Source organism: Cetorhinus maximus, chromosome 38, assembly GCF_964194155.1.
Source record: "Cetorhinus maximus chromosome 38, sCetMax3.hap1.1, whole genome shotgun sequence".
Lineage (NCBI taxonomy): Eukaryota > Metazoa > Chordata > Chondrichthyes > Lamniformes > Cetorhinidae > Cetorhinus > Cetorhinus maximus.
Genome location: NC_135916.1, coordinates 959,093 through 1,224,161, shown reverse-complemented (window position 1 = coordinate 1,224,161; position 265,069 = coordinate 959,093). Strand labels below are relative to the sequence as shown.

General features: G+C 43.7%; 39 protein-coding genes, 2 long non-coding RNA genes and 1 pseudogene across 41 annotated transcripts; 8 read left to right on the top strand and 34 right to left on the bottom strand.

The window, feature by feature from the left end:
• Positions 1-14,920: 14,920 nt before the first annotated feature.
• Positions 14,921-15,313, top strand: LOC144672444 (histone H2AX-like). The gene has a single exon (XM_078534287.1). It carries the CDS (start codon positions 14,921-14,923, stop codon positions 15,311-15,313), a length of 393 nt encoding a protein of 130 aa, XP_078390413.1.
• Positions 15,314-15,824: 511 nt separating this feature from the next.
• LOC144672371 (histone H3) lies at positions 15,825-16,235 on the bottom strand. The gene has a single exon (XM_078534217.1). It carries the CDS (start codon positions 16,233-16,235, stop codon positions 15,825-15,827), a length of 411 nt encoding a protein of 136 aa, XP_078390343.1.
• A 2,298-nt stretch (positions 16,236-18,533) lies between these two features.
• On the bottom strand, positions 18,534-19,190 carry LOC144672455 (histone H1-like). Its single transcript, XM_078534297.1, has one exon. It carries the CDS (start codon positions 19,188-19,190, stop codon positions 18,534-18,536), a length of 657 nt encoding a protein of 218 aa, XP_078390423.1.
• Positions 19,191-25,647: 6,457 nt separating this feature from the next.
• On the top strand, positions 25,648-27,200 carry LOC144672373 (uncharacterized). Its single transcript, XR_013574104.1, has 2 exons — positions 25,648-25,826; positions 26,476-27,200. It is a non-coding gene; the product is annotated as an uncharacterized LOC144672373 (long non-coding RNA).
• Positions 27,201-34,111: 6,911 nt separating this feature from the next.
• LOC144672372 (histone H2AX-like) lies at positions 34,112-34,571 on the top strand. Its single transcript, XM_078534218.1, has one exon. The coding sequence runs from the start codon at positions 34,112-34,114 to the stop codon at positions 34,502-34,504; it is 393 nt and encodes a 130-aa protein (XP_078390344.1). The 3' UTR covers positions 34,505-34,571.
• Positions 34,572-34,995: 424 nt separating this feature from the next.
• LOC144672363 (histone H3) lies at positions 34,996-35,425 on the bottom strand. Its single transcript, XM_078534209.1, has one exon. It carries the CDS (start codon positions 35,423-35,425, stop codon positions 35,015-35,017), a length of 411 nt encoding a protein of 136 aa, XP_078390335.1. The 3' UTR covers positions 34,996-35,014.
• A 1,334-nt stretch (positions 35,426-36,759) lies between these two features.
• Positions 36,760-37,071, bottom strand: LOC144672483 (histone H4). Its single transcript, XM_078534327.1, has one exon. It carries the CDS (start codon positions 37,069-37,071, stop codon positions 36,760-36,762), a length of 312 nt encoding a protein of 103 aa, XP_078390453.1.
• An 18,405-nt stretch (positions 37,072-55,476) lies between these two features.
• Positions 55,477-55,788, bottom strand: LOC144672492 (histone H4). The gene has a single exon (XM_078534336.1). It carries the CDS (start codon positions 55,786-55,788, stop codon positions 55,477-55,479), a length of 312 nt encoding a protein of 103 aa, XP_078390462.1.
• An 897-nt stretch (positions 55,789-56,685) lies between these two features.
• Positions 56,686-57,339, bottom strand: LOC144672419 (histone H1-like). Its single transcript, XM_078534264.1, has one exon. The coding sequence runs from the start codon at positions 57,337-57,339 to the stop codon at positions 56,686-56,688; it is 654 nt and encodes a 217-aa protein (XP_078390390.1).
• A 16,943-nt stretch (positions 57,340-74,282) lies between these two features.
• On the top strand, positions 74,283-74,742 carry LOC144672466 (histone H2AX-like). The gene has a single exon (XM_078534309.1). It carries the CDS (start codon positions 74,283-74,285, stop codon positions 74,673-74,675), a length of 393 nt encoding a protein of 130 aa, XP_078390435.1. The 3' UTR covers positions 74,676-74,742.
• A 444-nt stretch (positions 74,743-75,186) lies between these two features.
• On the bottom strand, positions 75,187-75,597 carry LOC144672367 (histone H3). Its single transcript, XM_078534212.1, has one exon. The coding sequence runs from the start codon at positions 75,595-75,597 to the stop codon at positions 75,187-75,189; it is 411 nt and encodes a 136-aa protein (XP_078390338.1).
• Positions 75,598-77,602: 2,005 nt separating this feature from the next.
• LOC144672378 (histone H4) lies at positions 77,603-77,914 on the bottom strand. The gene has a single exon (XM_078534222.1). It carries the CDS (start codon positions 77,912-77,914, stop codon positions 77,603-77,605), a length of 312 nt encoding a protein of 103 aa, XP_078390348.1.
• Positions 77,915-78,806: 892 nt separating this feature from the next.
• LOC144672502 (histone H1-like) lies at positions 78,807-79,463 on the bottom strand. Its single transcript, XM_078534345.1, has one exon. The coding sequence runs from the start codon at positions 79,461-79,463 to the stop codon at positions 78,807-78,809; it is 657 nt and encodes a 218-aa protein (XP_078390471.1).
• Positions 79,464-91,485: 12,022 nt separating this feature from the next.
• On the bottom strand, positions 91,486-91,896 carry LOC144672361 (histone H3). Its single transcript, XM_078534207.1, has one exon. It carries the CDS (start codon positions 91,894-91,896, stop codon positions 91,486-91,488), a length of 411 nt encoding a protein of 136 aa, XP_078390333.1.
• A 1,334-nt stretch (positions 91,897-93,230) lies between these two features.
• On the bottom strand, positions 93,231-93,542 carry LOC144672383 (histone H4). The gene has a single exon (XM_078534228.1). It carries the CDS (start codon positions 93,540-93,542, stop codon positions 93,231-93,233), a length of 312 nt encoding a protein of 103 aa, XP_078390354.1.
• An 899-nt stretch (positions 93,543-94,441) lies between these two features.
• On the bottom strand, positions 94,442-95,095 carry LOC144672418 (histone H1-like). Its single transcript, XM_078534263.1, has one exon. It carries the CDS (start codon positions 95,093-95,095, stop codon positions 94,442-94,444), a length of 654 nt encoding a protein of 217 aa, XP_078390389.1.
• A 16,938-nt stretch (positions 95,096-112,033) lies between these two features.
• Positions 112,034-131,701, top strand: LOC144672509 (uncharacterized; annotated as a pseudogene).
• On the bottom strand, positions 112,939-113,349 carry LOC144672360 (histone H3). The gene has a single exon (XM_078534206.1). It carries the CDS (start codon positions 113,347-113,349, stop codon positions 112,939-112,941), a length of 411 nt encoding a protein of 136 aa, XP_078390332.1.
• On the bottom strand, positions 115,648-116,304 carry LOC144672456 (histone H1-like). The gene has a single exon (XM_078534298.1). The coding sequence runs from the start codon at positions 116,302-116,304 to the stop codon at positions 115,648-115,650; it is 657 nt and encodes a 218-aa protein (XP_078390424.1).
• Positions 131,702-132,144: 443 nt separating the features above from the next.
• Positions 132,145-132,555, bottom strand: LOC144672370 (histone H3). The gene has a single exon (XM_078534216.1). The coding sequence runs from the start codon at positions 132,553-132,555 to the stop codon at positions 132,145-132,147; it is 411 nt and encodes a 136-aa protein (XP_078390342.1).
• Positions 132,556-133,888: 1,333 nt separating this feature from the next.
• On the bottom strand, positions 133,889-134,200 carry LOC144672390 (histone H4). The gene has a single exon (XM_078534235.1). The coding sequence runs from the start codon at positions 134,198-134,200 to the stop codon at positions 133,889-133,891; it is 312 nt and encodes a 103-aa protein (XP_078390361.1).
• A 2,802-nt stretch (positions 134,201-137,002) lies between these two features.
• LOC144672393 (histone H4) lies at positions 137,003-137,314 on the bottom strand. Its single transcript, XM_078534239.1, has one exon. The coding sequence runs from the start codon at positions 137,312-137,314 to the stop codon at positions 137,003-137,005; it is 312 nt and encodes a 103-aa protein (XP_078390365.1).
• Positions 137,315-138,496: 1,182 nt separating this feature from the next.
• LOC144672485 (histone H1-like) lies at positions 138,497-139,153 on the bottom strand. Its single transcript, XM_078534329.1, has one exon. It carries the CDS (start codon positions 139,151-139,153, stop codon positions 138,497-138,499), a length of 657 nt encoding a protein of 218 aa, XP_078390455.1.
• A 14,768-nt stretch (positions 139,154-153,921) lies between these two features.
• On the bottom strand, positions 153,922-154,332 carry LOC144672368 (histone H3). Its single transcript, XM_078534213.1, has one exon. It carries the CDS (start codon positions 154,330-154,332, stop codon positions 153,922-153,924), a length of 411 nt encoding a protein of 136 aa, XP_078390339.1.
• A 1,746-nt stretch (positions 154,333-156,078) lies between these two features.
• On the bottom strand, positions 156,079-156,390 carry LOC144672493 (histone H4). The gene has a single exon (XM_078534337.1). The coding sequence runs from the start codon at positions 156,388-156,390 to the stop codon at positions 156,079-156,081; it is 312 nt and encodes a 103-aa protein (XP_078390463.1).
• Positions 156,391-157,253: 863 nt separating this feature from the next.
• Positions 157,254-157,910, bottom strand: LOC144672467 (histone H1-like). Its single transcript, XM_078534310.1, has one exon. It carries the CDS (start codon positions 157,908-157,910, stop codon positions 157,254-157,256), a length of 657 nt encoding a protein of 218 aa, XP_078390436.1.
• A 5,892-nt stretch (positions 157,911-163,802) lies between these two features.
• Positions 163,803-165,314, top strand: LOC144672505 (uncharacterized). The gene is made up of 2 exons (XR_013574107.1): positions 163,803-163,940; positions 164,590-165,314. It is a non-coding gene; the product is annotated as an uncharacterized LOC144672505 (long non-coding RNA).
• Positions 165,315-172,225: 6,911 nt separating this feature from the next.
• LOC144672338 (histone H2AX-like) lies at positions 172,226-172,685 on the top strand. The gene has a single exon (XM_078534190.1). The coding sequence runs from the start codon at positions 172,226-172,228 to the stop codon at positions 172,616-172,618; it is 393 nt and encodes a 130-aa protein (XP_078390316.1). The 3' UTR covers positions 172,619-172,685.
• A 424-nt stretch (positions 172,686-173,109) lies between these two features.
• On the bottom strand, positions 173,110-173,539 carry LOC144672358 (histone H3). Its single transcript, XM_078534204.1, has one exon. It carries the CDS (start codon positions 173,537-173,539, stop codon positions 173,129-173,131), a length of 411 nt encoding a protein of 136 aa, XP_078390330.1. The 3' UTR covers positions 173,110-173,128.
• Positions 173,540-174,873: 1,334 nt separating this feature from the next.
• On the bottom strand, positions 174,874-175,185 carry LOC144672394 (histone H4). Its single transcript, XM_078534240.1, has one exon. It carries the CDS (start codon positions 175,183-175,185, stop codon positions 174,874-174,876), a length of 312 nt encoding a protein of 103 aa, XP_078390366.1.
• Positions 175,186-177,988: 2,803 nt separating this feature from the next.
• On the bottom strand, positions 177,989-178,300 carry LOC144672494 (histone H4). Its single transcript, XM_078534338.1, has one exon. The coding sequence runs from the start codon at positions 178,298-178,300 to the stop codon at positions 177,989-177,991; it is 312 nt and encodes a 103-aa protein (XP_078390464.1).
• A 1,176-nt stretch (positions 178,301-179,476) lies between these two features.
• On the bottom strand, positions 179,477-180,133 carry LOC144672417 (histone H1-like). Its single transcript, XM_078534262.1, has one exon. The coding sequence runs from the start codon at positions 180,131-180,133 to the stop codon at positions 179,477-179,479; it is 657 nt and encodes a 218-aa protein (XP_078390388.1).
• Positions 180,134-194,906: 14,773 nt separating this feature from the next.
• On the bottom strand, positions 194,907-195,317 carry LOC144672359 (histone H3). The gene has a single exon (XM_078534205.1). It carries the CDS (start codon positions 195,315-195,317, stop codon positions 194,907-194,909), a length of 411 nt encoding a protein of 136 aa, XP_078390331.1.
• Positions 195,318-196,647: 1,330 nt separating this feature from the next.
• On the bottom strand, positions 196,648-196,959 carry LOC144672495 (histone H4). Its single transcript, XM_078534339.1, has one exon. It carries the CDS (start codon positions 196,957-196,959, stop codon positions 196,648-196,650), a length of 312 nt encoding a protein of 103 aa, XP_078390465.1.
• An 889-nt stretch (positions 196,960-197,848) lies between these two features.
• LOC144672484 (histone H1-like) lies at positions 197,849-198,505 on the bottom strand. Its single transcript, XM_078534328.1, has one exon. The coding sequence runs from the start codon at positions 198,503-198,505 to the stop codon at positions 197,849-197,851; it is 657 nt and encodes a 218-aa protein (XP_078390454.1).
• Positions 198,506-210,529: 12,024 nt separating this feature from the next.
• Positions 210,530-210,940, bottom strand: LOC144672362 (histone H3). Its single transcript, XM_078534208.1, has one exon. The coding sequence runs from the start codon at positions 210,938-210,940 to the stop codon at positions 210,530-210,532; it is 411 nt and encodes a 136-aa protein (XP_078390334.1).
• A 2,298-nt stretch (positions 210,941-213,238) lies between these two features.
• On the bottom strand, positions 213,239-213,895 carry LOC144672440 (histone H1-like). The gene has a single exon (XM_078534284.1). It carries the CDS (start codon positions 213,893-213,895, stop codon positions 213,239-213,241), a length of 657 nt encoding a protein of 218 aa, XP_078390410.1.
• Positions 213,896-228,832: 14,937 nt separating this feature from the next.
• Positions 228,833-229,298, top strand: LOC144672339 (histone H2AX-like). Its single transcript, XM_078534191.1, has one exon. It carries the CDS (start codon positions 228,833-228,835, stop codon positions 229,223-229,225), a length of 393 nt encoding a protein of 130 aa, XP_078390317.1. The 3' UTR covers positions 229,226-229,298.
• Positions 229,299-229,735: 437 nt separating this feature from the next.
• On the bottom strand, positions 229,736-230,146 carry LOC144672369 (histone H3). The gene has a single exon (XM_078534215.1). The coding sequence runs from the start codon at positions 230,144-230,146 to the stop codon at positions 229,736-229,738; it is 411 nt and encodes a 136-aa protein (XP_078390341.1).
• A 5,945-nt stretch (positions 230,147-236,091) lies between these two features.
• On the bottom strand, positions 236,092-236,748 carry LOC144672405 (histone H1-like). The gene has a single exon (XM_078534250.1). The coding sequence runs from the start codon at positions 236,746-236,748 to the stop codon at positions 236,092-236,094; it is 657 nt and encodes a 218-aa protein (XP_078390376.1).
• A 14,756-nt stretch (positions 236,749-251,504) lies between these two features.
• Positions 251,505-251,915, bottom strand: LOC144672357 (histone H3). Its single transcript, XM_078534203.1, has one exon. The coding sequence runs from the start codon at positions 251,913-251,915 to the stop codon at positions 251,505-251,507; it is 411 nt and encodes a 136-aa protein (XP_078390329.1).
• A 2,921-nt stretch (positions 251,916-254,836) lies between these two features.
• LOC144672377 (histone H1-like) lies at positions 254,837-255,542 on the bottom strand. The gene has a single exon (XM_078534221.1). It carries the CDS (start codon positions 255,491-255,493, stop codon positions 254,837-254,839), a length of 657 nt encoding a protein of 218 aa, XP_078390347.1. The 5' UTR covers positions 255,494-255,542.
• Positions 255,543-265,069: the final 9,527 nt, after the last annotated feature.

The following is a 265,069-nucleotide window of genomic DNA, read 5'->3' as shown; positions in this document are numbered from 1 at the left end:
TTGTTATGGACAAAGAAATCGACAAGTTGCAAATAAAAATGTTTTGGATTGGTTGAGAGTGGATTTTAGTGAAATGAGGCAGGAAATGGCCAATTTAGACTTGGAAGACCTGTTTGTGGTGAAACATACAGAGGGACTATGGGGGGTGTTCAAAATTGAAATGGGGCCGGTACAGGCTCAACATGTCCTCTCCAAGCTGCCTCAGCATTCTCCTCACTCACTTTCACTGCTATTTCCAACACAATTCACCCAATTCAGTACAAATGACCAAGGAATTTCAAGCGTAAATTGTGTTTTACCACAAACTTTTGCCCTCATTTAAATAACATCATGCTGAAAACTGACCCTGCCCATAAAAATGCTCATACCCCCAAATCAAGTCAATCACCATGGCAAATTTTTGCTAGTAAATGGCTCCAAGAGGAGCAACATAAACAGGGAGATCCGGAGGGAACGGGAGCAGATAATTGATATTGTCACCTGGAATAAACATCTTGATGTGAGCTATTCAGATAATAGCCTGAAATCACATGTGATTGGTTCCTCCACGGAATCTGCGAATCAGACAGTCTGCGGCTCCCATGTCTCAGAGTGTTAGATGTTTTTTTCTGAATTTACAATCTACGGAAAATTAATAGAAAGGAAGGAGGAAGGAGTAACGAGCCCAGAGAACCAAGGGTGACCAGGGATATTCAGATAACCAGGATGCTGCCTTAGATGAAACGTTCCACACAGCCCCAGTTGTGATGCTCAAGCTGGAGAACATTGACTGAGGGGAGGAGCAAATGATGTTGATTCTGTGACGTAAAATTCCAGAGAAGCGCATGCGCATTGCTGCCCTCATTCAACTCCTCAGACCTGACTAGAAGAGCGCATGCGCTGCCCTTCTCCCAGACTCCGCCATTGAAGTTTTTCATTCAGTGAGCGGGAGACCTTTGTTTCAAACAGATAGAAATGGAAATCTTAGGGCCCGGGTAAGCGAGTAAACAGCGTTCTGATTCCAGCAGGGCCCCGGTTTGTCAGTGTGGACACAGAAATCATCATTGACTCGGGGTAAGTTCAGGGGGAACCGGGGACTGTTTGTAAGAGGCGGAGCGGAGCGGGAACGTGTTCCGGAACTTGGAGTGAGCGGGTGGACGGGGAGAGGCCTTTCTGGGGCTGTGTGTGGCCCTGCTGAGGGAGACAGAACCTGAGCAAGCTGCAATTGAAAACTATTGGGATTTTCTCCCCTCAAACCTGTAATGCATATTCCAAGTATAGCTGCTGATTCATGCAACTTGTCGGCATTTGGACAGTGAACAGTGGAAACAGGCGGACAGTGAGGATGGGGAACAATCATGTAAATATCACCCATCGCAGGCACCAGCTTTTCAAGTGATAAGTGTTAAAGAAACATTGTCGCAGCGGCTGTTGGTTTTTGTTGACGGCTCTTACAATGGGAGCTGGAAATTGAAACCTGACCTGCACCAATGTACCTGTCCCCTCGGGTAGTGACATCCTTGGAGGAGGACAGGACAGGACTGTTTCTGAATGTTACTCAAATGTTTGAAAAGTACCGAAGCAGGGTGCTGAAGTGGAATCAGGGACTGTACTTCTTTATTGTCCTTTACGATTTGTAGAGCATTATAAAAATTGATTATCAGTTGCCAGGTTACGTTGATCTATTTTCTTTCAAAGCCTCAGCTGATCTTGACTTTCAAGAGATATGTTTCTTCCTCTAGGCAAATACATGAAGGGATCGGTTTCAAGCTGTTGATTTCCCAACCAAAATAAAAGTGCAGCCATCTCATTGTTACTGACAGCAGGTATGATATTACTCACAGAGTGCAGAGATACAGACAGAACATCATTTCCACCGTCACCACGGACAGAAATAGTCAGAATCAAATGGAATTCATACCAGATACATGTGCTCAATCCAATAGTCAAACGCTCAGAAGGGAGGCGGGGGTTGGGGAGATGGTTGGAATAATCACAATACACTCCTACTCAGTACCTCTGAATGGCAGGTCCACCAATTTCAGTCCAAACTCACAACCAATATCAAATTGAAGCTCACTCCATGCATGTCACAAGAATGGAACATTGGCTGTAATTTAAATATCAGGAAATAAAGCTGATTGAAATTCAATGAATTAATCCTTGAATGTACCCAGCATTCATAAAGCAATGCAATAGACTCAACACCAAAGATCCCACACAGTATCATACATTTATTTTATTCATCCTTGAGTTGTTTGCTTCGCTGGCTGGGACAGCATTTAGTTGCCCTTGAGAAGTTGGTTTACAAGCTGCTTTCTTGAGCCGCTACAGTCCCTGTGGTGTTGATACACCCACAGTGCTGTTAGGAATGGAGTTTCAGGTTTTTGACCCAGCAATGACAGCATAGTTCCATCTCAGAATGGTGAGGCACTTGGAGGGGAATTTCCAGGTGGTGGTGTTCTCATCGATCTGCTGCCCTTGTCCCTCAGGATCAACAGGGCTGAGATTGCCTTTGTCGATGATCTTTTTGTTGCCATTTGTTACAATTGAGTGGCTAGCTAGGCCATTTTAGAGGGCATTTAATGGTGGGTGTAGAGTCACATGTACATGGACGACAGATTTCATTCTCTAAAGAATATTAGTAAACCAGAAGGGTTTTTACCACAATCGACAATGGTTTCGTGGTGATCATTAATTCGATTCATATTTTTATTGATTTTAAATTCCAAAATCTGCAGTGTCAGGGTTTGAACCCAGAGCACTACCCTGGCTGTCCAGATTATTAGTCCAATGACAATACAACTACACCATCACCTGCTCCTGGTAATGATAAAGTACTTATTCATTAATACAGACGCGCATACACATCACATGCCAGAGCAATATTTTCAGAATAGTTATATCGACAGATCACTACAAACAAGAAAGTTTAAAACTTAACTCACAAAGCAGATATTGACAAGTACAGTGAATAACATAACACCACTCTCATAGGAGGGACTGACAGATACAGAAGAAAGTTACCTTCCTGTAAGAGGGGCAGACACTTACATAATAAAACCACAGACACATACCAGAGATAGAGAGGTGTTGAATATAATCAATTTTTCAATGACAGACTTTTCAAAATATGAAGAGGTTGGGTACCGAGAAATCAGATGTTGATAGCTACAGTAATGTCAGACCTGAAAATGCATCAAAACCCATAAGTTGCTGACTAAAACATAACAGCCTGTATGAAAGACCAAGAGATACAGTCAGGGGTAGTGCGGGGGATGTTAGTGTGGGGGGAGGTCCTTGCTCACACACTAAATTGAAAGCTGCAATGTGAATATCACACTTAAGTAATACAGGCTGACAAGTTCACAGCAAAATCGACAATGACCTACAAGGTACATGCAGACCATGGGAAAAGACAATACTCACACACAAGAATATGATGGGCATAGACTAAACCATACCTTCTCATACCAGGGATTGACAGCAAATGAGTAAAGTCTCACTCATTTGAAATAACCTGAGTTTCAGCAAATTTTTCCATGCTCACATTTCTGATCCTGACACAAAGAACAGGAAAATGAATCACACTGACATTTCACAGTATTGCAGATACAGAACATAAAATGCAAATCCACATACCTGTAACTAAGAGGCAATGAGTAAAAATATGCATTACATGTCAGAAACAGTGAAAGTAAGATGCTTACTCACAAATCAGGCACTGACAGGTGCTGAATAATAGCCACAAATGCATTACAGAGAGTCAATGATCCAGAGTAAAGCCCAGAATCAATTACAAACATTCATAAAACAAATCAGACAGTCACACAGCAACAAATAACTAGGTGCATTTTGGAATCCCCATTCACAGGCAGGAAAGAAATAAACGCCATAGTAAGATGTTAAAAAGTGAAAGATACAGTGTGATCCCACATTCACATAGTGGAATATAAATAGTGGAGAAGAAATAAATTTCTCCCATACTAAAGACCGGCAGGTAAATGTACACGCACACACACACACACACATACACACATGCACAGACACACATTTACCTGCAATCTCAAAATTATATAACATTGGGCCACCATTTCTCTTTGAGCCCCAATGCCAAGCTATAGATTTCCCATCTTAAATAATCATGCAGCTCTATGCTTCGAGTAGGCATAGGTACATTATTGTTCAAAGCACAGACAGAGCAGCAGTTCCACCATCACTGAGAGCAGGAATCAGATTCACATTGATCTCAAGTTTCAGATAGACGTGTTCAACGCAACAGTCAAATACAACAGGGGAGACAGAATATTTCTCCCCAATTCACACTCACTAAGCACCGCAGAAAGGTAGGTCCATCAATCACAGTCCAAAACCACAAATACTATCAGATTGAAAGGCACCTCATTCATTTCAGAAGAGTGCAGTCTTAGCTACAGATAGTGCAACAGACTGAAATGTACAAAATTATTCTGTAGAATGTACATAGGTTCTCACAGAGGAACACATTAAACCCCCCTCCAAAGATCTCATACTATATCTAAAATAAAGAGAAAGTGTAATTTTAATTAATACGTCATGGATACACAACACATGCCGGTTTAATATTCTCACTATGATTCATAACGTAAGATCATTACACACTGAATCAATCAGATATGACATACACAGCATGTGAGTTCAAGCGTCTCATTATCATTCACAAATACTTTTGCCGAGTTGCAGCCTGAATGCTATACCTTAGTTCACATGAAATAAAAGAATAACACCGGTCTTTGATAAATGCAAAGTTTCATTTTAAAATCTGCAACAGAGCTAGGAAACAGTAATAGATTAATGCATTGGAGAAATAGTTTTCAGAAACATGAATGTGATACATGTTATGTACAGAAGAAACCTTCACATGTATAATAATGGAGTTATATACACAGAGGAGAAATTTGAGATACACAAACAGTATAATAACTGAGATTTAGGGAATTAATTCCAACATAGGTAATGGTCACAGGGTAGACACTTAAATTTCATTAAAATTAATTCTAAAGCTGCATCCTGTACCAGAGAAAGACAAATGGGAAATTAGCCCTGCACACTCCCACACAAACATTCACACACTCGCAGGCTCTTGCACTAACACACACAGACAAACATACATATACACAAATGTGCACACCATCTGTTGCACACATACACAAACACACACACACAAAAAATCACACACATGCACACAAACATACACACAGGCCCTCACACACACAGAAGCACAAACACACACATGCATAAATGAATGCACACAGTAACAAACTTGCACTTTCTCTCCGACACACACAGTCATGCAGATTTTCACAAAAATTCACACCTGCAGACACAAATACTCACACACACACACACACACACACACACACAGACAAACACACAAGAAGCATCTGTGAGTATATACATGGAACATTGACAGCATCTAAGTAATTAAATGCTGGCCCGGTAGTTAAGAAGCAGGTATTACGGTAGTAATTTAAACATACGCAGCTGAAAATTAGCAGGACTATATACATTGGTAATGCATAAGAACATAAGAACTAGGAGCAGGAGTAGGCAATTCAGCCCCTCGAGCCTGCCCCTCCATTCAATACAATCATGGCTGATCTCATTTCGACCTCAACTCCAATTTCCCGCCCTCTCCCCATGACCTTTCAACACATGACTAATTAAAAATCTGTCTATCTCCTCCTTTAATTTATTCAGTGTCCCGGCATCCATTGCACTCTGAGGTAGTGAATTCCACAGATTCATGACCTTTTGAGAAAAGTAATTGCTCCACATCACTGATTTAAATCTACCACCCCTTAGCCTAAAAGTATAGCCTCTCGTTCTAGAGTGTCTCACAAGGGGAATCTACCACTCCTCGTCTATTTTGTCGATTCCTTTTGGAATCTTATATACCTCAATTAGATCTCCTCTCATCCTTTTAAACTCTAGCGAGTATAGGCCTAAACTGCTCAATCTCTCCTCATAAGACAAGCCCCACATCTCTGGAATCAATCTAATGAACCTCCTCTGAACCGCCTCCAGTGCAAGTACATTGGTCCTCAAGAATGGGGACCAATACTGTGCACAGTACTCCAGGTGCGGTCTCACCAATGCCTTGTACAGTTGCAACAATACTTGGCTATTTTTATACACTTTTCCTTTATCAATAAATGCCAAAATTCCATTTGCCTTCCTTATTACCTGCTGTACCTGCATATTAGCTTTTAGCGATTCATGCACGAGATCACCCAGAACCCTCTGCACTGAAGCATTCTGCAGTTGCTCTCTATTAAATATAAACCGCCTTTTTATTCTTCCGACCAAAATGGATAATCTCACACTTACCTACGTTAAACTCCATTTGCCCTTTCAGCTAACCTGTCCATATCCATTTGAAAATTTCTTATTTCTTCATTGCAACTTACTTTCCCACCTATTTTGGTGTCATCTGCAAATTTAGCTATCGGACCTTCTATCCCTGAATCCTAATCAATAATATAGATTGTAAATAAATGGGGCCCATTGACCAAACCCTGTGGCACCCCACTAGTTACAGCTTGCCATCCAGAAAAATACACATTTTTCCCGAATCTCTGCTTTCTGTTGGTTAGCCAATCCTCTATGCAAACTAATACATTACCCCTAACCTTGTGTGATCTTACCTTGCGTATTAATCTTTTGTGCAGCACCTTATCAAATGCCTTCTGGAAGTCCAGATAATACAACATCTACAGGATCCCCATTACCCACTTTGCTTCTCACATCTTCAAAGAAATCTAGCAAATTAGTCAAACATGATTTACTCTTCATAAAACCATGCTGACTCTGATGGATTGCATTTTGACTTTCCAAATGCCCCATTACTTCTTCCTTAATAATGGATTCCAACAATTTCCCAAAGACATATGTTATACTAACTGGTCTATAGATTCCTACTTTCTCCCTCCCCCACTTTTTGAATAAGGGCGTTATGTGAGCATCTTTCCTAACCACTGGAACCTTTCCAGAATCCAGGGAATTTTGGAATATTATAGCCAATGCATTCACTATCTACACTGCCACTTCCTTTAAGACACTGGGACTTAGGCCATCAGGTCCTGGGGACTTGTCACCCTTTAATCCCAATAGTTTGCTCAGTTATTTTCTCTGTTGAAGGTGCAGTAAACGTTAGACACTTAGTCAAATGTAACAAGATTGTGCCACACAACTGATTGACTGCAGGTTAAGATTCTCTTCCAGTTACCTAATTTGCAAAAATATATAAAAGTAAAAGCACTAAAAACACAGAAAATAAAAGTCACATTCACTGAAAAATGGCTGACATATAAATATAAAACATACCAGACACTGACAGCTTGAAAATAAGTTTCACCAAGGCACGCATGCAAGAGACAGAAATATATCAAGTGAAATCACACTCAAATACTAGAAAATGACTGGCATGAAATTAAAATGCATAAATTATACTGGATAATGAGAAATATTAGTGAAAATGCAATTCAAAAAACATAAATATATTAAACCTTATCTCACCAAATTAATATTGACCAAGTACAGGGAACATATTAACACCTCTCCCCTAGCAGAGACTGCCAGAAACACAAAAAATATGGATTCCCATAACAGAGACCGAGAGTGATAATGTATCATCAACAGCACATTCAAGACAGAGAGATACAGAATTAAACCAATTCTTCCAGAACTGAACTGTTAAAAAGGGAGGAACACTCTTACTCAAATAACAGACTTTGATAGCTACAGGAAAAACACACATAAACCTGAATTCAAATGTGTAAGGTCCTGAATAAAACTACTCGTCACATACCAAAAACAGAGGGATACAGGGAAGTAAAGGTCAGGATCACAAATAAAATTGAAAATGCAACCTCAGACTCAGGCTCAAATAATGGTGCCTGACGGTTCAGAGGAAAACTGACAAGACATATGACAGGCAGACAGAGAAAAATAACAATTATCCAGTAATAGGACAGAATAAACCCGACATTCTCATACAGAGGACTGACATTAAATGATTAAATCCTCACTCATTTACAGTAAACTAAGGGACACAAAATCATTTTCATGCTCACATATGTGACCCTGAAATGTTAGTGGGGATATACAATCACGCTGATATATCACAGAGGTACAGGTACAGGATTAGTTCCACCCACTTACACACATCTTAGCAAATGAGAGTTAATAGCAAAACACACATTCCATTTAAGATGCAGGCAAAAATACTCAAAAATATACTCACAAATCAAGCACAAGCAAGTGCAGAGTAATAGCTACACTCACATTACAGAGACTGACATATGCATAGTAAAGGCCAGCTGGAACTATAAGTGTGTTGGGAAAAATACAGTCACACAAGAGTAAATAACAGGGAACAGTGCAGAATCCCCATTCACAGACAGGTAAAGAATTAAAAACACAGTAAGTTCAGAGAAACTAATGGATGCACATCGACTTGGCACAATATAAAATTTGCAGTTCAAATAAATCCTCACATACTCGAAACTGACAGGTACAGAAAACACAGATACACACAACTGAGAGGTACAGTGCAAAATCTCCATTCAATTATTGCAAATTGTCAGAATGGAAGCCAGAATTAAATATTTGAAACTGCCAGATGAACTTGCTGGAAATAACATACATGGGGGACAAACAAAGAAAATGTGAGGAATAATCAGCGAGTTTGGGAGCATCTGTGGAGAAAAAAACAAGACAAAACATTTCAGCTCAATGGCGCTTCATCAGTTCGGAGTTTTCAAACAAATGGCAGTTTTGTTTCTGTCTCCACAAATCTTGCCAGAGCTGCTCAGTATTTCCAGCATTTTTGATTTTTCTTCTTGAGATTTCCAATATTCACGGTATTTGGAATTTGCATTAGCTGCAGAGTTAAACCTTCATGCCATAAACTGACAAGGACAAAGGAAATCCCATATTCACATAGCAGAAATCAACAGGTTCTAAACAGAACCACCGATCAGTTCATCAGAAATTATCAGGAACAGAGCAAAATATACCACTTGCAAGACAGAGATATGAATACAGAACAAAATACACACATCCCAAACATGAACTAACTGGTACAGCTGAAATCCATTATCACATATCAGGCATGGAAAGAGAGAAAATAGGAGCAGGAGTAGGTCATTTGCCCTGTTGAGCCTGCTCTGCCATTCAATTTAATCATGGCTGACCCTATATCTCAACACCATCCAACCACACTGTTATCATAGCCTTGTCCATTTGGAGTCTTGAAATCTATCTATTTTGCTCTTAAATATATTCAGTGACTTGGCTTTCACACTCTTGTATCATAGAGAATTGCACAGGTTTACCACCCTCTGATTGAAGAACTTTCTCCTCATCTCAGTTCTAAACCATCTACCCTGTATCCTGAGAATGTGACCCCTTGTTCTAGACCCCCAGCCAGAGGAAACATCATCCCTGCACCCAATCATTCCAGCCCTGTCAGAATGTTACACCTTTCATTGAGACCCCCTCTCATCCTTTTAAACTCCAGTGAACACAGGCCTACTCGACCCAAACTCTCCTCAGAGGACAATCCTGCCATCCCAGGGATCACTCTGGTGAATCTTCGCTGCACTCCTCTTATGATAAATATATCCTCCCTTAGGTAAGGAGACCAGAACTGCACACAATACTCCAGGAGTGGTCTTGCCAAGGCCCTGTATAGCTGCAGTTAGACATCCTTGCTCCTGCAATTAACCATGTCACGATGAAGGCCAACATATCATTTGCCTTCTTAAGTGCTACCTGCACCTGCATGCTTGCTCTCAGTGATTGGTGTGCATGGGTACCCAGTTCCCTTTTTACTTCAACATTTCCCAATCCATCACAACTTAAATAGTACCCTCCCATGCTGCCTTTTCAACTGATGTGGATAACTTCACACTAATTGGAGGTGGTTCAGAGGAGCTTTACTAGATAGATACCTGTAATGAGTGTGATGTCTTATAAGAAAAGGTTGGACAGACTGTGCTTGTTTCCACTGGGTCTCAGAAGAGTGAGGGGTGATTGATTGATGTATACAAGATCCTGAGTGGCCTTGAAATTGTGGATACCAAGAGGATGTTTCCACAAATAGGGGGCACTGTTTTTAAATTAGATATCGCCCTCTTTGGACATGGGTGAGGATATTTTTTTCTCTCTCAGAGGGCTGTGTGACTTTGGAAATCTCTGCCTCAGAAGATAGTGGAGGCAGGGTCATTGAGATCTTTTAAGGCAGAGGCAGATAGATTCTTAATAGGCAAGAGAATCAAAGGTTATGGGGGTAGATGATAATGTGGGGATTGAAACACAAAGAAATCAGCCATTATCTTATTGAATGATGAGGAAGGCTCGAGTGGCCAAATGGCCGCCTCCTGTTCCTATTTCTTCTGTTCTTATGTTCATAATCGATGTTTTAAAGCATCTGCCATGTATTTGCTTTTCATACATTGAAAACTGACAGATAGCGAGAAAAGTCCATTCAGTCATAACAGAGATTACATAACCACATAACATTACTGAGAGAATGAGTAAATCTTAGATTGGCTTACAATAGATTTATAGGTACAGGATGTAGTTGACATACAAAAGAACTGATAATTTTAAGGTATTTTCACATTTAAATGTCAGAAACTGAGAGGTTGATTCAAACACACGATGATCGATTTGACACTGAATAACCCAATGTAATATTCACATTCACACACCACACACATTGCAAACATTGACAAATGCCAAGAGAGACCCACACTCACATGTCAGACATTGGCAGATGCAGAATAAAAACTCTCATTCTCATGCTACAGACTGACGAATAGAGGGGGAGAGAAAAGAAAAGCGCCAATCACTTCCAAGCAACGAACTGCTACATAATAAAATAAATGCTCACACACCAGAAATTCACAGGGGCAGTCTAACACCGGCACACATTTACCAGGAACTGACAGAGATCGTGGCAAAGTCATTTTTACACAACCCGGAGACCTATAGATACAGGAGGGGCGGGGTTTGGGGGTGGGTGCGGAGCTGTTGGTAGGGAATCTAATTCACGTACCTGAATTAGCACACGGCTGTATAGAACTTACACTCAATATCAAAAAACTGGCAGGTAACAAAAAAGACACAGTCTCTTATGTCAAAATATCTGACAAGTATTGAATAAAAAGCGCACTCACACAGCAACAGTCAACACATGCTGTGAAATGAAACTCCAAGACCGTCAATTACAGAGCAATATCTCTGTCCCTTGCTTGAAAACAACAGGTATGGCATAAAACACATCAGTGAATCCAGTGACCGAGAAGTACCCAGTTAGGGTGAATATTGCATTGCAAAAACCATCAAGTGCAGAAGAAAACACATTGTGTCGATCTGTATGGAGCGGAAGTAATTGGCCGCTGTCGTAGTCTTTTTAACGGAGGTGAGCTTGGCCATGTTCAAGAGCAGCATCAGGCCTATTGTTTTCTAGATGTTTGATCAGAAAGAGCCAGATCCAAGTTATAGTGAACTGCTGCCATCTCCTGACAGAAGATGAGCCGTGCAACAACATACGTACGCAGCAGAAGCACTTTAAATTAGATGATGTAACGGGGAATTGACAAAATCAAATTCAAAAGTCCAAAACTCTATAGTGTGATGTGTTCCTATATGCAGATGGTGTAGCGTAGGATAGAGTCTGATGGTCAGACAGGGATTAACATACCTGCCTTACAAGCAGTTGACCATAGTTTGATAACTGCCTGTTGCACTGGATGCTTATTGACCATCCTGTCAATGCAAATCAGAGAACTAATCCCTGCACAGAAGGAGGCCACTGCTAACGATTAAAAAGTGATCAATCAGGACGGTCATTGATGTGTTCCCAATGTGAAATTCGGCTTCGGGGCGCTGCCGCACTCATAAAGCCGATATTGACAAGTACAGTCAATAACATATCACCACTCTCATAGGGAGCACTGACAGATACAGAAGAAAGCTGGATTCTCGTAACAGGGGCAGACACCCACATTATAAAACCACAGACACATACCAGAGATGGAGAGGTGCAGAATAAAATCAATTTTTCCATAACCGACTTTTCAAAATAAGAAGAGATTGGGTACAGAGAGATCAGATGTTGATAACTACAGTAAAATTACACGTGAAAATTCATCAAAACATGTAAGTTGATAATTAAAACATAACAGCCCGTACCAAAGACCAAGAGTCTGGGGGCACGTTAAATTCCCCTCAAAAGATCTCATGCCATATCTGAAATAAGGAGAAAGTGTAATTTTAATTAGTACAGCATGAATACACAACACGTTCCAGGTCAATATGCTCACTATGATTCATAACGTAAAATCGTTACAAACTGAACCAATCAGATATGAGGTACACAGCATGTAATTTCAAGGGTCTCATTATCATTCACAAAGACTTTTGCCGAGTTGCAGCCTGAATGCTATACCTTAATTCAAACAAAACAAATGAATAAAACCTGTCTTTGTTAAATACAAAGTTTCATGTCTAAATCTGCAACAGAGCCGGGAAACAGTAATAGATTAACGCATTGAAGAAATAGTTTTCACACACATGCATGGGATACATATTTGGTACAGGAGAAAGCTACACATGTACAATAAAGGAAAAATATACACAGAGCACAAATTTGAGATACACGATCGGTACAATCACTGAGATATAGGGAATTAATTCCACCATAGGTGACGTTCACAGGATTGACACTTAAATTTCATGTAAATTAATTCCAAAACTACATCCTGTACCGGACGAAGACAAACGGGAAATGAGTCCTGCACAATCCCACACAAACACTCACACACTCGCAGAGTCATGCTCTAACACACACAGACACACATGCAAAGCAAACTCACACACACATACATAAACACACATGCGCACAAGATCTCTTACATACATACACAAACACACGCACACAAATACTTAAACACAGGTGCACCTAGGACAAACAAAGCATTTATCCAACCACAAACAAAATAGCAGAAAATTAAATGCAGAGATAGAGCCACACACTCAAACACGCGCACACACAAACACACACACACACACACAAACACAGATACAGACAAACACGAACACACAAACACACACACACACACAGACACAAACACGCACACACACACGACAAAAAAAGGAAAAACAGTCAAAAAGACACAGAGGAAACCCACAGTCACATAACATGCCACAGATTGACGAACACAAAACAACGCTCACTCAAAGATGTTGAATCAATCAGTATCTCTTTGAACCACACATTAATTTCCAGATATTGACAGATTCAAATGGAATTCACTCTCACTGATTGCACCAGGGCATAGAATTAATCCCACTCTTGAGTACATAAGAGATACTTAGCGATACACAGAGGTACAATTAAATCCACCTATAATACAAGATTACTGCTTAGTGCAAAATTAACTCGATCACAGTACACGGATAGCGACAGGACATAATGAAATACACAATTTCTCAATCCTAAACAGAAATTGTGAAATGAAATGAATTCTACACCGCAAGGGAGACAAAACTGAAATTTAGAGTATTAATCCTGCAGTCATACACAGTACCACAAACTGACAGGTGCTGAAGGGTAACACCTTTCGTGTGTAGCACCAGAGACTGATACACACGGAATGAATCTGGCATTTTTACAGCTTGTCAAAAGCTGATGGCAGCAGAAGCAAAGTCCACCTCACAGTCACTTCCAGGCCCTGACAGCTATAGAATAAAATGCATAAATGAATTGCAGTGACGGAGAGGTTCAGAGCTAAAGTCACTATTCCAATGCAGAAAACAGCAAGTGCAGAATATAACAGCTTGTTCCGATCAGTATGGAGGGCGATGAGTTGGCCACTACCATTGCCTCTTTAACGGGGGGCGGGAGGCGAGCTCGGCAAGTTCCAAGAGCAGCATTAGGCCCGTTGCTTCTCGACGTGTGTTCAGAAACGATAAGGTGCAAGTTATTGTGACCTGGCTCCATCTGCAGACCGAACACGAGTCGTGCAACAAGATAAATACTCATTCGGAACCACTTCAAATTGGAGTGAATTAATAACCTGCAATCTGGATACAATATTATAATGTAATTTTAATATTTTAAAATAATATCACACTTGTACATCCAGTCTGATATTGCTTAACCGCAGCACTCGGTAAACGTGAATTTCCGCCGGCTGTTAGGACTGCAAAAAGGTCCGAGTTTAAACACGAATGGATTCCTGGTTTTAAAAGCGAGTGAGGTATTTGCGTTTAAAGATGATATAGTACAATAAGGGAGGCCTAACTTTTAATAGTTTGGAACTGACTGTGTTAACTGTAACGGCGATTTTCTGCATGAAATTAGCTCCTCGTTTTACAAATGTGCTGGCGGGATTTTCAATATTGAATAATACGAAGGATTAGAATCTGTTAAATTGGGGCCTTGAATTTCCGCTTGATGTCAGATACATGAAACTCCGCACTCCCAATCAGAAATTAACAGATACAGGTAAACTGCAGACCAGACAAATTAGAGAGAGATTGAGTGAATATTACATTCTTAGTCTGAAAACTGAATTAGCTATTCCGATTTAAGTGCGATTTATCATTTGATCTATTATTTGGCGGTAGTTTCAAATATGAAATTTATAATCGGTTAGTAACTGACGATTTGGCGCTCTTTCTTTCCGAATTCAATTTCGTGGCGACTCCAGATTGGTGAGTCAGGCAGAGATCTGATTGGCAATGTGAAAAATTTGACGATAATCTTAAGAATATTACAATTAACCAATCAGCTCTGAGCGCACCACCATTCCTCCTGAGGGTATAAGGGAACTGAAAGAAGGCGGATATCAGCATTCTCTGTGAAAGTGCTTGTGAGATTGTTACAATGTCTGGAAGAGGAAAGACCGGTGGGAAAGTTCGGTCCAAGGCCAGGTCTCGCTCCTCCCGGGCCGGACTGCAGTTCCCGGTGGGCCGCGTTCACAGGCTGCTGAGGAAGGGGAACTACGCTGAGCGTGTGGGTGCCGGAGCCCCGGTCTATCTGGCCGCCGTGCTGGAGTATCTGACGGCTGAAATCCTCGAGCTGGCCGGCAACGCGGCCCGGGACAACAAGAAGACCCGCATCATCCCCAGGCACCTGCAGCTGGCCGTCCGCAACGACGAGGAGCTCAACAAGCTGCTGGGAGGGGTGACCATCGCTCAGGGCGGGGTGCTGCCTAATATCCAGGCCGTGCTGCTGCCCAAGAAAAGCGGCGCCTCTGCAGCCACCAAGACCAAGTGAAGCCACCATTCTTTAAACTGAGAACCCAAAGGCTCTTTTCAGAGCCACTCACTTAATCAGTGAAAGGGGCGACCTGTTGTCTATCCGCATGTGCGATAACATCCCTATCGATTCGAATGACATTATATTTCTAATGCGATCTGTGAAAGCGCTGCTTACAACGAGACGCTGGTGCTGTTGCCTTTTCCAGACATGAGGAGTCTGTGCTGCATCTATATATGACCAACTGCCAATGTTCAGGGAAATGTTCTTTGAATAATTAACTCATCCCATTTCCAATTAAATGATGTAAAATTACAAACAAATATAAACGGAAGCACCTCATAATTCCAAATGCAGCAGAGGGAGGGAACCGGGTAATCAAAAGGAAAGAAAATAAATTTAGGTTTGAGGGTTTCAGGTGCTGGAGTGTTTAACAAGAGATCGCAGCTCTTTCTCTGACCGACTTGGTAGCTCTTAAAAGAGCCTTTGTGGTTCTCGGTGTTGAAGTCTAGAGTCGGGTAGGGTGAGTCTAGGCGCGCTCCCCGCGGATGCGGCGGGCCAGCTGGATGTCCTTGGGCATGATGGTGACTCGCTTGGCGTGGATGGCGCACAGGTTGGTGTCCTCAAAGAGTCCCACCAGGTAAGCCTCGCTGGCCTCCTGCAGGGCCATGACGGCCGAGCTCTGGAAGCGCAGGTCGGTCTTGAAGTCCTGAGCAATCTCTCGCACCAGGCGCTGGAAGGGCAGTTTGCGGATCAGCAGCTCGGTGGATTTCTGGTAGCGGCGGATCTCCCGCAGAGCCACAGTGCCGGGCCTGTAGCGATGGGGCTTCTTGACGCCGCCCGTGGCTGGAGCGCTCTTGCGGGCAGCTTTGGTAGCCAGCTGCTTGCGGGGAGCTTTCCCTCCGGTCGACTTGCGCGCTGTCTGCTTGGTCCTGGCCATGATAACAAACGCTGTGGAACACAGACTCTGAGAATAATCAAGCCGCTCTGTGTCTGTCTATTTAAGACATGTCCGTCACCTCCCTCCTGTCCTGATTGGATGCAGCGCAATCCCGCCGAGAAATTTGAAAAGAGCAGCGGGCTGCATGGATTCCTGGGCCCTGATTGGTGGAGCAGAAACTGACAGTTCATCAATTTCACAATGCCCGCCAATTTCAAAGGGACGAGTAACTGACATTAAAATAAACCTAGTTTGAAGGCAGATAAAATCAATCTGAATGGACAAATATCACAAGGTCTCAATGTTTGCGAGCCCCATTTCGGTCCCAGCTCCGACTTCCGGCTTCTGAACGTGGATTAAATTCTCATTCATTCCCTGATCGGTTTACAGCAGGCTGGAATAAAACTCCTATTGATGGGCGGAATTTTGGGTCTCACATTTAAAACTGATCAACCTTATCGGTTTATTCATGTCAAAGCCCTATAGATGTTATAGAGAGAATGGCTTGGCTCTTGTTTCTAGTGTTTTATGGCTGGGGGAGGCGATGTGGGTGGGCGGATTGCGCACCCTTTCTGTAAATCAAGTTAATATCTAAGTTTACATATTTGAACTATCTTCCACAATGTGCGTAAATGCATCTTCGCAGTCCAAACCATGCACCAAAAGCAGATCATCCACTTCACCCTTCCGTCCGTCCTGAGATGCAGAATCGAGGTGATTAAGTGTAGTCAGATTTTTCTATCAGCCTCTCAATATTCGCCTTACATTCCCGTTTAAATTCGGGTTATTTCATTGATCGCCCTGATACAGGCCAGAATAAAGTTGTTCAGTGCTCCCTGGAACCAGACAACATGCTGCATCGGTACAGGCTAATCCATTAAAAGCTGGTATACTGGTACCCCCCACACCCTGTCATGTCTCAACGACCCAGGAACAGATGGCGAAGAAAAAAGACAGGGTGATAATGGGGCGAAGAAGCGAGAATGATGTGTCTCAAAATAGTTACTCCTGATTAAAGTGTAATAAATGATGGCCTTTATCTTGTGAACTCGGTGTTAGTTTGGGAGCTGTCGTGTTCCTCAGTCAAGCTTTGAATCGAGTTTCGGCAGGAATCATGGAAACGAATTCCTGAAAACCGAACTAAATTAAACCATGAAACTTGTGTGACTCACGATCATATTGTTAATGGAAAATGCGCAGATGGAAACGCTGTGTTTATATAAAACTACATATCGCTTTCCCTCTCCCGCTCTGAGGTCACTTGCTCTCAAGGTGAGGTTGTGGGCGGCTCTTAGAAGAGCCTTTGGGTTTTGTTATAGAGTCGGGTCGATTTGTTCAGCCGCCGAATCCATAGAGAGTGCGGCCCTGGCGTTTCAGAGCGTACACCACATCCATGGCGGTGACCGTCTTCCGCTTGGCGTGCTCGGTGTAGGTGACAACATCCCTGATCACATTCTCCAGGAAAACCTTCAGCACCCCGCGGGTCTCCTCGTAGATCAGGCCCGAAATGTCTGAGGAAGGGATAGAGAGAATGTGTGAGAGGCGGGGCGGGAGAGACTGAGTGACAGACAGAACAACGTCTTTGGTAAACCAGCTCCTCCTCCTGCCTGCCAGAAACAGAATTGTATTTGTCAAATTCTAAAGGGAAGTGAACAGAGTCTTTGAACAGAACTTACACACTTGAATATGATGAAGCAGCTAATTAGCAACTCGAATCTATTAAACATTGTCTTGTCCGTCTCATTTCCGCCTCAATAATGAACTTTCCTTACGAGTCAATTTCTGCTTCGATTTCAACCCCAGCTCCAATTCCATCCCCACCTACACCTCCGCTCCCACAGTGATTGGGAATTTAGCCAACATCTCCCAACCGAATGAGAGAAAATAATGGGTTTGGGTGTCAGCTGTGAGGAGTTTCCTTTACACCTGGTTTCTCTATTGCAGACTCCCACCCTGAATATTTGAATAAAGAAAGGAAGATAAACATTAAATGCTCTTGGACACACCCCGGATACGAATCGGAAAGGTTATCGATGTGTGTTGTTGCAGGAATGAGTGTCGGAGTTGGGGGAGGGAGTGGAAGTGCGGGTGAAGCGCATTTCAGGGAGTCAGCGGGAATATTGGATTTACAGGAAAATAAAACATTTCCACCTGAAATCAGCTCCCAGCGCGGAGACAGGGATCAAATGATCAGGGGATCAGCTCTTTCGTGTGAAATGTGGGTGGCTCTGAAAAGAGCCTTTTGGGTTTAGAGGTTTACAATTTGCTCGGGACGTTTCCCTTCTTTTCTGTCTTTGCTTATCTCGTTTTGGGCTTGGCCCTCGCTATCGCCACTTTTTTGACGCCCGTCACCTTCTTGGCCGGAGACTTTTTCTTGGGGGCTGCTTTCTTCACCGGCTTTTTGGGAGTTGCCGCCTTCTTGGCTGTTTTCTTGGCCGCTGCTTTCTTCGCTGGGGATTTCTTGGCCGCTGCTTTCTTGACTGGAGATTTCTTGGCCGTTGCTTTCTTGACTGGAGTTTTTTTGGCCGCTGCTTTCTTTGCTGTCACCTTCTTGGCTGCCGCTTTCTTCACTGGAGATTTCTTGCCAGCTGCTGCCTTCGCCTTCTTTCCCACTTTCCCCGGGGTTGTGTTCTTAGGGACTTTGAAGGAGCCCGAGGCGCCCGTGCCCTTGACCTGAACCAGGAAGCCATTCTTCACATTCCTCTTGACGCTTTGCTTGATCTGGGAGCCGAGTTTCTCCACATCCAGCCCTTTGCCGCGCAGCGCCTTCTTGATCGCGGGCAGCGACATCCCCTTGCGATCGCTGCAATCCGCCACAACCTTGAGGATCTGCTCGCCCAGCTTGGGACCGGCTGCACTGCTCCGGGGAGCCGCCTTCTTCTTCTTCTTGGGAGTCTTGACCTGGGCGGCGGGAGCGGCTGGAGGAGCCGTTTCGGCGGCTGCAGTATCGGTCATGTTCCGGGACTCTGCACAAAAGTGTCTCTGTCAATCTGAACGGGCTGAGAAATGAAGCCGCTGGTGGCGGCACTGAGCAACTTAAAGGCAGCGAGCGGACGGGGCGGAGACAGGCTGCTGTCAGCTCCAGGCTGCTGCTGCCTCTCTGTGTTTTTCTCTCCTCACAAACTTCCCAATTCCATGGAAATTCCGGCTCTGCAGTGTCCCAGACTGAATCCTTCTCATCTCTGACACTGTAATGTTCGCTGTCGAAAATAATTCACTCGAATTGAAGACTCCAATTTCGATTTAAACCCGATTAACTGCGGCTCCTTCACCCGATCGATGACATGTCCTCTACTTTTAGTCTGAAATCTAGAAAACAACAAAGAAATTGTCTTTAAATCTCACTTTGGCGTCAAGCTGGGGAGCAGGGGGTGTATTTCTTTGGAAATTATTTTTATTTTACCTAAGCGGGACTCGGAAATGTCCTGATCAGAACGGTCACACAAACACAGTTTCAATCCTCTGACTCGCCCGCCCACTTCAAACACTCTCTTACACAATGTTCACATTTAAAGGTTCATTGGCAACAAGATGAACAATTGTGAATGTCTCGGTAGAGATTTCCTTCTCTTTTCGATCCTTGCTCCGGTTTCTATTTATTTGCTGTCGATTGTGAATTCAGGTAACATTAAACACTCTGAGGCATTGGACCCGCAGAGAGTCTGATTCGCAGATTCCGCGGTAGTGCCAAACATATATGATTTCAAGTAATTGTCTGAATAGCTCACATCAAGATGTTTATTTCTGGTGACAATACAAATTATCTGCTCCCAGTCGCTCTAGATTTCCCTTTTAACGTTGCTCCTCCTGAACTGAGATGTCACAATTTCACCAATTGCCTTTTATCCCAATCTCAACACCCAGAGAAGTCCAGTTATGTATGGAGGCACTTTCGCGCATAATAAGACCATAAGACATAGTAGCAGAAATTAGGCCATTCGGCCCATCGAGTCTGCCCCGCATTAAATCATGGCTGATAAGTTTCTCAACCCCATACTCCCACCTTCTCCCCCTAACCTTTGATTCCCTTACCAATGAAGAACCTATCTATCTCGGTCTTAAATGCACTCAGTGACCTGGCCTCCACAGCCTTCTGTGGCATTGAATTCCATAGATTCACCACTCTCTGGCTAAAGAAGTTTTTCATCATTTCTGTTCTAAAAGGTCTGCCCTTTACTCTGAGGCTGTGCCCTTGGGTCCTAGTCTCTCCTACTAATGGAAACATCTTCCCCACGTCAATTCTATCCAGGCCTTTCAGTATTCTGTAAGTTTCAATCAGATCCCCCCTCATCCTTCTAAACTCCATCGAGTATTGACCCAGAGTCCTCAAATGTTCCTCATATGTTAAGCTTTTCATTCCTGGGATCATTCTCATGAACCTCCTCTGGACCCTCTCCAGGGCCAGCACATCCTTCCTGAGATACGGGGCCCAAAATTGCTTACAATATTCTAATGTGGTCTGACCAGAGCCTTAGAAACCCTCAGCACCACATCCCTGCTTTTATATTCTAGTCCTCTCGAAGTAAATGCCAACATTGCATTTGCCTTCCTAACTAATGACTCAACCTGCAGTTAACCTTAAGGGAATCCTGGACTAGCACTCCCAAGTCCCTTTGCACTCCAGATTTCTGAATTCTCTCCCCATTTAGAAAATAGTCTATGCCTCTATTCTTCCTACCAAAATGCATGACCTCACACTTCCCCACGTTGTATTCCATCTGTCACTTCTTTGCCCATTCTCCAAACCTGTCCAAATCCTTCTGCAGCCTCCCCGCCTCCTCAATACTACCTGTCCCTCCACCTATCTTTATATCATCTGCAAACTTAGCCAGGATGCCCTCAGTTCCTTCAACTAGATCATTAATATATAAAGTGATAAGTTGTGGTCCCAACACTGACCCCTCCAAAACTCCACTACTCACCGGCCGCCATCCTGGGGTGGACCCCCCTATGCCCATTCTCTGCCTTCTGCCAGACAGCCAATCTTCTATCCATGCTAGTACCTTGCCTCTAACACCATGGGCTCTTATCTTACTGATCAGCATCCTGTGTGGCACCTTGTCAAAGGCCTTCTGGAAGTCCAAATACATAACATCCATTGGCTCTCCTTTGTCTAACCTACTCGTTACCTCCTCAAAGTATTCTAACAGATTTGTCAGGCATGACCTCCCTTGGATGAAACCATGCTGACTTTGCCCGATTTTACCATGCACTTCCAAGTATTCTGAAATCTCATCCTTAATAATGGACTCTAAAATCTTACCAATGACCGAAGTCAGGCTATTAAACCTGTAATTTCCCGACTTTTGCCTCACTCCCTTCTTAAACAAGGGGGTTACATTAGCGATTTTCCAGTCCTCTGGGAACATCCCTGAGTCCAGTGATTCCTGAAAGATCACCACTAACGCCTCCACTATCTCTTCAGCTATCTCCTTCAGAACTCTGGGGTGTAATCCATCTGGTCCAGGTCATTTATCCACCTTCAGACCTTTCAGTTTTCCTAGCCCCTTCTTATTGTTAATTGCCACCATACTCACCTCTGTCCCCCGACTCTCTTGAACTTTGGGCATGTCACTCGTGTCTTCCACTGTGAAGACTGTCGCAAAGTACCTATTCAGTTCCTCCGCCATTTCTTTGTTCCCCACTAATCCTTCTCCAGCGTCATTTTCCAGCGGCCCAATATCCACTTTTGCCTCTCTCTTGCCCTTTATATATGTAAAAAAAATTTTTGCAATCTTCTTTTATATTACTGTTTGTTTACCCTCATATTTAATCTTCTCCCTCCTTATTTCTTTTTTAGTTGTCCTCTGTTGGTCTTTGTAGGCTTCCCAATCCCCTGGTTTCCCACTGCTCTTCGTCGCATTGTATGCTTTCTCTTCAGCTTTTATGCTGTCCCGGACTTCCCTTGTCAGCCATGGTTTCCTCGTCCTCCCTTTAGTATGCTTCTTCTTCCTAGGGATGAATTTTTGCTTTTTCTCCCAAATTACTCCCAGAAACTCCTACCATTGATGTTCCACTGTCTTTCCTGCTAGGCTTATCTCCCAGTCAATTCTGGCCAGCTCCTCCCTCATGCCTCTGTAGTTGCCTTTATTCAACTGTAATACCGTTACATCTGATTCCAGCTTTTTCCTCTCAAATTGCAGGGTAAATTCTATCATAATATGGTCACTTCCTCCTAAGGGTTCCTTCACCTTTAGTTCCCTTAGCTGCCTCATTACACATCACTAAATCTAGAATTGCCTGTTCCCTAGTGGGCTCCACCACAAGCTGCTCCAAAAAGCCATCGTGTAGACATTCCACAAATTCCTTTTCTTGGGATCCACTACCAAGCTGATTTTCCCATTCTACCTGCATATTGAAATCCTCCATGATCACTGTAAACTTGCCTTTCTTACACGCCTTTTCTATCTCCTGGTGTATCTTGTGGCCCACATCCTGACTACTGTTCGGAGGCCTGTACATAAATCCCATTATGTTTTTTTTTACCTTTGTGGTTCCTCAACTCTAACCACACAGATTCTACATCCTCTGACCCTACATCATTTCTTGCTATCGATTTAATTTCATTTCTTACTAACAAAGCAACCCCACCTCCTCTGCCAATCTGCCTATCTTTTCGATAGGTTGTATATCTTTGGATATTTAGCTCCCAGCCCTGATCCCCTTGCAGCCATGTCTCCGTAATGCCCACCAGATCATACCTGCCAATTTCAATCTGCGCCACAAGCTCATTTACCTTATTTCGTATACTGTGTGCATTCAGATACAACACCTTCAGTCCTGTATTTCCCGTCCCCTTTCTCATTGTCGTCCCTTTATCTGATGTGCTTGAAGTTAGATTCCTAGCCCTTTCCAAACACTCTGTCCTATTTTGTGTTCTGGAGACTTTAATAGCCTCTCCTGGGCTCTCCTTTCTTTTCAGTTTTTTCATAATTTTCCATGAAGTTGTATCCACCACCCCACACGCTAACCTGCTGCTCTGTTTCCCATTAGTCATATTTCTTGCAGTTTTACCCTTCCCTCCCCCCCCCCACTTTCTAGTTTAAAGTCCTGGTGAATACTCTACTTACGCTTTTCGCTAGAACATTGGTCCCAGATCGGTTCAGGTGGAGACCGTCCCAATGGTACAGATCCCTCCTGTTCCAATACTGATGCCAGTGCCCCACGAAATGGAACCCCTCTTTCCCGCACCACTCCTTTAGCCACGTGTTTACTTCCCTTATTCTTGTGTCCCTATGCCAAATTGCACGTTGCTCGGGTAGTAATCCAGAGATTATAACCCTTGAGGACCTGTTCTTTAATTTAGTTCCTAGTTCCTGATAATCCCCAAACAGGTCCTGTTTCCTAGTCTGAACTATGTTATTTGTCACGACGTGGACCACAACAACTGGATCCTCCCACTCCCTCTCCAATATCCTTTCAATCCGGTCAGAGATGTCCTTCATCCTGGCACAGGGCAGGCAACATACAATGCGGGACCCTCGATCCTGCTTACAAAGGAATCTATCAATTCCCCTAATTATAGAATCCCCTACAACTACCACTTGTCTCTGTGCTCCCCCCTCTTGAAGGGCCTCCTGTGCCACGGTGCCGTGGTCAGCTGGCTCATCCTCCCTACAGCCCTGTTCCCCATCCATACAGGGAGCAAGTACGTTGTACCTGTTGGACAAGGTCAAGAGCTGAGGGTCCTCACTTACTGAACACAGGATCCCTCTACCTGCCTCAATTGCAGTCACACCCTGCTGACCCTGACCACTGACCGGATTTGAGGTACTTAATCTACCAGGTAAGACCGCCTCCTCATACAAAGCGTCCAGGTAACTGTCCCCCTCCCGAAGGTGCCGCAGTGTCCAGAACTCGGACTCCAGCTCATCAATTCTGAGCCGGAATTCCTCCAGCAACAACACTTGCTGCAGATGTGGTCACTGTGGCTCGCATTGGGATCTGCCAGCTCCCACATCATACAGCTACAGCACATCACCTGCCCAGCCATCTGTACTTAGACAATTAATTTATTAATTAGCTTTGCCGTGTTTTTTTTTTCAAATTTGGTGCAGATTTCCTACCAACCAATCAGGTCACAGCTTTCATGTGACGTCACTTTTTCAGTTTTGGCTTCAGTTACTCTGTGCCCCGAGGTCACCACTCTGCTGCTCCTCCCTCCGAGTCTGCTCCCTAGAGACAAGACTGCGAATCCTCAAGGTAAGCTAGGTTTACACTCACCGCTTCGGTTCTCCTCCCTCCGAGTCTGCTCCCAGGATTTACTCAGCAATCAGCTGCTTTTTCTTTAAATTCCACTTTCAGAAGAGTATCCCTCGCAGATTTGGTGCACTCCTGGAGACACTGCCTCTTCCCCTCTCTCTGTTTTTTAGGTTTGAGGATGAGGGAGGGATGGAAACACTACAGCAATGTAATGCTTGGGGCTATTCCATTCTTTGACAGTGGGTCCTCCTCGATTCCCTCCTGAGTCGCGGTGGCTGCGATGACTTCTCCCATCGTCACGTTCCTGACAGTGACAGAGTTTTTCAGAGCAGAATTCGATGTTTGACTGGAGATAATCTAATGAAATGTCATACTTGAATTTCTGAGAGGAGAATGAACAGTGACAGTCCCTCACCTCACATGGGAGGAGTGTGAGTATCAGTTTATATAATCTTATCAGTAACATTAGTAACATGCACATCAACAGCAGTAGAGGGATGGGGGACAACTGAATAATATCGATCCCTTGATACAGTTCAGGGAATGTTCATGAGCAGCTTCCAGTTGTTGACTGGTGAGGAAATCATGATCAAGTTGGAATAATCGTCATTGGAGTTTAGAAGATTGAGAGGTTTTCTTTTTGAAACACTGAATATTCTGAAGCTGATCGATAAGGCTTATAGATCCCCCAGCGGTGCGAAATACCAGGCCTCATCTCTCATTAACATTGGAGGAGAGGCAGATACATTTCTGTCCCACAGTCCAGGAAACTGAGTGGTGTTGAGGCAATAATAATGAAATATAACATTCTATAAACTCTGGAACTCTCGGGAAATCTTCGACTAAAATTGTTGAATACGACAGTCAGTGACTGACATTTTCAATCTGATTATATTAACCTGAGACTTTTACGATCTGATATTAAGTTCTGAGCTATAACAGCAAACAGACCTATTCGACATGTGGATTAATTTGCGGAGACCGTCGAATGAACAGCAAAGACGCCCAGTTTGGATTTAATACAGGGATGGCCCTCCTGCTCGTAACGTCTCTGCCCGTTCCCCACATTCCAATTCCTATGCTCAAGGCTGAGGAAATTGACATGGGGAAGGACCAGATGACCTGGTTTTGTTCTTAGTTAGTTTCCAACAGCACATGCGCATTGCAGCCCTGCGTTTTGGAATTTCTCGGTGACTAGTCGGGCGCATGCGCGCTTCCCTTCCCACCAACCACTGCCCTTGACGTCCTTTCACTCAGCGAGCGGAAGACCTTTGTTTCAAACAGACGGAAATGGAAATACTGGGGCCCGGGTAAGCGAGTAAACAGCGTTCTGATTCCAGCAGGGCACCGGTTTGTCAGTGTGGACACAGAAATCATCATTGACTCGGGGTAAGTTCAGGGGGAACCGGGGGGCTGTTTGTAAGAGGCGGAGCGGAGCGGGAACGTGTTCCGGAACTTGGAGTGAGCTGGTGGTCGGGGAGAGGCCTTTCTGGGGCTGTGTGTGGCCCTGCTGAGGGAGACAGAACCTGAGCAAGCTGCAATTGAAAACTATTGGGATATCCCCCCTCAATCCTGTAATGCATATTCCAAGTTTAGCTGCTGATTCACACAACGTGTTGGCTTTTGGACAGTGAATCGTGGAAACAGACGGAGAGTAAGGAGTGGAGCAGTAATGTTAACGACACGTGTTGCAGGCACCAGCTGTTCAGCTGAGGCGTCTCAAAGAAACATTGTACCTTCCACAGTTAGATTGAGTTGGCGGTTCTTACAAAGGGAGCTGGAAATTGAAATCTGTCCTGTACCAATATCTCTGGGCCCGCGTAGTGACACACTTGGAGCAGTGCAGATGCGGGTTGTTTCTGAATCTCACTCAATAGTTAGAAGTGGAATCAGACACTGTAGTTTTTTCGTTGTCCGCCATGATATGTACAGTATTTTTGAAATTGATTATCAGTTGAAATATTACATTGATCTATTGCCTTTTACTGACCTCAGCTGATTTTGCCTTACTGGAGATATCTTTCTTCCTCTCTGGCAGGTTAATGAAGGGGTCAGTTTCAATCTCAAGTTCCACCAGCCAACACAGAGGTGCAGCTATCTCCTTCTAACTGGCAGCAGGTACGATCCTACTCCAAGAGTGCACAGATACAGACAGAACATCACTGTGACCATCACCCAGAGCAGAAATAGTCAGACTCGAATTGAACTCAAACCCTGATACACATGATCAATCCAGTAGGCTAACACACAGGGGAGACTGAATTATATTCCCCACAAAACACTGCTACTCGGTACTGCTGAATGGTAGACCCACTGTAAGAGGTAAGCAGCGATTTCTATGTTTTTAGTGAAACCAAAGGTCAGCAAAATTCTCCAGTGAAAACTTGTACACCATAAGGGCTGGTATCAGCAGCTCTCTCTAGGGAGACCTTTGGGATCATAAGGGATTAACTGGTTAGGAGATAGAAGAGGGATGAAGATAAACACATCAGTGTAATGACAAAGAGTATCAGGGATAGAGCCAGGCTAGAACGAGATGAAGAGGCCCTGCTTGGGAAAGTAAATGTATGTTCCGCGGACTGGCGGCATCTGATTGTCATGTGATTATGTACTGCCAAGATTGGAATTAGAATAGTGTAATGTGTACGTGAACGGTTTAGTGTTTAAAAAAGATTGTTATCCTGTAATCAGTAGAGTTCTGTTTTAGGCATTCAAAGGGAGCAGACCCTCCCTGTTGTTCCCTTTAATAAACAATCCTAAACTTGTATCTTTGTCACTGTATTCGATTCTTAGAAGAAAGCACAACAGCACCAATTTCAGTCCAAAATCGCAAACATTATCAGATTGAAGGGCAGTCCATTCATGTCACAAGAGTAGATCATTAGCTACAACTTAAATATCAGACAATTAATGTTTGCAGAATTATTCATGAATACATGCAAAGTTCTCGCAAAGCAACAAGTTAAATTCCATTCCAAAAATCTTATTCAATATCAGAAATCAAGATAGAGTATATTTTTGTTAATGGAGGCGTGCATAGACATGCCAGAGGAATATTGTCACAAACACTCACTTCGACAGATCACTACAAACAAAAAATGGTTAAAACTTAACTCACAAAGCAGGGAATAACATAACACCACTCTCAGAGGAGAGTCTGACCGACACGGAACTATCCTGCATTCCCATAACAGAGACAGACAATTACATTGTAAAACCACAGACACATTCCAGGGACATAGAGATGCAGAATAAAACCAAATTTTCTATAAGCCTTTTCAAAATAGGAGAAGCATGGCTACACACATCGCTGATCTTGATGGCTACTGTAAAAACACACATGAACATGCATTAAAAACTTTAAGTTGCTGATCAAAACAAATCAGTCCATTCCATAAACCGAGAGGGACATGGAAAATAGGTTCATGCTATCATACTAAATGGAAAACTGAAAGGTGGCCATCATTCATAAATATTGTCGGCTAACAGGCTCACCGTAAAATCGACAATGATTCAGACACACACATAAATGAGAGTCACAGAGGAAAATGCACTTGGAGATTCTGTCAGAATAAAAGTGAAATGTAAGTATCAGACTCTGTCAGGTGCAGAGTGATATTTACCAGCTGGGAATTAACACAGACAGGGGGAGGAAAAAACACCGACAATGCTGGAAATATTCAGCAGGGACGGCAACAACTGTTTAGAAAGATTGAGGGTGAACATTACAGGCAAATGACCTTCCATCACATCAGGAATTTCAGATAACGGGCAGTTCAGCTTTTTCTCCACAGATGTTGACAATCCTGCTCAGTATTCTCAGCAATTTTCTTCCCTTTTTTTGAGGTTTCCAACATCCAGCCGAGAATATTTTGGCTTTGCTTAGTTGCAGTTGATAAACATTCCTTCATGCTAAAATCTGACATGTACAAAGGAAATCCCATATTCAGACACAAAATATCAACAGAATCTCACAAAAACTATTGTTCAGTTCATCAAAAATTGACACAAGCAGAATGGAATATATCACTTGTAAAACAGAGATTTGAGCACCGAAAATAAAACAAGAAACTGAATCAAATTGGTACAGACTAAAATCGGCATTCATACAACAGATTCACTGTAAATGCAGAGTCTCAGAAACTACATGTTCACTTTAACAAAGTAAAAGACATGCTCACAACACAAACTGGAAATGAGCGGGTAGATTGAATACCGCAGTCTCATATCTGAAAAGGTCAACTACTGATAAAATGCAAACTTACATACACCAAACCTAACAGTTACTGCTTACAGCCAAGACTATCAAAATTGAAAAGGGAAGAATTGGACATGTACAGAATGAATCCATGCCATCATGCCAGATAATTATGAGTACCAATCAACATGCACATTTCTATATTGAACAATGACAAATAAAAAGATAAGTCCATAAACACATTAGAGAGACAGAAGGAACGAAAACACAAAAAAAACACCATGAACACACACACACACACACACACACATCTTCAGACATGCTCTCTCTCTCTGTCTCTCACACAGACCCAAACACAGATAAAAGCAGGCATGCACAGCCACATCATCAATCGCACAATGACAATACTATAATACTGACAGATTTTGAATAAGTCTTACATTTGCTGATAAGACACTAATAGATAAAGAATGTAGGCTATACTCATAGAAAATGTACTGAGAATAATCATAGTTACATTGTCAAAGTCAGTGAAGTAATCTCAAACATACATTCAGACATTCAAAAGTGAGAACTGCAGTGTAAAATTCACATTTGCATTCCAGACACATACCTAAAACTGGCAATTGCAATTATGACTCACGCTCACAATGCAGTTATTGACAGATACAGAATAGCACTCACATTCACATGCCACAAACTAATGGAGAGACTGAGGGAAAAAAGCTCAATAGCAAGTAAGGAAGTGCTAGAAAGTAAAACAACAAGACATTCACATGGACATTCTAACACCAGCAATCACTTACCAGAACCTGAAAGTTACTGAGTCACAGTCACATTAAGAATCCCAGAAACTGATAAATACAGCAGCAGATTAAGAAACGGAAATCATACTCACATATGTGAAAGCACACCCGACAGTTTAAAACTCACACTCATAAAAAAAACTGGCAGATGGAGACAGAAACACAGCCTTAGATGACAACAAACCTGGCATTTAACTATTTATGAGAAAAATCAGACAAAACAAAATTCGACATGTGCATTGTTATGAGACTTAAAGATTGACAGTTACAAAGCTTTCACCTTTTCATCTCAGAAAACAATAGATACAGAATAAAATACTTAAATGCATCCCAGTGATTGTCAATGCAATCAGAGGAGTGGTCCAGCAAAGAAGGATATCACTGTTCAAATAAAAATGGCAAAATACTATTTTCATCCATGTGTTCCAAAAGTGAAACTCACCTTCATATTTCTACATGGAAAAATTACTGAAATAATAGTACAGGCCTCCAAATTAATAAATCAATCTGCAGTCGAAATATCAGGAATGAATAATGGTTGAAAGGTACAACATGAAAAGAGACAAACAAATCTTAGCTCACAAGCTGTGCTATGGGTATTCCTGCTGCATGATGATGTTAGTGACAAAGGTAGATAATAGTGACAACTTCAAAAGTCACAAAATGAACAAGGTTAAAAAGTGAGCTAGCTGCAACACTAGCTAGGTACAGGACCATTCACTGAGAGCAGAGAAACTTCCAGGTCATTATGTCCACAGTCACAACCAATTAATTGTTCATTCCCACACTGTTTCAAAGGGAAGTGACAACTTTTCAATGCAAGATACAAACTGAGCAGGAGAGTCTGATTTTATTGTTGTTGTTTGTTTTTATTTCCAGTAACCTAGATGAGAGGAGCATACATCAATCAAAATGTTCACAGAAAACACACCAAATATCAGATTTAATTATATTGTGTTGCGTTGGTCAGAAATTAATTAATTATTCTGAGCCTCATTAGACAAGAAATAACTGATTGGAAGGGACAGAATAAATTGCAGCACCGTCCCTTAGAATTTAGACATATCTATATATTTCACACCAAAAATGGCAGCATCAGTAAAGATTCAACAGCAATCCCTTTATACAAAATGAACAAATTACATATGAGGCTGTGTATCTGATTAAATATTCACAATTGTTTTCACAGAGCTAAAAATCAAATGTGATTCCACAAATCCCAGGCAACTATTGAATATAACCTGTGACTACAAAACACATGAAGCCAATGTTATAGGTTAAACCAAAGGTTAACAAATACTGCTATGTTGAGGGATTCATAAAAATATATTCCAACACGTTTCATTAAAAGTCCAGATATAGTCTTATCTCACACTTACCTGCAACAGTGGAGAAAAACAGATACAGATTGAATAATATACCTACTTAAAAACAAAAAGCTAAAAGCTACTGCGGATGCTGGAAATCCAAAACAAAAACAGAATTACCTGGAAAAACTCAGCAGGTCTGGCAGCATCGGTGGAGAAGAAATCAGTTAACGTTTCGAGTCATAACGACCCTTCGGCAGAACTGAAGCATAGTTAGGAGAAAGGTGAAATATAAGCTGGTTTAAGGTGGGGGGGCGGGGGGAGAGAGAAGTTGTATATACTTAGATGGGCAGAATTCTCAGGTGCAAAATTACTCACACATTCAAACACAGATCAAATACAGCTATAAGAACAAAAATAAATTCAAAGCATACCAGAGAACGGCAACTACATAATTATCCCCACATACACTGTGCCTGGGGAGCAAAAATCCATGATGCAGATGTTAATCACCCAAATTTCCAAGTCTGAAAGCTTTATAATAAATCCCACACTCACTACACTACCTGAATCTGAATGAGGCAGAAAAGATCTCATTCAAATAGAATAGCTGAAACCATAAAAATACAGAAATAACCCCACAATCACATCGTCTATTGGAAACTGTCATGTTCAATTTAATCCCCAAATCATGCACTGTAAAGGACAATGAGAGATATGCAGAGAGTGGAACATACCCATACAAACCAGATGCACAGTTCAGTGGAATGAATCACACACTCATTGTCAGCTCGTTGCTCTTAAAGACTGAATTATTACACACTCACATTCAGTTTGAGAGACTGACAATTATAGAACCATGGCCAAACTCACAGATTATACAAGACGCTGAGAAGCAATGAATTATCCCCATCTGATGCAAAGTACCAGTGAATGAAATACAGGGATAAAACCACAAACATACACTAAAAACATAACAATGAGGAAAATCCGAATGTTACAGGGCCAAATCTACAGTCAGGCAATATGTCACCAATCGACACACAAGGAAAACATACTTGTAGCAGTTGACTATATGAATATCAATTGGAACTTCACATTTGGTTCCAGATTTTGAGTGATTCGAACGAAATCTCACTTTTGGAGATAGCACATTAAAATATTAAAAATAGAGTTAGTTCCACTCTTGCAAACATCACGGATACATGGAGGGAATTATATATACGTTCACATACAAGATACTGGAGGTTACAAAATGAATGCAACTCAATCACATGTTCACCACCCTATGAGTCAACAACTTTGTCCTCAACACAGCCCGAAATGGACTACAACGTATCCTGAGATTGAACACATGTGCTAGGCCTTTCAGCCAGAGGAAACATCATCCCTGCACCCAGCCTGACCAGCGCTGTCACTATTTCATGTATTTCAAATACTTGCCCTCTCATTCTACAATCACTGAGTGTATACAGTCCGAATCGGCCCATTCTCCCCTCATGTGACAATCCTGCCAGCCCATGAATCAGCCTGGTGATCATGTGCTGCACGCAGGTCTCTTCGTAAATCAACATTTCCCAACCTATCACTATTTAAATAATACTCTGCCATTCTGTTTTTCGTACCAAAGTGGATGAATTCATATCTAGCCACTTTATACTCCATCTGCCATGTTTTTTTCCCACTCACTCAAGTTATCTAAATCTCCTTGGGCAATTTTAACTTCCTCCTCATCTCTCACATTCCCTCCTAGATTTGTGTCATCAGCAACCTTGGAAATATTATCTTTGCTTCCTTCATCACAATCATTCTTGTCTATTCTGAATACTGGGACCCAAACACTGATCCCTGTGGCACACCACTTGTCAACTTCTGCCATTCTCAAAAAGACTGATTTATTCCTGCTCTCTTTATCCTGTTTACTAATCCTTTCTCAGTACATGCCAATCCAAACCCCCATCCCATGCACTTCAATTTGGTACACAAACCAGTTAAGTGGGCATTTAACAAAAGCTTTCTGAAAATCTAAATAGACCACATCATCTGGTTTTCCCTTATCTACTTTGCAATTTAATTCCCAAAAAAGCTACAATAGGTTTGTCAAACATGATTTCCCTTTCATAAACGCATGCTATCTTTCTCCAATCCATTTGACATTTTCAAAGTCTCTTATTATCACAGAGTGGACTCTCGTATTAAGTCTACCACTGATGGTGGCTAATCAGTCTGTAATTCCCTGTTTTTTACGCTGCTTTATTTTTTTAGAAAATTATACATTTCAGATTAAAGTTCCCATTTATTTATCATGAACAGACAGATATTCCATGCACCCATAGCAGGGTTTAACAGATAATGTCGGGATTAAAATGAGAATAGAAGCATAATCTTATGGTGGCAGCAATATATGTCGAATGAAATATAAAATTTTCTCCAGGGATTGACATGCACCAGATAAAATCCAAACTGACTTAAAACTGAATGTTACAGAGACAAAAACAAAAACATATATCGTTGATGTCAATTTCGGAAGAAAAGCTTCAGGGAGCGAAAACTACATTTAAGTAACAAATAATGATGATTAGGCTTAATCCCAGAATCACATAGCCTGCAGAGGATTTTCATTTTTATTGCTGGATTGGAATACAATGTATGTTTGCTGCTTCAGGGTAGACCCTGCCTTGTTGTATAAATGTAATCAAGCAGAGTCTATCTTTGAACCCTCAAAGATGCTATCCCTCCCCAGCATTATAAAAGTTGATTTGATCAATTCATTCCGTATCAGCCCTGGCGGTGTGGGAAGCCTCTGTTTCAATACTGGCAAATTTACGCCAAAAAATGTGCACTCCGCTCTTGACACTCACGAACATGAAAAAAACATAAGTTTGGATTCTGGTAAATTGGATCCTTTATTGTCCTCTTGTCCACAGGTAAAACCAGAAACTGATAGTTACGGGTAAACTGTAGACGAGGAAACGAGAGCGAGAAACCTTCTAACATTCTGTAAGAGAACTGCTTTAATGTTAAGCATTAGAACGATTTGTATAGGAATTGTCCTTTGTTTAGCTAAGACGATTTCTGTGCGATATTTCCTTCGATTAATTTTTTGTCTGTCTTTTCCAGTTTGAAATATATAATCGTTTGTTTAACTGATGATTTGGCGCCCTTAACTTCCGACTTCATACGTTGCTTGCCCGCATTGGTGAGTCAGGCAGAAATCTAATTGGTAACATGAAGAATATTATGAGCTATAATATAATTGCCCAATCAGCTCTGAGCGCACCACCATTCCTCCTGAGGGTATAAGAGAACTGAAAGAAGGCGGATATCAGCATTCTCTGTGAAAGTGCTTGTGAGATTGTTACCATGTCTGGAAGAGGAAAGACCGGTGGGAAAGTTCGGTCCAAGGCCAGGTCTCGCTCCTCCCGGGCCGGACTGCAGTTCCCGGTGGGCCGCGTTCACAGGCTGCTGAGGAAGGGGAACTACGCTGAGCGTGTGGGTGCCGGAGCCCCGGTCTATCTGGCCGCCGTGCTGGAGTATCTGACGGCTGAAATCCTCGAGCTGGCCGGCAACGCGGCCCGGGACAACAAGAAGACCCGCATCATCCCCAGGCACCTGCAGCTGGCCGTCCGCAACGACGAGGAGCTCAACAAGCTGCTGGGAGGGGTGACCATCGCTCAGGGCGGGGTGCTGCCTAATATCCAGGCCGTGCTGCTGCCCAAGAAAAGCGGCGCCTCTGCAGCCACCAAGACCAAGTGAAGCGACCATTCTTTAAACTGAGAACCCAAAGGCTCTTTTCAGAGCCACTCACTTAATCAGTGAAAGGGGCGACCTGTTGTCTATCCGCATGTGCGATAACATCCCTATCGATTCGGAATGACATTATATTTCTAATGCGATCTGTGAAAGCGCTGCTTACAACGAGACGCTGGTGCTGTTGCCTTTTCCAGACATGAGGAGTCTGTGCTGCATCTATATATGACCAATTGACAATGTTCAGGGAAACGTTCTTGAATAATTAAATCATCCCATTTCCAATTAAATGATGTAAAATTACAAACAAATATAAACGGAATCACCTCATAACCCCAAATGCATCAGAGGGAGGGAAACGGGTAAACAGAAGGAAAGAAAATAAATTGTAGGTTTGAGGGTTTTAGGTGCTGGAGTTTTTAACAAGGGATCGCAGCTCTTTCTCTGACCGACTTGTTGGCTCTTAAAAGAGCCTTTGTGGTTCTCGGTGTAAGTCTAGAGTCGGGTAGGGTGAGTCTAGGCGCGCTCCCCGCGGATACGGCGGGCCAGCTGGATGTCTTTGGGCATGATGGTGACTCGCTTGGCGTGGATGGCGCACAGGTTGGTGTCCTCAAAGAGCCCCACCAGGTAAGCCTCGCTGGCCTCCTGCAGGGCCATGACGGCCGAGCTCTGGAAGCGCAGGTCGGTCTTGAAGTCTTGAGCGATCTCTCGCACCAGGCGCTGGAAGGGCAGTTTGCGGATCAGCAGCTCGGTGGATTTCTGGTAGCGGCGGATCTCCCGCAGAGCCACAGTGCCGGGCCTGTAGCGGTGGGGCTTCTTGACGCCTCCCGTGGCTGGAGCGCTCTTGCGGGCAGCTTTGGTAGCCAGCTGCTTGCGGGGAGCTTTCCCTCCGGTCGACTTGCGCGCTGTCTGCTTGGTCCTGGCCATGATAACAAACGCTGTGGAACACAGACTCTGAGAATGATCAAGCCGCTCTGTGTCTGTCTATTTAAGACATGTCCGTCACCTCCCTCCTGTCCTGATTGGATGCAGCGCAATCCCGCCGAGAAATTTGAAAAGAGCAGCGGGCTGCATGGATTTCTGGGCCCTGATTGGTGGAGCAGAAACTGACAGTTCATCAATTTCAAAATGTCCGCCAATTTCAGAGGAACGAGTAACTGACATTAAAATAAACCTAGTTTGAAGACAGATAAAATCAATCTGAATGGACAAATATCACAAGGTCTGAATGTTTGCGAGCCCCATTTCGGTCCCCGCTCCGACTTCCTGCTTTCGAACACGGACTAAATTCTCATTCATTCCCTGATCGGCTTACAGCAGGCTGGAATCAAACTCCTATTGATGGGCGAAATTTTGGGTCTCACATTTAAAACTGATCAACATTATCGGTTTATTCAGGTCAAAGCCCTATAGATGTTATAGAGAGAATGGCTTGGCTCTTGTTTCTAGTGTTTTAAGGCTGGGGGAGGCGATGTGGGTGGGCGGATTGCGCACCCATTCTGTAAATCAAGTTAATATCTAAGTTTACATATTTGAACTATCTTCCACAATGTGCGTAAATGCATCTTCGCAGTGCAAACCATGCACCAAAATCAGATCTTCCACATCACCCTTCAGTCCGTCCTGGGTTGCAGAATCGAGGTGATTAAGTGTAGTCAGATTTTTCAATCAGCCTCTCAATATTCGCCTTACATTCCCGTTTAAATTTGGGTTATTTCATTGATCGCCCTGATACAGGCCAGAATAAATCTGTTCAGTGCTCCCAGGAACCAGACAACATGCTGCATCGATACAGGCTAATCCATTTAAAGCTCGTATTCTGGTACCTCCCAGACCCTGTCATGTCTCAACGACCCAGGAACAGATGGCGAAGAAAGAAGACAGGGTGATAATGGGGCGAAGAAGCGAGAATGATGTGTCTCAAAATAGTTACTCCTGATTAAAGTGTAATAAATGATGGCCTTTATCTTGTGAACTCGGTGTTAGTTTGGGAGCTGTCGTGTTCCTCAGTCAAGCTTTGAATCGAGATTCGGCAAGTATAAAGGAAGCGAATTCCTGAAAAACGAAATAAATTAAACAATGAATTTTGTGTGACTCACGATTATATTGTTAATGGAGAATGCGCAGATGGAAACGCTGTGTTTATATAAAACTACATATCGCTTTTCCTCTCCTGCTCTGAGGTCACTGCTCTCAATGTGAGGTTGTGGGCGGCTCTTAGAAGAGCCTTTGGGTTTTGTTAGAGAGTCGGGTCGATTTGTTCAGCCGCCGAATCCATAGAGAGTGCGGCCCTGGCGTTTCAGAGCGTACACCACATCCATGGCGGTGACCGTCTTCCGCTTGGCGTGCTCGGTGTAGGTGACAGCATCCCTGATCACATTCTCCAGGAAAACCTTCAGCACCCCGCGGGTCTCCTCGTAGATCAGGCCCGAAATGCGCTTGACACCGCCACGGCGAGCCAGGCGGCGGATGGCTGGTTTGGTGATGCCCTGGATGTTATCGCGAAGCACTTTGCGGTGCCGCTTTGCTCCGCCTTTCCCCAGTCCTTTGCCTCCTTTCCCTCTGCCAGACATGATGCTTCTTCAGTCAAATCGCTGCTGAATGAGTGGGGAGCGGCTTCACGTTCCGCTTTTATACAGCCCGCCCCGACCTGACTGAGGAAGGGAGAGAGAGAGAGAAACAGAGTGTGTGTGTGTGTGTTTGTGTGTGCGTGAGAGACGGGGCGGGAGACACTGAGTACCAGTCAGAACAAGGTCTTTGGTAAATCAGCTCCTCCTCCTGCCTGCCATAAACGCATTTATTTATCCAATAATGTATATAGATTTTTCTTTCCCCACATATTTCCAATATTCTTAAATGTATTTATATCCATTGTTTTATCTCTACCTTTTAGCCTGTTTCGATTCGTTCACTCCACCCCCACCCCCACTAGGGCTATCTGCACCTTGCTTGTCCTGCTTTCTACACTTAATTAGCACATACCTTTAGATAATATCACCACCCTCAACACCTCTTTGTCCTGTTGTCTGGGACATCATTTGGTTATCTCCACCTATCACTGGCCCTCAACCTAACTCTTCTTGTCCCACCCCCCTCCCTTAAACCAGCTTATATTTCACCCCTTTTCTACTTTTACTTAGTTCTGTTGAAGGGTCATGAGGACTCGAAACGTAAACTGTGTTCCTCTCCGCCCATGCTGTCAGACCTGCTGAGTTTTTCCAGGTATTTTTGTTTTTGTTTTTGCTTCTATTTCAATCCTTGTAATATTCTATACACACAAATCTCTAGACTCAAGCCTCACCCTTCCTTCCACACCCCCAAATGGGATTGGGAAATTCGCTTGACACCTCATCCAACAGAATTAGAGAAAATATAAAGGTATGGTTATTAGTTGTGAGACGGGGTTTTACTCCATTATCACTCCATTGCAGACCCTGAAAATGTGAATAAAGGAACGAAGATAAACATTGAATGCACTCAGACACATCTCGTTTAGGGAGCTGTAAGGATATCCCTGTGTCTTATTGCACAGTGCGGGAGGGGACGGGTGGAGAGTGTGTCAGTGAGTGAGCGGGAAAATAGGATTTAGATGGGAGGATAAGGAAACATTTCCATCTGAAATCAGCTCCCAGCCCCGAGACAGGGATCAAATGATCAGGGGATCAGCTCTTTCATGTGAAATGTGGGTGGCTCTGAAAAGAGCCTTTGGGTTTAGAGGTTTACAATTTGCTCGGGATCTTTCCCTTCTTTTCTGTCTTTGCTTATCTCGTTTTGGGCTTGGCCCTCGCTATCGCCACTTTTTTGACGCCCGTCACCTTCTTGGCCGGAGACTTTTTCTTGGGGGCTGCTTTCTTCACCGGCTATTTGGGAGTTGCCGCCTTCTTGGCTGTTTTCTTGGCCGCTGCTTTCTTCGCTGGGGATTTCTTGGCCGCTGCTTTCTTGACTGGAGTCCTCTTGGCCGTTGCTTTCTTGACTGGAGTCTTCTTGGCCGTTGCTTTCTTGACTGGAGTCTTCTTGGCCGCTGCTTTCTTTGCTGTCACCTTCTTGGCTGCCGCTTTCTTCACTGGAGATTTCTTGCCAGCTGCTGCCTTCGCCTTCTTTCCCACTTTCCCCGGGGTTGGGTTCTTAGGGACTTTGAAGGAGCCCGAGGCGCCCGTGCCCTTGACCTGAACCAGGAAGCCATACTTCACATTCCTCTTGATGCTTTGCTTGATCTGGGAGCCCAGTTTCTCCACATCCAGCCCTTTGCCGCGCAGCGCCTTCTTGATCGCGGGCAGCGACATCCCCTTGCGATCGCTGCAATCCGCCACAACCTTGAGGATCTGCTCGCCCAGCTTGGGACCGGCTGCACTGCTCCGGGGAGCCGCCTTCTTCTTCATCTTGGGAGTCTTGACCTGGGCGGCGGGAGCGGCTGGAGGAGCCGTTTCGGCGGCTGCAGTATCGGTCATGTTCCGGGACTCTGCACAAAAGTGTCTCTGTCGATCTGAACGGGCTCAGAAATGAAGCCGCTGGTGGCGGCACTGAGCAACTTAAAGGCAGCGAGCGGACGGGGCGGAGACAGGCTGCTGTCAGCTCCAGGCTGCTGCTGACTCTCTGTGTTTTTCTCTCCTCACAAACTCCCCAATTCCATGGAAATTCCGGCTCTCCAGTGTCCCAGACTGAATCCTTCTTTTCTCTGACATTGTAATGTTCGCTGTTGAAAAGATTTGACGCGAACTGAAGACTCGAGTTTCGATTAAAACCGGATTTACTGCGGATCCTTCACCCGATCTCTGACATGTCCTCTACTTATCGACTGAAATCTAGATAACAACAAAGAAATTGTCTTTAAATCTCACTTTGGCGTCAAGCTGGGGAAAAGAGGGAACTTTTGAATATAAAATATTTTTAGTTTAGGCAAGCAGAACTCGGAAATCTCATGATCAGAACGGACACACAAACACAGTTTCATTCCTCTGACTCTCCCGCCCAGTTCCAACACTCTCTTAGACAATGTTCAGATGTACATGTTTACAGGCAACAACGGTCAATAATGTGAATCTCTCAGGCGTGAATTCCTCCTCTTTTTCGTACTTTGCGCCCTTTTCTATGAAGAATATTGTCGATTGTAAACTCAGCGAACGTTTAGCTCTCTGAGGCATGGGAGCCGTAGATGGTCTCATTCGCAAATTGGTGTTTAACGGCGAGGTTGAGTGTGTTGGGCTACAGGAAGATATAGACGGGATGGTCAAGTGGCAGATAAGTGGCAGATGGAGTTTTACCCTGAAAACTGTGAGGTGATACACTATGGAAGTAGTAATTTGACAAGGAAGTATTCAATGAACGGCATGACACTAGGAAGATCTGAGGAACAAAGGGACCTTGGCGTGTGTATCCCTAGATCTCTGAAGGCGGAGGGGCATGTTAGTGGGGTGGGGGAAAGGCACATGAGACACTTGCCTTAATCAATCGAGGCATAGATTACAAAAGTAGGGAGGTCATGTTGGAGTTGTATAGAGCCTTGGTGAGGCTACAGCTGGAGTACAATCTGGTGGCCACATTATATGAAGGATGTGATTGCACTGGAGGTGGTGCAGAGCAGATTCACCAGGATGTGGCCTGGTATGAAACATTTAGGTTATGAAAAGAGGTTGGATTCTCTTGTGTTGTTTACGTTGGAGCAGAGAGGGCTGAGGGGCGACCTGATCGAGGTGTACAAGATTCTGAGGGACATAGACAGTATGGATAGGGAGCAGGTGTTCCCCTTAGTTGAAGGGTCAGTCACAAGGGGGTATATGTTCAAGGTGAGGGGCAGGTGGTTCATGGCGACTGTGAGGAATAACTTTTTTAACCCAGAGGGTGGTGACAGTCTGGAATGCACTGCCTGGGAGGGTGGTCATGGCGGGTTGCCTCACATCCTTTTAAAAGTGCCTGGATGAGCACTTGGCAAGTCATAACATTCAGGCCTATGGGCTATGTGCTGGTAAATGTGATTAAGTCGGTAGGTCAGGTGTTTCTCACGTGTCAGTGCAGACTCGATGGGCCGAAGGGCCTCTTCTGCACTTTGTGTGATTCTGTGATATGTGATTTCACGCTATTATCTGAAAAGCTCACATCAAGATTTTTATTTCTGGTGACAATACAAATTAACTGCTTTCGGTCCCTCCAGACTTCCCTGTTTACGTTGCTCCTACTGAACTGACAGGTCACAATTTCACAGTTTGCAATGTACCCCTACCTCAACAACCAGAGTGGGCCAGTTATATATGAACACAAAGACGTGCATAGTCACGTTCCTGAAAATGAAAGGTGTTTTCAGAGTTTGTTTTGATTTTTGTTTGGAGATGATCCGATGAAATAAAAGTAAAATAGTGCGGGTGTTGGAAATCTGAAACAAAAACAAAAGTAGCTGGAAAAACTCAGCAGGTCTGAGAGCCTCTGTGGAGAGGAAGACAGAGTTAACTTTTCGAGTCAGTCTGACTCTTCTTCACCTGAAATCAATTTAGTAATCAGATCAAATGTCAGGCCTGAATTTCCGAGAGGAGAAGGAACAGTGACATTCTGACTCATAACACGGGGCGAGTGTTCACATTGCCAGTGTATATTGACCTATCATTAACATTAGTAACAGAAGTCGCGAGATAGGGGGGGGAGGGAGCAAGAGTGAAGGAGATAAAAGGAGCAAGGGAGGGAGAAACAGAGAAATCGCTCTCTCTATTGCTACCACGTGTCAATATAGCAATGAGTGGCCCTCGCATCTATCATCGGATAGAGGCATACATTTTATAATTATTTCAAAAGATTATAAAAATATGATAATTAATAATTTTGTCCCAAACATCTTTTAGAACCAGAGAGGGATATAATTATATTGAAATTATTCAGTGAATTTTCCTGACTAGATTCCTGAAATGATGCTGTGGGCTAATGAGGGAATCATAAACAAGTTGAATTTTTAATCATTGGAACTTAGAAGATTGAGAGGTTTCCTTTTTGAAACACCGAAGATTCTGAACCTGATAGGGAAAACTAATTTAAAACTGACAGACCCACAGAGGTGAGAGATGACGTGATTCAGCTCCAGCTATTACTGGGCCAAAGGCAGACACATTTCTATCACACAAACAGAAGTAATGCCAGTGGGTGAGGTGAATAGTATCCGAAATGTAATGATCCATAACCTCTGGAGCTCTCTTTAAACTTTGGACACAAAATGTTCGAATTGACACTCAGTGACTGAGAGGTTCAAACTGATTATATTAAACAGTGACTTTTAAGACCAGACATTAACTTCTGCCTGGTCACAGCAAACACATAGATTCACTGATAAAAACAAAAAGCTGAAAGCTACTGCGGATGCTGGAAATCCAAAACAAAAACAGAATTACCTGGAAAAACTCAGCAAGTCTGGCAGCATCGGCGGAGAAGAAATCAGTTAACGTTTTGAGCCTTCATGGCCCTTCGGCAGAACTGCAGCATAGTTTCAACAAGGGAGAAATATAAATTGGTTTAAGGTGGGTGGGGTGGGGGGGGGGGGAAAGAGACACATTGAGGGTGTGGTGTGAGCAGATAATCAAAAGTCGTCACAGACAAAAGGATCAAAGAGGTGTTGAAGGTGGTGGTCTTTGTCTGAGAAAAGTGCTAATTAAGAATGGAAAACAGGATATTCAAAGTACAGCTCTAGTGGGGGTGGGGTGGAAAGACTAACAAGGTTTTAGTTTTAGATTTAAAAATAATGGAAATAGGTGGGGAAAGAAGAATCTATATAAATTATTGAAAAAAAAGCGGGTGGGGGGGTGGGGGAAAGAAACGGGGTGGGGATGGGGGGAGGGGGAGTTTAAGATCTAAAGTTGTTGAATTCAATATTCAGCCCAGTGGGCTGTAAAGTGCCTAGTCGGAAGATGAGGTGCTGTTCCTCCAGTTTGCGTTGGGCTTCACTGGAACAATGCAGCAAGCCAAGGACAGACATGTTGGCAAGAGAACAGGGTGGAGTGTTGAAATGGCAAGCGACAGGGAGGTTTGGGTCTTTCTTGCGGACAGACCGCAGTTGTTCCGCAAAACGGTCGCCCAGTGTGCGTTTGGTCTCTCCAATGTAGAGGAGACCGCATTGGGAGCAACGAATGCAGTAGACTAAGTTAGGGGAAATGCAAGTGAAATGCTGCTTCACTTGAAAGGAGTGTTTGGGCCCTTGGACAGTGAGGAGAGAGGAAGTGAAGGGACAGGTGTTGCATCTTCTGCGTGGTCATGGGGAGGTGCCATAAGTGGGGGTTGAGGAATAGGGGGTGATGGAGGAGTGGACCAGGGTGTCCCGGAGGGAACGATCCCTACGGAATGCCGTCAAGGGGGGTGAAGGGAAGATGTGTTTGGTGGTGGCATCATGATGGAGTTGGCGGAAATGGCGGAGGATGATCCTTTGAATGCGGAGGCTGGTGGGGTGATAAGTGAGGACAAGGGGGACCCTATCATGTTTCTGGGAAGGAGGAGAAGGCGTGAGGGAGGATGCGCGGGATATGGGCCGGACACGGTTGAGGGCCCTGTCAACGACCGTGGATGGAAAACCTCGGTTAAGGAAGAAGGAGGACATGTCAGAGGAGCTGTTTTTGAAAGTGGCGTCATCAGAACAGATGCGACGGAGGCGACGGAACTGAGAGAATGGGATGGAGTCTTTACAGGAAGCGGGGTGTGAGGAGCTGTAGTCGAGGTAGCTGTGGGAGTCGGTAGGCTTGTAATGGATATTGGTGGACAGTCTATCATCAGAAATTGAGACAGAGAGGTCAAGGAAGGGAAGAGAAATGTCAGAGATGGACCATGTGAAGATGATGGAGGGGTGGAGATTGGAAGCAAAATTACTAAATTTTTCCAGGTCCCGACGAGAGCATGAAGCAGCACCGAAGTAATCATCGATGTACCGGAGAAAGAGTTGTGGGAGGGGGCCGGAGTAGGACTGGAACAAGGAATGTTCCACATTCCCCATAAAGAGACAGGCATAGCTGGGGCCCATGCGGGTACCCATAGCCACACCTTTTATTTGGAGGAAGTGAGAGGAGTTAAAGGAGAAATTGTTCAGTGTGAGAACAAGTTCAGCCAGACGGAGGAGAGTAGTGGTGGATGGGGATTGTTGGGGCCTCTGTTCAAGGAAGTAGCTGAGGGCCCTCAGACCATCCTGGTGGGGGATGGAGGTGTAGAGGGATTGGACATCCATGGTGAAGAGGAAGCGGTTGGGGCCAGGGAACTGGAAATTGTTGATGTGACGTAAGGTGTCAGAGGAATCACGGATGTAGGTGGGAAGGGACTGGACAAGGGGAGAGAGAAGGGAGTCAAGATAACGAGAAATGAGTTCCGTGGGGCAGGAACAGGCTGACACGATCGGTCTGCCAGGACAGTTCTGTTTGTGGATATTGGGTAGGAGGTAGAAGCAGGCCATCCGAGGTTGGGCGACTATCAAGTTGGAAGCTGTGGGAGGAAGATCTCCAGAGGAGATGAGGTCAGTGACAGTCCTGGAAACAATGGCTTGATGTTCTGTGGTGGGGTCATGGTCCAGGGAGAGGTAGGAGGAAACGTCTGCGAGTTGACGCTCAGCCTCCGCGAGGTAGAGGTCCATGCGCCAGACAACAACAGTACCACATTTGTCAGCGGGTTTGATGACAATGTTGGGGTTGGACCTGAGAGAACGGAGTGCAGTGAGTTCAGAGAGAGACAGATTAGAATGGGTGAGAGGAGCAGAGAAATTGAGACGGCTCGAAACGTTAACTGATTTCTTCTCCGCCGATGCTGCCAGACTTGCTGAGTTTTTCCAGGTAATTCTGTTTTTTTTTGACATAGATTCACTGGGCGGATTGGTTTCCTAAACCGGTGAATGAACAGCTAAGATGCTGCAGGGAGCGATATCAGTTTGAGCTTCATTCAGGAATCGTCCACCTGCCTGAAACTCTGCCCGTTCCACACAGACCCATTGTGATGCTCAAGCTGGAGAACATTGACTGAGGGGCGGAGCAAAAGACGTTTGTTCTGTGACGTCTGTTCCAGGGAAGCGCTTGCGCATTGCTGCCCTCCTTCTGTTTCCTCAGACATGGCTAGAAGAGCGCATGCGCCCCTCATTTCTCCCAAGAACTGACCTTTGAGGGCCTTTCACTCAGTGAGCGGGAGACCTTTGTTTCAAACAGATAGAAATGGAAATCTTAGGGCCCGGGTAAGCGAGTAAACAGCGTTCTGATTCCAGCAGGGCACCGGTTTGTCAGTGTGGACACAGAAATCATCATTGACTCGGGGTAAGTTCAGGGAGAACCGGGGGCTGTTTGTAAGAGGCGGAGCGAAGCGGAACGTGTTCCGGAACTTGGAGTGAGCGGGTGGTCGTGGAGAGGCCTTTATGGGGCTGTGTGTGGCCCTGCTGAGGGAGACAGAACCTGAGCAAGCTGCAATTGTAAACTATTGGGATTTTCTCCCCTCAAACCTGTAATGCATATTCCAAGTATAGCTGCTGATTCATGCAACTTGTCGGCATTTGGACAGTGAACAGTGGTAACAGGCAGAGAGTAAGGAGGAGAGTAACCATGTAGGGGTCACGCTTTGGAAGCACCAGCTATTAAGATATAAACATTTTAGCACCGGCTGAGAGCTGGATATTGATATCTGAACTGTCTTTGTATCCTCGGGGAGTGTCACCCTTGGAGCCATACAGATGTGGATTGTTTCTGAGTGTCACTCAATTGCTTGAAAACTACCAAAGCAGGTTGCTGACGTGGAATCAGACACTGTAGTATTTATTGTATCGTTATGTTTTGCATCTAGATATATTTTTTTTATTTATTGTCAGTTGAAAGATTATGTTGACCTATTGTCTTTCAATGTCCTCTGCTGATTTTGTGTTACAAGACTTATGTTTCTTCCTCCAGGCAAATCAATGAAGGGATCAGTTTCAAGCTGATGATATCCCAGGAAAAATAAACGTCTAGCCACCTCTTTCTAACTGACAGCAGGTACGATGTTACTCCGAGAGTGCAGAGATACAGACAGAACATCAGCTCCACCATCACCGAGAACAGAAATAGTCAGGCTCAAATTGATCTCAAACCCAGGTACAAATGCTCCATCCAATGGTCAGACACTCAGGGGAGGTGGAATAATTTTACTACAGTACACTCCTACTCAGTACTGCTGAATTGCAGGTCCACCAATTGCAGTCAACAATCACAGCCATTATCAGATTGAAGGGCAGCCCTTTCATGTCACAAGAGTAGAACATCGCCTGTAATTTAAATACCAGGTATTAAAGCTGATTGAAATTTACAGAATTCATCCTTCAGTGCACCCAGCATTCATAAAGCAACACCATAAATTCAACACCAAAGATCCCATATAATATCTTTTTTTAAATTCATTCACGGGATGTGGCTTTGCTGGCTGTGCCACCATTTAGTTGCCCTTGAGAAGGTGGTGGTGAGCTGCTTTCTTGAACCCCTGCTGTCCACGTGGTGTAGGTACACCCACAGTGCTGTTAGGGAGTCAATTCCAAATTTTTTCCCCAGCAACAGTGAAGGAACAGGATATATTTCCAAGTCAGGATGGTGGAGTGACTTGGAGTGGAAATTCTAGCTGGAGGTGTTCCCATCTACCCTCAGGGTCAACGGGGCTGTGTTTAGTCATTTTTGTTTCCGGTGCCTCACTCAATGTCGGGTGGTCCATCTGATTCCATTCCATTTTTGTGACATTTTAGCAGTTTATTACAACTGTGTGGCCAAGTGGGTCTAACACAACACCGCATGTCGGCCAGACCAGGTAAGGACAACAGGTTTCCTGCATTAGTGCACCAGATGGATTCTTACAAGAATCGACAATGGTCACCATTATTCTTTTAATTCCAGATTTTTATTGAATTCACAATCCGCCAAACCTCGGCAGGATTCGAAACCGTGTCCCCAGAGTATTACCCTAGGTCTTTGGATTAATAGCCCAATGACAACATCACCACACCATCGCCTCCCCTGATAATGATAAAGTACATATTCATTAAGACAGACACACATACACATCACGTGCCAGAGCAATATTCTCACTAATAGTTATATCAACAGATCTCTACAAACAAGAAAGCTTAAACCTTAACTGACAAAGCAGATATTGACAAGTACAGCAAATAACATTTCACCGCTCTCATAGGAGAGACTGACAGATACAGAAGAAACCTGAATTCCCATGACAGGGGCAGATGCTTACATTGTAAAACTACAGACACATACCAGCGATAGAGAGTTGCAGAATAAAATCCTTTTATCCACATCAGAATTTTCAAAATAAGAAGAAAATGGGTACCCAGAAAGCAGAAGTTGATAGCTACGCTAAAATCACACATGAACATGCATCAAAATCTGTAGGTTTGGGTTGAGGGGTTGGGAGGAGGGAACGAATGGTCTATGCTCACACACTAAATTGAAAGCTGCAATGTGAACATCACACTCAAGTAATACAGGCTGACATGTTCACGGCAAAACCGACAATGACCTACAAGGTGCATAGAGACCTGGAGGAAAGACAATACTCACCTACAAGAATATGATAAGCATAGGGCACATTCTCATGCCGGGGATTGAAAGCAAATAATTAAATTCTCATTCATTTAAAATAGCCTAAGAGTTTCAACATATTTATTTTTCCATGCTCATACTTCTGACCCTGACCCAAACAACAGGAAAATGAATCAAACTGACATATCACAGAATTACTGATACAGAATAAAATCAGCACATCTATATACCAGTAACTGAGAGTTAAGTAGTAAAATATGCATTACATGTCAGCAACAGTGAATGCAAAATGCATCCTCACATGTCAGTCACTGGCAGCTGCAGAGTAATAGCCACAAGTGCATTACAGAGAGTTAAATACCCAGAGTAAAGCTGTACTGCTCACAAAAAATATCTGCATTGAATAGTAATAGTATTGTAACACCTCAAGTGTGCAACATGATGTATGTTGATAACTCCAATACCATTGCGCTGTCTGACTGTCTGTAATGAGCATATTGAAATGATTGTAATATTCATTGAATGTATTGAAGCATCTCGTGATCCATGTCTAAAAGTTGAATCTGTTTTCACTTCTTGTGATGGCGATTTAGAAATTTTCTTTCAGATGTTTTATAAATAAAGTATATATATTTTTTAAAAACCCATAATTAATTCCAAACATGTATAAAAGAAATCAGTCACACAGCAGCAAATAACTTGGTGCATTTTAAAATCCCCATTCACAGACAGGTAAACAATAAGACTCATAGTAACATGTTAAAAAGTGACAGATACAGGGGGAACTGACATTCGCATAGCATTCTATGAAAAGTGCAGAAAAAAAAAATTTCTACCATTCTCGAAACATGCACATGTGCACACACGCACACCAAATTCTACGTTGAAACCCTGTCAGAATTGAAGTGAAACATAAGTGTCAGACATTGGCAGGTGCACAGTGATGCCATATTCACTTGTTGGAAATTAACACGTACAAGGGTAGGAAGAAACACCAACAATGCAGGAAATACTCAGCAAGGAAGCCAGCACCTGTTCAGAAAGGCTGAGAGTGAACATGACAGTTCAATGACCTTTTCTGATGTCAGAATTTTCAGGTGGAGGGTAATTCAGCTCCTGTCTCCACAGATGTTGTCTGGCCTGCTCAGTATTTCCAGCAATTGTGTTTCATTTTTCTTGAGATTTCAAGCATCCACCTGTAGATATTTTGTTTTTGCTTTTGCTACAGAGTATAAACATTCCTTCATGTCAAAATCTGACAATTGCAAAGGAAATCCCATATTCAGGCACCAAAATTAAACAGATTCTGATCAAAAAGGATCATTCAGCTCATTAGAAAGTGACAATAACAGAATGGAATATATCACTCCTATAACAGAGATATCAATCCCAAACAGAAACAAATCAGGACTGATTAAAATCCACAATCGTAGATCAGATACTGAAATTCACAGTAAATGCAGAGTATCATTAAAAATGCTAACTTTAACAAAAGTAAAAATGCTCACATCAGAGGCTAGAAACGAGCAGACAATTTGAATACCACACTCTCATATCTGAAAGGGTCAGGTACGGGTAACATGCACACTTCCATACCAGAAGCTGAATATTACAACTCAAAGCCAAGGCTATCCTAAGGGAAAAGCTAAAACTGGATATGTACAAAATGTACCTTTACCAGCATGCCAGATACTTGTGAGTGCCAGTCAATGTGCACATGTACATATTGAAAAATGACAGATAGAGAGAAAAGTCCATTTACACATAAGATAGACAAAAGGAGCATAAACAGGCACACCCACCCGCACACACAGACAGGCGCACACACACACACACACACACACCCACACACACACCGACACACACACACACACACACCCCCACACACACACACACACACACCCACACACACAGACAGGCGCACACACACAGACAGGCTTACACACAGTTCAATAATCACACAATTTCATAACATTACTAAGAGAATCTGAGTAAATCTTAGAATTTCTTTACAAGAGAAGAATGATTAAAGAATATTTGTGACACATCCAGAATAAAAAACTGAAACATTTATGGTATTTCCTAATTTTCATGCCAGAGATTGGGAATCAGTCTCAAATACATGTTTACATGTTAAAAACTGGAAAAGAAAGAGTGTAAATTCACATTAACTTACCAGACACGTAACAAAACTGTCAAATGCCAAGTAAGAGCAACACACATATTCACATTCACATGCCACAAAGAGGGAGAAAAAAAAGTCACTTGCAAGTAATGAAGTGCTACAAAGTAATGCTCATACACCAGATATTCACAGGGACAGTGTAACACTAGCACTCACTTACCAGTAACTGACAGGCACCATGTCAAAATCACATTTTGGCATCTTAGAAATTAATAAATACAACAGGAGAATAAAAACTAATCATACTCACATACCTGAAAATGCACACAATTATACAGAACTTACACTCATTTATAAAACAAAACTGGAAAATAGAGAATGAAACACATCTTATGCTAAAAAAAAAATGACATGGATGGATTTTCTAAACAGTCATTCACTCACAGCAAAAATTAACGTGCAGTGTAATTACAAACAAATCCTGAGAGTTACAGACCAACATCACACTTCCAATCCAGCGAAAATAATATATTTGATACAGGTTAAAATACCTAAATGGATCCCAGTGACTTTACATGCAATTCATAGAATTAATTGCAGCAAAGAAGGGGGATCCCAATTCCAATAAGATGACAAAATAATCTTTTCACCCATATGTTATGAAAGTGAAATTCAGCATCATTTTTAAAAATGGAAACATTACTCAAATAATAGTACAGGCCTGCAAATTAATAAATTAATATGCAGTGGAAACAATGGTACACATAAAATGGTTGAAATGATCAATTTAAAAAGAAGTGAACAAATCTCAGCTCACAAACAATGCTATGCATCGACAGATGAGGCTAGTAACTAAGGTGGATACATAATAGTGACAACTATAAAAGTTATAACATAAGCAAGATGAAAAGTGAGCTTGTTCCAACACAAGATACTTGCAGCATCGTTCACAGAGAACAGAGATGCTGCCAGGTCATTATGTCCACTGTCACGAGTAAATAATTATTCATTCCCACACTGTTTCAAAGGGAAGAGACAACTGTTCAATCCAAAAGACAAACTGCTCCGGAGAGTCTTAATATGGTTTATATTTCCATCTACCATGTAATCCAGCAGACCAATCAAAGGATTAAAAGAAAACACAACAAATATCATACTCTCTCTTTCATTCTCATCAGATATTACTTAACTCTTCTTAGCCAGAACAGAAAAAAGATAGCTCACTGTACGTTACTTAATAAATTGCAATGCAGTACCTCAGAATTTAGTCAGGGCTATATATTTCATAGCAGTCTAAAAAAATATTCACCAGGATGTTGCCTGGGATGAAACATTTAAGTTATGAAGAGAGGTTGAATAGTCTTGGGTTGTTTTCGTTGGAGCAGAGAAGGCTGAGGGGCGACCTGAGCGAGGTGTGCAAGATTATGAGAGGCATGTGCAGGGTGGATAGGGAGCAGCTGTTCCCCTTGGCTGAAGAGTCAGTCACAAGGGGGCGTAAGTTCAAGGTGAGCGGCAAGAGGTTTATGAAGGATGTGAGGAACAAATTTTTACCCAGAGGGTGGTGACGGTTTGGAATGCGCTGCCTGGGAGGGTGGTGGAGGTGTGTTGCCTCACATCCTTTAAAAAGTACTTGGATGAGCACTTGGCACATCATCACATTCAAGGCTAAGGGGCCAAGTGCTGATAAATGGGATTAGGTAGGTAGGTCAGGTGTTTCTCACGTGTTGTTGCAGTCTCGATGGGCTGAAGGACCTCTTCTGCACTGTGTGATTCTGTGATTCTATGAAAAGCTCTGCATGAATAAAGGTACAATGGTAATTCCTTGACTACAAACTGCATCAATTACATTTGAGGCTATATAGTTGATTGAAGGTGATGTAGCTATTCACAATTGTTTTCACAGAGCTACAGATTGAGTACCATTTTTGAACTCCTATGCAACTACAGAATATAACTTATGGCTATAACATTGGTAGAACCCATGTTATAGGTTAAACCAAAAATGGGCAGACATGTTCAATACAACATTCAAACACGACAGGGGAGACAGAATATTATCCCCAATTCAAACTCAATGAGTGTCACAGAATGGTAGGCCCATCAATCCTGGCCCAAAACTTTTTCAGATTGAAAGACAATCCATTCCTTTCACAAGAGTGGAGTCTTAGCATTAAATCTGTGCATTTCAATCAGCTGTATATGTGAAGCTAAGAATGTACCCAGACGCCACACAGAGGAACATATTAAATTCCACACCAAAGATCTCATACAATATATGAAATAAAGGTAAAATATAATTTTAATGAATACAGACCTTAATACACAACATGTGCCATATCAATATTCTCACTAAGAATCATAATGTAAGTTCTCTGAACACTTCTTGTTTACCCTTAGTACTTACTCTTGGAAAGCACCAAGGCTGAAAGATAAATAATGAACCCCACATTCACTTAGCCTACCTGAAACTGAAGGATACCAAAATAATCTCATTCATATAGAATCATAGAGGCCATAACATCATAGAAATAACTCCACAAACACATACCTTACCCGACGCTGTCATGTACAATTTAATCCCAAAATCATGCATTGTACTAGGCACTGAAAGACATGCAGAGAGTGGCACATTCCCATGCGATAGCAGATGCAGGGATAATTTGAATGAATCACACTCACTGTCAGCTAAATGAGTGAATACACACTCCATCAATTTAAGGGACTAATAAATATAGAGCAAGAAACTAACAATATATTTGGAAGCAATGCATTATTCAACCACATATAGAGTAGCAGGGAATTAAATGGAGAGCAGGAGCCACAGACATACACAAATCTTTTTAGAAAAGTCTTAAGGACGCAGAGCCAAAAACCCACAATGACATAAAATTGCCCAGATTGACTGACACACAAAAAAATATTGTTCTCAAACAGCTTGGCTGGATCCGTATCAACTTCATTCTCACATTTAGTTCCAGATATTGATAGATTCAGATGGAATCCCTCTCTCACGGATAGTACCAGAAAATATTGCAGATAGAATGAATGAACTCTTCCATACATAGCAGGTACAGAGTACTACACAGAGGGCAAAATGTATTCATCCACATACAATGCAACACACTGGTGGGTACAGGATTAATTCAACTCTATCACAGTATTCAAGTAACTGAAAACACTTAATAAAACACACAACTCATCAATTCTTAACAGATATGGTGAAAGAAAAAAACGAATTCAATGCCCACAAGGTCCAAAATTTACATTTAGAGTATTAATTCTGCAGCCATATACAGAACCACAACAGGCACATAACAAAGGTTAGCAAGATTCATACACAGCACCAGAGGCTGATACATACAGAATGAATATGACACTTATACACAGTCAACAACTGATAAGTCCTGATTAAAATCCATGTTCACATGCTACATTAAAAAGTTGAAAAGTGAGCATCATATTCAAAGAACGGACAATGATATACAAGGTGCAGAGAGTCCTAACAAAAGCCCATATTCACATGCCAGAATATGTTGAACAAAGAGAAAGAGGACTGGAAAAAAGGTCCGAGATTAAACCCGAATGGATTCCGGATTTTAAAAGCGAATTTGGGGCTTGTGACCAAATATGATATAGTGCAGTAAGGGAGACCAATCTTTTAAACTATAGAATTGACTGAGCTTTATGTTAAGGCAATATTCTGTATCAAATTAATTATTCGTTTTACACACGTTTAGGCGGGCTTTTCAATGTTCAATAAAACAAAGGCTCGGTTCCTGCAAAATTGGCGCTTTAATTTCTGCTTCATGTCAGAGACATGAAACTCCGCACTCAAAAGTCAGAAACTAACAGATACAGGTAAGCTGCAGGATGTCCAAAAGATGGAGAGAGTTGGGTGAATCGTGCATTGTTATAATTTAAAAAGGGAATTAGCTATTACGATTTCAGTGCGGTCTTTCCAAATTTGAAATATATAATGGGTTAGTAACTGACGATTTCGCGCCATTACTTTAGGAAGTCAACCACGTGACGTCTCCACGTTGGTGAATCAAGCAGAGATCTGATTGGTAATATAAAGGAACATTACCAGCTGTAATAAAATGGACCAATAAGCATTGATCGCACCGCCATTCCTCCCGAAGGTATAAGATAAGTCAATGCGTGGATCCTCCACATTGGTCACTCAAACAGAGATGTAACTGATAACGTGCAGAAGCCAATGGGATGTGTGTTTTCCTCAATTGTCACTACTTGGGAAAACGTTCCTGGAATAATAAAATAACCGCCTTTCAAATGTTCTCCAAAGCCCAACAAATGTAGCAAAGGAAAGGTATAGGGTGAAATACAATGAAAATTATATGCAGAAGAGGTGGCGTCTTTTAACAATAGATCGCAGCTCTTTCTCTGACCGACTTGGTGGCTCTTAAAAGAGCCTTTGTTGCACATGGTGCTGGGGGTCGGGTTTTTAGGCGCGCTCCCCGCGGATGCGGCGGGCCAGCTGGATGTCCTTGGGCATGATGGTGACTCGCTTGGCGTGGATGGCGCACAGGTTGGTGTCCTCAAAGAGCCCCACCAGGTAAGCCTCGCTGGCCTCCTGCAGGGCCATGACGGCCGAGCTCTGGAAGCGCAGGTCGGTCTTGAAGTCCTGAGCGATCTCTCGCACCAGGCGCTGGAAGGGCAGTTTGCGGATCAGCAGCTCGGTGGATTTCTGGTAGCGGCGGATCTCCCGCAGAGCCACAGTGCCGGGCCTGTAGCGATGGGGCTTCTTGACGCCGCCCGTGGCTGGAGCGCTCTTGCGGGCAGCTTTGGTAGCCAGCTGCTTGCGGGGAGCTTTCCCTCCGGTCGACTTGCGCGCTGTCTGCTTGGTCCTGGCCAGTTATCAACAGTCACAGATTGCAACTCTTTTGAGTACAAACACAGTTCTTGGTTTCTAGGAGTGGGACATGAACCCACAACCTTCTGATTCAAAGGCGAGGGTGCTATGGACTGAGCCACAGCTGACACCTTGGTCCTGGCCATGATAACAAACGCTGTGGAACACAGACTCTGAGAATGATCAAGCCGCTCTGTGTCTGTCTATTTAAGACATGTCCGTCACCTCCCTCCTGTCCTGATTGGATGCAGCGCAATCCCGCCCAGAAATTTGAAAAGAGCAGCGGGCTGCATGGATTTCTGGGCCCTGATTGGTGGAGCAGAAACTGACAGTTCATCAATTTCACAATGCCCGCCAATTTCAAAGGGACGAGTAACTGACATTAAAATAAACCTAGTTTGAAGGCAGATAAAATCAATCTGAATGGACAAATATCACAAGGTCTCAATGTTTGCGAGCCCCATTTCGGTCCCAGCTCCGACTTCCGGCTTTTGAACGTGGATTAAATTCTCATTCATTCCCTGATCGGTTTACAGCAGGCTGGAATAAAACTCCTATTGATGGGCGGAATTTTGGGTCTCACATATAAAACTGATCAACCTTATCGGTTTATTCATGTCAAAGCCCTATAGATGTTATAGAGAGAATGGCTTGGCTCTTGTTTCTAGTGTTTTATGGCTGGGGGAGGCGATGTGGGTGGGCGGATTGCGCACCCTTTCTGTAAATCAAGTTAATATCTAAGTTTACATATTTGAACTATCTTCCACAATGTGCGTAAATGCATCTTCGCAGTCCAAACCATGCACCAAATGCAGATCATCCACTTCACCCTTCCGTCCGTCCTGAGATGCAGAATCGAGGTGATTAAGTGTAGTCAGATTTTTCTATCAGCCTCTCAATATTCGCCTTACATTCCCGTTTAAATTCGGGTTATTTCATTGATCGCCCTGATACAGGCCAGAATAAAGTTGTTCAGTGCTCCCTGGAACCAGACAACATGCTGCATCGGTACAGGCTAATCCATTTAAAGCTGGTATACAGGTACCCCCCACACCCTGTCATGTCTCAACGACCCAGGAACAGATGGCGAAGAAAAAAGACAGGGTGATAATGGGGCGAAGAAGCGAGAATGATGTGTCTCAAAATAGTTACTCCTGATTAAAGTGTAATAAATGATGGCCTTTATCTTGTGAACTCGGTGTTAGTTTGGGAGCTGTCGTGTTCCTCAGTCAAGCTTTGAATCGAGTTTCGGCAGGAATCATGGAAACGAATTCCTGAAAACCGAACTAAATTAAATCATGAAACTTGTGTGACTCACGATCATATTGTTAATGGAAAATGCGCAGATGGAAACGCTGTGTGTTTATAAAACTACATATCGCTTTCCCTCTCCCGCTCTGAAGTCACTGCTCTGAATGTGAGGTTGTGGGCGGCTCTTAGAAGAGCCTTTGGGTTTTGTTATAGAGTCGGGTCGATTTGTTCAGCCGCCGAATCCATAGAGAGTGCGGCCCTGGCGTTTCAGAGCGTACACCACATCCATGGCGGTGACCGTCTTCCGCTTGGCGTGCTCGGTGTAGGTGACAGCATCCCTGATCACATTCTCCAGGAAAACCTTCAGCACCCCGCGGGTCTCCTCGTAGATCAGGCCCGAAATGCGCTTGACACCGCCACGGCGAGCCAGGCGGCGGATGGCTGGTTTGGTGATGCCCTGGATGTTATCGCGAAGCACTTTGCGGTGCCGCTTTGCTCCGCCTTTCCCCAGTCCTTTGCCTCCTTTCCCTCTGCCAGACATGATACTTCTTCAGTCAAATCGCTGCTGAATGAGTGGGGAGCTGCTTCACGTTCCACTTTTATACAGCCCGCCCCGACCTGACTGAGGAAGGGAGAGAGAGAGAGAGAGAGAGAGTGTGTGTGTGTGTGTCAGAGGCGGGGCGAGACAGCCTGAGTGACAGTCAGGGCAATGTCTCTGGTCAGACAGTCCCTCCTCCTGCCAGCCCGAAGTACATTTAGTTATCAAATTCTGAAGAGAGCTGAACAGAAAACTTTAAACGTAACTGAAATACTTCAACATCATAAACCAGCTATTTTGAAAATCGAATGTATTAAATCCAATCCTCTCAGTAATATTCCCCCCTCGATACTGCATTTCAATCAAGAGTCAAATGTTTGCATCTATTTCAATCCCTCTCCTATTCTATACCAACACAACTCTAGACTATCCCCCGAACCCTCCCATCCAGGCTGCCAAAAGGGATTGAGAAATTCCCTAACATCTCTTCCAATAGAATTAGAGAAACAACAGGTATGGGCCTTAGTTGTGAGACGGGACATTTGAGCGATGCTCACTCCATTGCAGACTCTCACCTTGAAAATGTGAATAAAGGAAAGATAAACTTTGAATGCATTGGGACACATTCCGGATAGGGAGCTGTAAGGATATCCCTGTGTCCTTTTGCACAGCGCGGGAGGGGACGGGTGGAGAGTGTGTCAGTGAGTGAGCGGGAAAATAGGATTTAAGTGGAAGGATAAAGAAACATTTCCATCTGAAAACTGCTCCCAGCGCGGAGACAGGGATCAAATGATCAGGGAATCAGCTCTTTCATGTGAAATGTGGGTGGCTCTGAAAAGAGCCTTTGGGTTTAGAGGTTTACAATTTGCTCGGGATCTTTCCCTTCTTTCCTGTCTTTGCTTATCTCCCTTTGGGCTTGGCCCTCCCTTTCGCCACTTTTTTGACGCCCGTCACCTTCTTGGCCGGAGACTTTTTCTTGGGGGCTGCTTTTTTCACCGGCTTTTTGGGAGTTGCCGCCTTCTTGGCTGTTTTCTTGGCCGCTGCTTTCTTCGCTGGGGATTTCTTGGCCGCTGCTTTCTTGACTGGAGTCTTCTTGGCCGTTGCTTTCTTGACTGTTTTCTTGGCCGTTGCTTTCTTTGCTGTCACCTTCTTGGCTGCCGCTTTCTTCACTGGAGATTTCTTGCCAGCTGCTACCTTCGCCTTCTTTCCCACTTTCCCCGGGGTTGTGTTCTTAGGGACTTTGAAGGAGCCCGAGGCGCCCGTGCCCTTGACCTGAACCAGGAAGCCATTCTTCACATTCCTCTTGACGCTTTGCTTGATCTGGGAGCCGAGTTTCTCCACATCCAGCCCTTTGCCGCGCAGCGCCTTCTTGATCGCGGGCAGCGACATCCCCTTGCGATCGCTGCAATCCGCCACAACCTTGAGGATCTGCTCGCCCAGCTTGGGACCGGCTGCACTGCTCCGGGGAGCCGCCTTCTTCTTCTTCTTGGGAGTCTTGACCTGGGCGGCGGGAGCGGCTGGAGGAGCCGTTTCGGCGGCTGCAGTATCGGTCATGTTCCGGGACTCTGCACAAAAGTGTCTCTGTCAATGTGAACGGGCTGAGAAATGAAGCCGCTGGTGGCGGCACTGAGCAACTTAAAGGCAGCGAGCGGACGGGGCGGAGACAGGCTGCTGTCAGCTCCAGGCTGCTGCTGCCTCTCTGTGTTTTTCTCTCCTCACAAACTCCCCAATTCCATGGAAATTCCGGCTCTCCAGTGTCCCAGACTAAATCCATCTTATCTCTGACATTGTAATGTTTGCTGTCGAAAATATTTCACGCGAATTGAAGGCTCCAGTTTCGATTTAAACCTGATTTACTGCGGCTCCTTCACCCGATCTCTGACATGTCCTCTAGTTTTAGACTGAAATCTAGAAAACAACTCAGAAATGCTCTTGAAATCTCACTTCGGGGTTAAGCTGGGGAACAGGTGGAATTTTTGAAAGGGAAATATTTTTATTTTAGGCAAGCGGGTCTCGGAAACCTCATGATCAGCACGGACACACAAACACAGTTTCATTCCTTTGACTCGCCCGCCCATTTCCAACGCTCCCTTACACAATGTTCACATCTGCACCTTCACAGGCTGAAACTAGTATCAAATGTAAGGGTCTCAGGACAGAATTGCCCCTCTTTTCGAACTTTGTTCGTCTTTCTATTAATTTTCCGTAGATTGTAAATTCAGAAAAAAACATCTAACACTCTGAGACATGGGAGCCGCAGACTGTCTGATTCGCAGATTCCGTGGAGGAACCAATCATATGTGATTTCAGGCTATTATCTGAATAGCTCACATCAAGATGTTTATTCCAGGTGACAATATAAATTATCTGCTCCCGGTCCCTCCGGATCTCCCTGTTTATGTTGCTCCTCTTGAACTGACAGGTCACAATTTCACAGTTTGCAATGTACCCCTACCTCAACAACCAGAGCAGGCCAGTTATATGTTAACGCGCATTCGCGGATTGTCACATTCCTGGCAGTGACAGAGATTTTCAAAACACACTTCGATTTTTTAATAGAGATAATCAAATGAAATTTCAGTGCTGAATTTCTTAGAGGATGAACACTAACGGTGTCACGCATATCAATGGAGGATGGGTAACAGCATCAGTAACATTCACAGCACCAGAAGTAGAGAGATGTGGGTGCGAAAGGGAGCAAGAGAGCAAGGAAAGAGAAGAATCAATAGTGAGTGAGAGAGAGATAGATAGAGGGAGATTGAGGCAGAGACAGAAAGGCACACACACCGATAGGCTAGTGCTGTTGGGAGGAGTTTAAACTAACTCGGCAGGGGGAGGGGACACAGAATTTTAGCAGAATGGGGACACATCATAAGCCAGTAGAAGAACCATGAGCGACGAAGTACAGCTGCAATAAGCTTCAAGGGAGTAAGGCAAGGCTGGATGGCCTCAACTTAAGTGCCAGGAGTATTGCAGATAAAACGGATGAGTTGAGGGTGTGGATTGCAACCCTTGGAATTGTGGTGTAGTAGCTATCACTGAGACGTGGTTGAGGGAAGGGCAGGATTGGCAGCTCAATATTCTGTGATGTTGAAATTTCAGGTGAGACAACGGAGGGGGTAAAAGAGGAGGAGGCTTAGAATTATTAATTAAGGAGTCAGTTACTGCAGTAACGATGCATCAAATGAAACTTTGTGGGTTGAGCTAAGAAATAAAAAGTGGGCAACCACGTTATTAGGTTTTAATTATAGACCCCCAGGTAGTCAGTGGTAAATTGAGGGGCAACTATGTGCACTGTTTGTGGAGTTGTGTAAAAAGAATAGCAATAGGGTAATTATATCAGGTGATTTCAACTTTCCCAACATTAATTGGGATATAAATAGTGTTAAGGGCTCGGACGTAGTGGATTTTTTGAAATGTGTACAGGAGAACTTTTTAGGTCAATATGTCGGGAGTCCAAAAAGGGAAGGTGCATGGCTGGACCTAATTCGGGGGAATGAAGCCGGACAGGTGGCTGAGGTGACGGTGGGTGAGTATTTTAGCGATAGCAAATACAACACGGTACAGATTAAGTTTGTTATGGACAAAGAAATCGACAAGTTGCAAATAAAAATGTTTTGGATTGGTTGAGAGTGGATTTTAGTGAAATAAGGCAGGAAATGGCCAATTTAGACTTGGAAGACCTGTTTGTGGTGAAACATACAGAGGGACTATGGGGGGTGTTCAAAATTGAAATGGGGCCGGTACAGGCTCAACATGTCCTCTCCAAGCTGCCTCAGCATTCTCCTCACTCACTTTCACTGCTATTTCCAACACAATTCACCCAATTCAGTACAAATGACCAAGGAATTTCAAGCGTAAATTGTGTTTTACCACAAACTTTTGCCCTCATTTAAATAACATCATGCTGAAAACTGACCCTGCCCATAAAAATGCTCATACCCCCAAATCAAGTCAATCACCATGGCAAATTTTTGCTAGTAAATGGCTCCAAGAGGAGCAACATAAACAGGGAGATCCGGAGGGAACGGGAGCAGATAATTGATATTGTCACCTGGAATAAACATCTTGATGTGAGCTATTCAGATAATAGCCTGAAATCACATGCGATTGGTTCCTCCACGGAATCTGCGAATCAGACAGTCTGCGGCTCCCATGTCTCAGAGTGTTAGATGTTTTTTTCTGAATTTACAATCTACGGAAAATTAATAGAAAGGAAGGAGGAAGGAGTAACGAGCCCAGAGAACCAAGGGTGACCAGGGATATTCAGATAACCAGGATGCTACCTTAGATGAAACGTTCCACACAGCCCCAGTTGTGATGCTCAAGCTGGAGAACATTGACTGAGGGGAGGAGCAAATGATGTTGATTCTGTGACGTAAAATTCCAGAGAAGCGCATGCGCATTGCTGCCCTCATTCAACTCCTCAGACCTGACTAGAAGAGCGCATGCGCTGCCCTTCTCCCAGACTCCGCCATTGAAGTTTTTCATTCAGTGAGCGGGAGACCTTTGTTTCAAACAGATAGAAATGGAAATCTTAGGGCCCGGGTAAGCGAGTAAACAGCGTTCTGATTCCAGCAGGGCCCCGGTTTGTCAGTGTGGACACAGAAATCATCATTGACTCGGGGTAAGTTCAGGGGGAACCGGGGGCTGTTTGTAAGAGGCGGAGCGGTGCGGGAACGTGTTCCGGAACTTGGAGTGAGCGGGTGGACGGGGAGAGGCCTTTCTGGGGCTGTGTGTGGCCCTGCTGAGGGAGACAGAACCTGAGCAAGCTGCAATTGAAAACTATTGGGATTTTCTCCCCTCAAACCTGTAATGCATATTCCAAGTATAGCTGCTGATTCATGCAACTTGTCGGCATTTGGACAGTGAACAGTGGAAACAGGCGGACAGTGAGGATGGGGAACAATCATGTAAATATCACCCATCGCAGGCACCAGCTTTTCAAGTGATAAGTGTTAAAGAAACATTGTCGCAGCGGCTGTTGGTTTTTGTTGACGGCTCTTACAATGGGAGCTGGAAATTGAAACCTGACCTGCACCAATGTACCTGTCCCCTCGGGTAGTGACATCCTTGGAGGAGGACAGGACAGGACTGTTTCTGAATGTTACTCAAATGTTTGAAAAGTACCGAAGCAGGGTGCTGAAGTGGAATCAGGGACTGTACTTCTTATTGTCCTTTACGATTTGTAGAGCATTATAAAAATTGATTATCAGTTGCCAGGTTACGTTGATCTATTTTCTTTCAAAGCCTCAGCTGATCTTGACTTTCAAGAGATATGTTTCTTCCTCTAGGCAAATACATGAAGGGATCGGTTTCAAGCTGTTGATTTCCCAACCAAAATAAAAGTGCAGCCATCTCATTGTTACTGACAGCAGGTATGATATTACTCACAGAGTGCAGAGATACAGACAGAACATCATTTCCACCGTCACCACGGACAGAAATAGTCAGAATCAAATGGAATTCATACCAGATACATGTGCTCAATCCAATAGTCAAACGCTCAGAAGGGAGGCGGGGGTTGGGGAGATGGTTGGAATAATCACAATACACTCCTACTCAGTACCTCTGAATGGCAGGTCCACCAATTTCAGTCCAAACTCACAACCAATATCAAATTGAAGCTCACTCCATGCATGTCACAAGAATGGAACATTGGCTGTAATTTAAATATCAGGAAATAAAGCTGATTGAAATTCAATGAATTAATCCTTGAATGTACCCAGCATTCATAAAGCAATGCAATAGACTCAACACCAAAGATCCCACACAGTATCATACATTTATTTTATTCATCCTTGAGTTGTTTGCTTCGCTGGCTGGGACAGCATTTAGTTGCCCTTGAGAAGTTGGTTTACAAGCTGCTTTCTTGAGCCGCTACAGTCCCTGTGGTGTTGATACACCCACAGTGCTGTTAGGAATGGAGTTTCAGGTTTTTGTCCCAGCAATGACAGCATAGTTCCATCTCAGAATGGTGAGGCACTTGGAGGGGAATTTCCAGGTGGTGGTGTTCTCATCGATCTGCTGCCCTTGTCCCTCAGGATCAACAGGGCTGAGATTGCCTTTGTCGATGATCTTTTTGTTGCCATTTGTTACAATTGCGTGGCTAGCTAGGCCATTTTAGAGGGCATTTAATTGTGGGTGTAGAGTCACATGTACATGGACGACAGATTTCATTCTCTAAAGAATATTAGTGAACCAGAAGGGTTTTTACCACAATCGACAATGGTTTCGTGGTGATCATTAATTCAATTCATATTTTTATTGATTTTAAATTCCACCATCTGCAGTGTCAGGGTTTCAACCCAGAGCACTACCCTGGCTGTCCAGATTATTAGTCCAATGACAATACAACTACACCATCACCTGCTCCTGGTAATGATAAAGTACTTATTCATTAATACAGACGCGCATACACATCACATGCCAGAGCAATATTTTCAGAATAGTTATATCGACAGATCACTACAAACAAGAAAGTTTAAAACTTAACTCACAAAGCAGATATTGACAAGTACAGTGAATAACATAACACCACTCTCATAGGAGGGACTGACAGATACAGAAGAAAGTTACCTTCCTGTAAGAGGGGCAGACACTTACATAATAAAACCACAGACACATACCAGAGATAGAGAGGTGTTGAATATAATCAATTTTTCAATGACAGACTTTTCAAAATATGAAGAGGTTGGGTACCGAGAAATCAGATGTTGATAGCTACAGTAATGTCAGACCTGAAAATGCATCAAAACCCATAAGTTGCTGACTAAAACATAACAGCCTGTATGAAAGACCAAGAGATACAGTCAGGGGTAGTGCGGGGGATGTTAGTGTGGGGGGAGGTCCTTGCTCACACACTAAATTGAAAGCTGCAATGTGAATATCACACTTAAGTAATACAGGCTGACAAGTTCACAGCAAAATCGACAATGACCTACAAGGTACATGCAGACCATGGGAAAAGACAATACTCATACACAAGAATATGATGGGCATAGACTAAACCATACCTTCTCATACCAGGGATTGACAGCAAATGAGTAAAGTCTCACTCATTTGAAATAACCTGAGTTTCAGCAAATTTTTCCATGCTCACATTTCTGATCCTGACACAAAGAACAGGAAAATGAATCACACTGACATTTCACAGTATTGCAGATACAGAACATAAAATGCAAATCCACATACCTGTAACTAAGAGGCAATGAGTAAAAATATGCATTACATGTCAGAAACAGTGAAAGTAAGATGCTTACTCACAAATCAGGCACTGACAGGTGCTGAATAATAGCCACAAATGCATTACAGAGAGTCAATGATCCAGAGTAAAGCCCAGAATCAATTACAAACATTCATAAAACAAATCAGACAGTCACACAGCAACAAATAACTAGGTGCATTTTGGAATCCCCATTCACAGGCAGGAAAGAAATAAACGCCATAGTAAGATGTTAAAAAGTGAAAGATACAGTGTGATCCCACATTCACATAGCGGAATATAAATAGTGGAGAAGAAATAAATTTCTCCCATACTAAAGACCGGCAGGTAAATGTACACGCACACACACACACACATACACACATGCACAGACACACACTTACCTGCAATCTCAAAATTATATAACATTGGGCCACCATTTCTCTTTGAGCCCCAATGCCAAGCTATAGATTTCCCATCTTAAATAATCATGCAGCTCTATGCTTCGAGTAGGCATAGGTACATTATTGTTCAAAGCACAGACAGAACAGCAGTTCCACCATCACTGAGAGCAGGAATCAGATTCACATTGATCTCAAGTTTCAGATAGACGTGTTCAACGCAACAGTCAAATGCAACAGGGGAGACAGAATATTTCTCCCCAATTTACACTCACTAAGCACCGCAGAAAGGTAGGTCCATCAATCACAGTCCAAACCCACAAATACTATCAGATTGAAAGGCACCTCATTCATTTCAGAAGAGTGCAGTCTTAGCTACAGATAGTGCAACAGACTGAAATGTACAAAATTATTCTGTAGAATGTACCTAGGTTCTCACAGAGGAACACATTAAACCCCCCTCCAAAGATCTCATACTATATCTAAAATAAAGAGAAAGTGTAATTTTAATTTATATGGCATGGATACACAACACATGCCGGTTTAATATTCTCACTATGATTCATAACGTAAGATCATTACACACTGAATCAATCAGATATGACACACACAGCATGTGAGTTCAAGCGTCTCATTATCATTCACAAATACTTTTGCCGAGTTGCAGCCTGAATGCTATACCTTAGTTCACATTAAATAAAAGAATAACACCGGTCTTTGATAAATGCAAAGTTTCATTTTAAAATCTGCAACAGAGCTAGGAAACAGTAATAGATTAATGCATTGGAGAAATAGTTTTCAGAAACATGAATGTGATACATGTTATGTACAGAAGAAACCTTCACATGTATAATAATGGAGTTATATACACAGAGGAGAAATTTGAGATCCACAAACAGTATAATAACTGAGATTTAGGGAATTAATTCCAACATAGGTAATGGTCACAGGGTAGACACTTAAATTTCATTAAAATTAATTCTAAAGCTGCATCGTGTACCAGAGAAAGACAAATGGGAAATTAGCCCTGCACACTCCCACACAAACATTCACACACTCGCAGGCTCTTGCACTAACACACACAGACAAACATACATATACACAAATGTGCACACCATCTGTTGCACACATACACAAACACACACACACAAAAAATCACACACATGCACACAAACATACACACAGGCCCTCACGCACACAGAAGCACAAACACACACATGCATAAATGAATGCACACAGTAACAAACTTGCACTTTCTCTCCGACACACACAGTCATGCAGATTTTCACAAAAATTCACACCTGCAGACACAAATACTCTCTCACACACACACACACACACACACAGACAAACACACAAGAAGCATCTGTGAGTATATACATGGAACATTGACAGCATCTAAGTAATTAAATGCTGGCCCGGTAGTTAAGAAGCAGGTATTACGGTAGTAATTTAAACATACGCAGCTGAAAATTAGCAGGACTATATACATTGGTAATGCATAAGAACATAAGAACTAGGAGCAGGAGTAGGCAATTCAGCCCCTCGAGCCTGCCCCTCCATTCAATACAATCATGGCTGATCTCATTTCGACCTCAACTCCAATTTCCCGCCCTCTCCCCATGACCTTTCAACACATGACTAATTAAAAATCTGTCTATCTCCTCCTTTAATTTATTCAGTGTCCCGGCATCCATTGCACTCTGAGGTAGTGAATTCCACAGATTCATGACCTTTTGAGAAAAGTAATTGCTCCACATCACTGATTTAAATCTACCACCCCTTAGCCTAAAAGTATAGCCTCTCATTCTAGAGTGTCTCACAAGGGGAATCTACCACTCCTCGTCTATTTTGTCGATTCCTTTTGGAATCTTATATACCTCAATTAGATCTCCTCTCATCCTTTTAAACTCTAGCGAGTATAGGCCTAAACTGCTCAATCTCTCCTCATAAGACAAGCCCCACATCTCTGGAATCAATCTAATGAACCTCCTCTGAACCGCCTCCAGTGCAAGTACATCGGTCCTCAAGAATGGGGACCAATACTGTGCGCAGTACTCCAGGTGCGGTCTCACCAATGCCTTGTACAGTTGCAACAATACTTGCCTATTTTTATACACTTTTCCTTTATCAATAAATGCCAAAATTCCATTTGCCTTCCTTATTACCTGCTGTACCTGCATATTAGCTTTTAGCGATTCATGCACGAGATCACCCAGAACCCTCTGCACTGAAGCATTCTGCAGTTGCTCTCTATTAAATATAAACCGCCTTTTTATTCTTCCGACCAAAATGGATAATCTCACACTTACCTACGTTAAACTCCATTTGCCCTATCAGCTAACCTGTCCATATCCATTTGAAAATTTCTTATTTCTTCATTGCAACTTACTTTCCCACCTATTTTGGTGTCATCTGCAAATTTAGCTATCGGACCTTCTATCCCTGAATCCTAATCAATAATATAGATTGTAAATAAATGGGGCCCATTGACCAAACCCTGTGGCACCCCACTAGTTACAGCTTGCCATCCAGAAAAATACACATTTTTCCCGAATCTCTGCTTTCTGTTGGTTAGCCAATCCTCTATGCAAACTAATACATTACCCCTAACCTTGTGTGATCTTACCTTGCGTATTAATCTTTTGTGCAGCACCTTATCAAATGCCTTCTGGAAGTCCAGATAATACAACATCTACAGGATCCCCATTACCCACTTTGCTTCTCACATCTTCAAAGAAATCTAGCAAATTAGTCAAACATGATTTACTCTTCATAAAACCATGCTGACTCTGATGGATTGCATTTTGACTTTCCAAATGCCCCATTACTTCTTCCTTAATAATGGATTCCAACAATTTCCCAAAGACGTATGTTATACTAACTGGTCTATAGATTCCTACTTTCTCCCTCCCCCACTTTTTGAATAAGGGCGTTATGTGAGCATCTTTCCTAACCACTGGAACCTTTCCAGAATCCAGGGAATTTTGGAATATTATAGCCAATGCATTCACTATCTACACTGCCAGTTCCTTTAAGACACTGGGACTTAGGCCATCAGGTCCTGGGGACTTGTCACCCTTTAATCCCAATAGTTTGCTCAGTTATTTTCTCTGTTGAAGGTGCAGTAAACGTTAGACACTTAGTCAAATGTAACAAGATTGTGCCACACAACTGATTGACTGCAGGTTAAGATTCTCTTCCAGTTACCTAATTTGCAAAAATATATAAAAGTAAAAGCACTAAAAACACAGAAAATAAAAGTCACATTCACTGAAAAATGGCTGACATATAAATATAAAACATACCAGACACTGACAGCTTGAAAATAAGTTTCACCAAGGCACGCATGCAAGAGACAGAAATATATCAAGTGAAATCACACTCAAATACTAGAAAATGACTGGCATGAAATTAAAATGCATAAATTATACTGGATAATGAGAAATATTAGTGAAAATGCAATTCAAAAAACATAAATATATTAAACCTTATCTCACCAAATTAATATTGACCAAGTACAGGGAACATATTAACACCTCTCCCCTAGCAGAGACTGCCAGAAACACAAAAAATATGGATTCCCATAACAGAGACCGAGAGTGATAATGTATCATCAACAGCACATTCAAGACAGAGAGATACAGAATTAAACCAATTCTTCCAGAACTGAACTGTTAAAAAGGGAGGAACACTCTTACTCAAATAACAGACTTTGATAGCTACAGGAAAAACACACATAAACCTGAATTCAAATGTGTAAGGTCCTGAATAAAACTACTCGTCACATACCAAAAACAGAGGGATACAGGGAAGTAAAGGTCAGGATCACAAATAAAATTGAAAATGCAACCTCAGACTCAGGCTCAAATAATGGTGCCTGACGGTTCAGAGGAAAACTGACAAGACATATGACAGGCAGACAGAGAAAAATAACAATTATCCAGTAATAGGACAGAATAAACCCGACATTCTCATACAGAGGACTGACATTAAATGATTAAATCCTCACTCATTTACAGTAAACTAAGGGACACAAAATCATTTTCATGCTCACATATGTGACCCTGAAATGTTAGTGGGGATATACAATCACGCTGATATATCACAGAGGTACAGGTACAGGATTAGTTCCACCCACTTACACACATCTTAGCAAATGAGAGTTAATAGCAAAACACACATTCCATTTAAGATGCAGGCAAAAATACTCAAAAATATACTCACAAATCAAACACAAGCAAGTGCAGAGTAATAGCTACACTCACATTACAGAGACTGACATATGCATAGTAAAGGCCAGCAGGAACTATAAGTGTGTTGGGAAAAATACAGTCACACAAGAGTAAATAACAGGGAACAGTGCAGAATCCCCATTCACAGACAGGTAAAGAATTAAAAACACAGTAAGTTCAGAGAAGCTAACGGATGCACATCGACTTGGCACAATATAAAATTTGCAGTACAAATAAATCCTCACATACTCGAAACTGACAGGTACAGAAAACACAGATACACACAAAGAAACAACTGAGAGGTACAGTGCAAAATCTCCATTCAATTATTGCAAATTGTCAGAATGGAAGCCAGAATTAAATATTTGAAACTGCCAGATGAACTTGCTGGAAATAACATACATGGGGGACAAACAAAGAAAATGTGAGGAATAATCAGCGAGTTTGGGAGCATCTGTGGAGAAAAAAACAAGACAAAACATTTCAGCTCAATGGCGCTTCATCAGTTCGGAGTCTTCAAACAAATGGCAGTTTTGTTTCTGTCTCCACAAATCTTGCCAGAGCTGCTCAGTATTTCCAGCATTTTTGATTTTTCTTCTTGAGATTTCCAATATTCACGGTATTTGGAATTTGCATTAGCTGCAGAGTTAAACCTTCATGCCATAAACTGACAAGGACAAAGGAAATCCCATATTCACATAGCAGAAATCAACAGGTTCTAAACAGAACCACCGATCAGTTCATCAGAAATTATCAGGAACAGAGCAAAATATACCACTTGCAAGACAGAGATATGAATACAGAACAAAATACACACACATCCCAAACATGAACTAACTGGTACAGCTGAAATCCATTATCACATATCAGGCATGGAAAGAGAGAAAATAGGAGCAGGAGTAGGTCATTTGCCCTGTTGAGCCTGCTCTGCCATTCAATTTAATCATGGCTGACCCTATATCTCAACACCATCCAACCACACTGTTATCATACCCTTGTCCATTTGGAGTCTTGAAATCTATCTATTTCGCTCTTAAATATATTCAGTGACTTGGCTTTCACACTCTTCTATCATAGAGAATTGCACAGGTTTACCACCCTCTGATTGAAGAACTTTCTCCTCATCTCAGTTCTAAACCATCTACCCTGTATCCTGAGAATGTGACCCCTTGTTCTAGACCCCCAGCCAGAGGAAACATCATCCCTGCAAGCCATCTGTCCAGCCCTGTCAGAATGTCACACCTTTCATTGAGACCCCCTCTCATCCTTTTAAACTCCAGTGAAAACAGGCCTACTCGACCCAAACTCTCCTCAGAGGACAATCCTGCCATCCCAGGGATCACTCTGGTGAACGTTCGCAGCACTCCTCTTATGATAAATATATCCTCCCTTAGGCAAGGAGACCAGAACTGCACACAATACTCCAGGAGTGGTCTTGCCAATGCCCTGTATAGCTGCAGTTAGACATCCTTGCTCCTGCAATTAACCATGTCACGATGAAGGCCAACATATCATTTGCCTTCTTAAGTGCTACCTGCACCTGCATGCTTGCTCTCAGTGATTGGTGTGCATGGGTACCCAGCTCACTTTTTACTTCAACCTTTCCCAGTCTATCACCATGTAAATAACACTCTCCCATGATGTCTTTTCAACTGATGTGGATAACTTCACACTAATTGGAGGTGGTTCAGAGGAACTTTACTAGATAGTTACCTAGAATGAGTGGGATGTCTTATAAGAAAAGGTTGGACAGACTGTGCTTGTTTCCACTGGGTCTCAGTAGAGTGAGGGGTGATTGATTGATGTATACAAGATCCTGAATGGCCTTGAAATTGTGGATACCAAGAGGATGTTTCGAGAAATAGGGGGCACTGTTTTTAAATTAGATATCACACTTTTTGGAAATAGGTGAGGATATTTTTCTCTCTCAGAGGGCTGTGTGACTTTGGAAATCTCTTCCTCAGAAGATAGTGGAGGCAGGGTCATTGAGATCTTTTAAGGCAGAGGCAGATAGATTCTTAATAGGCAAGAGAATCAAAGGTTATGGGGGTAGATGATAATGTGGGGATTGAAACACAAAGAAATCAGCCATTATCTTATTGAATGATGAGGCAGGCTCGAGTGGCCAAATGGCCGCCTCCTGTTCCTATTTCTTCTGTTCTTATGTTCATAATCGATGTTTTAAAGCATCTGCCATGTATTTGCTTTTCATACATTGAAAACTGACAGCGAGAAAAGTCCATTCAGTCATAACAGAGATTACATAACCACATAACATTACTGAGAGAATGAGTAAATCTTAGATTGGCTTACAATAGATTTATAGGTACAGGATGTAGTTGACATACAAAAGAACTGATAATTTTAAGGTATTTTCACATTTAAATGTCAGAAACTGAGAGGTTGATTCAAACACACGATGATCGATTTGACACTGAATAACCCAATGTAATATTCACATTCACACACCACACACATTGCAAACATTGACAAATGCCAAGAGAGACCGACACTCACATGTCAGACATTGGCAGATGCAGAATAAAAACTCTCATTCTCATGCTACACACTGACGAATAGAGGGGGAGAGAAAAGAAAAGCGCCAATCACTTCCAAGCAACGAACTGCTACATAATAAAATAAATGCTCACACACCAGAAATTCACAGGGGCAGTCTAACACCGGCACACATTTACCAGGAACTGACAGAGATCGTGGCAAAGTCATTTTTACACAACCCGGAGACCTATAGATACAGGAGGGCCGGGGTTTGGGGGTGGGTGCGGAGCTGTTGGTAGGGAATCTAATTCACGTACCTGAATAAGCACACAGCTGTATAGAACTTACACTCAATATCAAAAAACTGGCAGGTAACAAAAAAGACACAGTCTCTTATGTCAAAATATCTGACAAGTATTGAATAAAAAGCGCACTCACACAGCAACAGTCAACACATGCTGTGAAATGAAACTCCAAGACCGTCAATTACAGAGCAATATCTCTGTCCCTTGCTTGAAAACAACAGGTATGGCATAAAACACATCAGTGAATCCAGTGACCGAGAAGTACCCAGTTAGGGTGAATATTGCATTGCAAAAACCATCAAGTGCAGAAGAAAACACATTGTGTCGATCTGTATGGAGCGGAAGTAATTGGCCGCTGTCGTAGTCTTTTTAACGGAGGTGAGCTTGGCCATGTTCAAGAGCAGCATCAGGCCTATTGTTTTCTAGATGTTTGATCAGAAAGAGCCAGATCCAAGTTATAGTGAACTGCTGCCATCTCCTGACAGAAGATGAGCCGTGCAACAACATACGTACGCAGCAGAAGCACTTTAAATTAGATGATGTAACGGGGAATTGACAAAATCAAATTCAAAAGTCCAAAACTCTATAGTGTGATGTGTTCCTATATGCAGATGGTGTAGCGTAGGATAGAGTCTGATGGTCAGACAGGGATTAACATACCTGCCTTACTAGCAGTTGACCATAGTTTGATAACTGCCTGTTGCACTGGATGCTTATTGACCATAGTGTCCATGCAAATCAGAGAACTAATCCCTGCACAGAAGGAGGCCACTGCTAACGATTAAAAAGTGATCAATCAGGACGGTCATTGATGTGTTCCCAATGTGAAATTCGGCTTCGGGGCGCTGCCGCACTCATAAAGCCGATATTGACAAGTACAGTCAATAACATATCACCACTCTCATAGGGAGCACTGACAGATACAGAAGAAAGCTGGATTCTCGTAACAGGGGCAGACACCCACATTATAAAACCACAGACACATACCAGAGATAGAGAGGTGCAGAATAAAATCAATTTTTCCATAACCGACTTTTCAAAATAAGAAGAGATTGGGTACAGAGAGATCAGATGTTGATAACTACAGTAAAATTACACGTGAAAATTCATCAAAATATGTAAGTTGATAATTAAAACATAACAGCCCGTACCAAAGACCAAGAGTCTGGGGGCACGTTAAATTCCCCTCAAAAGATCTCATGCCATATCTGAAATAAGGAGAAAGTGTAATTTTAATTAGTACAGCATGAATACACAACACGTTCCAGGTCAATATGCTCACTATGATTCATAACGTAAAATCGTTACAAACTGAATCAATCAGATATGAGGTACACAGCATGTAATTTCAAGGGTCTCATTATCATTCACAAAGACTTTTGCCGAGTTGCAGCCTGAATGCTATACCTTAATTCAAACAAAACAAATGAATAAAACCTGTCTTTGTTAAATACAAAGTTTCATGTCTAAATCTGCAACAGAGCCGGGAAACAGTAATAGATTAACGCATTGAAGAAATAGTTTTCACACACATGCATGGGATACATATTTGGTACAGGAGAAAGCTACACATGTACAATAAAGGAAAAATATACACAGAGCACAAATTTGAGATACACGATCGGTACAATCACTGAGATATAGGGAATTAATTCCACCATAGGTGACGTTCACAGGATTGACACTTAAATTTCATGTAAATTAATTCCAAAACTACATCCTGTACCGGACGAAGACAAATGGGAAATGAGTCCTGCACAATCCCACACAAACACTCACACACTCGCAGAGTCATGCTCTAACACACACAGACACACATGCAAAGCAAACTCACACACACATACATAAACACACATGCGCACAAGATCTCTTGCATACATACACAAACACACGCACACAAATACTTAAACACAGGTACACCTAGGACAAACAAAGCATTTATCCAACCACAAACAAAATAGCAGAAAATTAAATGCAGAGATAGAGCCACACACTCAAACACGCGCACACACAAACACACACACACACACAAACACAGATACAGACAAACACGAACACACAAACACACACACACACACACACACAGACACAAACACGCACACACACACGTCAAAAAAAGGAAAAACAGTCAAAAAGACACAGAGGAAACCCACAGTCACATAACATGCCACAGATTGACGAACACAAAACAACGCTCACTCAAAGATGTTGAATCAATCAGTATCTCTTTGAACCTCACATTTATTTCCAGATATTGACAGATTCAAATGGAATTCACTCTCACTGATTGCACCAGGGCATAGAATTAATCCCACTCTTGAGTACATAAGAGATACTTAGCGATACACAGAGGTACAATTAAATCCACCTATAATACAAGATTACTGCTTAGTGCAAAATTAACTCGATCACAGTATACGGATAGCGACTGGACATAATGAAATACACAATTTCTCAATCCTAAACAGAAATTGTGAAATGAAATGAATTCTACACCGCAAGGGAGACAAAACTGAAATTTAGAGTATTAATCCTGCAGTCATACACAGTACCACAAACTGACAGGTGCTGAAGGGTAACACCTTTCGTGTGTAGCACCAGAGACTGATACACACGGAATGAATCTGGCATTTTTACAGCTTGTCAAAAGCTGATGGCAGCAGAAGCAAAGTCCACCTCACAGTCACTTCCAGGCCCTGACAGCTATAGAATAAAATGCATAAATGAATTGCAGTGACGGAGAGGTTCAGAGCTAAAGTCACTATTCCAATGCAGAAAACAGCAAGTGCAGAATATAACAGCTTGTTCCGATCAGTATGGAGGGCGATGAGTTGGCCACTACCATTGCCTCTTTAACGGGGGGCGGGAGGCGAGCTCGGCAAGTTCCAAGAGCAGCATTAGGCCCGTTGCTCCTCGACGTGTGTTCAGAAACGATAAGGTGCAAGTTATTGTGACCTGGCTCCATCTGCAGACCGAACACGAGTCGTGCAACAAGATAAATACTCATTCGGAACCACTTCAAATTGGAGTGAATTAATAACCTGCAATCTGGATACAATATTATAATGTAATTTTATTATTTTAAAATAATATCACACTTGTACATCCAGGCCGATATTGCTTAACCGCAGCACTCGGTAAACGTGAATTTCCGCCGGCTGTTAGGACTGCAAAAAGGTCCGAGTTTAAACACGAATGGATTCCTGGTTTTAAACGCGAGTGAGGTATTTGCGTTTAAAGATGATATAGTACAATAAGGGAGGCCTAACTTTTAATAGTTTGGAACTGACTGTGTTAACTGTAACGGCGATTTTCTGCATGAAATTAGCTCCTCGTTTTACAAATGTGCCGGCGGGATTTTCAATATTGAATAAAACGAAGGATTAGAATCTGTTAAATTGGGGCCTTGAATTTCCGCTTGATGTCAGATACATGAAACTCCGCACTCCCAATCAGAAATTAACAGATACAGGTAAACTGCAGACCAGACAAATTAGTGAGAGATTGAGTGAATATTACATTCTTAGTCTGAAAACTGAATTAGCTATTCCGATTTAAGTGCGATTTATCATTTGATCTATTATTTGGCGGTAGTTTCAAATATGAAATTTATAATCGGTTAGTAACTGACGATTTGGCGCTCTTTCTTTCCGAATTCAATTTCGTGGCGACTCCAGATTGGTGAGTCAGGCAGAGATCTGATTGGCAATGTGAAAAATTTGACGATAATCTTAAGAATATTACAATTAAACAATCAGCTCTGAGCGCACCACCATTCCTCCTGAGGGTATAAGAGAACTGAAAGAAGGCGGATATCAGCATTCTCTGTGAAAGTGCTTGTGAGATTGTTACAATGTCTGGAAGAGGAAAGACCGGTGGGAAAGTTCGGTCCAAGGCCAGGTCTCGCTCCTCCCGGGCCGGACTGCAGTTCCCGGTGGGCCGCGTTCACAGGCTGCTGAGGAAGGGGAACTACGCTGAGCGTGTGGGTGCCGGAGCCCCGGTCTATCTGGCCGCCGTGCTCGAGTACCTGACGGCTGAAATCCTCGAGCTGGCCGGCAACGCGGCCCGGGACAACAAGAAGACCCGCATCATCCCCAGGCACCTGCAGCTGGCCGTCCGCAACGACGAGGAGCTCAACAAGCTGCTGGGAGGGGTGACCATCGCTCAGGGCGGGGTGCTGCCTAATATCCAGGCCGTGCTGCTGCCCAAGAAAAGCGGCGCCGCTGCAGCCACCAAGACCAAGTGAAGCGACCATTCTTTAAACTGAGAACCCAAAGGCTCTTTTCAGAGCCACTCACTTAATCAGTGAAAGGGGCGACCTGTTGTCTATCCGGATCCGCGATAACATCCCTATCGATTCGGAATGACATTATATTTCTCATGCGATCTGTGAAAGCGCTGGTTACAACGAGACGCTGGCGCTGTTGCCTTTTCCAGACATGAAAAGTCTGTGCTGCATCTATATATGACCAATTGCCAATGTTCAGGGAAATGTTCTTTGAATAATTAACTCATCCCATTTCCAATAAAATGATGTAAAATTACAAACAAATATAAACGGAATCACCCCATAACCCCAAATGCAGCAGAGGGAGGGAACAGGATAATCAAAAGGAAAGAAAATAAATTGTAGGTTTGTGGGTTTTAGGTGCTGGAGTTTTTAACAATTGATCGCAGCTCTTTCTCTGACCGACTTGGTGGCTCTGAAAAGAGCCTTTGTGGTTCTCGGGGTAAGTCTAGTGTCGGGAAGGGTCAGTCTAGGCGCGCTCCCCGCGGATGCGGCGGGCCAGCTGGATGTCTTTGGGCATGATGGTGACTCGCTTGGCGTGGATGGCGCACAGGTTGGTGTCCTCAAAGAGCCCCACCAGGTAAGCCTCGCTGGCCTCCTGCAGGGCCATGACGGCCGAGCTCTGGAAGCGCAGGTCGGTCTTGAAGTCCTGAGCGATCTCTCGCACCAGGCGCTGGAAGGGCAGTTTGCGGATCAGCAGCTCGGTGGATTTCTGGTAGCGGCGGATCTCCCGCAGAGCCACAGTGCCGGGCCTGTAGCGATGGGGCTTCTTGACGCCGCCCGTGGCTGGAGCGCTCTTGCGGGCAGCTTTGGTAGCCAGCTGCTTGCGGGGAGCTTTCCCTCCGGTCGACTTGCGCGCTGTCTGCTTGGTCCTGGCCATGATAACAAACGCTGTGGAACACAGACTCTGAGAATGATCAAGCCGCTCTGTGTCTGTCTATTTAAGACATGTCCGTCACCTCCCTCCTGTCCTGATTGGATGCAGCGCAATCCCGCCCAGAAATTTGAAAAGAGCAGCGGGGCTGCATTGATTTCTGGGCCCTGATTGGTGGGGCAGAAACTGACAGTTCATCAATTTCAAAATGCCCGCCAATTTCAGAGGGACGAGTAACTGACATTGAAATAAAGCAAGTTTGAAGGCAGATAAAATAAATCTCAAAGTCGAAATATCACAAGGTCTCAATGTTTGCGAGACCCATTTCGGAAACAGCTCCGACTTCCTGCTTTTGAACGCAGATTAAATTCTTTCATCCCCTGACCGATTGATGGCCGGAGGCCTCATTCCTCCGCCATTTCCGCCAAATCCAGCATGATGCCACCACCAAACACATCTTCCATTCACCCCACCCCGGCGGCATTCCGTAGGGATCGTTCCCTCCGGGACACCCTGGTCCACTCATCCATCAACCCCTCCTCCTCAACCCCCACCTACGGCACGTCCCCTTGCTCACGCAAAAGATGCAACACCTGCCCCTTCACTTCCTCTCTCCTCACCGTCCAAGGGCCCAAACACTCCTTTCAAGTGAAGCAGCATTTCACTTGCTTTTCCCCTAACTTTGTCTACTGCATTCGTTGCTCCCAATGCGGTATCCTCTACATTGAAGAGACCAAACGCAAACTGGGCGACCGCTTTGCAGAACACCTGCGGTCTGTCCGCAAGAAAGACCCAAACCTCCCTGTCGCTTGCCATTTTAACACTCCACCCTGCTCTCTTGCCCACATGTCTGTCCTTGGCTTGCTGCATTGTTCCAGTGAAGCCCAACGCAAACTGGAGGAACAGCACCTCATCTTCCGACTAGGCACTTTACAGCCTTCCGAACTGAATATTGAATTCAACAACTTTAGAACTTGAACTCTCTCCTCCATCCCCACCCCCGTTCCATTTCTTCCCCATTCCTTTTGATTTTTCCAATAATTTATATAGATTTTTCTTTTCTCACCTATTTCCATTATTTTTAAATTTATACCTTTTATGCCCTGTTAGTCTTTCCACCCCACCCCCACTAGAGCTGTACCTTGAGTGTCCTGCCATCCATTCGTAATTAGCACATTCGTTTAGATATCGTCACCTTCAACAACTCTTTATTACTGTTGTCTGTGACATCTTTCGATTATCTGCTCCTATCACTGCTTGCTTGTCCCTACAACGCCCCCCCACCCTCAACTTATCTCTCCCCCCGCCCCCCCACCTTAAACCAGCTTATATTTCACCCCTCTCCTAACTATACTCAGTTCTGTTGAAGGGTCATGAGGACTCGAAATGTCAACTCTTTTCATCTCCGCCGCTGCTGCCAGACCTGCTGAGATTTGCCTTACATTCCCTTTTAAATTCGCATTATTGTATTGATCGCTCTGAAACAGGCCTGAATAAAGCTCTTAAACAACGTGCTTCCTGGAACCAGTCAACATGCTGCATCGATACAGGCTGATCCATATAAAGCTCATCTACAGATACCTCCCAGGTCCTGTCATGTTTCAAAGACTCAGGAAGAGAAAGCGAAGATAAAAAAGACAGGGTTGAAAATAGTGCGAAGAAGCGAGAATGATGTGTCTCAAAATAGTTACTCCTGATCAAAGTGTAATAAATGATGGCCTTTATCTTGTGAACTCGGTGTTAGTTTGGAATCTGTCGTGTTCCTCAGCCAGGCTGGGAATCGAGTTTCTGGAGATTGAAAGGAAGCGAATTCCTGAAAACCGAACGAAATTAAACCATGAAACCTTGTGTAACTCACTATAGTAAAGCGAATAGAGAATGCGCAGATGAAAAAGATGTTTTTATGAACTACATATCGCTTTCCCTCTCCAAGGTCACTGCTCTCAATGTGAGGTTGTGGGCGGCTCTTAGAAGAGCCTTTGGGTTTTGTTATAGGGTCGGGTCGATTTGTTCAGCCGCCGAATCCATAGAGAGTGCGGCCCTGGCGTTTCAGAGCGTACACCACATCCATGGCGGTGACCGTCTTCCGCTTGGCATGCTCGGTGTAGGTGACAGCATCCCTGATCACATTCTCCAGGAAAACCTTCAGCACCCCGCGGGTCTCCTCGTAGATCAGGCCCGAAATTCGCTTGACACCGCCACGGCGAGCCAGGCGGCGGATGGCTGGTTTGGTGATGCCCTGGATGTTATCACGAAGCACTTTGCGGTGCCGCTTTGCTCCGCCTTTCCCCAGTCCTTTGCCTCCTTTCCCTCTGCCAGACATGATGCTCCTTCAGTCAAATCGCTGCTGAATGAGTGGGGAGCGGCTTCAGGTTCCGCTTTTATACAGCCCGCCCCGACCTGACTGAGGAAGGGAGAGTGAGAGAGAGAGAGAGAGTGTGTGTGTGAGAGGCGGGGCGGGAGAGACTGAGTGACAGACAGAACAACCTCTTTGTTAAACCAGCTCTTCCTCCTGCCTGACCGAAATACATTTATTTATCAAATTCTGAAGAGAATTGAACAAAGAGCTTTAAACGTAACTGAAATACTTCAACATCATTAACCAGCTAGCTCGAAAATCGAATTTATTAAATCCAATCCTCTCAGTAATATCCCCCCCTCGATACTGCAATTCTATTAAGCGTCAAATGTTTACGTCTATTTCAATCCCTCTCCTATTCTATACCAACACAACTCTAGACTATCCCCCGACCCCTCCCCTCCACAATGAAATAAAGGGATTGAGAAATTCCCTAACATCTCTTCCAACAGAATTAGAGAAACAACAGGTATGGGCCTTAGTTGTGAGACGGGACATTTGAGCGATGCTCACTCCATTGCAGACTCTCACCCTGCAAATGTGAATAAAGAAAAGATAAACTTTGAATGCACTGGGACACATCCCGGATAGGGAGCTGTAAGGATATCCCTGTGTCTTATTGCACAGTGCGGGAGGGGACGGGTGGAGAGTGTGTCAGTGACTGAGCGGGAAAATGGGATTTAAGTGGAAGGATAAAGAAACATTTCCATCTGAAATCTGCTCCCAGCTCCGAGACAGGGATTAAATGATTAGGGGATCAGCTCTTTCATGTGAAATGTGCGCGGCTCTGAAAAGAGCCTTAGGGTTTAGAGGTTTACAATTTGCTCGGGATCTTTCCCTTCTTTCCTGTCTTTGCTTATCTCCCTTTGGGCTTGGCCCTCGCTATCGCCACTTTTTTGACGCCCGACACCTTCTTGGCCGGAGACTTTTTCTTGGGGGCTGCTTTCTTCACCGGCTTTTTTGGAGTTGCCGCCTTCTTGGCTGTTTTCTTGGCCGCTGCTTTCTTCGCTGGGGATTTCTTGGCCGCTGCTTTCTTGACTGGAGTTTTCTTGGCCGGTGCTTTCTTGACTGGAGTTTTCTTGGCCGCTGCATTCTTTGCTGTCACCTTCTTGGCTGCCGCTTTCTTCACTGGAGATTTCTTGCCAGCTGCTACCTTCGCCTTCTTTCCCACTTTCCCCGGGGTTGGGTTCTTAGGGACTTTGAAGGAGCCCGAGGCGCCAGTGCCCTTGACCTGAACCAGGAAGCCATTCTTCACATTCCTCTTGATGCTTTGCTTGATCTGGGAGCCGAGTTTCTCCACATCCAGCCCTTTGCCGCGCAGCGCCTTCTTGATCGCGGGCAGCGACATCCCCTTGCGATCGCTGCAATCCGCCACAACCTTGAGGATCTGCTCGCCCAGCTTGGGACCGGCTGCACTGCTCCGGGGAGCCGCCTTCTTCTTCTTCTTGGGAGTCTTGACCTGGGCGGCGGGAGCGGCTGGAGGAGCCGTTTCGGCGGCTGCAGTATCGGTCATGTTCCGGGACTCTGCACAAAAGTGTCTCTGTCAATGTGAACGGGCTCAGAAATGAAGCCGCTGGTGGCGGCACTGAGCAACTTAAAGGCAGCGAGCGGACGGGGCGGAGACAGGCTGCTGTCAGCTCCGGGCTGCTGCTGCCTCTCTGTGTTTTTCTCTCCTCACAAACTCCCCAATTCCATGGAAATTCCGGCTCTCCAGTGTCCCAGACTAAATCCTTCTTTTCTCTGACATTGTAATGTTTGCTGTCGAAAAGATTTGACGCGAATTGAAGACTCGAGTTTCGATTAAAACCGGATTTACTGCGGCTCCTTCGCCCGATCTCTGACAAGTCCTCTACTTTTCGACTGAAATCTAGATAACAACCAAGAAATTGTCTTTAAATCTCACTTTGGCGTCAAGTTGGGGAAAAGAGGGAACTTATGAATAGAAAATATTTTTAGTTTAGGCAAGCAGAACTCGGAAATCTCATGATCAGAACGGACACACAAACACAGTTTCATTCCTCTGACTCTCCCGCCCAGTTCCAACACTCTCTTACACAATGTTCACATCTACATGTTTACAGGGAACAGCGGTCAATAATGTGAAGCTCTCAGGCGTGAATTCCTCCTCTTTTTCGTACTTTGCTCCCTTTCCTTTGAAGAATATTGTCGATTGTAAACTCAGCGAACGTTTAGCTCTCTGTGGCATGGGAGCCGTAGATGGTCTCATTCGCAGATTGGTGTTTAACAGCGAGGTTGAGTGTGTTGGGCTACAGGAAGATATAGATGGGATGGTCAAATGGGCAGATAAGAGGCAGATGGAGTTTTACCGTGAAAAGTGTGAGGTGATACACTTTGGAAGGAGTAATTTGACAAGGAAGTATTCAATGAACCGCATGACACTAGGAAGTTCTGAGGAACAAAGAGACCTTGGCGTGTGTGTCCCTAGATCTCTGAAGGCATAGGGTCATGTTAGTGGGGTGGGGGAAAGGCATATGAGACACTTGCCTTAATCAATCGAGGCATAGATTACAAAAGTAGGGAGGTCATGTTGGAGTTGTATAGAGCCTTGGTGAGGCTACAGCTGGAGTACAATCTGGTGGCCACATTATAGGAAGGATGTGATTGCACTGGAGGTGGTGCAGAGCAGATTCACCAGGATGTGGCCTGGTATGAAACATTTAGGTTATGAATAGAGGTTGGATAGTCTAGTGTTGTTTACGTTGGAGCAGAGAAGACTGATGGGCGACCTGATCGTGGTGTACAAGATTATGAGGGGCATATACAGTATGGATAGGGAGCAGGTGTTCCCCTTAGTTGAAGGGTCAGTCACAAGGGGGTATAAGTTCAAGGTGAGGGGCAGGTGGTTCATGGCGACTGTGAGGAATAACTTTTTTAACCCAGAGGGTGGTGACAGTCTGGAATGCGATGCCTGGGAGGGTGGTGGAGCCAGGTTTCCTCACATCCTTTTAAAAGTACCTGGATGAGCACTTGGCACGTCATAACATTCAAGCCTATGGGCTAAGTGCTGGTAAATGTGATTAAGTAGGTAGGTCAGGTGTTTCTCACGTGTCAGTGCAGACTCGATGGGCCGAAGGGCCTCTTCTGCACTGTGTGTGATTCTGTGATATATGATTTCACGCTATTGTCTGAAAAGCTCACATCAAGATGTTTATTTCTGATGACAATACAAATTAGCTGCTCCCGGTCCCTCCAAACTTCCCTGTTTATGTTGCTCCTACTGAACTGACGGGTCAAAATTTCACAGTTTGCAATGTACCCCAATCTCAACAACCAGAGCGGGCCAGTTATATATGAACACAAATTCGCGCATAGTCAAGTTCCTGACAATGAAAGGGCTTTTCAGAGCTCGCTTCGATTTTTGATTGGAGATGAACCGATGAAATAAAAGCAAAATAGTGCAGGTGTTGGAAATCTGAAAAACAAAAATAGCTGGAAAAACTCAGCAGCTCTGAGAGCCTCTGTGGAGAGGAAGACAGAGTCAACTTTTCGAGTCAGTGTGACTCTCCTTCGGGTGAAATCAATTTTGAAATCAGATCAAATGTCAGGCCTGAATTTCCGAGAGGAGAAGGAACAGTGACATTCTGACTCATAACACGGGGGGAGTGTTCACATTGCCAGTGTATATTGACCTATCATTAACATTAGTAACTTGCACAGCACCAGAAGTCGCGAGATAGGGGGGAGAGGGAGCAAGATTGAAGGAGATAGAAGGAGCAAGGGAGGGAGAGGCAGAGAAATCGCTCTCTCTATTGCTACCACGTGTCAATATAGCAATGAGTGGCCCTCATATCTATCATCGGATAGAGGCATACAGATCATCTGTATTTCAATAGAATATAAAAATATGAGAATTAATAATTTTGTCCCAAACATCCTTTAGAACCAGAGAGGGATATAATTCTCTTGAAATTATTCAGTGAATTTTCCTGACTAGATTCCAGAAATGATGCTGTTGACTGATGAGGGAATCATAAACAAGTTGAACTTTTAATCATTGGAAATTAGAAGATTGAGAGTTTTTCTTTTTGAAAGACCGAAGATGCTGAACCTGATCGGGAAAACTAATTTAAAACTGACAGACCCACAGAGGTGAGAGATGACGTGATTCAGCTCCAGCTAATACTGGGCCAGAGGGAGACACATTTCTATCACACACACAGAAGTAATGCCAGTGGGTGAGGTGAATAGTATCCGAAATGTAATGATCCATAACCTCTGGAGCTCTCTGTAAACTTTGGATAAAAAATGTTCGAATTGACACTCAGTGACTGAGAGGTTCAAACTGATTTTATTAAACAGTGATTTTAAGACCAGACATTAACTTCTGCCTGGTCACAGCAAACACATAGATTCACTGGGCGGATTGATTTGCTAAACCTGTGAATGAACAGCAAAGATGCTGCAGGGAGCGATATCAGTTTGAGCTTCATACAGGAGTCGTCCACCTGCCTGAAACTCTGCCCGTTCCACACAGACCCATTGTGATGCTCAAGCTGGAGAACATTGACTGAGGGGAGGAGCAAATGACGTTTGTTCTGTGACGTCTCTTCCAGAGAAGCGCGTGCGCATTGTTGACCTCCTTCAGTTTCCCCATACATGACTAGAAGAGCGCATGCGCCCAGTGAGCGGGAGATCTTTGTTTCAAACAGATAGAAATGGAAATCTTAGGGCCCGGGTAAGCGAGTAAACAGCGTTCTGATTCCAGCAGGTCGCCGGTTTGTCAGTGTGGACACAGAAATCATCATTGACTCGGGGTAAGTTCAGGGAGAACCGGGGGCTGTTTGTAAGAGGCGGAGCGGAGCAAGAACGTGTTCCGGAACTTGGAGTGAGCGGTTGAACGGAGAGAGTCCTTTATGGGACTGTCTGTGGCGCTGCTGAGGGAGACAGAACTTGAGGAAGCTGCAATTGAAAACTATTGGGATTTTCTCTCCTCAAACCTGTAATGCATATTCCAAGTATAGCTGCTGATTCATGCAACTTGTCGGCATTTGGACAGTGAACAGTCGAAACAGGCAGAGAGTAAGGAGGAGAGAAACCATGTAGGGGACACGTATTGGAGGCACCAGCTATTAAGATATAAACATTTTAGCACCGGCTAGGAGCAGGATATTGAAATCTGAACTGTCTTTGTTTCCTCGGGGAGTGTCACCCTTGGAGCCATACAGATGTGGATTGTTTCTGAGTGTCACTCAATTGCTTGATAACTACCAAAGCAGGTTGCTGACGTGGAATCAGACACTGTAGTTTTTATTGTTTCGTTATGTTTTGCATCTAGATGTATATTTTTTTATTTATTGTCAGTTGAAAGATTACGTTGACCTATTGTCTTTCAATGTCCTCTGCTGATTTTGAGTTATAAGACTTTTGTTTCTTCCCCCAGGCAAATCAATGAAAGGATCAGTTTCAAGCTGATGATATCCCAGGAAAAATAAAAGTCTAGCCACCTCTTTCTAACTGACAGCAGGTACGATGTTACTCCGAGAGTGCAGAGATACAGACAGAACATCAGCTCCACCATCACCGAGAACAGAAATAGTCAGGCTCAAATTGATCTCAAAACTAGGTACAAATGCTCCATCCAATGGTCAGACACTCAGGGGAGGTGGAATAATTTTACCACAGTACACTCCTACTCAGTACTGCTTAATTGCAGGTCCACCAATTGCAGTCAACAATCACAGCCATTATCAGATTGAAGGGCAGCCCTTTCATGTCACAAGAGTAGAACATCGCCTGTAATTTAAATACCAGGTATTAAAGCTGATTGAAATTTACAGAATTAATCCTTCAGTGCACCCAGCATTCATAAAGCAACACCATAAATTCAACACCAAAGATCCCATATAATATCTTTTTTTAAATTCATTCACAGGATGTGGCTTTGCTGGCTGTGCCACCATTTAGTTGCCCTTGAGAAGGTGGTGGTGAGCTGCTTTCTTGAACCCCTGCTGTCCACGTGGTGTAGGTACACCCACAGTGCTGTTAGGGAGTCAATTCCAAATTTTTTCCCCAGCAACAGTGAAGGAACAGGATATATTTCCAAGTCAGGATGGTGGAGTGACTTGGAGTGGAAATTCTAGCTGGAGGTGTTCCCATCTACCCTCAGGGTCAACGGGGCTGAGTTTAGTCGTTTTTGTTTCCGGTGCCTCACTCAATGTCGGGTGGTCCATCTGATTCCATTCCATTTTTGTGACTTTTTAGCAGTTTATTACAACTGTGTGGCCAAGTGGGTCTAACACAACACCGCATGTCGGCCAGACCAGGTAAGGACAACAGGTTTCCTGCATTAGTGCACCAGATGGATTCTTACAAGAATCGACAATGGTCACCATTATTCTTTTAATTCCAGATTTTTATTGAATTCACAATCCGCCAAACCTCGGCAGGATTCGAAACCGTGTCCCCAGAGTATTACCCTAGGTCTTTGGATTAATAGCCCAATGACAACATCACCACACCATCGCCTCCCCTGATAATGATAAAGTACATATTCATTAAGACAGACACACATACACATCACGTGCCAGAGCAATATTCTCACTAATAGTTATATCAACAGATCTCTACAAACAAGATAGGTTAAACCTTAACTGACAAAGCAGATATTGACAAGTACAGCAAATAACATTTCACCGCTCTCATAGGAGAGACTGACAGATACAGAAGAAACCTGAATTCCCATGACAGGGGCAGATGCTTACATTGTAAAACCACAGACACATACCAGCGATAGAGAGGTGCAGAATAAAATCCTTTTTTCCACATCAGAATTTTCAAAATAAGAAGAAAATGGGTACCCAGAAAGCAGAAGTTGATAGCTACGCTAAAATCACACATGAACATGCATCAAAATCTGTAGGTTTGGGTTGAGGGGTTGGGAGGAGGGAACGAATGGTCTATGCTCACACACTAAATTGAAAGCTGCAATGTGAACATCACACTCAAGTAATACAGGCTGACATGTTCACGGCAAAACCGACAATGACCTACAAGGTGCATAAAGACCTGGAGGAAAGACAATACTCACCTACAAGAATATGATAAGCATAGGGCACATTCTCATGCCGGGGACTGAAAGCAAATAATTAAATTCTCATTCATTTAAAATAGCCTAAGAGTTTCAACATATTTATTTTTCCATGATCATACTTCTGACCCTGACCCAAACAACAGGAAAATGAATCAAACTGACATATCACAGAATTACTGATACAGAATAAAATCAGCACATCTATATACCAGTAACTGAGAGTTAAGTAGTAAAATATGCATTACATGTCAGCAACAGTGAATGCAAAATGCATCCTCACATGTCAGTCACTGGCAGCTGCAGAGTAATAGCCACAAGTGCATTACAGAGAGTTAAATACCCAGAGTAAAGCTGTACTGCTCACAAAAAATATCTGCATTGAATAGTAATAGTATTGTAACACCTCAAGTGTGCAACATGATGTATGTTGATAACTCCAATATCATTGCGCTGTCTGACTGTCTGTAATGACCATATTGAAATGATTGTAATATTCATTGAATGTATTGAAGCATCTCGTGATCCATGTCTAAAAGTTGAATCTGTTTTCACTTCTTGTGATGGCGATTTAGAAATTTTCTTTCAGATGTTTTATAAATAAAGTATATATATTTTTTAAAAACCCATAATTAATTCCAAACATGTATAAAAGAAATCAGTCACACAGCAGCAAATAACTTGGTGCATTTTAAAATCCCCATTCACAGACAGGTAAACAATAAGACTCATAGTAACATGTTAAAAAGTGACAGATACAGGGGGAACTGACATTCGCATAGCATTCTATGAAAAGTGCAGAAAAAAAAAAATTCTACCATTCTAGAAACATGCACATGTGCACACACGCACACCAAATTCTACGTTGAAACCCTGTCAGAATTGAAGTGAAACATATTTGTCAGACATTGGCAGGTGCACAGTGATGCCATATTCACTTGTTGGAAATTAACACGTACAAGGGTAGGAAGAAACACCAACAATGCAGGAAATACTCAGCAAGGAAGCCAGCACCTGTTCAGAAAGGCTGAGAGTGAACATGACAGTTCAATGACCTTTTCTGATGTCAGAATTTTCAGGTGGAGGGTAATTCAGCTCCTGACTCCACAGATGTTGTCTGGCCTGCTCAGTATTTCCAGCAATTGTGTTTCCTTTTTCTTGAGATTTCAAGCATCCACCTGTAGATATTTTGTTTTTGCTTTTGCTACAGATTATAAACATTCCTTCATGTCAAAATCTGACAATTGCAAAGGAAATCCCATATTCAGGCACCAAAATTAAACAGATTCTGATCAAAAAGGATCGTTCACCTCATTAGAAAGTGACAATAACAGAATGGAATATATCACTCCTATAACAGAGATATCAATCCCAAACAGAAACAAATCAGGACTGATTAAAATCCACAATCGTAGATCAGATACTGAAATTCACAGTAAATGCAGAGTCTCATTAAAAATGCTAACTTTAACAAAAGTAAAAATGCTCACATCAGAGGCTAGAAACGAGCAGACAATTTGAATACCACACTCTCATATCTGAAAGGGTCAGGTACGGGTAACATGCACACTTCCATACCAGAAGCTGAATATTACAACTTAAAGCCAAGGCTATCCTAAGGGAAAAGCTAAAACTGGATATGTACAAAATGTACCTTTACCAGCATGCCAGATACTTGTGAGTGCCAGTCAATGTGCACATGTACATATTGAAAAATGACAGATAGAGAGAAAAGTCCATTCACACATAAGATAGACAAAAGGAGCATAAACAGGCACACACACCCACACACACACCCACACACACACAGACAGGTGCACACACACAGACAGGCTTACACACAGTTCAATAATCACACAATTTCATAACATTACTAAGAGAATCTGAGTAAATCTTAGAATTTCTTTACAAGAGAAGAATGGTTAAAGAATATTTGTGACACATCCAGAATAAAAAACTGAAACATTTATGGTATTTCCTAATTTTCATGCCAGAGATTGGGAATCAGTCTCAAATACATGTTTACATGTTAAAAACTGAAAAAGAAAGAGTGTAAATTCACATTAACTTACCAGACACGTAACAAAACTGTCAAATGCCAAGTAAGAGCAACACACATATTCACATTCACATGCCACAAAGAGGGAGAAAAAAAAGTCACTTGCAAGTAATGAAGTGCTACAAAGTAATGCTCATACAACAGATATTCACAGGGACAGTGTAACACTAGCACTCACTTACCAGTAACTGACAGGCACCATGTCAAAATCACATTTTGGCATCTTAGAAATTAATAAATACAACAGGAGAATAAAAACTAATCATACTCACATACCTGAAAATGCACACAATTATACAGAACTTACATTCATTTATAAAACAAAACTGTAAAATAGAGAATGAAACACATCTTATGCTAAAAAAAAAAATGACATGGGTGGATTTTCTAAACAGTCAGTCACTCACAGCAAAAATTAACGTGCAGTGTAATTACAAACAAATCCTGAGAGTTACAGACCAACTTCACACTTCCATTCCAGCGAAAATAATATATTTGATACAGGTTAAAATACCTAAATGGATCCCAGTGACTTTACATGCAATTCATAGAATTAATTGCAGCAAAGAAGGGGGATCCCAATTCCAATAAGATGACAAAATAATCTTTTCACCCATATGTTATGAAAGTGAAATTCAGCATCATTTTTAAAAATGAAAACATTACTCAAATAATAGTACAGGCCTGCAAATTAATAAATTAATATGCAGTGGAAACAATGGTAAACATAAAATGGTTGAAATGATCAATTTAAAAAGAAGTGAACAAATCTCAGCTCACAAACAATGCTATGCATCGACAGATGAGGCTAGTAACTAAGGTGGATACATAATAGTGACAACTATAAAAGTTATAACATAAGCAAGATGAAAAGTGAGCTTGTTCCAACACAAGATACTTGCAGCATCGTTCACAGAGAACAGAGATGCTGCCAGGTCATTATGTCCACTGTCACGAGTAAATAATTATTCATTCCCACACTGTTTCAAAGGGAAGAGACAACTGTTCAATCCAAAAGACAAACTGCTCCGGAGAGTCTTAATATGGTTTATATTTCCATCTACCATATAATCCAGCAGACCAATCAAAGGATTAAAAGAAAACACAACAAATATCATACTCTCTCTTTCATTCTCATCAGATATTACTTAAATCTTCTTAGCCAGAACAGAAAAAAGATAGCTCACTGTACGTTACTTAATAAATTGCAATGCAGTACCTCAGAATTTAGTCAGGGCTATATATTTCATAGCAGTCTAAGAAAATATTCACCAGGATGTTGCCTGGGATGAAACATTTAAGTTATGAAGAGAGGTTGAATAGTCTTGGGTTGTTTTCGTTGGAGCAGAGAAGGCTGAGGGGCGACCTGAGCGAGGTGTGCAAGATTATGAGAGGCATGTGCAGGGTGGATAGGGAGCAGCTGTTCCCCTTGGCTGAAGAGTCAGTCACAAGGGGGCGTAAGTTCAAGGTGAGCGGCAAGAGGTTTATGAAGGATGTGAGGAACAAATTTTTACCCAGAGGGTGGTGGCGGTTTGGAATGCGCTGCCTGGGAGGGTGGTGGAGGTGTGTTGCCTCACATCCTTTAAAAAGTACTTGGATGAGCACTTGGCACATCATCACATTCAAGGCTAAGGGGCCAAGTGCTGATAAATGGGATTAGGTAGGTAGGTCAGCTGTTTCTCACGTGTTGTTGCAGTCTCGATGGGCTGAAGGACCTCATCTGCACTGTGTGATTCTGTGATTCTATGAAAAGCTCTGCATGAATAAAGGTACAATGGTAATTCCTTGACTACAAACTGCATCAATTACATTTGAGGCTATATAGTTGATTGAAGGTGATGTAGCTATTCACAATTGTTTTCACAGAGCTACAGATTGAGTACCATTTTTGAACTCCTATGCAACTACAGAATATAACTTATGGCTATAACATTGGTAGAACCCATGTTATAGGTTAAACCAAAAATGGGCAGACATGTTCAATACAACATTCAAACACGACAGGGGAGACAGAATATGATCCCCAATTCAAACTCAATGAGTGTCACAGAATGGTAGGCCCATCAATCCTGGCCCAAAACTTTTTCAGATTGAAAGACAATCCATTCCTTTCACAAGAGTGGAGTCTTAGCATTAAATCTGTGCATTTCAATCAGCTGTATATGTGAAGCTAAGAATGTACCCAGACGCCACGCAGAGGAACATATTAAATTACACACCAAAGATCTCATACAATATCTGAAATAAAGGTAAAATATAATTTTAATGAATACAGACCTTAATACACAACATGTGCCATATCAATATTCTCACTAAGAATCATAATGTAAGTTCTCTGAACACTTCTTGTTTACCCTTAGTACTTACTCTTGGAAAGCACCAAGGCTGAAAGATAAATAATGAACCCCACATTCACTTAGCCTACCTGAAACTGAAGGATACCAAAATAATCTCATTCATATAGAATCATAGAGGCCATAACATCATAGAAATAACTCCACAAACACATACCTTACCCGACGCTGTCATGTACAATTTAATCCCAAAATCATGCATTGTACTAGGCACTGAAAGACATGCAGAGAGTGGCACATTCCCATGCAATAGCAGATGCAGGGATAATTTGAATGAATCACACTCACTGTCAGCTAAATGAGTGAATACACACTCCATCAATTTAAGGGACTAATAAATATAGAGCAAGAAACTAACAATATATTTGGAAGCAATGCATTATTCAACCACATATAGAGTAGCAGGGAATTAAATGGAGAGCAGGAGCCACAGACATACACAAATCTTTTTAGAAAAGTCTTAAGGACGCAGAGCCAAAAACCCACAATGACATAAAATTGCCCAGATTGACTGACACACAAAAAAATATTGTTCTCAAACAGCTTGGCTGGATCCGTATCAACTTCATTCTCACATTTAGTTCCAGATATTGATAGATTCAGATGGAATCCCTCTCTCACGGATAGTACCAGAAAATATTGCAGATAGAATGAATGCACTCTTCCATACATAGCAGGTACAGAGTACTACACAGAGGGCAAAATGTATTCATCCACATACAATGCAACACACTGATGGGTACAGGATTAATTCAACTCTATCACAGTATTCAAGTAACTGAAAACACTTAATAAAACACACAACTCATCAATTCTTAACAGATATGGTGAAAGAAAAAAACGAATTCAATGCCCACAGGGTCCAAAATTTACATTTAGAGTATTAATTCTGCAGCCATATACAGAACCACAACAGGCACATAACAAAGGTTAGCAACATTCATACACAGCACCAGAGGCTGATACATACAGAATGAATATGACACTTATACACAGTCAACAACTGATAAGTCCTGATTAAAATCCATGTTCACATGCTACATTAAAAAGTTGAAAAGTGAGCATCATATTCAAAGAACGGACAATGATATACAAGGTGCAGAGAGTCCTAACAAAAGCCCATATTCACATGCCAGAATATGTTGAACAAAGAGAAAGAGGACTGGAAAAAAGGTCCGAGATTAAACCCGAATGGATTCCGGATCTTAAAAGCGAATTTGGGGCTTGTGACCAAATATGATATAGTGCAATAAGGGAGACCAATCTTTTAAAAAATGGAAATGACTGTGTTATATGTTAAGGCAATATTCTGTATCAAATTAATTATTCGTTTTACATACGTTTCGTCGGGCTTTTCAATGTTCAATAAAACAAAGGCTCGGTTCCTGCAAAATTGGCGCTTTAATTTCTGCTTCATGTCAGAGACATGAAACTCCGCACTCAAAAGTCAGAAACTAACAGATACAGGTAAGCTGCAGGATGTCCAAAAGATGGAAAGAGTTGGGTGAATCGTGCATTGTTATAATTTAAAAAGGGAATTAGCTATTACGATTTCAGTGCGGTCTTTCCAAATTTGAAATATATAATGGGTTAGTAACTGACGATTTCGCGCCATTACTTTAGGAAGTCAACCACGTGACGTCTCCACGTTGGTGAATCAAGCAGAGATCTGATTGGTAATATAAAGGAACATTACCAGCTGTAATAAAATGGACCAATAAGCATTGATCGCACCGCCATTCCTCCCAAAGGTATAAGATAAGTCAATGCGTGGACCCTCCACATTGGTCACTCAAACAGAGATGTAACTGATAACGTGCAGAAGCCAATGGGATGTGTGTTTTCCTCAATTGTCACTACTTGGGAAAACGTTCCTGGAATAATAAAATAACCGTCTTTCAAATGTTCTCCAAAGCCCAACAAATGTAGCAAAGGAAAGGTATAGGGTGAAATACAATGAAAATTATATGCAGAAGAGGTGGCGTCTTTTAACAATAGATCGCAGCTCTTTCTCTGACCGACTTGGTGGCTCTTAAAAGAGCCTTTGTTGCACATGGTGCTGGGGGTCGGGTTTTTAGGCGCGCTCCCCGCGGATGCGGCGGGCCAGCTGGATGTCCTTGGGCATGATGGTGACTCGCTTGGCGTGGATGGCGCACAGGTTGGTGTCCTCAAAGAGCCCCACCAGGTAAGCCTCGCTGGCCTCCTGCAGGGCCATGACGGCCGAGCTCTGGAAGCGCAGGTCGGTCTTGAAGTCCTGAGCGATCTCTCGCACCAGGCGCTGGAAGGGCAGTTTGCGGATCAGCAGCTCGGTGGATTTCTGGTAGCGGCGGATCTCCCGCAGAGCCACAGTGCCGGGCCTGTAGCGATGGGGCTTCTTGACGCCGCCCGTGGCTGGAGCGCTCTTGCGGGCAGCTTTGGTAGCCAGCTGCTTGCGGGGAGCTTTCCCTCCGGTCGACTTGCGCGCTGTCTGCTTGGTCCTGGCCATGATAACAAACGCTGTGGAACACAGACTCTGAGAATGATCAAGCCGCTCTGTGTCTGTCTATTTAAGACATGTCCGTCACCTCCCTCCTGTCCTGATTGGATGCAGCGCAATCCCGCCGAGAAATTTGAAAGGAGCAGCGGGCTGCATGGATTCCTGGGCCCTGATTGGTGGAGCAGAAACTGACAGTTCATCAATTTCACAATGCCCGCCAATTTCAAAGGGACGAGTAACTGACATTAAAATAAACCTAGTTTGAAGGCAGATAAAATCAATCTGAATGGACAAATATCACAAGGTCTCAATGTTTGCGAGCCCCATTTCGGTCCCAGCTCCGACTTCCTGCTTTTGAACGTGGATTAAATTCTCATTCATTCCCTGATCGGTTTACAGCAGGCTGGAATAAAACTCCTATTGATGGGCGGAATTTTGGGTCTCACATTTAAAACTGATCAACCTTATCGGTTTATTCATGTCAAAGCCCTATAGATGTTATAGAGAGAATGGCTTGGCTCTTGTTTCTAGTGTTTTATGGCTGGGGGAGGCGATGTGGGTGTGCGGATTGCGCACCCTTTCTGTAAATCAAGTTAATATCTAAGTTTACATATTTGATCTATCTTCCACAATGTGCGTAAATGCATCTTCGCAGTCCAAACCATGCACCAAAAGCAGATCATCCACTTCACCCTTCCGTCCGTCCTGAGATGCAGAATCGAGGTGATTAAGTGTAGTCAGATTTTTCTATCAGCCTCTCAATATTCGCCTGACATTCCCGTTTAAATTCGGGTTATTTCATTGATCGCCCTGATACAGGCCAGAATAAAGTTGTTCAGTGCTCCCTGGAACCAGACAACATGCTGCATCGGTACAGGCTAATCCATTTAAAGCTGGTATACTGGTACCCCCCACACCCTGTCATGTCTCAACGACCCAGGAACAGATGGCGAAGAAAAAAGACAGGGTGATAATGGGGCGAAGAAGCGAGAATGATGTGTCTCAAAATAGTTACTCCTGATTAAAGTGTAATAAATGATGGCCTTTATCTTGTGAACTCGGTGTTAGTTTGGGAGCTGTCGTGTTCCTCAGTCAAGCTTTGAATCGAGTTTCGGCAGGAATCATGGAAACGAATTCCTGAAAACCGAACTAAATTAAACCATGAAACTTGTGTGACTCACGATCATATTGTTAATGGAAAATGCGCAGATGGAAAGGCTGTGTTTATATAAAACTACATCTCGCTTTCCCTCTCCAGCTCTGAAGTCACTGCTCTCAATGTGAGGTTGTGGGCGGCTCTTAGAAGAGCCTTTGGGTTTTGTTATAGAGTCGGGTCGATTTGTTCAGCCGCCGAATCCATAGAGAGTGCGGCCCTGGCGTTTCAGAGCGTACACCACATCCATGGCGGTGACCGTCTTCCGCTTGGCGTGCTCGGTGTAGGTGACAGCATCCCTGATCACATTCTCCAGGAAAACCTTCAGCACCCCGCGGGTCTCCTCGTAGATCAGGCCCGAAATGCGCTTGACACCGCCACGGCGAGCCAGGCGGCGGATGGCTGGTTTGGTGATGCCCTGGATGTTATCACGAAGCACTTTGCGGTGCCGCTTTGCTCCGCCTTTCCCCAGTCCTTTGCCTCCTTTCCCTCGGCCAGACATGATTCTTCTTCAGTCAAATCGCTGCTGAATGAGTTGGGAGCTGCTTCACGTTCCGCTTTTATACAGCCCGCCCCGACCTGACTGAGGAAGGGAGAGAGAGAGAGAGAGAGAGAGAGTGTGTGTGTGTGTGTCAGAGGCGGGGCGAGACAGCCTGAGTGACAGTCAGGGCAATGTCTCTGGTCAGACAGTCCCTCCTCCTGCCAGCCCGAAGTACATTTAGTTATCAAATTCTGAAGAGAGCTGAACAGAAAACTTTAAACGTAACTGAAATACTTCAACATCATAAACCAGCTATTTTGAAAATCGAATGTATTAAATCCAATCCTCTCAGTAATATTCCCCCCTCGATACTGCATTTCAATCAAGAGTCAAATGTTTGCATCTATTTCAATCCCTCTCCTATTCTATACCAACACAACTCTAGACTATCCCCCGAACCCTCCCCTCCAGGCTGCCAAAAGGGATTTAGAAATTCCCTAACATCTCTTCCAACAGAATTAGAGAAACAACAGGTATGGGCCTTAGTTGTGAGACGGGACATTTGAGCGATGCTCACTCCATTGCTGACTCTCACCTTGAAAATGTGAATAAAGGAAAGATAAACATTGAATGCACTGGGACACATTCCGGATAGGGAGCTGTAAGGATATCCCTGTGTCTTATTGCACAGTGCGGGAGGGGACGGGTGGAGAGTGTGTCAGTGAGTGAGCGGGAAAATAGGATTTAAGTGGAAGGATAAAGAAACATTTCCATCTGAAAACTGCTCCCAGCGCGGAGACAGGGATCAAATGATCAGGGAATCAGCTCTTTCATGTGAAATGTGGGTGGCTCTGAAAAGAGCCTTTGGGTTCAGAGGTTTACAATTTGCTCGGGATCTTTCCCTTCTTTCCTGTCTTTGCTTATCTCCCTTTGGGCTTGGCCTTCCCTTTCGCCACTTTTTTGACGCCCGTCACCTTCTTGGCCGGAGACTTTTTCTTGGGGGCTGCTTTCTTCACCGGCTTTTTGGGAGTTGCCGCCTTCTTGGCTGTTTTCTTGGCCGCTGCTTTCTTCGCTGGGGATTTCTTGGCCGCTGCTTTCTTGACTGGAGTCTTCTTGGCCGTTGCTTTCTTGACTGTTTTCTTGGCCGTTGCTTTCTTTGCTGTCACCTTCTTGGCTGCCGCTTTCTTCACTGGAGATTTCTTGCCAGCTGCTACCTTCGCCTTCTTTCCCACTTTCCCCGGGGTTGTGTTCTTAGGGACTTTGAAGGAGCCCGAGGCGCCCGTGCCCTTGACCTGAACCAGGAAGCCATTCTTCACATTCCTCTTGATGCTTTGCTTGATCTGGGAGCCCAGTTTCTCCACATCCAGCCCTTTGCCGCGCAGCGCCTTCTTGATCGCGGGCAGCGACATCCCCTTGCGATCGCTGCAATCCGCCACAACCTTGAGGATCTGCTCGCCCAGCTTGGGACCGGCTGCACTGCTCCGTGGAGCCGCCTTCTTCTTCTTCTTGGGAGTCTTGACCTGGGCGGCGGGAGCGGCTGGAGGAGCCGTTTCGGCGGCTGCAGTATCGGTCATGTTCCGGGACTCTGCACAAAAGTGTCTCTGTCAATGTGAACGGGCTCAGAAATGAAGCCGCTGGTGGCGGCACTGAGCAACTTAAAGGCAGCGAGCGGACGGGGCGGAGACAGGCTGCTGTCAGCTCCAGGCTGCTGCTGCCTCTCTGTGTTTTTCTCTCCTCACAAACTCCCCAATTCCATGGAAATTCCGGCTCTCCAGTGTCCCAGACTAAATCCTTCTTATCTCTGACATTGTAATGTTTGCTGTCGAAAATATTTCACGCGAATTGAAGGCTCCAGTTTCGATTTAAACCTGATTTACTGCGGCTCCTTCACCCGATCTCTGACATGTCCTCTACTCTTAGACTGAAATCTAGAAAACAACTCAGAAATGCTCTTGAAATCTCACTTCGGGGTTAAGCTGGGGAACAGGTGGAATTTTTGGAAGGGAAATATTTTTATTTTAGGCAAGCGGGTCTCGGAAACCTCATGATCAGCACGGACACACAAACACAGTTTCATTCCTCTGACTCGCCCGCCCATTTCCAACGCTCCCTTACACAATGTTCACATCTGCACCTTCACAGGCTGAAACTAGTATCAAATGTAAGGGTCTCAGGACAGAATTGCCCCTCTTTTCGAACTTTGCTCGTCTTTCTATTAATTTTCCGTAGATTGTAAATTCAGAAAAAAATCATCTAACACTCTGAGACATGGGAGCCGCAGACTGTCTGATTCGCAGATTCCGTGGAGGAACCAATCATATGTGATTTCAGGCTATTATCTGAATAGCTCACATCAAGATGTTTATTCCAGGTGACAATATAAATTATCTGCTCCCGGTCCCTCCGGATCTCCCTGTTTATGTTGCTCCTCTTGAACTGACAGGTCACAATTTCACAGTTTGCAATGTACCCCTACCTCAACAACCAGAGCAGGCCAGTTATATGTTAACGCGCATTCGCGGATTGTCACATTCCTGGCAGTGACAGAGATTTTCAAAACACACTTCGATTTTTTATTAGAGATAGTCAAATGAAATTTCAGAGCTGAATTTCTGAGAGGATGAACACTAATGGTGTCACGCATATCAATGGAGGATGGGTAACAGCATCAGTAACATTCACAGCACCAGAAGTAGTGAGATGTGGGTGTGAAAGGGAGCAAGAGAGCAAGGAAAGAGAAGAATCAATAGTGAGTGAGAGAGAGATAGATAGAGGGAGATTGAGGCAGAGACAGAAAGGCACACACACCGATAGGCTAGTGCTGTTGGGAGGAGTTTAAACTAACTCGGCAGGGGGAGGGGACACAGAATTTTAGCAGAATGGGGACACATCATAAGCCAGTAGAAGAACCATGAGCGACGAAGTACAGCTGCAATAAGCTTCAAGGGAGTAAGGCAAGGCTGGATGGCCTCAACTTAAGTGCCAGGAGTATTGCAGATAAAACGGATGAGTTGAGGGTGTGGATTGAAACCCTTGGAATTGTGGTGTAGTAGCTATCACTGAGACGTGGTTGAGGGAAGGGCAGGATTGGCAGCTCAATATTCCGTGATGTTGAAATTTCAGGTGAGACAACGGAGGGGGTAAAAGAGGAGGAGGCTTAGAATTATTAATTAAGGAGTCAGTTACTGCAGTAACGATGCATCAAATGAAACTTTGTGGGTTGAGCTAAGAAATAAAAAGTGTGCAACCACGTTATTAGGTTTTAATTATAGACCCCCAGGTAGTCAGCGGTAAATTGAGGGGCAACTATGTGCACTGTTTGTGGAGTTGTGTAAAAAGAATAGCAATAGGGTAATTATATCAGGTGATGTCAACTTTCCCAACATTAATTGGGATATAAATAGTGTTAAGGGCTCGGACGTAGTGGATTTTTTGAAATGTGTACAGGAGAACTTTTTAGGTCAATATGTCGGGAGTCCAAAAAGGGAAGGTGCATGGCTGGACCTAATTCGGGGGAATGAAGCCGGACAGGTGGCTGAGGTGACGGTGGGTGAGTATTTTAGCGATAGCAAATACAACACGGTACAGATTAAGTTTGTTATGGACAAAGAAATCGACAAGTTGCAAATAAAAATGTTTTGGATTGGTTGAGAGTGGATTTTAGTGAAATAAGGCAGGAAATGGCCAATTTAGACTTGGAAGACCTGTTTGTGGTGAAACATACAGTGGGACTATGGGGGGTGTTCAAAATTGAAATGGGGCCGGTACAGGCTCAACATGTCCTCTCCAAGCTGCCTCAGCATTCTCCTCACTCACTTTCACTGCTATTTCCAACACAATTCACCCAATTCAGTACAAATGACCAAGGAATTTCAAGCGTAAATTGTGTTTTACCACAAACTTTTGCCCTCATTTAAATAACATCATGCTGAAAACTGACCCTGCCCATAAAAATGCTCATACCCCCAAATCAAGTCAATCACCATGGCAAATTTTTGCTAGTAAATGGCTCCAAGAGGAGCAACATAAACAGGGAGATCCGGAGGGAACGGGAGCAGATAATTGATATTGTCACCTGGAATAAACATCTTGATGTGAGCTATTCAGATAATAGCCTGAAATCACATGTGATTGGTTCCTCCACGGAATCTGCGAATCAGACAGTCTGCGGCTCCCATGTCTCAGAGTGTTAGATTTTTTTTCTGAATTTACAATCTACGGAAAATTAATAGAAAGGAAGGAGGAAGGAGTAACGAGCCCAGAGAACCAAGGGTGACCAGGGATATTCAGATAACCAGGATGCTGCCTTAGATGAAACGTTCCACACAGCCCCAGTTGTGATGCTCAAGCTGGAGAACATTGACTGAGGGGAGGAGCAAATGATGTTGATTCTGTGACGTAAAATTCCAGAGAAGCGCATGCGCATTGCTGCCCTCATTCAACTCCTCAGACCTGACTAGAAGAGCGCATGCGCTGCCCTTCTCCCAGACTCCGCCATTGAAGTTTTTCATTCAGTGAGCGGGAGACCTTTGTTTCAAACAGATAGAAATGGAAATCTTAGGGCCCGGGTAAGCGAGTAAACAGCGTTCTGATTCCAGCAGGGCCCCGGTTTGTCAGTGTGGACACAGAAATCATCATTGACTCGGGGTAAGTTCAGGGGGAACCGGGGGCTGTTTGTAAGAGGCGGAGCGGTGCGGGAACGTGTTCCGGAACTTGGAGTGAGCGGGTGGACGGGGAGAGGCCTTTCTGGGGCTGTGTGTGGCCCTGCTGAGGGAGACAGAACCTGAGCAAGCTGCAATTGAAAACTATTGGGATTTTCTCCCCTCAAACCTGTAATGCATATTCCAAGTATAGCTGCTGATTCATGCAACTTGTCGGCATTTGGACAGTGAACAGTGGAAACAGGCGGACAGTGAGGATGGGGAACAATCATGTAAATATCACCCATCGCAGGCACCAGCTTTTCAAGTGATAAGTGTTAAAGAAACATTGTCGCAGCGGCTGTTGGTTTTTGTTGACGGCTCTTACAATGGGAGCTGGAAATTGAAACCTGACCTGCACCAATGTACCTGTCCCCTCGGGTAGTGACATCCTTGGAGGAGGACAGGACAGGACTGTTTCTGAATGTTACTCAAATGTTTGAAAAGTACCGAAGCAGGGTGCTGAAGTGGAATCAGGGACTGTACTTCTTTATTGTCCTTTACGATTTGTAGAGCATTATAAAAATTGATTATCAGTTGCCAGGTTACGTTGATCTATTTTCTTTCAAAGCCTCAGCTGATCTTGACTTTCAAGAGATATGTTTCTTCCTCTAGGCAAATACATGAAGGGATCGGTTTCAAGCTGTTGATTTCCCAACCAAAATAAAAGTGCAGCCATCTCATTGTTACTGACAGCAGGTATGATATTACTCACAGAGTGCAGAGATACAGACAGAACATCATTTCCACCGTCACCACGGACAGAAATAGTCAGAATCAAATGGAATTCATACCAGATACATGTGCTCAATCCAATAGTCAAACGCTCAGAAGGGAGGCGGGGGTTGGGGAGATGGTTGGAATAATCACAATACACTCCTACTCAGTACCTCTGAATGGCAGGTCCACCAATTTCAGTCCAAACTCACAACCAATATCAAATTGAAGCTCACTCCATGCATGTCACAAGAATGGAACATTGGCTGTAATTTAAATATCAGGAAATAAAGCTGATTGAAATTCAATGAATTAATCCTTGAATGTACCCAGCATTCATAAAGCAATGCAATAGACTCAACACCAAAGATCCCACACAGTATCATACATTTATTTTATTCATCCTTGAGTTGTTTGCTTCGCTGGCTGGGACAGCATTTAGTTGCCCTTGAGAAGTTGGTTTACAAGCTGCTTTCTTGAGCCGCTACAGTCCCTGTGGTGTTGATACACCCACAGTGCTGTTAGGAATGGAGTTTCAGGTTTTTGACCCAGCAATGACAGCATAGTTCCATCTCAGAATGGTGAGGCACTTGGAGGGGAATTTCCAGGTGGTGGTGTTCTCATCGATCTGCTGCCCTTGTCCCTCAGGATCAACAGGGCTGAGATTGCCTTTGTCGATGATCTTTTTGTTGCCATTTGTTACAATTGAGTGGCTAGCTAGGCCATTTTAGAGGGCATTTAATGGTGGGTGTAGAGTCACATGTACATGGACGACAGATTTCATTCTCTAAAGAATATTAGTAAACCAGAAGGGTTTTTACCACAATCGACAATGGTTTCGTGGTGATCATTAATTCGATTCATATTTTTATTGATTTTAAATTCCAAAATCTGCAGTGTCAGGGTTTGAACCCAGAGCACTACCCTGGCTGTCCAGATTATTAGTCCAATGACAATACAACTACACCATCACCTGCTCCTGGTAATGATAAAGTACTTATTCATTAATACAGACGCGCATACACATCACATGCCAGAGCAATATTTTCAGAATAGTTATATCGACAGATCACTACAAACAAGAAAGTTTAAAACTTAACTCACAAAGCAGATATTGACAAGTACAGTGAATAACATAACACCACTCTCATAGGAGGGACTGACAGATACAGAAGAAAGTTACCTTCCTGTAAGAGGGGCAGACACTTACATAATAAAACCACAGACACATACCAGAGATAGAGAGGTGTTGAATATAATCAATTTTTCAATGACAGACTTTTCAAAATATGAAGAGGTTGGGTACCGAGAAATCAGATGTTGATAGCTACAGTAATGTCAGACCTGAAAATGCATCAAAACCCATAAGTTGCTGACTAAAACATAACAGCCTGTATGAAAGACCAAGAGATACAGTCAGGGGTAGTGCGGGGGATGTTAGTGTGGGGGGAGGTCCTTGCTCACACACTAAATTGAAAGCTGCAATGTGAATATCACACTTAAGTAATACAGGCTGACAAGTTCACAGCAAAATCGACAATGACCTACAAGGTACATGCAGACCATGGGAAAAGACAATACTCACACACAAGAATATGATGGGCATAGACTAAACCATACCTTCTCATACCAGGGATTGACAGCAAATGAGTAAAGTCTCACTCATTTGAAATAACCTGAGTTTCAGCAAATTTTTCCATGCTCACATTTCTGATCCTGACACAAAGAACAGGAAAATGAATCACACTGACATTTCACAGTATTGCAGATACAGAACATAAAATGCAAATCCACATACCTGTAACTAAGAGGCAATGAGTAAAAATATGCATTACATGTCAGAAACAGTGAAAGTAAGATGCTTACTCACAAATCAGGCACTGACAGGTGCTGAATAATAGCCACAAATGCATTACAGAGAGTCAATGATCCAGAGTAAAGCCCAGAATCAATTACAAACATTCATAAAACAAATCAGACAGTCACACAGCAACAAATAACTAGGTGCATTTTGGAATCCCCATTCACAGGCAGGAAAGAAATAAACGCCATAGTAAGATGTTAAAAAGTGAAAGATACAGTGTGATCCCACATTCACATAGTGGAATATAAATAGTGGAGAAGAAATAAATTTCTCCCATACTAAAGACCGGCAGGTAAATGTACACGCACACACACACACACACATACACACATGCACAGACACACATTTACCTGCAATCTCAAAATTATATAACATTGGGCCACCATTTCTCTTTGAGCCCCAATGCCAAGCTATAGATTTCCCATCTTAAATAATCATGCAGCTCTATGCTTCGAGTAGGCATAGGTACATTATTGTTCAAAGCACAGACAGAACAGCAGTTCCACCATCACTGAGAGCAGGAATCAGATTCACATTGATCTCAAGTTTCAGATAGACGTGTTCAACGCAACAGTCAAATACAACAGGGGAGACAGAATATTTCTCCCCAATTCACACTCACTAAGCACCGCAGAAAGGTAGGTCCATCAATCACAGTCCAAAACCACAAATACTATCAGATTGAAAGGCACCTCATTCATTTCAGAAGAGTGCAGTCTTAGCTACAGATAGTGCAACAGACTGAAATGTACAAAATTATTCTGTAGAATGTACATAGGTTCTCACAGAGGAACACATTAAACCCCCCTCCAAAGATCTCATACTATATCTAAAATAAAGAGAAAGTGTAATTTTAATTAATACGTCATGGATACACAACACATGCCGGTTTAATATTCTCACTATGATTCATAACGTAAGATCATTACACACTGAATCAATCAGATATGACATACACAGCATGTGAGTTCAAGCGTCTCATTATCATTCACAAATACTTTTGCCGAGTTGCAGCCTGAATGCTATACCTTAGTTCACATGAAATAAAAGAATAACACCGGTCTTTGATAAATGCAAAGTTTCATTTTAAAATCTGCAACAGAGCTAGGAAACAGTAATAGATTAATGCATTGGAGAAATAGTTTTCAGAAACATGAATGTGATACATGTTATGTACAGAAGAAACCTTCACATGTATAATAATGGAGTTATATACACAGAGGAGAAATTTGAGATACACAAACAGTATAATAACTGAGATTTAGGGAATTAATTCCAACATAGGTAATGGTCACAGGGTAGACACTTAAATTTCATTAAAATTAATTCTAAAGCTGCATCCTGTACCAGAGAAAGACAAATGGGAAATTAGCCCTGCACACTCCCACACAAACATTCACACACTCGCAGGCTCTTGCACTAACACACACAGACAAACATACATATACACAAATGTGCACACCATCTGTTGCACACATACACAAACACACACACACAAAAAATCACACACATGCACACAAACATACACACAGGCCCTCACACACACAGAAGCACAAACACACACATGCATAAATGAATGCACACAGTAACAAACTTGCACTTTCTCTCCGACACACACAGTCATGCAGATTTTCACAAAAATTCACACCTGCAGACACAAATACTCACACACACACACACACACACACACACAGACAAACACACAAGAAGCATCTGTGAGTATATACATGGAACATTGACAGCATCTAAGTAATTAAATGCTGGCCCGGTAGTTAAGAAGCAGGTATTACGGTAGTAATTTAAACATACGCAGCTGAAAATTAGCAGGACTATATACATTGGTAATGCATAAGAACATAAGAACTAGGAGCAGGAGTAGGCAATTCAGCCCCTCGAGCCTGCCCCTCCATTCAATACAATCATGGCTGATCTCATTTCGACCTCAACTCCAATTTCCCGCCCTCTCCCCATGACCTTTCAACACATGACTAATTAAAAATCTGTCTATCTCCTCCTTTAATTTATTCAGTGTCCCGGCATCCATTGCACTCTGAGGTAGTGAATTCCACAGATTCATGACCTTTTGAGAAAAGTAATTGCTCCACATCACTGATTTAAATCTACCACCCCTTAGCCTAAAAGTATAGCCTCTCGTTCTAGAGTGTCTCACAAGGGGAATCTACCACTCCTCGTCTATTTTGTCGATTCCTTTTGGAATCTTATATACCTCAATTAGATCTCCTCTCATCCTTTTAAACTCTAGCGAGTATAGGCCTAAACTGCTCAATCTCTCCTCATAAGACAAGCCCCACATCTCTGGAATCAATCTAATGAACCTCCTCTGAACCGCCTCCAGTGCAAGTACATTGGTCCTCAAGAATGGGGACCAATACTGTGCACAGTACTCCAGGTGCGGTCTCACCAATGCCTTGTACAGTTGCAACAATACTTGGCTATTTTTATACACTTTTCCTTTATCAATAAATGCCAAAATTCCATTTGCCTTCCTTATTACCTGCTGTACCTGCATATTAGCTTTTAGCGATTCATGCACGAGATCACCCAGAACCCTCTGCACTGAAGCATTCTGCAGTTGCTCTCTATTAAATATAAACCGCCTTTTTATTCTTCCGACCAAAATGGATAATCTCACACTTACCTACGTTAAACTCCATTTGCCCTTTCAGCTAACCTGTCCATATCCATTTGAAAATTTCTTATTTCTTCATTGCAACTTACTTTCCCACCTATTTTGGTGTCATCTGCAAATTTAGCTATCGGACCTTCTATCCCTGAATCCTAATCAATAATATAGATTGTAAATAAATGGGGCCCATTGACCAAACCCTGTGGCACCCCACTAGTTACAGCTTGCCATCCAGAAAAATACACATTTTTCCCGAATCTCTGCTTTCTGTTGGTTAGCCAATCCTCTATGCAAACTAATACATTACCCCTAACCTTGTGTGATCTTACCTTGCGTATTAATCTTTTGTGCAGCACCTTATCAAATGCCTTCTGGAAGTCCAGATAATACAACATCTACAGGATCCCCATTACCCACTTTGCTTCTCACATCTTCAAAGAAATCTAGCAAATTAGTCAAACATGATTTACTCTTCATAAAACCATGCTGACTCTGATGGATTGCATTTTGACTTTCCAAATGCCCCATTACTTCTTCCTTAATAATGGATTCCAACAATTTCCCAAAGACATATGTTATACTAACTGGTCTATAGATTCCTACTTTCTCCCTCCCCCACTTTTTGAATAAGGGCGTTATGTGAGCATCTTTCCTAACCACTGGAACCTTTCCAGAATCCAGGGAATTTTGGAATATTATAGCCAATGCATTCACTATCTACACTGCCACTTCCTTTAAGACACTGGGACTTAGGCCATCAGGTCCTGGGGACTTGTCACCCTTTAATCCCAATAGTTTGCTCAGTTATTTTCTCTGTTGAAGGTGCAGTAAACATTAGACACTTAGTCAAATGTAACAAGATTGTGCCACACAACTGATTGACTGCAGGTTAAGATTCTCTTCCAGTTACCTAATTTGCAAAAATATATAAAAGTAAAAGCACTAAAAACACACAAAATAAAAGTCACATTCACTGAAAAATGGCTGACATATAAATATAAAACATACCAGACACTGACAGCTTGAAAATAAGTTTCACCAAGGCACGCATGCAAGAGACAGAAATATATCAAGTGAAATCACACTCAAATACTAGAAAATGACTGGCATGAAATTAAAATGCATAAATTATACTGGATAATGAGAAATATTAGTGAAAATGCAATTCAAAAAACATAAATATATTAAACCTTATCTCACCAAATTAATATTGACCAAGTACAGGGAACATATTAACACCTCTCCCCTAGCAGAGACTGCCAGAAACACAAAAAATATGGATTCCCATAACAGAGACCGAGAGTGATAATGTATCATCAACAGCACATTCAAGACAGAGAGATACAGAATTAAACCAATTCTTCCAGAACTGAACTGTTAAAAAGGGAGGAACACTCTTACTCAAATAACAGACTTTGATAGCTACAGGAAAAACACACATAAACCTGAATTCAAATGTGTAAGGTCCTGAATAAAACTACTCGTCACATACCAAAAACAGAGGGATACAGGGAAGTAAAGGTCAGGATCACAAATAAAATTGAAAATGCAACCTCAGACTCAGGCTCAAATAATGGTGCCTGACGGTTCAGAGGAAAACTGACAAGACATATGACAGGCAGACAGAGAAAAATAACAATTATCCAGTAATAGGACAGAATAAACCCGACATTCTCATACAGAGGACTGACATTAAATGATTAAATCCTCACTCATTTACAGTAAACTAAGGGACACAAAATCATTTTCATGCTCACATATGTGACCCTGAAATGTTAGTGGGGATATACAATCACGCTGATATATCACAGAGGTACAGGTACAGGATTAGTTCCACCCACTTACACACATCTTAGCAAATGAGAGTTAATAGCAAAACACACATTCCATTTAAGATGCAGGCAAAAATACTCAAAAATATACTCACAAATCAAGCACAAGCAAGTGCAGAGTAATAGCTACACTCACATTACAGAGACTGACATATGCATAGTAAAGGCCAGCTGGAACTATAAGTGTGTTGGGAAAAATACAGTCACACAAGAGTAAATAACAGGGAACAGTGCAGAATCCCCATTCACAGACAGGTAAAGAATTAAAAACACAGTAAGTTCAGAGAAACTAATGGATGCACATCGACTTGGCACAATATAAAATTTGCAGTTCAAATAAATCCTCACATACTCGAAACTGACAGGTACAGAAAACACAGATACACACAACTGAGAGGTACAGTGCAAAATCTCCATTCAATTATTGCAAATTGTCAGAATGGAAGCCAGAATTAAATATTTGAAACTGCCAGATGAACTTGCTGGAAATAACATACATGGGGGACAAACAAAGAAAATGTGAGGAATAATCAGCGAGTTTGGGAGCATCTGTGGAGAAAAAAACAAGACAAAACATTTCAGCTCAATGGCGCTTCATCAGTTCGGAGTTTTCAAACAAATGGCAGTTTTGTTTCTGTCTCCACAAATCTTGCCAGAGCTGCTCAGTATTTCCAGCATTTTTGATTTTTCTTCTTGAGATTTCCAATATTCACGGTATTTGGAATTTGCATTAGCTGCAGAGTTAAACCTTCATGCCATAAACTGACAAGGACAAAGGAAATCCCATATTCACATAGCAGAAATCAACAGGTTCTAAACAGAACCACCGATCAGTTCATCAGAAATTATCAGGAACAGAGCAAAATATACCACTTGCAAGACAGAGATATGAATACAGAACAAAATACACACATCCCAAACATGAACTAACTGGTACAGCTGAAATCCATTATCACATATCAGGCATGGAAAGAGAGAAAATAGGAGCAGGAGTAGGTCATTTGCCCTGTTGAGCCTGCTCTGCCATTCAATTTAATCATGGCTGACCCTATATCTCAACACCATCCAACCACACTGTTATCATAGCCTTGTCCATTTGGAGTCTTGAAATCTATCTATTTTGCTCTTAAATATATTCAGTGACTTGGCTTTCACACTCTTGTATCATAGAGAATTGCACAGGTTTACCACCCTCTGATTGAAGAACTTTCTCCTCATCTCAGTTCTAAACCATCTACCCTGTATCCTGAGAATGTGACCCCTTGTTCTAGACCCCCAGCCAGAGGAAACATCATCCCTGCACCCAATCATTCCAGCCCTGTCAGAATGTTACACCTTTCATTGAGACACCCTCTCATCCTTTTAAACTCCAGTGAACACAGGCCTACTCGACCCAAACTCTCCTCAGAGGACAATCCTGCCATCCCAGGGATCACTCTGGTGAATCTTCGCTGCACTCCTCTTATGATAAATATATCCTCCCTTAGGTAAGGAGACCAGAACTGCACACAATACTCCAGGAGTGGTCTTGCCAAGGCCCTGTATAGCTGCAGTTAGACATCCTTGCTCCTGCAATTAACCATGTCACGATGAAGGCCAACATATCATTTGCCTTCTTAAGTGCTACCTGCACCTGCATGCTTGCTCTCAGTGATTGGTGTGCATGGGTACCCAGTTCCCTTTTTACTTCAACATTTCCCAATCCATCACAACTTAAATAGTACCCTCCCATGCTGCCTTTTCAACTGATGTGGATAACTTCACACTAATTGGAGGTGGTTCAGAGGAGCTTTACTAGATAGATACCTGTAATGAGTGTGATGTCTTATAAGAAAAGGTTGGACAGACTGTGCTTGTTTCCACTGGGTCTCAGAAGAGTGAGGGGTGATTGATTGATGTATACAAGATCCTGAGTGGCCTTGAAATTGTGGATACCAAGAGGATGTTTCCACAAATAGGGGGCACTGTTTTTAAATTAGATATCGCCCTCTTTGGACATGGGTGAGGATATTTTTTTCTCTCTCAGAGGGCTGTGTGACTTTGGAAATCTCTGCCTCAGAAGATAGTGGAGGCAGGGTCATTGAGATCTTTTAAGGCAGAGGCAGATAGATTCTTAATAGGCAAGAGAATCAAAGGTTATGGGGGTAGATGATAATGTGGGGATTGAAACACAAAGAAATCAGCCATTATCTTATTGAATGATGAGGAAGGCTCGAGTGGCCAAATGGCCGCCTCCTGTTCCTATTTCTTCTGTTCTTATGTTCATAATCGATGTTTTAAAGCATCTGCCATGTATTTGCTTTTCATACATTGAAAACTGACAGATAGCGAGAAAAGTCCATTCAGTCATAACAGAGATTACATAACCACATAACATTACTGAGAGAATGAGTAAATCTTAGATTGGCTTACAATAGATTTATAGGTACAGGATGTAGTTGACATACAAAAGAACTGATAATTTTAAGGTATTTTCACATTTAAATGTCAGAAACTGAGAGGTTGATTCAAACACACGATGATCGATTTGACACTGAATAACCCAATGTAATATTCACATTCACACACCACACACATTGCAAACATTGACAAATGCCAAGAGAGACCCACACTCACATGTCAGACATTGGCAGATGCAGAATAAAAACTCTCATTCTCATGCTACAGACTGACGAATAGAGGGGGAGAGAAAAGAAAAGCGCCAATCACTTCCAAGCAACGAACTGCTACATAATAAAATAAATGCTCACACACCAGAAATTCACAGGGGCAGTCTAACACCGGCACACATTTACCAGGAACTGACAGAGATCGTGGCAAAGTCATTTTTACACAACCCGGAGACCTATAGATACAGGAGGGGCGGGGTTTGGGGGTGGGTGCGGAGCTGTTGGTAGGGAATCTAATTCACGTACCTGAATTAGCACACGGCTGTATAGAACTTACACTCAATATCAAAAAACTGGCAGGTAACAAAAAAGACACAGTCTCTTATGTCAAAATATCTGACAAGTATTGAATAAAAAGCGCACTCACACAGCAACAGTCAACACATGCTGTGAAATGAAACTCCAAGACCGTCAATTACAGAGCAATATCTCTGTCCCTTGCTTGAAAACAACAGGTATGGCATAAAACACATCAGTGAATCCAGTGACCGAGAAGTACCCAGTTAGGGTGAATATTGCATTGCAAAAACCATCAAGTGCAGAAGAAAACACATTGTGTCGATCTGTATGGAGCGGAAGTAATTGGCCGCTGTCGTAGTCTTTTTAACGGAGGTGAGCTTGGCCATGTTCAAGAGCAGCATCAGGCCTATTGTTTTCTAGATGTTTGATCAGAAAGAGCCAGATCCAAGTTATAGTGAACTGCTGCCATCTCCTGACAGAAGATGAGCCGTGCAACAACATACGTACGCAGCAGAAGCACTTTAAATTAGATGATGTAACGGGGAATTGACAAAATCAAATTCAAAAGTCCAAAACTCTATAGTGTGATGTGTTCCTATATGCAGATGGTGTAGCGTAGGATAGAGTCTGATGGTCAGACAGGGATTAACATACCTGCCTTACAAGCAGTTGACCATAGTTTGATAACTGCCTGTTGCACTGGATGCTTATTGACCATCCTGTCAATGCAAATCAGAGAACTAATCCCTGCACAGAAGGAGGCCACTGCTAACGATTAAAAAGTGATCAATCAGGACGGTCATTGATGTGTTCCCAATGTGAAATTCGGCTTCGGGGCGCTGCCGCACTCATAAAGCCGATATTGACAAGTACAGTCAATAACATATCACCACTCTCATAGGGGGGACTGACAGATACAGAAGAAAGCTGGATTCTCGTAACAGGGGCAGACACCCACATTATAAAACCACAGACACATACCAGAGATGGAGAGGTGCAGAATAAAATCAATTTTTCCATAACCGACTTTTCAAAATAAGAAGAGATTGGGTACAGAGAGATCAGATGTTGATAACTACAGTAAAATTACACGTGAAAATTCATCAAAACATGTAAGTTGATAATTAAAACATAACAGCCCGTACCAAAGACCAAGAGTCTGGGGGCACGTTAAATTCCCCTCAAAAGATCTCATGCCATATCTGAAATAAGGAGAAAGTGTAATTTTAATTAGTACAGCATGAATACACAACACGTTCCAGGTCAATATGCTCACTATGATTCATAACGTAAAATCGTTACAAACTGAACCAATCAGATATGAGGTACACAGCATGTAATTTCAAGGGTCTCATTATCATTCACAAAGACTTTTGCCGAGTTGCAGCCTGAATGCTATACCTTAATTCAAACAAAACAAATGAATAAAACCTGTCTTTGTTAAATACAAAGTTTCATGTCTAAATCTGCAACAGAGCCGGGAAACAGTAATAGATTAACGCATTGAAGAAATAGTTTTCACACACATGCATGGGATACATATTTGGTACAGGAGAAAGCTACACATGTACAATAAAGGAAAAATATACACAGAGCACAAATTTGAGATACACGATCGGTACAATCACTGAGATATAGGGAATTAATTCCACCATAGGTGACGTTCACAGGATTGACACTTAAATTTCATGTAAATTAATTCCAAAACTACATCCTGTACCGGACGAAGACAAACGGGAAATGAGTCCTGCACAATCCCACACAAACACTCACACACTCGCAGAGTCATGCTCTAACACACACAGACACACATGCAAAGCAAACTCACACACACATACATAAACACACATGCGCACAAGATCTCTTACATACATACACAAACACACGCACACAAATACTTAAACACAGGTGCACCTAGGACAAACAAAGCATTTATCCAACCACAAACAAAATAGCAGAAAATTAAATGCAGAGATAGAGCCACACACTCAAACACGCGCACACACAAACACACACACACACACACAAACACAGATACAGACAAACACGAACACACAAACACACACACACACACAGACACAAACACGCACACACACACGACAAAAAAAGGAAAAACAGTCAAAAAGACACAGAGGAAACCCACAGTCACATAACATGCCACAGATTGACGAACACAAAACAACGCTCACTCAAAGATGTTGAATCAATCAGTATCTCTTTGAACCACACATTAATTTCCAGATATTGACAGATTCAAATGGAATTCACTCTCACTGATTGCACCAGGGCATAGAATTAATCCCACTCTTGAGTACATAAGAGATACTTAGCGATACACAGAGGTACAATTAAATCCACCTATAATACAAGATTACTGCTTAGTGCAAAATTAACTCGATCACAGTACACGGATAGCGACAGGACATAATGAAATACACAATTTCTCAATCCTAAACAGAAATTGTGAAATGAAATGAATTCTACACCGCAAGGGAGCCAAAACTGAAATTTAGAGTATTAATCCTGCAGTCATACACAGTACCACAAACTGACAGGTGCTGAAGGGTAACACCTTTCGTGTGTAGCACCAGAGACTGATACACACGGAATGAATCTGGCATTTTTACAGCTTGTCAAAAGCTGATGGCAGCAGAAGCAAAGTCCACCTCACAGTCACTTCCAGGCCCTGACAGCTATAGAATAAAATGCATAAATGAATTGCAGTGACGGAGAGGTTCAGAGCTAAAGTCACTATTCCAATGCAGAAAACAGCAAGTGCAGAATATAACAGCTTGTTCCGATCAGTATGGAGGGCGATGAGTTGGCCACTACCATTGCCTCTTTAACGGGGGGCGGGAGGCGAGCTCGGCAAGTTCCAAGAGCAGCATTAGGCCCGTTGCTTCTCGACGTGTGTTCAGAAACGATAAGGTGCAAGTTATTGTGACCTGGCTCCATCTGCAGACCGAACACGAGTCGTGCAACAAGATAAATACTCATTCGGAACCACTTCAAATTGGAGTGAATTAATAACCTGCAATCTGGATACAATATTATAATGTAATTTTAATATTTTAAAATAATATCACACTTGTACATCCAGTCTGATATTGCTTAACCGCAGCACTCGGTAAACGTGAATTTCCGCCGGCTGTTAGGACTGCAAAAAGGTCCGAGTTTAAACACGAATGGATTCCTGGTTTTAAAAGCGAGTGAGGTATTTGCGTTTAAAGATGATATAGTACAATAAGGGAGGCCTAACTTTTAATAGTTTGGAACTGACTGTGTTAACTGTAACGGCGATTTTCTGCATGAAATTAGCTCCTCGTTTTACAAATGTGCTGGCGGGATTTTCAATATTGAATAATACGAAGGATTAGAATCTGTTAAATTGGGGCCTTGAATTTCCGCTTGATGTCAGATACATGAAACTCCGCACTCCCAATCAGAAATTAACAGATACAGGTAAACTGCAGACCAGACAAATTAGAGAGAGATTGAGTGAATATTACATTCTTAGTCTGAAAACTGAATTAGCTATTCCGATTTAAGTGCGATTTATCATTTGATCTATTATTTGGCGGTAGTTTCAAATATGAAATTTATAATCGGTTAGTAACTGACGATTTGGCGCTCTTTCTTTCCGAATTCAATTTCGTGGCGACTCCAGATTGGTGAGTCAGGCAGAGATCTGATTGGCAATGTGAAAAATTTGACGATAATCTTAAGAATATTACAATTAACCAATCAGCTCTGAGCGCACCACCATTCCTCCTGAGGGTATAAGGGAACTGAAAGAAGGCGGATATCAGCATTCTCTGTGAAAGTGCTTGTGAGATTGTTACAATGTCTGGAAGAGGAAAGACCGGTGGGAAAGTTCGGTCCAAGGCCAGGTCTCGCTCCTCCCGGGCCGGACTGCAATTCCCGGTGGGCCGCGTTCACAGGCTGCTGAGGAAGGGGAACTACGCTGAGCGTGTGGGTGCCGGTGCCCCGGTCTATCTGGCCGCCGTGCTGGAGTATCTGACGGCTGAAATCCTCGAGCTGGCCGGCAACGCGGCCCGGGACAACAAGAAGACCCGCATCATCCCCAGGCACCTGCAGCTGGCCGTCCGCAACGACGAGGAGCTCAACAAGCTGCTGGGAGGGGTGACCATCGCTCAGGGCGGGGTGCTGCCTAATATCCAGGCCGTGCTGCTGCCCAAGAAAAGCGGCGCCTCTGCAGCCACCAAGACCAAGTGAAGCGACCATTCTTTAAACTGAGAACCCAAAGGCTCTTTTCAGAGCCACTCACTTAATCAGTGAAAGGGGCGACCTGTTGTCTATCCGGATGCGCGATAACATCCCTATCGATTCGGAATGACATTATATTTCTAATGCGATCTGTGAAAGCGCTGCTTACAACGAGACGCTGGCGCTGTTGCCTTTTCCAGACATGAGGAGTCTGTGCTGCATCTATATATGACCAACTGCCAATGTTCAGGGAAATGTTCTTTGAATAATTAACTCATCCCATTTCCAATTAAATGATGTAAAATTACAAACAAATATAAACGGAAGCACCTCATAATTCCAAATGCAGCAGAGGGAGGGAACTGGGTAATCAAAAGGAAAGAAAATAAATTTAGGTTTGAGGGTTTCAGGTGCTGGAGTGTTTAACAAGAGATCGCAGCTCTTTCTCTGACCGACTTGGTAGCTCTTAAAAGAGCCTTTGTGGTTCTCGGTGTTGAAGTCTAGAGTCGGGTAGGGTGAGTCTAGGCGCGCTCCCCGCGGATGCGGCGGGCCAGCTGGATGTCCTTGGGCATGATGGTGACTCGCTTGGCGTGGATGGCGCACAGGTTGGTGTCCTCAAAGAGCCCCACCAGGTAAGCCTCGCTGGCCTCCTGCAGGGCCATGACGGCCGAGCTCTGGAAGCGCAGGTCGGTCTTGAAGTCCTGAGCGATCTCTCGCACCAGGCGCTGGAAGGGCAGTTTGCGGATCAGCAGCTCGGTGGATTTCTGGTAGCGGCGGATCTCCCGCAGAGCCACAGTGCCGGGCCTGTAGCGATGGGGCTTCTTGACGCCGCCCGTGGCTGGAGCGCTCTTGCGGGCAGCTTTGGTAGCCAGCTGCTTGCGGGGAGCTTTCCCTCCGGTCGACTTGCGCGCTGTCTGCTTGGTCCTGGCCATGATAACAAACGCTGTGGAACACAGACTCTGAGAATGATCAAGCCGCTCTGTGTCTGTCTATTTAAGACATGTCCGTCACCTCCCTCCTGTCCTGATTGGATGCAGCGCAATCCCGCCCAGAAATTTGAAAAGAGCAGCGGGCTGCATGGATTCCTGGGCCCTGATTGGTGGAGCAGAAACTGACAGTTCATCAATTTCACAATGCCCGCCAATTTCAAAGGGACGAGTAACTGACATTAAAATAAACCTAGTTTGAAGGCAGATAAAATCAATCTGAATGGACAAATATCACAAGGTCTCAATGTTTGCGAGCCCCATTTCGGTCCCAGCTCCGACTTCCGGCTTCTGAACGTGGATTAAATTCTCATTCATTCCCTGATCGGTTTACAGCAGGCTGGTATAAAACTCCTATTGATGGGCGGAATTTTGGGTCTCACATTTAAAACTGATCAACCTTATCGGTTTATTCATGTCAAAGCCCTATAGATGTTATAGAGAGAATGGCTTGGCTCTTGTTTCTAGTGTTTTATGGCTGGGGGAGGCGATGTGGGTGGGCGGATTGCGCACCCTTTCTGTAAATCAAGTTAATATCTAAGTTTACATATTTGAACTATCTTCCACAATGTGCGTAAATGCATCTTCGCAGTCCAAACCATGCACCAAAAGCAGATCATCCACTTCACCCTTCCGTCCGTCCTGAGATGCAGAATCGAGGTGATTAAGTGTAGTCAGATTTTTCTATCAGCCTCTCAATATTCGCCTTACATTCCCGTTTAAATTCGGGTTATTTCATTGATCGCCCTGGTACAGGCCAGAATAAAGTTGTTCAGTGCTCCCTGGAACTAGACAACATGCTGCATCGGAACAGGCTAATCCATTAAAAGCTGGTATACTGGTACCCCCCACACCCTGTCATGTCTCAACGACCCAGGAACAGATGGCGAAGAAAAAAGACAGGGTGATAATGGGGCGAAGAAGCGAGAATGATGTGTCTCAAAATAGTTACTCCTGATTAAAGTGTAATAAATGATGGCCTTTATCTTGTGAACTCGGTGTTAGTTTGGGAGCTGTCGTGTTCCTCAGTCAAGCTTTGAATCGAGTTTCGGCAGGAATCATGGAAACGAATTCCTGAAAACCGAACTAAATTAAACCATGAAACTTGTGTGACTCACGATCATATTGTTAATGGAAAATGCGCAGATGGAAACGCTGTGTTTATATAAAACGACATATCGCTTTCCCTCTCCCGCTCTGAGGTCACTTGCTCTCAAGGTGAGGTTGTGGGCGGCTCTTAGAAGAGCCTTTGGGTTTTGTTATAGAGTCGGGTCGATTTGTTCAGCCGCCGAATCCATAGAGAGTGCGGCCCTGGCGTTTCAGAGCGTACACCACATCCATGGCGGTGACCGTCTTCCGCTAGGCGTGCTCGGTGTAGGTGACAGCATCCCTGATCACATTCTCCAGGAAAACCTTCAGCACCCCGCGGGTCTCCTCGTAGATCAGGCCCGAAATGTCTGAGGAAGGGATAGAGAGAATGTGTGAGAGGCGGGGCGGGAGAGACTGAGTGACAGACAGAACAACGTCTTTGGTAAACCAGCTCCTCCTCCTGCCTGCCAGAAACAGAATTGTATTTGTCAAATTCTAAAGGGAAGTGAACAGAGTCTTTGAACAGAACTTACACACTTGAATATGATGAAGCAGCTAATTAGCAACTCGAATCTATTAAACATTGTCTTGTCCGTCTCATTTCCGCCTCAATAATGAACTTTCCTTACGAGTCAATTTCTGCTTCGATTTCAACCCCAGCTCCAATTCCATCCCCACCCACACCTCCGCTCCCACAGTGATTGGGAATTTAGCCAACATCTCCCAACCGAATGAGAGAAAATAATGGGTTTGGGTGTCAGCTGTGAGGAGTTTCCTTTACACCTGGTTTCTCTATTGCAGACTCCCACCCTGAATATTTGAATAAAGAAAGGAAGATAAACATTAACTGCTCTTGGACACACCCCGGATACGAATCGGAAAGGTTATCGATGTGTGTTGTTGCAGGAATGAGTGTCGGAGTAGGGGGAGGGAGTGGAAGTGCGGGTGAAGCGCATTTCAGTGATTCAGCGGGAATATTGGATTTACAGGAAAATAAAACATTTCCACCTGAAATCAGCTCCCAGCGCGGAGACAGGGATCAAATGATCAGGGGATCAGCTCTTTCGTGTGAAATGTGGGTGGCTCTGAAAAGAGCCTTTTGGGTTTAGAGGTTTACAATTTGCTCGGGACGTTTCCCTTCTTTTCTGTCTTTGCTTATCTCGTTTTGGGCTTGGCCCTCGCTATCGCCACTTTTTTGACGCCCGTCACCTTCTTGGCCGGAGACTTTTTCTTGGGGGCTGCTTTCTTCACCGGTTTTTTGGGAGTTGCCGCCTTCTTGGCTGTTTTCTTGGCCGCTGCTTTCTTCGCTGGGGATTTCTTGGCCGCTGCTTTCTTGACTGGAGATTTCTTGGCCGTTGCTTTCTTGACTGGAGTTTTTTTGGCCGCTGCTTTCTTTGCTGTCACCTTCTTGGCTGCCGCTTTCTTCACTGGAGATTTCTTGCCAGCTGCTGCCTTCGCCTTCTTTCCCACTTTCCCCGGGGTTGTGTTCTTAGGGACTTTGAAGGAGCCCGAGGCGCCCGTGCCCTTGACCTGAACCAGGAAGCCATTCTTCACATTCCTCTTGATGCTTTGCTTGATCTGGGAGCCCAGTTTCTCCACATCCAGCCCTTTGCCGCGCAGCGCCTTCTTGATCGCGGGCAGCGACATCCCCTTGCGATCGCTGCAATCCGCCACAACCTTGAGGATCTGCTCGCCCAGCTTGGGACCGGCTGCACTGCTCCGGGGAGCCGCCTTCTTCTTCTTCTTGGGAGTCTTGACCTGGGCGGCGGGAGCGGCTGGAGGAGCCGTTTCGGCGGCTGCAGTATCGGTCATGTTCCGGGACTCTGCACAAAAGTGTCTCTGTCAATCTGAACGGGCTCAGAAATGAAGCCGCTGGTGGCGGCACTGAGCTACTTAAAGGCAGCGAGCGGACGGGGCGGAGACAGGCTGCTGTCAGCTCCAGGCTGCTGCTGCCTCTCTGTGTTTTTCTCTCCTCACAAACTTCCCAATTCCATGGAAATTCCGGCTCTGCAGTGTCCCAGACTGAATCCTTCTCATCTCTGACACTGTAATGTTCGCTGTCGAAAATATTTCACTCGAATTGAAGACTCCAATTTCGATTTAAACCCGATTAACTGCGGCTCCTTCACCCGATCGATGACATGTCCTCTACTTTTAGTCTGAAATCTAGAAAACAACAAAGAAATTGTCTTGAAATCTCACTTTGGCGTCAAGCTGGGGAGCAGGGGGTGTATTTCTTTGGAAATTATTTTTATTTTACCTAAGCGGGACTCGGAAATGTCCTGATCAGAACGGTCACACAAACACAGTTTCAATCCTCTGACTCGCCCGCCCACTTCAAACACTCTCTTACACAATGTTCACATTTAAAGGTTCATTGGCAACAAGATGAACAATTGTGAATGTCTCGGTAGAGATTTCCTTCTCTTTTCGATCCTTGCTCCGGTTTCTATTTATTTGCTGTCGATTGTGAATTCAGCTAACATTAAACACTCTGAGGCATTGGACCCGCAGAGAGTCTGATTCGCAGATTCCGCGGTAGTGCCAAACATATATGATTTCAAGTAATTGTCTGAATAGCTCACATCAAGATGTTTATTTCTGGTGACAATACAAATTATCTGCTCCCAGTCGCTCTAGATTTCCCTTTTAACGTTGCTCCTCCTGAACTGAGATGTCACAATTTCACCAATTGCCTTTTATCCCAATCTCAACACCCAGAGAAGTCCAGTTATGTATGGAGGCACTTTCGCGCATCATAAGACCATAAGACATAGTAGCAGAAATTAGGCCATTCGGCCCATCGAGTCTGCCCCGCATTAAATCATGGCTGATAAGTTTCTCAACCCCATACTCCCACCTTCTCCCCGTAACTTTTGATTCCCATACCAATGAAGAACCTATCTATCTCGGTCTTAAATGCACTCAGTGACCTGGCCTCCACAGCCTTCTGTGGCATTGATTTCCATAGATTCACCACTCTCTGGCTAAAGAAGTTTTTCATCATTTCTGTTCTAAAAGGTCTGCCCTTTACTCTGAGGCTGTGCCCTTGGGTCCTAGTCTCTCCTACTAATGGAAACATCTTCCCCACGTCAATTCTATCCAGGCCTTTCAGTATTCTGTAAGTTTCAATCAGATCCCCCCTCATCCTTCTAAACTCCATCGAGTATTGACCCAGAGTCCTCAAATGTTCCTCATATGTTAAGCTTTTCATTCCTGGGATCATTCTCATGAACCTCCTCTGGACCCTCTCCAGGGCCAGCACATCCTTCCTGAGATACGGGGCCCAAAATTGCTTACAATATTCTAATGTGGTCTGACCAGAGCCTTAGAAACCCTCAGCACCACATCCCTGCTTTTATATTCTAGTCCTCTCGAAGTAAATGCCAACATTGCATTTGCCTTCCTAACTAATGACTCAACCTGCAGTTAACCTTAAGGGAATCCTGGACTAGCACTCCCAAGTCCCTTTGCACTCCAGATTTCTGAATTCTCTCCCCATTTAGAAAATAGTCTATGCCTCTATTCTTCCTACCAAAATGCATGACCTCACACTTCCCCACGTTGTATTCCATCTGTCACTTCTTTGCCCATTCTCCAAACCTGTCCAAATCCTTCTGCAGCCTCCCCGCCTCCTCAATACTACCTGTCCCTCCACCTATCTTTATATCATCTGCAAACTTAGCCAGGATGCCCTCAGTTCCTTCAACTAGATCATTAATATATAAAGTGATAAGTTGTGGTCCCAACACTGACCCCTCCAAAACTCCACTACTCACCGGCCGCCATCCTGGGGTGGACCCCCCTATGCCCATTCTCTGCCTTCTGCCAGACAGCCAATCTTCTATCCATGCTAGTACCTTGCCTCTAACACCATGGGCTCTTATCTTACTGATCAGCATCCTGTGTGGCACCTTGTCAAAGGCCTTCTGGAAGTCCAAATACATAACATCCATTGGCTCTCCTTTGTCTAACCTACTCGTTACCTCCTCAAAGTATTCTAACAGATTTGTCAGGCATGACCTCCCTTGGATGAAACCATGCTGACTTTGCCCGATTTTACCATGCACTTCCAAGTATTCTGAAATCTCATCCTTAATAATGGACTCTAAAATCTTACCAATGACCGAAGTCAGGCTATTAAACCTGTAATTTCCCGACTTTTGCCTCACTCCCTTCTTAAACAAGGGGGTTACATTAGCGATTTTCCAGTCCTCTGGGAACATCCCTGAGTCCAGTGATTCCTGAAAGATCACCACTAACGCCTCCACTATCTCTTCAGCTATCTCCTTCAGAACTCTGGGGTGTAATCCATCTGGTCCAGGTCATTTATCCACCTTCAGACCTTTCAGTTTTCCTAGCCCCTTCTTATTGTTAATTGCCACCATACTCACCTCTGTCCCCCGACTCTCTTGAACTTTGGGCATGTCACTCGTGTCTTCCACTGTGAAGACTGTCGCAAAGTACCTATTCAGTTCCTCCGCCATTTCTTTGTTCCCCACTAATCCTTCTCCAGCGTCATTTTCCAGCGGCCCAATATCCACTTTTGCCTCTCTCTTGCCCTTTATATATGTAAAAAAAATTTTTGCAATCTTCTTTTATATTACTGTTTGTTTACCCTCATATTTAATCTTCTCCCTCCTTATTTCTTTTTTAGTTGTCCTCTGTTGGTCTTTGTAGGCTTCCCAATCCCCTGGTTTCCCACTGCTCTTCGTCGCATTGTATGCTTTCTCTTCAGCTTTTATGCTGTCCCGGACTTCCCTTGTCAGCCATGGTTTCCTCGTCCTCCCTTTAGTATGCTTCTTCTTCCTAGGGATGAATTTTTGCTTTTTCTCCCAAATTACTCCCAGAAACTCCTACCATTGATGTTCCACTGTCTTTCCTGCTAGGCTTATCTCCCAGTCAATTCTGGCCAGCTCCTCCCTCATGCCTCTGTAGTTGCCTTTATTCAACTGTAATACCGTTACATCTGATTCCAGCTTTTTCCTCTCAAATTGCAGGGTAAATTCTATCATAATATGGTCACTTCCTCCTAAGGGTTCCTTCACCTTTAGTTCCCTTAGCTGCCTCATTACACATCACTAAATCTAGAATTGCCTGTTCCCTAGTGGGCTCCACCACAAGCTGCTCCAAAAAGCCATCGTGTAGACATTCCACAAATTCCTTTTCTTGGGATCCACTACCAAGCTGATTTTCCCATTCTACCTGCATATTGAAATCCTCCATGATCACTGTAAACTTGCCTTTCTTACACGCCTTTTCTATCTCCTGGTGTATCTTGTGGCCCACATCCTGACTACTGTTCGGAGGCCTGTACATAAATCCCATTATGTTTTTTTTTACCTTTGTGGTTCCTCAACTCTAACCACACAGATTCTACATCCTCTGACCCTACATCATTTCTTGCTATCGATTTAATTTCATTTCTTACTAACAAAGCAACCCCACCTCCTCTGCCAATCTGCCTATCTTTTCGATAGGTTGTATATCTTTGGATATTTAGCTCCCAGCCCTGATCCCCTTGCAGCCATGTCTCCGTAATGCCCACCAGATCATACCTGCCAATTTCAATCTGCGCCACAAGCTCATTTACCTTATTTCGTATACTGTGTGCATTCAGATACAACACCTTCAGTCCTGTATTTCCCGTCCCCTTTCTCATTGTCGTCCCTTTATCTGATGTGCTTGAAGTTAGATTCCTAGCCCTTTCCAAACACTCTGTCCTATTTTGTGTTCTGGAGACTTTAATAGCCTCTCCTGGGCTCTCCTTTCTTTTCAGTTTTTTCATAATTTTCCATGAAGTTGTATCCACCACCCCACACGCTAACCTGCTGCTCTGTTTCCCATTAGTCATATTTCTTGCAGTTTTACCCTTCCCTCCCCCCCCCCACTTTCTAGTTTAAAGTCCTGGTGAATACTCTACTTACGCTTTTCGCTAGAACATTGGTCCCAGATCGGTTCAGGTGGAGACCGTCCCAATGGTACAGATCCCTCCTGTTCCAATACTGATGCCAGTGCCCCACGAAATGGAACCCCTCTTTCCCGCACCACTCCTTTAGCCACGTGTTTACTTCCCTTATTCTTGTGTCCCTATGCCAAATTGCACGTTGCTCGGGTAGTAATCCAGAGATTATAACCCTTGAGGACCTGTTCTTTAATTTAGTTCCTAGTTCCTGATAATCCCCAAACAGGTCCTGTTTCCTAGTCTGAACTATGTTATTTGTCACGACGTGGACCACAACAACTGGATCCTCCCACTCCCTCTCCAATATCCTTTCAATCCGGTCAGAGATGTCCTTCATCCTGGCACAGGGCAGGCAACATACAATGCGGGACCCTCGATCCTGCTTACAAAGGAATCTATCAATTCCCCTAATTATAGAATCCCCTACAACTACCACTTGTCTCTGTGCTCCCCCCTCTTGAAGGGCCTCCTGTGCCACGGTGCCGTGGTCAGCTGGCTCATCCTCCCTACAGCCCTGTTCCCCATCCATACAGGGAGCAAGTACGTTGTACCTGTTGGACAAGGTCAAGAGCTGAGGGTCCTCACTTACTGAACACAGGATCCCTCTACCTGCCTCAATTGCAGTCACACCCTGCTGACCCTGACCACTGACCGGATTTGAGGTACTTAATCTACCAGGTAAGACCGCCTCCTCATACAAAGCGTCCAGGTAACTGTCCCCCTCCCGAAGGTGCCGCAGTGTCCAGAACTCGGACTCCAGCTCATCAATTCTGAGCCGGAATTCCTCCAGCAACAACACTTGCTGCAGATGTGGTCACTGTGGCTCGCATTGGGATCTGCCAGCTCCCACATCATACAGCTACAGCACATCACCTGCCCAGCCATCTGTACTTAGACAATTAATTTATTAATTAGCTTTGCCGTGTTTTTTTTTTCAAATTTGGTGCAGATTTCCTACCAACCAATCAGGTCACAGCTTTCATGTGACGTCACTTTTTCAGTTTTGGCTTCAGTTACTCTGTGCCCCGAGGTCACCACTCTGCTGCTCCTCCCTCCGAGTCTGCTCCCTAGAGACAAGACTGCGAATCCTCAAGGTAAGCTAGGTTTACACTCACCGCTTCGGTTCTCCTCCCTCCGAGTCTGCTCCCAGGATTTACTCAGCAATCAGCTGCTTTTTCTTTAAATTCCACTTTCAGAAGAGTATCCCTCGCAGATTTGGTGCACTCCTGGAGACACTGCCTCTTCCCCTCTCTCTGTTTTTTAGGTTTGAGGATGAGGGAGGGATGGAAACACTACAGCAATGTAATGCTTGGGGCTATTCCATTCTTTGACAGTGGGTCCTCCTCGATTCCCTCCTGAGTCGCGGTGGCTGCGATGACTTCTCCCATCGTCACGTTCCTGACAGTGACAGAGTTTTTCAGAGCAGAATTCGATGTTTGACTGGAGATAATCTAATGAAATGTCATACTTGAATTTCTGAGAGGAGAATGAACAGTGACAGTCCCTCACCTCACATGGGAGGAGTGTGAGTATCAGTTTATATAATCTTATCAGTAACATTAGTAACATGCACATCAACAGCAGTAGAGGGATGGGGGACAACTGAATAATATCGATCCCTTGATACAGTTCAGGGAATGTTCATGAGCAGCTTCCAGTTGTTGACTGGTGAGGAAATCATGATCAAGTTGGAATAATCGTCATTGGAGTTTAGAAGATTGAGAGGTTTTCTTTTTGAAACACTGAATATTCTGAAGCTGATCGATAAGGCTTATAGATCCCCCAGCGGTGCGAAATACCAGGCCTCATCTCTCATTAACATTGGAGGAGAGGCAGATACATTTCTGTCCCACAGTCCAGGAAACTGAGTGGTGTTGAGGCAATAATAATGAAATATAACATTCTATAAACTCTGGAACTCTCGGGAAATCTTCGACTAAAATTGTTGAATACGACAGTCAGTGACTGACATTTTCAATCTGATTATATTAACCTGAGACTTTTACGATCTGATATTAAGTTCTGAGCTATAACAGCAAACAGACCTATTCGACATGTGGATTAATTTGCGGAGACCGTCGAATGAACAGCAAAGACGCCCAGTTTGGATTTAATACAGGGATGGCCCTCCTGCTCGTAACGTCTCTGCCCGTTCCCCACATTCCAATTCCTATGCTCAAGGCTGAGGAAATTGACATGGGGAAGGACCAGATGACCTGGTTTTGTTCTTAGTTAGTTTCCAACAGCACATGCGCATTGCAGCCCTGCGTTTTGGAATTTCTCGGTGACTAGTCGGGCGCATGCGCGCTTCCCTTCCCACCAACCACTGCCCTTGACGTCCTTTCACTCAGCGAGCGGAAGACCTTTGTTTCAAACAGACGGAAATGGAAATACTGGGGCCCGGGTAAGCGAGTAAACAGCGTTCTGATTCCAGCAGGGCACCGGTTTGTCAGTGTGGACACAGAAATCATCATTGACTCGGGGTAAGTTCAGGGGGAACCGGGGGGCTGTTTGTAAGAGGCGGAGCGGAGCGGGAACGTGTTCCGGAACTTGGAGTGAGCTGGTGGTCGGGGAGAGGCCTTTCTGGGGCTGTGTGTGGCCCTGCTGAGGGAGACAGAACCTGAGCAAGCTGCAATTGAAAACTATTGGGATATCCCCCCTCAATCCTGTAATGCATATTCCAAGTTTAGCTGCTGATTCACACAACGTGTTGGCTTTTGGACAGTGAATCGTGGAAACAGACGGAGCGTAAGGAGTGGAGCAGTAATGTTAACGACACGTGTTGCAGGCACCAGCTGTTCAGCTGAGGCGTCTCAAAGAAACATTGTACCTTCCACAGTTAGATTGAGTTGGCGGTTCTTACAAAGGGAGCTGGAAATTGAAATCTGTCCTGTACCAATATCTCTGGGCCCGCGTAGTGACACACTTGGAGCAGTGCAGATGCGGGTTGTTTCTGAATCTCACTCAATAGTTAGAAGTGGAATCAGACACTGTAGTTTTTTCGTTGTCCGCCATGATATGTACAGTATTTTTGAAATTGATTATCAGTTGAAATATTACATTGATCTATTGCCTTTTACTGACCTCAGCTGATTTTGCCTTACTGGAGATATCTTTCTTCCTCTCTGGCAGGTTAATGAAGGGGTCAGTTTCAATCTCAAGTTCCACCAGCCAACACAGAGGTGCAGCTATCTCCTTCTAACTGGCAGCAGGTACGATCCTACTCCAAGAGTGCACAGATACAGACAGAACATCACTGTGACCATCACCCAGAGCAGAAATAGTCAGACTCGAATTGAACTCAAACCCTGATACACATGATCAATCCAGTAGGCTAACACACAGGGGAGACTGAATTATATTCCCCACAAAACACTGCTACTCGGTACTGCTGAATGGTAGACCCACTGTAAGAGGTAAGCAGCGATTTCTATGTTTTTAGTGAAACCAAAGGTCAGCAAAATTCTCCAGTGAAAACTTGTACACCATAAGGGCTGGTATCAGCAGCTCTCTCTAGGGAGACCTTTGGGATCATAAGGGATTAACTGGTTAGGAGATAGAAGAGGGATGAAGATAAACACATCAGTGTAATGACAAAGAGTATCAGGGATAGAGCCAGGCTAGAACGAGATGAAGAGGCCCTGCTTGGGAAAGTAAATGTATGTTCCGCGGACTGGCGGCATCTGATTGTCATGTGATTATGTACTGCCAAGATTGGAATTAGAATAGTGTAATGTGTACGTGAACGGTTTAGTGTTTAAAAAAGATTGTTATCCTGTAATCAGTAGAGTTCTGTTTTAGGCATTCAAAGGGAGCAGACCCTCCCTGTTGTTCCCTTTAATAAACAATCCTAAACTTGTATCTTTGTCACTGTATTCGATTCTTAGAAGAAAGCACAACAGCACCAATTTCAGTCCAAAATCGCAAACATTATCAGATTGAAGGGCAGTCCATTCATGTCACAAGAGTAGATCATTAGCTACAACTTAAATATCAGACAATTAATGTTTGCAGAATTATTCATGAATACATGCAAAGTTCTCGCAAAGCAACAAGTTAAATTCCATTCCAAAAATCTTATTCAATATCAGAAATCAAGATAGAGTATATTTTTGTTAATGGAGGCGTGCATAGACATGCCAGAGGAATATTGTCACAAACACTCACTTCGACAGATCACTACAAACAAAAAATGGTTAAAACTTAACTCACAAAGCAGATATTGACAAGTACAGAGAATAACATAACACCACTCTCAGAGGAGAGTCTGACCGACACGGAACTATCCTGCATTCCCATAACAGAGACAGACAATTACATTGTAAAACCACAGACACATTCCAGGGACATAGAGATGCAGAATAAAATCAAATTTTCTATAAGCCTTTTCAAAATAGGAGAAGCATGGCTACACACATCGCTGATCTTGATGGCTACTGTAAAAACACACATGAACATGCATTAAAAACTTTAAGTCGCTGATCAAAACAAATCAGTCCATTCCATAAAACGAGAGGGACATGGAAAATAGGTTCATGCTTTCATACTAAATGGAAAACTGAAAGGTGGCCATCATTCATAAATATTGTCGGCTAACAGGCTCACCGTAAAATCGACAATGATTCAGACACACACATAAATGAGAGTCAGAGAGGAAAATGCACTTGGAGATTCTGTCAGAATAAAAGTGAAATGTAAGTATCAGACTCTGTCAGGTGCAGAGTGATATTTACCAGCTGGGAATTAACACAGACAGGGGGAGGAAAAAACACCGACAATGCTGGAAATATTCAGCAGGGACGGCAACAACTGTTTAGAAAGATTGAGGGTGAACATTACAGGCAAATGACCTTCCATCACATCAGGAATTTCAGATAACGGGCAGTTCAGCTTTTTCTCCACAGATGTTGACAATCCTGCTCAGTATTCTCAGCAATTTTCTTCCCTTTTTTTGAGGTTTCCAACATCCAGCCGAGAATATTTTGGCTTTGCTTAGTTGCAGTTGATAAACATTCCTTCATGCTAAAATCTGACATGTACAAAGGAAATCCCATATTCAGACACAAAATATCAACAGAATCTCACAAAAACTATTGTTCAGTTCATCAAAAATTGACACAAGCAGAATGGAATATATCACTTGTAAAACAGAGATTTGAGCACCGAAAATAAAACAAGAAACTGAATCAAATTGGTACAGACTAAAATCGGCATTCATACAACAGATTCACTGTAAATGCAGAGTCTCAGAAACTACATGTTCACTTTAACAAAGTAAAAGACATGCTCACAACACAAACTGGAAATGAGCGGGTAGATTGAATACCGCAGTCTCATATCTGAAAAGGTCAACTACTGATAAAATGCAAACTTACATACACCAAACCTAACAGTTACTGCTTACAGCCAAGACTATCAAAATTGAAAAGGGAAGAATTGGACATGTACAGAATGAATCCATGCCATCATGCCAGATAATTATGAGTACCAATCAACATGCACATTTCTATATTGAACAATGACAAATAAAAAGATAAGTCCATAAACACATTAGAGAGACAGAAGGAACGAAAACACAAAAAAAACACCATGAACACACACACACACACACACACATCTTCAGACATGCTCTCTCTCTCTGTCTCTCACACAGACCCAAACACAGATAAAAGCAGGCATGCACAGCCACATCATCAATCGCACAATGACAATACTATAATACTGACAGATTTTGAATAAGTCTTACATTTGCTGATAAGACACTAATAGATAAAGAATGTAGGCTATACTCATAGAAAATGTACTGAGAATAATCATAGTTACATTGTCAAAGTCAGTGAAGTAATCTCAAACATACATTCAGACATTCAAAAGTGAGAACTGCAGTGTAAAATTCACATTTGCATTCCAGACACATACCTAAAACTGGCAATTGCAATTATGACTCACGCTCACAATGCAGTTATTGACAGATACAGAATAGCACTCACATTCACATGCCACAAACTAATGGAGAGACTGAGGGAAAAAAGCTCAATAGCAAGTAAGGAAGTGCTAGAAAGTAAAACAACAAGACATTCACATGGACATTCTAACACCAGCAATCACTTACCAGAACCTGAAAGTTACTGAGTCACAGTCACATTAAGAATCCCAGAAACTGATAAATACAGCAGCAGATTAAGAAACGGAAATCATACTCACATATGTGAAAGCACACCCGACAGTTTAAAACTCACACTCATAAAAAAAACTGGCAGATGGAGACAGAAACACAGCCTTAGATGACAACAAACCTGGCATTTAAATATTTATGAGAAAAATCAGACAAAACAAAATTCGACATGTGCATTGTTATGAGGCTTAAAGATTGACAGTTACAAAGCTTTCACCTTTTCATCTCAGAAAACAATAGATACAGAATAAAATACTTAAATGCATCCCAGTGATTGTCAATGCAATCAGAGGAGTGGTCCAGCAAAGAAGGATATCACTGTTCAAATAAAAATGGCAAAATACTATTTTCATCCATGTGTTCCAAAAGTGAAACTCACCTTCATATTTCTACATGGAAAAATTACTGAAATAATAGTACAGGCCTCCAAATTAATAAATCAATCTGCAGTCGAAATATCAGGAATGAATAATGGTTGAAAGGTACAACATGAAAAGAGACAAACAAATCTTAGCTCACAAGCTGTGCTATGGGTATTCCTGCTGCATGATGATGTTAGTGACAAAGGTAGATAATAGTGACAACTTCAAAAGTCACAAAATGAACAAGGTTAAAAAGTGAGCTAGCTGCAACACTAGCTAGGTACAGGACCATTCACTGAGAGCAGAGAAACTTCCAGGTCATTATGTCCACAGTCACAACCAATTAATTGTTCATTCCCACACTGTTTCAAAGGGAAGTGACAACTTTTCAATGCAAGATACAAACTGAGCAGGAGAGTCTGATTTTATTGTTGTTGTTTGTTTTTATTTCCAGTAACCTAGATGAGAGGAGCATACATCAATCAAAATGTTCACAGAAAACACACCAAATATCAGATTTAATTATATTGTGTTGCGTTGGTCAGAAATTAATTAATTATTCTGAGCCTCATTAGACAAGAAATAACTGATTGGAAGGGACAGAATAAATTGCAGCACTGTCCCTTAGAATTTAGACATATCTATATATTTCACACCAAAAATGGCAGCATCAGTAAAGATTCAACAGCAATCCCTTTATACAAAATGAACAAATTACATATGAGGCTGTGTATCTGATTAAATATTCACAATTGTTTTCACAGAGCTAACAATCAAATGTGATTCCACAAATCCCAGGCAACTATTGAATATAACCTGTGACTACAAAACACATGAAGCCAATGTTATAGGTTAAACCAAAGGTTAACAAATACTGCTGTGTTGAGGGTTTCATAAAAATATATTCCAACACGTTTCATTAAAAGTCCAGATATAGTCTTATCTCACACTTACCTGCAACAGTGGAGAAAAACAGATACAGATTGAATAATATACCTACTTAAAAACAAAAAGCTAAAAGCTACTGCGGATGCTGGAAATCCAAAACAAAAACAGAATTACCTGGAAAAACTCAGCAGGTCTGGCAGCATCGGTGGAGAAGAAATCAGTTAACGTTTCGAGTCTTAACGACCCTTCGGCAGAACTGAAGCATAGTTAGGAGAAAGGTGAAATATAAGCTGGTTTAAGGTGGGTGGGCGGGGGGAGAGAGAAGTTGTATATACTTAGATGGGCAGAATTCTCAGGTGCAAAATTACTCACACATTCAAACACAGATCAAATACAGCTATAAGAACAAAAATAAATTCAAAGCATACCAGAGAACGGCAACTACATAATTATCCCCACATACACTGTGCCTGGGGAGCAAAAATCCATGATGCAGATGTTAATCACCCAAATTTCCAAGTGTGAAAGCTTTATAATAAATCCCACACTCACTACACTACCTGAATCTGAATGAGGCAGAAAAGATCTCATTCAAATAGAATAGCTGAAACCATAAAAATACAGAAATAACCCCACAATCACATCGTCTATTGGAAACTGTCATGTTCAATTTAATCCCCAAATCATGCACTGTAAAGGACAATGAGAGATATGCAGAGAGTGGAACATACCCATACAAACCAGATGCACAGTTCAGTGGAATGAATCACACACTCATTGTCAGCTCGTTGCTCTTAAAGACTGAATTATTACACACTCACATTCAGTTTGAGAGACTGACAATTATAGAACCATGGCCAAACTCACAGATTATACAAGACGCTGAGAAGCAATGAATTATCCCCATCTGATGCAAAGTACCAGTGAATGAAATACAGGGATAAAACCACAAACATACACTAAAAACATAACAATGAGGAAAATCCGAATGTTACAGGGCCAAATCTACAGTCAGGCAATATGTCACCAATCGACACACAAGGAAAACATACTTGTAGCAGTTGACTATATGAATATCAATTGGAACTTCACATTTGGTTCCAGATTTTGAGTGATTCGAACGAAATCTCACTTTTGGAGATAGCACATTAAAATATTAAAAATAGAGTTAGTTCCACTCTTGCAAACATCACGGATACATGGAGGGAATTATATATACGTTCACATACAAGATACTGGAGGTTACAAAATGAATGCAACTCAATCACATGTTCACCACCCTATGAGTCAACAACTTTGTCCTCAACACAGCCCGAAATGGACTACAACGTATCCTGAGATTGAACACATGTGCTAGGCCTTTCAGCCAGAGGAAACATCATCCCTGCACCCAGCCTGACCAGCGCTGTCACTATTTCATGTATTTCAAATACTTGCCCTCTCATTCTACAATCACTGAGTGTATACAGTCCGAATCGGCCCATTCTCTCCTCATGTGACAATCCTGCCAGCCCATGAATCAGCCTGGTGATCATGTGCTGCACGCAGGTCTCTTCGTAAATCAACATTTCCCAACCTATCACTATTTAAATAATACTCTGCCATTCTGTTTTTCGTACCAAAGTGGATGGATTCACATCTAGCCACTTTATACTCCATCTGCCATGTTTTTTTCCCACTCACTCAAGTTATCTAAATCTCCTTGGGCAATTTTAACTTCCTCCTCATCTCTCACATTCCCTCCTAGATTTGTGTCATCAGCAACCTTGGAAATATTATCTTTGCTTCCTTCATCACAATCATTCTTGTCTATTCTGAATACTGGGACCCAAGCACTGATCCCTGTGGCACACCACTTGTCAACTTCTGCCATTCTCAAAAAGACTGATTTATTCCTGCTCTCTTTTTCCTGTTTACTAATCCTTTCACTGTACATGCCAATCCAAACCCCCATCCCATGCACTTCAATTTGGTACACAAACCAGTTAAGTGGGCATTTAACAAAAGCTTTCTGAAAATCTAAATAGACCACATCATCTGGTTTTCCCTTATCTACTTTGCAATTTAATTCCCAAAAAAGCTACAATAGGTTTGTCAAACATGATTTCCCTTTCATAAACGCATGCTATCTTTGTCCAATCCATTTGACATTTTCAAAGTCTCTTATTATCACAGAGTGGACTCTGGTATTAAGTCTACCACTGATGGTAGGCTAATCAGTCTGTAATTCCCTGTTTTTTACGCTGCTTTATTTTTTTAGAAAATTATACATTTCAGATTAAAGTTCCCATTTATTTATCATGAACAGACAGATATTCCATGCACCCATAGCAGGGTTTAACAGATAATGTGGGGATTAAAATGAGAATAGAAGCATAATCTTATGGTGGCAGCAATATATGTCGAATGAAATATAAAATTTTCTCCAGGGATTGACATGCACCAGATAAAATCCAAACTGACTTAAAACTGAATGTTACAGAGACAAAAACAAAAACATCTATCGTTGATGTCAATTTCGGAAGAAAAGCTTCAGGGAGCGAAAACTACATTTAAGTAACAAATAATGATGATTAGGCTTAATCCCAGAATCACATAGCCTGCAGAGGATTTTCATTTGTATTGTTGGATTGGAATACAATGTATGTTTGCTGCTTCAGGGTAGACCCTGCCTTGTTGTATAAATGTAATCAAGCAGAGTCTATCTTTGAACCCTCAAAGATGCTATCCCTCCCCAGCATTATAAAAGTTGATTTGATCAATTCATTCCGTATCAGCCCTGGCGGTGTAGGAAGCCTCAGTTTCAATACTGGCAGATTTAAGCCAAAAAATGTGCACTCCGCTTTTGACACTCACGAACATGAAAAAAACAAAAGTTTGGATTCTGGAAAATTGGATCCTTTATTGTCCTCTTGTCCACAGGTAAAACCAGAAACTGATAGTTACGGGTAAACTGTAGACGAGGAAACGAGAGCGAGAAACCTTCTAACATTCTGTAAGAGAACTGCTTTAATGTTAAGCATTAGAACAATTTGTAAAGGAATTGTCCTTTGTTTAGCTAAGACGATTTCTGTGCGATATTTCCATCGATTAAATTTTTGGCGCTCTTATTCATTTTGAAATATATAATCGTTTGTTTAACTGATGATTTGGCGCCCTTAACTTCCGACTTCATACGTTGCTTGCCCGCATTGGTGAGTCAGGCAGAAATCTGACTGGTAACATGAAGAATATTATGAGCTATAATATAATTGCCCAATCAGCTCTGAGCGCACCACCATTCCTCCTGAGGGTATAAGAGAACTGAAAGAAGGCGGATATCAGCATTCTCTGTGAAAGTGCTTGTGAGATTGTTACAATGTCTGGAAGAGGAAAGACCGGTGGGAAAGTTCGGTCCAAGGCCAGGTCTCGCTCCTCCCGGGCCGGACTGCAGTTCCCGGTGGGCCGCGTTCACAGGCTGCTGAGGAAGGGGAACTACGCTGAGCGTAGTGGGTGCCGGAGCCCCGGTCTATCTGGCCGCCGTGCTGGAGTATCTGACGGCTGAAATCCTCGAGCTGGCCGGCAACGCGGCCCGGGACAACAAGAAGACCCGCATCATCCCCAGGCACCTGCAGCTGGCCGTCCGCAACGACGAGGAGCTCAACAAGCTGCTGGGAGGGGTGACCATCGCTCAGGGCGGGGTGCTGCCTAATATCCAGGCCGTGCTGCTGCCCAAGAAAACCGGCGCCTCTGCAGCCACCAAGACCAAGTGAAGCCACCATTCTTTAAACTGAGAACCCAAAGGCTCTTTTCAGAGCCACTCACTTAATCAGTGAAAGGGGCGACCTGTTGTCTATCCGCATGTGCAATAACATCCCTATCGATTCGGAATGACATTATATTTCTAATGCGATCTGTGAAAGCGCTGCTTACAACGAGACGCTGGTGCTGTTGCCTTTTCCAGACATGAGGAGTCTGTGCTGCATCTAAATATGACCAATTGACAATGTTCAGGGAAACGTTCTTGAATAATTAAATCATCCCATTTCCAATTAAATGATGTAAAATTACAAACAAATATAAACGGAATCACCTCATAACCCCAAATGCATCAGAGGGAGGGAAACGGGTAAACAGAAGGAAAGAAAATAAATTGTAGGTTTGAGGGTTTTAGGTGCTGGAGTTTTTAACAAGGGATCGCAGCTCTTTCTCTGACCGACTTGTTGGCTCTTAAAAGAGCCTTTGTGGTTCTCGGTGTAAGTCTAGAGTCGGGTAGGGTGAGTCTAGGCGCGCTCCCCGCGGATACGGCGGGCCAGCTGGATGTCCTTGGGCATGATGGTGACTCGCTTGGCGTGGATGGCGCACAGGTTGGTGTCCTCAAAGAGCCCCACCAGGTAAGCCTCGCTGGCCTCCTGCAGGGCCATGACGGCCGAGCTCTGGAAGCGCAGGTCGGTCTTGAAGTCTTGAGCGATCTCTCGCACCAGGCGCTGGAAGGGCAGTTTGCGGATCAGCAGCTCGGTGGATTTCTGGTAGCGGCGGATCTCCCGCAGAGCCACAGTGCCGGGCCTGTAGCGATGGGGCTTCTTGACGCCTCCCGTGGCTGGAGCGCTCTTGCGGGCAGCTTTGGTAGCCAGCTGCTTGCGGGGAGCTTTCCCTCCGGTCGACTTGCGCGCTGTCTGCTTGGTCCTGGCCATGATAACAAACGCTGTGGAACACAGACTCTGAGAATGATCAAGCCGCTCTGTGTCTGTCTATTTAAGACATGTCCGTCACCTCCCTCCTGTCCTGATTGGATGCAGCGCAATCCCGCCGAGAAATTTGAAAAGAGCAGCGGGCTGCATGGATTTCTGGGCCCTGATTGGTGGAGCAGAAACTGACAGTTCATCAATTTCAAAATGCCCGCCAATTTCAGAGGAACGAGTAACTGACATTAAAATAAACCTAGTTTGAAGACAGATAAAATCAATCTGAATGGACAAATATCACAAGGTCTCAATGTTTGCGAGCCTCATTTCGGTCCCCGCTCCGACTTCCTGCTTTCGAACACGGACTAAATTCTCATTCATTCCCTGATCGGCTTACAGTAGGCTGGAATCAAACTCCTATTGATGGGCGAAATTTTGGGTCTCACATTTAAAACTGATCAACATTATCGGTTTATTCAGGTCAAAGCCCTATAGATGTTATAGAGAGAATGGCTTGGCTCTTGTTTCTAGTGTTTTATGGCTGGGGGAGGCGATGTGGGTGGGCGGATTGCGCACCCATTCTGTAAATCAAGTTAATATCTAAGTTTATATATTTGAACTATCTTCCACAATGTGCGTAAATGCATCTTCGCAGTGCAAACCATGCACCAAAATCAGATCTTCCACATCACCCTTCAGTCCGTCCTGGGTTGCAGAATCGAGGTGATTAAGTGTAGTCAGATTTTTCAATCAGCCTCTCAATATTCGCCTTACATTCCCGTTTAAATTTGGGTTATTTCATTGATCGCCCTGATACAGGCCAGAATAAATCTGTTCAGTGCTCCCAGGAACCAGACAACATGCAGCATGGATACAGGCTGATCCATTTAAAGCTGGTATACTGGTACCTCCCAGACCCTGTCATGTCTCAACGACCCAGGAACAGATGCGAAGAAAGAAGACAGGGTGATAATGGGGCGAAGAAGCGAGAATGATGTGTCTCAAAATAGTTACTCCTGATTAAAGTGTAATAAATGATGGCCTTTATCTTGTGAACTCGGTGTTAGTTTGGGAGCTGTCGTGTTCCTCAGTCAAGCTTTGAATCGAGATTCGGCAAGTATAAAGGAAGTGAATTCCTGAAAACCGAACTAAATTAAACCATGAATTTTGTGTGACTCACGATTATATTGTTAATGGAGAATGCGCAGATGGAAACGCTGTGTTTATATAAAACTACATATCGCTTTTCCTCTCCTGCTCTGAGGTCACTGCTCTCAATGTGAGGTTGTGGGCGGCTCTTAGAAGAGCCTTTGGGTTTTGTTAGAGAGTCGGGTCGATTTGTTCAGCCGCCGAATCCATAGAGAGTGCGGCCCTGGCGTTTCAGAGCGTACACCACATCCATGGCGGTGACCGTCTTCCGCTTGGCGTGCTCGGTGTAGGTGACAGCATCCCTGATCACATTCTCCAGGAAAACCTTCAGCACCCCGCGGGTCTCCTCGTAGATCAGGCCCGAAATGCGCTTGACACCGCCACGGCGAGCCAGGCGGCGGATGGCTGGTTTGGTGATGCCCTGGATGTTATCGCGAAGCACTTTGCGGTGCCGCTTTGCTCCGCCTTTCCCCAGTCCTTTGCCTCCTTTCCCTCTGCCAGACATGATGCTTCTTCAGTCAAATCGCTGCTGAATGAGTGGGGAGCTGCTTCACGTTCCGCTTTTATACAGCCCGCCCCGACCTGACTGAGGAAGGGAGAGAGAGAGAGGCGGGGCGAAGAGACCGAGTGACAGACACAACTAACGTCTTTGGTAAACCAGCTCCACCTCCTGCCTGCCAAAAACGCATTTATTTATCAAATTTTGAAGAGAGCTGAACAGAAAGCTGTTAAAGTAACTTAAACACGCCAACATCATAAACCAGCTATTTAGAAAATCGTATTAAAATCAATACTGTCGGCAATATTCCCCCCTCAATACTACACTTTCTATAAAGAGTCAGATGCCTGCTTCTATTTCAATCCTTGTAAAATTCTATACTCACACATCTCTAGACTCACGCCTCACCCTTCCCTCCACACCGCCAAAAGGGATTGAGAAATTCGCTGACACCTCATCCAACAAAATAAGATAAAATATACTGGTATGGGTATTAGTTGTGAGGCGGGGTTTTACTCCATTGCAGACTCTCACCCTGAAAATGTGAATAAAGAAAAGATAAACTTTGAATGCACTGGGACACATTCCGGTTAGGGAGCTGTAAGGATATCCCTGTGTCTTATTGCACAGTGCGGGAGGGGACGGGTGGAGAGTGTGTCAGTGAGTGAGCGGGAAAATAGGATTTACGTGGGAGGAAAACGAAACATTTCCATCTGAAATCAGCTCCCAGCTCCGAGACACGGATCAAATAATCAGGGCATCAATTCTTTCATGTGAAATGTGGGTGGCTCTGAGAAGAACCTTTGAGTTTAGAGGTTTACAATTTGCTCGGGATCTTTCCCTTCTTCCAATGCCTCAGAGTGTTTAATGTTAGCAAATAAATAGAAACCGGAGCAAAGATCGAAAAGAGAAGGAAATCTCTACCGAGACATTTACAATTGTTCATCTTGTTGCCAATGAACCTCTAAATGTGAACATTGTGTAAGAGAGTGTTTGAAGTGGGCGGGAGAGTCAGAGGAATGAAACTGTGTTTGTGTGTCCGTTCTGATCAGGAAATTTCCGAGCCCCGCTTGGGTAAGATAAAAATATTTTCCAAAGGAATACACCCCCTGCTCCCCAGCTTAACCCCAAAGTGAGATTTCAAGACAATTTCTTTGTTGTTCTCGATATTTCAGTCTAAGAGTAGAGGACATGTCAGAGATCGGGTGAAGGAGCCGCAGAAAATCAGGTTTAAATCGAAATGGGAGTCTTCAATTCGCGTGAAATATTTTCGACAGCGAACATTACAGTGTTAGAGATAAGAAGGATTTATAAGAAGGAATCCCGCCGAGAACTTTGAAAAGAGCAGCGGGCTGCATGGATTTCTGGGCCCTGATTGGTGGAGCAGCAACTGACAGTTCATCAATTTCAAAATGCCCGCCAATTTCAGAGGGACGAGTAACTGACATTGAAATAAACCTAGTTTGAAGGCAGATAAAATAAATCTCAAAGTAGAAATATCATAATATCTCAATGTTTGCAAGTCCCATTTCGGTCCCAGCTCCGACTTCCTGCTTTGGAACGTGGATTAAATTCTCATTCATTCCCTGATCGGTTTGCAACAGGCTGGAATAAAACTCCTATTGATGGGGGAAATTTTGGCACTCACACAGAAACCTCATCAACCGACTCGGTTTATTCATGTCAACGCGCTATAGATGTTTAAGAGAAAATGGTGTGGTTCCTGTTTCTGCTGGTGAATGGGTGCGCGGTGGGGTCTTTATGGGGGAGGGGGGCTTGCAGACCGTTTATGTAAACCGTGTATCTGTCGAAATTTACATTGATGAACGATTATGTTCTAATTATTGTAATAGGTAAAATGAACTGGCGGAAACTGCATCCCTCTCTCATTCCGGCTTCATTATTTGTTGGGTTTGAATAACATTTGGCCTTTGACTGTACATCACAACCATGTGCCCTTGCCCGGTGGACTCAATTTAATGGATTTATCCAATACCCCACTTTCATTCAAACTCTCTTCCACAATTATTCAGAAATGCATGTTTAGTATAGTCCAAACCGAGCGCCAAAAGCAGAGTTTTCCCTTCTGATAGAGAAATAAAGTTGTACAACATAGAAAAAGTCCATCGTGTCCTGGGCGGCCATCAAACATCTATCTGTTCAAACCTTCTGTTCGGCCCGTGTTGCAGAATAGAGGTGATTAAGGGTAGTTTTACTTTTCAAGTCTGTAAATCGATATTGGTCTGATTCATGCCGGCTGTAAAATATGCTCTGAATATAATCGGCAGCAAGAGACAGTCAATGTCTGCCTTATAACCCGTCTTGAATTCGGATTCTTTATCTGATTGTTCAGAGGCAGGCCAGGATAAAGCTCTGTTCAGACATGCTGAATCGATACAGGCTGATCCATATAAAGCTGGTACCTCCCAGGTCCTGTCATGCGTCAAAGACCCAGGAACAGAAACCGATGGGGAAAAAAATTAAAATTAGAGCGTCGAAGGGGGAATAAAAGGTTTAAGAATAGTTTCTCCTGATGAAATTCGACATTACATTGGGTAGAGCCGTGGTCGTCGGGTAGAAAGGACGGTAATTCGTGAAAACAGATCTAAATTAAACCAAGGTATTTTTGAAACTCACGATGGTATTGTGAAAAGAGGATGCATTGGTGGCAAAGCAGTGCCTCTTAATAAGAAAATACAAAGATTTATTTTCCCCTCTCCCCCTTCAGAAGTCACTGCTCTCAATGTGAGGTTGTGGGCGGCTCTTAGAAGAGCCTTTGGGTTTTGTTAGAGAGTCGGGTCGATTTGTTCAGCCGCCGAATCCATAGAGAGTGCGGCCCTGGCGTTTCAGAGCGTACACCACATCCATGGCGGTGACCGTCTTCCGCTTGGCGTGCTCGGTGTAGGTGACAGCATCCCTGATCACATTCTCCAGGAAAACCTTCAGCACCCCGCGGGTCTCCTCGTAGATCAGGCCCGAAATGCGCTTGACACCGCCACGGCGAGCCAGGCGGCGGATGGCTGGTTTGGTGATGCCCTGGATGTTATCGCGAAGCACTTTGCGGTGCCGCTTTGCTCCGCCTTTCCCCAGTCCTTTGCCTCCTTTCCCTCTGCCAGACATGATGCTTCTTCAGTCAAATCGCTGCTGAATGAGTGGGGAGCTGCTTCACGTTCCGCTTTTATAGAGCCCGCCCCGACCTGACTGAGGAAGGGAGAGAGAGAGAGAAACAGAGTGTGTGTGTGTTTGTGTGTGTGAGAGACGGGGCGGGAGACACTGAGTACCAGTCAGAACAAGGTCTTTGGTAAATCAGCTCCTCCTCCTGCCTGCCATAAACGCAGTTATTTATCCAATAATGTATATAGATTTTTCTTTCCCCACATATTTCCAATATTCTTAAATGTATTTATATCCATTGTTTTATCTCTACCTTTTAGCCTGTTTCGATTCGTTCACTCCACCCCCACCCCCACTAGGGCTATCTGCACCTTGCTTGTCCTGCTTTCTACCCTTAATTAGCACATTCCTTTAGATAATATCACCACCTTCAACACCTCTTTGTCCTGTTGTCTGGGACATCATTTGGTTATCTCCACCTATCACTGGCCCTCTACCTAACTCTTCTTGTCCCACCCCCCTCCCTTAAACCAGCTTATATTTCACCCCTTTTCTACTTTTACTTAGTTCTGTTGAAGGGTCATGAGGACTCGAAACGTAAACTGTGTTCCTCTCCGCCCATGCTGTCAGACCTGCTGAGTTTTTCCAGGTATTTTTGTTTTTGTTTTTGCTTCTATTTCAATCCTTGTAATATTCTATACACACAAATCTCTAGACTCAAGCCTCACCCTTCCTTCCACACCCCCAAATGGGATAGGGAAATTCGCTTGACACCTCATCCAACAGAATTAGAGAAAATATAAAGGTATGGTTATTAGTTGTGAGACGGGGTTTTACTCCATTATCACTCCATTGCAGACCCTGAAAATGTGAATAAAGGAACGAAGATAAACATTGAATGCACTCAGACACATCCCGTTTAGGGAGCTGTAAGGATATCCCTGTGTCTTATTGCACAGTGCGGGAGGGGACGGGTGGAGAGTGTGTCAGTGAGTGAGCGGGAAAATAGGATTTACATGGGAGGATAAAGAAACATTTCCATCTGAAATCAGCTCCCAGCCCCGAGACAGGGATCAAATGATCAGGGGATCAGCTCTTTCATGTGAAATGTGGGTGGCTCTGAAAAGAGCCTTTGGGTTTAGAGGTTTACAATTTGCTCGGGATCTTTCCCTTCTTTCCTGTCTTTGCTTATCTCGTTTTGGGCTTGGCCCTCCCGATCACCACTTTTTTGACGCCCGTCACCTTCTTGGCCGGAGACTTTTTCTTGGGGGCTGCTTTCTTCACCGGCTTTTTGGGAGTTGCCGCCTTCTTGGCTGGTTTCTTGGCCGCTGCTTTCTTCGCTGGGGATTTCTTGGCCGCTGCTTTCTTGACTGGAGTCTTCTTGGCCGTTGCTTTCTTGACTGGAGTCTTCTTGGCCGCTGCTTTCTTTGCTGTCACCTTCTTGGCTGCCGCTTTCTTCACTGGAGATTTCTTGCCAGCTGCTGCCTTCGCCTTCTTTCCCACTTTCCCCGGGGTTGTGTTCTTAGGGACTTTGAAGGAGCCCGAGGCGCCCGTGCCCTTGACCTGAACCAGGAAGCCATTCTTCACATTCCTCTTGATGCTTTGCTTGATCTGGGAGCCCAGTTTCTCCACATCCATCCCTTTGCCGCGCAGCGCCTTCTTGATCGCGGGCAGCGACATCCCCTTGCGATCGCTGCAATCCGCCACAACCTTGAGGATCTGCTCGCCCAGCTTGGGACCGGCTGCACTGCTCCGGGGAGCCGCCTTCTTCTTCTTCTTGGGAGTCTTGACTTGGGCGGCGGGAGCGGCTGGAGGAGCCGTTTCGGCGGCTGCAGTATCGGTCATGTTCCGGGACTCTGCACAAAAGTGTCTCTGTCGATCTGAACGGGCTCAGAAATGAAGCCGCTGGTGGCGGCACTGAGCAACTTAAAGGCAGCGAGCGGACGGGGCGGAGACAGGCTGCTGTCAGCTCCAGGCTGCTGCTGCCTCTCTGTGTTTTTCTCTCCTCACAAACTCCCCAATTCCATGGAAATTCCGGCTCTCCAGTGTCCCAGACTGAATCCTTCTTATCTCTGACATTGTAATGTTCGCTGTTGAAAAGATTTGACGCGAACTGAAGACTCGAATTTCGATTAAAACCGGATTTACTGCGGCTCCTTCACCCGATCTCTGACATGTCCTCTACTTATCGACTGAAATCTAGATAACAACAAAGAAATTGCCTTTAAATCTCACTTTGGCGTCAAGCTGGGGAAAAGAGGGAACTTTTGAATATAAAATATTTTTAGTTTAGGCAAGCAGAACTCGGAAATCTCATGATCAGAACGGACACGGAAACACAGTTTCATTCCTCTGACTCGCCCGCCCAGTTCCAACACTCTCTTACACAATGTTCAGATGTACATGTTTACAGGCAACAACGGTCAATAATGTGAATCTCTCAGGCGTGAATTCCTCCTCTTTTTCGTACTTTGCTCCCTTTTCTATGAAGAATATTGTCGATTGTAAACTCAGCGAACGTTTAGCTCTCTGAGGCATGGGAGCCGTAGATGGTCTCATTCGCAAATTGGTGTTTAACGGCGAGGTTGAGTGGGTTGGGCTACAGGAAGATATAGACGGGATGGTCAACTGGCAGATAAGTGGCAGATGGAGTTTTACCCTGAAAACTGTGAGGTGATACACTATGGAAGGAGTAATTTGACAAGGAAGTATTCAATGAACGGCATGACACTAGGAAGATCTGAGGAACAAAGGGACCTTGGCGTGTGTGTCCCTAGATCTCTGAAGGTGGAGGGGCATGTTAGTGGGGTGGGGGAAAGGCACATGAGACACTTGCCTTAATAAATCGAGGCATAGATTACAAAAGTAGGGAGGTCATGTTGGAGTTGTATAGAGCCTTGGTGAGGCTACAGCTGGAGTACAATCTGGTGGCCACATTATATGAAGGATGTGATTGCACTGGAGGTGGTGCAGAGGAGATTCACCAGGATGTGGCCTGGTATGAAACATTTAGGTTATGAAAAGAGGTTGGATTCTCTTGTGTTGTTTACGTTGGAGCAGAGAGGGCTGATGGGCGACCTGATCGAGGTGTACAAGATTATTAGGGACATAGACAGTATGGATAGGGAGCAGGTGTTCCCCTTAGTTGAAGGGTCAGTCACAAGGGGGTATAAGTTCAAGGTGAGGGGCAGGTGGTTCATGGCGACTGTGAGGAATAACTTTTTTAACCCAGAGGGTGGTGACGGTCTGGAATGCGCTGCCTTGGAGGGTGGTCGTGGCGGGTTGCCTCACATCCTTTTAAAAGTGCCTGGATGAGCACTTGGCAAGTCATAACATTCAGGCCTATGGGCTATGTGCTGGTAAATGTGATTAAGTAGGTAGGTCAGGTGTTTCTCACGTGTCAGTGCAGACTCGATGGGCCGAAGGGCCTCTTCTGCACTTTGTGTGATTCTGTGATATGTCATTTCACGCTATTATCTGAAAAGCTCACATCAAGATGTTTATTTCTGGTGACAATACAAATTTACTGCAACTGGTCCCTCCAGACTTCCCTGTTTATGTTGCTCCTCCTGAACTGACAGGTCACAATTTCACAGTTTGCAATGTACCCCTACCTCAACAACCAGAGTGGGCCAGTTATATATGAACACAAAGACGTGCATAGTCACGTTCCTGAAAATGAAAGGTGTTTTCAGAGTTTGTTTTGATTTTTGTTTGGAGATGATCCGATGAAATAAAAGTAAAATACGGAAGGCGTTGGAAATCTGAAACAAAAACAAAAATAGCTGGAAAAACTCAGCAGGTCTGAGAGCCTCTGTGGAGAGGAAGACAGAGTTAACTTTTCGAGTCAGTGTGACTCTCCTTCGGGTGAAATCAATTTAGTAATCAGATCAAATGTCAGGCCTGAATTTCCGAGAGGAGAAGGAACAGTGACATTCTGACTCATAACACGGGGCGAGTGTTCACATTGCCAGTGTATATTGACCTATCATTAACATTAGTAACAGAAGTCGCGAGATAGGGGAGGGGGGAGGGAGCAAGAGTGAAGGAGATAAACGGAGCAAGGGAGGGAGAAACAGAGAAATCGCTCTCTCTATTGCTACCACGTGTCAATATAGCAATGAGTGGCCCTCGCATCTATCATCGGATAGAGGCATACATTTTATAATTATTTCAAAAGATTATAAAAATATGATAATTAATAATTTTGTCCCAAACATCTTTTAGAACCAGAGAGGGATATAATTATATTGAAATTATTCAGTGAATTTTCCTGACTAGATTCCTGAAATGATGCTGTGGGCTGATGAGGGAATCATAAACAAGTTGAACTTTTAATCATTGGAACTTAGAAGATTGAGAGGTTTCCTTTTTGAAACACCGAAGATTCTGAACCTGATAGGGAAAACTAATTTAAAACTGACAGACCCACAGAGGTGAGAGATGACGTGATTCAGCTCCAGCTATTACTGGGCCAAAGGCAGACACATTTCTATCACACAAACAGAAGTAATGCCAGTGGGTGAGGTGAATAGTATCCGAAATGTAATGATCCATAACCTCTGGAGCTCTCTTTAAACTTTGGACACAAAATGTTCGAATTGACACTCAGTGACTGAGAGGTTCAAACTGATTATATTAAAGAGTGACTTTTAAGACCAGACATTAACTTCTGCCTGGTCACAGCAAACACATAGATTCACTGATAAAAACAAAAAGCTAAAAGCTACTGCGGATGCTGGAAATCCAAAACAAAAACAGAATTACCTGGAAAAACTCAGCAAGTCTGGCAGCATCGGCGGAGAAGAAATCAGTTAACGTTTCGAGCTTTCATGGCCCTTCGGCAGAACTGCAGCATAGTTTCAACAAGGGAGAAATATAAATTGGTTTAAGGTGGGTGGGGGGTGGGGTGGGGGGGGTGAAAGAGACACATTGAGGGTGTGGTGTGAGCAGATAATCAAAAGATGTCACAGACAAAAGGATCAAAGAGGTGTTGAAGGTGGAGTTCTTTGTCTGAGAAAAGTGCTAATTAAGAATGGAAAACAGGATATTCAAAGTACAGCTCTAGTGGGGGTGGGGTGGAAAGACTAAAGGTTTTAGTTTTAGATTTAAAAATAATGGAAATAGGTGGGGAAAGAAGAATCTATATAAATTATTGAAAAAAAAAGCGGGTGGGGGGGGGAAAAGAAACGGGGTGGGGATGGGGGGAGGGGGAGTTTAAGATCTAAAGTTGTTGAATTCAATATTCAGACCAGTGGGCTGTAAAGTGCCTAGTCGGAAGATGAGGTGCTGTTCCTCCAGTTTGCGTTGGGCTTCACTGGAACAATGCAGCAAGCCAAGGACAGACATGTTGGCAAGAGAACAGGGTGGAGTGTTGAAATGGCAAGCGACAGGGAGGTTTGGGTCTTTCTTGCGGACAGACCGCAGTTGTTCCGCAAAACGGTCGCCCAGTTTGCGTTTGGTCTCTCCAATGTAGAGGAGACCGCATTGGGAGCAACAAATGCAGTAGACTAAGTTAGGGGAAATGCAAGTGAAATGCTGCTTCACTTGAAAGGAGTGTTTGGGCCCTTGGACGGTGAGGAGAGAGGAAGTGAAGGGGCAGGTGTTGCATCTTCTGCGTGGGCATGGGGAGGTGCCATAAGTGGGGGTTGAGGAGTAGGGGGTGATGGAGGAGTGGACCAGGGTTCCCGGAGGGAACGATCCCTACGGAATGCCGTCAAGGGGGGTGAAGGGAAGATGTGTTTGGTGGTGGCATCATGATGGAGTTGGCGGAAATGGCGGAGGATGATCCTTTGAATGCGGAGGCTGGTGGGGTGATAAGTGAGGACAAGGGGGACCCTATCATGTTTCTGGGAAGGAGGAGAAGGCGTGAGGGAGGATGCACGGGATATGGGCCGGACACGGTTGAGGGCCCTGTCAACGACCGTGGATGGAAAACCTCGGTTAAGGAAGAAGGAGGACATGTCAGAGGAGCTGTATTTGAAGGTAGCGTCATCAGAACAGATGCGACGGAGGCGAAGGAACTGAGAGAATGGGATGGAGTCTTTACAGGAAGCGGGGTGTGAGGAGCTGTAGTCGAGGTAGCTGTGGGAGTCGGTAGGCTTGTAATGGATATTGGTGGACAGTCTATCATCAGAAATTGAGACAGAGGTCAAGGAAGGGAAGAGAAGTGTCAGAGATGGACCATGTGAAGATGATGGAGGGGTGGAGATTGTAAGCAAAATTAATAAATTTTTCCAGGTCCTGACGAAAGCTTGAAGCAGCACCGAAGTAATCATCGATGTACCGGAGAAAGAGTTGTGGGAGGGGGCCGGAGTAGGACTGGAACAAGGAATGTTCCACATACCCCATAAAGAGACAGGCATAGCTGGGGCCCATGCGGGTACCCATAGCCACACCTTTTATTTGGAGGAAGTGAGAGGAGTTAAAGGAGAAATTGATCAGTGTGAGAACAAGTTCAGCCAGACGGAGGAGAGTAGTGGTGGATGGGGATTGTTGGGGCCTCTGTTCAAGGAAGAAGCTGAGGGCCCTCAGACCATCCTGGTGGGGGATGGAGGTGTAGAGGGATTGGACATCCATGGTGAAGAGGAAGCGGTTGGGGTCAGGGAACTGGAAATTGTTGATGTGACGTAAGGTGTCAGAGGAATCACGGATGTAGGTGGGAAGGGACTGGACAAGGGGAGAGAGAAGGGAGTCAAGATAACGAGAAATGAGTTCCGTGGGGCAGGAACAGGCTGACACGATCGGTCTGCCAGGACAGTTCTGTTTGTGGATATTGGGTAGGAGGTAGAAGCAGGCCATCCGAGGTTGGGCGACTATCAAGTTGGAAGCTGTGGGAGGAAGATCTCCAGAGGAGATGAGGTCAGTGACAGTCCTGGAAACAATGGCTTGATGTTCTGTGGTGGGGTCATGGTCCAGGGAGAGGTAGGAGGAAACGTCTGCGAGTTGACGCTCAGCCTCCGCGAGGTAGAGGTCCATGCGCAAGACAACAACAGTACCACCTTTGTCAGCGGGTTTGATGACAATGTTGGGGTTGGACCTGAGAGAACGGAGTGCAGTGAGTTCAGAGAGAGACAGATTAGAATGGGTGAGAGGAGCAGAGAAATTGAGACGGCTCGAAACGTTAACTGATTTCTTCTCCGCCGATGCTGCCAGACTTGCTGAGTTTTTCCAGGTAATTCTGTTTTTTTTTTGACATAGATTCACTGGGCGGATTGATTTGCTAAACCGGTGAATGAACAGCTAAGATGCTGCAGGGAGCGATATCAGTTTGAGCTTCATTCAGGAATCGTCTACCTGCCTGAAACTCTGCCCGTTCAACACAGCCCCATTGTGATGCTCAAGCTGGAGAACATTGACTGAGGGGCGGAGCAAATGACGTCTTATCTGTGACGTCTGTTCCAGGGAAGCGCTTGCGCATTGCTGCCCTCAGTTTTCTCAGACATGGCTGGAAGAGCGCATGCGCCCCTCATTTCTCCCAAGAATTGAACTTTGAGGGCTTTTCACTCAGTGAGCGGGAGACCTTTGTTTCAAACAGATAGAAATGGAAATCTTAGGGCCCGGGTAAGCGAGTAAACAGCGTTCTGATTCCAGCAGGGCGCCGGTTTGTCAGTGTGGACACAGAAATCATCATTGACTCGGGGTAAGTTCAGGGGGAACCGGGGGCTGTTTGTAAGAGGCGGAGCGGAGCGCGAACGTGTTCCGGAACTTGGAGTGAGCGGGTGGACGGGGAGAGGCCTTTCTGGGGCTGTGTGTGGCCCTGCTGAGGGAGACAGAACCTGAGGAAGCTGCAATTGTAAACTATTGGGATTTTCTCCCCTCAAACCTGTAATGCATATTCCAAGTATAGCTGCTGATTCATGCAACTTGTCGGCATTTGGACAGTGAACAGTGGTAACAGGCAGAGAGTAAGGAGGAGAGTAACCATGTAGGGGTCACGCTTTGGAGGCACCAGCTATTAAGATATAAACATTTTAGCACCGGCTGAGAGCTGGATATTGATATCTGAACTGTCTTTGTATCCTCGGGGAGTGTCACCCTTGGAGCCATACAGATGTGGATTGTTTCTGAGTGTCACTCAATTGCTTGAAAACTACCAAAGCAGGTTGCTGACGTGGAATCAGACACTGTAGTATTTATTGTATCGTTATGTTTTGCATCTAGATATATATTTTTTTATTTATTGTCAGTTGAAAGATTATGTTGACCTATTGTCTTTCAATGTCCTCTGCTGATTTTGTGTTACAAGACTTATGTTTCTTCCTCCAGGCAAATCAATGAAGGGATCAGTTTCAAGCTGATGATATCCCAGGAAAAATAAACGTCTAGCCACCTCTTTCTAACTGACAGCAGGCACGATGTTACTCCGAGAGTGCAGAGATACAGACAGAACATCAGCTCCACCATCACCGAGAACAGAAATAGTCAGGCTCAAATTGATCTCAAACCCAGGTACAAATGCTCCATCCAATGGTCAGACACTCAGGGGAGGTGGAATAATTTTACTACAGTACACTCCTACTCAGTACTGCTGAATTGCAGGTCCACCAATTGCAGTCAACAATCACAGCCATTATCAGATTGAAGGGCAGCCCTTTCATGTCACAAGAGTAGAACATCGCCTGTAATTTAAATACCAGGTATTAAAGCTGATTGAAATTTACAGAATTAATCCTTGAGTGCACCCAGCATTCATAAAGCAACACCATAAATTCAACACCAAAGATCCCATATAATATCTTTTTTTAAATTCATTCACGGGATGTTTGCTTTTCTGGCTGTGCCACCATTTAGTTGCCCTTGAGAAGGTGGTGGTGAGCTGCTTTCTTGAACTCCTGCTGTCCACGTGGTGTAGGTACACCCACACTGCTGTTAGGGAGGCAGTTCCAAAATTTTTCCCCAGCGACAGTGAAGGAACAGGATATATTTCCAAGTCAGGATCGTGCAGTGACTTGGAGTGGAAATTCTAGCTGGAGGTGTTCCCATCTACCTTCAGGGTCGACAGGGCTGAATTTAGTCATTTTTGTTTGCGGTGCCTCAGTCAGTGTCGGGTGGTCCATCTGATTCCATTCCATTTTTGTGACTTTTTAGCAGTTTATTACAAGTGAGTGGCCAAGTGGGTCTAACACAACACCACATGTAGACCAGACTAAGTAAGGACAACAGGTTTCCGGCATTGGTCAACCAGGTGGGTTCTTACAACAATCGACAATGGTCACCATTATTCTTTTAATTCCAGATTTTTATTGAATTCACAATCCGCCAAACCTCGGCAGGATTCGAACCCGGGTCCCCAGAGTATTACCCTAGGTCTTTGGATTAATAGTGACAACAATGACAACATCACAACACCATCGCCTCCCCCTGATAATGATAAAGTACATATTCATTAAGACAGACACACATACACATCACGTGCCAGGTCAATATACTCACTAATAGTTATATCAACAGATCTCTACAAACAAGATAGGTTAAACCTTAACTGACAAAGCAGATATTGACAAGTACGGCAAATAACATTACAGCACTGTCATAGGAGAGACTGACAGATACAGAAGAAACCTGAATTCCCATGACAGGGGCAGATGCTTACATTGTAAAACCACAGACACATACCAGCGATAGAGAGGTGTAGAATAAAATCAAGTTTCCCATAACAGAATTTTAAAAATAGGAAGAAAATGGATACCCAGAAAGCAGACGTTGATAGCTACGGTAAAATCACACATGAACATGCATCAAAATCTGTAGGTTTGGGTTGAGGGGTTGGGGGGAGGGAGCGAATGGTCCATGCTCACACACTAAATTGAAAGCTGCAATGTGAACATCACAATCAAGTAATACAGGCTGACATGTTCACAGCAAAACCGACCATGACCTACAAGGTGCATACAGACCTGGAGGAAAGACAATACTCACATACAAGAATATGATAAGCATAGGGCACATTCTCATTCTGGGGATTGAAAGCAAATAATTAAATTCTCATTCATTTAAAATAGCCTAAGTGTTTCAACATATTTTTTTTCCATGCTCATATTTCTGACCCTGAGCCAAACAACAGGAAAATGAATCAAACTGACATATCACAGAATTACAGATACAGAATAAAATCTGCACATCTATATACCAGTAACTGAGAGTTAAGTAGTAAAATTTGCTTTACATGTCAGCAACAGTGAATGCAAAATGCATCCTCACATGTCAGGCACTGGCAGGTGCAGAGTAATAGCCACAAGTGCATTACCGAGAGTTAAATACCCAGAGTAAAGCTGTACGGCTCACAAAAAAATATCTGCACTGAATAGTAATAGTATTGAAACACCTCAAAAGTGCAACATGATGTATGTTGATAACTCCAATATCATTGCGCTGTCTGACTGCCTGTAATGACCATATTGAATTGATTGTAATATTCATTGATTGTATAGAAGCAACTCTTGATCCATGTGTAAAAGTTGAATCTGATTGCACTTTTTGTGATGGCGATTTAGAAATGTTCTTTCAGATAATTTTTGAATTACGTATATATTTTTTTTAAAAACCCATAATTAATTCCAAACATCTATAAAAGAAAAAAGTCACACAGCAGCAAATAACTAGGTGCATTTTAAAATCCCCATTCATAGACAGGTAAAGAATAAGACTCGTAGTAACATGTTAAAAAGTGACAGATACAGGCTGAACTGACATTCGCATAGCATTCTATGTAAAGTGCAGAAAAAATAAATTTCTTCCTTTCTAGAAACATGCACATGTGCACACACGCACACCAAATTCTACGTTGAAACCCTGTCAGAATAGAAGTGAAACATATTTGTCAGACATTGGCAGGTGATCAGTGATGCCATATTCACTTGTTGGAAATTAACACGTACAGGGGGAGGAAGAAACACCAACAATGCAGGAAATACTCAGCAAGGAAGCCAACACCTGTGGAGACAGGATGAGAGTGAACATCACAGTTCAATGGCCTTTTCTGATATCAGAATTTTCAGGTGGAGGGTAATTCAGCTCTTGTCTCCACAGATGTTGTCTGGCCTGCTCAGTATTCCCAGCAATTGTGTTTCCTTTTTCTTGAGATTTCAAGAATCCACCTGTAGATATTTTGTTTTTGCTTTTGCTACAGATTATAAACATTCCTTCATGTCAAAATCTGACAATTGCAAAGCAAATCCCATATTCAGGCACCAAATTAAACAGATTCTGATCAAAAAGGATCGTTCACCTCATTAGAAAGAGACAATAACAGAATGGAATATATCACTCCTATAACAGAGATATCAATCCCAAACAGAAACAAATCAGGACTGATTAAAATCCACAATCGTAGATCAGATACTGAAATTCACAGTAAATGCAGAGTCTCATTAAAAATGCTAACTTTAACAAAAGTAAAAGCCATGCTCACATCAGAGGCTAGAAACGAGCAGACAATTTCAGTACCAGAATCTCATATCTAAAAGGGTCAGGTACAGGTAAAATGTGCACTTCCATACCAGAAGCCGAATATTACAACTTAAAGCCAAGGCTATCCTAAGAGAAAGGCTAAAACTGGATATGTACAAAATTAGCCTTTAACACCATGCCAGATACTTGTGAGTGCCAGTCAATGTGCACAAGTACATATTGAAAAATGACAGATAGAGAGAAAAGTCCATTCACACATAAGAGAGACAAAAGGAGCATAAACAGGCACACACACCCACACACAAGGACAGGCGCACACACACAGACAAGCGCATACACAGACAGGCACGCAAAGAGACAGACAGGCGCACACACACAGGGAGGCACACACACCCACACACAAGGACAGGCGCACACACACACACACACACACACACCCCCGCACACACACAGACAGGCGCACACACACAGACAGGCGCACACACACAGACAGGCGCACACACACAGACAGGCACACACACACAGACAGGCTCACACACAGTTCTACAATCACACAATGACATAACTTTACTGAGAGAATCTGAGTAAATCTTAGAATTTCTTTACAAGAGACGAATGATTAAAGAATATATGTGACACATACAGAAAAAAAATCTGAAACATTTATGGTATTTCCTCATTTTCATGTCAGAGACCGGGAATAAGACTCAAACACATGTTTACATTTTAAAAACTGAAAAAAAAAGTGTATATTCACATTAACTTAGCAGACACGTAACAAAACAGTCAAATGCCAAGTAAGCCCAACACACACATTCAAACTCACATGCCACAAACTGACAGATAGAGGGAGAAAAAAAAGTCACTTGCAAGTAATGAAGTGCTACAAAGTAATGCTCATACACCAGATATTCACAGGGACAGTGTAACACCAGCACTCACTTACCAGTAACTGACAGGTACCATGGCAAAGTCACATTTTAGCCTCTGAGAAATTAATAAATACAACTGGAGGAGAAAAACTAATCATACTCACATACCTGAAAATGCACACAATTATACAGAACTTACACTCATTATCTAAAAGAAAACTGGAAAATAGAGAATGAAACACATCTTATGCTAAAAAAAAAAGACATGGATGGATTTTTTAAAAAGTCATTCACTCACAACAAAATTAACGTGCAGTGTAATTGCAAATACAGCCTGAGAGTTACAGGCCAACATCACACTTCCATTCCAGAGAAAAAAATATATTTGATACAGGTTAAAATACCTAAATGTATCCCAATGACTTTACATGCAATTCATAGAATTAATTGCAGAAAAGAAGGGGATCCTAATTCAAATAAGATGACAAAATAATCTTATCACCCATGTGTTATGAAAGTGAAATTCAGCCTCATTTTTAAAAATGGAAACATTACTCAAATAATAGTACAGGCCTGCAAATTAATAAATTAATATGGAGTGGAAACAATAGTAAACATAAAATGGTTGAAAGGATCAATTTAAAAAGAAGTGAACAAATCTCAGCTCACAAACAATGCTATGCATTGACAGATGAGGCTAGTAACTAAGGTGGATACATAATAGTGATAACTATAAAAGTTATAACATAAGCAAGATGAAAAGTGAGCTTGTTCCAACACAAGGTAGGTGCAGCATCGCTCACAGAGAACAGAGATGCTGCCAGGTCATTATGTCCACTGTCACAAATAAATAATCATTCATTCCCACACTGTTTCAAAGGGAAGAGACAACTGTTCAATCCAAGAGACAAACAGATCCGGTGAGTCTTCATTAACTTGCTTTATATATCCATCTAGCATCTAATCCAGCAGAATATCAAAGGATTAACAGAATACACAACAAATATCATATTCACTCTTTCATTCTCATCAGATATTATTTAACTGCTCTTAGCCAGAACAGAAAATAAGATAGCTCACTGTAAGGTACTTAATAAAATGCAAATCAGTGCCTCAGAATTTAGACAGGGCTATATATTTCATAGCAGTCTAACAAAATATTCACCAGGATGTTGCCTGGGATGAAACATTGACGTTATGAAGAGAGGTTGGATAGGCTTGGGTTGTTTTCGTTGGAGCAGAGAAGACTGAGGGGCGACCTGATCGAGGTGTACAAGATTATGAGGGGCATGGACAGGGTGGATAGGGAGCAGCTGTTCCCCTTGGCTGAAGAGTCAGTCACGAGGGGGCGTAAGTTCAAGGTGAGGGGCAAGAGGTTTATGAAGGATGTGAGGAACAAATTTTTACCCAGAGGGTGGTGACGGTTTGGAATGCACTGCCTGGGAGGGTGGTGGAGGCGGGTTGCCTCACATCCTTTAAAATGTACTTGGATGAGCACTTGGCACATCATCACATTCAAGGCTATGGGCCAAGTGCTGGTAAATGGGATTAGGTAGGTAGGTCAGGTGTTTCTCACGTGTTGTTGCAGACTCGATGGGCTGAAGGACCTCTTCTGCACTGTGTGATTCTGTGATTCTATGAAAAGCTCTGCATGAATAAAGGTACAATGGTAATTCCTTGACTACAAACTGCATCAATTACATGTGAGGCTATATAGTTGATTGAAGGGGATGTAGCTATTCACAATTGTTTTCACAGAGCTACAAATTGAGTACCATTCTTGAACTCCGATGCAACTACAGAATATAACCTATGGCTATAACATTGGTAGAACCCATGTTATAGGTTAAACCAAAAATGGGCAGACATGTTCAATACAACATTCAAACACGACAGGGGAGACAGAATATTATCCCCAATTCACACTCATTGAGTGTCACAGAATGGTAGGCCCATCAATCTTATCCAAAAACATTTTCAGATTGCAAGACAATCCATTCCTTTCACAAGAGTGGAGTCTTAGCATTAAATCTGTGCATTTCAATCAGCTGTATATGTGAAGCTAAGAATGTACCCAGATGCCCCACAGAACAACATATTAAATTCCACACCAAAGATCTCATACAATATCTGAAATAAAGGTAAAATATAATTTTAATGAATACAGACCTTAATACACAACACGTGCCATATCAATATTCTCACTATGAATCATAATGTAAGTTCTCTGAACACTTCTTGTTAACCCTTAGCACTTACTCTTGGAAAGCACCAAGGCTGAAAGATAAATAATGAACCCCACATTCACTTAGCCTACCTGAAACTGAAGTATACCAAAATAATCTCATTCATATAGAATCATAGAGGCCATAACATTATAGAAATAACTCCACAAACACATACCTTACCGGACGCTGTCATGTACAATTTAATCCCAAAATCATGCATTGTACTAGGCACTGAAAGACATGCAGAGAGTGGCACATTCCCATGCAATAGCAGATGCAGGGATAATTTGAATGAATCACACTCACTGTCAGCTAAATGAGTGAATACACACTCCATCAATTTAAGTGACTAATAAATATAGAGCAAGAAACTAACAATATATTGGGAAGCAATGCTTTATTCAACCACATACAGAGTAGCAGGGAATTAAATGGAGAGCAGGAGCCACAGACATACACAAATCTTTTTAGAAAAGTCTTAAGGACGCAGAGCCAAAAACCCAGAATGACATAAAATTGCCCAGATTGACTGACACACAAAAAAATATTGCTCTCAAACAGCTTGGCTGGATCCGTATCAACTTCATTCTCACATTTAGTTCCAGATATTGACAGATTCAGATGGAATCCCTCTCACGGATAGTACCAGAAAATATTGCAGATAGAATGAATGCACTCTTCCATGCATAGCAGTACAGAGTCCTACACAGAGGGCAAAATGTATTCCTCCACATACAATACAACACACTGGTGGGTACAGGATTAATTCAACTCTATCACAGTATTCAACTAAGTGAAAACACATAATAAAACACACAATTCATCAATTCTTAACAGATATGGTGAAAAAAAAACGAATTCAATGCCCACAGTGTCCAAAATTTACATTTAGAGTATTAATTCTGCAGCCATTTCCAGAACCACAACAGGCACATAACAAAGGTTAGCAAGATTCATACACAGCACCAGAGGCTGATACATACAGAAGGAATATGACACTTATACACAGTCAACAACTGATAAGTCCTGATTAAAATCCATGTTCACATGCTACATTAAAAAGTTGAAAAGTGAGCATCATATTCAAAGAATGGACAATGATATACAAGGTGCAGAGAGTCCTAACAAAAGCCCATATTCACATGCCAGAATATGTTGAACATAGACTAAGAGGACTGGAAAAACGGTCCGAGATTAAACCCGAATGGATTCCGGATTTTAATAGCCAATTTGGGGCTTGTGATCAAATATGATATAGTGCAATAAGGGAGACCAATCTTTTAAACTATGGAAATGACTGTGTTATATGTTAACGCAATATTCTGTATCAAATTAATTATTCGTTTTACACACGTTTAGGCGGGCTTTTCAATGTTCAATAAAACAAAGGCTCGGTTCCTGCAAAATTGGCGCTTTAATTTCTGCTTCATGTCAGATACATGAAACTCCGCACTCAAAAGTCAGAAACTAACAGATACAGGTAAACTGCAGGATGTCCAAAAGATGGAGAGAGTTGGGTGAATCGCGCATTGTTATAATTTAAAAAGGGAATTAGCTATTACGATTTTTGTGCCGTATTTTTTTGGCGGTCTTGCAAATTTGAAATATATAATGGGTCGGTAACTGACGATTTGGCGCCATTACTTTCGGACGTCAACCACGTGACGTCTCCACGTTGGTGAATCATGCAGGGATCTGATTGGTAATAGGAAGAACATTAGCAGCTGTAATAAAATGGACCAATAAGCATTGACCGCACCGCCATTCCTCCCGAAGGTATAAAATGAGTGAATGCGTGGATCCTCCACATTGGTCACTCAAACAGAGATCTGACTGATAATGTGCAGAAGCCAATGGGATGTGTGTTTTCCTCAATTGTCACTACTTGGGAAAACGTTCCTGGAATAATAAAATAACCGTCTCTCCAAAGCCCAACAAAGGTAGCAAAGGAAAGGTATAGGGTGAAAAAAAATGGAAATTATATGCAGAAGAGGTGACATCTTTTAACAATAGATCGCAGCTCTTTCTCTGACCGACTTGGTGGCTCTTAAAAGAGCCTTTGTGGTTTTCGGTGTAAGTCTAGAGTCGGGTAGGGTTCAGTCTAGGCGCGCTCCCCGCGGATGCGGCGGGCCAGCTGGATGTCCTTGGGCATGATGGTGACTCGCTTGGCGTGGATGGCGCACAGGTTGGTGTCCTCAAAGAGCCCCACCAGGTAAGCCTCGCTGGCCTCCTGCAGGGCCATGACGGCCGAGCTCTGGAAGCGCAGGTCGGTCTTGAAGTCCTGAGCGATCTCTCGCACCAGGCGCTGGAAGGGCAGTTTGCGGATCAGCAGCTCGGTGGATTTCTGGTAGCGGCGGATCTCCCGCAGAGCCACAGTGCCGGGCCTGTAGCGATGGGGCTTCTTGACGCCGCCCGTGGCTGGAGCGCTCTTGCGGGCAGCTTTGGTAGCCAGCTGCTTGCGGGGAGCTTTCCCTCCGGTCGACTTGCGCGCTGTCTGCTTGGTCCTGGCCATGATAACAAACCCTGTGGAACACAGACTCTGAGAATGATCAAGCCGCTCTGTGTCTGTCTATTTAAGACCTTATGGGGAACGCCCACTTGCCCTGATTGGTCAACTCCACTTCCCCCTGGCAACGTTCGAATAGAGGGATGGTCGCCAAGAATCTGATTGGTGGGGCAACAATTGACAATCAATCAATTTCAAAAAGCCCGCCAATTTCATAGGAACAAGTAAAAAGGAAATTAATTAAACCGAGTTTGAAGGCAGATAAATTCAATCTCAAAATATAAAAAAAATCGTAAACCTCGATGTCTGTGCGCCCCATTTTTCACCCGGATACAACTTCCTGTCTTTGGAACTCGGATTAAATTCTCATTCATTCCCTGCTCGGTTGATAACGGGCTGGAAATGCCTCCTATTGATGGGCGAAAATTTTTCGGACACATGTAAACCTCAAGAACAATAACGGTTTAAATTAACCAGGCTCCGACTTCCTGCTTTGGAACGTGGATTAAATTCTCATTCTTTCCCTGATCGGTTTACAACAGGGCGGAATTAAACTCCTATTGATGGGGGAAATTTTGGCACTCACATCGAAACCTCATCAACCGACTCGGTATTTTAATGTCAACGCGCTATAGATGTTAAAGAGAAAATGGTGTGATTCCTGTTTCTGCTGGTGAAAGGGTGCGCGGTGGGGTCTTTATGGGGGAGGAGGGCTTGCCGACCGTTTATTTAAACCGTGTATCTGTCGAAATTTACATTGATTAACGATTATGTTCTAATTATCGTGTTAGGTAAAATGAACTGGCGGAAACTGCATCCCTCTCTCATTCCGGCTTCATTATGTGTTGCGTTTGAATAACATTTTGCCTTTGACTGTACATCACAACCATGTGCCCTTGCCCGGTGGACCTCAATTTAATGGATTTACCCAATACCCCACTTTCATTCAAACTCTCTTCCACAATTATTCCGAAATGCATGTTTAGTATAGTCCAAACCGAGCGCCAAAAGCAGAGTTTTCCCTTCTGATAGAGAAATAAAGTTGTACAACATAGAAACAGTCCATCGTGTCCTGGGCGGCCATCAAACAGCTATCTGTTCAAACCTTCTGTTCGGCCCGTGTTGCAGAATAGAGGTGATTTAGGGTAGTTTTATTTTTCAAGTCTGTAAATCGATATTGGTCTGATTCATGGCTGCTGTAAAATCTGATCTGAATATAATCGGCAGCAAGAGCCAGTCAATGTCTGCCTTATAACCCGTCTTGAGTTCGGATTCTTTATCTGATTGTTCAGCGACAGGCCAGGATAAAGCTCTGTTCAGACATGCTGAATCGATACAGGCTGATCCATATAAAGCTGGTACCGCCCAGGTCCTGTCATGCGTCAAAGACCCAGGAACAGAAACCGATGGGGAAAAATAAATGAATAATATTTGAGCGACGAAGGGGGAATAAAAGGTTTAAGAATAGTTTCTCCTGATGAAATTCGACGTTACATTGGGTACAGCCGTGGTCCTCGGGTAGAAAGAACGGTAATTCGTGAAAACTGATTTAAATTAAACCAAGGCATTTTGGGGACTCACGATGGTATTGTGAGAAGAGGATGCATTGGTGGCAAAGCAGTGCCTCTTAATAAAAACATACAAAGATTTATTTTCCCCTCTCCCCCTTCAGAAGTCACTGCTCTCAATGTGAGGTTGTGGGCGGCTCTTAGAAGAGCCTTTGGGTTTTGTTAGAGAGTCGGGTCGATTTGTTCAGCCGCCGAATCCATAGAGAGTGCGGCCCTGGCGTTTCAGAGCGTACACCACATCCATGGCGGTGACCGTCTTCCGCTTGGCGTGCTCGGTGTAGGTGACAGCATCCCTGATCACATTCTCCAGGAAAACCTTCAGCACCCCGCGGGTCTCCTCGTAGATCAGGCCCGAAATGCGCTTGACACCGCCACGGCGAGCCAGGCGGCGGATGGCTGGTTTGGTGATGCCCTGGATGTTATCGCGAAGCACTTTGCGGTGCCGCTTTGCTCCGCCTTTCCCCAGTCCTTTGCCTCCTTTCCCTCTGCCAGACATGATGCTTCTTCAGTCAAATCGCTGCTGAAAGAGTTGGGAGCTGCTTCACGTTCCGCTTTTATACAGCCCGCCCCGACCTAACTGAGGAACGGAGAGAGTGTGTGTGAGAGAGGCGGGGCGGGAGAGACTGAGTGACAGACAGAACAACGTCTTTGGTAAACCAGCTCCTCCTCCTGCCTGCCAGAAACAGAATTGTATTTTGTCCAATTCTAAAGGGAATTGAACAGACGCTTTGAACAGAACTTACACACTTGAATATCATGAAGCAGCTAATTACTAACTCGAATCTATTAAACATCGTCTTGTCCGGATCATTTCCGCCTCAATAATAAACTTTCCATACGAGTCAAATTCTGCTTCGATTTCAACCCCAGCTCCAATTCCATCCCCACCCACAACTCCCCTCCTATGATTGGGAATTTTGCCAACATCTCTCCCAACCGAATGAGAGAAAATAATGGGTTTTGGTGTCAGCTGTGAGGAGTTTCCTTTACACCTGGTTTCTCTATTGTAGACTCCCACCCTGAAAATGTGAATAAAGGAAGATAAACATTAAGTGCTCTCGGACACACCTTGGATACTAATCGGAAAGGATATCGATGTGTGTTATTGCAGGAATGAGAGTCGGAGTTGGGGGAGGGAGTGGAAGTGCGGCTGAAGTGCATTTCAGTGATTCAGCGGGAATACTGGATTTACAGGAAAATAAAACATTTCCACCTGAAATCAGCTCACGGCGCGGAGACAGGGATCAAATGATCAGGGGATCAGCTCTTTCATGTGAAATGTGGGTGGCTCTGAAAAGAGCCTTTGGGTTCAGAGGTTTACAATTTGCTCGGGATCTTTCCCTTCTTTCCTGTCTTTGCTTATCTCGTTTTGGGCTTGGCCCTCCCTATCGCCACTTTTTTGACGCCCGTCACCTTCTTGGCCGGAGACTTTTTCTTGGGGGCTGCTTTCTTCACCGGCTTTTTGGGAGTTGCCGCCTTCTTGGCTGTTTTCTTGGCCGCTGCTTTCTTCGCTGGGGATTTCTTGGCCGCTGCTTTCTTGACTGGAGATTTCTTGGCCGTTGCTTTCTTGACTGGAGTCTTCTTGGCCGTTGCTTTCTTTGCTGTCACCTTCTTGGCTGCCGCTTTCTTCACTGGAGATTTCTTGCCAGCTGCTGCCTTCGCCTTCTTTCCCACTTTCCCCGGGGTTGGGTTCTTAGGGACTTTGAAGGAGCCCGAGGCGCCCGTGCCCTTGACCTGAACCAGGAAGCCATTCTTCACATTCCTCTTGATGCTTTGCTTGATCTGGGAGCCGAGTTTCTCCACATCCACCCCATTGCCGCGCAGCGCCTTCTTGATCGCGGGCAGCGACATCCCCTTGCGATCGCTGCAATCCGCCACAACCTTGAGGATCTGCTCGCCCAGCTTGGGACCGGCTGCACTGCTCCGGGGAGCCGCCTTCTTCTTCTTCTTGGGAGTCTTGACCTGGGCGGCGGGAGCGGCTGGAGGAGCCGTTTCGGCGGCTGCAGTATCGGTCATGTTCCGGGACTCTGCACAAAAGTTTCTCTGTCAATGTGAACGGGCTGAGAAATGAAGCCGCTGGTGGCGGCACTGAGCAACTTAAAGGCAGCGAGCGGACGGGGCGGAGACAGGCTGCTGTCAGCTCCAGGCTGCTGCTGCCTCTCTGTGTTTTTCTCTCCTCACAAACTTCCCAATTCCATGGAAATTCCGGCTCTGCAGTGTCCCAGACTGAATCCTTCTTATCTCTGACACTGTAATGTTCGCTGTCGAAAATATTTCACTCGAATTGAAGACTCCAATTTCGATTTAAACCCGATTAACTGCGGCTCCTTCACCCGATCGATGACATGTCCTCTACATTTAGTCTGAAATCTAGAAAACAACAAAGAAATTGTCTTGAAATCTCACTTTGGCGTCAAGCTGGGGAGCAGGGGGTGTATTTCTTTGGAAATTATTTTTATTTTACCTAAGCGGGACTCGGAAATGTCCTGATCAGAACGGTCACACAAACACAGTTTCAATCCTCTGACTCGCCCGCCCACTTCAAACACTCTCTTACACAATGTTCACATTTAAAGGTTCATTGGCAACAAGATGAACAATTGTGAATGTCTCGGTAGAGATTTCCTTCTCTTTTCGATCCTTGCTCCGGTTTCTATTTATTTGCTGTCGATTGTGAATTCAGCTAACATTAAACACTCTGAGGCATTGGACCCGCAGAGAGTCTGATTCGCAGATTCCGCGGTAGTGCCAATCATATATGATTTCAAGTAATTGTCTGAATAGCTCACATCAAGATGTATATTTCTGGTGACAATACAAATTATCTGCTCCCAGTCGCTCTAGATTTCCCTTTTAACGTTGCTCCTCCTGAACTGAGACGTCACAATTTCACCAATTGCCTTTTATCCCAATCTCAACACCCAGAGAAGTCCAGTTATGTATGGAGGCACTTTCGCGCATAATAAGACCATAAGACATAGTAGCAGAAATTAGGCCATTCGGCCCATCGAGTCTGCCCCGCATTAAATCATGGCTGATAAGTTTCTCAACCCCATACTCCCACCTTCTCCCCGTAACCTTTGATTCCCTTACCAATGAAGAACCTATCTATCTCGGTCTTAAATGCACTCAGTGGCCTGGCCTCCACAGCCTTCTGTGGCATTGAATTCCATAGATTCACCACTCTCTGGCTAAAGAAGTTTTTCATCATTTCTGTTCTAAAAGGTCTGCCCTTTACTCTGAGGCTGTGCCCTTGGGTCCTAGTCTCTCCTACTAATGGAAACATCTTCCCCACGTCAATTCTATCCAGGCCTTTCAGTATTCTGTAAGTTTCAATCAGATCCCCCCTCATCCTTCTAAACTCCATCGAGTATTGACCCAGAGTCCTCAAACGTTCCTCATATGTTGAGCTTTTCATTCCTGGGATCATCCTCATGAACCTCCTCTGGACCCTCTCCAGGGCCAGCACATCCTTCCTGAGAAACGGGGCCCAAAATTGCTGTGTGGCACCTTGTCAAAGGCTTCTGGAAGTCCAAGTACATAACATCCATTGGCTCTCCTTTGTCTAACCTACTCGTTACCTCCTCAAAGTATTCTAACAGATTTGTCAGGCATGACCTCCCTTGGATGAAACCATGCTGACTTTGCCCGATTTTACCATGCACTTCCAAGTATTCTGAAATCTCATCCTTAATAATGGACTCTAAAATCTTACCAATGACCGAAGTCAGGCTATTAAACCTGTAATTTCCCGACTTTTGCCTCACTCCCTTCTTAAACAAGGGGGTTACATTAGCGATTTTCCAGTCCTCTGGGAACATCCCTGAGTCCAGTGATTACTGAAAGATCACCACTAACGCCTCCACTATCTCTTCAGCTATCTCCTTCAGAACTCTGGGGTGTAATCCATCTGGTCCAGGTCATTTATCCACCTTCAGACCTTTCAGTTTTCCTAGCCCCTTCTTATTGTTAATTGCCACCATACTCACCTCTGTCCCCCGACTCTCTTGAACTTTGGGCATGTCACTCGTGTCTTCCACTGTGAAGACTGTCGCAAAGTACCTATTCAGTTCCTCCGCCATTTCTTTGTTCCCCACTAATCCTTCTCCAGCGTCATTTTCCAGCGGCCCAATATCCACTTTTGCCTCTCTCTTGCCCTTTATATATGTAAAAAAAATTTTTGCAATCTTCTTTTATATTACTGTTTGTTTACCCTCATATTTAATCTTCTCCCTCCTTATTTCTTTTTTAGTTGTCCTCTGTTGGTCTTTGTAGGCTTCCCAATCCCCTGGTTTCCCACTGCTCTTCGTCGCATTGTATGCTTTCTCTTCAGCTTTTATGCTGTCCCGGACTTCCCTTGTCAGCCATGGTTTCCTCGTCCTCCCTTTAGTATGCTTCTTCTTCCTAGGGATGAATTTTTGCTTTTTCTCCCAAATTACTCCCAGAAACTCCTACCATTGATGTTCCACTGTCTTTCCTGCTAGGCTTATCTCCCAGTCAATTCTGGCCAGCTCCTCCCTCATGCCTCTGTAGTTGCCTTTATTCAACTGTAATACCGTTACATCTGATTCCAGCTTTTTCCTCTCAAACTGCAGGGTAAATTCTATCATAATATGGTCACTTCCTCCTAAGGGTTCCTTCACCTTTAGCTCCCTTATCAAATCTGCCTCATTACACATCACTAAATCTAGAATTGCCTGTTCCCTAGTGGGCTCCACCACAAGCTGCTCCAAAAAGCCATCGTGTAGACATTCCACAAATTCCTTTTCTTGGGATCCACTACCAAGCTGATTTTCCCATTCTACCTGCATATTGAAATCCTCCATGATCACTGTAAACTTGCCTTTCTTACACGCCTTTTCTATCTCCTGGTGTATCTTGTGGCCCACATCCTGACTACTGTTCGGAGGCCTGTACATAAATCCCATTATGTTTTTTTTTACCTTTGTGGTTCCTCAACTCTAACCACACAGATTCTACATCCTCTGACCCTACATCATTTCTTGCTATCGATTTAATTTCATTTCTTACTAACAAAGCAACCCCACCTCCTCTGCCAATCTGCCTATCTTTTCGATAGGTTGTATATCTTTGGATATTTAGCTCCCAGCCCTGATCCCCTTGCAGCCATGTCTCCGTAATGCCCACCAGATCATACCTGCCAATTTCAATCTGCGCCACAAGCTCATTTACCTTATTTCGTATACTGTGTGCATTCAGATACAACACCTTCAGTCCTGTATTTCCCGTCCCCTTTCTCATTGTCGTCCCTTTATCTGATGTGCTTGAAGTTAGATTCCTAGCCCTTTCCAAACACTCTGTCCTATTTTGTGTTCTGGAGACTTTAATAGCCTCTCCTGGGCTCTCCTTTCTTTTCAGTTTTTTCATAATTTTCCATGAAGTTGAATCCACCACCCCACATGCTAACCTGCTGCTCTGTTTCCCATTAGTCATATTTCTTGCAGTTTTACCCTTCCCTCCCCCCCCACTTTCTAGTTTAAAGTCCTGTTGAATACTCTACTTACGCTTTTCGCTAGAACATTGGTCCCAGATCGGTTCAGGTGGAGACCGTCCCAATGGTACAGATCCCTCCTGTTCCAATACTGATGCCAGTGCCCCACGAAATGGAACCCCTCTTTCCCGCACCACTCCTTTAGCCACGTGTTTACTTCCCTTATTCTTGTGTCCCTATGCCAAATTGCACGTTGCTCGGGTAGTAATCCAGAGATTATAACCCTTGAGGACCTGTTCTTTAATTTAGTTCCTAGTTCCTGATAATCCCCAAACAGGTCCTGTTTCCTAGTCTGAACTATGTTATTTGTCACGACGTGGACCACAACAACTGGATCCTCCCACTCCCTCTCCAATATCCTTTCAAGCCGGTCAGAGATGTCCTTCATCCTGGCACAGGGCAGGCAACATACAATGCGGGACCCTCGATCCTGCTTACAAAGGAATCTATCAATTCCCCTAATTATAGAATCCCCTACAACTACCACTTGTCTCTGTGCTCCCCCCTCTTGAAGGGCCTCCTGTGCCACGGTGCCGTGGTCAGCTGGCTCATCCTCCCTACAGCCCTGTTCCCCATCCACACAGGAAGCAAGTACGTCGTACCTGTTGGACAAGGTCAAGAGCTGAGGGTCCTCACTTACTGAACACAGGATCCCTCTACCTGCCTCAATTGCAGTCACACCCTGCTGACCCTGACCACTGACCGGATTTGAGGTACTTAATCTACCAGGTAAGACCGCCTCCTCATACAAAGCGTCCAGGTAACTGTCCCCCTCCCGAAGGAGCCGCAGTGTCCAGAACTCGGACTCCAGCTCATCAATTCTGAGCCGGAATTCCTCCAGCAACAACACTTGCTGCAGATGTGGTCACTGTGGCTCGCATTGGGATCTGCCAGCTCCCACATCATACAGCTACAGCACATCACCTGCCCAGCCATCTGTACTTAGACAATTAATTTATTAATTAGCTTTGCCGTGTTTTTTTTTTCAAATTTGGTGCAGATTTCCTACCAACCAATCAGGTCACAGCTTTCATGTGACGTCACTTTTTCAGTTTTGGCTTCAGTTACTCTGTGCCCCGAGGTCACCACTCTGCTGCTCCTCCCTCCGAGTCTGCTCCCTAGAGACAAGACTGCGAATCCTCAAGGTAAGCTAGGTTTACACTCACCGCTTCGGTTCTCCTCCCTCCGAGTCTGCTCCCAGGATTTACTCAGCAATCAGCTGCTTTTTCTTTAAATTCCACTTTCAGAAGAGTATCCCTCGCAGATTTGGTGCACTCCTGGAGACACTGCCTCTTCCCCTCTCTCTGTTTTTTAGGTTTGAGGATGAGGGAGGGATGGAAACACTACAGCAATGTAATGCTTGGGACTATTCCATTCTTTGACAGTGGGTCCTCCTCGATTCCCTCCTGAGTCGCGTTGGCTGCGATGACTTCTCCCATCGTCACGTTCCCGACAGTGACAGAGTTTTTCAGAGCAGAATTCGATGTTTGACTGGAGATAATCTAATGAAATGTCATACTTGAATTTCTGAGAGGAGAATGAACAGTGACAGTCCCTCACCTCACATGGGAGGAGTGTGAGTATCAGTTTATATAATCCTATCAGTAACATTAGTAACATGCACATCAACAGCAGTAGAGGGATGGGGGACAACTGAATAATATCGATCCCTTGATACAGTTCAGGGAATGTTCATGAGCAGCTTCCAGTTGTTGACTGGTGAGGAAATCATGATCAAGTTGGAATAATCTTCATTGGAGTTTAGAAGATTGAGAGGTTTTCTTTTTGAAACACTGAATATTCTGAAGCTGATCGATAAGGCTTATAGATCCCCCAGCGGTGCGAAATACCAGGCCTCATCTCTCATTAACATTGGAGGAGAGGCAGATACATTTCTGTCCCACAGTCCAGGAAACTGAGTGGTGTTGAGGCAATAATAATGAAATATAACATTCTATAAACTCTGGAACTCTCGGGAAATCTTCGACTAAAATTGTTGAATACGACAGTCAGTGACTGACATTTTCAATCTGATTATATTAACCTGAGACTTTTACGATCTGATATTAAGTTCTGAGCTATAACAGCAAACAGACCTATTCGACATGTGGATTAATTTGCGGAGACCGTCGAATGAACAGCAAAGACGCCCAGTTTGGATTTAATACAGGGATGGCCCTCCTGCTCGTAACGTCTCTGCCCGTTCCCCACATTCCAATTCCTATGCTCAAGGCTGAGGAAATTGACATGGGGAAGGACCAGATGACCTGGTTTTGTTCTTAGTTAGTTTCCAACAGCACATGCGCATTGCAGCCCTGCGTTTTGGAATTTCTCGGTGACTAGTCGGGCGCATGCGCGCTTCCCTTCCCACCAACCACTGCCCTTGACGTCCTTTCACTCAGCGAGCGGAAGACCTTTGTTTCAAACAGACGGAAATGGAAATACTGGGGCCCGGGTAAGCGAGTAAACAGCGTTCTGATTCCAGCAGGGCACCGGTTTGTCAGTGTGGACACAGAAATCATCATTGACTCGGGGTAAGTTCAGGGGGAACCGGGGGGCTGTTTGTAAGAGGCGGAGCGGAGCGGGAACGTGTTCCGGAACTTGGAGTGAGCTGGTGGTCGGGGAGAGGCCTTTCTGGGGCTGTGTGTGGCCCTGCTGAGGGAGACAGAACCTGAGCAAGCTGCAATTGAAAACTATTGGGATATCCCCCCTCAATCCTGTAATGCATATTCCAAGTTTAGCTGCTGATTCACACAACGTGTTGGCTTTTGGACAGTGAATCGTGGAAACAGACGGAGAGTAAGGAGTGGAGCAGTAATGTTAACGACACGTGTTGCAGGCACCAGCTGTTCAGCTGAGGCGTCTCAAAGAAACATTGTACCTTCCACAGTTAGATTGAGTTGGCGGTTCTTACAAAGGGAGCTGGAAATTGAAATCTGTCCTGTACCAATATCTCTGGGCCCGCGTAGTGACACACTTGGAGCAGTGCAGATGCGGGTTGATTCTGAATCTCACTCAATAGTTAGAAGTGGAATCAGACACTGTAGTTTTTTCGTTGTCCGCCATGATATGTACAGTATTTTTGAAATTGATTATCAGTTGAAATATTACATTGATCTATTGCCTTTTACTGACCTCAGCTGATTTTGCCTTACTGGAGATATCTTTCTTCCTCTCTGGCAGGTTAATGAAGGGGTCAGTTTCAATCTCAAGTTCCACCAGCCAACACAGAGGTGCAGCTATCTCCTTCTAACTGGCAGCAGGTACGATCCTACTCCAAGAGTGCACAGATACAGACAGAACATCACTGTGACCATCACCCAGAGCAGAAATAGTCAGACTCGAATTGAACTCAAACCCTGATACACATGATCAATCCAGTAGGCTAACACACAGGGGAGACTGAATTATATTCCCCACAAAACACTGCTACTCGGTACTGCTGAATGGTAGACCCACTGTAAGAGGTAAGCAGCGATTTCTATGTTTTTAGTGAAACCAAAGGTCAGCAAAATTCTCCAGTGAAAACTTGTACACCATAAGGGCTGGTATCAGCAGCTCTCTCTAGGGAGACCTTTGGGATCATAAGGGATTAACTGGTTAGGAGATAGAAGAGGGATGAAGATAAACACATCAGTGTAATGACAAAGAGTATCAGGGATAGAGCCAGGCTAGAACGAGATGAAGAGGCCCTGCTTGGGAAAGTAAATGTATGTTCCGCGGACTGGCGGCATCTGATTGTCATGTGATTATGTACTGCCAAGATTGGAATTAGAATAGTGTAATGTGTACGTGAACGGTTTAGTGTTTAAAAAAGATTGTTATCCTGTAATCAGTAGAGTTCTGTTTTAGGCATTCAAAGGGAGCAGACCCTCCCTGTTGTTCCCTTTAATAAACAATCCTAAACTTGTATCTTTGTCACTGTATTCGATTCTTAGAAGAAAGCACAACAGCACCAATTTCAGTCCAAAATCGCAAACATTATCAGATTGAAGGGCAGTCCATTCATGTCACAAGAGTAGATCATTAGCTACAACTTAAATATCAGACAATTAATGTTTGCAGAATTATTCATGAATACATGCAAAGTTCTCGCAAAGCAACAAGTTAAATTCCATTCCAAAAATCTTATTCAATATCAGAAATCAAGATAGAGTATATTTTTGTTAATGGAGGCGTGCATAGACATGCCAGAGGAATATTGTCACAAACACTCACTTCGACAGATCACTACAAACAAAAAATGGTTAAAACTTAACTCACAAAGCAGGGAATAACATAACACCACTCTCAGAGGAGAGTCTGACCGACACGGAACTATCCTGCATTCCCATAACAGAGACAGACAATTACATTGTAAAACCACAGACACATTCCAGGGACATAGAGATGCAGAATAAAACCAAATTTTCTATAAGCCTTTTCAAAATAGGAGAAGCATGGCTACACACATCGCTGATCTTGATGGCTACTGTAAAAACACACATGAACATGCATTAAAAACTTTAAGTTGCTGATCAAAACAAATCAGTCCATTCCATAAACCGAGAGGGACATGGAAAATAGGTTCATGCTTTCATACTAAATGGAAAACTGAAAGGTGGCCATCATTCATAAATATTGTCGGCTAACAGGCTCACCGTAAAATCGACAATGATTCAGACACACACATAAATGAGAGTCAGAGAGGAAAATGCACTTGGAGATTCTGTCAGAATAAAAGTGAAATGTAAGTATCAGACTCTGTCAGGTGCAGAGTGATATTTACCAGCTGGGAATTAACACAGACAGGGGGAGGAAAAAACACCGACAATGCTGGAAATATTCAGCAGGGACGGCAACAACTGTTTAGAAAGATTGAGGGTGAACATTACAGGCAAATGACCTTCCATCACATCAGGAATTTCAGATAACGGGCAGTTCAGCTTTTTCTCCACAGATGTTGACAATCCTGCTCAGTATTCTCAGCAATTTTCTTCCCTTTTTTTGAGGTTTCCAACATCCAGCCGAGAATATTTTGGCTTTGCTTAGTTGCAGTTGATAAACATTCCTTCATGCTAAAATCTGACATGTACAAAGGAAATCCCATATTCAGATACAAAATATCAACAGAATCTCACAAAAACTATTGTTCAGTTCATCAAAAATTGACACAAGCAGAATGGAATATATCACTTGTAAAACAGAGATTTGAGCACCGAAAATAAAACAAGAAACTGAATCAAATTGGTACAGACTAAAATCGGCATTCATACAACAGATTCACTGTAAATGCAGAGTCTCAGAAACTACATGTTCACTTTAACAAAGTAAAAGACATGCTCACAACACAAACTGGAAATGAGCGGGTAGATTGAATACCGCAGTCTCATATCTGAAAAGGTCAACTACTGATAAAATGCAAACTTACATACACCAAACCTAACAGTTACTGCTTACAGCCAAGACTATCAAAATTGAAAAGGGAAGAATTGGACATGTACAGAATGAATCCATGCCATCATGCCAGATAATTATGAGTACCAATCAACATGCACATTTCTATATTGAACAATGACAAATAAAAAGATAAGTCCATAAACACATTAGAGAGACAGAAGGAACGAAAACACAAAAAAAACACCATGAACACACACACACACACACACACACATCTTCAGACATGCTCTCTCTCTCTGTCTCTCACACAGACCCAAACACAGATAAAAGCAGGCATGCACAGCCACATCATCAATCGCACAATGACAATACTATAATACTGACAGATTTTGAATAAGTCTTACATTTGCTGATAAGACACTAATAGATAAAGAATGTAGGCTATACTCATAGAAAATGTACTGAGAATAATCATAGTTACATTGTCAAAGTCAGTGAAGTAATCTCAAACATACATTCAGACATTCAAAAGTGAGAACTGCAGTGTAAAATTCACATTTGCATTCCAGACACATACCTAAAACTGGCAATTGCAATTATGACTCACGCTCACAATGCAGTTATTGACAGATACAGAATAGCACTCACATTCACATGCCACAAACTAATGGAGAGACTGAGGGAAAAAAGCTCAATAGCAAGTAAGGAAGTGCTAGAAAGTAAAACAACAAGACATTCACATGGACATTCTAACACCAGCAATCACTTACCAGAACCTGAAAGTTACTGAGTCACAGTCACATTAAGAATCCCAGAAACTGATAAATACAGCAGCAGATTAAGAAACGGAAATCATACTCACATATGTGAAAGCACACCCGACAGTTTAAAACTCACACTCATAAAAAAAACCGGCAGATGGAGACAGAAACACAGCCTTAGATGACAACAAACCTGGCATTTAACTATTTATGAGAAAAATCAGACAAAACAAAATTCGACATGTGCATTGTTATGAGACTTAAAGATTGACAGTTACAAAGCTTTCACCTTTTCATCTCAGAAAACAATAGATACAGAATAAAATACTTAAATGCATCCCAGTGATTGTCAATGCAATCAGAGGAGTGGTCCAGCAAAGAAGGATATCACTGTTCAAATAAAAATGGCAAAATACTATTTTCATCCATGTGTTCCAAAAGTGAAACTCACCTTCATATTTCTACATGGAAAAATTACTGAAATAATAGTACAGGCCTCCAAATTAATAAATCAATCTGCAGTCGAAATATCAGGAATGAATAATGGTTGAAAGGTACAACATGAAAAGAGACAAACAAATCTTAGCTCACAAGCTGTGCTATGGGTATTCCTGCTGCATGATGATGTTAGTGACAAAGGTAGATAATAGTGACAACTTCAAAAGTCACAAAATGAACAAGGTTAAAAAGTGAGCTAGCTGCAACACTAGCTAGGTACAGGACCATTCACTGAGAGCAGAGAAACTTCCAGGTCATTATGTCCACAGTCACAACCAATTAATTGTTCATTCCCACACTGTTTCAAAGGGAAGTGACAACTTTTCAATGCAAGATACAAACTGAGCAGGAGAGTCTGATTTTATTGTTGTTGTTTGTTTTTATTTCCAGTAACCTAGATGAGAGGAGCATACATCAATCAAAATGTTCACAGAAAACACACCAAATATCAGATTTAATTATATTGTGTTGCGTTGGTCAGAAATTAATTAATTATTCTGAGCCTCATTAGACAAGAAATAACTGATTGGAAGGGACAGAATAAATTGCAGCACCGTCCCTTAGAATTTAGACATATCTATATATTTCACACCAAAAATGGCAGCATCAGTAAAGATTCAACAGCAATCCCTTTATACAAAATGAACAAATTACATATGAGGCTGTGTATCTGATTAAATATTCACAATTGTTTTCACAGAGCTAAAAATCAAATGTGATTCCACAAATCCCAGGCAACTATTGAATATAACCTGTGACTACAAAACACATGAAGCCAATGTTATAGGTTAAACCAAAGGTTAACAAATACTGCTATGTTGAGGGATTCATAAAAATATATTCCAACACGTTTCATTAAAAGTCCAGATATAGTCTTATCTCACACTTACCTGCAACAGTGGAGAAAAACAGATACAGATTGAATAATATACCTACTTAAAAACAAAAAGCTAAAAGCTACTGCGGATGCTGGAAATCCAAAACAAAAACAGAATTACCTGGAAAAACTCAGCAGGTCTGGCAGCATCGGTGGAGAAGAAATCAGTTAACGTTTCGAGTCATAACGACCCTTCGGCAGAACTGAAGCATAGTTAGGAGAAAGGTGAAATATAAGCTGGTTTAAGGTGGGGGGGCGGGGGGAGAGAGAAGTTGTATATACTTAGATGGGCAGAATTCTCAGGTGCAAAATTACTCACACATTCAAACACAGATCAAATACAGCTATAAGAACAAAAATAAATTCAAAGCATACCAGAGAACGGCAACTACATAATTATCCCCACATACACTGTGCCTGGGGAGCAAAAATCCATGATGCAGATGTTAATCACCCAAATTTCCAAGTGTGAAAGCTTTATAATAAATCCCACACTCACTACACTACCTGAATCTGAATGAGGCAGAAAAGATCTCATTCAAATAGAATAGCTGAAACCATAAAAATACAGAAATAACCCCACAATCACATCGTCTATTGGAAACTGTCATGTTCAATTTAATCCCCAAATCATGCACTGTAAAGGACAATGAGAGATATGCAGAGAGTGGAACATACCCATACAAACCAGATGCACAGTTCAGTGGAATGAATCACACACTCATTGTCAGCTCGTTGCTCTTAAAGACTGAATTATTACACACTCACATTCAGTTTGAGAGACTGACAATTATAGAACCATGGCCAAACTCACAGATTATACAAGACGCTGAGAAGCAATGAATTATCCCCATCTGATGCAAAGTACCAGTGAATGAAATACAGGGATAAAACCACAAACATACACTAAAAACATAACAATGAGGAAAATCCGAATGTTACAGGGCCAAATCTACAGTCAGGCAATATGTCACCAATCGACACACAAGGAAAACATACTTGTAGCAGTTGACTATATGAATATCAATTGGAACTTCACATTTGGTTCCAGATTTTGAGTGATTCGAACGAAATCTCACTTTTGGAGATAGCACATTAAAATATTAAAAATAGAGTTAGTTCCACTCTTGCAAACATCACGGATACATGGAGGGAATTATATATACGTTCACATACAAGATACTGGAGGTTACAAAATGAATGCAACTCAATCACATGTTCACCACCCTATGAGTGAACAACTTTGTCCTCAACACAGCCCGAAATGGACTACAACGTATCCTGAGATTGAACACATGTGCTAGGCCTTTCAGCCAGAGGAAACATCATCCCTGCACCCAGCCTGACCAGCGCTGTCACTATTTCATGTATTTCAAATACTTGCCCTCTCATTCTACAATCACTGAGTGTATACAGTCCGAATCGGCCCATTCTCCCCTCATGTGACAATCCTGCCAGCCCATGAATCAGCCTGGTGATCATGTGCTGCACGCAGGTCTCTTCGTAAATCAACATTTCCCAACCTATCACTATTTAAATAATACTCTGCCATTCTGTTTTTCGTACCAAAGTGGATGAATTCATATCTAGCCACTTTATACTCCATCTGCCATGTTTTTTTCCCACTCACTCAAGTTATCTAAATCTCCTTGGGCAATTTTAACTTCCTCCTCATCTCTCACATTCCCTCCTAGATTTGTGTCATCAGCAACCTTGGAAATATTATCTTTGCTTCCTTCATCACAATCATTCTTGTCTATTCTGAATACTGGGACCCAAACACTGATCCCTGTGGCACACCACTTGTCAACTTCTGCCATTCTCAAAAAGACTGATTTATTCCTGCTCTCTTTATCCTGTTTACTAATCCTTTCTCAGTACATGCCAATCCAAACCCCCATCCCATGCACTTCAATTTGGTACACAAACCAGTTAAGTGGGCATTTAACAAAAGCTTTCTGAAAATCTAAATAGACCACATCATCTGGTTTTCCCTTATCTACTTTGCAATTTAATTCCCAAAAAAGCTACAATAGGTTTGTCAAACATGATTTCCCTTTCATAAACGCATGCTATCTTTCTCCAATCCATTTGACATTTTCAAAGTCTCTTATTATCACAGAGTGGACTCTCGTATTAAGTCTACCACTGATGGTGGCTAATCAGTCTGTAATTCCCTGTTTTTTACGCTGCTTTATTTTTTTAGAAAATTATACATTTCAGATTAAAGTTCCCATTTATTTATCATGAACAGACAGATATTCCATGCACCCATAGCAGGGTTTAACAGATAATGTCGGGATTAAAATGAGAATAGAAGCATAATCTTATGGTGGCAGCAATATATGTCGAATGAAATATAAAATTTTCTCCAGGGATTGACATGCACCAGATAAAATCCAAACTGACTTAAAACTGAATGTTACAGAGACAAAAACAAAAACATATATCGTTGATGTCAATTTCGGAAGAAAAGCTTCAGGGAGCGAAAACTACATTTAAGTAACAAATAATGATGATTAGGCTTAATCCCAGAATCACATAGCCTGCAGAGGATTTTCATTTTTATTGCTGGATTGGAATACAATGTATGTTTGCTGCTTCAGGGTAGGCCCTGCCTTGTTGTATAAATGTAATCAAGCAGAGTCTATCTTTGATCCCTCAAAGATGCTATCCCTCCCCAGCATTATAAAAGTTGATTTGATCAATTCATTCCGTATCAGCCCTGGCGGTGTGGGAAGCCTCTGTTTCAATACTGGCAAATTTACGCCAAAAAATGTGCACTCCGCTCTTGACACTCACGAACATGAAAAAAACATAAGTTTGGATTCTGGTAAATTGGATCCTTTATTGTCCTCTTGTCCACAGGTAAAACCAGAAACTGATAGTTACGGGTAAACTGTAGACGAGGAAACGAGAGCGAGAAACCTTCTAACATTCTGTAAGAGAACTGCTTTAATGTTAAGCATTAGAACGATTTGTATAGGAATTGTCCTTTGTTTAGCTAAGACGATTTCTGTGCGATATTTCCTTCGATTAATTTTTTGTCTGTCTTTTCCAGTTTGAAATATATAATCGTTTGTTTAACTGATGATTTGGCGCCCTTAACTTCCGACTTCATACGTTGCTTGCCCGCATTGGTGAGTCAGGCAGAAATCTAATTGGTAACATGAAGAATATTATGAGCTATAATATAATTGCCCAATCAGCTCTGAGCGCACCACCATTCCTCCTGAGGGTATAAGAGAACTGAAAGAAGGCGGATATCAGCATTCTCTGTGAAAGTGCTTGTGAGATTGTTACCATGTCTGGAAGAGGAAAGACCGGTGGGAAAGTTCGGTCCAAGGCCAGGTCTCGCTCCTCCCGGGCCGGACTGCAGTTCCCGGTGGGCCGCGTTCACAGGCTGCTGAGGAAGGGGAACTACGCTGAGCGTGTGGGTGCCGGAGCCCCGGTCTATCTGGCCGCCGTGCTCGAGTATCTGACGGCTGAAATCCTCGAGCTGGCCGGCAACGCGGCCCGGGACAACAAGAAGACCCGCATCATCCCCAGGCACCTGCAGCTGGCCGTCCGCAACGACGAGGAGCTCAACAAGCTGCTGGGAGGGGTGACCATCGCTCAGGGCGGGGTGCTGCCTAATATCCAGGCCGTGCTGCTGCCCAAGAAAAGCGGCGCCTCTGCAGCCACCAAGACCAAGTGAAGCGACCATTCTTTAAACTGAGAACCCAAAGGCTCTTTTCAGAGCCACTCACTTAATCAGTGAAAGGGGCGACCTGTTGTCTATCCGCATGTGCGATAACATCCCTATCGATTCGGAATGACATTATATTTCTAATGCGATCTGTGAAAGCGCTGCTTACAACGAGACGCTGGTGCTGTTGCCTTTTCCAGACATGAGGAGTCTGTGCTGCATCTATATATGACCAATTGACAATGTTCAGGGAAACGTTCTTGAATAATTAAATCATCCCATTTCCAATTAAATGATGTAAAATTACAAACAAATATAAACGGAATCACCTCATAACCCCAAATGCATCAGAGGGAGGGAAACGGGTAAACAGAAGGAAAGAAAATAAATTGTAGGTTTGAGGGTTTTAGGTGCTGGAGTTTTTAACAAGGGATCGCAGCTCTTTCTCTGACCGACTTGTTGGCTCTTAAAAGAGCCTTTGTGGTTCTCGGTGTAAGTCTAGAGTCGGGTAGGGTGAGTCTAGGCGCGCTCCCCGCGGATACGGCGGGCCAGCTGGATGTCTTTGGGCATGATGGTGACTCGCTTGGCGTGGATGGCGCACAGGTTGGTGTCCTCAAAGAGCCCCACCAGGTAAGCCTCGCTGGCCTCCTGCAGGGCCATGACGGCCGAGCTCTGGAAGCGCAGGTCGGTCTTGAAGTCTTGAGCGATCTCTCGCACCAGGCGCTGGAAGGGCAGTTTGCGGATCAGCAGCTCGGTGGATTTCTGGTAGCGGCGGATCTCCCGCAGAGCCACAGTGCCGGGCCTGTAGCGGTGGGGCTTCTTGACGCCTCCCGTGGCTGGAGCGCTCTTGCGGGCAGCTTTGGTAGCCAGCTGCTTGCGGGGAGCTTTCCCTCCGGTCGACTTGCGCGCTGTCTGCTTGGTCCTGGCCATGATAACAAACGCTGTGGAACACAGACTCTGAGAATGATCAAGCCGCTCTGTGTCTGTCTATTTAAGACATGTCCGTCACCTCCCTCCTGTCCTGATTGGATGCAGCGCAATCCCGCCGAGAAATTTGAAAAGAGCAGCGGGCTGCATGGATTCCTGGGCCCTGATTGGTGGAGCAGAAACTGACAGTTCATCAATTTCAAAATGCCCGCCAATTTCAGAGGAACGAGTAACTGACATTAAAATAAACCTAGTTTGAAGACAGATAAAATCAATCTGAATGGACAAATATCACAAGGTCTGAATGTTTGCGAACCCCATTTCGGTCCCCGCTCCGACTTCCTGCTTTCGAACACGGACTAAATTCTCCTTCATTCCCTGATCGGCTTACAGCAGGCTGGAATCAAACTCCTATTGATGGGCGAAATTTTGGGTCTCACATTTAAAACTGATCAACATTATCGGTTTATTCAGGTCAAAGCCCTATAGATGTTATAGAGAGAATGGCTTGGCTCTTGTTTCTAGTGTTTTATGGCTGGGGGAGGCGATGTGGGTGGGCGGATTGCGCACCCATTCTGTAAATCAAGTTAATATCTAAGTTTACATATTTGAACTATCTTCCACAATGTGCGTAAATGCATCTTCGCAGTGCAAACCATGCACCAAAATCAGATCTTCCACATCACCCTTCAGTCCGTCCTGGGTTGCAGAATCGAGGTGATTAAGTGTAGTCAGATTTTTCAATCAGCCTCTCAATATTCGCCTTACATTCCCGTTTAAATTTGGGTTATTTCATTGATCGCCCTGATACAGGCCAGAATAAATCTGTTCAGTGCTTCCTGGACCCAGACAACATGCAGCATGGATACAGGCTGATCCATTTAAAGCTGGTATACTGGTACCTCCCAGACCCTGTCATGTCTCAACGACCCAGGAACAGATGGCGAAGAAAGAAGACAGGGTGATAATGGGGCGAAGAAGCGAGAATGATGTGTCTCAAAATAGTTACTCCTGATTAAAGTGTAATAAATGATGGCCTTTATCTTGTGAACTCGGTGTTAGTTTGGGAGCTGTCGTGTTCCTCAGTCAAGCTTTGAATCGAGATTCGGCAAGTATAAAGGAAGTGAATTCCTGAAAACCGAACTAAATTAAACCATGAATTTTGTGTGACTCACGATTATATTGTTAATGGAGAATGCGCAGATGGAAACGCTGTGTTTATATAAAACTACATATCGCTTTTCCTCTCCTGCTCTGAGGTCACTGCTCTCAATGTGAGGTTGTGGGCGGCTCTTAGAAGAGCCTTTGGGTTTTGTTAGAGAGTCGGGTCGATTTGTTCAGCCGCCGAATCCATAGAGAGTGCGGCCCTGGCGTTTCAGAGCGTACACCACATCCATGGCGGTGACCGTCTTCCGCTTGGCGTGCTCGGTGTAGGTGACAGCATCCCTGATCACATTCTCCAGGAAAACCTTCAGCACCCCGCGGGTCTCCTCGTAGATCAGGCCCGAAATGCGCTTGACACCGCCACGGCGAGCCAGGCGGCGGATGGCTGGTTTGGTGATGCCCTGGATGTTATCGCGAAGCACTTTGCGGTGCCGCTTTGCTCCGCCTTTCCCCAGTCCTTTGCCTCCTTTCCCTCTGCCAGACATGATGCTTCTTCAGTCAAATCGCTGCTGAATGAGTGGGGAGCTGCTTCACGTTCCGCTTTTATACAGCCCGCCCCGACCTGACTGAGGAAGGGAGAGAGAGAGAGGCGGGGCGAAGAGACCGAGTGACAGACACAACTAACGTCTTTGGTAAACCAGCTCCACCTCCTGCCTGCCAAAAACGCATTTATTTATCAAATTTTGAAGAGAGCTGAACAGAAAGCTGTTAAAGTAACTTAAACACGCCAACATCATAAACCAGCTATTTAGAAAATCGTATTAAAATCAATACTGTCGGCAATATTCCCCCCTCAATACTACACTTTCTATAAAGAGTCAGATGCCTGCTTCTATTTCAATCCTTGTAAAATTCTATACTCACACATCTCTAGACTCACGCCTCACCCTTCCCTCCACACCGCCAAAAGGGATTGAGAAATTCGCTGACACCTCATCCAACAAAATAAGATAAAATATACTGGTATGGGTATTAGTTGTGAGGCGGGGTTTTACTCCATTGCAGACTCTCACCCTGAAAATGTGAATAAAGAAAAGATAAACTTTGAATGCACTGGGACACATTCCGGTTAGGGAGCTGTAAGGATATCCCTGTGTCTTATTGCACAGTGCGGGAGGGGACGGGTGGAGAGTGTGTCAGTGAGTGAGCGGGAAAATAGGATTTACGTGGGAGGAAAACGAAACATTTCCATCTGAAATCAGCTCCCAGCTCCGAGACACGGATCAAATAATCAGGGCATCAATTCTTTCATGTGAAATGTGGGTGGCTCTGAGAAGAACCTTTGAGTTTAGAGGTTTACAATTTGCTCGGGATCTTTCCCTTCTTCCAATGCCTCAGAGTGTTTAATGTTAGCAAATAAATAGAAACCGGAGCAAAGATCGAAAAGAGAAGGAAATCTCTACCGAGACATTTACAATTGTTCATCTTGTTGCCAATGAACCTCTAAGTGTGAACATTGTGTAAGAGAGTGTTTGAAGTGGGCGGGCGAGTCAGAGGAATGAAACTGTGTTTGTGTGTCCGTTCTGATCAGGAAATTTCCGAGCCCCGCTTGGGTAAGATAAAAATATTTTCCAAAGGAATACACCCCCTGCTCCCCAGCTTAACCCCAAAGTGAGATTTCAAGACAATTTCTTTGTTGTTCTCGATATTTCAGTCTAAGAGTAGAGGACATGTCAGAGATCGGGTGAAGGAGCCGCAGAAAATCAGGTTTAAATCGAAATGGGAGTCTTCAATTCGCGTGAAATATTTTCGACAGCGAACATTACAGTGTTAGAGATAAGAAGGATTTATAAGAAGGAATCCCGCCGAGAACTTTGAAAAGAGCAGCGGGCTGCATGGATTTCTGGGCCCTGATTGGTGGAGCAGCAACTGACAGTTCATCAATTTCAAAATGCCCGCCAATTTCAGAGGGACGAGTAACTGACATTGAAATAAACCTAGTTTGAAGGCAGATAAAATAAATCTCAAAGTAGAAATATCATAATATCTCAATGTTTGCAAGTCCCATTTCGGTCCCAGCTCCGACTTCCTGCTTTGGAACGTGGATTAAATTCTCATTCATTCCCTGATCGGTTTGCAACAGGCTGGAATAAAACTCCTATTGATGGGGGAAATTTTGGCACTCACACAGAAACCTCATCAACCGACTCGGTTTATTCATGTCAACGCGCTATAGATGTTTAAGAGAAAATGGTGTGGTTCCTGTTTCTGCTGGTGAATGGGTGCGCGGTGGGGTCTTTATGGGGGAGGGGGGCTTGCAGACCGTTTATGTAAACCGTGTATCTGTCGAAATTTACACTGATGAACGATTATGTTCTAATTATTGTAATAGGTAAAATGAACTGGCGGAAACTGCATCCCTCTCTCATTCCGGCTTCATTATTTGTTGGGTTTGAATAACATTTGGCCTTTGACTGTACATCACAACCATGTGCCGTTGCCCGGTGGACCTCAATTTAATGGATTTATCCAATACCCCACTTTCATTCAAACTCTCTTCCACAATTATTCAGAAATGCATGTTTAGTATAGTCCAAACCGAGCGCCAAAAGCAGAGTTTTCCCTTCTGATAGAGAAATAAAGTTGTACAACATAGAAAAAGTCCATCGTGTCCTGGGCGGCCATCAAACATCTATCTGTTCAAAACTTCTGTTCGGCCCGTGTTGCAGAATAGAGGTGATTAAGGGTAGTTTTACTTTTCAAGTCTGTAAATCGATATTGGTCTGATTCATGCCGGCTGTAAAATATGCTCTGAATATAATCGGCAGCAAGAGACAGTCAATGTCTGCCTTATAACCCGTCTTGAATTCGGATTCTTTATCTGATTGTTCAGAGGCAGGCCAGGATAAAGCTCTGTTCAGACATGCTGAATCGATACAGGCTGATCCATATAAAGCTGGTACCTCCCAGGTCCTGTCATGCGTCAAAGACCCAGGAACAGAAACCGATGGGGAAAAAAAATAAAATTAGAGCGTCGAAGGGGGAATAAAAGGTTTAAGAATAGTTTCTCCTGATGAAATTCGACATTACATTGGGTAGAGCCGTGGTCGTCGGGTAGAAAGGACGGTAATTCGTGAAAACAGATCTAAATTAAACCAAGGTATTTTTGAAACTCACGATGGTATTGTGAAAAGAGGATGCATTGGTGGCAAAGCAGTGCCTCTTAATAAGAAAATACAAAGATTTATTTTCCCCTCTCCCCCTTCAGAAGTCACTGCTCTCAATGTGAGGTTGTGGGCGGCTCTTAGAAGAGCCTTTGGGTTTTGTTATAGAGTCGGGTCGATTTGTTCAGCCGCCGAATCCATAGAGAGTGCGGCCCTGGCGCTTCAGAGCGTACACCACATCCATGGCGGTGACCGTCTTCCGCTTGGCGTGCTCGGTGTAGGTGACAGCATCCCTGATCACATTCTCCAGGAAAACCTTCAGCACCCCGCGGGTCTCCTCGTAGATCAGGCCCGAAATGCGCTTGACACCGCCACGGCGAGCCAGGCGGCGGATGGCTGGTTTGGTGATGCCCTGGATGTTATCGCGAAGCACTTTGCGGTGCCGCTTTGCTCCGCCTTTCCCCAGTCCTTTGCCTCCTTTCCCTCTGCCAGACATGATGCTTCTTCAGTCAAATCGCTGCTGAATGAGTGGGGAGCTGCTTCACGTTCCGCTTTTATACAGCCCGCCCCGACCTGACTGAGGAAGGGAGAGAGAGAGAGAAACAGAGTGTGTGTGTGTTTGTGTGTGTGAGAGACGGGGCGGGAGACACTGAGTACCAGTCAGAACAAGGTCTTTGGTAAATCAGCTCCTCCTCCTGCCTGCCATAAACGCAGTTATTTATCCAATAATGTATATAGATTTTTCTTTCCCCACATATTTCCAATATTCTTAAATGTATTTATATCCATTGTTTTATCTCTACCTTTTAGCCTGTTTCGATTCGTTCACTCCACCCCCACCCCCACTAGGGCTATCTGCACCTTGCTTGTCCTGCTTTCTACCCTTAATTAGCACATTCCTTTAGATAATATCACCACCTTCAACACCTCTTTGTCCTCTTGTCTGGGACATCATTTGGTTATCTCCACGTATCACTGGCCCTCTACCTAACTCTTCTTGTCCCACCCCCCTCCCTTAAACCAGCTTATATTTCACCCCTTTTCTACTTTTACTTAGTTCTGTTGAAGGGTCATGAGGACTCGAAACGTAAACTGTGTTCCTCTCCGCCCATGCTGTCAGACCTGCTGAGTTTTTCCAGGTATTTTTGTTTTTGTTTCTATTTCAATCCTTGTAATATTCTATACACACAAATCTCTAGACTCAAGCCTCACCCTTCCTTCCACACCCCCAAATGGGATTGGGAAATTCGCTTGACACCTCATCCAACAGAATTAGAGAAAATATAAAGGTATGGTTATTAGTTGTGAGACGGGGTTTTACTCCATTATCACTCCATTGCAGACCCTGAAAATGTGAATAAAGGAACGAAGATAAACATTGAATGCACTCAGACACATCCCGTTTAGGGAGCTGTAAGGATATCCCTGTGTCTTATTGCACAGTGCGGGAGGGGACGGGTGGAGAGTGTGTCAGTGAGTGAGTGGGAAAATAGGATTTACATGGGAGGATAAAGAAACATTTCCATCTGAAATCAGCTCCCAGCCCCGAGACAGGGATCAAATGATCAGGGGATCAGCTCTTTCATGTGAAATGTGGGTGGCTCTGAAAAGAGCCTTTGGGTTTAGAGGTTTACAATTTGCTCGGGATCTTTCCCTTCTTTCCTGTCTTTGCTTATCTCGTTTTGGGCTTGGCCCTCCCGATCACCACTTTTTTGACGCCCGTCACCTTCTTGGCCGGAGACTTTTTCTTGGGGGCTGCTTTCTTCACCGGCTTTTTGGGAGTTGCCGCCTTCTTGGCTGGTTTCTTGGCCGCTGCTTTCTTCGCTGGGGATTTCTTGGCCGCTGCTTTCTTGACTGGAGTCTTCTTGGCCGTTGCTTTCTTGACTGGAGTCTTCTTGGCCGCTGCTTTCTTTGCTGTCACCTTCTTGGCTGCCGCTTTCTTCACTGGAGATTTCTTGCCAGCTGCTGCCTTCGCCTTCTTTCCCACTTTCCCCGGGGTTGTGTTCTTAGGGACTTTGAAGGAGCCCGAGGCGCCCGTGCCCTTGACCTGAACCAGGAAGCCATTCTTCACATTCCTCTTGATGCTTTGCTTGATCTGGGAGCCGAGTTTCTCCACATCCAGCCCTTTGCCGCGCAGCGCCTTCTTGATCGCGGGCAGCGACATCCCCTTGCGATCGTTGTAATCCGCCACAACCTTGAGGATCTGCTCGCCCAGCTTGGGACCGGCTGCACTGCTCCGGGGAGCCGCCTTCTTCTTCTTCTTGGGAGTCTTGACTTGGGCGGCGGGAGCGGCTGGAGGAGCCGTTTCGGCGGCTGCAGTATCGGTCATGTTCCGGGACTCTGCACAAAAGTGTCTCTGTCGATCTGAACGGGCTCAGAAATGAAGCCGCTGGTGGCGGCACTGAGCAACTTAAAGGCAGCGAGCGGACGGGGCGGAGACAGGCTGCTGTCAGCTCCAGGCTGCTGCTGCCTCTCTGTGTTTTTCTCTCCTCACAAACTCCCCAATTCCATGGAAATTCCGGCTCTCCAGTGTCCCAGACTGAATCCTTCTTATCTCTGACATTGTAATGTTCGCTGTTGAAAAGATTTGACGCGAACTGAAGACTCGAATTTCGATTAAAACCGGATTTACTGCGGCTCCTTCACCCGATCTCTGACATGTCCTCTACTTATCGACTGAAATCTAGATAACAACAAAGAAATTGCCTTTAAATCTCACTTTGGCGTCAAGCTGGGGAAAAGAGGGAACTTTTGAATATAAAATATTTTTAGTTTAGGCAAGCAGAACTCGGAAATCTCATGATCAGAACGGAGACGGAAACACAGTTTCATTCCTCTGACTCGCCCGCCCAGTTCCAACACTCTCTTACACAATGTTCACATCTACATGTTTACAGGCAACAACGGTCAATAATGTGAATCTCTCAGGCGTGAATTCCTCCTCTTTTTCGTACTTTGCGCCCTTTTCTATGAAGAATATTGTCGATTGTAAACTCAGCGAACGTTTAGCTCTCTGAGGCATGGGAGCCGTAGATGGTCTCATTCGCAAATTGGTGTTTAACGGCGAGGTTGAGTGTGTTGGGCTACAGGAAGATATAGACGGGATGGTCAAGTGGCAGATAAGTGGCAGATGGAGTTTTACCCTGAAAACTGTGAGGTGATACACTATGGAAGGAGTAATTTGACAAGGAAGTATTCAATGAACGGCATGACACTAGGAAGATCTGAGGAACAAAGGGACCTTGGCGTGTGTGTCCCTAGATCTCTGAAGGTGGAGGGGCATGTTAGTGGGGTGGGGGAAAGGCACATGAGACACTTGCCTTAATCAATCGAGGCATAGATTACAAAAGTAGGGAGGTCATGTTGGAGTTGTATAGAGCCTTGGTGAGGCTACAGCTGGAGTACAATCTGGTGGCCACATTATATGAAGGATGTGATTGCACTGGAGGTGGTGCAGAGGAGATTCACCAGGATGTGGCCTGGTATGAAACATTTAGGTTATGAAAAGAGGTTGGATTCTCTTGTGTTGTTTACGTTGGAGCAGAGAGGGCTGATGGGCGACCTGACCGAGGTGTACAAGATTATTAGGGACATAGACAGTATGGATAGGGAGCAGGTGTTCCCCTTAGTTGAAGGGTCAGTCACAAGGGGGTATAAGTTCAAGGTGAGGGGCAGGTGGTTCATGGCGACTGTGAGGAATAACTTTTTTAACCCAGAGGGTGGTGATGGTCTGGAATGCGCTGCCTTGGAGGGTGGTCGTGGCGGGTTGCCTCACATCCTTTTAAAAGTGCCTGGATGAGCACTTGGCAAGTCATAACATTCAGGCCTATGGGCTATGTGCTGGTAAATGTGATTAAGTAGGTAGGTCAGGTGTTTCTCACGTGTCAGTGCAGACTCGATGGGCCGAAGGGCCTCTTCTGCACTTTGTGTGATTCTGTGATATGTCATTTCACGCTATTATCTGAAAAGCTCACATCAAGATGTTTATTTCTGGTGACAATACAAATTTACTGCAACTGGTCCCTCCAGACTTCCCTGTTTATGTTGCTCCTCCTGAACTGACAGGTCACAATTTCACAGTTTGCAATGTACCCCTACCTCAACAACCAGAGTGGGCCAGTTATATATGAACACAAAGACGTGCATAGTCACGTTCCTGAAAATGAAAGGTGTTTTCAGAGTTTGTTTTGATTTTTGTTTGGAGATGATCCGATGAAATAAAAGTAAAATAGTGCAGGTGTTGGAAATCTGAAACAAAAACAAAAATAGCTGGAAAAACTCAGCAGGTCTGAGAGCCTCTGTGGAGAGGAAGACAGAGTTAACTTTTCGAGTCAGTCTGACTCTCCTTCGGGTGAAATCAATTTAGTAATCAGATCAAATGTCAGGCCTGAATTTCCGAGAGGAGAAGGAACAGTGACATTCTGACTCATAACACGGGGCGAGTGTTCACATTGCCAGTGTATATTGACCTATCATTAACATTAGTAACAGAAGTCGCGAGATAGGGGGGGGGGAGGGAGCAAGAGTGAAGGAGATAAAAGGAGCAAGGGAGGGAGAAACAGAGAAATCGCTCTCTCTATTGCTACCACGTGTCAATATAGCAATGAGTGGCCCTCGCATCTATCATCGGATAGAGGCATACATTTTATAATTATTTCAAAAGATTATAAAAATATGATAATTAATAATTTTGTCCCAAACATCTTTTAGAACCAGAGAGGGATTTAATTATATTGAAATTATTCAGTGAATTTTCCTGACTAGATTCCTGAAATGATGCTGTGGGCTGATGAGGGAATCATAAACAAGTTGAACTTTTAATCATTGGAACTTAGAAGATTGAGAGGTTTCCTTTTTGAAACACCGAAGATTCTGAACCTGATAGGGAAAACTAATTTAAAACTGACAGACCCACAGAGGTGAGAGATGACGTGATTCAGCTCCAGCTATTACTGGGCCAAAGGCAGACACATTTCTATCACACAAACAGAAGTAATGCCAGTGGGTGAGGTGAATAGTATCCGAAATGTAATGATCCATAACCTCTGGAGCTCTCTTTAAACTTTGGACACAAAATGTTCGAATTGACACTCAGTGACTGAGAGGTTCAAACTGATTATATTAAACAGTGACTTTTAAGACCAGACATTAACTTCTGCCTGGTCACAGCAAACACATAGATTCACTGATAAAAACAAAAAGCTAAAAGCTACTGCGGATGCTGGAAATCCAAAACAAAAACAGAATTACCTGGAAAAACTCAGCAAGTCTGGCAGCATCGGCGGAGAAGAAATCAGTTAACGTTTCGAGCTTTCATGGCCCTTCGGCAGAACTGCAGCATAGTTTCAACAAGGGAGAAATATAAATTGGTTTAAGGTGGGTGGGGGGTAGGGGGGGGGTGGGGGAAAGAGACACATTGAGGGTGTGGTGTGAGCAGATAATCAAAAGATGTCACAGACAAAAGGATCAAAGAGGTGTTGAAGGTGGAGTTCTTTGTCTGAGAAAAGTGCTAATTAAGAATGGAAAACAGGATATTCAAAGTACAGCTCTAGTGGGGGTGGGGTGGAAAGACTAAAGGTTTTAGTTTTAGATTTAAAAATAATGGAAATAGGTGGGGAAAGAAGAATCTATATAAATTATTGAAAAAAAAGCGGGTGGGGGGGGGAAAAGAAACGGGGTGGGGATGGGGGGAGGGGGAGTTTAAGATCTAAAGTTGTTGAATTCAATATTCAGCCCAGTGGGCTGTAAAGTGCCTAGTCGGAAGATGAGGTGCTGTTCCTCCAGTTTGCGTTGGGCTTCACTGGAACAATGCAGCAAGCCAAGGACAGACATGTTGGCAAGAGAACAGTGTGGAGTGTTGAAATGGCAAGCGACAGGGAGGTTTGGGTCTTTCTTGCGGACAGACCGCAGTTGTTCCGCAAAACGGTCGCCCAGTTTGCGTTTGGTCTCTCCAATGTAGAGGAGACTGCATTGGGAGCAACGAATGCAGTAGACTAAGTTAGGGGAAATGCAAGTGAAATGCTGCTTCACTTGAAAGGAGTGTTTGGGCCCTTGGACGGTGAGGAGAGAGGAAGTGAAGGGGCAGGTGTTGCATCTTCTGCGTGGGCATGGGGAGGTGCCATAAGTGGGGGTTGAGGAGTAGGGGGTGATGGAGGAGTGGACCAGGGTGTCCCGGAGGGAACGATCCCTACGGAATGCCGTCAAGGGGGGTGAAGGGAAGATGTGTTTGGTGGTGGCATCATGATGGAGTTGGCGGAAATGGCGGAGGATGATCCTTTGAATGCGGAGGCTGGTGGGGTGATAAGTGAGGACAAGGGGGACCCTATCATGTTTCTGGGAAGGAGGAGAAGGCGTGAGGGAGGATGCGCGGGATATGGGCCGGACACGGTTGAGGGCCCTGTCAACGACCGTGGATGGAAAACCTCGGTTAAGGAAGAAGGAGGACATGTCAGAGGAGCTGTTTTTGAAGGTAGCGTCATCAGAACAGATGCGACGGAGGCGAAGGGACTGAGAGAATGGGATGGAGTCTTTACAGGAAGCGGGGTGTGAGGAGCTGTAGTCGAGGTAGCTGTGGGAGTCGGTAGGCTTGTAATGGATATTGGTGGACAGTCTATCATCAGAAATTGAGACAGAGGTCAAGGAAGGGAAGAGAAGTGTCAGAGATGGACCATGTGAAGATGATGGAGGGGTGGAGATTGTAAGCAAAATTACTAAATTTTTCCAGGTCCCGACGAGAGCATGAAGCAGCACCGAAGTAATCATCGATGTACCGGAGAAAGAGTTGTGGGAGGGGGCCGGAGTAGGACCGGAACAAGGAATGTTCCACATACCCCATAAAGAGACAGGCATAGCTGGGGCCCATGCGGGTACCCATAGCCACACCTTTTATTTGGAGGAAGTGAGAGGAGTTAAAGGAGAAATTGATCAGTGTGAGAACAAGTTCAGCCAGACGGAGGAGAGTAGTGGTGGATGGGGATTGTTGGGGCCTCTGTTCAAGGAAGAAGCTGAGGGCCCTCAGACCATCCTGGTGGGGGATGGAGGTGTAGAGGGATTGGACATCCATGGTGAAGAGGAAGCGGTTGGGGCCAGGGAACTGGAAATTGTTGATGTGACGTAAGGTGTCAGAGGAATCACGGATGTAGGTGGGAAGAGACTGGACAAGGGGAGAGAGAAGGGAGTCAAGATAACGAGAAATGAGTTCCGTGGGGCAGGAACAGGCTGACACGATCGGTCTGCCAGGACAGTTCTGTTTGTGGATATTGGGTAGGAGGTAGAAGCAGGCCATCCGAGGTGGGCGACTATCAAGTTGGAAGCTGTGGGAGGAAGATCTCCAGAGGAGATGAGGTCAGTGACAGTCCTGGAAACAATGGCTTGATGTTCTGTGGTGGGGTCATGGTCCAGGGAGAGGTAGGAGGAAACGTCTGCGAGTTGACGCTCAGCCTCCGCGAGGTAGAGGTCCATGCGCAAGACAACAACAGTACCACCTTTGTCAGCGGGTTTGATGACAATGTTGGGGTTGGACCTGAGAGAACGGAGTGCAGTGAGTTCAGAGAGAGACAGATTAGAATGGGTGAGAGGAGCAGAGAAATTGAGACGGCTCGAAACGTTAACTGATTTCTTCTCCGCCGATGCTGCCAGACTTGCTGAGTTTTTCCAGGTAATTCTGTTTTTTTTTGACATAGATTCACTGGGCGGATTGATTTGCTAAACCGGTGAATGAACAGCTAAGATGCTGCAGGGAGCGATATCAGTTTGAGCTTCATTCAGTAATCGTCTACCTGCCTGAAACTCTGCCCGTTCAACACAGCCCCATTGTGATGCTCAAGCTGGAGAACATTGACTGAGGGGCGGAGCAAATGACGTCTGTTCTGTGACATCACTTCCAGGGAAGCGCTTGCGCATTGCTGCCCTCAGTTTTCTCAGACATGGCTAGAAGAGCGCATGCGCCCCTCATTTCTCCCAAGAAATGACCTTTGAGGGCCTTTCACTCAGTGAGCGGGAGACCTTTGTTTCAAACAGATAGAAATGGAAATCTTAGGGCCCGGGTAAGCGAGTAAACAGCGTTCTGATTCCAGCAGGGCACCGGTTTGTCAGTGTGGACACAGAAATCATCATTGACTCGGGGTAAGTTCAGGGGGAACCGGGGGCTGTTTGTAAGAGGCGGAGCGGAGCGCGAACGTGTTCCGGAACTTGGAGTGAGCGGGTGGTCGGGGAGAGGCCTTTCTGGGGCTGTGTGTGGCCCTGCTGAGGGAGACAGAACCTGAGGAAGCTGCAATTGTAAACTATTGGGATTTTCTCCCCTCAAACCTGTAATGCATATTCCAAGTATAGCTGCTGATTCATGCAACTTGTCGGCATTTGGACAGTGAACAGTGGTAACAGGCAGAGAGTAAGGAGGAGAGTAACCATGTAGGGGTCACGCTTTGGAGGCACCAGCTATTAAGATATAAACATTTTAGCACCGGCTGAGAGCTGGATATTGATATCTGAACTGTCTTTGTATCCTCGGGGAGTGTCACCCTTGGAGCCATACGGATGTGGATTGTTTCTGAGTGTCACTCAATTGCTTGAAAACTACCAAAGCAGGTTGCTGACGTGGAATCAGACACTGTAGTATTTATTGTATCGTTATGTTTTGCATCTAGATATATATTTTTTTATTTATTGTCAGTTGAAAGATTATGTTGACCTATTGTTTTTCAATGTCCTCTGCTGATTTTGTGTTACAAGACTTATGTTTCTTCCTCCAGGCAAATCAATGAAGGGATCAGTTTCAAGCTGATGATATCCCAGGAAAAATAAACGTCTAGCCACCTCTTTCTAACTGACAGCAGGCACGATGTTACTCCGAGAGTGCAGAGATACAGACAGAACATCAGCTCCACCATCACCGAGAACAGAAATAGTCAGGCTCAAATTGATCTCAAACCCAGGTACAAATGCTCCATCCAATGGTCAGACACTCAGGGGAGGTGGAATAATTTTACTACAGTACACTCCTACTCAGTACTGCTGAATTGCAGGTCCACCAATTGCAGTCAACAATCACAGCCATTATCAGATTGAAGGGCAGCCCTTTCATGTCACAAGAGTAGAACATCGCCTGTAATTTAAATACCAGGTATTAAAGCTGATTGAAATTTACAGAATTAATCCTTGAGTGCACCCAGCATTCATAAAGCAACACCATAAATTCAACACCAAAGATCCCATATAATATCTTTTTTTAAATTCATTCACGGGATGTTTGCTTTTCTGGCTGTGCCACCATTTACTTGCCCTTGAGAAGGTGGTGGTGAGCTGCTTTCTTGAACTCCTGCTGTCCACGTGGTGTAGGTACACCCACACTGCTGTTAGGGAGGCAGTTCCAAAATTTTTCCCCAGCGACAGTGAAGGAACGGGATATATTTCCAAGTCAGGATCGTGCAGTGACTTGGAGTGGAAATTCTAGCTGGAGGTGTTCCCATCTACCTTCAGGGTCGACAGGGCTGAATTTAGTCATTTTTGTTTCCGGTGCCTCAGTCAGTGTCGGGTGGTCCATCTGATTCCATTCCATTTTTGTGACTTTTTAGCAGTTTATTACAAGTGAGTGGCCAAGTGGGTCTAACACAACACCACATGTAGACCAGACTAAGTAAGGACAACAGGTTTCCGGCATTGGTCAACCAGGTGGGTTCTTACAACATTCGACAATGGTCACCATTATTCTTTTAATTCCAGATTTTTATTGAATTCACAATCCGCCAAACCTCGGCAGGATTCGAACCCGGGTCCCCAGAGTATTACCCTAGGTCTTTGGATTAATAGTGACAACAATGACAACATCACAACACCATCGCCTCCCCCTGATAATGATAAAGTACATATTCATTAAGACAGACACACATACACATCACGTGCCAGGTCAATATACTCACTAATAGTTATATCAACAGATCTCTACAAAGAAGATAGGTTAAACCTTAACTGACAAAGCAGATATTGACAAGTACGGCAAATAACATTACAGCACTGTCATAGGAGAGACTGACAGATACAGAAGAAACCTGAATTCCCATGACAGGGGCAGATGCTTACATTGTAAAACCACAGACACATACCAGCGATAGAGAGGTGTAGAATAAAATCAAGTTTCCCATAACAGAATTTTAAAAATAGGAAGAAAATGGATACCCAGAAAGCAGACGTTGATAGCTACGCTAAAATCACACATGAACATGCATCAAAATCTGTAGGTTTGGGTTGAGGGGTTGGGGGGAGGGAGCGAATGGTCCATGCTCACACACTAAATTGAAAGCTGCAATGTGAACATCACAATCAAGTAATACAGGCTGACATGTTTACAGCAAAACCGACCATGACCTACAAGGTGCATACAGACCTGGAGGAAAGACAATACTCACATACAAGAATATGATAAGCATAGGGCACATTCTCATTCTGGGGACTGAAAGCAAATAATTAAATTCTCATTCATTTAAAATAGCCTAAGTGTTTCAACATATTTTTTTTCCATGCTCATATTTCTGACCCTGAGCCAAACAACAGGAAAATGAATCAAACTGACATATCACAGAATTACAGATACAGAATAAAATCTGCACATCTATATACCAGTAACTGAGAGTTAAGTAGTAAAATTTGCTTTACATGTCAGCAACAGTGAATGCAAAATGCATCCTCACATGTCAGGCACTGGCAGGTGCAGAGTAATAGCCACAAGTGCATTACAGAGAGTTAAATACCCAGAGTAAAGCTGTACGGCTCACAAAAAAATATCTGCACTGAATAGTAATAGTATTGAAACACCTCAAAAGTGCAACATGATGTATGTTGATAACTCCAATATCATTGCGCTGTCTGACTGCCTGTAATGACCATATTGAATTGATTGTAATATTCATTGATTGTATAGAAGCAACTCTTGATCCATGTGTAAAAGTTGAATCTGATTGCACTTTTTGTGATGGCGATTTAGAAATGTTCTTTCAGATAATTTTTGAATAAAGTATATATTTTTTTAAAAAACCCATAATTAATTCCAAACATCTATAAAAGAAAAAAGTCACACAGCAGCAAATAACTAGGTGCATTTTAAAATCCCCATTCATAGACAGGTAAAGAATAAGACTCATAGTAACATGTTAAAAAGTGACAGATACAGGCTGAACTGACATTCGCATAGCATTCTATGTAAAGTGCAGAAAAAATAAATTTCTTCCTTTCTAGAAACATGCACATGTGCACACACGCACACCAAATTCTACGTTGAAACCCTGTCAGAATAGAAGTGAAACATATTTGTCAGACATTGGCAGGTGATCAGTGATGCCATATTCACTTGTTGGAAATTAACACGTACAGGGGGAGGAAGAAACACCAACAATGCAGGAAATACTCAGCAAGGAAGCCAACACCTGTGGAGACAGGATGAGAGTGAACATCACAGTTCAATGACCTTTTCTGATATCAGAATTTTCAGGTGGAGGGTAATTCAGCTCTTGTCTCCACAGATGTTGTCTGGCCTGCTCAGTATTCCCAGCAATTGTGTTTCCTTTTTCTTGAGATTTCAAGAATCCACCTGTAGATATTTTGTTTTTGCTTTTGCTACAGATTATAAACATTCCTTCATGTCAAAATCTGACAATTGCAAAGCAAATCCCATATTCAGGCACCAAATTAAACAGATTCTGATCAAAAAGGATCGTTCACCTCATTAGAAAGAGACAATAACAGAATGGAATATATCACTCCTATAACAGAGATATCAATCCCAAACAGAAACAAATCAGGACTGATTAAAATCCACAATCGTAGATCAGATACTGAAATTCACAGTAAATGCAGAGTCTCATTAAAAATGCTAACTTTAACAAAAGTAAAAATCATGCTCACATCAGAGGCTAGAAACGAGCAGACAATTTCAGTACCAGAATCTCATATCTAAAAGGGTCAGGTGCAGGTAAAATGTGCACTTCCATACCAGAAGCCGAATATTACAACTTAAAGCCAAGGCTATCCTAAGAGAAAGGCTAAAACAGGATATGTACAAAATTAGCCTTTAACACCATGCCAGATACTTGTGAGTGCCAGTCAATGTGCACAAGTACATATTGAAAAATGACAGATAGAGAGAAAAGTCCATTCACACATAAGAGAGACAAAAGGAGCATAAACAGGCACACACACCCACACACAAGGACAGGCGCACACACACAGACAAGCGCATACACAGACAGGCACGCAAAGAGACAGACAGGCGCACACACACAGGGAGGCACACACACCCACACACAAGGACAGGCGCACACACACACACACACACACACCCCCCCGCACACACACAGACAGGCGCACACACACAGACAGGCGCACACACACACACAGACAGGCGCACACACACAGACAGGCGCACACACACAGACAGGCTCACACACAGTTCAACAATCACACAATGACATAACTTTACTGAGAGAATCTGAGTAAATCTTAGAATTTCTTTACAAGAGACGAATGATTAAAGAATATATGTGACACATACAGAAAAAAAATCTGAAACATTTATGGTATTTCCTCATTTTCATGTCAGAGACCGGGAATAAGACTCAAACACATGTTTACATTTTAAAAACTGAAAAAAAAAGTGTATATTCACATTAACTTAGCAGACACGTAACAAAACAGTCAAATGCCAAGTAAGCCCAACACACACATTCAAACTCACATGCCACAAACTGACAGATAGAGGGAGAAAAAAAAGTCACTTGCAAGTAATGAAGTGCTACAAAGTAATGCTCATACACCAGATATTCACAGGGACAGTGTAACACCAGCACTCACTTACCAGTAACTGACAGGTACCATGGCAAAGTCACATTTTAGCCTCTGAGAAATTAATAAATACAACTGGAGGAGAAAAACTAATCATACTCACATACCTGAAAATGCACACAATTATACAGAAATTACACTCATTATCTAAAAGAAAACTGGAAAATAGAGAATGAAACACATCTTATGCTAAAAAAAAAGACATGGATGGATTTTTTAAAAAGTCATTCACTCACAACAAATTAACGTGCAGTGTAATTGCAAATACAGCCTGAGAGTTACAGACCAACATCACACTTCCATTCCAGAGAAAAAAATATATTTGATACAAGTTAAAATACCTAAATGTATCCCAGTGACTTTACATGCAATTCATAGAATTAATTGCAGAAAAGAAGGGGATCCTAATTCAAATAAGATGACAAAATAATCTTATCACCCATGTGTTATGAAAGTGAAATTCAGCCTCATTTTTAAAAATGGAAACATTACTCAAATAATAGTACAGGCCTGCAAATTAATAAATTAATATGGAGTGGAAACAATAGTAAACATAAAATGGTTGAAAGGATCAATTTAAAAAGAAGTGAACAAATCTCAGCTCACAAACAATGCTATGCATTGACAGATGAGGCTAGTAACTAAGGTGGATACATAATAGTGATAACTATAAAAGTTATAACATAAGCAAGATGAAAAGTGATCTTGTTCCAACACAAGGTAGGTGCAGCATCGCTCACAGAGAACAGAGATGCTGCCAGGTCATTATGTCCACTGTCACAAATAAATAATCATTCATTCCCACACTGTTTCAAAGGGAAGAGACAACTGTTCAATCCAAGAGACAAACAGATCCGGTGAGTCTTCATTAACTTGCTTTATATATCCATCTAGCATCTAATCCAGCAGAATATCAAAGGATTAACAGAATACACAACAAATATCATATTCACTCTTTCATTCTCATCAGATATTATTTAACTGCTCTTAGCCAGAACAGAAAATAAGATAGCTCACTGTAAGGTACTTAATAAAATGCAAAGCAGTGCCTCAGAATTTAGACAGGGCTATATATTTCATAGCAGTCTAACAAAATATTCACCAGGATGTTGCCTGGGATGAAACATTGAAGTTATGAAGAGAGGTTGGATAGGCTTGGGTTGTTTTCGTTGGAGCAGAGAAGACTGAGGGGCGACCTGATCGAGGTGTACAAGATTATGAGGGGCATGGACAGGGTGGATAGGGAGCAGCTGTTCCCCTTGGCTGAAGAGTCAGTCACGAGGGGGCGTAAGTTCAAGGTGAGGGGCAAGAGGTTTATGAAGGATGTGAGGAACAAATTTTTACCCAGAGGGTGGTGACGGTTTGGAATGCGCTGCCTGGGAGGGTGGTGGAGGCGGGTTGCCTCACATCCTTTAAAATGTACTTGGATGAGCACTTGGCACATCATCACATTCAAGGCTATGGGCCAAGTGCTGGTAAATGGGATTAGGTAGGTAGGTCAGGTGCTTCTCACGTGTTGTTGCAGACTCGATGGGCTGAAGGACCTCTTCTGCACTGTGTGATTCTGTGATTCTATGAAAAGCTCTGCATGAATAAAGGTACAATGGTAATTCCTTGACTACAAACTGCATCAATTACAGGTGAGGCTATATAGTTGATTGAAGGGGATGTAGCTATTCACAATTGTTTTCACAGAGCTACAAATTGAGTACCATTCTTGAACTCCGATGCAACTGCAGAATATAACCTATGGCTATAACATTGGTAGAACCCATGTTATAGGTTAAACCAAAAATGGGCAGACATGTTCAATACAACATTCAAACATGACAGGGGAGACAGAATATTATCCCCAATTCACACTCATTGAGTGTCACAGAATGGTAGGCCCATCAATCTTATCCAAAAACATTTTCAGATTGCAAGACAATCCATTCCTTTCACAAGAGTGGAGTCTTAGCATTAAATCTGTGCATTTCAATCAGCTGTATATGTGAAGCTAAGAATGTACCCAGATGCCCCACAGAACAACATATTAAATTCCACACCAAAGATCTCATACAATATCTGAAATAAAGGTAAAATATAATTTTAATGAATACAGACCTTAATACACAACACGTGCCATATCAATATTCTCACTAAGAATCATAATGTAAGTTCTCTGAACACTTCTTGTTAACCCTTAGCACTTACTCTTGGAAAGCACCAAGGCTGAAAGATAAATAATGAACCCCACATTCACTTAGCCTACCTGAAACTGAAGTATACCAAAATAATCTCATTCATATAGAATCATAGAGGCCATAACATTATAGAAATAACTCCACAAACACATACCTTACCGGACGCTGTCATGTACAATTTAATCCCAAAATCATGCATTGTACTAGGCACTGAAAGACATGCAGAGAGTGGCACATTCCCATGCAATAGCAGATGCAGGGATAATTTGAATGAATCACACTCACTGTCAGCTAAATGAGTGAATACACACTCCATCAATTTAAGGGACTAATAAATATAGAGCAAGAAACTAACAATATATTGGGAAGCAATGCATTATTCAACCACATACAGAGTAGCAGGGAATTAAATGGAGAGCAGGAGCCACAGACATACACAAATCTTTTTAGAAAAGTCTTAAGGACGCAGAGCCAAAAACCCAGAATGACATAAAATTGCCCAGATTGACTGACACACAAAAAAATATTGCTCTCAAACAGCTTGGCTGGATCCGTATCAACTTCATTCTCACATTTAGTTCCAGATATTGACAGATTCAGATGGAATCCCTCTCTCACGGATAGTACCAGAAAATATTGCAGATAGAATGAATGCACTCTTCCATGCATAGCAGTACAGAGTCCTACACAGAGGGCAAAATGTATTCCTCCACATACAATACAACACACTGGTGGGTACAGGATTAATTCAACTCTATCACAGTATTCAACTAAGTGAAAACACATAATAAAACACACAATTCATCAATTCTTAACAGATATGGTGAAAGAAAAAAAACGAATTCAATGCCCACAGTGTCCAAAATTTACATTTAGAGTATTAATTCTGCAGCCATTTCCAGAACCACAACAGGCACATAACAAAGGTTAGCAAGATTCATACACAGCACCAGAGGCTGATACATACAGAAGGAATATGACACTTATACACAGTCAACAACTGATAAGTCCTGATTAAAATCCATGTTCACATGCTACATTAAAAAGTTGAAAAGTGAGCATCATATTCAAAGAATGGACAATGATATACAAGGTGCAGAGAGTCCTAACAAAAGCCCATATTCACATGCCAGAATATGTTGAACATAGACTAAGAGGACTGGAAAAACGGTCCGAGATTAAACCCGAATGGATTCCGGATTTTAATAGCCAATTTGGGGCTTGTGATCAAATATGATATAGTGCAATAAGGGAGACCAATCTTTTAAACTATGGAAATGACTGTGTTATATGTTAAGGCAATATTCTGTATCAAATTAATTATTCGTTTTACACACGTTTAGGCGGGCTTTTCAATGTTCAATAAAACAAAGGCTCGGTTCCTGCAAAATTGGCGCCTTTAATTTCTGCTTCATGTCAGATACATGAAACTCCGCACTCAAAAGTCAGAAACTAACAGATACAGGTAAACTGCAGGATGTCAAAAAGTTGGAGAGAATTGGGTGAATCGCGCATTGTTATAATTTAAAAAGGGAATTAGCTATTACGATTTTTGTGCCGTATTTTTTTGGCGGTCTTGCAAATTTGAAATATATAATGGGTTGGTAACTGACGATTTGGCGCCATTACTTTCGGACGTCAACCACGTGACGTCTCCACGTTGGTGAATCATGCAGGGATCTGATTGGTAATAGGAAGAACATTAGCAGCTGTAATAAAATGGACCAATAAGCATTGACCGCACCGCCATTCCTTCCGAAGGTATAAAATAAGTGAATGCGTGGATCCTCCACATTGGTCACTCAAACAGAGATGTGATTGATAATGTGCAGAAGCCAATGGGATGTGTGTTTTCCTCAATTGTCACTACTTGGGAAAACGTTCCTGGAATAATAAAATAACCGTCTTTCCAAAGCCCATCAAAGGCAGCAAAGGAAAGGTATAGGGTGAAAAAAAATGGAAATTATATGCAGAAGAGGTGGCGTCTTTTAACAATAGATCGCAGCTCTTTCTCTGACCGACTTGGTGGCTCTTAAAAGAGCCTTTCTGGTTCTCGGGGTAAGTCTAGAGTCGGGTAGGGTGAGTCTAGGCGCGCTCCCCGCGGATGCGGCGGGCCAGCTGGATGTCCTTGGGCATGATGGTGACTCGCTTGGCGTGGATGGCGCACAGGTTGGTGTCCTCAAAGAGCCCCACCAGGTAAGCCTCGCTGGCCTCCTGCAGGGCCATGACGGCCGAGCTCTGGAAGCGCAGGTCGGTCTTGAAGTCCTGAGCGATCTCTCGCACCAGGCGCTGGAAGGGCAGTTTGCGGATCAGCAGCTCGGTGGATTTCTGGTAGCGGCGGATCTCCCGCAGAGCCACAGTGCCGGGCCTGTAGCGATGGGGCTTCTTGACGCCGCCCGTGGCTGGAGCGCTTTTGCGGGCAGCTTTGGTAGCCAGCTGCTTGCGGGGAGCTTTCCCTCCGGTCGACTTGCGCGCTGTCTGCTTGGTCCTGGCCATGATAACAAACGCTGTGGAACACAGACTCTGAGAATGATCAAGCCGCTCTGTGTCTGTCTATTTAAGACATGTCCGTCACCTCCCTCCTGTCCTGATTGGATGCAGCGCAATCCCGCCGAGAAATTTGAAAAGAGCAGCGGGGCTGCATGGATTTCTGGGCCCTGATTGGTGGAGCAGAAACTGACAGTTCATCAATTTCAAAATGCCCGCCAATTTCAGAGGGACGAGTAACTGAAATTAAAATAAACCTAGTTTGAATGCTGATAACATCAATCTGAATGGACAAATATCACAATGTCTCTATGTTCGCGAGACCCATTTTCGTCCCAGCTCCGACTTCCTGCTTTCGAACACGGATGAAATTCTCATTCATTCCCTGATCGGTTTACAGCAGGCTGGTATAAAGCTTCTATTGATGGGCGGAATTCTGGACTCCCATATAAACCTGATCAACGTTATCGGTTAATTCAGGTCAAAGCCCTATAGATGTTATAGAGAGAATGGCTTGGCTCTTGTTTCTAGTGTTTTATGGCTGGGGGAGGCGATGTGTGTGGGCGGATTGCGCACCCTTTCTGTAAATCAAGTTTATCTCTTAAGTTTATATATTTGAACTATCTTACACAACGTGCGTAAATGTATCTTCACAGTCCAAACCATGCAGCAAAATCAGATCTTCCACATCCTTCCGTCCGTCCTGGGTTGCAGAATCGAGGTGATTAAGTGTAGTCACATTTTTCAATCAGCCTCTCAATATTCGCCTTACATTCCCGTTTAAATTCGGGTTATTTCATTGATCGCCCTGATACAGGCCAGAGTAAAGTTGTTCATTGCTTCCTGGAACCAGACAACATGCAGCATGGATACAGGCTGATCCATTTAAAGCTGGTATACTGGTACCTCCCAGACCCTGTCATGTCTCAAAGACCCAGGAACAGATGGCGCAGAAAAAAGACAGGGTAATAATGGGGCGATGAAGCGAGAATGATGGGTCCCAAAATAGTTACTCCTGATTAAAGTGTCAGAAATGATGGCCTTTATCTTGTGAACTCGGTGTTAGTTTGGGAGCTGTCGTGTTCCTCAGCCAGGCTGGGAATCGATTTTCTGGAGGTTGAAAGGAAGTGAATTCCTGAAAACCGAACGAAATTAAACCATGAAACCTTGTGCAACTCACTATAGAATACCGAATGGAGAATGCGCAGATGAAAAAGATGTTTTTATGAACTACATCTCGCTTTCCCTCTCCCGCTCTGAGGTCACTGCTCTCAATGTGAGGTTGTGGGCGGCTCTTAGAAGAGCCTTTGGATTTTGTTATAGAGTCGGGTCGATTTGTTTAGCCGCCGAATCCATAGAGAGTGCGGCCCTGGCGTTTCAGAGCGTACACCACATCCATGGCGGTGACCGTCTTCCGCTTGGCGTGCTCGGTGTAGGTGACAGCATCCCTGATCACATTCTCCAGGAAAACCTTCAGCACCCCGCGGGTCTCCTCGTAGATCAGGCCCGAAATGCGCTTGACACCGCCACGGCGAGCCAGGCGGCGGATGGCTGGTTTGGTGATGCCCTGGATGTTATCGCGAAGCACTTTGCGGTGCCGCTTTGCTCCGCCTTTCCCCAGTCCTTTGCCTCCTTTCCCTCGGCCAGACATGATGCTTCTTCAGTCAAATCGCTGCTGAATGAGTGAGGAGCTGCTTCACGTTCCGCTTTTATACAGCCCGCCCCGACCTGACTGAGGAAGAGAGAGAGAGAGAGAGAGAGAGTGTGTGTGTGAAAGGCGGGGCGGGAGAGACTGAGTGACAGACAGAACAACCTCTTTGTTAAACCAGCTCTTCCTCCTGCCTGCCCGAAATACATTTATTTATCAAATTCTGAAGAGAATTGAACAAAGAGCTTTAAACGTAACTGAAATACTTCAACATCATTAACCAGCTAGCTCGAAAATCGAATTTATTAAATCCAATCCTCTCAGTAATATCCCCCCCTCGATACTGCAATTCTATTAAGCGTCAAATGTTTACGTCTATTTCAATCCCTCTCCTATTCTATACCAACACAACTCTAGACTCGCCCCCGACCTCTCCCCTCCACAATGAAATAAAGGGATTGAGAAATTCCCTAACATCTCTTCCAACAGAATTAGAGAAACAACAGTAATGGGCCTTAGTTGTGAGGCGGAATTTTGAGCGATGCTCACTCCATTGCAGACTCTCACCCTGAAAATGTGAATAAAGAAAAGATAAACATTGAATGCACTGGGACACATCCCGGATAGGGAGCTGTAAGGATATCCCTGTGTTTTATTGCACAGTGCGGGGGGGGACGGGTGGAGAGTGTGTCAATGACTGAGCGGGAAAATGGGATTTAAGTGGAAGGATAAAGAAACATTTCCATCTGAAATCAGCTCCCAGCTCCGAGACAGGGATCAAATGATTAGGAGATCAGCTCTTTCATGTGAAATGTGCGCGGCTCTGAAAAGAGCCTTAGGCTTTAGAGGTTTACAATTTGCTTGGGATGTTTCCCTTCTTTTCTGTCTTTGCTTATCTCCCTTTGGGCTTGGCCCTCGCTATCGCCACTTTTTTGACGCCCGTCACCTTCTTGGCCGGAGACTTTTTCTTGGGGGATGCTTTCTTCACCGGCTTTTTGGGAGTTGCCGCCTTCTTGGCTGTTTTCTTGGCCGCTGCTTTCTTCGCTGGGGATTTCTTGGCCGCTGCTTTCTTGACTGGAGATTTCTTGGCCGTTGCTTTCTTGACTGGAGTTTTTTTGGCCGCTGCTTTCTTTGCTGTCACCTTCTTGGCTGCCGCTTTCTTCACTGGAGATTTCTTGCCAGCTGCTGCCTTCGCCTTCTTTCCCACTTTCCCCTGGGTTGTGTTCTTAGGGACTTTGAAGGAGCCCGAGGCGCCCGTGCCCTTGACCTGAACCAGGAAGCCATTCTTCACATTCCTCTTGATGCTTTGCTTGATCTGGGAGCCGAGTTTCTCCACATCCACCCCATTGCCGCGCAGCGCCTTCTTGATCGCGGGCAGCGACATCCCCTTGCGATCGCTGCAATCCGCCACAACCTTGAGGATCTGCTCGCCCAGCTTGGGACCGGCTGCACTGCTCCGGGGAGCCGCCTTCTTCTTCTTCTTGGGAGACTTGACCTGGGCGGCGGGAGCGGCTGGAGGAGCCGTTTCGGCGGCTGCAGTATCGGTCATGTTCCGGGACTCTGCACAAAAGTGTCTCTGTCAATGTGAACGGGCTGAGAAATGAAGCCGCTGGTGGCGGCACTGAGCAACTTAAAGGCAGCGAGCGGACGGGGCGGAGACAGGCTGCTGTCAGCTCCAGGCTGCTGCTGCCTCTCTGTGTTTTTCTCTCCTCACAAACTCCCCAATTCCATGGAAATTCCGGCTCTCCAGTGTCCCAGACTAAATCCTTCTTATCTCTGACATTGTAATGTTTGCTGTCGAAAAGATTTGACGCGAATTGAAGACTCGAGTTTCGATTAAAACCGGATTTACTGCGGCTCCTTCACCCGATCTCTGACATGTCCTCTACTTTTCGACTGAAATCTAGATAACAACAAAGAAATTGTCTTTAAATCTCACTTTGGCGTCAAGCTGGGGAAAAGAGGGAACTTATGAATAGAAAATATTTTTAGTTTAGGCAAGCAGAACTCGGAAATCTCATGATCAGAACGGACACACAAACACAGTTTCATTCCTCTGACTCTCCCGCCCAGTTCCAACACTCTCTTACACAATGTTCACATCTACATGTTTACAGGGAACAGCGGTCAATAATGTGAAGCTCTCAGGCGTGAATTCCTCCCCTTTTTCGTACTTTGCTCCCTTTCCTTTGAAGAATATTGTCGATTGTAAACTCAGCGAACGTTTAGCTCTCTGTGGCATGGGAGCCGTAGATGGTCTCATTCGCAGATTGGTGTTTAACAGCGAGGTTGAGTGTGTTGGGCTACAGGAAGATATAGATGGGATGGTCAAATGGGCAGATAAGAGGCAGATGGAGTTTTACCGTGAAAAGTGTGAGGTGATACACTTTGGAAGGAGTAATTTGACAAGGAAGTATTCAATGAACGGCATGACACTAGGAAGTTCTGAGGAACAAAGAGACCTTGGCGTGTGTGTCCCTAGATCTCTGAAGGCGCTGGGGCATGTTAGTGGGGTGGGGGAAAGTCATATGGGACACTTGCCTTAATCAATCGAGGCATAGATTACAAAAGTAGGGAGGTCATGTTGGAGTTGTATAGAACCTTGGTGAGGCTACAGCTGGAGTACAATCTGGTGGCCACATTATAGGAAGGATGTGATTGCACTGGAGTGGGTGCAGAGCATATTCACCAGGATGTTGCCTGGTATGAAACATTTAGGTTATGAATAGAGGTTGGATAGTCTAGTGTTGTTTACGTTGGAGCAGAGAAGACTGATGGGCGACCTGATCGTGGTGTACAAGATTATGAGGGGCATATACAGTATGGATAGGGAGCAGGTGTTCCCCTTATTTGAAGGGTCAGTCAAAAGGGGGTATATGTTCAAGGTGAGGGGCAGGTGGTTCATGGCGACTGTGAGGAATAACTTTTTTTTAACCCAGCGGGTGGTGACAGTCTGGAATGCACTGCCTTGGAGGGTGGTGGAGCCGGGTTTCCTCACATCCTTTTAAAAGTACCTGGATGAGCACTTGGCACGTCATAACATTCAAGCCTATGGGCTAAGTGCTGGTAAATGTGATTAAGTAGGTAGGTCAGGTGTTTCTCACGTGTCAGTGCAGACTCGATGGGCCGAAGGGCCTCTTCTGCACTGTGTGTGATTCTGTGATATATGATTTCACGCTATTGTCTGAAAAGCTCACATCAAGATGTTTATTTCTGATGACAATACAAATTAACTGCTCCCGGTCCCTCCAAACTTCCCTGTTTATGTTGCTCCTACTGAACTGACGGGTCAAAATTTCACAGTTTGCAATGTACCCCAATCTCAACAACCAGAGCGGGCCAGTTATATATGAACACAAATTCGCGCATAGTCAAGTTCCTGACAATGAAAGGGCTTTTCAGAGCTCGCTTCGATTTTTGATTGGAGATGAACCGATGAAATAAAAGCAAAATAGTGCAGGTGTTGGAAATCTGAAAAACAAAAATAGCTGGAAAAACTCAGCAGCTCTGAGAGCCTCTGTGGAGAGGAAGACAGAGTCAACTTTTCGAGTCAGTGTGACTCTCCTTCGGGTGAAATCAATTTTGAAATCAGATCAAATGTCAGGCCTGAATTTCCGAGAGGAGAAGGAACAGTGACATTCTGACTCATAACACTGGGGGAGTGTTCACATTGCCAGTGTATATTGACCTATCATTAACATTATTAACTTGCACAGCACCAGAAGTCGCGAGATAGGGGGGAGAGGGAGCAAGATTGAAGGAGATAGAAGGAGCAAGGGAGGGAGAGGCAGAGAAATCGGTCTCTCTATTGCTACCACGTGTCAATATAGCAATGAGTGGCCCTCATATCTATCATCGGATAGAGGCATACAGATCATCAGTATTTCAATAGAATATAAAAATATGAGAATTAATAATTTTGTCCCAAACATCCTTTAGAACCAGAGAGGGATATAATTCTCTTGAAATTATTCAGTGAATTTTCCTGACTAGATTCCAGAAATGATGCTGTTGACTGATGAGGGAATCATAAACAAGTTGAACTTTTAATCATTGGAAATTAGAAGATTGAGAGTTTTCCTTTTTGAAAGACCGAAGATGCTGAACCTGATCGGGAAAACTAATTTAAAACTGACAGACCCACAGAGGTGAGAGATGACGTGATTCAGCTCCAGCTAATACTGGGCCAGAGGCAGACACATTTCTATCACACACACAGAAGTAATGCCAGTGGGTGAGGTGAATAGTATCCGAAATGTAATGATCCATAACCTCTGGAGCTCTCTGTAAACTTTGGATAAAAAATGTTCGAATTGACACTCAGTGACTGAGAGGTTCAAACTGATTTTATTAAACAGTGATTTTAAGACCAGACATTAACTTCTGCCTGGTCACAGCAAACACATAGATTCACTGGGCGGATTGATTTGCTAAACCTGTGAATGAACAGCAAAGATGCTGCAGGGAGCGATATCAGTTTGAGCTTCATACAGGAGTCGTCCACCTGCCTGAAACTCTGCCCGTTCCACACAGACCCATTGTGATGCTCAAGCTGGAGAACATTGACTGAGGGGAGGAGCAAATGACGTTTGTTCTGTGACGTCTCTTCCAGAGAAGCGCGTGCGCATTGTTGCCCTCCTTCAGTTTCCCCATACATGACTAGAAGAGCGCATGCGCCCAGTGAGCGGGAGATCTTTGTTTCAAACAGATAGAAATGGAAATCTTAGGGCCCGGGTAAGCGAATAAACAGCGTTCTGATTCCAGCAGGTCGCCGGTTTGTCAGTGTGGACACAGAAATCATCATTGACTCGGGGTAAGTTCAGGGAGAACCGGGGGCTGTTTGTAAGAGGCGGAGCGGAGCGCAAACGTGTTCAGGAACTTGGAGTGAGCGGTTGAACGGGGAGAGTCCTTTATGGGGCTGTGTGTGGCCCTGCTGAGGGAGACAGAACTTGAGGAAGCTGCAATTGAAAACTATTGGGATTTTCTCTCCTCAAACCTGTAATGCATATTCCAAGTATAGCTGCTGATTCATGCAACTTGTCGGCATTTGGACAGTGAACAGTCGAAACAGGCAGAGAGTAAGGAGGAGAGAAACCATGTAGGGGACACGTATTGGAGGCACCAGCTATTAAGATATAAACATTTTAGCACCGGCTAGGAGCAGGATATTGAAATCTGAACTGTCTTTGTTTCCTCGGGGAGTGTCACCCTTGGAGCCATACAGATGTGGATTGTTTCTGAGTGTCACTCAATTGCTTGATAACTACCAAAGCAGGTTGCTGACGTGGAATCAGACACTGTAGTTTTTATTGTTTCGTTATGTTTTGCATTTAGATATATATTTTTTTATTTATTGTCAGTTGAAATATTACGTTGACCTATTGTCTTTCAATGTCCTCTGCTGATTTTGAGTTATAAGACTTTTGTTTCTTCCCCCAGGCAAATCAATGAAAGGATCAATTTCAAGCTGATGATATCCCAGGAAAAATAAAAGTCTAGCCACCTCTTTCTAACTGACAGCAGGTACGATGTTACTCCGAGAGTGCAGAGATACAGACAGAACATCAGCTCCACCATCACCGAGAACAGAAATAGTCAGGCTCAAATTGATCTCAAAACTAGGTACAAATGCTCCATCCAATGGTCAGACACTCAGGGGAGGTGGAATAATTTTACCACAGTACACTCCTACTCAGTACTGCTTAATTGCAGGTCCACCAATTGCAGTCAACAATCACAGCCATTATCAGATTGAAGGGCAGCCCTTTCATGTCACAAGAGTAGAACATCGCCTGTAATTTAAATACCAGGTATTAAAGCTGATTGAAATTTACAGAATTAATCCTTGAGTGCACCCAGCATTCATAAAGCAACACCATAAATTCAACACCAAAGATCCTATATAATATCTTTTTTAAAATTCATTCACGGGATGTGGCTTTGCTGGCTGTGCCACCATTTAGTTGCCCTTGAGAAGGTGGTGGTGAGCTGCTTTCTTGAACCCCTGCTGTCCACGTGGTGTAGGTACACCCACAGTGCTGTTAGGGAGTCAATTCCAAATTTTTTCCCCAGCAACAGTGAAGGAACAGGATATATTTCCAAGTCAGGATGGTGGAGTGACTTGGAGTGGAAATTCTAGCTGGAGGTGTTCCCATCTACCCTCAGGGTCAACAGGGCTGAGTTTAGTCGTTTTTGTTTCCGGAGCCTCACTCAATGTCGGGTGGTCCATCTGATTCCATTCCATTTTTGTGACTTTTTAGCAGTTTATTACAACTGTGTGGCCAAGTGGGTCTAACACAACACCGCATGTCGGCCAGACCAGGTAAGGACAACAGGTTTCCTGCATTAGTGCACCAGATGGATTCTTACAAGAATCGACAATGGTCACCATTATTCTTTTAATTCCAGATTTTTATTGATTTCAGAATCCGCCAAACCTCGGCAGGATTCAAAACCGTGTCCCCAGAGTATTACCCTAGGTCTTTGGATTAATAGCCCAATGACAACATCACCACACCATCGCCTCCCCTGATAATGATAAAGTACATATTCATTAAGACAGACACACATACACATCACGTGCCAGAGCAATATTCTCACTAATAGTTATATCAACAGATCTCTACAAACAAGAAAGCTTAAACCTTAACTGACAAAGCAGATATTGACAAGTACAGCAAATAACGTTTCACCGCTCTCATAGGAGAGACTGACAGATACAGAAGAAACCTGAATTCCCATGACAGGGGCAGATGCTTACATTGTAAAACCACAGACACATACCAGCGATAGAGAGGTGCAGAATAAAATCATTTTTTCCACATCAGAATTTTCAAAATAAGAAGAAAATGGGTACCCAGAAAGCAGACGTTGATAGCTACGGTAAAATCACACATGAACATGCATCAAAATCTGTAGCTTTGGGTTGAAGGGTTGGGAGGAGGGAACGAATGGTCTATGCTCACACACTAAATTGAAAGCTGCAATGTGAACATCACACTCAAGTAATACAGGCTGACATGTTCACGGCAAAACCGACAATGACCTACAAGGTGCATACAGACCTGGAGGAAAGACAATACTCACCTACAAGAATATGATAAGCATAGGCCACATTCTCATGCCGGGGATTGAAAGGAAATAATTAAATTCTCATTCATTTAAAATAGCCTAAGAGTTTCAACATATTTATTTTTCCATGATCATACTTCTGACCCTGACCCAAACAACAGGAAAATGAATCAAACTGACATATCACAGAATTACTGATACAGAATAAAATCTGCACATCTATATACCAGTAACTGAGAGTTAAGTAGTAAAATATGCATTACATGTCAGCAACAGTGAATGCAAAATGCATCCTCACATGTCAGTCACTGGCAGCTGCAGAGTAATAGCCACAAGTGCATTACAGAGAGTTAAATACCCAGAGTAAAGCTGTACTGCTCACAAAAAATATCTGCATTGAATAGTAATAGCACTGTAACACCTCAAATGTGCAACATGATGTATGTTGATAACTCCAATATCATTGCGCTGTCTGACTGTCTGTAATGACCATATTGAAATGATTGTAATATTCATTGAATGTATTGAAGCATCTCGTGATCCATGTCTAAAAGTTGAATCTGTTTTCACTTCTTGTGATGGCGATTTAGAAATTTTCTTTCAGATGTTTTATAAATAAAGTATATATATTTTTTAAAAACCCATAATTAATTCCAAACATGTATAAAAGAAATCAGTCACACAGCAGCAAATAACTTGGTGCATTTTAAAATCCCCATTCACAGACAGGTAAACAATAAGACTCATAGTAACATGTTAAAAAGTGACAGATACAGGGGGAACTGACATTCGCATAGCATTCTATGAAAAGTGCAGAAAAAAAAAATTTCTACCATTCTAGAAACATGCACATGTGCACACATGCACACCAAATTCTACGTTGAAACCCTGTCAGAATAGAAGTGAAACATATTTGTCAGACATTGGCAGGTGCACAGTGATGCCATATTCACTTGTTGGAAATTAACACGTACAAGGGTAGGAAGAAACACCAACAATGCAGGAAATACTCAGCAAGGAAGCCAGCACCTGTTCAGAAAGGCTGAGAGTGAACATGACAGTTCAATGACCTTTTCTGATGTCAGAATTTTCAGGTGGAGGGTAATTCAGCTCCTGACTCCACAGATGTTGTCTGGCCTGCTCAGTATTTCCAGCAATTGTGTTTCCTTTTTCTTGAGATTTCAAGCATCCACCTGTAGATATTTTGTTTTTGCTTTTGCTACAGATTATAAACATTCCTTCATGTCAAAATCTGACAATTGCAAAGGAAATCCCATATTCAGGCACCAAAATTAAACAGATTCTGATCAAAAAGGATCGTTCACCTCATTAGAAAGTGACAATAACAGAATGGAATATATCACTCCTATAACAGAGATATCAATCCCAAACAGAAACAAATCAGGACTGATTAAAATCCACAATCGTAGATCAGATACTGAAATTCACAGTAAATGCAGAGTCTCATTAAAAATGCTAACTTTAACAAAAGTAAAAATGCTCACATCAGAGGCTAGAAACGAGCAGACAATTTGAATACCACACTCTCATATCTGAAAGGGTCAGGTACGGGTAACATGCACACTTCCATACCAGAAGCTGAATATTACAACTTAAAGCCAAGGCTATCCTAAGGGAAAAGCTAAAACTGGATATGTACAAAATGTACCTTTACCAGCATGCCAGATACTTGTGAGTGCCAGTCAATGTGCACATGTACATATTGAAAAATGACAGATAGAGAGAAAAGTCCATTCACACATAAGATAGACAAAAGGAGCATAAACAGGCACACACACCCACACACACACCCACACACACACAGACAGGTGCACACACACAGACAGGCTTACACACAGTTCAATAATCACACAATTTCATAACATTACTAAGAGAATCTGAGTAAATCTTAGAATTTCTTTACAAGAGAAGAATGATTAAAGAATATTTGTGACACATCCAGAATAAAAAACTGAAACATTTATGGTATTTCCTAATTTTCATGCCAGAGATTGGGAATCAGTCTCAAATACATGTTTACATGTTAAAAACTGAAAAAGAAAGAGTGTAAATTCACATTAACTTACCAGACACGTAACAAAACTGTCAAATGCCAAGTAAGAGCAACACACATATTCACATTCACATGCCACAAAGAGGGAGAAAAAAAAGTCACTTGCAAGTAATGAAGTGCTACAAAGTAATGCTCATACAACAGATATTCACAGGGACAGTGTAACACTAGCACTCACTTACCAGTAACTGACAGGCACCATGTCAAAATCACATTTTGGCATCTTAGAAATTAATAAATACAACAGGAGAATAAAAACTAATCATACTCACATACCTGAAAATGCACACAATTATACAGAACTTACACTCATTTATAAAACAAAACTGTAAAATAGAGAATGAAACACATCTTATGCTAAAAAAAAAAATGACATGGGTGGATTTTCTAAACAGTCAGTCACTCACAGCAAAAATTAACGTGCAGTGTAATTACAAACAAATCCTGAGAGTTACAGACCAACTTCACACTTCCATTCCAGCGAAAATAATATATTTGATACAGGTTAAAATACCTAAATGGATCCCAGTGACTTTACATGCAATTCATAGAATTAATTGCAGCAAAGAAGGGGGATCCCAATTCCAATAAGATGACAAAATAATCTTTTCACCCATATGTTATGAAAGTGAAATTCAGCATCATTTTTAAAAATGGAAACATTACTCAAATAATAGTACAGGCCTGCAAATTAATAAATTAATATGCAGTGGAAACAATGGTACACATAAAATGGTTGAAATGATCAATTTAAAAAGAAGTGAACAAATCTCAGCTCACAAACAATGCTATGCATCGACAGATGAGGCTAGTAACTAAGGTGGATACATAATAGTGACAACTATAAAAGTTATAACATAAGCAAGATGAAAAGTGAGCTTGTTCCAACACAAGATACTTGCAGCATCGTTCACAGAGAACAGAGATGCTGCCAGGTCATTATGTCCACTGTCACGAGTAAATAATTATTCATTCCCACACTGTTTCAAAGGGAAGAGACAACTGTTCAATCCAAAAGACAAACTGCTCCGGAGAGTCTTAATATGGTTTATATTTCCATCTACCATATAATCCAGCAGACCAATCAAAGGATTAAAAGAAAACACAACAAATATCATACTCTCTCTTTCATTCTCATCAGATATTACTTAAATCTTCTTAGCCAGAACAGAAAAAAGATAGCTCACTGTACGTTACTTAATAAATTGCAATGCAGTACCTCAGAATTTAGTCAGGGCTATATATTTCATAGCAGTCTAAGAAAATATTCACCAGGATGTTGCCTGGGATGAAACATTTAAGTTATGAAGAGAGGTTGAATAGTCTTGGGTTGTTTTCGTTGGAGCAGAGAAGGCTGAGGGGCGACCTGAGCGAGGTGTGCAAGATTATGAGAGGCATGTGCAGGGTGGATAGGGAGCAGCTGTTCCCCTTGGCTGAAGAGTCAGTCACAAGGGGGCGTAAGTTCAAGGTGAGCGGCAAGAGGTTTATGAAGGATGTGAGGAACAAATTTTTACCCAGAGGGTGGTGGCGGTTTGGAATGCGCTGCCTGGGAGGGTGGTGGAGGTGTGTTGCCTCACATCCTTTAAAAAGTACTTGGATGAGCACTTGGCACATCATCACATTCAAGGCTAAGGGGCCAAGTGCTGATAAATGGGATTAGGTAGGTAGGTCAGCTGTTTCTCACGTGTTGTTGCAGTCTCGATGGGCTGAAGGACCTCATCTGCACTGTGTGATTCTGTGATTCTATGAAAAGCTCTGCATGAATAAAGGTACAATGGTAATTCCTTGACTACAAACTGCATCAATTACATTTGAGGCTATATAGTTGATTGAAGGTGATGTAGCTATTCACAATTGTTTTCACAGAGCTACAGATTGAGTACCATTTTTGAACTCCTATGCAACTACAGAATATAACTTATGGCTATAACATTGGTAGAACCCATGTTATAGGTTAAACCAAAAATGGGCAGACATGTTCAATACAACATTCAAACACGACAGGGGAGACAGAATATGATCCCCAATTCAAACTCAATGAGTGTCACAGAATGGTAGGCCCATCAATCCTGGCCCAAAACTTTTTCAGATTGAAAGACAATCCATTCCTTTCACAAGAGTGGAGTCTTAGCATTAAATCTGTGCATTTCAATCAGCTGTATATGTGAAGCTAAGAATGTACCCAGACGCCACGCAGAGGAACATATTAAATTACACACCAAAGATCTCATACAATATCTGAAATAAAGGTAAAATATAATTTTAATGAATACAGACCTTAATACACAACATGTGCCATATCAATATTCTCACTAAGAATCATAATGTAAGTTCTCTGAACATTTCTTGTTTACCCTTAGTACTTACTCTTGGAAAGCACCAAGGCTGAAAGATAAATAATGAACCCCACATTCACTTAGCCTACCTGAAACTGAAGGATACCAAAATAATCTCATTCATATAGAATCATAGAGGCCATAACATCATAGAAATAACTCCACAAACACATACCTTACCCGACGCTGTCATGTACAATTTAATCCCAAAATCATGCATTGTACTAGGCACTGAAAGACATGCAGAGAGTGGCACATTCCCATGCAATAGCAGATGCAGGGATAATTTGAATGAATCACACTCACTGTCAGCTAAATGAGTGAATACACACTCCATCAATTTAAGGGACTAATAAATATAGAGCAAGAAACTAACAATATATTTGGAAGCAATGCATTATTCAACCACATATAGAGTAGCAGGGAATTAAATGGAGAGCAGGAGCCACAGACATACACAAATCTTTTTAGAAAAGTCTTAAGGACGCAGAGCCAAAAACCCACAATGACATAAAATTGCCCAGATTGACTGACACACAAAAAAATATTGTTCTCAAACAGCTTGGCTGGATCCGTATCAACTTCATTCTCACATTTAGTTCCAGATATTGATAGATTCAGATGGAATCCCTCTCTCACGGATAGTACCAGAAAATATTGCAGATAGAATGAATGCACTCTTCCATACATAGCAGGTACAGAGTACTACACAGAGGGCAAAATGTATTCATCCACATACAATGCAACACACTGGTGGGTACAGGATTAATTCAACTCTATCACAGTATTCAAGTAACTGAAAACACTTAATAAAACACACAACTCATCAATTCTTAACAGATATGGTGAAAGAAAAAAACGAATTCAATGCCCACAGGGTCCAAAATTTACATTTAGAGTATTAATTCTGCAGCCATATACAGAACCACAACAGGCACATAACAAAGGTTAGCAACATTCATACACAGCACCAGAGGCTGATACATACAGAATGAATATGACACTTATACACAGTCAACAACTGATAAGTCCTGATTAAAATCCATGTTCGCATGCTACATTAAAAAGTTGAAAAGTGAGCATCATATTCAAAGAACGGACAATGATATACAAGGTGCAGAGAGTCCTAACAAAAGCCCATATTCACATGCCAGAATATGTTGAACAAAGAGAAAGAGGACTGGAAAAAAGGTCCGAGATTAAACCCGAATGGATTCCGGATCTTAAAAGCGAATTTGGGGCTTGTGACCAAATATGATATAGTGCAGTAAGGGAGACCAATCTTTTAAAAAATGGAAATGACTGTGTTATATGTTAAGGCAATATTCTGTATCAAATTAATTATTCGTTTTACACACGTTTCGTCGGGCTTTTCAATGTTCAATAAAACAAAGGCTCGGTTCCTGCAAAATTGGCGCTTTAATTTCTGCTTCATGTCAGAGACATGAAACTCCGCACTCAAAAGTCAGAAACTAACAGATACAGGTAAGCTGCAGGATGTCCAAAAGATGGAAAGAGTTGGGTGAATCGTGCATTGTTATAATTTAAAAAGGGAATTAGCTATTACGATTTCAGTGCGGTCTTTCCAAATTTGAAATATATAATGGGTTAGTAACTGACGATTTCGCGCCATTACTTTAGGAAGTCAACCACGTGACGTCTCCACGTTGGTGAATCAAGCAGAGATCTGATTGGTAATATAAAGGAACATTACCAGCTGTAATAAAATGGACCAATAAGCATTGATCGCACCGCCATTCCTCCCAAAGGTATAAGATAAGTCAATGCGTGGACCCTCCACATTGGTCACTCAAACAGAGATGTAACTGATAACGTGCAGAAGCCAATGGGATGTGTGTTTTCCTCAATTGTCACTACTTGGGAAAACGTTCCTGGAATAATAAAATAACCGTCTTTCAAATGTTCTCCAAAGCCCAACAAATGTAGCAAAGGAAAGGTATAGGGTGAAATACAATGAAAATTATATGCAGAAGAGGTGGCGTCTTTTAACAATAGATCGCAGCTCTTTCTCTGACCGACTTGGTGGCTCTTAAAAGAGCCTTTGTTGCACATGGTGCTGGGGGTCGGGTTTTTAGGCGCGCTCCCCGCGGATGCGGCGGGCCAGCTGGATGTCCTTGGGCATGATGGTGACTCGCTTGGCGTGGATGGCGCACAGGTTGGTGTCCTCAAAGAGCCCCACCAGGTAAGCCTCGCTGGCCTCCTGCAGGGCCATGACGGCCGAGCTCTGGAAGCGCAGGTCGGTCTTGAAGTCCTGAGCGATCTCTCGCACCAGGCGCTGGAAGGGCAGTTTGCGGATCAGCAGCTCGGTGGATTTCTGGTAGCGGCGGATCTCCCGCAGAGCCACAGTGCCGGGCCTGTAGCGATGGGGCTTCTTGACGCCGCCCGTGGCTGGAGCGCTCTTGCGGGCAGCTTTGGTAGCCAGCTGCTTGCGGGGAGCTTTCCCTCCGGTCGACTTGCGCGCTGTCTGCTTGGTCCTGGCCATGATAACAAACGCTGTGGAACACAGACTCTGAGAATGATCAAGCCGCTCTGTGTCTGTCTATTTAAGACATGTCCGTCACCTCCCTCCTGTCCTGATTGGATGCAGCGCAATCCCGCCGAGAAATTTGAAAAGAGCAGCGGGCTGCATGGATTCCTGGGCCCTGATTGGTGGAGCAGAAACTGACAGTTCATCAATTTCACAATGCCCGCCAATTTCAAAGGGACGAGTAACTGACATTAAAATAAACCTAGTTTGAAGGCAGATAAAATCAATCTGAATGGACAAATATCACAAGGTCTCAATGTTTGCGAGCCCCATTTCGGTCCCAGCTCCGACTTCCGGCTTCTGAACGTGGATTAAATTCTCATTCATTCCCTGATCGGTTTACAGCAGGCTGGAATAAAACTCCTATTGATGGGCGGAATTTTGGGTCTCACATTTAAAACTGATCAACCTTATCGGTTTATTCATGTCAAAGCCCTATAGATGTTATAGAGAGAATGGCTTGGCTCTTGTTTCTAGTGTTTTATGGCTGGGGGAGGCGATGTGGGTGGGCGGATTGCGCACCCTTTCTGTAAATCAAGTTAATATCTAAGTTTACATATTTGAACTATCTTCCACAATGTGCGTAAATGCATCTTCGCAGTCCAAACCATGCACCAAAAGCAGATCATCCACTTCACCCTTCCGTCCGTCCTGAGATGCAGAATCGAGGTGATTAAGTGTAGTCAGATTTTTCTATCAGCCTCTCAATATTCGCCTTACATTCCCGTTTAAATTCGGGTTATTTCATTGATCGCCCTGATACAGGCCAGAATAAAGTTGTTCAGTGCTCCCTGGAACTAGACAACATGCTGCATCGGAACAGGCTAATCCATTAAAAGCTGGTATACTGGTACCCCCCACACCCTGTCATGTCTCAACGACCCAGGAACAGATGGCGAAGAAAAAAGACAGGGTGATAATGGGGCGAAGAAGCGAGAATGATGTGTCTCAAAATAGTTACTCCTGATTAAAGTGTAATAAATGATGGCCTTTATCTTGTGAACTCGGTGTTAGTTTGGGAGCTGTCGTGTTCCTCAGTCAAGCTTTGAATCGAGTTTCGGCAGGAATCATGGAAACGAATTCCTGAAAACCGAACTAAATTAAACCATGAAACTTGTGTGACTCACGATCATATTGTTAATGGAAAATGCGCAGATGGAAACGCTGTGTTTATATAAAACGACATATCGCTTTCCCTCTCCCGCTCTGAGGTCACTTGCTCTCAAGGTGAGGTTGTGGGCGGCTCTTAGAAGAGCCTTTGGGTTTTGTTATAGAGTCGGGTCGATTTGTTCAGCCGCCGAATCCATAGAGAGTGCGGCCCTGGCGTTTCAGAGCGGACACCACATCCATGGCGGTGACCGTCTTCCGCTAGGCGTGCTCGGTGTAGGTGACAGCATCCCTGATCACATTCTCCAGGAAAACCTTCAGCACCCCGCGGGTCTCCTCGTAGATCAGGCCCGAAATGTCTGAGGAAGGGATAGAGAGAATGTGTGAGAGGCGGGGCGGGAGAGACTGAGTGACAGACAGAACAACGTCTTTGGTAAACCAGCTCCTCCTCCTGCCTGCCAGAAACAGAATTGTATTTGTCAAATTCTAAAGGGAAGTGAACAGAGTCTTTGAACAGAACTTACACACTTGAATATGATGAAGCAGCTAATTAGCAACTCGAATCTATTAAACATCGTCTTGTCCGTCTCATTTCCGCCTCAATAATGAACTTTCCTTACGAGTCAATTTCTGCTTCGATTTCAACCCCAGCTCCAATTCCATCCCCACCCACACCTCCGCTCCCACAGTGATTGGGAATTTAGCCAACATCTCCCAACCGAATGAGAGAAAATAATGGGTTTGGGTGTCAGCTGTGAGGAGTTTCCTTTACACCTGGTTTCTCTATTGCAGACTCCCACCCTGAATATTTGAATAAAGAAAGGAAGATAAACATTAACTGCTCTTGGACACACCCCGGATACGAATCGGAAAGGTTATCGATGTGTGTTGTTGCAGGAATGAGTGTCGGAGTAGGGGGAGGGAGTGGAAGTGCGGGTGAAGCGCATTTCAGGGAGTCAGCGGGAATATTGGATTTACAGGAAAATAAAACATTTCCACCTGAAATCAGCTCCCAGCGCGGAGACAGGGATCAAATGATCAGGGGATCAGCTCTTTCGTGTGAAATGTGGGTGGCTCTGAAAAGAGCCTTTTGGGTTTAGAGGTTTACAATTTGCTCGGGACGTTTCCCTTCTTTTCTGTCTTTGCTTATCTCGTTTTGGGCTTGGCCCTCGCTATCGCCACTTTTTTGACGCCCGTCACCTTCTTGGCCGGAGACTTTTTCTTGGGGGCTGCTTTCTTCACCGGTTTTTTGGGAGTTGCCGCCTTCTTGGCTGTTTTCTTGGCCGCTGCTTTCTTCGCTGGGGATTTCTTGGCCGCTGCTTTCTTGACTGGAGATTTCTTGGCCGTTGCTTTCTTGACTGGAGTTTTTTTGGCCGCTGCTTTCTTTGCTGTCACCTTCTTGGCTGCCGCTTTCTTCACTGGAGATTTCTTGCCAGCTGCTGCCTTCGCCTTCTTTCCCACTTTCCCCGGGGTTGTGTTCTTAGGGACTTTGAAGGAGCCCGAGGCGCCCGTGCCCTTGACCTGAACCAGGAAGCCATTCTTCACATTCCTCTTGACGCTTTGCTTGATCTGGGAGCCGAGTTTCTCCACATCCAGCCCTTTGCCGCGCAGCGCCTTCTTGATCGCGGGCAGCGACATCCCCTTGCGATCGCTGCAATCCGCCACAACCTTGAGGATCTGCTCGCCCAGCTTGGGACCGGCTGCACTGCTCCGGGGAGCCGCCTTCTTCTTCTTCTTGGGAGTCTTGACCTGGGCGGCGGGAGCGGCTGGAGGAGCCGTTTCGGCGGCTGCAGTATCGGTCATGTTCCGGGACTCTGCACAGAAGTGTCTCTGTCAATCTGAACGGGCTGAGAAATGAAGCCGCTGGTGGCGGCACTGAGCAACTTAAAGGCAGCGAGCGGACGGGGCGGAGACAGGCTGCTGTCAGCTCCAGGCTGCTGCTGCCTCTCTGTGTTTTTCTCTCCTCACAAACTTCCCAATTCCATGGAAATTCCGGCTCTGCAGTGTCCCAGACTGAATCCTTCTCATCTCTGACACTGTAATGTTCGCTGTCGAAAATATTTCACTCGAATTGAAGACTCCAATTTCGATTTAAACCCGATTAACTGCGGCTCCTTCACCCGATCGATGACATGTCCTCTACTTTTAGTCTGAAATCTAGAAAACAACAAAGAAATTGTCTTGAAATCTCACTTTGGCGTCAAGCTGGGGAGCAGGGGGTGTATTTCTTTGGAAATTATTTTTATTTTACCTAAGCGGGACTCGGAAATGTCCTGATCAGAACGGTCACACAAACACAGTTTCAATCCTCTGACTCGCCCGCCCACTTCAAACACTCTCTTACACAATGTTCACATTTAAAGGTTCATTGGCAACAAGATGAACAATTGTGAATGTCTCGGTAGAGATTTCCTTCTCTTTTCGATCCTTGCTCCGGTTTCTATTTATTTGCTGTCGATTGTGAATTCAGCTAACATTAAACACTCTGAGGCATTGGACCCGCAGAGAGTCTGATTCGCAGATTCCGCGGTAGTGCCAAACATATATGATTTCAAGTAATTGTCTGAATAGCTCACATCAAGATGTTTATTTCTGGTGACAATACAAATTATCTGCTCCCAGTCGCTCTAGATTTCCCTTTTAACGTTGCTCCTCCTGAACTGAGATGTCACAATTTCACCAATTGCCTTTTATCCCAATCTCAACACCCAGAGAAGTCCAGTTATGTATGGAGGCACTTTCGCGCATCATAAGACCATAAGACATAGTAGCAGAAATTAGGCCATTCGGCCCATCGAGTCTGCCCCGCATTAAATCATGGCTGATAAGTTTCTCAACCCCATACTCCCACCTTCTCCCCGTAACTTTTGATTCCCTTACCAATGAAGAACCTATCTACCTCGGTCTTAAATGCACTCAGTGACCTGGCCTCCACAGCCTTCTGTGGCATTGATTTCCATAGATTCACCACTCTCTGGCTAAAGAAGTTTTTCATCATTTCTGTTCTAAAAGGTCTGCCCTTTACTCTGAGGCTGTGCCCTTGGGTCCTAGTCTCTCCTACTAATGGAAACATCTTCCCCACGTCAATTCTATCCAGGCCTTTCAGTATTCTGTAAGTTTCAATCAGATCCCCCCTCATCCTTCTAAACTCCATCGAGTATTGACCCAGAGTCCTCAAACGTTCCTCATATGTTAAGCTTTTCATTCCTGGGATCATTCTCATGAACCTCCTCTGGACCCTCTCCAGGGCCAGCACATCCTTCCTGAGATACGGGGCCCAAAATTGCTTACAATATTCTAAATGTGGTCTGACCAGAGCCTTAGAAACCCTCAGCACCACATCCCTGCTTTTATATTCTAGTCCTCTCGAAGTAAATGCCAACATTGCATTTGCCTTCCTAACTAATGACTCAACCTGCAGTTAACCTTAAGGGAATCCTGGACTAGCACTCCCAAGTCCCTTTGCAATCCAGATTTCTGAATTCTCTCCCCATTTAGAAAATAGTCTATGCCTCTATTCTTCCTACCAAAATGCATGACCTCACACTTCCCCACGTTGTATTCCATCTGTCACTTCTTTGCCCATTCTCCAAACCTGTCCAAATCCTTCTGCAGCCTCCCCGCCTCCTCAATACTACCTGTCCCTCCACCTATCTTTATATCATCTGCAAACTTAGCCAGGATGCCCTCAGTTCCTTCAACTAGATCATTAATATATAAAGTGATAAGTTGTGGTCCCAACACTGACCCCTCCAAAACTCCACTACTCACCGGCCGCCATCCTGGGGTGGACCCCCCTATGCCCATTCTCTGCCTTCTGCCAGACAGCCAATCTTCTATCCATGCTAGTACCTTGCCTCTAACACCATGGGCTCTTATCTTACTGATCAGCATCCTGTGTGGCACCTTGTCAAAGGCCTTCTGGAAGTCCAAATACATAACATCCATTGGCTTTCCTTTGTCTAACCTACTCGTTACATCCTCAAAGTATTCTAACAGATTTGTCAGGCATGACCTCCCTTGGATGAAACCATGCTGACTTTGCCCGATTTTACCATGCACTTCCAAGTATTCTGAAATCTCATCCTTAATAATGGACTCTAAAATCTTACCAATGACAGAAGTCAGGCTATTAAACCTGTAATTTCCCGACTTTTGCCTCACTCCCTTCTTAAACAAGGGGGTTACATTAGCGATTTTCCAGTCCTCTGGGAACATCCCTGAGTCCAGTGATTCCTGAAAGATCACCACTAACGCCTCCACTGTCTCTTCAGCTATCTCCTTCAGAACTCTGGGGTGTAATCCATCTGGTCCAGGTCATTTATCCACCTTCAGACCTTTCAGTTTTCCTAGCCCCTTCTTATTGTTAATTGCCACCATACTCACCTCTGTCCCCCGACTCTCTTGAACTTTGGGCATGTCACTCGTGTCTTCCACTGTGAAGACTGTCGCAAAGTACCTATTCAGTTCCTCCGCCATTTCTTTGTTCCCCACTAATCCTTCTCCAGCGTCATTTTCCAGCGGCCCAATATCCACTTTTGCCTCTCTCTTGCCCTTTATATATGTAAAAAAAATTTTTGCAATCTTCTTTTATATTACTGTTTGTTTACCCTCATATTTAATCTTCTCCCTCCTTATTTCTTTTTTAGTTGTCCTCTGTTGGTCTTTGTAGGCTTCCCAATCCCCTGGTTTCCCACTGCTCTTCGTCGCATTGTATGCTTTCTCTTCAGCTTTTATGCTGTCCCGGACTTCCCTTGTCAGCCATGGTTTCCTCATCCTCCCTTTAGTATGCTTCTTCTTCCTAGGGATGAATTTTTGCTTTTTCTCCCAAATTACTCCCAGAAACTCCTACCATTGATGTTCCACTGTCTTTCCTGCTAGGCTTATCTCCCAGTCAATTCTGGCCAGCTCCTCCCTCATGCCTCTGTAGTTGCCTTTATTCAACTGTAATACCGTTACATCTGATTCCAGCTTTTTCCTCTCAAATTGCAGGGTAAATTCTATCATAATATGGTCACTTCCTCCTAAGGGTTCCTTCACCTTTAGCTCCCTTAGCTGCCTCATTACACATCACTAAATCTAGAATTGCCTGTTCCCTAGTGGGCTCCACCACAAGCTGCTCCAAAAAGCCATCGTGTAGACATTCCACAAATTCCTTTTCTTGGGATCCACTACCAAGCTGATTTTCCCATTCTACCTGCATATTGAAATCCTCCATGATCACTGTAAACTTGCCTTTCTTACACGCCTTTTCTATCTCCTGGTGTATCTTGTGGCCCACATCCTGACTACTGTTCAGAGGCCTGTACATAAATCCCATTATGTTTTTTTTTACCTTTGTGGTTCCTCAACTCTAACCACACAGATTCTACATCCTCTGACCCTACATCATTTCTTGCTATCGATTTAATTTCATTTCTTACTAACAAAGCAACCCCACCTCCTCTGCCAATCTGCCTATCTTTTCGATAGGTTGTATATCTTTGGATATTTAGCTCCCAGCCCTGATCCCCTTGCAGCCATGTCTCCGTAATGCCCACCAGATCATACCTGCCAATTTCAATCTGCGCCACAAGCTCATTTACCTTATTTCGTATACTGTGTGCATTCAGATACAACACCTTCAGTCCTGTATTTCCCGTCCCCTTTCTCATTGTCGTCCCTTTATCTGATGTGCTTGAAGTTAGATTCCTAGCCCTTTCCAAACACTCTGTCCTATTTTGTGTTCTGGAGACTTTAATAGCCTCTCCTGGGCTCTCCTTTCTTTTCAGTTTTTTCATAATTTTCCATGAAGTTGAATCCACCACCCCACATGCTAACCTGCTGCTCTGTTTCCCATTAGTCATATTTCTTGCAGTTTTACCCTTCCCTCCCCCCCCCCACTTTCTAGTTTAAAGTCCTGTTGAATACTCTACTTACGCTTTTCGCTAGAACATTGGTCCCAGATCGGTTCAGGTGGAGACCGTCCCAACGGTACAGATCCCTCCTGTTCCAATACTGATGCCAGTGCCCCACGAAATGGAACCCCTCTTTCCCGCACCACTCCTTTAGCCACGTGTTTACTTCCCTTATTCTTGTGTCCCTATGCCAAATTGCACGTTGCTCGGGTAGTAATCCAGAGATTATAACCCTTGAGGACCTGTTCTTTAATTTAGTTCCTAGTTCCTGATAATCCCCAAACAGGTCCTGTTTCCTAGTCTGAACTATGTTATTTGTCACGACGTGGACCACAACAACTGGATCCTCCCACTCCCTCTCCAATATCCTTTCAAGCCGGTCAGAGATGTCCTTCATCCTGGCACAGGGCAGGCAACATACAATGCGGGACCCTCGATCCTGCTTACAAAGGAATCTATCAATTCCCCTAATTATAGAATCCCCTACAACTACCACTTGTCTCTGTGCTCCCCCCTCTTGAAGGGCCTCCTGTGCCATGGTGCCGTGGTCAGCTGGCTCATCCTCCCTACAGCCCTGTTCCCCATCCATACAGGGAGCAAGTACGTCGTACCTGTTGGACAAGGTCAAGAGCTGAGGGTCCTCACTTACTGAACACAGGATCCCTCTACCTGCCTCAATTGCAGTCACACCCTGCTGACCCTGACCACTGACCGGATTTGAGGTACTTAATCTACCAGGTAAGACCGCCTCCTGATACAAAGCGTCCAGGTAACTGTCCCCCTCCCGAAGGTGCCGCAGTGTCCAGAACTCGGACTCCAGCTCATCAATTCTGAGCCGGAGTTCCTCCAGCAACAACACTTGCTGCAGATGTGGTCACTGTGGCTCGCATTGGGATCTGCCAGCTCCCACATCATACAGCTACAGCACATCACCTGCCCAGCCATCTGTACTTAGATAATTAATTTATTAATTAGCTTTGCCGTGTTTTTTTTTTCAAATTTGGTGCAGATTTCCTACCAACCAATCAGGTCACAGCTTTCATGTGACGTCACTTTTTCCAGTTTTGGCTTCAGTTACTCTGTGCCCCGAGGTCACCACTCTGCTGCTCCTCCCTCCGAGTCTGCTCCCTAGAGACAAGACTGCGAATCCTCAAGGTAAGCTAGGTTTACACTCACCGCTTCGGTTCTCCTCCCTCCGAGTCTGCTCCCAGGATTTACTCAGCAATCAGCTGCTTTTTCTTTAAATTCCACTTTCAGAAGAGTATCCCTCGCAGATTTGGTGCACTCCTGGAGACACTGCCTCTTCCCCTCTCTCTGTTTTTTAGGTTTGAGGATGAGGGAGGGATGGAAACACTACAGCAATGTAATGCTTGGGGCTATTCCATTCTTTGACAGTGGGTCCTCCTCGATTCCCTCCTGAGTCGCGGTGGCTGCGATGACTTCTCCCATCGTCACGTTCCTGACAGTGACAGAGTTTTTCAGAGCAGAATTCGATGTTTGACTGGAGATAATCTAATGAAATGTCATACTTGAATTTCTGAGAGGAGAATGAACAGTGACAGTCCCTCACCTCACATGGGAGGAGTGTGAGTATCAGTTTATATAATCCTATCAGTAACATTAGTAACATGCACATCAACAGCAGTAGAGGGATGGGGGACAACTGAATAATATCGATCCCTTGATACAGTTCAGGGAATGTTCATGAGCAGCTTCCAGTTGTTGACTGGTGAGGAAATCATGATCAAGTTGGAATAATCGTCATTGGAGTTTAGAAGATTGAGAGGTTTTCTTTTTGAAACACTGAATATTCTGAAGCTGATCGATAAGGCTTATAGATCCCCCAGCGGTGCGAAATACCAGGCCTCATCTCTCATTAACATTGGAGGAGAGGCAGATACATTTCTGTCCCACAGTCCAGGAAACTGAGTGGTGTTGAGGCAATAATAATGAAATATAACATTCTATAAACTCTGGAACTCTCGGGAAATCTTCGACTAAAATTGTTGAATACGACAGTCAGTGACTGACATTTTCAATCTGATTATATTAACCTGAGACTTTTACGATCTGATATTAAGTTCTGAGCTATAACAGCAAACAGACCTATTCGACATGTGGATTAATTTGCGGAGACCGTCGAATGAACAGCAAAGACGCCCAGTTTGGATTTAATACAGGGATGGCCCTCCTGCTCGTAACGTCTCTGCCCGTTCCCCACATTCCAATTCCTATGCTCAAGGCTGAGGAAATTGACATGGGGAAGGACCAGATGACCTGGTTTTGTTCTTAGTTAGTTTCCAAAAGCACATGCGCATTGCAGCCCTGCGTTTTGGAATTTCTCGGTGACTAGTCGGGCGCATGCGCGCTTCCCTTCCCACCAACCACTGCCCTTGACGTCCTTTCACTCAGCGAGCGGAAGACCTTTGTTTCAATCAGACGGAAATGGAAATACTGGGGCCCGGGTAAGCGAGTAAACAGCGTTCTGATTCCAGCAGGGCACCGGTTTGTCAGTGTGGACACAGCAATCATCATTGACTCGGGGTAAGTTCAGGGGGAACCGGGGGGCTGTTTGTAAGAGGCGGAGCGGAGCGGGAACGTGTTCCGGAACTTGGAGTGAGCTGGTGGTCGGGGAGAGGCCTTTCTGGGGCTGTGTGTGGCCCTGCTGAGGGAGACAGAACCTGAGCAAGCTGCAATTGAAAACTATTGGGATATCCCCCCTCAATCCTGTAATGCATATTCCAAGTTTAGCTGCTGATTCACACAACGTGTTGGCTTTTGGACAGTGAATCGTGGAAACAGACGGAGAGTAAGGAGTGGAGCAGTAACGTTAACGACACGTGTTGCAGGCACCAGCTGTTCAGCTGAGGCGTCTCAAAGAAACATTGTACCTTCCACAGTTAGATTGAGTTGGCGGTTCTTACAAAGGGAGCTGGAAATTGAAATCTGTCCTGTACCAATATCTCTGGGCCCTGGTAGTGACACACTTGGAGCAGTGCAGATGCGGGTTGATTCTGAATCTCACTCAATAGTTAGAAGTGGAATCAGACACTGTAGTTTTTTCGTTGTCCGCCATGATATGTACAGTATTTTTGAAATTGATTATCAGTTGAAATATTACATTGATCTATTGCCTTTTACTGACCTCAGCTGATTTTGCCTTACTGGAGATATCTTTCTTCCTCTCTGGCAGGTTAATGAAGGGGTCAGTTTCAATCTCAAGTTCCACCAGCCAACACAGAGGTGCAGCTATCTCCTTCTAACTGGCAGCAGGTACGATCCTACTCCAAGAGTGCACAGATACAGACAGAACATCACTGTGACCATCACCCAGAGCAGAAATAGTCAGACTCGAATTGAACTCAAACCCTGATACACATGATCAATCCAGTAGGCTAACACACAGGGGAGACTGAATTATATTCCCCACAAAACACTGCTACTCGGTACTGCTGAATGGTAGACCCACTGTAAGAGGTAAGCAGCGATTTCTATGTTTTTAGTGAAACCAAAGGTCAGCAAAATTCTCCAGTGAAAACTTGTACACCATAAGGGCTGGTATCAGCAGCTCTCTCTAGGAAGACCTTTGGGATCATAAGGGATTAACTGGTTAGGAGATAGAAGAGGGATGAAGATAAACACATCAGTGTAATGACAAAGAGTATCAGGGATAGAGCCAGGCTAGAACGAGATGAAGAGGCCCTGCTTGGGAAAGTAAATGTATGTTCCTCGGACTGGCGGCATCTGATTGTCATGTGATTATGTACTGCCAAGATTGGAATTAGAATAGTGTAATGTGTACGTGAACGGTTTAGTGTTTAAAAAGATTGTTATCCTGTAATCGGTAGAGTTCTGTTTTAGGCATTCAAAGGGAGCAGACCCTCCCTGTTGTTCCCTTTAATAAACAATCCTAAACTTGTATCTGTGTCACTGTATTCGATTCTTAGAAGAAAGCACAACAGCACCAATTTCAGTCCAAAATCGCAAACATTATCAGATTGAAGGGCAGTCCATTCATGTCACAAGAGTAGATCATTAGCTACAACTTAAATATCAGACAATTAATGTTTGCAGAATTCTTCATGAATACATGCAAAGTTCTCGCAAAGCAACAAGTTAAATTCCATTCCAAAAATCTTATTCAATATCAGAAATCAAGATAGAGTATATTTTTGTTAATGGAGGCGTGCATAGACATGCCAGAGGAATATTGTCACAAACACTCACTTCGACAGATCACTACAAACAAAAAATGGTTAAAACTTAACTCACAAAGCAGATATTGACAAGTACAGAGAATAACATAACACCACTCTCAGAGGAGAGTCTGACCGACACGGAACTATCCTGCATTCCCATAACAGAGACAGACAATTACATTGTAAAACCACAGACACATTCCAGGGACATAGAGATGCAGAATAAAATCAAATTTTCTATAAGCCTTTTCAAAATAGGAGAAGCATGGCTACACACATCGCTGATCTTGATGGCTACTGTAAAAACACACATGAACATGCATTAAAAACTTTAAGTCGCTGATCAAAACAAATCAGTCCATTCCATAAACCGAGAGGGACATGGAAAATAGGTTCATGCTTTCATACTAAATGGAAAACTGAAAGGTGGCCATCATTCATAAATATTGTCGGCTAACAGGCTCACCGTAAAATCGACAATGATTCAGACACACACATAAATGAGAGTCAGAGAGGAAAATGCACTTGGAGATTCTGTCAGAATAAAAGTGAAATGTAAGTATCAGACTCTGTCAGGTGCAGAGTGATATTTACCAGCTGGGAATTAACACAGACAGGGGGAGGAAAAAACACCGACAATGCTGGAAATATTCAGCAGGGACGGCAACAACTGTTTAGAAAGATTGAGGGTGAACATTACAGGCAAATGACCTTCCATCACATCAGGAATTTCAGATAACGGGCAGTTCAGCTTTTTCTCCACAGATGTTGACAATCCTGCTCAGTATTCTCAGCAATTTTCTTCCCTTTTTTTGAGGTTTCCAACATCCAGCCGAGAATATTTTGGCTTTGCTTAGTTGCAGTTGATAAACATTCCTTCATGCTAAAATCTGACATGTACAAAGGAAATCCCATATTCAGACACAAAATATCAACAGAATCTCACAAAAACTATTGTTCAGTTCATCAAAAATTGACACAAGCAGAATGGAATATATCACTTGTAAAACAGAGATTTGAGCACCGAAAATAAAACAAGAAACTGAATCAAATTGGTACAGACTAAAATCGGCATTCATACAACAGATTCACTGTAAATGCAGAGTCTCAGAAACTACATGTTCACTTTAACAAAGTAAAAGACATGCTCACAACACAAACTGGAAATGAGCGGGTAGATTGAATACCGCAGTCTCATATCTGAAAAGGTCAACTACTGATAAAATGCAAACTTACATACACCAAACCTAACAGTTACTGCTTACAGCCAAGACTATCAAAATTGAAAAGGGAAGAATTGGACATGTACAGAATGAATCCATGCCATCATGCCAGATAATTATGAGTACCAATCAACATGCACATTTCTATATTGAACAATGACAAATAAAAAGATAAGTCTATAAACACATTAGAGAGACAGAAGGAACGAAAACACAAAAAAACACCATGAACACACACACACACACACACACACACATCTTCAGACATGCTCTCTCTCTCTGTCTCTCACACAGACCCAAACACAGATAAAAGCAGGCATGCACAGACACATCATCAATCGCACAATGACAATACTATAATACTGACAGATTTTGAATAAGTCTTACATTTGCTGATAAGACACTAATAGATAAAGAATGTAGGCTATACTCATAGAAAATGCACTGAGAATAATCATAGTTACATTGTCAAAGTCAGTGAAGTAATCTCAAACATACATTCAGACATTCAAAAGTGAGAACTGCAGTGTAAAATTCACATTTGCATTCCAGACACATACCTAAAACTGGCAATTGCAATTATGACTCACGCTCACAATGCAGTTATTGACAGATACAGAATAGCACTCACATTCACATGCCACAAACTAATGGAGAGACTGAGGGAAAAAAGCTCAATAGCAAGTAAGGAAGTGCTAGAAAGTAAAACAAGACATTCACATGGACATTCTAACACCAGCAATCACTTACCAGAACCTGACAGTTACTGAGTCACAGTCACATTAAGAATCCCAGAAACTGATAAATACAGCAGCAGATTAAGAAACGGAAATCATACTCACATATGTGAAAGCACACCCGACAGTTTAAAACTCACACTCATAAAAAAAACTGGCAGATGGAGACAGAAACACAGCCTTAGATGACAACAAACCTGGCATTTAAATATTTATGAGAAAAATCAGACAAAACAAAATTCGACATGTGCATTGTTATGAGACTTAAAGATTGACAGTTACAAAGCTTTCACCTTTTCATCTCAGAAAACAATAGATACAGAATAAAATACTTAAATGCATCCCAGTGATTGTCAATGCAATCAGAGGAGTGGTCCAGCAAAGAAGGATATCACTGTTCAAATAAAAATGGCAAAATACTATTTTCATCCATGTGTTCCAAAAGTGAAACTCACCTTCATATTTCTACATGGAAAAATTACTGAAATAATAGTACAGGTCTCCAAATTAATAAATCAATCTGCAGTCGAAATATCAGGAATGAATAATGGTTGAAAGGTACAACATGAAAAGAGACAAACAAATCTTAGCTCACAAGCTGTGCTATGGGTATTCCTGCTGCATGATGATGTTAGTGACAAAGGTAGATAATAGTGACAACTTCAAAAGTCACAAAATGAACAAGGTTAAAAAGTGAGCTAGCTGCAACACTAGCTAGGTACAGGACCATTCACTGAGAGCAGAGAAACTTCCAGGTCATTATGTCCACAGTCACAACCAATTAATTGTTCATTCCCACACTGTTTCAAAGGGAAGTGACAACTTTTCAATGCAAGATACAAACTGAGCAGGAGAGTCTGATTTTATTGTTGTTGTTTGTTTTTATTTCCAGTAACCTAGATGAGAGGAGCATACATCCATCAACATGTTCACAGAAAACACACCAAATATCAGATTTAATTATATTGTGTTGCGTTGGTCAGAAATTAATTAATTATTCTGAGCCTCATTAGACAAGAAATAACTGATTGGAAGGGACAGAATAAATTGCAGCACCGTCCCTTAGAATTTAGACATATCTATATATTTCACACCAAAAATGGCAGCATCAGTAAAGATTCAACAGCAATCCCTTTATACAAAATGAACAAATTACATATGAGGCTGTGTATCTGATTAAATATTCACAATTGTTTTCACAGAGCTAAAAATCAAATGTGATTCCACAAATCCCAGGCAACTATTGAATATAACCTGTGACTACAAAACACATGAAGCCAATGTTATAGGTTAAACCAAAGGTTAACAAATACTGCTATGTTGAGGGTTTCATAAAAATATATTCCAACACGTTTCATTAAAAGTCCAGATATAGTCTTATCTCACACTTACCTGCAACAGTGGAGAAAAACAGATACAGATTGAATAATATACCTACTTAAAAACAAAAAGCTAAAAGCTACTGCGGATGCTGGAAATCCAAAACAAAAACAGAATTACCTGGAAAAGCTCAGCAGGTCTGGCAGCATCGGTGGAGATGAAATCAGTTAACGTTTCGAGTCTTAACGACCCTTCGGCAGAACTGAAGCATAGTTAGGAGAAAGGTGAAATATAAGCTGGTTTAAGGTGGGGTGGCGGGGGGAGAGAGAAGTTGTATATACTTAGATGGGCAGAATTCTCAGGTGCAAAATTACTCACACATTCAAACACAGATCAAATACAGCTATAAGAACAAAAATAAATTCAAAGCATACCAGAGAACGGCAACTACATAATTATCCCCACATACACTGTGCCTGGGGAGCAAAAATCCATGATGCAGATGTTAATCACCCAAATTTCCAAGTCTGAAAGCTTTATAATAAATCCCACACTCACTACACTACCTGAATCTGAATGAGGCAGAAAAGATCTCATTCAAATAGAATAGCTGAAACCATAAAAATACAGAAATAACCCCACAATCACATCGTCTATTGGAAACTGTCATGTTCAATTTAATCCCCAAATCATGCACTGTAAAGGACAATGAGAGATATGCAGAGAGTGGAACATACTCATACAAACCAGATGCACAGTTCAGTGGAATGAATCACACACTCATTGTCAGCTCGTTGCTCTTAAAGACTGAATTATTACACACTCACATTCAGTTTGAGAGACTGACAATTATAGAACCATGGCCAAACTCACAGATTATACAAGACGCTGAGAAGCAATGAATTATCCCCATCTGATGCAAAGTACCAGTGAATGAAATACAGGGATAAAACCACAAACATACACTAAAAACATAACAATGAGGAAAATCCGAATGTTACAGGGCCAAATCTACAGTCAGGCAATATGTCACCAATCGACACACAAGGAAAACATACTTGTAGCAGTTGACTATATGAATATCAATTGGAACTTCACATTTGGTTCCAGATTTTGAGTGATTCGAACGAAATCTCACTTTTGGAGATAGCACATTAAAATATTAAAAATAGAGTTAGTTCCACTCTTGCAAACATCACGGATACATGGAGGGAATTATATATACGTTCACATACAAGATACTGGAGGTTACAAAATGAATGCAACTCAATCACATGTTCACCACCCTATGAGTCAACAACTTTGTCCTCAACACAGCCCGAAATGGACTACAACGTATCCTGAGATTGAACACATGTGCTAGGCCTTTCAGCCAGAGGAAACATCATCCCTGCACCCAGCCTGACCAGCGCTGTCACTATTTCATGTATTTCAAATACTTGCCCTCTCATTCTACAATCACTGAGTGTATACAGTCCGAATCGGCCCATTCTCCCCTCATGTGACAATCCTGCCAGCCCATGAATCAGCCTGGTGATCATGTGCTGCACGCAGGTCTCTTCGTAAATCAACATTTCCCAACCTATCACTATTTAAATAATACTCTGCCATTCTGTTTTTCGTACCAAAGTGGATGAATTCACATCTAGCCACTTTATACTCCATCTGCCATGTTTTTTTCCCACTCACTCAAGTTATCTAAATCTCCTTGGGCAATTTTAACTTCCTCCTCATCTCTCACATTCCCTCCTAGATTTGTGTCATCAGCAACCTTGGAAATATTATCTTTGCTTCCTTCATCACAATCATTCTTGTCTATTCTGAATACTGGGACCCAAGCACTGATCCCTGTGGCACACCACTTGTCAACTTCTGCCATTCTCAAAAAGACTGATTTATTCCTGCTCTCTTTATCCTGTTTACTAATCCTTTCACTGTACATGCCAATCCAAACCCCCATCCCATGCACTTCAATTTGGTACACAAACCAGTTAAGTGGGCATTTAACAAAAGCTTTCTGAAAATCTAAATAGACCACATCATCTGGTTTTCCCTTATCTACTTTGCAATTTAATTCCCAAAAAAGCTACAATAGGTTTGTCAAACATGATTTTCCTTTCATAAACGCATGCTATCTTTGTCCAATCCATTTGACATTTTCAAAGTCTCTTATTATGACAGAGTGGACTCTCGTATTAAGTCTACCACTGATGATAGGCTAATCAGTCTGTAATTCCCTGTTTTTTACGCTGCTTTATTTTTTTAGAAAATTATACATTTCAGATTAAAGTTCCCATTTATTTATCATGAACAGACAGATATTCCATGCACCCATAGCAGGGTTTAACAGATAATGTCGGGATTAAAATGAGAATAGAAGCATAATCTTATGGTGGCAGCAATATATGTCGAATGAAATATAAAATTTTCTCCAGGGATTGACATGCACCAGATAAAATCCAAACTGACTTAAAACTGAATGTTACAGAGACAAAAACAAAAACATATATCGTTGATGTCAATTTCGGGAGAAAAGCTTCAGGGAGCGAAAACTACATTTAAGTAACAAATAATGATGATTAGGCTTAATCCCAGAATCACATAGCCTGCAGAGGATTTTCATTTGTATTGTTGGATTGGAATACAATGTATGTTTGCTGCTTCAGGGTAGACCCTGCCTTGTTGTATAAATGTAATCAAGCAGAGTCTATCTTTGAACCCTCAAAGATGCTATCCCTCCCCAGCATTATAAAAGTTGATTTGATCAATTCATTCCGTATCAGCCCTGGCGGTGTAGGAAGCCTCAGTTTCAATACTGGCAGATTTAAGCCAAAAAATGTGCACTCCGCTTTTGACACTCACGAACATGAAAAAAACAAAAGTTTGGATTCTGGAAAATTGGATCCTTTATTGTCCTCTTGTCCACAGGTAAAACCAGAAACTGATAGTTACGGGTAAACTGTAGACGAGGAAACGAGAGCGAGAAACCTTCTAACATTCTGTAAGAGAACTGCTTTAATGTTAAGCATTAGAACAATTTGTAAAGGAATTGTCCTTTGTTTAGCTAAGACGATTTCTGTGCGATATTTCCATCGATTAAATTTTTGGCGCTCTTATTCATTTTGAAATATATAATCGTTTGTTTAACTGATGATTTGGCGCCCTTAACTTCCGACTTCATACGTTGCTTGCCCGCATTGGTGAGTCAGGCAGAAATCTGATTGGTAACATGAAGAATATTATGAGCTATAATATAATTGCCCAATCAGCTCTGAGCGCACCACCATTCCTCCTGAGGGTATAAGGGAACTGAAAGAAGGCGGATATCAGCATTCTCTGTGAAAGTGCTTGTGAGATTGTTACAATGTCTGGAAGAGGAAAGACCGGTGGGAAAGTTCGGTCCAAGGCCAGGTCTCGCTCCTCCCGGGCCGGACTGCAGTTCCCGGTGGGCCGCGTTCACAGGCTGCTGAGGAAGGGGAACTACGCTGAGCGTGTGGGTGCCGGAGCCCCGGTCTATCTGGCCGCCGTGCTGGAGTATCTGACGGCTGAAATCCTCGAGCTGGCCGGCAACGCGGCCCGGGACAACAAGAAGACCCGCATCATCCCCAGGCACCTGCAGCTGGCCGTCCGCAACGACGAGGAGCTCAACAAGCTGCTGGGAGGGGTGACCATCGCTCAGGGCGGGGTGCTGCCTAATATCCAGGCCGTGCTGCTGCCCAAGAAAAGCGGCGCCTCTGCAGCCACCAAGACCAAGTGAAGCCACCATTCTTTAAACTGAGAACCCAAAGGCTCTTTTCAGAGCCACTCACTTAATCAGTGAAAGGGGCGACCTATTGTCTATCCGCATGTGCGATAACATCCCTATCGATTCGGAATGACATTATATTTCTAATGCGATCTGTGAAAGCGCTGCTTACAACGAGACGCTGGTGCTGTTGCCTTTTCCAGACATGAGGAGTCTGTGCTGCATCTAAATATGACCAATTGACAATGTTCAGGGAAACGTTCTTGAATAATTAAATCATCCCATTTCCAATTAAATGATGTAAAATTACAAACAAATATAAACGGAATCACCTCATAACCCCAAATGCATCAGAGGGAGGGAAACGGGTAAACAGAAGGAAAGAAAATAAATTGTAGGTTTGAGGGTTTTAGGTGCTGGAGTTTTTAACAAGGGATCGCAGCTCTTTCTCTGACCGACTTGTTGGCTCTTAAAAGAGCCTTTGTGGTTCTCGGTGTAAGTCTAGAGTCGGGTAGGGTGAGTCTAGGCGCGCTCCCCGCGGATACGGCGGGCCAGCTGGATGTCCTTGGGCATGATGGTGACTCGCTTGGCGTGGATGGCGCACAGGTTGGTGTCCTCAAAGAGCCCCACCAGGTAAGCCTCGCTGGCCTCCTGCAGGGCCATGACGGCCGAGCTCTGGAAGCGCAGGTCGGTCTTGAAGTCTTGAGCGATCTCTCGCACCAGGCGCTGGAAGGGCAGTTTGCGGATCAGCAGCTCGGTGGATTTCTGGTAGCGGCGGATCTCCCGCAGAGCCACAGTGCCGGGCCTGTAGCGGTGGGGCTTCTTGACGCCGCCCGTGGCTGGAGCGCTCTTGCGGGCAGCTTTGGTAGCCAGCTGCTTGCGGGGAGCTTTCCCTCCGGTCGACTTGCGCGCTGTCTGCTTGGTCCTGGCCATGATAACAAACGCTGTGGAACACAGACTCTGAGAATGATCAAGCCGCTCTGTGTCTGTCTATTTAAGACATGTCCGTCACCTCCCTCCTGTCCTGATTGGATGCAGCGCAATCCCGCCGAGAAATTTGAAAAGAGCAGCGGGCTGCATGGATTTCTGGGCCCTGATTGGTGGAGCAGAAACTGACAGTTCATCAATTTCAAAATGCCCGCCAATTTCAGAGGAACGAGTAACTGACATTAAAATAAACCTAGTTTGAAGACAGATAAAATCAATCTGAATGGACAAATATCACAAGGTCTGAAAGTTTGCGAGCCCCATTTCGGTCCCCGCTCCGACTTCCTGCTTTCGAACACGGACTAAATTCTCCTTCATTCCCTGATCGGCTTACAGCAGGCTGGAATCAAACTCCTATTGATGGGCGAAATTTTGGGTCTCACATTTAAAACTGATCAACATTATCGGTTTATTCAGGTCAAAGCCCTATAGATGTTATAGAGAGAATGGCTTGGCTCTTGTTTCTAGTGTTTTATGGCTGGGGGAGGCGATGTGGGTGGGCGGATTGCGCACCCATTCTGTAAATCAAGTTAATATCTAAGTTTACATATTTGAACTATCTTCCACAATGTGCGTAAATGCATCTTCGCAGTCCAAACCATGCACCAAAATCAGATCTTCCACATCACCCTTCAGTCCGTCCTGGGTTGCAGAATCGAGGTGATTAAGTGTAGTCAGATTTTTCAATCAGCCTCTCAATATTCGCCTTACATTCCCGTTTAAATTTGGGTTATTTCATTGATCGCCCTGATACAGGCCAGAATAAATCTGTTCAGTGCTCCCAGGAACCAGACAACATGCTGCATGGATACAGGCTGATCCATTTAAAGCTGGTATACTGGTACCTCCCAGACCCTGTCATGTCTCAACGACCCAGGAACAGATGGCGAAGAAAGAAGACAGGGTGATAATGGGGCGAAGAAGCGAGAATGATGTGTCTCAAAATAGTTACTCCTGATTAAAGTGTAATAAATGATGGCCTTTATCTTGTGAACTCGGTGTTAGTTTGGGAGCTGTCGTGTTCCTCAGTCAAGCTTTGAATCGAGATTCGGCAAGTATAAAGGAAGCGAATTCCTGAAAACCGAACTAAATTAAACCATGAATTTTGTGTGACTCACGATTATATTGTTAATGGAGAATGCGCAGATGGAAACGCAGTGTTTATATAAAACTACATATCGCTTTTCCTCTCCTGCTCTGAGGTCACTGCTCTCAATGTGAGGTTGTGGGCGGCTCTTAGAAGAGCCTTTGGGTTTTGTTAGAGAGTCGGGTCGATTTGTTCAGCCGCCGAATCCATAGAGAGTGCGGCCCTGGCGTTTCAGAGCGTACACCACATCCATGGCGGTGACCGTCTTCCGCTTGGCGTGCTCGGTGTAGGTGACAGCATCCCTGATCACATTCTCCAGGAAAACCTTCAGCACCCCGCGGGTCTCCTCGTAGATCAGGCCCGAAATGCGCTTGACACCGCCACGGCGAGCCAGGCGGCGGATGGCTGGTTTGGTGATGCCCTGGATGTTATCGCGAAGCACTTTGCGGTGCCGCTTTGCTCCGCCTTTCCCCAGTCCTTTGCCTCCTTTCCCTCTGCCAGACATGATGCTTCTTCAGTCAAATCGCTGCTGAATGAGTTGGGAGCTGCTTCACGTTCCGCTTTTATACAGCCCGCCCCGACCTGACTGAGGAAGGGAGAGAGAGAGAGAGGCGGGGCGAAGAGACCGAGTGACAGACACAACTAACGTCTTTGGTAAACCAGCTCCACCTCCTGCCTGCCAAAAACGCATTTATTTATCAAATTTTGAAGAGAGCTGAACAGAAAGCTGTTAAAGTAACTTAAACACGCCAACATCATAAACCAGCTATTTAGAAAATCGTATTAAAATCAATACTGTCGGCAATATTCCCCCCTCAATACTACACTTTCTATAAAGAGTCAGATGCCTGCTTCTATTTCAATCCTTGTAAAATTCTATACTCACACATCTCTAGACTCACGCCTCACCCTTCCCTCCACACCGCCAAAAGGGATTGAGAAATTCGCTGACACCTCATCCAACAAAATAAGATAAAATATACTGGTATGGGTATTAGTTGTGAGGCGGGGTTTTACTCCATTGCAGACTCTCACCCTGAAAATGTGAATAAAGAAAAGATAAACTTTGAATGCACTGGGACACATTCCGGTTAGGGAGCTGTAAGGATATCCCTGTGTCTTATTGCACAGTGCGGGAGGGGACGGGTGGAGAGTGTGTCAGTGAGTGAGCGGGAAAATAGGATTTACGTGGGAGGAAAACGAAACATTTCCATCTGAAATCAGCTCCCAGCTCCGAGACACGGATCAAATAATCAGGGCATCAATTCTTTCATGTGAAATGTGGGTGGCTCTGAGAAGAACCTTTGAGTTTAGAGGTTTACAATTTGCTCGGGATCTTTCCCTTCTTCCAATGCCTCAGAGTGTTTAATGTTAGCAAATAAATAGAAACCGGAGCAAAGATCGAAAAGAGAAGGAAATCTCTACCGAGACATTTACAATTGTTCATCTTGTTGCCAATGAACCTCTAAATGTGAACATTGTGTAAGAGAGTGTTTGAAGTGGGCGGGCGAGTCAGAGGAATGAAACTGTGTTTGTGTGTCCGTTCTGATCAGGAAATTTCCGAGCCCCGCTTGGGTAAGATAAAAATATTTTCCAAAGGAATACACCCCCTGCTCCCCAGCTTAACCCCAAAGTGAGATTTCAAGACAATTTCTTTGTTGTTCTCGATATTTCAGTCTAAGAGTAGAGGACATGTCAGAGATCGGGTGAAGGAGCCGCAGAAAATCAGGTTTAAATCGAAATGGGAGTCTTCAATTCGCGTGAAATATTTTCGACAGCGAACATTACAGTGTTAGAGATAAGAAGGATTTATAAGAAGGAATCCCGCCGAGAACTTTGAAAAGAGCAGCGGGCTGCATGGATTTCTGGGCCCTGATTGGTGGAGCAGAAACTGACAGTTCATCAATTTCAAAATGCCCGCCAATTTCAGAGGGACGAGTAACTGACATTGAAATAAACCTAGTTTGAAGGCAGATAAAATAAATCTCAAAGTAGAAATATCATAATATCTCAATGTTTGCAAGTCCCATTTCGGTCCCAGCTCCGACTTCCTGCTTTGGAACGTGGATTAAATTCTAATTCATTCCCTGATCGGTTTGCAACAGGCTGGAATAAAACTCCTATTGATGGGGGAAATTTTGGCACTCACACAGAAACCTCATCAACCGACTCGGTTTATTCATGTCAACGCGCTATAGATGTTTAAGAGAAAATGGTGTGGTTCCTGTTTCTGCAGGTGAATGGGTGCGCGGTGGGGTCTTTATGGGGGAGGGGGGCTTGCAGACCGTTTATGTAAACCGTGTATCTGTCGAAATTTACATTGATGAACGATTATGTTCTAATTATTGTAATAGGTAAAATGAACTGGCGGAAACTGCATCCCTCTCTCATTCCGGCTTCATTATTTGTTGGGTTTGAATAACATTTGCCCTTTGACTGTACATCACAACCATGTGCCGTTGCCCGGTGGACCTCAATTTAATGGATTTATCCAATACCCCACTTTCATTCAAACTCTCTTCCACAATTATTCAGAAATGCATGTTTAGTATAGTCCAAACCGAGCGCCAAAAGCAGAGTTTTCCCTTCTGATAGAGAAATAAAGTTGTACAACATAGAAAAAGTCCATCGTGTCCTGGGCGGCCATCAAACAGCTATCTGTTCAAACCTTCTATTCGGCCCGTGTTGCAGAATAGAGGTGATTAAGGGTAGTTTTACTTTTCAAGTCTGTAAATCGATATTGGTCTGATTCATGCCGGCTGTAAAATATGCTCTGAATATAATCGGCAGCAAGAGACAGTCAATGTCTGCCTTATAACCTGTCTTGAATTCGGATTCTTTATCTGATTGTTCAGAGGCAGGCCAGGATAAAGCTCTGTTCAGACATGCTGAATCGATACAGGCTGATCCATATAAAGCTGGTACCTCCCAGGTCCTGTCATGCGTCAAAGACCCAGGAACAGAAACCGATGGGGAAAAAAAATAAAATTAGAGCGTCGAAGGGGGAATAAAAGGTTTAAGAATAGTTTCTCCGGATGAAATTCGACATTACATTGGGTAGAGCCGTGGTCGTCGGGTAGAAAGGACGGTAATTCGTGAAAACAGATCTAAATTAAACCAAGGTATTTTTGAAACTCACGATGGTATTGTGAAAAGAGGATGCATTGGTGGCAAAGCAGTGCCTCTTAATAAGAAAATACAAAGATTTATTTTCCCCTGTCCCCCTTCAGAAGTCACTGCTCTCAATGTGAGGTTGTGGGCGGCTCTTAGAAGAGCCTTTGGGTTTTGTTATAGAGTCGGGTCGATTTGTTCAGCCGCCGAATCCATAGAGAGTGCGGCCCTGGCGCTTCAGAGCGTACACCACATCCATGGCGGTGACCGTCTTCCGCTTGGCGTGCTCGGTGTAGGTGACAGCATCCCTGATCACATTCTCCAGGAAAACCTTCAGCACCCCGCGGGTCTCCTCGTAGATCAGGCCCGAAATGCGCTTGACACCGCCACGGCGAGCCAGGCGGCGGATGGCTGGTTTGGTGATGCCCTGGATGTTATCGCGAAGCACTTTGCGGTGCCGCTTTGCTCCGCCTTTCCCCAGTCCTTTGCCTCCTTTCCCTCTGCCAGACATGATGCTTCTTCAGTCAAATCGCTGCTGAATGAGTGGGGAGCTGCTTCACGTTCCGCTTTTATACAGCCCGCCCCGACCTGACTGAGGAAGGGAGAGAGAGAGAGAAACAGAGTGTGTGTGTGTTTGTGTGTGTGAGAGACGGGGCGGGAGACACTGAGTACCAGTCAGAACAAGGTCTTTGGTAAATCAGCTCCTCCTCCTGCCTGCCATAAACGCAGTTATTTATCCAATAATGTATATAGATTTTTCTTTCCCCACATATTTCCAATATTCTTAAATGTATTTATATCCATTGTTTTATCTCTACCTTTTAGCCTGTTTCGATTCGTTCACTCCACCCCCACCCCCACTAGGGCTATCTGCACCTTGCTTGTCCTGCTTTCTACCCTTAATTAGCACATTCCTTTAGATAATATCACCACCTTCAACACCTCTTTGTCCTGTTGTCTGGGACATCATTTGGTTATCTCCACGTATCACTGGCCCTCTACCTAACTCTTCTTGTCCCACCCCCCTCCCTTAAACCAGCTTATATTTCACCCCTTTTCTACTTTTACTTAGTTCTGTTGAAGGGTCATGAGGACTCGAAACGTAAACTGTGTTCCTCTCCGCCCATGCTGTCAGACCTGCTGAGTTTTTCCAGGTATTTTTGTTTTTGTTTTTGCTTCTATTTCAATCCTTGTAATATTCTATACACACAAATCTCTAGACTCAAGCCTCACCCTTCCTTCCACACCCCCAAATGGGATTGGGAAATTCGCTTGACACCTCATCCAACAGAATTAGAGAAAATATAAAGGTATGGTTATTAGTTGTGAGACGGGGTTTTACTCCATTATCACTCCATTGCAGACCCTGAAAATGTGAATAAAGGAACGAAGATAAACATTGAATGCACTCGGACACATCCCGGATAGGGAGCTGTAAGGATATCCCTGTGTCTTATTGCACAGTGCGGGAGGGGACGGGTGGAGAGTGTGTCAGTGAGTGAGCGGGAAAATAGGATTTACATGGGAGGATAAAGAAACATTTCCATCTGAAATCAGCTCCCAGCCCCGAGACAGGGATCAAATGATCAGGGGATCAGCTCTTTCATGTGAAATGTGGGTGGCTCTGAAAAGAGCCTTTGGGTTTAGAGGTTTACAATTTGCTCGGGATCTTTCCCTTCTTTCCTGTCTTTGCTTATCTCGTTTTGGGCTTGGCCCTCCCGATCACCACTTTTTTGACGCCCGTCACCTTCTTGGCCGGAGACTTTTTCTTGGGGGCTGCTTTCTTCACCGGCTTTTTGGGAGTTGCCGCCTTCTTGGCTGGTTTCTTGGCCGCTGCTTTCTTCGCTGGGGATTTCTTGGCCGCTGCTTTCTTGACTGGAGTCTTCTTGGCCGTTGCTTTCTTGACTGGAGTCTTCTTGGCCGTTGCTTTCTTTGCTGTCACCTTCTTGGCTGCCGCTTTCTTCACTGGAGATTTCTTGCCAGCTGCTGCCTTCGCCTTCTTTCCCACTTTCCCCGGGGTTGTGTTCTTAGGGACTTTGAAGGAGCCCGAGGCGCCCGTGCCCTTGACCTGAACCAGGAAGCCATTCTTCACATTCCTCTTGATGCTTTGCTTGATCTGGGAGCCGAGTTTCTCCACATCCACCCCATTGCCGCGCAGCGCCTTCTTGATCGCGGGCAGCGACATCCCCTTGCGATCGCTGCAATCCGCCACAACCTTGAGGATCTGCTCGCCCAGCTTGGGACCGGCTGCACTGCTCCGGGGAGCCGCCTTCTTCTTCTTCTTGGGAGTCTTGACTTGGACGGCGGGAGCGGCTGGAGGAGCCGTTTCGGCGGCTGCAGTATCGGTCATGTTCCGGAACTCTGCACAAAAGTGTCTCTGTCGATCTGAACGGGCTGAGAAATGAAGCCGCTGGTGGCGGCACTGAGCAACTTAAAGGCAGCGAGAGGACGGGGCGGAGACAGGCTGCTGTCAGCTCCAGGCTGCTGCTGCCTCTCTGTGTTTTTCTCTCCTCACAAACTCCCCAATTCCATGGAAATTCCGGCTCTCCAGTGTCCCAGACTGAATCCTTCTTATCTCTGACATTGTAATGTTCGCTGTTGAAAAGATTTGACGCGAACTGAAGACTCGAATTTCGATTAAAACCGGATTTACTGCGGCTCCTTCACCCGATCTCTGACATGTCCTCTACTTATCGACTGAAATCTAGATAACAACAAAGAAATTGCCTTTAAATCTCACTTTGGCGTCAAGCTGGGGAAAAGAGGGAACTTTTGAATATAAAATATTTTTAGTTTAGGCAAGCAGAACTCGGAAATCTCATGATCAGAACGGACACACAAACACAGTTTCATTCCTCTGACTCGCCCGCCCAGTTCCAACACTCTCTTACACAATGTTCAGATGTACATGTTTACAGGCAACAACGGTCAATAATGTGAATCTCTCAGGCGTGAATTCCTCCTCTTTTTCGTACTTTGCGCCCTTTTCTATGAAGAATATTGTCGATTGTAAACTCAGCGAACGTTTAGCTCTCTGAGGCATGGGAGCCGTAGATGGTCTCATTCGCAAATTGGTGTTTAACGGCGAGGTTGAGTGTGTTGGGCTACAGGAAGATATAGACGGGATGGTCAAGTGGCAGATAAGTGGCAGATGGAGTTTTACCCTGAAAACTGTGAGGTGATACACTATGGAAGGAGTAATTTGACAAGGAAGTATTCAATGAACGGCATGACACTAGGAAGATCTGAGGAACAAAGGGACCTTGGCGTGTGTGTCCCTAGATCTCTGAAGGTGGAGGGGCATGTTAGTGGGGTGGGGGAAAGGCACATGAGACACTTGCCTTAATCAATCGAGGCATAGATTACAAAAGTAGGGAGGTCATGTTGGAGTTGTATAGAGCCTTGGTGAGGCTACAGCTGGAGTACAATCTGGTGGCCACATTATATGAAGGATGTGATTGCACTGGAGGTGGTGCAGAGGAGATTCACCAGGATGTGGCCTGGTATGAAACATTTAGGTTATGAAAAGAGGTTGGATTCTCTTGTGTTGTTTACGTTGGAGCAGAGAGGGCTGATGGGCGACCTGATCGAGGTGTACAAGATTATTAGGGACATAGACAGTATGGATAGGGAGCAGGTGTTCCCCTTAGTTGAAGGGTCAGTCACAAGGGGGTATAAGTTCAAGGTGAGGGGCAGGTGGTTCATGGCGACTGTGAGGAATAACTTTTTTAACCCAGAGGGTGGTGAGGGTCTGGAATGCACTGCCTTGGAGGGTGGTCGTGGCGGGTTGCCTCACAACCTTTTAAAAGTGCCTGGATGAGCACTTGGCAAGTCATAACATTCAGGCCTATGGGCTATGTGCTGGTAAATGTGATTAAGTAGGTAGGTCAGGTGTTTCTCACGTGTCAGTGCAGACTCGATGGGCCGAAGGGCCTCTTCTGCACTTTGTGTGATTCTGTGATATGTCATTTCACGCTATTATCTGAAAAGCTCACATCAAGATGTTTATTTCTGGTGACAATACAAATTTACTGCAACTGGTCCCTCCAGACTTCCCTGTTTATGTTGCTCCTCCTGAACTGACAGGTCACAATTTCACAGTTTGCAATGTACCCCAACCTCAACAACCAGAGCTGGCCAGTTATATATGAACACAAAGACGTGCATAGTCACGTTCCTGAAAATGAAAGATGTTTTCAGAGTTTGTTTTGATTTTGGTTTGGAGATGATCCGATGAAATAAAAGTAAAATAGTGCGGGTGTTGTAAATCTGAAACAAAAACAAAAATAGCTGGAAAAACTCAGCAGGTCTGAGAGCCTCTGTGGAGAGGAAGACAGAGTTAACTTTTCGAGTCAGTCTGACTCTTCTTCACCTGAAATCAATTTAGTAATCAGATCAAATGTCAGGCCTGAATTTCCGAGAGGAGAAGGAACAGTGACATTCTGACTCATAACACGGGGCGAGTGTTCACATTGCCAGTGTATATTGACCTATCATTAACATTAGTAACAGAAGTCGCGAGATAGGGGGGGGGAGGGAGCAAGAGTGAAGGAGATAAAAGGAGCAAGGGAGGGAGAAACAGAGAAATCGCTCTCTCTATTGCTACCACGTGTCAATATAGCAATGAGTGGCCCTCGCATCTATCATCGGATAGAGGCATACATTTTATAATTATTTCAAAAGATTATAAAAATATGATAAATAATAATTTTGTCCCAAACATCTTTTAGAACCAGAGAGGGATATAATTATATTGAAATTATTCAGTGAATTTTCCTGACTAGATTCCTGAAATGATGCTGTGGGCTGATGAGGGAATCATAAACAAGTTGAACTTTTAATCATTGGAACTTAGAAGATTGAGAGGTTTCCTTTTTGAAACACCGAAGATTCTGAACCTGATAGGGAAAACTAATTTAAAACTGACAGACCCACAGAGGTGAGAGATGACGTGATTCAGCTCCAGCTATTACTGGGCCAAAGGCAGACACATTTCTATCACACAAACAGAAGTAATGCCAGTGGGTGAGGTGAATAGTATCCGAAATGTAATGATCCATAACCTCTGGAGCTCTCTTTAAACTTTGGACACAAAATGTTCGAATTGACACTCAGTGACTGAGAGGTTCAAACTGATTATATTAAAGAGTGACTTTTAAGACCAGACATTAACTTCTGCCTGGTCACAGCAAACACATAGATTCACTGATAAAAACAAAAAGCTAAAAGCTACTGCGGATGCTGGAAATCCAAAACAAAAACAGAATTACCTGGAAAAACTCAGCAAGTCTGGCAGCATCGGCGGAGAAGAAATCAGTTAACGTTTCGAGCTTTCATGGCCCTTCGGCAGAACTGCAGCATAGTTTCAACAGGGGAGAAATATAAATTGGTTTAAGGTGGGTGGGGGGTGGGGGGGTGGGGGAAAGAGACACATTGAGGGTGTGGTGTGAGCAGTTAATCAAAAGATGTCACAGACAAAAGGATCAAAGAGGTGTTGAAGGTGGAGTTCTTTGTCTGAGAAAAGTGCTAATTAAGAATGGAAAACTGGATATTCAAAGTACAGCTCTAGTGGGGGTGCTGTGGAAAGACTAAAGGTTTTAGTTTTAGATTTAAAAATAATGGAAATAGGTGGGGAAAGAAGAATCTATATAAATTATTGAAAAAAAAGCGGGTGGGGGGGGGAAAAGAAACGGGGTGGGGATGGGGGGAGGGGGAGTTTAAGATCTAAAGTTGTTGAATTCAATATTCAGCACAGTGGGCTGTAAAGTGCCTAGTCGGAAGATGAGGTGCTGTTCCTCCAGTTTGCGTTGGGCTTCACTGGAACAATGCAGCAAGCCAAGGACAGACATGTTGGCAAGAGAACAGGGTGGAGTGTTGAAATGGCAAGCGACAGGGAGGTTTGGGTCTTTCTTGCGGACAGACCGCAGTTGTTCCGCAAAACGGTCGCCCAGTTTGCGTTTGGTCTCTCCAATGTAGAGGAGACCGCATTGGGAGCAACGAATGCAGTAGACTAAGTTAGGGGAAATGCAAGTGAAATGCTGCTTCACTTGAAAGGAGTGTTTGGGCCCTTGGACGGTGAGGAGAGAGGAAGTGAAGGGGCAGGTGTTGCATCTTCTGCGTGGGCATGGGGAGGTGCCATAAGTGGGGGTTGAGGAGTAGGGGGTGATGGAGGAGTGGACCAGGGTGTCCCGGAGGGAACGATCCCTACGGAATGCCGTCAAGGGGGGTGAAGGGAAGATGTGTTTGGTGGTGGCATCATGATGGAGTTGGCGGAAATGGCGGAGGATGATCCTTTGAATGCGGAGGCTGGTGGGGTGATAAGTGAGGACAAGGGGGACCCTATCATGTTTCTGGGAAGGAGCAGAAGGCGTGAGGGAGGATGCGTGGGATATGGGCCGGACACGGTTGAGGGCCCTGTCAACGACCGTGGATGGAAAACCTCGGTTAAGGAAGAAGGAGGACATGTCAGAGGAGCTGTTTTTGAAGGTAGTGTCATCAGAACAGATGCGACGGAGGCGAAGGAACTGAGAGAATGGGATGGAGTCTTTACAGGAAGCGGGGTGTGAGGAGCTGTAGTCGAGGTAGCTGTGGGAGTCGGTAGGCTTGTAATGGATATTGGTGGACAGTCTATCATCAGAAATTGAGACAGAGGTCAAGGAAGGGAAGAGAAGTGTCAGAGATGGACCATGTGAAGATGATGGAGGGGTGGAGATTGGAAGCAAAATTAATAAATTTTTCCAGGTCCCGACGAAAGCATGAAGCAGCACCGAAGTAATCATCGATGTACCGGAGAAAGAGTTGTGGGAGGGGGCCGGAGTAGGACTGGAACAAGGAATGTTCCACATACCCCATAAAGAGACAGGCATAGCTGGGGCCCATGCGGGTACCCATAGCCACACCTTTTATTTGGAGGAAGTGAGAGGAGTTAAAGGAGAAATTGATCAGTGTGAGAACAAGTTCAGCCAGACGGAGGAGAGTAGTGGTGGATGGGGATTGTTGGGGCCTCTGTTCAAGGAAGAAGCTGAGGGCCCTCAGACCATCCTGGTGGGGGATGGAGGTGTAGAGGGATTGGACATCCATGGTGAAGAGGAAGCGGTTGGGGCCAGGGAACTGGAAATTGTTGATGTGACGTAAGGTGTCAGAGGAATCACGGATGTAGGTGGGAAGGGACTGGACAAGGGGAGAGAGAAGGGAGTCAAGATAACGAGAAATGAGTTCCGTGGGGCAGGAACAGGCTGACACGATCGGTCTGCCAGGACAGTTCTGTTTGTGGATATTGGGTAGGAGGTAGAAGCAGGCCATCCGAGGTTGGGCGACTATCAAGTTGGAAGCTGTGGGAGGAAGATCTCCAGAGGAGATGAGGTCAGTGACAGTCCTGGAAACAATGGCTTGATGTTCTGTGGTGGGGTCATGGTCCAGGGAGAGGTAGGAGGAAACGTCTGCGAGTTGACGCTCAGCCTCCGCGAGGTAGAGGTCCATGCGCAAGACAACAACAGTACCACCTTTGTCAGCGGGTTTGATGACAATGTTGGGGTTGGACCTGAGAGAACGGAGTGCAGTGAGTTCAGAGAGAGACAGATTAGAATGGGTGAGAGGAGCAGAGAAATTGAGACGGCTCGAAACGTTAACTGATTTCTTCTCCGCCGATGCTGCCAGACTTGCTGAGTTTTTCCAGGTAATTCTGTTTTTTTTTGACATAGATTCACTGGGCGGATTGATTTGCTAAACCGGTGAATGAACAGCTAAGATGCTGCAGGGAGCGATATCAGTTTGAGCTTCATTCAGGAATCGTCTACCTGCCTGAAACTCTGCCCGTTCCACACAGACCCATTGTGATGCTCAAGCTGGAGAACATTGACTGAGGGGCGGAGCAAATGACGTCTGTTCTGTGACGTCTGTTCCAGGGAAGCGCTTGCGCATTGCTGCCCTCAGTTTTCTCAGACATGGCTAGAAGAGCGCATGCGCCCCTCATTTCTCCCAAGAATTGACCTTTGAGGGCCTTTCACTCAGTGAGCGGGAGACCTTTGTTTCAAACAGATAGAAATGGAAATCTTAGGGCCCGGGTAAGCGAGTAAACAGCGTTCTGATTCCAGCAGGGCACCGGTTTGTCAGTGTGGACACAGAAATCATCATTGACTCGGGGTAAGTTCAGGGGGAACCGGGGGCTGTTTGTAAGAGGCGGAGCGGAGCGCGAACGTGTTCCGGAACTTGGAGTGAGCGGGTGGTCGGGGAGAGGCCTTTCTGGGGCTGTGTGTGGCCCTGCTGAGGGAGACAGAACCTGAGGAAGCTGCAATTGTAAACTATTGGGATTTTCTCCCCTCAAACCTGTAATGCATATTCCAAGTATAGCTGCTGATTCATGCAACTTGTCGGCATTTGGACAGTGAACAGTGGTAACAGGCAGAGAGTAAGGAGGAGAGTAACCATGTAGGGGTCACGCTTTGGAGGCACCAGCTATTAAGATATAAACATTTTAGCACCGGCTGAGAGCTGGATATTGATATCTGAACTGTCTTTGTATCCTCGGGGAGTGTCACCCTTGGAGCCATACAGATGTGGATTGTTTCTGAGTGTCACTCAATTGCTTGAAAACTACCAAAGCAGGTTGCTGACGTGGAATCAGACACTGTAGTATTTATTGTATCGTTATGTTTTGCATCTAGATATATATTTTTTTATTTATTGTCAGTTGAAAGATTATGTTGACCTATTGTTTTTCAATGTCCTCTGCTGATTTTGTGTTACAAGACTTATGTTTCTTCCTCCAGGCAAATCAATGAAGGGATCAGTTTCAAGCTGATGATATCCCAGGAAAAATAAACGTCTAGCCACCTCTTTCTAACTGACAGCAGGCACGATGTTACTCCGAGAGTGCAGAGATACAGACAGAACATCAGCTCCACCATCACCGAGAACAGAAATAGTCAGGCTCAAATTGATCTCAAACCCAGGTACAAATGCTCCATCCAATGGTCAGACACTCAGGGGAGGTGGAATAATTTTACTACAGTACACTCCTACTCAGTACTGCTGAATTGCAGGTCCACCAATTGCAGTCAACAATCACAGCCATTATCAGATTGAAGGGCAGCCCTTTCATGTCACAAGAGTAGAACGTCGCCTGTAATTTAAATACCAGGTATTAAAGCTGATTGAAATTTACAGAATTAATCCTTGAGTGCACCCAGCATTCATAAAGCAACACCATAAATTCAACACCAAAGATCCCATATAATATCTTTTTTTAAATTCATTCACGGGATGTTTGCTTTTCTGGCTGTGCCACCATTTAGTTGCCCTTGAGAAGGTGGTGGTGAGCTGCTTTCTTGAACTCCTGCTGTCCACGTGGTGTAGGTACACCCACACTGCTGTTAGGGAGGCAGTTCCAAAATTTTTCCCCAGCGACAGTGAAGGAACAGGATATATTTCCAAGTCAGGATCGTGCAGTGACTTGGAGTGGAAATTCTAGCTGGAGGTGTTCCCATCTACCTTCAGGGTCGACAGGGCTGAATTTAGTCATTTTTGTTTCCGGTGCCTCAGTCAGTGTCGGGTGGTCCATCTGATTCCATTCCATTTTTGTGACTTTTTAGCAGTTTATTACAACTGAGTGGCCAAGTGGGTCTAACACAACACCACATGTAGACCAGACTAAGTAAGGACAACAGGTTTCCGGCATTGGTCAACCAGGTGGGTTCTTACAACAATCGACAATGGTCACCATTATTCTTTTAATTCCAGATTTTTATTGAATTCACAATCCGCCAAACCTCGGCAGGATTCGAACCCGGGTCCCCAGAGTATTACCCTAGGTCTTTGGATTAATAGTGACAACAATGACAACATCACAACACCATCGCCTCCCCCTGATAATGATAAAGTACATATTCATTAAGACAGACACACATACACATCACGTGCCAGGTCAATATACTCACTAATAGTTATATCAACAGATCTCTACAAAGAAGATAGGTTAAACCTTAACTGACAAAGCAGATATTGACAAGTACGGCAAATAACATTACAGCACTGTCATAGGAGAGACTGACAGATACAGAAGAAACCTGAATTCCCATGACAGGGGCAGATGCTTACATTGTAAAACCACAGACACATACCAGCGATAGAGAGGTGTAGAATAAAATCAAGTTTCCCATAACAGAATTTTAAAAATAGGAAGAAAATGGATACCCAGAAAGCAGACGTTGATAGCTACGGTAAAATCACACATGAACATGCATCAAAATCTGTAGGTTTGGGTTGAGGGGTTGGGGGGAGGGAGCGAATGGTCCATGCTCACACACTAAATTGAAAGCTGCAATGTGAACATCACAATCAAGTAATACAGGCTGACATGTTCACAGCAAAACCGACCATGACCTACAAGGTGCATAGAGACCTGGAGGAAAGACAATACTCACATACAAGAATATGATAAGCATAGGGCACATTCTCATTCTGGGGATTGAAAGCAAATAATTAAATTCTCATTCATTTAAAATAGCCTAAGTGTTTCAACATATTTTTTTTCCATGCTCATATTTCTGACCCTGAGCCAAACAACAGGAAAATGAATCAAACTGACATATCACAGAATTACAGATACAGAATAAAATCTGCACATCTATATACCAGTAACTGAGAGTTAAGTAGTAAAATTTGCTTTACATGTCAGCAACAGTGAATGCAAAATGCATCCTCACATGTCAGGCACTGGCAGGTGCAGAGTAATAGCCACAAGTGCATTACAGAGAGTTAAATTCCCAGAGTAAAGCTGTACGGCTCACAAAAAAATATCTGCACTGAATAGTAATAGTATTGAAACACCTCAAAAGTGCAACATGATGTATGTTGATAACTCCAATATCATTGCGCTGTCTGACTGCCTGTAATGACCATATTGAATTGATTGTAATATTCATTGATTGTATAGAAGCAACTCTTGATCCATGTGTAAAAGTTGAATCTGATTGCACTTTTTGTGATGGCGATGTAGAAATGTTCTTTCAGATAATTTTTGAATTACGTATATTTTTTTTTAAAAACCCATAATTAATTCCAAACATCTATAAAAGAAAAAAGTCACACAGCAGCAAATAACTAGGTGCATTTTAAAATCCCCATTCATAGACAGGTAAAGAATAAGACTCGTAGTAACATGTTAAAAAGTGACAGATACAGGCTGAACTGACATTCGCATAGCATTCTATGTAAAGTGCAGAAAAAATAAATTTCTTCCTTTCTAGAAACATGCACATGTGCACACACGCACACCAAATTGTACGTTGAAACCCTGTCAGAATAGAAGTGAAACATATTTGTCAGACATTGGCAGGTGATCAGTGATGCCATATTCACTTGTTGGAAATTAACACGTACAGGGGGAGGAAGAAACACCAACAATGCAGGAAATACTCAGCAAGGAAGCCAACACCTGTGGAGACAGGATGAGAGTGAACATCACAGTTCAATGACCTTTTCTGATATCAGAATTTTCAGGTGGAGGGTAATTCAGCTCTTGTCTCCACAGATGTTGTCTGGCCTGCTCAGTATTCCCAGCAATTGTGTTTCCTTTTTCTTGAGATTTCAAGAATCCACTTGTAGATATTTTGTTTTTGCTTTTGCTACAGATTATAAACATTCCTTCATGTCAAAATCTGACAATTGCAAAGCAAATCCCATATTCAGGCACCAAATTAAACAGATTCTGATCAAAAAGGATCGTTCACCTCATTAGAAAGAGACAATAACAGAATGGAATATATCACTCCTATAACAGAGATATCAATCCCAAACAGAAACAAATCAGGACTGATTAAAATCCACAATCGTAGATCAGATACTGAAATTCACAGTAAATGCAGAGTCTCATTAAAAATGCTAACTTTAACAAAAGTAAAAGTCATGCTCACATCAGAGGCTAGAAACGAGCAGACAATTTCAGTACCAGAATCTCATATCTAAAAGGGTCAGGTACAGGTAAAATGTGCACTTCCATACCAGAAGCCGAATATTACAACTTAAAGCCAAGGCTATCCTAAGAGAAAGGCTAAAACTGGATATGTACAAAATTAGCCTTTAACACCATGCCAGATACTTGTGAGTGCCAGTCAATGTGCACAAGTACATATTGAAAAATGACAGATAGAGAGAAAAGTCCATTCACACATAAGAGAGACAAAAGGAGCATAAACAGGCACACACACCCACACACAAGGACAGGCGCACACACACAGACAAGCGCATACACAGACAGGCACGCAAAGAGACAGACAGGCGCACACACACAGGGAGGCACACACACCCACACACAAGGACAGGCGCACACACACACACACACACCCCCGCACACACACAGACAGGCGCACACACACAGACAGGCGCACACACACAGACAGGCGCACACACACAGACAGGCACACACACACAGACAGGCTCACACACAGTTCTACAATCACACAATGACATAACTTTACTGAGAGAATCTGAGTAAATCTTAGAATTTCTTTACAAGAGACGAATGATTAAAGAATATATGTGACACATACAGAAAAAAAATCTGAAACATTTATGGTATTTCCTCATTTTCATGTCAGAGACCGGGAATAAGACTCAAACACATGTTTACATTTTAAAAACTGAAAAAAAAAGTGTATATTCACATTAACTTAGCAGACACGTAACAAAACAGTCAAATGCCAAGTAAGCCCAACACACACATTCAAACTCACATGCCACAAACTGACAGATAGAGGGAGAAAAAAAAGTCACTTGCAAGTAATGAAGTGCTACAAAGTAATGCTCATACACCAGATATTCACAGGGACAGTGTAACACCAGCACTCACTTACCAGTAACTGACAGGTACCATGGCAAAGTCACATTTTAGCCTCTGAGAAATTAATAAATACAACTGGAGGAGAAAAACTAATCATACTCACATACCTGAAAATGCACACAATTATACAGAACTTACACTCATTATCTAAAAGAAAACTGGAAAATAGAGAATGAAACACATCTTATGCTAAAAAAAAAAGACATGGATGGATTTTTTAAAAAGTCATTCACTCACAACAAAATTAACGTGCAGTGTAATTGCAAATACAGCCTGAGAGTTACAGACCAACATCACACTTCCATTCCAGAGAAAAAAATATATTTGATACAGGTTAAAATACCTAAATGTATCCCAGTGACTTTACATGCAATTCATAGAATTAATTGCAGAAAAGAAGGGGATCCTAATTCAAATAAGATGACAAAATAATCTTATCACCCATGTGTTATGAAAGTGAAATTCAGCCTCATTTTTAAAAATGGAAACATTACTCAAATAATAGTACAGGCCTGCAAATTAATAAATTAATATGGAGTGGAAACAATAGTAAACATAAAATGGTTGAAAGGATCAATTTAAAAAGAAGTGAACAAATCTCAGCTCACAAACAATGCTATGCATTGACAGATGAGGCTAGTAACTAAGGTGGATACATAATAGTGATAACTATAAAAGTTATAACATAAGCAAGATGAAAAGTGAGCTTGTTCCAACACAAGGTAGGTGCAGCATCGCTCACAGAGAACAGAGATGCTGCCAGGTCATTATGTCCACTGTCACAAATAAATAATCATTCATTCCCACACTGTTTCAAAGGGAAGAGACAACTGTTCAATCCAAGAGACAAACAGATCCGGTGAGTCTTCATTAACTTGCTTTATATATCCATCTAGCATCTAATCCAGCAGAATATCAAAGGATTAACAGAATACACAACAAATATCATATTCACTCTTTCATTCTCATCAGATATTATTTAACTGCTCTTAGCCAGAACAGAAAATAAGATAGCTCACTGTAAGGTACTTAATAAAATGCAAATCAGTGCCTCAGAATTTAGACAGGGCTATATATTTCATAGCAGTCTAACAAAATATTCACCAGGATGTTGCCTGGGATGAAACATTGAAGTTATGAAGAGATGTTGGATAGGCTTGGGTTGTTTTCGTTGGAGCAGAGAAGACTGAGGGGTGACCTGATCGAGGTGTACAAGATTATGAGGGGCATGGACAGGGTGGATAGGGAGCAGCTGTTCCCCTTGGCTGAAGAGTCAGTCACGAGGGGGCGTAAGTTCAAGGTGAGGGGCAAGAGGTTTATGAAGGATGTGAGGAACAAATTTTTACCCAGAGGGTGGTGACGGTTTGGAATGCACTGCCTGGGAGGGTGGTGGAGGCGGGTTGCCTCACATCCTTTAAAATGTACTTGGATGAGCACTTGGCACATCATCACATTCAAGGCTATGGGCCAAGTGCTGGTAAATGGGATTAGGTAGGTAGGTCAGGTGTTTCTCACGTGTTGTTGCAGACTCGATGGGCTGAAGGACCTCTTCTGCACTGTGTGATTCTGTGATTCTATGAAAAGCTCTGCATGAATAAAGGTACAATGGTAATTCCTTGACTACAAACTGCATCAATTACATGTGAGGCTATATAGTTGATTGAAGGGGATGTAGCTATTCACAATTGTTTTCACAGAGCTACAAATTGAGTACCATTCTTGAACTCCGATGCAACTACAGAATATAACCTATGGCTATAACATTGGTAGAACCCATGTTATAGGTTAAACCAAAAATGGGCAGACATGTTCAATACAACATTCAAACACGACAGGGGAGACAGAATATTATCCCCAATTCACACTCATTGAGTGTCACAGAATGGTAGGCCCATCAATCTTATCCAAAAACATTTTCAGATTGCAAGACAATCCATTCCTTTCACAAGAGTGGAGTCTTAGCATTAAATCTGTGCATTTCAATCAGCTGTATATGTGAAGCTAAGAATGTACCCAGATGCCCCACAGAACAACATATTAAATTCCACACCAAAGATCTCATACAATATCTGAAATAAAGGTAAAATATAATTTTAATGAATACAGACCTTAATACACAACACGTGCCATATCAATATTCTCACTATGAATCATAATGTAAGTTCTCTGAACACTTCTTGTTAACCCTTAGCACTTACTCTTGGAAAGCACCAAGGCTGAAAGATAAATAATGAACCCCACATTCACTTAGCCTACCTGAAACTGAAGTATACCAAAATAATCTCATTCATATAGAATCATAGAGGCCATAACATTATAGAAATAACTCCACAAACACATACCTTACCGGACGCTGTCATGTACAATTTAATCCCAAAATCATGCATTGTACTAGGCACTGAAAGACATGCAGAGAGTGGCACATTCCCATGCAATAGCAGATGCATGGATAATTTGAATGAATCACACTCACTGTCAGCTAAATGAGTGAATACACACTCCATCAATTTAAGTGACTAATAAATATAGAGCAAGAAACTAACAATATATTGGGAAGCAATGCTTTATTCAACCACATACAGAGTAGCAGGGAATTAAATGGAGAGCAGGAGCCACAGACATACACAAATCTTTTTAGAAAAGTCTTAAGGACGCAGAGCCAAAAACCCAGAATGACATAAAATTGCCCAGATTGACTGACACACAAAAAAATATTGCTCTCAAACAGCTTGGCTGGATCCGTATCAACTTCATTCTCACATTTAGTTCCAGATATTGACAGATTCAGATGGAATCCCTCTCACGGATAGTACCAGAAAATATTGCAGATAGAATGAATGCACTCTTCCATGCATAGCAGTACAGAGTCCTACACAGAGGGCAAAATGTATTCCTCCACATACAATACAACACACTGGTGGGTACAGGATTAATTCAACTCTATCACAGTATTCAACTAAGTGAAAACACATAATAAAACACACAATTCATCAATTCTTAACAGATATGGTGAAAAAAAAACGAATTCAATGCCCACAGTGTCCAAAATTTACATTTAGAGTATTAATTCTGCAGCCATTTCCAGAACCACAACAGGCACATAACAAAGGTTAGCAAGATTCATACACAGCACCAGAGGCTGATACATACAGAAGGAATATGACACTTATACACAGTCAACAACTGATAAGTCCTGATTAAAATCCATGTTCACATGCTACATTAAAAAGTTGAAAAGTGAGCATCATATTCAAAGAATGGACAATGATATACAAGGTGCAGAGAGTCCTAACAAAAGCCCATATTCCAATGCCAGAATATGTTGAACATAGACTAAGAGGACTGGAAAAACGGTCCGAGATTAAACCCGAATGGATTCCGGATTTTAATAGCCAATTTGGGGCTTGTGATCAAATATGATATAGTGCAATAAGGGAGACCAATCTTTTAAACTATGGAAATGACTGTGTTATATGTTAAGGCAATATTCTGTATCAAATTAATTATTCGTTTTACACACGTTTAGGCGGGCTTTTCAATGTTCAATAAAACAAAGGCTCGGTTCCTGCAAAATTGGCGCTTTAATTTCTGCTTCATGTCAGATACATGAAACTCCGCACTCAAAAGTCAGAAACTAACAGATACAGGTAAACTGCAGGATGTCCAAAAGATGGAGAGAGTTGGGTGAATCGCGCATTGTTATAATTTAAAAAGGGAATTAGCTATTACGATTTTTGTGCCGTATTTTTTTGGCGGTCTTGCAAATTTGAAATATATAATGGGTCGGTAACTGACGATTTGGCGCCATTACTTTCGGACGTCAACCACGTGACGGCTCCACGTTGGTGAATCATGCAGGGATCTGATTGGTAATAGGAAGAACATTAGCAGCTGTAATAAAATGGACCAATAAGCATTGACCGCACCGCCATTCCTCCCGAAGGTATAAAATGAGTGAATGCGTGGATCCTCCACATTGGTCACTCAAACAGAGATCTGACTGATAATGTGCAGAAGCCAATGGGATGTGTGTTTTCCTCAATTGTCACTACTTGGGAAAACGTTCCTGGAATAATAAAATAACCGTCTCTCCAAAGCCCAACAAAGGTAGCAAAGGAAAGGTATAGGGTGAAAAAAAATGGAAATTATATGCAGAAGAGGTGGCGTCTTTTAACAATAGATCGCAGCTCTTTCTCTGACCGACTTGGTGGCTCTTAAAAGAGCCTTTGTGGTTTTCGGTGTAAGTCTAGAGTCGGGTAGGGTTCAGTCTAGGCGCGCTCCCCGCGGATGCGGCGGGCCAGCTGGATGTCCTTGGGCATGATGGTGACTCGCTTGGCGTGGATGGCGCACAGGTTGGTGTCCTCAAAGAGCCCCACCAGGTAAGCCTCGCTGGCCTCCTGCAGGGCCATGACGGCCGAGCTCTGGAAGCGCAGGTCGGTCTTGAAGTCCTGAGCGATCTCTCGCACCAGGCGCTGGAAGGGCAGTTTGCGGATCAGCAGCTCGGTGGATTTCTGGTAGCGGCGGATCTCCCGCAGAGCCACAGTGCCGGGCCTGTAGCGATGGGGCTTCTTGACGCCGCCCGTGGCTGGAGCGCTCTTGCGGGCAGCTTTGGTAGCCAGCTGCTTGCGGGGAGCTTTCCCTCCGGTCGACTTGCGCGCTGTCTGCTTGGTCCTGGCCATGATAACAAACGCTGTGGAACACAGACTCTGAGAATGATCAAGCCGCTCTGTGTCTGTCTATTTAAGACCTTATGGGGAACGCCCACTTGCCCTGATTGGTCAACTCCACTTCCCCCTGGCAACGTTCGAATAGAGGGATGGTCGCCAAGAATCTGATTGGTGGGGCAGCAATTGACAATCAATCAATTTCAAAAAGCCCGCCAATTTCATAGGAACAAGTAAAAAGGAAATTAATTAAACCGAGTTTGAAGGCAGATAAATTCAATCTCAAAATATAAAAAAAATCGTAAACCTCGATGTCTGTGCGCCCCATTTTTCACCCGGATACAACTTCCTGTCTTTGGAACTCGGATTAAATTCTCATTCATTCCCTGCTCGGTTGATAACGGGCTGGAATAAGCCTCCTATTGATGGGCGAAAATTTTTCGGACACATGTAAACCTTATGAACAATAACGGTTTAAATTAACCAGGCACCGACTTCCTGCTTTGGAACGTGGATTAAATTCTCATTCTTTCCCTGATCGGTTTACAACAGGGCGGAATTAAACTCCTATTGATGGGGGAAATTTTGGCACTCACATCGAAACCTCATCAACCGACTCGGTATTTTAATGTCAACGCGCTATAGATGTTAAAGAGAAAATGGTGTGATTCCTGTTTCTGCTGGTGAAAGGGTGCGCGGTGGGGTCTTTATGGGGGAGGAGGGCTTGCCGACCGTTTATTTAAACCGTGTATCTGTCGAAATTTACATTGATTAACGATTATGTTCTAATTATCGTGTTAGGTAAAATGAACTGGCGGAAACTGCATCCCTCTCTCATTCCGGCTTCATTATGTGTTGCGTTTGAATAACATTTTGCCTTTAACTGTACATCACAACCATGTGCCCTTGCCCGGTGGACCTCAATTTAATGGATTTACCCAATACCCCACTTTCATTCAAACTCTCTTCCACAATTATTCCGAAATGCATGTTTAGTATAGTCCAAACCGAGCGCCAAAAGCAGAGTTTTCCCTTCTGATAGAGAAATAAAGTTGTAAAACATAGAAACAGTCCATCGTGTCCTGGGCGGCCATCAAACAGCTATCTGTTCAAACCTTCTGTTCGGCCCGTGTTGCAGAATAGAGGTGATTTAGGGTAGTTTTATTTTTCAAGTCTGTAAATCGATATTGGTCTGATTCATGGCTGCTGTAAAATCTGATCTGAATATAATCGGCAGCAAGAGCCAGTCAATGTCTGCCTTATAACCTGTCTTGAATTCGGATTCTTTATCTGATTGTTCAGCGACAGGCCAGGATAAAGCTCTGTTCAGACATGCTGAATCGATACAGGCTGATCCATATAAAGCTGGTACCGCCCAGGTTCTGTCATGCGTCAAAGACCCAGGAACAGAAACCGATGGGGAAAAATTAATGAATAATATTAGAGCGACGAAGGGGGAATAAAAGGTTTAAGAATAGTTTCTCCTGATGAAATTCGACGTTACATTGGGTACAGCCGTGGTCCTCGGGTAGAAAGAACGGTAATTCGTGAAAACTGATTTAAATTAAACCAAGGCATTTTGGGGACTCACGATGGTATTGTGAGAAGAGGATGCATTGGTGGCAAAGCAGTGCCTCTTAATAAAAACATACAGAGATTTATTTTCCCCTCTCCCCCTTCAGAAGTCACTGCTCTCAATGTGAGGTTGTGGGCGGCTCTTAGAAGAGCCTTTGGGTTTTGTTAGAGAGTCGGGTCGATTTGTTCAGCCGCCGAATCCATAGAGAGTGCGGCCCTGGCGTTTCAGAGCGTACACCACATCCATGGCGGTGACCGTCTTCCGCTTGGCGTGCTCGGTGTAGGTGACAGCATCCCTGATCACATTCTCCAGGAAAACCTTCAGCACCCCGCGGGTCTCCTCGTAGATCAGGCCCGAAATGCGCTTGACACCGCCACGGCGAGCCAGGCGGCGGATGGCTGGTTTGGTGATGCCCTGGATGTTATCGCGAAGCACTTTGCGGTGCCGCTTTGCTCCGCCTTTCCCCAGTCCTTTGCCTCCTTTCCCTCTGCCAGACATGATGCTTCTTCAGTCAAATCCCTGCTGAATGAGTTGGGAGCTGCTTCACGTTCCGCTTTTATACAGCCCGCCCCGACCTAACTGAGGAACGGAGAGAGTGTGTGAGAGAGGCGGGGCGGGAGAGACTGAGTGACAGACAGAACAAAGTCTTTGGTAAACCAGCTCCTCCTCCTGCCTGCCAGAAACAGAATTGTATTTTGTCCAATTCTAAAGGGAATTGAACAGACGCTTTGAACAGAACTTACACACTTGAATATCATGAAGCAGCTAATTACCAACTCGAATCTATTAAACATCGTCTTGTCCGGATCATTTCCGCCTCAATAATAAACTTTCCATACGAGTCAAATTCTGCTTCGATTTCAACCCCAGCTCCAATTCCATCCCCACCCACAACTCCCCTCCTAGGATTGGGAATTTTGCCAACATCTCTCCCAACCGAATGAGAGAAAATAATGGGTTTTGGTGTCAGCTGTGAGGAGTTTCCTTTACACCTGGTTTCTCTATTGTAGACTCCCACCCTGAAAATGTGAATAAAGGAAGATAAACATTAAGTGCTCTCGGACACACCTTGGATACTAATCGGAAAGGATATCGATGTGTGTTATTGCAGGAATGAGAGTCGGAGTTGGGGGAGGGAGTGGAAGTGCGGGTGGAGCGCATTTCAGTCAGTCAGCGGGGAAAACTGGATTTACAGGAAAATAAAACATTTCCACCTGAAATCAGCTCCCAGCGCGGAGACAGGGATCAAATGATCAGGGGATCAGCTCTTTCATGTGAAATGTGGGTGGCTCTGAAAAGAGCCTTTGGGTTTAGAGGTTTACAATTTGCTCGGGATCTTTCCCTTCTTTCCTGTCTTTGCTTATCTCGTTTTGGGCTTGGCCCTCCCTATCGCCACTTTTTTGACGCCCGTCACCTTCTTGGCCGGAGACTTTTTCTTGGGGGCTGCTTTCTTCACCGGCTTTTTGGGAGTTGCCGCCTTCTTGGCTGGTTTCTTGGCCGCTGCTTTCTTCGCTGGGGATTTCTTGGCCGCTGCTTTCTTGACTGGAGATTTCTTGGCCGTTGCTTTCTTGACTGGAGTCTTCTTGGCCGTTGCTTTCTTTGCTGTCACCTTCTTGGCTGCCGCTTTCTTCACTGGAGATTTCTTGCCAGCTGCTGCCTTCGCCTTCTTTCCCACTTTCCCCGGGGTTGGGTTCTTAGGGACTTTGAAGGAGCCCGAGGCGCCCGTGCCCTTGACCTGAACCAGGAAGCCATTCTTCACATTCCTCTTGATGCTTTGCTTGATCTGGGAGCCCAGTTTCTCCACATCCAGCCCTTTGCCGCGCAGCGCCTTCTTGATCGCGGGCAGCGACATCCCCTTGCGATCGCTGCAATCCGCCACCACCTTGAGGATCTGCTCGCCCAGCTTGGGACCGGCTGCACTGCTCCGGGGAGCCGCCTTCTTCTTCTTCTTGGGAGTCTTGACCTGGGCGGCGGGAGCGGCTGGAGGAGCCGTTTCGGCGGCTGCAGTATCGGTCATGTTCCGGGATTCTGCACAAAAGTGTCTCTGTCAATCTGAACGGCCTCTGAAATGAAGCCGCTGGTGGCGGCACTGAGCAACTTAAAGGCAGCGAGCGGACGGGGCGGAGACAGGCTGCTGTCAGCTCCAGGCTGCTGCTGCCTCTCTGTGTTTTTCTCTCCTCACAAACTCCCCAATTCCATGGAAATTCCGGCTCTCCAGTTTCCCAGACTGAATCCATCTTATCTCTGACATTGTAATGTTTGCTGTCGAAAAGATGTCACGCGAATTGAAGACTCCATGCTCGACATTATCGCGTTTTGCCGCCGTGCTGGGCATGCTCTCTCACCCCATCTCTGAGAATTTCTCTACTTTTGGACTTAAATCTGGAAATGAGAAAAGAAATCCCCTCGAAGACTCACTTTGGGGTTAAGTAGGGGAGGTGAGGGAATGTTTGAATCGGAATTACATGCACATTACACAATATTGTTTCGGAAATCTCACGATCAGTAGGGACGCACAAACACAACGGTATTAGTCTGATTTGCCCGCCCCTTTCATGCACTCTCTCCTTTTCTAAATTCAGATCCACGCAAGTTCAGCTCATGTAAAAATTCCTGGGCAGATTGTCCCCTCCTTTCGACCATCCTTCCCGATTCTGGGGAGCCTGAGGAGCTGAGACGGGGTGGGGGTGGTGGGACCTGGGGGGTATATTCTCGATTCTCAATCATTAACTTTTAAAATCTCTAAGGTTTGAGTCCCGCACATATTCAGGTGACCTGATTCCTCTGCAGGATGCAATCCTGTCTGTTTTAAAGTATTTGCATTGATGGCAGACATCAATACGTTTCTTGAACGTGAAAGACAATGTAGCCTTTCTCTATACCTCCAAATGTTCTTGTCTTAATTGCTCCCCGTGCACTGACCAGTGACAATATATCCGAAACTCACCAACCAGAGACCTTACATTAAAGCTTAATCCCACACTCGCTGATAGTGGATTTTTGGACAGTGTCAGGCTGACCCGAACTGGAGATTTAAAAAAAATAGAAGTCCCTTCACCGTTTTACCTTCTGAGAGGAGTTGGGGGGTGGAGAGAGGCTCGAAGGGAAATGGCAGTGACTGCCTCACCCACAACACAGCGGGAGTGTCCACACTGCCATTTTTATATACCCTATTACTTTGTCCATGACATGTAAAATAACCTATACAAACATGTAAAAATTAAACGGAGAGAAGTAGGGAGGGGGAAGGAGAGAGGGAGGGAGGAGGAGGGAGAGAGGGAGGGAGGAGGAGGGAGAGAGGGAGGGAGAGAGTGAGGGAGGGGGAAAGAGAGAGGGAGGGAGGAGGAGGGAGAGAGGGAGGGAGGAGGAGGGAGAGAGGGAGGGAGGAGGAGGGAGAGAGGGAGGGAGAGGGAAAGAGAGAGGGAGGGGTAAAGAAAGAAGGGGGAAATGAGAGGGAGGGAGGGGTAAAGTGAGGGAGGGGAAAGAGAGAGGGATGGAGGGAGGGGGAAGAGAGAGGGAAGGAGGGAGCAAGAGAGAGGGAGGGGGTAGGAGAGAGGGAGGGAGTGTGAAATAGAGCGGGAGGGAGGGAGAAAGAGAGGGACGGAGGGGGAAAAGAGAGAAGGGGGAAAGAGTTAGGGAGGGAGGGGGAAGAGAGAGAGAGGTAGAAAGTGAGAGGGAGGGAATGGGAAGGAGAGAAGGGGAGTGGGAAAGAGAGACACAGGGAGGGGGAAAAAGAGAAGGGGAAAAGAGAGAGCGAGGGAGGGGTAAAGAGAGGAGGGTGGAAAGAGAGAGGGAGGGAGAGAGAGGGAGGGAAGGAGAAAGAGAGAGGGAGGGAGAAAAGGGAGGGAGGGAGGGAGAAAGAGGGAGGGAGGGTGAAAAAGAGCGTGAGGGAGGGAGAAAGAGAGAGGGAGGGAAGGGGAAGGAGAGAGGGAGGGAGGAGGAAAGAGAGAGGGAGAGGGAAAGAGATAGGGAGGGGTAGGAGAAAAAATGGGAAAAAGAGAGGGATGGAGGGGTAAAGTGAGGGAGGGGAAAGAGAGAGGGATGGAGGGAGGGGGAGAGAGAGGGAAGTAGGGAGAAAGAGAGAGGGAGGGGGAAGGGGAGAGGGAGGGAGTGTGAAATAGAGCGGGAGGGAGGGAGAAAGAGAGGGAGGGAGCGGGAAAAGAGAGAAGGGGAAAGAGTTAGGGAGGGAGGGGGAAGAGAGAGAGAGGGGTAGAAAGTGAGAAGGAGGGAATGGGAAGGAGAGAGGGGGAGTGGGAAAGAGAGACACGGTGGGGGAAAGAGAGAAGGGGGAAAGAGAGAGGGAGGGAGGGGAAAAGAGAGAAGGGAAAAGAGAGAAGGAGGGAGAGAGAGGGAGGGAAGGAGAAAGAGTGAGCGAGGGTGAAAAAGAGAGGGAGGGAGGGAGAAAGAGAGAGGGAGGGATGGAGAAAGAGAGAGGGAGGGATGGAGAAAGAGAGAGGGAGTAGAGGGAGAGGGAGAGACATTTCATCTTCCAATACCGAACCACATGTCGATATCACAATGAGCAACAGTATTTCACTATCGAATGCATCAGCTGAGGATGTCAGATACAGTATCAATGTTACAACAGAGTACACACATATCACAAATAATAAATGTGCTCCAAGCATATGTATAAAATCAGAAAGGGATATCATTACATTGCAAACTGGTCAAATAAGGCTCCCTGTGCTGATTCCTGGGATGAAGGGGTGCTTATGAGGAAAGGTTGAATATTTTGGGCCTATACTTATTGGAGCTTCGGAGCATGAAAGATGATCTCCTTGAAACATGAGAAAGATTTTGTTGGGGGTTGTTTGGCAGGATAGATGGTGAGAGTTTATATCTAGAAGTAGGGGGCAATGTTTAAAAATAAGGAGTCTCTGAATTAAGATGAGGAGGAATTTCTTCTCTCAGAGGATTGTTAGTTGCTGGAATTCTCTTCCACAGAGAGCACAGTGGGTTGAGTCATTGAATATGTCCAAAACTGAATTAGGCATATTTTTAATCTACAAGAGAGTCAAGAATTATGAGGGCCTGACAGGACATAGAAACATGGAAACTAGGAGCAGGAGTAGGCCATTCGGCCCTTCGAGCCTGCTCCACCATTCATTGTGATCATGGCTGATCATCCAACTCAATATCCTGCTCCTGCTTTCTCCCCATATCCTTTGATCCCTTCCGCCCCAAGAGCTATATCTAACTCCATCTTGAAAACAAACAATGTTTTGGTCTCAACTTCTTTCTGTGGTAACGAATTCCACAGGCTCACCACTCTCTGGGTGAAGAAATTTCTCCTCATCTCAGCCCTAAATGACCTAGCCCATATCCTCAGACTGTGACCCCTGGTTCTTGATTCCCCCCACCATCGGGAACATCCTTCCTGCATCCACCCTGTCCAGTCCTGTTAGAATTTTATAGGTTTCTATGAGATCCCCCCTCATTCTTCTGAACTACCACGAATATAATCCTAATCGACTCGATCTCTCCTCATATGTCGGTCCCGCCATCCCAGGAATCAGTCGGGTAAACCTTCGCTCCACATCGGACTGAGGTGCTAAGGTTGCAATCAGTTCAGCCTTAAAATGAGTTAGCATGGGGGCAAAACGAATCATTGGTGCTTAGAATGGGAGGAAATCGGATCATGAGCCTGCAATTTAGTTAATTGCATGGAAATTTGAGAAGTGGCGTAAAGCTAAAAGCGCTCAGTGAAATTGCCTACCTCTGAGCAGGAATTGGACCACAGCTAATGTTTAAACCTTTGTTTTGATTTAGCCATGGCACACCGATTGTTTTAAGGGATGTGATGATGTAAATTTTTTCGAGGGTAGATGTCATCATATCTTAAATTTTACATTGTATTTTTTTAATTGCTCGCTGCATTGTAGATATCTATATGGGGCCATTGTAGTTGGTCACTATAATTATCTGTTCCGTGGTGGTGTGCTTGGCTTCTGAGGATTGGAATCGGCTCCAACTAGGAAATTTATGGAGTATAAAACCCAAACCCACGGACGTGTTTTGACCTCATGTTATTTTTTTTCACCACAGTACAGAATCCAAGCCTGCAGCCAATGGCTCGGGGCTGTGCAGCAAGGGGTTAATTCAGGCACTTAGTAAAGGACAGTAGCTCATCAAAGGGCATTGTACAGTGACCGATAGCTATTGTGGAAAAAGGAAAAGTACCAGGGAAATGCCATTGCCTAACGCAGTTTAGATACTGATTACCCGATACCACGGCACAAGAAGCATGCCTTTCATCTGCACAGCTTGATGGACCTTGGAGCCTAGTCGACAAATTTTCTCATATATAGCAGGAGAATTGCTTAATCAACGTGAGAGCTGATCATAGTTGTCTGGGAGGTATGTTCCAAGGAAAGACCAGTGTTTCAAACAGCATGAGCTGATCATATTTATCTTGACTATGTGCGGACTAAACTAAGGATGCTAACTCCTGGACATTGAAATGAGTTGGCCAAGCCCAGCAGCAGAAATGGTATAATTGGGGCCAGAAATCAGAGCACACCACTGATTTCTAAAGGCAGTCAAGGGAGTCGGTAGAGTCTGGTCAACTCCACTGAGGGACCTACAATATCATTGGAAGACTAATCGATGGGGTGATTGTAAGTATTAAGTTGAGGTATAAAGAATTAAGTATAATGTTAGGAACGAGGTGTGGGACAGCGTTCTGGGTAGTGTAGTTGTAATTGTAACTGCATTTCATGATTGCTGAGTGCAACCCTTCACATAGAGATGCAGGTAATTCAATGAAGCGATTGTGAATTATCAGCAGAAACGTTGCTTTTCTGGTCATTCTGTTCAAGCCATAAACTTGTGAATCTCATGTCATGAACTTCAGTGTGGAGAGGGTCTCCGACGTCGAAAAAGGGGGACCTGTTATAAAAGGGCAGGTGATGCGTCCTACAAGGGAATCCTGGCCACGCTAGCACAATGGTTTCCCAATTTGTACTTGTTATGAGAAGATTTGGGCACTGAATTCAGATGTCATGACTCCAGTAACACCTTTAGAGATTTTAAAACATAAATTGAAACATTTATTAACAAAATTAAAAAAAAAATCAAGCATTTACATAAGATTAGTTATTTTATACTACAACAAATCCCAAAGTTCTGAATTAACCTGACTACCAAGTTTACACCCAACCCAAGTCTATCCAACCTCTCTTCATAACTTAAATGTTTCATCCCAGGCAACATCCTGGTGAATCTCCTCTGTACCCCCTCCAGTGCAATTACATCCTTCCTATAATGTGGCGACCAGAACTGCACACAGTACTCCAGCTGTGGCCTCACCAAGGTTCTATACAACTCCAACATGACCTCCCTACTTTTCTAATCTATGCCTCGATTGATAAAGGCAAGTGTCCCATATGCCTTTTCCCCCACCCTACGAACATGCCCCTCCACCTTCAGAGATCTATGGACACACACACCAAGGTCCATTTGTTCCTCAGAACTTCTTAGTGTCATGCCGTTCATTGAATACTTCCTTGTCAAATTATTCCTTCCAAAGTGTATCACCTCACACTTTTCTGGGTTAAATTCCATCTGGCACTTATCTGCCCATTTGACCATCCCGTCTATATCTTCCTGCAGCCCAGGACACTCAATCTCAGTTTTAACCACCCGGTCAATCTTTGTGTCATCCCCAAGTAGTAGTTCCAAGCCGGAGATAATGAAATAAAACAATAAACACATTTTCATCACATTTTACATTCAAACGTAAAATTCAAGCTCACTTTGTTTTAAAGAAAACTTTCCTAAAATACATGAACAGTTATCTGAACTACTAACTGTGTACTCAGTCAGAAATAATAACAATACTGGATTTCAAATGTACAAAAATAGAGATAAGCAAAGTTCAGCTGCCAAACTCTGCTATGAATACTTCTTGGTGCTTGATGAAGTTAATAATAACATCATTGACGCCAATACATCATAGTGACAGTTTTTTTTTAAAATAGCTTAAACAGAATAAACATACGAACATACATAGAAATCTTTCAACTAGGCCCTTTACGGTCTTCTGGACTTAATAATGAGTTCAACAATTTGAGATCATGAACTCTCTCCTCCATCCCCTCCCCCTTTCCGATCCCCCCTTTTCCAATAATTTATATATATTTTTACAACTATATATTTTTTCTTTTCCCCCATATTTTAAAATTTATTTCGATCTATTGTTCCAGCTGCACCTTTTAGTCCATTTCGATCCCTTCCCTCCACCCCACCCGTACTAGGGCCACCTTCCACTAGCTTGCTTCCCTTAATGTCCCCATTAGCACATCCTTTAGATAATATCACCACCGTCAACACCCCTTTTGTCCTTTTGTCTATGACATCTTTGGCAGTTTCTTCTTGGCCTCCACCTATCACTGGCCCCCTATCGAGATCTCCTGTCCCACCCCCTTCTACCAACTTATATTTCTTCTCACTTCTACATGTCTTAGTTCTGATGAAGGGTCTTACGGACTTGAAATGTCAACTGTGTCCCTCTCTGCAGATGCTGTCAGACCTGCTGAGTTTTCCAGGTATTTTTGTTTTTGTTAGACAATAGAAATGTACTAATTTGGAGCAGGAGTAGGCCACTCAGCCCTTCCGGCTAGCTTCGCCATTCAATGAGATCTTGGCTGATGCGATTGTAACCTCAACTCAACCCCTTGGTTATCAAGGATCGCTCTATTGCTGTCTTACAGATATTCAAAGGCTCTGCTGTGCTCAAAGGGTTCAAGGACAAATCAAGGTCTCGTGCCAGAAGGAGAGATTTATGCACTGATAAGCAGAACTTAAGAAATGTGGTTACTGGGAATACATTGACTCAATAAGATGTCCAAAATGCAGTTTATAAAATGTCATCGTGTCCATAACAGAGAAACTGCAGCAATTTAACAGCATGTTAAACATTGCACGTTATAACAGTTTTGGAAAGAATGGGACTATTGGAAAATGAGGAAGGGTAAATTTCTTTTGTCGCATTCGCAAGAAAAGATTACATAAAATCGCAATCATTCAGCCGAGATTCCATAAATAGAATTAAATTAACAACAGGGTGCTTTGGAATTCATCTATTTATTGTGTTGGCCTGAAACGAGCAATGAAGAGGCGCTACTTAAAAATGCAATGATTATAGAAGATTGCAACTTAAGTTTAGTGCTTTGATTAAAGTCTTAGTCTGATAGATTGGATTCGGCAGCATAGCACAACCAGGAAGCAGTTTTTCTTAGCATAAATAGACTTTATTCATAATATATCTGAAAGGACACTACAAAACATTTCAAAATGGCCATTCCAAAAAGTGCATTCATTTTCAAGTTATCCACATAGATCATGTCGCACCTTAAGGTGTTTCAATTCAATCAGAGGAACTTTGCAGACATTTCAAGCGGATCATAACAGACAACGAGACATTGCAATAGCATTTACGTCGTCCACATAGATCTTGTTGCACTCTGAGGGTGCTTCAGTACAATTGTGATCCTTGCAATATTCACTGCATACATTCACTGTGAGTCATACAGCCCGAGGGGGTCTATACAATCCCCAGCCCCTCGGGTGAACTATGGTGAAAGGTCTTAGACAGCGACCTTTCCCCACTGGACCTTTGCGGCGGCTGCCCCAAGCTTTAGTGTGTCCATCAGCACGTAGTCCTGGACCTTGGAATGTGCCAGTCTGCAACACTCAGTCGGGGACAACCCTTTGCACTGGAAGACCAAGAAGTTTCGAGCAGACCAAAGACCGAGTTGATGATCCTCCAGCTGCAGTTGATGTTTGTCTCAGTGTGTGTCCCTGGGAACAACCCGTAGAACCAAGAGTTCTGTTTTTTTTTGTTTCACCCAGTATTTGTCCCAGGTAGAATATGTTTTAGACCAACAAAATGATGGACCATGATACATTTAGGATTGAGCTGTTGAGTCAGACTTGTTTCTTAAGGAGTACTAATGCAAAAGTTGCTTCTCAACCTATGTGAGCCTGTGTATTTTTTTTTGATGGTGGACCTAATGATCTGGCACTATCTCCTTGCTTTGTGAGTGATACTGTACTTACTGTGTGTTGAAACCATCACGTTTGCTTGTTTCGAGGGATCATCTGGTTCTTTCAATTAATTCCATCGACAAAGAAGACGTGAAACGCCAGAGCATGCAGGGCTACTGGCCAAGTGCTGGAAAATGGGATTTGAATGGATAGGTGCCTGATGGCAGGCACGGACGGGATGGGCCGAAGGGCCTGTTTCTGCGCCGTATGATCCCTGTATAATCGGACAATAAAGATAATATTTATATAAGAGTGAACAACGTTTAATCAAATTCAATGTAAAATCTGATAAAGGTGAAAATGAAGAAAATTGCTAACATCCTAGGTTACAGAAAGTCTAAATTTAACTCCGCAGATGCTGTGAGCTGTTCCAGCTATTTTTGTTTTTATTTCAGATTTCCAGCACCCCCAGTATTTTGCTTTTATCTAAATTTAACGGGATGGGTGACAATATAAGAGCAAATAATTTGCAGGCGGTGACTGGTTATTGAATCTCTAAATGGGACAAACAATAGCCCTTCAAACGCTATTGGTCCCACTTTCACCCAGCGCCCCTTTGCCCCGAACGGCACACCCCCACCCCTCCCCCTCACCCACACCCCCTGCCCCACACAGACACACACACCCACTCCCCGCGCCAGCACAGGTTCAGAAATTGAACTGGTAGAAACTCCCATTCAGTCTGCTGAATTGTTCAGGAGATCTGCGCACGCGCGCCTTAACCCGGTCTCGCTCCCCTGAGGATAGGAGCGCATGCGCGGACCACCACCCCCCCACCCCCGTGCCCCGTTCACTCAGTGACCCACAATCGGGTTTAATTCGGCAGCGGGCGGAGATATTATCGCCCCCCAGAGGTGAATAAACAAACAGCACCCGCTCACAGCAGCGGATGGGTTTAGAATGGCGTCCGCGGGTTCTGCTCAGACAATGGGATTGAAAACCAGGGCGGCTGAGAGGGAGGCGGCCGCTGCTTTCGCTGGGCACTCTGGGCAGGAGCGGGTCCCCGGGGGACGGTGGGGAGGGGGGGAGGGGGAAGGGAGAGGGGGAGAGGGGGAGGGGAGAGGGGAAGGGAATGGGGGGGAGGGGGTAGGAGGAAGGGGATGGGGGAGGAGGAATGGGATAAGGGGGGAGGAAGGGGATGGGAGGGAGGAAGTGGATGAGAGGGAGTAAGGGGATGGGGGAGGGAGGAAGTGGATGGGGGGAGGAAGTGGATGAGGGGAGGGAGGAAGTGGATGGGGGGAGGAAGTGGATGAGGGGGGGAGGGAGGAAGGGGATGGGGGGGGAGGGAGGAAGGGGATGGGGGGGGAGGGAGGAAGGGGATGGGGAGGGAGGGAGGAAGGGGATGGGGGGGGAGGGAGGGGATGAGGGGAGGGAGGAAGGGGATGGGGGGGAGGGAGGAAGGGGATGGGGGAGGGAGAAAGGGGATGAGGGGAGGGAGGAAGGGGATGGGGGAGGGAGGAAGGGGATGGGGGAGGGAGGAAGGGGATGGGGAGGGAGGAAGGGGATGGGGGAGGTTAGGGGAGGAAGGGGATCGGAGAGGGAG

What these genes read in the sequence shown, in the direction of transcription:
- LOC144672444 (XM_078534287.1), top strand. Translation starts at nt 14,921, where the DNA reads ATGTCTGGAAGAGGAAAGACCGGTGGGAAAGTTCGGTCCAAGGCCAGG.
- LOC144672371 (XM_078534217.1), bottom strand. Translation starts at nt 16,235, where the DNA reads ATGGCCAGGACCAAGCAGACAGCGCGCAAGTCGACCGGAGGGAAAGCT.
- LOC144672455 (XM_078534297.1), bottom strand. Translation starts at nt 19,190, where the DNA reads ATGACCGATACTGCAGCCGCCGAAACGGCTCCTCCAGCCGCTCCCGCC.
- LOC144672372 (XM_078534218.1), top strand. Translation starts at nt 34,112, where the DNA reads ATGTCTGGAAGAGGAAAGACCGGTGGGAAAGTTCGGTCCAAGGCCAGG.
- LOC144672363 (XM_078534209.1), bottom strand. Translation starts at nt 35,425, where the DNA reads ATGGCCAGGACCAAGCAGACAGCGCGCAAGTCGACCGGAGGGAAAGCT.
- LOC144672483 (XM_078534327.1), bottom strand. Translation starts at nt 37,071, where the DNA reads ATGTCTGGCAGAGGGAAAGGAGGCAAAGGACTGGGGAAAGGCGGAGCA.
- LOC144672492 (XM_078534336.1), bottom strand. Translation starts at nt 55,788, where the DNA reads ATGTCTGGCAGAGGGAAAGGAGGCAAAGGACTGGGGAAAGGCGGAGCA.
- LOC144672419 (XM_078534264.1), bottom strand. Translation starts at nt 57,339, where the DNA reads ATGACCGATACTGCAGCCGCCGAAACGGCTCCTCCAGCCGCTCCCGCC.
- LOC144672466 (XM_078534309.1), top strand. Translation starts at nt 74,283, where the DNA reads ATGTCTGGAAGAGGAAAGACCGGTGGGAAAGTTCGGTCCAAGGCCAGG.
- LOC144672367 (XM_078534212.1), bottom strand. Translation starts at nt 75,597, where the DNA reads ATGGCCAGGACCAAGCAGACAGCGCGCAAGTCGACCGGAGGGAAAGCT.
- LOC144672378 (XM_078534222.1), bottom strand. Translation starts at nt 77,914, where the DNA reads ATGTCTGGCAGAGGGAAAGGAGGCAAAGGACTGGGGAAAGGCGGAGCA.
- LOC144672502 (XM_078534345.1), bottom strand. Translation starts at nt 79,463, where the DNA reads ATGACCGATACTGCAGCCGCCGAAACGGCTCCTCCAGCCGCTCCCGCC.
- LOC144672361 (XM_078534207.1), bottom strand. Translation starts at nt 91,896, where the DNA reads ATGGCCAGGACCAAGCAGACAGCGCGCAAGTCGACCGGAGGGAAAGCT.
- LOC144672383 (XM_078534228.1), bottom strand. Translation starts at nt 93,542, where the DNA reads ATGTCTGGCCGAGGGAAAGGAGGCAAAGGACTGGGGAAAGGCGGAGCA.
- LOC144672418 (XM_078534263.1), bottom strand. Translation starts at nt 95,095, where the DNA reads ATGACCGATACTGCAGCCGCCGAAACGGCTCCTCCAGCCGCTCCCGCC.
- LOC144672360 (XM_078534206.1), bottom strand. Translation starts at nt 113,349, where the DNA reads ATGGCCAGGACCAAGCAGACAGCGCGCAAGTCGACCGGAGGGAAAGCT.
- LOC144672456 (XM_078534298.1), bottom strand. Translation starts at nt 116,304, where the DNA reads ATGACCGATACTGCAGCCGCCGAAACGGCTCCTCCAGCCGCTCCCGCC.
- LOC144672370 (XM_078534216.1), bottom strand. Translation starts at nt 132,555, where the DNA reads ATGGCCAGGACCAAGCAGACAGCGCGCAAGTCGACCGGAGGGAAAGCT.
- LOC144672390 (XM_078534235.1), bottom strand. Translation starts at nt 134,200, where the DNA reads ATGTCTGGCAGAGGGAAAGGAGGCAAAGGACTGGGGAAAGGCGGAGCA.
- LOC144672393 (XM_078534239.1), bottom strand. Translation starts at nt 137,314, where the DNA reads ATGTCTGGCAGAGGGAAAGGAGGCAAAGGACTGGGGAAAGGCGGAGCA.
- LOC144672485 (XM_078534329.1), bottom strand. Translation starts at nt 139,153, where the DNA reads ATGACCGATACTGCAGCCGCCGAAACGGCTCCTCCAGCCGCTCCCGCC.
- LOC144672368 (XM_078534213.1), bottom strand. Translation starts at nt 154,332, where the DNA reads ATGGCCAGGACCAAGCAGACAGCGCGCAAGTCGACCGGAGGGAAAGCT.
- LOC144672493 (XM_078534337.1), bottom strand. Translation starts at nt 156,390, where the DNA reads ATGTCTGGCAGAGGGAAAGGAGGCAAAGGACTGGGGAAAGGCGGAGCA.
- LOC144672467 (XM_078534310.1), bottom strand. Translation starts at nt 157,910, where the DNA reads ATGACCGATACTGCAGCCGCCGAAACGGCTCCTCCAGCCGCTCCCGCC.
- LOC144672338 (XM_078534190.1), top strand. Translation starts at nt 172,226, where the DNA reads ATGTCTGGAAGAGGAAAGACCGGTGGGAAAGTTCGGTCCAAGGCCAGG.
- LOC144672358 (XM_078534204.1), bottom strand. Translation starts at nt 173,539, where the DNA reads ATGGCCAGGACCAAGCAGACAGCGCGCAAGTCGACCGGAGGGAAAGCT.
- LOC144672394 (XM_078534240.1), bottom strand. Translation starts at nt 175,185, where the DNA reads ATGTCTGGCAGAGGGAAAGGAGGCAAAGGACTGGGGAAAGGCGGAGCA.
- LOC144672494 (XM_078534338.1), bottom strand. Translation starts at nt 178,300, where the DNA reads ATGTCTGGCAGAGGGAAAGGAGGCAAAGGACTGGGGAAAGGCGGAGCA.
- LOC144672417 (XM_078534262.1), bottom strand. Translation starts at nt 180,133, where the DNA reads ATGACCGATACTGCAGCCGCCGAAACGGCTCCTCCAGCCGCTCCCGCC.
- LOC144672359 (XM_078534205.1), bottom strand. Translation starts at nt 195,317, where the DNA reads ATGGCCAGGACCAAGCAGACAGCGCGCAAGTCGACCGGAGGGAAAGCT.
- LOC144672495 (XM_078534339.1), bottom strand. Translation starts at nt 196,959, where the DNA reads ATGTCTGGCCGAGGGAAAGGAGGCAAAGGACTGGGGAAAGGCGGAGCA.
- LOC144672484 (XM_078534328.1), bottom strand. Translation starts at nt 198,505, where the DNA reads ATGACCGATACTGCAGCCGCCGAAACGGCTCCTCCAGCCGCTCCCGCC.
- LOC144672362 (XM_078534208.1), bottom strand. Translation starts at nt 210,940, where the DNA reads ATGGCCAGGACCAAGCAGACAGCGCGCAAGTCGACCGGAGGGAAAGCT.
- LOC144672440 (XM_078534284.1), bottom strand. Translation starts at nt 213,895, where the DNA reads ATGACCGATACTGCAGCCGCCGAAACGGCTCCTCCAGCCGCTCCCGCC.
- LOC144672339 (XM_078534191.1), top strand. Translation starts at nt 228,833, where the DNA reads ATGTCTGGAAGAGGAAAGACCGGTGGGAAAGTTCGGTCCAAGGCCAGG.
- LOC144672369 (XM_078534215.1), bottom strand. Translation starts at nt 230,146, where the DNA reads ATGGCCAGGACCAAGCAGACAGCGCGCAAGTCGACCGGAGGGAAAGCT.
- LOC144672405 (XM_078534250.1), bottom strand. Translation starts at nt 236,748, where the DNA reads ATGACCGATACTGCAGCCGCCGAAACGGCTCCTCCAGCCGCTCCCGCC.
- LOC144672357 (XM_078534203.1), bottom strand. Translation starts at nt 251,915, where the DNA reads ATGGCCAGGACCAAGCAGACAGCGCGCAAGTCGACCGGAGGGAAAGCT.
- LOC144672377 (XM_078534221.1), bottom strand. Translation starts at nt 255,493, where the DNA reads ATGACCGATACTGCAGCCGCCGAAACGGCTCCTCCAGCCGCTCCCGCC.